The sequence below is a fragment of the Aquarana catesbeiana genome, linkage group LG05 (genome assembly GCF_042186555.1).
Source record: "Aquarana catesbeiana isolate 2022-GZ linkage group LG05, ASM4218655v1, whole genome shotgun sequence".
Taxonomy (NCBI): Eukaryota; Metazoa; Chordata; class Amphibia; order Anura; family Ranidae; genus Aquarana; species Aquarana catesbeiana.
The window spans coordinates 556,622,435-556,910,792 of NC_133328.1; the positions used below are offsets into that span (position 1 = coordinate 556,622,435).

The following is a 288,358-nucleotide window of genomic DNA, read 5'->3' on the forward strand; positions in this document are numbered from 1 at the left end:
CACTAACTTGTAGCTTATTTAGCTGCCTGCGGTAGTGATAGGATCAGGAAAACACCACCAACCTTCTACAGGTAGCTTTAGGTGAACACTGTGCAGAGCTTGCAAAAAACGAACTTGTAGCTTATTTAGCTGCCTGCGGTAGTGTTAGGATCAGGAAAACACCACCAACCTTCTAAAGGTAGCTTTAGGTGAACACTGTGCAGAGCTCGCAAAAAAATAACTTGTAGCTTATTTAGCTGCCTGCGGTAGTGATAGGATCAGGAAAACACCACCAACCTTCTACAGGTAGCTCTAGGTGAATACTGTGCAGAGCTCGCAAAAAACTAACTTGTAGCTTATTTAGCTGCCTGCGGTAGTGTAAGGATCAGGAAAACACCACCAACCTTCTACAGGTAGCTTTAGCCTAACACTGTGCAGAGCTCGCACTACACTAACTTGGAGTTTTAGCTGAACACTGTGAGGAGGACGCACTACACTAACTTGTAGCTTTAGCTGAACACTGTGAGGAGGACGAACTACCCTAACTTGTAGCTTTAGCTGAACACTGTGCACTACACTAATTTGTAGTTTTAGCTAAACACTGTGAGGAGGATGCACTACACTAACTTGTAGCTTATTTAGCTGCCTGCGGTAGTGATAGGATCAGGAAAACACCACCAACCTTCTACAGGTAGCTTTAGGTGAACACTGTGCAGAGCTCGCAAAAAACTAACTTGTAGCTTATTTAGCTGCCTGCAGTAGTGATAGGATCAGGAAAACACCACCAACCTTCTCCAGGTAGCTTTAGGTGAACACTGTGCAGAGCTCGCAAAAAAATAACTTGTAGCTTATTTAGCTGCCTGCGGTAGTGATAGGATCAGGAAAACACCACCAACCTTCTACAGGTAGCTTTAGGTGAACACTGTGCAGAGCTCACAAAAAACTAACTTGTAGCTTATTTAGCTGCCTGCGGTAGTGATAGGATCAGGAAAACACCACCAACCTTCTACAGGTAGCTTTAGCCGAACACTGTGCAGAGCTCGCACTACACTAACTTGTAGTTTTAGCTGAACACTGTGAGGAGGATGCACAATAACTTGTAGCTTTAGCTGAACACTGTGAGGAGGACGCACTACCCTAACTTGTAGCTTTAGCTGAACACTGTGCACTACACTAATTTGTAGTTTTAGCTAAACACTGTGAGGAGGACGCACTACACTAACTTGTAGCTTATTTAGCTGCCTGCGGTAGTGATAGGATCAGGAAAACACCACTAACCTTCTCCAGGTAGCTTTAGGTGAACACTGTGCAGAGCTCGCAAAAAACTAACTTGTAGCCTATTTAGCTGCCTGCGGTAGTGATAGGATCAGGAAAACACCACCAACCTTCTCCAGGTAGCTTTAGGTGAACACTGTGCAGAGCTCGCAAAAAAATAACTTGTGGCTTATTTAGCTGCCTGCGGTAGTGTAAGGATCAGGAAAACACCACCAACCTTCTACAGGTAGCTTTAGGTGAACACTGTGCAGAGCTCGCAAAAAACTAACTTGTAGCTTATTTAGCTGCCTGCAGTAGTGATAGGATCAGGAAAACACCACCAACCTTCTACAGGTAGCTTTAGCCGGACACTGTGCAGAGCTCGCACTACACTAACTTGTAGTTTTAGCTGAACACTGTGAGGAGGACGCACTACACTAACTTGTAGCTTTAGCTGAACACTGTGAGGAGGACGCACTACATTAACTTGTAGCTTTAGCTGAACACTGTGCACTACACTAATTTGTAGTTTTAGCTAAACACTGTGAGGAGGACGCACTACACTAACTTGTAGCTTATTTAGCTGCCTGCGGTAGTGATAGGATCAGGAAAACACCACCAACCTTCTGCAGGTAGCTTTAGGTGAACACTGTGCAGAGCTCGCAAAAAACTAACTTGTAGCTTATTTAGCTGCCTGCGGTAGTGATAGGATCAGGAAAACACCACCAACCTTCTCCAGGTAGCTTTAGGTGAACACTGTGCAGAGCTTGCAAAAAAATAACTTGTGGCTTATTTAGCTGCCTGCGGTAGTGATAGGATCAGGAAAACACCACCAACCTTCTACAGGTAGCTTTAGGTGAACACTGTGCAGAGCTCGCAAAAAACTAACTTGTAGCTTATTTAGCTGCCTGCAGTAGTGATAGGATCAGGAAAACACCACCAACCTTCTACAGGTAGCTTTAGCTGAACACTGTGCAGAGCTCGCACTACACTAACTTGTAGTTTTAGCTGAACACTGTGAGGAGGACGCACTACACTAACTTGTAGCTTTAGCTGAACACTGTGAGGAGGACGCACTACACTAACTTGTAGCTTTAGCTGAACACTGTGCAGAGCTCGCACTACACTAACTTGTAGTTTTAGCTGAACACTGGGAGGAGGACGCACTACACTAACTTGTAGCTTTAGCTGAACACTGTGAGGAGGACGCACTACCCTAACTTGTAGCTTTAGCTGAACAATGTGCAGAGGTCACACTAAACTAACTTGTAACTTTAACTGAACACTGTGAGGAGGACGCACTACACTAACTGTAAATAGTCTAGCTGCCTGACTGTGGTACTAATAGGATCAAAAGAACACCAGCAATTTTCTTCAGTTAGCTGTAAATACTGTAACAAGACAAGCCTGCCTGTCAGTTGGAAGATAACAGGAACGGATCTAGCTAAACTGAATACAGTGTATATATATATATATATATATATATATATATATACACAACACCTGGGATGCATATATATATATATACCCAATACACTGTAAGTGCAGCTAACTCACTGACTGTCCTGCCTAATCTATCTAACTTAAATCAAATGACACTGTCTCTCTGTCTATCTCTTTCAACGCCGGAACACACACTACACAGGGCCGCCGTGAAAGCGATCTTATATAATGTGGGAGGGGGAACTAAATCCCCTGAGCCATAATTGGCCAAAGCCTCCTTAGCTTTGGCCAATTACGGCTCTCTGTTCAGACAGCGCTGTGATTGGCCAAAGCATGCGGGTCATAGGGCATGCTTGGCCAATCATCAGCCAGCAATGCATTGCGATGCCGCAGTGAATTATGGACCGTGACGCGCCACACGCAATTTGGCGAACGGCGAACAGACGATGTTCGAGTCGAATATGGGTTCGACTTGAACAAGAAGCTCATCCATAATGAGGAGGATGAGGATGACTTGGTCATCCACTCGACCAAGTTTTACGCATGTTGCCACTCAACACGGCCAGCTGCCAAAAAAAGGGCAAGCTTTTCCACACCCGCGTGCTGATGAGGATGCACGACCAGCACTGTTGCCTCTAGACACAGAGCCCGCTTGCCCTCTTTTATTGGCTTGAGACTGTCTGCCTCTCCTTGTTGGCCTTCCAGACATACTATTGGCCAGCAGTGAGATGTAGCTGCACAAAACTGGGATGTATATATATACCGATTATACTGCAGCTGACAGAATCAACTGCATGCCTGTAGTATAATTAGTATGAGAACACCTGCACTTGTCTTCAGGTAGCTATACTGTAGGTGCAACTGTGCAGGGTACACAGTACAGTAACTGGAAATACGTCAAGAGCCTACACAAGCACCTGGCTTCAGGTAGCTATACTGTAGGTGCAACTGTGCAGGGTACACAGTACAGTAACTGGAAATACGTCAAGAGCCCACACAAGCACCTGGCTTCAGGTAGCTATACTGTAGGTGCAACTGTGCAGGGTACACAGTACAGTAACTGGAAATACGTCAAGAGATTGCCTGTGCTATTAATAGGATCAGAAGAAGCACACAAGCACCTGGCTTCAGGTAGCTATACTGTAGGTGTAACTGTGCAGGGTACACAGTACAGTAACTGGAAATACGTCAAGAGCCTACACAAGCACCTGGCATCAGGTAGCTATACTGTAGGTGCAACTATGCAGGGTACACAGTACAGTAAATGAAAATACGTCAAGAGCCTACACAAGCACCTGGCTTCAGGTAGCTGTACTGTAGATGCAACTGTGCAGGGTACACAGTACACTAACTGGAAATACGTCAAGAGCCTACACAAGCACCTGGCTTCAGGTAGCTATACTGTAGGTGCAACTGTGCAGGGTACACAGTACAGTAACTGGAAATACATCAAGACCCTACACAAGTACCTGGCTTCAGGTAGCTATACTGTAGGTGCAACTGTGCAGGGTACACAGTACAGTAACTGGAAATACGTCAAGAGCCTACACAAGCACCTGGCATCAGGTAGCTATACTGTAGGTGCAACTATGCAGGGTACACAGTACAGTAAATGAAAATACGTCAAGAGCCTACACAAGCACCTGGCTTCAGGTAGCTGTACTGTAGATGCAACTGTGCAGGGTACACAGTACACTAACTGGAAATACGTCAAGAGCCTACACAAGCACCTGGCTTCAGGTAGCTATACTGTAGGTGCAACTGTGCAGGGTACACAGTACAGTAACTGGAAATACATCAAGAGCCTACACAAGTACCTGGCTTCAGGTAGCTATACTGTAGGTGCAACTGTGCAGGGTACACAGTACACTAACTGGAAATACATCAAGAGCCTACACAAGGACCTGGCTTCGGGTAGCTATACTGTAGGTGCAACTGTGCAGGGTACATAGTACACTAACTGGAAATACGTCAAGAGCCTACACAAGCACCTGGCTTCAGGTAGCTATACTGTAGGTGCAACTGTGCAGGGTACACAGTACAGTAACTGGAAATACCTCAAGAGCCTACACAAGCACCTGGCTTCAGGTAGCTATACTGTAGGTGCAACTGTGCAGGGTACACAGTACAGTAACTGGAAATACGTCAAGAGATTGCCTGTGCTATTAATAGGATCAGAAGAAACACACAGGCACCTGGCTTCAGGTAGCTATACTGTAGGTGCAACTGTGCAGGGTACACAGTACAGTAACTGGAAATACGTCAAGAGCCTACACAAGCACCTGGCTTCAGGTAGCTATACTGTAGGTGCATCTGTGCAGGGTACACAGTACAATAACTGGAAATATGTCAAGAGCCTACACAAGCACCTGGCTTCAGGTAGCTATACTGTAGATGCAACTGTGCAGGGTACACAGTACACTAACTGGAAATACGTCAGGAGCCTACCCACGCACCTGGCTTCAGGTAGCTATACTGTAGGTGCAACTGTGAAGGGTACAAAGTACAGTAACTGGAAATACGTCAAGAGCCTACACAAGCACCTGGCTTCAGGTAGCTGTACTGTAGGTGCAACTGTGCAGGGTACACAGTACACTAACTGGAAATACATCAAGAGCCTACACAAGCACCTGGCTTCAGGTAGCTATACTATAGGTGCAACTGTGCAGGGTACACAGTACAGTAACTGGAAATACGTCAATAGCCCACACAAGCACCTGGCTTCAGGTAGCTGTACTGTAGGTGCAACTGTGCAGGGTACACAGTACAGTAACTGGAAATATGTCAAGAGCCTACACATGCACCTGGCTTCAGGTAGCTATACTGTAGGTGCAACTGTGCAGGGTACACAGTACAGTAACTGGAAATACATCAAGAGCCTACACAAGCACCTGACTTCAGGTAGCTAAACTGTAGGTGCAACTGTGCAGGGTACACAGTACAGTAACTTGAAATACGTCAAGAGCCCACACAAGCACCTGGCTTCAGGTAGCTGTACGGTAGGTGCAACTGTGCAAGGTACACAGTACAGTAACTGGAAATATGTCAAGAGCCTACACAAGCACCTGGCTTCAGGTAGCTATACTGTATATGCAACTGTGCTGGGTACACAGTACACTAACTGGAAATACGTCAAGAGCCTACACAAGCATCTGGCTTCAGGTAGCAATACTGTAGGTGCAACTGTGCAGGGTACACAGTACAGTAACTGGAAATATGTCAAGAGCCTACACAAGCACCTGGCTTCAGGTAGCTGTTCTGTAGGTGCAACTGTGCAGGGTACACAGTACACTAACTGGAAATACGTCAAGAGCCTACACAAGCACGTAGATTCAGGTAGCTATACTGTAGATGCAACTGTGCAGGGTACACAGTACACTAACTGGAAATACGTCAAGAGCCTACACACGCACCTGGCTTCAGGTCACTATACTGTAGGTGCAACTGTGCAGGGTACACCGTATAGTAACTGGAAATACGTCAAGAGCCTACACAAGCACCTGGCTTCAGGTAGCTATACTGTAGGTTCAACTGTGCAGGGTACACAGTACAGTATCTGGAAATACGTCAAGAGCCCACACAAGCACCTGGCTTCAGGTAGCTGTACTGTAGGTGCAACTGTGCAGGGTACACAGTACAGTAACTGGAAATATGTCAAGAGCCTACACAAACACCTGGCTTCAGGTAGCTATACTGTAGATGCAACTGTGCAGACTACACAGTAAACTAACTGGAAATACGTAAAGAGCCTACACAAGCACCTGGCTTCAGGTAGCTATACTGTATGTGCAACTGTGCAGGGTACACATTACACTAACTGGAAATCCATCAAGAGCCTACACAAGCACCTGGCTTCAGGTAGCTATACTGTAGGTGCAACTGTGCAGGGTACACAGTACACTAACTGGAAATATGTCAAGAGCCTACACAAGCATCTGGCTTCAGGTAGCTATACTGTAGGTGCAACTGTGCACGGTACACAGTACAGTAACTGGAAAAACGTCAAGAGCGTACACAAGCACCTAGCTTCAGGTAGCTATACTGTAGGTGCAACTGTGCAGGGTACACAGTACAGTAAATGGAAATACGTCAAGAGCCCACACAAGCACCTGGCTTCATGTAGCTGTACTGTAGGTGCAACTGTGCAGTGTACACAGTACAGTAACTGGAAATATGTCAAGAGCCTACACAAGCACCTGGCTTCAGGTAGCTATACTGTATATGCAACTGTGCAGGGTACACAGTACACTAACTGGAAATATGTCAAGAGCCAACAAAAGCACCTGGCTTCAGGTAGCTATACTGTAGGTGCAACTGTACAGGGTACACAGCACAGTAACTGGAAATACATCAAGAGCCTACACAAGTACCTGCCTTCAGGTAGCTATACTGTAGGTGCAACTGTGCAGGGTACACAGTACACTAACTGGAAATACATCAAGAGCCTACATAAGCACCTGACTTCAGGTCACTATACTGTAAGTGCAACTGTGCAGGGTACACAGTACAGTAACTGGAAATACATCAAGAGCGTACACAAGCACCTGGCTTCAGGTATCTATACTGTAGGTGCAACTCTGCAGGGTACACAGTACACTAACTGGAAATACGTCAAGAGCCTACACAAGCATCTGGCTTCAGGTAGCTATACTGTAGGTGCAACTGTGCAGGGTACACAGTACAGTAACTGGAAAAACATCAAGAGCCTACACAAGCACCTGGCTTCAGGTAGCTATACTGTAGGTGCAACTGTGCAGGGTATACAGTACAGTAACTGGAAATACGTCAAGAGCCCACACAAGCACCTGGCTTCAGGTAGCTGTACTGTAGATGCAACTGTGCAGGGTACACAGTTTAGCAACTGGAAATATGTCAAGAGCCTACACAAGCACCTGGCTTCAGGTAGCTATACTGTATATGCAACTGTGCAGGGTACACAGTACACTAACTGGAAATACGTCAAGAGCCTACACAAGCACCTGGCTTCAGGTAGCTATACTGTAGGTGCAACTGTGCAGGGTACACAGTACAGTAACTGGAAATATATCAAGAGCCTACACAAGTACCTGGCTTCAGGTAGCTATACTGTCGGTGCAACTGTGCAGGGTACACAGTACACTAACTGGAAATACATCAATAGCCTACATAAGCACCTGGCTTCAGGTAGCTATACTGTAGGTGCAACTGTGCAGGGTACACAGTACACTAACTGGAAATACGTCAAGAGTAGGGATGAGCCGAACACCCCCCGGTTCAGTTCCCACCAGAACCTGCGAACGGACCGAAAATTCGCACGAACGTTATAACCCCATTGACGTCTATGGGACTCGAACGTTCAAAATCAAAAGTGCTCATTTTAAAAGCTAATTTGCGTGGTATTGTCCTAAAAGGGGTTTGGGGACTCGGGTCCTACCCCAGGGGACATGTATCAATGCAAAAAAACTTTTAAAAATGGCCGTTTTTTCGGGAGCAGTGATTTTAATGATGCTTAAAGTACAAAAAAAAAGTGAAATATTCCTTTAAATATCGTACCTGGGGGGTGTCTATAGTATGCCTGTAACGTGGCACGTGTTTCCCATGTTTAGAACAGTCCCTGCACAAAATGTCATTTTTAAAGGAAAAAATCTCATTTAAAAATGCTTGCGGGTTTAATGTAATGTCGGGTCCTGGCAATATGGATGAAAATCAGTGAGACAAACGGCATGGGTACCCCCCAGTCCATTTAACAGGCCCTTTGGGTCTTGTATGGATATTAAGGGGAACCCCGCACCAAAATTAAAATAAGGAAAGGTGTGGGGCCACCAGGCCCTATATACTCTTAACAGCAGTATACAGGCGGTGCAAACAAGACAGGGACTGTAGGTTTGTTGTTAAGTAGAATCTGTTTGTCATTTTGAACGGGTACATTTTTAACGTGTTTAGCTCCAGCCAAAAAATCTTTTTTAAGCTTTTTGGAAAACATAGGGAAGGGTTATCACCCCTGTGACATTTGTTTTGCTGTCTGTCCTCCTCTTCAGAAGATTTCACCTCACTTTTTGTCCCAACAACAAATGTTTTTTGAAAATTTGGGTTTTTTTGTGGAACAAGGATTGGAAAGCATCAGTGGAAAGGAGAAATGTTTTTCCCATATTAACTCTTACAGGAGAGAATTTCCCTTCCTAGGGGTAGATTTCATCTCACTTCCTGTTGTCTCCTTCCGTTTGCAAGTAGGAGTCGTTTGTAAGTTAGATGTTTGAAAGTAGGGGCCTGCCCTATATACTCAGCAGAAATTTGGGCCTTAGGTGTTGTTGTGGCCACAACACTGTAAGCCCTCACAGGGCCCTGCTGTGAAATATTAGATCAAGAATTGTAATTACATGCCCCTGTTGACCAGGGGCAGAAAAATTGGGCCTTTGGTGCTGGTGGTGGTGCTGGTGCCACAACACTGTAAGTCCTCACTCGCTCTTGGAGGGCGCAGAAATGGGCCCTGCTGTGAAATATTAGATCAAGAATTGTAATTACATGCCCCTGTTGAACAAGGGCAGAAAAATTGGGCCTTTGGTGGTGGTGGTGGTGGTGCTGGTGCCACAACACTGTAAGTCCTCACAGACACTCTAGTTGGAACGCAGGAACAAGCCCTGCTGCAAAGTATTGCATCAAAAATTGTAATTACACGCCCCTGTTAAACAGGGGCTGAAAAATTGGGCCTTAGGCACTGGTGCTGGTGCCACAACACTGCAACCCCTCACAGATACTCTAGTTGTAACGCAGAAACGAGCCCTGCTGCAAAGCATTGCATTAAAAATTGTAATTACACGCCCCTGTTAAACAGGAGCTGAAAAATTGGGCCTTAGGCACTGGTGCTGGTGCCACAACACTGCAACCCCTCACAGATACTCTAGTTGTAATGCAGAAACGAGCCCTGCTGCAAAGTATTGCATCAAAAATTGTAATTACACGCCCTTCTTAAACAGGGGCTGAAAAATTGGGCCTTAGGCACTGGTGCTGGTGCCACAACACTGCAACCCCTCACAGATACTCTAGTTGGAAAGCAGAAACGAGCCCTGCTGCAAAGTATTGCATCAAAAATTGTAATTACACGCTCCTGTTAAACAGGGGCTGAAAAATTGGGCCTTAGGCACTGGTGGTGGTGCCCAGAACCAAAAATGTTCTTACAAGCTATCAGCGTGATCATTGAGGAGGAAGAGGATAATTACTCAGGGATAGTCACTCAGCATCAGCATAGGCAGTCTTTGAAGGGATCTGAGATTTCAAAAAAAAATATTCGGTTACATCAGCATCAGGTGCTTGGTAGCTGGTGGTGATCCAAGACTGATTCATTTTTATGAAGGTCAGTCGATCGACCGAGTCGGTGGACAGACGCACCCTGTGATCGGTTACAAAGCCTCCAGCAGCACTGAATGTGCATTCTGAAAGAACGCTGGATGCAGGACATGCCAGTAGCTCAATTGCATACTGTGCAAGCTCTGGCCAGTGATCCATCCTCAAGACCCAGTAACCCAGAGGATTTTCGGTGGGAAAGGTGTCCAAGTCAGATCTTGCCCCTAGGTATTCCTGCACCATGTAAAACAGACGCTGGCGATGGTTGCTGGAACCGATCATACCTTGGGGCTGTGGACCAAAAAATTGTCTGAACGGTCAGATGGCCACCTTCTCCACCGCTCCTTCTTTGACTGACCGAAGCCTCAGCAACACGTTGTCCAGAAACAGGAGTTTGTAACCTCCCAGTCTCTGGGAACGCATTGCACAGACCTTTCTGCAAGGCCTCCCGAAGATGTTTCATCCTCTGCTCCCTCTGCGATGGCAAGATAAAGTCCACAACCTTACCCTTGTAACGTGGATCAAGGAGGGTTGCCAGCCAGTATTGGTCCTTCTCCTTGATACCACGAATACAAGGATCCTTACGCAGGCTTTGCAGGATCAGGGAGGCCATGCAGTGTGGGTTTGCTGAGGCATTCGGTCCGGAGTCCTCTGGGTCACTAAGGACGACATGGTCCGCAGCCACCTCCTCCCAGCCACGTACAAGTCCATGTGTTTCTTGGGACTGTTCCCTTAAAGACTGCTGCTGATGCTGAGTGCCAGGCTCCACCTCCATACTGACACAATCTTCCTCCTCCTCCTCCTCTTCCTGTGTGATCGGCGGGCACGCAGGAACACTGTCTGGATAAAGGGGGCCTTGAGAGCTAAGGAAGTCCTCCTCTTCCTGCCTCTGTTCTGCCTCAAGTCCCCTGACCATTATTCCACGCAGCGTGTGCTCCAACAGGTGGACAAGGGGGACAGTGTCACTGATGCATGCACTGTCCCTGCTCACCATCCTCGTGGCCTCCTCAAATGGTGACAGGACAGTGCATGCATCCCTGATCATGGCCCACTGGCGTGAGAAAAAAAAACAAGCTCCCCTGACCCTGTCCTGGTGCCATAGTCACACAGGTACTCATTGATGGCCCTCAGCTGCATGTGCAGCGGCTGCAGCATGGCCAACATTGAGTTCCACCTGGTGGGCATGTCACAGATTAGGCAGTTCTTGGGCAGGTTAAACTCCTTTTGGAGGTCCGCCAGCCGAGCACTGGCATTATATGACCGGCGGAAATGCACACAGACTTTCCTGGCCTGCCTCAGGACATCCTGTAAGCCCGGGTACCTGCCCAAGAACCGCTGCACTACCAAGTTAAGGACGTGAGCCAAACAGGGCACATGGGTCATTTGTCCCTGTCGGAGGGCAGAGAGGAGGTTGGTACCATTGTCGCAAACCACCATTCCTGCCTTAAGTTGGCATGGCGTCAACCACCTCTGAACCTGCCCCTGCAGAGCTGACAGAACCTCTGCCCCAGTGTGGCTCCTGTCCCCCAAGCACACCAGCTCAAGCACCGCATGGCATCTTTTGGCCTGCGTACTTGCGTAGCCCCTTGAACGGCTATGGAGCACCGCTGGTTCTGAGGAAAAAGCACAGGAAGAGGCCATGGTGGAAGAAGAAGAGGAGGGGGTGGAGGAGAGAGGTGTGTCACAATCATTAGTAGTGGCATTTTGGAGGCGTGGTGGTGGAACAACCTCCAACACTACTGCATCCTTCCCAGCTGCCAGCAGAGTCGCCCAATGCGCCGTGAAACTTAGGTAACGTCCCCGTCCATGCCTGCTGGACCATGAGTCAGCGGTAATATGCACCTTACCGCTGACCGCCCTGTCCAGCGAAGCATGGACATTGCCTTCCACATGCCGGTAGAGAGCCGGAATTGCCTTCCGTGAGAAAAAGTGGCGTTTGGGTACCTGCCACTGAGGAACCGCACATTCCACAAACTCACGGAAGGGGGCAGAGTCTACCAACTGAAAAGGCAGCAGTTGAAGTGCTAGCAATTTTGCCAAGCTAGCATTCAACCGTTGGGCATGTGGATGGCTGGGAGCAAACTTCTTTCGGCGGTGCAGCAGCTGGGGCAGGGAAATTTGCCTGGTACAATCTCACGTCGGTGTACCAAAAGCAGATTGCCCACAAGTACTTGGCTGTGACACACCTAATTCTACACCTTCATTCCTCTCAGTGCAGGTCTCAGAGAGGACTGAAGGTATAGTGGGGTTGGAGATCTCAGCTGATGAGGAGCAAGGAGAGGTCCTCTTTGTTCTTTGGTGTGGGTCTTTTAGATACGCTTGCCAACGAACTGCATGGCAGGTCAACATATGTCTGGTCAAGCATGTGGTACCCAAGTGGGAGATGTTTTGGCCACGCGAGATACGCTTGAGACTTATGTTGCAAATAGCAGCGGTGCGATCTGATACACTCGTCTATAAAAAGGCCCACACCAAAGAACTTTTTGAATAACGCGCAGAGACTGCAGTGCCCTGCACATGTGGAGCTTTGGGGTGTGATGCAGTCAATGTGCTGCCCTTAGGCTGGCCCCTGGAGGGCATCCTGCCTCATTGGTGATGTGCCGCCTCCTCCTCCTTTCTCCTATCAGGCACCCACGTTGAGTCAGTGACCTCATCATCCCCTCCCTCCTCATCACTGGAGCAAACCTGGCAGTATGCTGCAGCAGGGGGAGCATGACTGCCAGATTGCTGTCCTTCTTGGGCACCCCCTCTGTCCGTACTCACGTTACTGCCTTCATCGAGCTCAGTATCATTAACAGAGCCTTCCAAACGCTGGGCATCCTCCTGGAGCATGTACCCAACACTGTGGTCAAACAGTTTGAGGGACTCCTCAGGAGGGCATGGTGGGGCTAGGGAAGGAGTCACTGATGATATTGAGCCGAGGGAAGAGGCCGCTGCTTTGCCAGACAAAGTACCCTGAGCATTGGTGAAAGAGGATGAGGAGGATGAGGACAGCTTGGTCATCCACTCGACCAAGTCTTCCGCATGTTGCGGCTCAACACGGCCAGCTGCTGAAAAAAAGGCCAAGCGTGTCCCACGGCCAAGTGCTGATGAGGATGCACCGTCTCCACGACCAGCACTAGACACAGAGCCTGCTTGCCCTCTCTTATTGGCTTGTGACTGTCTGCCTCTCCTTCTTGGCCTTCCAGATATACTAATGGCCTGTAGCTGCACTAAGCTGGGATATATATATATGTACTGATACTGCAGCTAGCAAAATCAACTGCCTGCCTCTAGTATGAGAACACCACCAACCTTCTACAGGTAGCTTTAGCTGAACACTGTGCAGAGCTCGCAAAAAACTAACTTGTAGCTTTTTTAGCTGCCTGCGGTAGTGATAGGATCAGGAAAACACCACCAACCTTCTACAGGTAGCTTTAGCTGAACACTGTGCAGAGCTCGCAAAAAAATAACTTGTAGGTTTAGCTGAACACTGTGAGTAGAATGCACCACACTAACTTGTAGTTTTAGCTGAACACTGTGAGCAGGACGCACTACACTAACTTGTAGTTTTAGCTGAACACTGTGCAGAGGTCTCACTACACTAACTTGTAGTTTTAGCTAAACACTGTGAGCAGGACACACTACACTAACTTGTAGTTTTCAGCTGAACACTGTGCAGAGGTCTCACTACACTAACTTGTAGTTTTAGCTGAACACTGTGAGCAGGACGCACTGCACTAACTTGTAGCTTTAGATGAACACTGTGCAGAGGTCTCACTACACTAACTTGTAGGTTTAGCTGAACACTGTGAGGAGGACGCACCACACTAACTTGTAGTTTTAGCTGAACACTGTGAGCAGGACGCACTGCACTAACTTGTAGCTTTAGATGAACACTGTGCAGAGGTCTCACTACACTAACTTGTAGTTTTAGCTGAACACTGTGAGCAGGACCCATTGCACTAACTTGTAGCTTTAGATGAACACTGTGCAGAGGTCTCACTGCACTAACTTGCAGTTTTAGCTGAACACTGTGAGCAGGACACACTGCACTAACTTGTAGCTTTAGATGAACACTGTGAAGAGGTCTCACTACACTAACTTGTAGTTTTAGCTGAACACTGTGAGCAGGACGCACTGCACTAACTTGTAGCTTTAGATGAACACTGTGCAGAGGTCTCAGTACACTAACTTGTAGTTTTAGCTGAACACTGTGAGCTGGACGCACTGCACTAACTTATAGCTTTAGATGAACACTGTGCAGAGGTCTCACTACACTAACTTGAAGGTTTAGCTGAGCACTGTGAGGAGGACACACCACACTAACTTGTAGTTTTAGCTGAACACTGTGAACAGGACGCACTGCACTAACTTGTAGCTTTAGATGAACACTGTGCAGAGGTCTCACTACACTAACTTGTAGTTTTAGCTGAACACTGTGAGCAGGACGCACTGCACTAACTTGTAGCTTTAGATGAACACTGTGCAGAGGTCTCACTGCACTAGGGATGAGCCGAACACCCCCCTGTTCGGTTCGCACCAGAACATGCGAACAGGAAAAAAGTTCGTTCGAACATGCGAACACCGTTAAAGTCTATGGGACACGAACATGAATAATCAAAAGTGCTAATTTTCAAGGCTTATATGCAAGTTATTGTCATAAAAAGTGTTTGGGGACCTGGGTCCTGCCCCAGGGGACATGGATCAATGCAAAAAAAAGTTTTAAAAACGGCCGTTTTTTCAGGAGCAGTGATTTTAATAATGCTTAAAGTCAAACAATAAAAGTGTAATATCCCTTTAAATTTCGTACCTGGGGGGTGTCTATAGTGTGCCTGTAAAGGGGCGCATGTTTCCTGTGTTTAGAACAGTCTGACAGCAAAATGACATTTTGAAGGAAAAAACTCATTTAAAACTACCCGCGGCTATTGCATTGCCGACAATACACATAGAAGTTCATTGATAAAAACGGCATGGGAATTCCCCAAAGGGGAACCCCGAACCAAAATTAAAAAAAAAAAATGACGTGGGGGTCCCCCTAAATTCCATACCAGGCCCTTCAGGTCTGGTATGGATATTAAGGGGAACCCCGCGCCAAAAAAAAAAAAAAAAAATGGCGTGGGGTCCCCCCAAAAATCCATACCAGACCCTTATCCGAGCACGCAACCTGGCAGGCCGCAGGAAAAGAGGGGGGGACAAGAGTGCGGCCCCCCTCCCTCCTGAACCGTACCAGGCCACATGCCCTCAACATTGGGAGGGTGCTTTGGGGTAGCCCCCCAAAACACCTTGTCCCCATGTTGATGAGGACAAGGGCCTCATCCCCACAACCCTGGCCGGTGGTTGTGGGGGTCTGCGGGCGGGGGGCTTATCGGAATCTGGAAGCCCCCTTTAACAAGGTGACCCCCAGATCCCGGCCCCCCCCCTGTGTGAAATGGTAAGGGGGTACATAAGTACCCCTACCATTTCACGAAAAAAGTGTCAAAAATGTTAAAAATGACAAGAGACAGTTTTTGACAATTCCTTTATTTAAATGCTTCTTCTTTCTTCTATCTTGCTTCATCTTCTGGTTCTTCTGGCTCTTCTGGTTCTTCTGGTTCTTCCTCCGGCGTTCTCGTCCAGCATCTCCTCCGCGGCGTCTTCTGTCTTCTTCTCCTCGGGCCGCTCCGCACCCATGGCATGGGGGGGAGGCTCCCGCTCTTCTCTTCTTCTCTTCTTCTTTTCTTCTTTTCTTCTTTTCTTCTCTTCTTCTCTTCTTCTTCATTTTCTTCTCCGGGCCGCTCCGCAATCCATGCTGGCATGGAGGGAGGCTCCCGCTGTGTGACGGCGCTCCTCGTCTGACAGTTCTTAAATAACGGGGGGGGGGCCACCCAGTGACCCCGCCCCCCTCTGACGCACGGTGACTTGACGGGACTTCCCTGTGGCATTCCCCGTGACGTCACAGGGAAGTCCCGTCAAGTCACCGTGCGTCAGAGGGGGGCGGGGTCACCGGGTGGCCCCGCCCCCCCCGTTAGTTAAGAACTGTCAGACGAGGAGCGCCGTCACACAGCGGGAGCCTCCCTCCATGTCAGCATGGATTGCGGAGCGGCCCGGAGAAGAAAATGAAGAAGAAGAGAAGAAGAGAAGAAGAGAAGAAGAGAAGAAAAGAAGAAAAGAAGAAGAGAAGAAGAGAAGAAGAGAAGAGCGGGAGCCTCCCCCCCATGCCATGGGTGCGGAGCGGCCCGAGGAGAAGAAGACAGAAGACGCCGCGGAGGAGATGCTGGACGAGAACGCCAGAGGAAGAACCAGAAGAACCAGAAGAGCCAGAAGAACCAGAAGATGAAGCAAGATAGAAGAAAGAAGAAGCATTTAAATAAAGGAATTGTCAAAAACTGTCTCTTGTCATTTTTAACATTTTTGACACTTTTTTCGTGAAATGGTAGGGGTACTTATGTACCCCCTTACCATTTCACACAGGGGGGGGGCCGGGATCTGGGGGTCACCTTGTTAAAGGGGGCTTCCAGATTCCGATAAGCCCCCCGCCCGCAGACCCCCACAACCACCGGCCAGGGTTGTGGGGATGAGGCCCTTGTCCTCATCAACATGGGGACAAGGTGTTTTGGGGGGCTACCCCAAAGCACCCTCCCAATGTTGAGGGCATGTGGCCTGGTACGGTTCAGGAGGGAGGGGGGGCCGCACTCTCGTCCCCCCCTCTTTTCCTGCGGCCTGCCAGGTTGCGTGCTCGGATAAGGGTCTGGTATGGATTTTTGGGGGGACCCCACGCCGTTTTTTTTTTTTTTTTTTGGCGCGGGGTTCCCCTTAAAATCCATACCAGACCTGAAGGGTCTGGTATGGAATTTAGGGGGAACCCCACGTCATTTTTTTTTTTTAAATTTTGGCCGGGGTTCCCCTTAATATCCATACCAGACCTGAAGGGCCTGGTATGGAATTTAGGGGGACCCCCACGTCATTTTTTTTTTTTAATTTTGGTTCGGGGTTCCCCTTTGGGGAATTCCCATGCCGTTTTTATCAATGAACTTCTATGTGTATTGTCGGCAATGCAATAGCCGCGGGTAGTTTTAAATGAGTTTTTTCCTTCAAAATGTCATTTTGCTGTCAGACTGTTCTAAACACAGGAAACATGCGCCCCTTTACAGGCACACTATAGACACCCCCCAGGTACGAAATTTAAAGGGATATTACACTTTTATTGATTGACTTTAAGTATTATTAAAATCACTGCTCCTGAAAAAACGGCCGTTTTTAAAACTTTTTTTTGCATTGATCCATGTCCCCTGGGGCAGGACCCAGGTCCCCAAACACTTTTTATGACAATAACTTGCATATTAGCCTTTAAAATTAGCACTTTTGATTTCTCCCATAGACTTTTAAAGGGTGTTCCGCGGCATTCGAATTTGCCGCGAACACCCCAAATTGTTCGCTGTTCGGTGAACTTGCGAACAGCCAATGTTCGAGTCGAACATGAGTTCGACTCGAACTCGAAGCTCATCCCTACACTGCACTAACTTGCAGTTTTAGCTGAACACTGTGAGCAGGACACACTGCACTAACTTGTAGCTTTAGATGAACACTGTGAAGAGGTCTCACTACACTAACTTGTAGTTTTAGCTGAACACTGTGAGCAGGACGCACTGCACTAACTTGTAGCTTTAGATGAACACTGTGCAGAGGTCTCAGTACACTAACTTGTAGTTTTAGCTGAACACTGTGAGCTGGACACACTGCACTAACTTATAGCTTTAGATGAACACTGTGCAGAGGTCTCACTACACTAACTTGAAGGTTTAGCTGAGCACTGTGAGGAGGACACACCACACTAACTTGTAGTTTTAGCTGAACACTGTGAACAGGACGCACTGCACTAACTTGTAGCTTTAGATGAACACTGTGCAGAGGTCTCACTACACTAACTTGTAGTTTTAGCTGAACACTGTGAGCAGGACGCACTGCACTAACTTGTAGCTTTAGATGAACACTGTGCAGAGGTCTCAGTACACTAACTTGTAGTTTTAGCTGAACACTGTGAGCTGGACGCACTGCACTAACTTATAGCTTTAGATGAACACTGTGCAGAGGTCTCACTACACTAACTTGAAGGTTTAGCTGAGCACTGTGAGGAGGACACACCACACTAACTTGTAGTTTTAGCTGAACACTGTGAACAGGACGCACTGCACTAACTTGTAGCTTTAGATGAACACTGTGCAGAGGTCTCACTACACTAACTTGTAGGTTTAGCTGAACACTGTGAGGAGGATGCACCACACTAACTTGTAGTTTTAGCTGAACACTGTGAGTAGGACGCACTGCACTAACTTGTAGCTTTAGATGAACACTGTGCAGAGGTCTCACTACACTAACTTGTAGTTTTAGCTGAACACTGTGAGCAGGACTCACTGCACTAACTTGTAGCTTTAGATGAACACTGTGCAGAGGTCTCACTACACTAACTTGTAGTTTTAGCTGAACACTGTGAGCAGGATGCACTGCACTAACTTGTAGCTTTAGATGAACACTGTGCAGAGGTCTCAGTACACTAACTTGTAGTTTTAGCTGAACACTGTGAGCTGGACGCACTGCACTAGCTTATAGCTTTAGATGAACACTGTGCAGAGGTCTCACTACACTAACTTGTAGGTTTAGCTGAACACTGTGAGGAGGACACACCACACTAACTTGTAGTTTTAGCTGAACACTGTGAACAGGACGCACTGCACTAACTTGTAGCTTTAGATGAACACTGTGCAGAGGTCTCACTACACTAACTTGTAGTTTTAGCTGAACACTGTGAGCAGGACGCACTGCACTAACTTGTAGCTTTAGATGAACACTGTGCAGAGGTCTCACTACACTAACTTGTAGGTTTAGCTGAACACTGTGAGCTGGACGCACCACACTAACTTGTAGTTTTAGCTGAACACTGTGAGTAGGACGCACTGCACTAACTTGTAGCTTTAGATGAACACTGTGCAGAGGTCTCACTACACTAACTTGTAGTTTTAGCTGAACACTGTGAGCAGGACGCACTACACTAACTTGTAGCTTTAGATGAACACTGTGCAGAGGTCTCACTACACTAACTTGTAGTTTTAGCTGAACACTGTGAGCAGGATGCACTGCACTAACTTGTAGCTTTAGATGAACACTGTGCAGAGCTCGCAAAAAATAACTTGTAGGTTTAGCTGAACACTGTGAGCAGGACGCACCACACTAACTTGTAGTTTTAGCTGAACACTGTGAGCAGGGCGCACTGCACTAACTGTAAATAGTCTAGCTGCCTGACTGTGGTACTAATAGGATCAAAAGAACACCAGCAATTTTCTTCAGGTAGCTGTAAATACTGTAACAAGACAAGCCTGCCTGTCAGTAAGAAGATAACAGGAACGGATCTAGCTAAACTGAATACAGTGTATATATATATATATGCAACACCTGGGATGCATATATATACACAATACACTGTAAGTGCAGCTAACTCACTGATTGTCCTGCCTAATCTATCTAACTCAAATGAAATGACACTGTCTCTCTGTCTATCTCTCTTTCAATGCCGGAACACACACTACACAGGGCCACCGTGCAGGCGGCCTTATATAGTGTGGGGCATGTTCTAAACCCCCTGAGCCATAATTGGCCAAAGCCACCCTGGCTTTGGCCAATTACAGCTCTCTCTACTGACGGCGCTGTGATTGGCCAAGCATGCGGGTCATAGTGCATGCTTGGCCAATCATCGGCCAGCAATGCACTGCGATGTCGCAGTGAATTATGGGCCGTGACACGACACACGAATTTGGCGCGAATGGCCCATAACGTTCGGAATTCGGCGAACGACCGAACAGCCAATGTTCGAGTCGAACATGGGTTCGACTCGAACACGAAGCTCATCCCTAGTCAAGAGCCTACACAAGCACCTGGCTTCAGGTAGCTATACTGTAGGTGCAACTGTGCAGGGCACACAGTACAGTAACTGGAAATACGTCAAGAGCCTGCCTGTGCTATAAATAGGATCAGAAGAAGCACACAAGCATCTGGCTTCAGGTAGCTATACTGTAGGTACAACTGTGCAGGGTACAAAGTACAGTAACTGGAAATATGTCAAGAGCCTACACAAGCATCTGGCTTCAGGTAGCTGTACTGTCGGTGCAACTGTGCAGGGTACATAGTACACTAACTGGAAATACGTCAAGAGCCTACACAAGCACCTGGCTTCAGGCAGCTATACTGTAGATGCAACTGTGCAGGTACAACTGTGCAGGGTACACAGTACAGTAACTGTAAATATGTCAAGAGCCTACACAAGCACCTGGCTTCAGGTAGCTGTACTGTCGGTGCAACTGTGCAGGGTACATAGTACACTAACTGGAAATACGTCAAGAGCCTACACAAGCACCTGGCTTCAGGCAGCTATACTGTAGATGCAACTGTGCAGGTACAACTGTGCAGGGTACACAGTACAGTAACTGTAAATATGTCAAGAGCCTACACAAGCACCTGGCTTCAGGTAGCCATACTTTAGATGCAACTGTGCAGGGTACACAGTACACTAACTGGAAATACGTCAAGAGCCTACACAAGCACCTGGCTTCAGGTAGCTATACTGTAGGTGTAACTGTGCAGGGTACACAGTACAGTAACTGGAAATACATCAAGAGCCTACACAAGCACCTGGCTTCAAGTAGCTATACTGTAGGTGCAACTGTGCAGGGTACACAGTACACTAACTATAAAATACGTCAAGAGCCTACACAAGCACCTGGCTTCAGGTAGCTATACTGTAGGTGCAACTGTGCAGGGTACACAGTACACTAACTGGAAATACGTCAAGAGCCTACACAAGCACCTGGCTTCAGGTAGCTATACTGTAGGTGCAACTGTGCAGGGTACACAGTACAGTAACTGGAAATACGTCAAGAGCCTACACAAGCACCTGGCTTCAGGCAGCTATACTGTAGATGCAACTGTGCAGGTACAACTGTGCAGGGTACACAGTACAGTAACTGTAAATATGTCAAGAGCCTACACAAGCACCTGGCTTCAGGTAGCCATACTTTAGATGCAACTGTGCAGGGTACACAGTACACTAACTGGAAATACGTCAAGAGCCTACACAAGCACCTGGCTTCAGGTAGCTATACTGTAGGTGTAACTGTGCAGGGTACACAGTACAGTAACTGGAAATACATCAAGAGCCTACACAAGCACCTGGCTTCAAGTAGCTATACTGTAGGTGTAACTGTGCAGGGTACACAGTACACTAACTATAAAATACGTCAAGAGCCTACACAAGCACCTGGCTTCAGGTAGCTATACTGTAGGTGCAACTGTGCAGGGTACACAGTACACTAACTGGAAATACGTCAAGAGCCTACACAAGCACCTGGCTTCAGGTAGCTATACTGTAGGTGCAACTGTGCAGGGTACACAGTACAGTAACTGGAAATACGTCAAGAGCCTGCCTGTGCTATTAATAGGATCAGAAGAAGCACACAAGCACCTGGCTTCAAGTAGCTATACTGTAGGTGCAACTGTGCAGGGTACACAGTACACTAACTATAAAATACGTCAAGAGCCTACACAAGCACCTGGCTTCAGGTAGCTATACTGTAGGTGCAACTGTGCAGGGTACACAGTACACTAACTGGAAATACGTCAAGAGCCTACACAAGCACCTGGCTTCAGGCAGCTATACTGTAGATGCAACTGTGCAGGTACAACTGTGCAGGGTACACAGTACAGTAACTGTAAATATGTCAAGAGCCTACACAAGCACCTGGCTTCAGGTAGCTGTACTGTCGGTGCAACTGTGCAGGGTACATAGTACACTAACTGGAAATACGTCAAGAGCCTACACAAGCACCTGGCTTCAGGCAGCTATACTGTAGATGCAACTGTGCAGGTACAACTGTGCAGGGTACACAGTACAGTAACTGTAAATATGTCAAGAGCCTACACAAGCACCTGGCTTCAGGTAGCCATACTTTAGATGCAACTGTGCAGGGTACACAGTACACTAACTGGAAATACGTCAAGAGCCTACACAAGCACCTGGCTTCAGGTAGCTATACTGTAGGTGTAACTGTGCAGGGTACACAGTACAGTAACTGGAAATACATCAAGAGCCTACACAAGCACCTGGCTTCAAGTAGCTATACTGTAGGTGTAACTGTGCAGGGTACACAGTACACTAACTATAAAATACGTCAAGAGCCTACACAAGCACCTGGCTTCAGGTAGCTATACTGTAGGTGCAACTGTGCAGGGTACACAGTACACTAACTGGAAATACGTCAAGAGCCTACACAAGCACCTGGCTTCAGGTAGCTATACTGTAGGTGCAACTGTGCAGGGTACACAGTACAGTAACTGGAAATACGTCAAGAGCCTGCCTGTGCTATTAATAGGATCAGAAGAAGCACACACGCACCTGGCTTCAGGTAGCTATACTGTAGGTGCAACGGTGCAGGGTACATAGTACACTAACTGGAAATACGTCAAGAGCCTACACAAGCACCCGGCTTGTGGTAGCTATACTGTAGATGCAACTGTGCAGGGTACACAGTACACTAACTGGAAATACGTCAAGAGCCTACACACGCACCTGGCTTCAGGTAGTTATACTGTATGTGCAACTGTGCAGGGTACACAGTACAGTAACTGGAAATACGTGAAGAGCCTACACAAGCACCTGGCTTCAGGTAGCTATACTGTATGTGCAACTGTGCAGGGTACACATTACACTTACTCGAAATACATCAAGAGCCTACACAAGCACCTGGCTTCAGGTAGCTATACTGTAGGTGCAACTGTGCAGGGTACACAGTACGCTAACTGGAAATACGTCAAGAGCCTACACAAGCAAATGGCTTCAAGTAGCTATACTGTAGGTGCAACTGTGCAGGGTACAAAGTACAGTAACTGGAAATACGTCAAGAGCCTGCCTGTGCTATTAATAGGATCAAAGAAGCACACAAGCACCTGGCTTCAGGTAGCTATACTGTGGGTGCAACTGTACAGGGTACACAGTACACTAACTGGAAATACGTCAAGAGCTTACACAAGCACCTGGCTTCAGGTAGCTATACTGTAGGTGCAACTGTGCAGGGTATACAGTACAGTAACTGGAAATATGTCAAGAGACTACACAAGCACCTGGCTTCAGGTAGCTATACTGTAGGTGCAACTGTGCAGGGTAGACAGTACAGTAACTGGAAATACGTCAAGAGCCTACACAAGCACCTGGCTTCGGGTAGCTATACTGTAGGTGCAACTGTGCAGGGTACAAAGTACAGTAACTGGAAATACGTCAAGAGCCTGACTGTGCTATTAATAGGATCAAAAGAAGCACACAAGCACCTGGCTTCAAGTAGCTATACTGTAGGTGCAACTGTGCAGGGTACACAGTACAGTAACTGGAAATATGTCAAGAGCCTACACAAGCACCTGGGTTCAGTTAGCTATACTGTAGGTGCAACTGTGCAGGGTACACAGTACAGTAACTGTAAATACGTCAAGAGCCTACACAAGCACCTGGCTTCAGGTAGCTATACTGTAGGTGCAACTGTGCAGGGTACACAGTACATAACTGTAAGCTACGTCAAGAGCCTACACAAGCACATGGCTTCAGGTAGCTATACTGTAGGTGCAACTGTGCAGGGTACACAGTACAGTAACTGGAAATACGTCAAGAGCCTACACAAGCACCTGGCTTCAGGTAGCTATACTGTGGGTGCAACTGTGCAGGGTACACAGTACACTAACTGGAAATACATCAGGAGCCTACACAAGCACCTGGCTTCAGGTAGCTGTACTGTAGATGCAACTGTGCAGGGTACACAGTGCAGCAACTGGAAATATGTCAAGAGCCTACACAAGCACCTGGCTTCAGGTAGCTATACTGTATTTGCAACTGTGCAGGGTACACAGTACACTAACTGGAAATACGTCAAGAGCCTACACAAGCACCTGGCTTCAGGTAGCTATACTGTAGGTGCAACTGTGCAGGGTACACAGTACAGTAACTGGAAATACATCAAGAGCCTACACAAGTACCTGGCTTCAGGTAGCTATACTGTCGGTGCAACTGTGCAGGGTACACAGTACACTAACTGGAAATACATCAATAGCCTACATAAGCACCTGGCTTCAGGTAGCTATACTGTAGGTGCAACTGTGCAGGGTACACAGTACACTAACTGAAAATACGTCAAGAGTAGGGATGAGCCGAACACCCCCCGGTTCAGTTCCCACCAGAACCTGCGAACGGACCGAAAATTCGCACGAACGTTATAACCCCATTGACGTCTATGGGACTCGAACGTTCAAAATCAAAAGTGCTCATTTTAAAAACTAATTTGCGTGGTATTGTCCTAAAAGGGGTTTGGGGACTCGGGTCCTACCCCAGGGGACATGTATCAATGCAAAAAAAACTTTTAAAAATGGCCGTTTTTTCGGGAGCAGTGATTTTAATGATGCTTAAAGTACAAAAAAAAAGTGAAATATTACTTTAAATATCGTACCTGGGGGGTGTCTATAGTATGCCTGTAAAGTGGCACGTGTTTTCCATGTTTAGAACAGTCCCTGCACAAAATGTCATTTTTAAAGGAAAAAATCTCATTTAAAAATGCTTGCGGGTTTAATGTAATGTCGGGTCCTGGCAATATGGATGAAAATCAGTGAGACAAACGGCATGGGTACCCCCCAGTCCATTACCAGGCCCTTTGGGTCTTGTATGGATATTAAGGGGAACCCCGCACCAAAATTAAAATAAGGAAAGGTGTGGGGCCACCAGGCCCTATATACTCTGAACAGCAGTATACAGGCGGTGCAAACAAGACAGGGACTGTAGGTTTGTTGTTAAGTAGAATCTGTTTGTCATTTTGAACGGGTACATTTTTAACGTGTTTAGCTCCAGCCAAAAAATCTTTTTTAAGCTTTTTGGAAAACATAGGGAAGGGTTATCACCCCTGTGACATTTGTTTTGCTGTCTGTCCTCCTCTTCAGAAGATTTCACCTCACTTTTTGTCCCAACAACAAATGTTTTTTGAAAATTTGGGTTTTTTTGTGGAACAAGGATTGGAAAGCATCAGTGGAAAGGAGAAATGTTTTTCCCATATTAACTCTTACAGGAGAGAATTTCCCTTCCTAGGGGTAGATTTCATCTCACTTCCTGTTGTCTCCTTCCGTTTGCAAGTAGGAGTCGTTTGTAAGTTAGATGTTTGAAAGTAGGGGCCTGCCCTATATACTCAGCAGAAATTTGGGCCTTAGGTGTTGTTGTGGCCACAACACTGTAAGCCCTCACAGGGCCCTGCTGTGAAATATTAGATCAAGAATTGTAATTACATGCCCCTGTTGACCAGGGGCAGAAAAATTGGGCCTTTGGTGCTGGTGGTGGTGCTGGTGCCACAACACTGTAAGTCCTCACTCGCTCTTGGAGGGCGCAGAAATGGGCCCTGCTGTGAAATATTAGATCAAGAATTGTAATTACATGCCCCTGTTGAACAAGGGCAGAAAAATTGGGCCTTTGGTGGTGGTGGTGGTGGTGCTGGTGCCACAACACTGTAAGTCCTCACAGACACTCTAGTTGGAACGCAGGAACAAGCCCTGCTGCAAAGTATTGCATCAAAAATTGTAATTACACGCCCCTGTTAAACAGGGGCTGAAAAATTGGGCCTTAGGCACTGGTGCTGGTGCCACAACACTGCAACCCCTCACAGATACTCTAGTTGTAACGCAGAAACGAGCCCTGCTGCAAAGTATTGCATCAAAAATTGTAATTACACGCCCCTGTTAAACAGGGGCTGAAAAATTGGGCCTTAGGCACTGGTGCTGGTGCCACAACACTGCAACCCCTCACAGATACTCTAGTTGTAACGCAGAAACGAGCCCTGCTGCAAAGTATTGCATCAAAAATTGTAATTACACGCCCCTGTTAAACAGGAGCTGAAAAATTGGGCCTTAGGCACTGGTGCTGGTGCCACAACACTGCAACCCCTCACAGATACTCTAGTTGTAATGCAGAAACAAGCCCTGCTGCAAAGTATTGCATCAAAAATTGTAATTACACGCCCCTCTTAAACAGGGGCTGAAAAATTGGGCCTTAGGCACTGGTGCTGGTGCCACAACACTGCAACCCCTCACAGATACTCTAGTTGGAAAGCAGAAACGAGCCCTGCTGCAAAGTATTGCATCAAAAATTGTAATTACACGCTCCTGTTAAACAGGGGCTGAAAAATTGGGCCTTAGGCACTGGTGGTGGCGCCCAGAACCAAAAATGTTCTTACAAGCTACAAGTCGGTTACAAAGACTTCAGCAGCACTGAATGTGCATTCTGAAGGAACGCTGGATGCAGGACATGCCAGTAGCTCAACTGCATACTGTGCAAGCTCTGGCCAGTGATCCATCCTCAAGACCCAGTAACCCAGAGGATTTTCGGTGGGAAAGGTGTCCAAGTCAGATCTTGCCCCTAGGCATTCCTGCACCATGTAAAACAGACGCTGGCGATGGTTGCTGGAACCGATCATACCTTGGGGCTGCGGACCAAAAAATTGTCTGAACGCATCGGTCAGATGGCCACCTTCTCCACCGCTCCTTCTTTGACTGACTGAAGCCTCAGCAACACGTTGTCCAGAAACAGGAGTTTGTAACCTCCCAGTCTCTGGGAACGCGTTGCACAGACCTTTCTGCAAGGCCTCCCGAAGATGTTTCATCCTCTGCTCCCTCTGCGATGGCAAGATAAGGTCCACAACCTTACCCTTGTAACGTGGATCAAGGAGGGTTGCCAGCCAGTATTGGTCCTTCTCCTTGATACCACGAATACAAGGATCCTTACGCAGGCTTTGCAGGATCAGGGAGGCCATGCAGTGTGGGTTTGCTGAGGCATTCGGTCCGGAGTCCTCTGGGTCACTAAGGACGACATGGTCTGCAGCCACCTCCTCCCAGCCACGTACAAGTCCATGTGTTTCTTGGGACTGTTCCCTTAAAGACTGCTGCTGATGCTGAGTGCCAGGCTCCACCTCCATACTGACACAATCTTCCTCCTCCTCCTCCTCTTCCTGTGTGATCGGCGGGCACGCAGGAACACTGTCTGGGTAAAGGGGGCCTTGAGAGCAAAGGAAGTCCTCCTCTTCCTGCCTCTGTTCTGCCTCAAGTCCCCTGACCATTATTCCACGCAGCGTGTGCTCCACCAGGTGGACAAGGGGGACAGTGTCACTGATGCATGCACTGTCCCTGCTCACCATCCTCGTGGCCTCCTCAAATGGTGACAGGACAGTGCATGCATCCCTGATCATGGCCCACTGGCGTGGGAAAAAAAAACAAGCTCCCCTGACCCAGTCCTGGTGCCATAGTCACACAGGTACTCATTGATGGCCCTCAGCTGCATGTGCAGCGGCTGCAGCATGGCCAACATTGAGTTCCACCTGGTGGGCATGTCACAGATTAGGCAGTTCTTGGGCAGGTTAAACTCCTTTTGGAGGTCCGCCAGCCGAGCACTGGCATTATATGACCGGCGGAAATGCACACAGACTTTCCTGGCCTGCCTCAGGACATCCTGTAAGCCCGGGTACCTGCCCAAGAACCGCTGCACTACCAAGTTAAGGACGTGAGCCAAACAGGGCACATGGGTCATTTGTCCCTGTCGGAGGGCAGAGAGGAGGTTGGTACCATTGTCGCAAACCACCATTCCTGCCTTAAGTTGGCATGGCGTCAACCACCTCTGAACCTGCCCCTGTAGAGCTGACAGAACCTCTGCCCCAGTGTGGCTCCTGTCCCCCAAGCACACCAGCTCAAGCACCGCATGGCATCTTTTGGCCTGCGTACTTGCGTAGCCCCTTGAACGGCTATGGAGCACCGCTGGTTCTGAGGAAAAAGCACAGGAAGAGGCCATGGTGGAAGAAGAAGAGGAGGGGGTGGAGGAGAGAGGTGTGTCACAATCATTAGTAGTGGCATTTTGGAGGCGTGGTGGCGGAACAACCTCCAACACTACTGCATCCTTCCCAGCTGCCAGCAGAGTCGCCCAATGCGCCGTGAAACTTAGGTAACGTCCCCGTCCATGCCTGCTGGACCATGAGTCAGCGGTAATATGCACCTTACCGCTGACCGCCCTGTCCAGCGAGGCATGGACATTGCCTTCCACATGCCGGTAGAGAGCCGGAATCGCCTTCCGTGAGAAAAAGTGGCGTTTGGGTACCTGCCACTGAGGAACCGCACATTCCACAAACTCACGGAAGGGGGCAGAGTCTACCAACTGAAAAGGCAGCAGTTGAAGTGCTAGCAATTTTGCCAAGCTAGCATTCAACCGTTGGGCATGTGGATGGCTGGGAACAAGCTTCTTTCGGCGGTACAGCAGCTGGGGCAGGGAAATTTGCCTGGTACAATCTCACGTCGGTGTACCAAAAGCAGATTGCCCACAAGTACTTGGCTGTGACACACTTAATTCTACACCTTCATTCCTCTCAGTGCAGGTCTCAGAGAGGACTGAAGGTATAGTGGGGTTGGAGATCTCAGCTGATGAGGAGCAAGGAGAGGTCCTCTTTGTTCTTTGGTGTGGGTCTTTTAGATACGCTTGCCAACGAACTGCATGGCAGGTCAACATATGTCTGGTCAAGCATGTGGTACCCAAGTGGGAGATGTTTTGGCCACGCGAGATACGCTTGAGACTTATGTTGCAAATAGCAGCGGTGCGATCTGATACACTCGTCTAAAAAAAGGCCCACACCAAAGAACTTTTTGAATAACGCGCAGTGACTGCAGCGCCCTGCACATGTGGAGCTTTGGGGTGTGATGCAGTCAATGTGCTGCCCTTAGGCTGGCCCCTGGAGGGCATCCTGCCTCATTGGTGATGTGCCGCCTCCTCCTCCTCCTCCTCTCTCCTATCAGGCACCCACGTTGAGTCAGTGACCTCATCATCCCCTCCCTCCTCATCACTGGAGCAAACCTGGCAGTATGCTGCAGCAGGGGGAGCATGACTGCCAGATTGCTGTCCTTCTTGGGCACCCCCTCTGTCCGTACTCACGTTACTGCCTTCATCGAGCTCAGTATCATCATCAGAGCCTTCCAAACGCTGGGCATCCTCCTGGAGCATGTACCCAACACTGTGGTCAAACAGTTTGAGGGACTCCTCAGGAGGGCATGGTGGGGCTAGGGAAGGAGTCACTGATGACATTGAGCCGAGGGAAGAGGCCGCTGCTTTGCCAGACAAAGTACCCTGAGCATGGGTGAGAGAGGATGAGGAGGATGAGGACAGCTTGGTCATCCACTCGACCAAGTCTTCCGCATGTTCCGCATCAACACGGCCAGCTGCTGAAAAAAAGGCCAAGCGTGTCCCACGGCCAAGTGCTGATGAGGATGCACCGTCTCCACGACCAGCACTAGACACAGAGCCTGCTTGCCCTCTCTTATTGGCTTGTGACTGTCTGCCTCTCCTTCTTGGCCTTCCAGATATACTAATGGCCTGTAGCTGCACTAAGCTGGGATATATATATATGTACTGATACTGCAGCTAGCAAAATCAACTGCCTGCCTCTAGTATGAGAACACCACCAACCTTCTACAGGTAGCTTTAGCTGAACACTGTGCAGAGCTCGCAAAAAACTAACTTGTAGCTTTTTTAGCTGCCTGCAGTAGTGATAGGATCAGGAAAACACCACCAACCTTCTACAGGTAGCTTTAGCTGAACACTGTGCAGAGCTCGCAAAAAAATAACTTGTAGGTTTAGCTGAACACTGTGAGTAGAACGCACCACACTAACTTGTAGTTTTAGCTGAACACTGTGAGCAGGACGCACTACACTAACTTGTAGTTTTAGCTGAACACTGTGCAGAGGTCTCACTACACTAACTTGTAGTTTTAGCTAAACACTGTGAGCAGGACACACTACACTAACTTGTAGTTTTCAGCTGAACACTGTGCAGAGGTCTCACTACACTAACTTGTAGTTTTAGCTGAACACTGTGAGCAGGACGCACTGCACTAACTTGTAGCTTTAGATGAACACTGTGCAGAGGTCTCATTACACTAACTTGTAGGTTTAGCTGAACACTGTGAGGAGGACGCACCACACTAACTTGTAGTTTTAGCTGAACACTGTGAGCAGGACGCACTGCACTAACTTGTAGCTTTAGATGAACACTGTGCAGAGGTCTCACTACACTAACTTGTAGTTTTAGCTGAACACTGTGAGCAGGACCCATTGCACTAACTTGTAGCTTTAGATGAACACTGTGCAGAGGTCTCACTGCACTAACTTGCAGTTTTAGCTGAACACTGTGAGCAGGACACACTGCACTAACTTGTAGCTTTAGATGAACACTGTGAAGAGGTCTCACTACACTAACTTGTAGTTTTAGCTGAACACTGTGAGCAGGACGCACTGCACTAACTTGTAGCTTTAGATGAACACTGTGCAGAGGTCTCAGTACACTAACTTGTAGTTTTAGCTGAACACTGTGAGCTGGACGCACTGCACTAACTTGTAGCTTTAGATGAACACTGTGCAGAGGTCTCACTACACTAACTTGTAGGTTTAGCTGAACACTGTGAGGAGGACACACCACACTAACTTGTAGTTTTAGCTGAACACTGTGAACAGGACGCACTGCACTAACTTGTAGCTTTAGATGAACACTGTGCAGAGGTCTCACTACACTAACTTGTAGTTTTAGCTGAACACTGTGAGCAGGACGCACTGCACTAACTTGTAGCTTTAGATCAACACTGTGCAGAGGTCTCACTACACTAACTTGTAGGTTTAGCTGAACACTGTGAGGAGGACGCACCACACTAACTTGTAGTTTTAGCTGAACACTGTGAGTAGGACGCACTGCACTAACTTGTAGCTTTAGATGAACACTGTGCAGAGGTCTCACTACACTAACTTGTAGTTTTAGCTGAACACTGTGAGCAGGACGCACTGCACTAACTTGTAGCTTTAGATGAACACTGTGCAGAGGTCTCACTACACTAACTTGTAGTTTTAGCTGAACACTGTGAGCAGGATGCACTGCACTAACTTGTAGCTTTAGATGAACACTGTGCAGAGCTCGCAAAAAAATAACTTGTAGGTTTAGCTGAACACTGTGAGCAGGAGGCACCACACTAACTTGTAGTTTTAGCTGAACACTGTAAGCAGGGCGCACTGCACTAACTGTAAATAGTCTAGCTGCCTGACTGTGGTACTAATAGGATCAAAAGAACACCAGCAATTTTCTTCAGGTAGCTGTAAATACTGTAACAAGACAAGCCTGCCTGTCAGTAAGAAGATAACAGGAACGGATCTAGCTAAACTGAATACAGTGTATATATATATATGCAACACCTGGGATGCATATATATACACAATACACTGTAAGTGCAGCTAACTCACTGATTGTCCTGCCTAATCTATCTAACTCAAATGAAATGACACTGTCTCTCTGTCTATCTCTCTTTCAATGCCGGAACACACACTACACAGGGCCACCGTGCAGGCGGCCTTATATAGTGTGGGGCGTGTTCTAAACCCCCTGAGCCATAATTGGCCAAAGCCACCCTGGCTTTGGCCAATTACAGCTCTCTCTACTGACGGCGCTGTGATTGGCCAAGCATGCGGGTCATAGTGCATGCTTGGCCAATCATCGGCCAGCAATGCACTGCGATGTCGCAGTGAATTATGGGCCGTGACACGCCACACGAATTTGGCGCGAATGGCCCATAACGTTCGGAATTCGGCGAACGACCGAACAGCCAATGTTCGAGTCGAACATGGGTTCGACTCGAACACGAAGCTCATCCCTAGTCAAGAGCCTACACAAGCACCTGGCTTCAGGTAGCTATACAGTAGGTGCAACTGTGCAGGGTACACAGTACAGTAACTGGAAATACGTCAAGAGCCTGCCTGTGCTATAAATAGGATCAGAAGAAGCACACAAGCATCTGGCTTCAGGTAGCTATACTGTAGGTACAACTGTGCAGGGTACAAAGTAGAGTAACTGGAAATATGTCAAGAGCCTACACAAGCACCTGGCTTCAGGTAGCTGTACTGTCGGTGCAACTGTGCAGGGTACATAGTACACTAACTGGAAATACGTCAAGAGCCTACACAAGCACCTGGCTTCAGGCAGCTATACTGTAGATGCAGCTGTGCAGGTACAACTGTGCAGGGTACACAGTACAGTAACTGTAAATATGTCAAGAGTCTACACAAGCACCTGGCTTCAGGTAGCCATACTTTAGATGCAACTGTGCAGGGTACACAGTACACTAACTGGAAATACGTCAAGAGCCTACACAAGCACCTGGCTTCAGGTAGCTATACTGTAGGTGTAACTGTGCAGGGTACACAGTACAGTAACTGGAAATACATCAAGAGCCTACACAAGCACCTGGCTTCAAGTAGCTATACTGTAGGTGCAACTGTGCAGGGTACACAGTACACTAACTAGAAATACGTCAAGAGCCTACAAAAGCACCTGGCTTCAGGTAGCTATACTGTAGGTGCAACTGTGCAGGGTACACAGTACACTAACTGGAAATACGTCAAGAGCCTACACAAGCACCTGGCTTCAGGTAGCTATACTGTAGGTGCAACTGTGCAGGGTACACAGTACAGTAACTGGAAATACGTCAAGAGCCTGCCTGTGCTATTAATAGGATCAGAAGAAGCACACACGCACCTGGCTTCAGGTAGCTATACTGTAGGTGCAACGGTGCAGGGTACACAGTACAGTAACTGGAAATATGTCAAGAGCCCACACAAGCACCTGGCTTCAGGTAGCTTTACTGTCGGTGCAACTGTGCAGGGTACATAGTACACTAACTGGAAATACGTCAAGAGCCTACACAAGCACCCGGCTTGTGGTAGCTATACTGTAGATGCAACTGTGCAGGGTACACAGTACACTAACTGGAAATACGTCAAGAGCCTACACTCGCACCTGGCTTCAAGTAGTTATACTGTAGGTGTAACTGTGCAGGGTACACAGTACAGTAACTGGAAATACGTCAAGAGCCTACACAAGCACCTGGCTTCAGGTAGCTATACTGTATGTGCAACTGTGCAGGGTACACATTACACTAACTGGAAATACATCAAGAGCCTACACAAGCACCTGGCTTAAGGTAGCTATACTGTAGGTGCAACTGTGCAGGGTACACAGTACGCTAACTGGAAATACGTCAAGAGCCTACACAAGCACCTGGCTTCAAGTAGCTATACTGTAGGTGCAACTGTTCAGGGTACAAAGTACAGTAACTGGAAATACGTCAAGAGCCTGCCTGTGCTATTAATAGGATCAAAAGAAGCACACAAGCACCTGGCTTCAGGTAGCTATACTGTGGGTGCAACTGTACAGGGTACACAGTACACTAACTGGAAATAGGTCAAGAGCCTACACAAGCACCTGGCTTCAGGTAGCTATACTGTAGGTGCAACTGTGCAGGGTACAAAGTACAGTACCTGGAAATACGTCAAGAGCCTGACTGTGCTATTAATAGGATCAAAAGAAGCACTCAAGCACCTGGCTTCAGGTAGCTATACTGTAGGTGCAACTGTGCAGGGTACACAGTACAGTAACTGGAAATATGTCAAGAGCCTACACAAGCACCTGGGTTCAGTTAGCTATACTGTAGGTGCAACTGTGCAGGGTACACAGTACAATAACTGTAAATACGTCAAGAGCCTACACAAGCACCTGGCTTCAGGTAGCTATACTGTAGGTGCAACTGTGCAGGGTACACAGTACATAACTGTAAGCTATGTCAAGAGCCTACACAAGCACCTGGCTTCAGGTAGCTATACTGTAGGTGCAACTGTGCAGGGTACACAGTACAGTAACTGGAAATACGTCAAGAGCCTACACAAGCAGCTGGCTTCAGGTAGCTATACTGTGGGTGCAACTGTGCAGGGTACACAGTACACTAACTGGAAATACATCAGGAGACTACACAAGCACCTGGCTTCAGGTAGCTATACTGTAGGTGCAACTGTGCAGGGTACACAGTACAGTAACTGGAAATGCCTGTCAGTATATTAGGAAGAGAAGAACAGGATCTAGCTAAACTGAATACAATATATATATATATATATATATATATATATATATATATATATATATATATATATATATATATATATATATATGAATAACCTCTATTAATTTGCAAAAAACAGAAAATTAATATAATTGCGCTAATACCAGTGATATAACACAATCCAGTGTCCAAATGTGTGACCAGTGCACTGTAGTAATATTGAAATAAGAATTGTGTATATCATGCAAAAATATAAAAAAATATAAATAATCAATAATACATCATATGTGAAGCAAAAAATAGATAATAAAGTCCATCCATAGAGAAATTAATCCATAGAAATATCCATAAAGAAGACAACGTGAAGTAGTGTGCAGAGTTCTAAATGTCCACCAAATCAAACGTGCCAGTGATTCCTCTCCTTTTGAATTCAACACTCACCGGATGAATATGCCTCACACTCTCCTGTTTTGGCAAATGAGCATGGTAAACTGTATATCAAGTTAAAAAAAAGTGAAAAATCCAAGTTCCATCTGTCCCAGTGTCATTTCATTCCATATGCAAATAAAAAATGCGCAAATAGTGTAGTACCGTAAAACACAAAATTTATTAAACTGTGTAAACTTCAATCATTGCACTCACATAAAACTCTTTAAGCCAAGCCAGAACAACACAGCACTCTAATCTCAGTGTGAGAGTGGAGGATCCTGGCTTGATTAGACGAGATTCAGCGAGTGGGGGTGAGAGCCTGTTTCTGCTTACCTTGGGTCCGCCGCGACCATCTTTATATCTGGTGCTGGGCATCTACATAGGAGTACTGGGAACTCAGAGTGCTGTGTTGTTCTGGCTTGGCTTAAAGAGTTTTATGTGAGTGCAATGATTGAAGTTTACACAGTTTAATAAATTTTGTGTTTTACGGTACTACACTATTTGCGCATTTTTTATATGCATATGGAATGAAATGACACTGGGACAAATGGAACTTGGATTTTTCACCTTAACTTGATATACAGTTTACCATGCTCATTTGCCAAAACACGAGAGTGTGAGGCATATTCATCCGGTGAGTGTCGAATTCAAAGGGAGAGGAATCACTGGCACGTTTGATTTGGTGGACATTTAGAAATCTGCACACTATTTCACGGTGTCTTCTTTATGGATATTTCTATGGATTAATTTCTCTATAGATGGACTTTATTATCTATTTTTTGCTTCACATATGATGTATTATTGATTATTTATATTTTTTATATTTTTGCATGATATACACAATTCTTATTTCAATATTACTACAGTGCACTGGTCACACATTTGGACACTGGATTGTGTTATATCACTGGTATTAGTGCCGCTTATATTAATTTTCTGTTTTTTGCAAATTAATAGAGGTTATTCAAGTTTCACATTTAAAGTGGCAGCTTTGGAAGTTTCACGGAGCTTCACATATTTCACAGTTTTATTGATTTATACACAGTGGTGAGATATACACTTCTCTTGAGCGCAGTGGTAGGAACTCAAGGAGGGCGTGCAGTTTTTTGAGTACTATTGTTCATATATATATATATATATATATATATATATATACAACACCTGGGATGCATATATATATTCACAATACACTGTAAGTGCAGCTAACTGACTCGACCTGCATACTCTATCTAACTTAAATCAAATGACACTGTCTATCTATCGCTCTCTCAACGTCGGAACACACTACACAGGGCGCTGTGAAGGCGACCTTATATAGTGTGGGGCATGTACTAAACCCCCTGAGCCATAATTGGCCAAAGCCTCCTTGGCTTTGACCAGTTACGGCTCTCTGTTCAGACAGCGCTGTTATTGGCCAAGCATGCGAGTCATAGTGCATGCTTGCCCAATCATCAGCCAGCAATGCACGGCGATGCCGCAGTGAATTATGGACTGTGACGCACCACACGAATTTTGCGCAAACGGCCCATATCGTTCGCAATTCGGCGAACAGACAATTTTCGAGTCGAATATGGGTTCAACTCGAACAAGAAGCTCATCCCTAATGAGGAGGATGAGGACGACTTGCGGTTCAACACGGCCAGCTGCCAAAAAAAGGCCAAGCGTGTCCCACGGCCACGTGCTGATGAAGATGCACTGTGTCCACGACCAGCACTGTTGCCTCTAGACACAGAGCCTGCTTGCCCTCTTTTATTGGCTTGAGACTGTCTGCCTCGCCTTGTTGGCCTTCCAGACATACTATTGGCCTGCAGTGAGATGTAGCTGCACAAAACTGGGATGTATATATATACCGATTATACTGCAGCTAGCAGAATCAACTGCCTGCCTGTAGTATTATTAGTATGAGAACACCTGCACTTGTCTTCAGGTAGCTATACTGTAGGTGTAACTGTGCAGGGTACACAGTACAGTAACTGGAAATATGTCAAGAGCCTACACAAGCACCTGGCTACAGACAGCGCTGTGATTGGCCAAGCATGTGGGTCATAGTGCATGCTTGGCCAATCATCAGCCAGCAATGCACTGCGATGCCACAGTGAATTATGGGCCGTGATGCGCCACTCGAATTTGGCGCGAACGGCCCATAACGTTCGCAATTCGGTGAACGACCGAACACACGATGTTCGAGCCGAACATGCGTTCAACTCGAACATGAAGCTCATCCCTACTCTGGAGGAGCTGCAGAGATCCACAGCTCAGGTGAGAGAATCTGTCCTCAGGACAACTATTAGCCGTGCACTCCACAAATCTGTCCTTTATGGAAGAGTGGCAAGAAGAAACCCATTGTTCAAAGAAAGCCCTAAGACGTCCCATTTGTAGTTTGCGAGAAGCCATGTGGGGGACACAGCAAACATGTGGAAGAAGGTGCTCTGGCCAGATGAGACCAAAATTGAACTTTTTGGCCTAAAAGCAAAACTTTATGGGTTGCACAAAACTAACGCTGCACATTTCCCTGAACACACCATCCCCACCGTGAAACATGGTAGTGGCAGCATCATGTTGTAGGGATGCTTTGCTTCAGCAGGGACAGGGAAGCTGGTCAGAGTTGATGGAAAGATGGATAGACCCAAATACAGGGCAATCTTAGAAGAAAACCTGTTAGAGTCTGCAAAAGACTTGAGACTGGGGCAGAGGTTCACCTTCCAGCAGGACAATGACCCTAAACATACAGCCAGAGCTATCAAATGGGATAGTTTAGATCAAAGCATATTCATGTGTTAGAATGGCCCAGTAAAGTCCAGACCTAAATCCAATTGAGAATCTGTGGCAAGACCTGAAAATTGCTGTTCACAGACGCTCTTCATCCAATCTGACAGAGCTTGAGTTATTTTGCAAAGAAGATCGGGCAAAAATGTCACTCTCTAGATGTGCAAAGCTGGTAGAGACATCCCCAAAAAGACTTGCAGCTGAGCTGTAATTTCAAAGAAAGGTGGTTTTACAAAGTATTGACTCAGGGGGGCTGAATACAAATGCACACCACACTTTTCACATATTTACAGTATTTGTAAAAAAGTTTGAAAACCATTTATTATGTTCCTTCCACTTCACAATTATGTGTCACTTTGTGTTGGTCTATCACTTAAAATCCCAATAAAATACATTTATATTTTTGGTTGTAACATGACAAAATGTGGAAAATTTCAAGGGGATATGAATACTTTTTCAAGGCACTGTATATACAGTATATATATATATATATATATATATATATATATATATATATATAGTGAGGGAAAAAAGTATTTGATCCCCTGCTGATTTTGAACATGTGCCCACTGACAGAGAAATGATTAGTCTATAATTTTAATGGTAGGTTTATTTTAATAGTGAGGGACAGAATAGCAACAAAAATATCCAGAAAAAGCATTTAAAAAAATGTATAAATTGATTTGCATTTTAATGAGTGAAATAAGTATTTGATCCCCTATCAATCAGCAAGGTTTCTGGCTCCCGGGTGTCTTCTATAGAGGTAACGAGCTGAGATTAGGAGGACCCTCCTTAAAAGGAGTGCTCCTAATATCAGCTTGTCACCTATCCACAGAAGCAATCAATCAGATTCCAATCTCTCCACCATGGCCAAGACCAAAGAGCTGTCCAAGAATATCAGGGACAAGACTGTAGAGCTACACAAGGCTGGAATGGGCTACAAGACCATCGCCAAGCAGCTTGGTGAGAGGGTCACAACAGTTGGTGTGATAATTCGCAAAAGGAAGAAACACAAAATAACTGTCAATCTCCCTCGGTCTGGGGCTCCATGCTAGTTCTCACCTTGAATTAGCCCAGAACTACACGGGAGAATATTGTCAATGATTTCAAGGCAGCTGGGACCACAAGAATTGCTGCACGTGTGTGGAGCTTCTTGAATAGTCTGGCCAATCATACCAGAGAAGAAAAATGATTCAATCTTTTTGATGTGAAGATTATTGGAAAATCCACATTGAACATATACAAATGATGCACTTCGAATCCCTATTCCCACACTTTGCTTACCTCTAAATTGTAACTTGTAACTCATTAATAATTCACTACTGAGTGCCACTGAGGAATTTCTGTTTAACTAAATGTTAAGACTATTAGGTAATGACTAATCTTTAAGGTTACTGTATAACAAATGCTTCTTAGAAGGTGTCAGGAGCTACTGGAACAGAAGTTTGTTATCTATGATGAGCTGATCCTTGTTACCTTCACTGCAAAACGAAAGAACTACAGAGACAGAAAAAGCTATTGTGCCCAATTTAATTCTGCCAGAGACAGAGATAGCCTTGAACTCTTGGAAAAAAAGATGCTGCCAACAAGTACAGAGATTCTTTGCAAGAATTTCACTTATTTTAGTTTAAAGTTCATCTCCATGGTAAACAAATATTATCTATATACAAGACGTATGTGTATCAGTAATTGAATTTTGGTGTGCTTTTTGTATTTCTTTCAGAACACTTGCAAGAATTAAACATTGCCTCTTTGCTAGGGTTTCCTGTAATAAAAACCACAGGACCGTAGATGTCAGGCTTAAAGAACACCAAACCTGCAAACATGCCTAATAAATAAACCACTCCACACATACATTTTTTATTTTTTTTTAATAGATAAAAAATAGGCCATGGACTGGTTTATTGGTTTTAGCAAATTATGTATAACTTCATAAACTTTATCATTTAAATTATTTCAAACCAATTCATCCAGAATTCACCAAAGCTCAACCCAGCCACTAAGACTCGGGCTGACCATCATGTCTTCTTAAAACATATTCTCACATATCCCCTTTGCTTCTTTGATCAATGGGACACTATCACATAAACCGGCCGCTGCAAGAAAAAAGGGGGGGTTTGGGAGGGAAGCTCTTTTGACAACTCCTCCCAGCTGACTGGCGGGCTCCCAGTCAGGGGGGTTCTATATATAGCCCCCCACACACCTTCCAGAAAGTTCCAAGGTCACCTGACCCTATAGGCCAATCACCTTTAACCTTCTCACCTCTGGAAGCTTCTCTAACATGTGACCCTGCTAGACCAATAGAATGAGCCCTTTTAATAAATCCTTCATTATTAAATTCATAGCCGACACACATAATTTTTTTTTTTTTTATTGGATAAAAAATAGGCCACAGCCTGGTTTATTGGTTTTAACAAATTATATATAACTTCATAAACTTTATCATTTAAATAATTTCAATCCAATTCATCCAGAATTCACCAAAACTCAACCCAGCCGCTAAGACTCGGGCTGACAATCATGTCTTCTTAAAACATATTCTCACATATCCTAACCAACAGGAGGGCTCGCTTTAAAATTAGCCCTCCTGTCACCATCACCCCAGACCGCGGCCTTTTCAATGCATGTTTGCAGGTTGAGATTAAGGATATCTAACCCAACATCAGATAAATGTATGCCATCAAAACTAAACATACCTTGAATGCCACCTTCCAGCTCAATATGACGGAATGAAAAACCCAAATCTGACACTAGAAATTTTTCCATCGCTCTGTTAACTCTCTTGTGAACTTTCTCTAATGGCTTAAATGTAACTAATTCTGACCATCTCAACCTGGGTATTATTTCCGAAAATACCAACTCTGTATTTGGTGAATCTATCTTCAAAAACTTAAATGTATCCTTCATATTGGACAATAAATTGAACGTCTTCATTTTCCCAATATCATTTCCCCCCAAGTGAATTATAAGAATTTCAGGGGGGAAAATAGTATAAAGTCTACCTAATTCATAAACTAAGTTACTCCAAACCATTCCTCTTCTCCCATACCAATTTACGCAAATTGTAGCTGGATCCAATCCTACATTTTCGGAATAAATTCTATCAGCTGCTCTTTTCTGAGCCCAGAAGACAAAAGGATGTCCTACTATCCACAACAAGCGACGATTACCTGAAACAAAGTAAGTAATTAATAAGGACGAATATACAGTTTATAAGAGTCAGAGCTCCACCTGCCTATCTTTTTAATGCTATTAGCCTTTAAACCAATTCTAACAGCCTCTGTGGCTGCTCCTATTCTGAAAGAATGTGTCGTTACCCTTAAATGATTCAGATTTAATTGACATAAACAACGTTGTAATATAGCTCTAAATTGATAACCTATTAACCACTTGCTGACCGCCTAACGCAGATATACTGCGGCAGAATGGCACGGGCAGGCAAAATCACGTACCTGGTACATGATTTGCCATCCGCGGGCGGGAGGAGCATCACACCCCCCCCCCCCCCCCCGGTGCCCGAGGCGGTCAGCATCACTAGGGGAGCGATCTGAGGTGAGGGGGAGGCCACTCATTCGAGGCCACCCCCTCGCGATCGCTCCCAACGAATGACAATCTTCCTCTGCCACTGTAATGTAAACAGCGGCAGAAAAAGTGATGTCATTTCTCCTTGAGTCGTTTTTTTTCGTTCCAGCGCTGAGGAGAGAAGACATCAAGTAAGTGCACCAAACACCACACGTACAGTAGAACACTCTAGGCACACTTTTCACCCCCCATCACCCCGATCACCCCCCTGTACCCTCTGTCACAGTGACACCAATAGCATTTTTTTTTTTTTTACTGATTATTGCATTGGTGTCAGTTTGTGACAGTTATAAGTGGTAGGGCAATTAGTGTTAGCCCCCTTTAGGTCTAGGATACCCCCCTAACCCCCGCTAATAAAGGTTTAACCCCGTGATCACCTCCCGTCTCCAGTGTCACTAAGCAATCGTTTTTCTGATCGCTGTATTAGTGCCACAGGTGACGCTAGTTAGGGACGTAAGTATTTAGATTCGCCGTCAGCGTTTTATAGCATCAGGGACCCCCATATACTACCTAATAAAGGTTTTAACCCCCAGATTGCCCCCTAGTTAACCCTTTCACCAGTGATCACCGTATAAATGTTACGGGTGACGCTGGTTAGTTAGTTTGTTTTTTATAGTTTCAGGGCACCCTCTGTTTATTACCTAATAAAGGTTTAACCCCCTGATCGCCCGGCGGTGATATAAGTTAGGTTTTAGGGTCAGATAGGGTCTGCGTCGCCCCAGGCAGCGTCAGGTTAGCGCCAGTACCGCTAACACCCACGCATGCAGCATACACCTTCCTTAGTGGTATAGTATCTGAACGGATCAATATCTGATCCGATCAGATCTATACTAGCGGCCCCAGCAGTTTAGGGTTCCCAAAAACGCAGTGCTAGCGGGATCAGCCCAGATACCTGCTAGCACCTGCGTTTTTCCCCTCGGTCCGGCCCTGCCCAGCCCACCCAAGTGCAGTATCGATCGATCAATGTCACTTACAAAACACTAAACACACATAACTGCAGCATTCGCAGAGTCAGGCCTGATCCCAGCGATCGCTAACAGTTTTTTTGGTAGCGTTTTGATACAGTCGATAACAGTCAGGAGCTTTTTTACCTGTGAGTCTCACTAGTGTACCAAAATGGCAAATCGAAGGTACACTAGTGAAGAGGCCTACACATTTCTGAGCATGACAGATAGTGAAGAGGAAGTCACTCATCTGTCAGATTCAGGCTCAGAATACAATCCTGTAGACGACAGCGGCTCCATGACAGATAGCTCTGACAACAGAGTTGTGGTCCCTGCCAAGGTCAGGCGTACCAGACACCGAACTTCTTCTTCTGTTGTTGTTGTGCAAGAACCACAGGTCCCTCGTATGGAGCAGAGCAGTACTAGCGCCGCTATTCCTTCTTGTGAACTGGCAAGCACCAGCGGCCTATTACACCCTGGTCGTACATCCAGCACTGCAGTATCATGTGGTGATGTGGTGAGTCCCATAAGTGCAGTTCAAGCTGCTGAGGTGGCAAGCACAAGTAGTGCCCCGCTGCCACCAAGAAGACGAACACAGGCCCAACGTGCCCATAGTGCCCTTCCTGCTGCATTCACCAATCCGAATTGGGAACCCACCACTTCTGCAGCACCCGTACTTCCCCCATTCACTGGCCAACCCGGCATTCAGGTGGAAACAGTTGATTTTACGTCACTTGATTTTTATTCGCTGTTTTTCACTGAAGATCTCTATAGATCTATTGTGGACCAAAGCAATTTGTATGCTGGTCAACACATCGCCACTATTCCCCAGTCCTCCCTTGCCAGAGATTGGAGACCAATTACGGTTTCCGAATTTAAGCTCTTTCTGGGCCTTTCCCTCAACATGGGCATAACTAAAAAGAGTGAGTTGCGGTCATATTGGTCCACTAACCCAATTCACCATATGCCCTTGTTCTCTGCCTCCATGACCAGGGCACGATATGAGCAGATCTTGTGGTTCATGCAATTCAATGACAATGAACTCTGTCGTCCTCGTGGAGACCCTGGATACGATCGGCTCTACAAAATTTGTCCCCTCGTAAACCACTTCAACCAACGTTTTGCAGACTTGTTTACTCCCTATCAAGTTGTCTGCGTTGATGAGTCCCTGATTAAGTTTTCTGGCCGCTTGTCATTCAAACAGTACCTTCCCACTAAGCGTGCCAGATACGGGGTCAAGATGTATAATCTCTGTGACAGGGCCACAGGCTATACATGTAGTTTTATGGTTTACGAGGGAAAAGATAGCCACGTACAGCCGACAAACTGCCCTGACTACATAGGAAGCACTGGCGAGATTGTGAGGGACTTGGTGTCACCCTTATTCGGAAAGGGGTACCACTTATATGTGGACAATTATTACACGAGTGTGCCACTTTTTAGTCACTTGTTTGATCAGCAGATTGGAGCATGTGGCACCGTGCGACCTAATCGCCGGGGCTTTCCCCAGCGGCTTGTAGATTCCCATCTTAGGCTGGGGGAGAGAGCCTGCTTGCAGTGTAATAATTTGCTCGCTATGAAGTGGAGGTATAATAAGAATGTTTTCGTTCTTACCTCCCTTCATGCAGACACGACCGTCCAAATTACTACGGCGACTGGTGTTGTGGAGAAACCCCTCTGTGTCCACGAATATAACCAAAATATGGGAGGGGTGGACCTCAAGGACCAGTTGTTGGCGCCGTTTTTTTGTTTTCAGGTACGCCATTCAGCTGCAGAGGGAATTTATTTATCTTGACAGGAACAGCGTTTGCTCCCACGATACATAAAGCTGTGACTCCAGCGCTGCCGGAGGAGATTTCACCACCACAGTTAAAAAAAAGAGCATATATGCCGAAGCATGGGGGCAGCAGAGGCGGTGGAGCAATTTGCTCCTACCTTTTGCGGGTGGATGCCCCCATGCTTCGGCATATATATATTTTAGGCACAGGTTGCGTTAAAATATGTTTTATTTTTTACTATGTTTTTTTTGTATTATCTTTGCAGATATGGTAAGTCTTACTGTTATACTGTAATGTTACTTTGTTTTATTGTTAACCATCATTTGCTTAGCAGGTACGCCATTCAGTTGCAGCGCTGATTTATTTATCTTGACAGCAACAGCGTTTGCTCCCATGATACATAAAGCTGTGACTCCAGCGCTGTAGGAGGTGATTTCACCACCACAGTTAAAAAAAAGAGCATATATGCCGAAGCATGGGGCAGAGGAGCGATTTGCTCCTACTTTTTGGGGCGGATGCCCCCATGCTTCGGCATATATAAACGATGCATGTATGCCCATCATTAGAAGTTGGTGGATGAAGGGAGGTATTCTAATGGTGGGCATACCCACCAATCAATCTCTTTTTTTCATTCAGCCCACAGACTGCATGAAAAAAAAGTTTACAATATATGCCCAAAAGGACCAGCAACGTACTGGTATGTTGCTGGACTTTGAGTGGTTATACCAGAATGATACCTGCAGGTTTAGGTATCATCTTGGTATCATTCTTTTTAGCCAGCGGTTGGCTTTCATGTAAAAGCAATCCTAGCAGGTAATTAGCCTCTAGACTGCTTTTACAAGCAGTGGGAGGGAATGTCCCCCCCTTTACAAGCAGTGGGAGGGAATGTCCCCCCCCCCACCTTCTTCCATGGTTTTCTCTGGCTCTTCTGTCCCAACAGGGAACCTGAGAATGCAGCCGGTGATTCAGCCAGCTGACCATAGAGCTGATCAGAGACCAGAATGGTTCCAAACATCTCTATGGTATAAGAAACCGGAAGCTACAAGCATTTCATGATTTAGATTTCGCCGGATGTAAACAGCGCCATTGGGAAATTGGGAGGGCATTTTATCACACCAATCTTGGTGTGGTCAGATGCTTTGAGGGCAGAGGAGAGATCTAGGGTCTAATAGACCCTAATTTTTTAACAAAAGAGTACCTGTCACTACCTATTGCTATCATAGGGGATATTTACATTCCCTGAGATAACAATAAAAATGATTAAAAAAATGAAAGGAACAGTTTAAAAATAAGATAAAAAAGCAAAAAAAAAAATAAAAAAAAAAAAAGCACCCCTGTCCCCGCCTGTTCTCGCGCAAAGGCGAATGCAAGCGTTGGTCTGGCGTCAAGTGTAAACAGCAATTGCACCATGCATGTGAGATATCACCACGAAGGTCAGATCGAGGGCAGTAATTTTAGCAGTAGACCTCCTCTGTAAATCTAAAGTGGTAACCTGTAAAGGCTTTTAAAGGCTTTTAAAAATGTATTTAGTTTGTCGCCACTGCACGTTTGTGCGCAATTTTAAAGCATGTTGTGTTTGGTATCCATGTACTTGGCCTAAGATCATCTTTTTTTTTTCATCAAACATTTGGCCAATATAGTATGTTTTAGTGCATTAACATTTTAAAAAGTGTGTTTTTTCCCCAAAAAATGCGTTTGAAAAATCGCTGCGCAAATACTGTGTGAAAAAAAAATGAAACACCCACCATTTTAATCTGTAGGGCATTTGCTTTAAAGAAAATATAATGTTTGGGGGTTCAAAGTAATTTTCTTGCAAAAAAAAAAATTTCCATGTAAACAAAAAGTGTCAGAAAGGGCTTTGTCTTCAAGTGGTTAGAAGAGTGGGTGATGTGTGACATAAGCTTCTAAATGTTGTGCATAAAATGCCAGGACAGTTTAACCCCCCCCAAATGACCCCATTTTGGAAATTAGACACCCCAAGCTATTTGCTGAGAGGCATGTCGAGTCCATGGAATATTTTATATTGTGACACAAGTTGCGGGAAAAAGACAAATTTTTTTTTGCACAAAGTTGTCACTAAATAATATATTGCTCAAACATGCCATGGGAATATGTGAAATTACACCCCAAAGTACATTTTGTTGCTTCTCCTGAGTATGGGGATACCACATGTGTGAGACTTTTTGGAAGCCTAGCTGCGTACAGGACCCCGAAAACCAAGCACCGCCTTCAGGCTTTTGAAGGGCGTACATTTTTTGATTTTACTCTTCACTGCCTATCACAGTTTCCATGGAATGCCCAGGTGGCACAAACCCCCCCCCCCAAATGACCCCATTTTGGAAAGTAGACACCCCAAGCTATTTGCTGCGAGGTATAGTGAGTATTTTGCAGACCTCACTTTTTGTCACAAAGTTTTGAAAATTGAAAAAAGAAAAAAAATACATTTTTCTTGTCTTTCTTCATTTTCAAAAACTGAGCTGCAAAATACTCACCATGCCTCTCAGCAAATAGCTTGGGGTGTCTACTTTCCAAAATGGGGTCATTTGGGGGGGGTTGTGCTATACTGGCATTTTATGGCCTTTGAAACTGTGATAGGTAGTGAGGAGTGAATCAAAAATTTACGCCTTTAGAAATCCTGAAGGCGGTGATTGGTTTTTGGGGCCCCGTATGCAGCTAGGATCCCAAAAAGTCACATGTGGTATCCCCATACTCAGGAGAAGCAGCAGAATGCATTTTGGGGTGTAATTCCACTTATGCCCATGGCATGTTTGAGCAATATATCATTTAGTGACAACTCTGTGCAAAAAAAAAAAGTTGTCACTTTCCCGCAACTTGTGTCAAAATATAAAATATTCCATGGACTCAACATGCCTCTCAGCAAATAGCTTGGGGTGTCTACTTTCCAAAATGGGGTAATTTGGGGGGGGGTTGTGCCATCTTGGCATTTTATGGCCTTCAAAACTGTGATAGGTAGTGAGGAGTGAAGTCAAAAATTTACGCCCTTAGAAATCCTGAAGGCGGTGCTTGGTTTTCGGGGCCCCATATGTGGCTAGGCTCCCAAAAAGTCCCACACATGTGGTATCCCCATACTCTGGAGAAGCAGCTAAATGTATTTTGGGGCACAATTTCACATATAACCATGGCATGTTTGAGCAATATATCATTTAGTGACAACTTGTAGTATTTTTTTTTTATCATTATTCAATCACTTGGGACAAAAAAAGTAATATTTAATGGGCTCAACATGCCTCTCAGCAATTTCCTTGGGGTGTCTACTTTCCAAAATGAGGTCATTTGGGGGGGGGGTTGTACTGCCCTGCCATTTTAGCACCTCAAGAAATGCCATAGGCAGTCATAAACTAAAAGCTGTGTAAATTCCAGAAAATGTACTCTAGTTTGTAGATGCTATAACTTTTGCGCAAACCAATAAATATACGCTTATTGACATTTTTTTTTACCAAAGACATGTGGCCGAATACATTTTTCAATAATTGAGTTTATTGGATTTTTTTTATAACAAAAAGTAGAAAATATAATTTTTTTTCAAAATTTTTGGTCTTTTTCCGTTTATAGCGCAAAAAATAAAAATGGCAGAGGTGATTAAATACCATCAAAAGAAAGCTCTATTTGTGGGAAAAAAAGAACGCAAATTTCATTTGGGTACAGCATTGCATGACCGCACAATTAGCCGTTAAAGCAAAGCAGTGCCAAATTGTAAAAAGTGCTCTGGTAAGGAAGGGGATAAATCCTTCCGGGGCTGAAGTGGTTAACCACTTCAGCCCCGGACCATTTGGCTGGCCAAAGACCAGAGCACTTTTTGCGATTCGGTACTGCATCACTTTAACTGACAATTGCGCGGTCATGCGACATGGCTCCCAAACAAAATTTTCGTCCTTTTTTTCCCACAAATAGAGCTTTCTTTTGGTGGTATTTGATCACCTCTGCGGTGTTTATTTTTTGCGCTATAAACAAAAAATAGCGACAATTTTGAAAAAAAATGCATTATTTTTTACTTTTTGCTATAATCCCCAAAGAATATATATAAAAAAAAAATTTTTCCTTAGTTTAGGCCAATACGTATTCTTCTACATATTTTTGGTAAAAAAAAATTGCAATAAGCGTTTATTGATTGGTTTGCGCAAAAGTTATAGCGTCTACAAAATAGGGGATAGTTTTATGGCGTTTTTATTGATAATTTTTTCACTAGTAATGGCGGCAATCAGTGATTTTTATCGTGACTGCGACATTATGGCAGACACATCGGACAATTCTGACACATTTTTGGGACCATTGCCATTAATACAGCGATCAATGCTAAAAAATTGCATTGATTACTGTAAAAATGTCACTGGCAGTGAAGGGGTTAACCACTAGGTGGCGCTGTAGGAGTTAAGTGTGTCCTAGGGAGTGATTCTAACTGTGGGGGGAGGGGCTGTGTGTGACACGTCACTGATCACCGCTCCCGATTACAGGGAGCGGTGATCAGTGACAGTGTCATTAGGCTAAACGGGAAGATGCTTGTTTACATTAGCATCACCCCGTTACACTACATAGCTCTGATAATATCTCAGGTGTATTAGGAGATCTATTATCATTAATCAAATGTGCTATCCTATAACCCTTCATGGCCTGTTTTACCGAAAAGAAACTTTGACAAGCTGGTAATTTGTAAAGATGTAGAAAAAATGATACTCCAGCTAGGGTTTTGTTAATGTGTGACCAAGAATAATTATTTTCCTTCAATGAATGCAGAAATGTTAACACTAAATTCTCTGAATATTCAAAAATAGTTAACTCTAATGAAGATAAGAATGACAACCACAGCAGCCATGAAGCGGAATAATTTTTCCAAGTAGATATTGCTACTGAATTCTTAATGTTTACAAAAATTAAATCAGATCCCATAAATGGGGCGAGCATGAGGCTCCGACTAGGTCTGCCTCCGGCATCAGGGAGAAAAACCGTTCCATCTGCAGGCGAGAGAGAGTGTCAGCTATTATGTTGACCTTACCTTGAATGTATTTAGCCTTTAACCATATGTTCCATTTTAGACACAGAAACACTAGATGTCTCGATAAAGAAACCACCTGCAGAGACTTGGAGGAAAGACAATTTACAGCAAAGCAAACACCCTTATTGTCTGTGCTCAGTAAGATTCTCCTATTTGCAAATTGAAAACCCCGTACCTCTAATGAAACCACTACCGGGAATAATTTCAAAATGACTATGTTTTTCAAAAAACACTAGTGACCCACCCACTTTGCCAAGCAGATGCTCCGAAACCAATAGCTCCTGCTGCATCTGTTGCCAATAGGAAATCACTGTCACAAATAAAACCCCTCTGCCACAGTGATTTCCAAAAAATTAAGCCAAACCAAAAGGTCCCCTTTTATCTCTGAAGTTAACCTGACATGGGAAGAGGAGCTTTTTAAACCAGATATAGCTGGGTATAACTTTATAGAAAAAAACTCTCCCCATTGGCAATACCCTTGATGCGAATGTCAATTGCCCGAAAAAAAGCGACTGCATTTCATTCAATGTAAATTTCTTTCTCCTTATGAACATCAACAACATCTGAGTAAGTTTGTATATCTTATCAGCAGGGAGCCTGCTCCTGCTACTGTATTCAATGCGGTACCCAAAAATTCCAAAGATGTTGACGGAAAAACTGTTTTTTCTTCTGCTAAAGGAATACCAAAATAGTTACATATTGAAAAGAATGTTTTGAGCAAATGAAGACAGTCTTCCGATTCTCCAACTCCCATATAAAGAAAGTCATCCAAATAGTGAATTGAAAAGCTACAGCCCGCCACTGCATCTACTACCCATTCAATGGAAGAAGAAAAACTTTCAAAATATATACATGACATTGAATATCCCATAGGCAGGCATTTGTCAAAATAAAATTTATCATCAAAACATATCCCTAAAGAATTGAAACAATTTGGATTCAGAGGGAGAAGCCTAAAAGCAGACTTTATGTCTGTTTTTGCCAACAAAACATTCCTTCCCAATAATCTCAGCTTTTGCAAAGCTGATTCAAAAGAAGCATACAACACTGTAGCTAAATTTGGGTCTATCTGATAGTTTAAAGAATTCCCAAAAGGGAATGACAGGTGGTGGATGAGTCAGAATTCGTTTGGTTCCTTTTTAGGAACTACCCCTAAAAGAGATACCCTAAAATTCAAAAATGGAGGGTATTCAAAAGGACCTTCCATCCTACCAGCTCTAACTTCCTTAATTTATTTTTTTCTAACCACATTAGGAAATTCCCTGGCTGATTTTAGATTATTCACTAACCTACAGCCCAAAACTTCAAAAGGGGGTAAATTAAAACCTATTGTAAAACCTTCAATTAACAACGTAGCCTTCTGCTGGTTTGGATAAATTTTGAGCCATGGTAGCATTCTTTGAAATTTCACTGGTGACACCGCTTTTTAGAAAATTGTCTCTTTGGCCAGACTGTAGTTTCCGAAAACATTTATGTACTGAGTGAGCACCAGAACAAAATGTACACTTGTGCTTGTATTTGCATGCATTCAGCCATTTACATTGGCTCTTATTGAATGCAAAACATAATCCTTTCCTGTTAGCTATACCTGAATTTACATTTGCATTATTCACATTCTGGCGAGGCTGAAAAGCTTGCTTTTGAGGCAAAAATACATTTAGCCACAGACTAACATCTTTTGAACCCCATTGGAGTAATGGTTGAACTGCCAGCTTCTGTCTAAAGCTTTCATCATAGAACAACCAGGAAAACCCACTGAAACTCCTATATGCCTCCAGAATGATGTCCACATGTAGCGATGAACTCTTTTCCGGATATTTCTCACATAATACACTTGCATAAATGCAGAAAGCTTGTAACAAACTATAAAACGATTTTAAAACTGGTTTACGTTTATCCTCCTCCAATCTGTCATCTTTCTTGTCATATCTCTGAGAAAAATCCTTTAAAGGAAGAATTGTTACTAAATCTATATAATCTCCTTGCCATATTTTTTCCCTTATTGCAGCTGAAAGATGAAAACCCAGAGGGGAAAGTACACATGTCATACATTCTTTACCTCTATTCTCCTTTACCTGCTTACCGTGAGGAGATTCTGCTGCCTGTGGAGTAAAATTTTTACACTGAACAACATTAACATTTTCACTGATAACTTCCGACCAAGCTCCTGCTGTCATATCCCCACTTCCCCCTGCCTTGTCAACTTGCACTTCATTTTCATTACGTAAACTATGGATTAACTGCTCTTAAGATATTGATAATGCAGACAGTTGGGTCATAGTATCCATCTTACAAATTAAATTCTGTGGAACTTGTTGATTGTGCATAGGCGACTCACACCGCACAGGAATTGCGCAGCCGGCTTTGTCTGCCCCTGCAATAGCTCCTCTGCTAGTCCCCTGAGCTGCTATCTCTTCCTCTGCCTGCAGCCTCAGTGTGCCTCCCTCTTTGTCTTGCCTCCGCGGCGATACTTCTCTTCCTTATGATGCGAGACCTAGTCTCCACCCACCTCTTCCTCTCCACGATACCTCAGCTGAGTCCGCCCTCCTTCTCCCCGCCTCAGAGGCCGAACTTCCTCTTCTGTTTCCAGGGGAAGCGAGGATGCCCGGGATGTAACTCTGCTGGCACCGTCTCTTACCGACCCTACGTCCGTCCTCTTCCTCTCCCAGAATGCCTCTGTTTCTTCTTCCACCTGGTCTTCTCCCTCCATGGACACAACATGGCTGTGAATGGGTTTTCCGCTGACCCGCTCTCTCCCTTCTGCTACACCGCCATTCACTCCAACTGCTTCAGACGACTGCTGACATGCAGGTAAGGCTAAGCAACTCCGCAGCCATTCCTCCCCTCCCTTCTGCTCTTTCTAACAGCTGGCAAACTAAAGTTTTCATTATGCCAAGGTTGATTTTTTACCTCAGAGTTTGCTGCTTTGAAAACCTGCTGAAGCTCTTTTGACAACTCCCCTCAGGCGACTGGCGGGCTCCCACTCAGGAGTATTCTATATATAGCCCCCCAAACACCTTCCAGAAAGTTCCAAGGTCAACTGACCCTATAGGCCAATCACCTTTAACCTTCTCACCTCTGGAAGCTTCTCTAACATGTGACCCTGCTAGACCAATAGAATGAGCCCTTTTAATAAATCCTTCATTATTAAATTCATAGCCGACACCACAGTCCCATGAGGCAAAGGGGGGCCAAAATAGGCTGCCCCTCTTTTACCCCACATTCTCTGCTACTCCAACTCTTTGTGCAGAATGACTGGTCTTATGTCTGCCCCCTCTTGTAGTTTTCTGCAAGCAGCTTTTAGTGGGTGGGCCTGCTAGGCCCCTCTCACTACTGTTTCTCTGCCCAGGCTATGAACAGCACAGTGATTATGGTACTGCTACTTTTATATGGTAATACCGATTTATAAATTTATAAGGAGGGCATTTGATGCACACAAAGTAGATTTACACTTGGCCACTTTATTAGGTACACCTGTTCAATAGCTTGGTAACTAATTGCTAATCAGCCAATCATAGGGCAGCAACTCAATGCATTTAGGCATCTAGACGTGGTGAAGACAGCTTGCTGAAGTTCAAACTGAGCATCAGAATGGGGAAGAAAGGAGATTTAAGTGACTTCGAACGTGGCATGGTTGCTGGTACCAGATGGACTGGTTTGAGTATTTAAAAAATTGGTCTACTAGGATTTTCACGCACAATCATCTCTAGGGTTTACAGAGAATAGTCCAAAAAAGAGAAAATATCCAGTGAGCGGAAGCTGTGTGGACGAAATTGACTTGTCAAGGTCAGAGGAGAATGAAAAGATTGGTTCAGGTAATAGAAAGGCAACAGTAACTCAAATAACTACTCATCACAACCAAGGTATGCAGAATACCATCTCTGAATGCACAACACATCGAACCTTGATGCAGATGGGCTACAGCAGCAGAAGACCACACTGGGTGCCACTCCTGTCAGCAAAGAACACGAAACTGAAGCTATAATTCACACAGGCTCACCAAAATTGAACAATACAAGATAGGAAAAACATTGCCTGGTCTGATGAGACTCAATTTCAGTTGCGACATTCAGATGGTAGGTTCAGAATTTGGCGTAAACAACATGAAAGCATGGATCCATCCTGCCTTGTATCAATGGTTCAGGCTGATGGTGGTGTAATGGTGTGATGGATATTTTCTTGGCACACTTTGAGCTCCTTAGTACCAACTGAGCATCATTTAAACGCCACGGCCTACCTGAGTATTGTTCCTGACCATGTCCATCCCTTTATAACTACAGTGTACCCATCTTCTGATGGCTCCTTCCAGCAGGTGTCTTGGCGTCTTGCTAAACCAATCTGCCCCTCCCCTACACATTACATCACAGGGTCTTGTGACTCATCAGGGGGATTCCTTTGATGTAACACATAGGGGAGAGGCAGATTGGTTTGGCAAGACGCTTTTGCTTCTCTCATGGAGAGGCACGAAGTAACTGCAGCATTTTGGTTTTATATGATATACGCTGTATACAGTTGGTGCCTTGGAGCACCTTTTAAATGTGGGTTCTATGCACATTTTTTAATAAATTGAATATTGTTTAAAAATGATATAAGCACTATTTGGAGCTCTTTTTCTCTCATATATATTGAGTTATAAAGGAGGCACATCAATGGAGCAACGAGGAGGAATGCATGATCTGTTAGTCCGGGGTGACTAAAAAGCTTTATTTGACCAAACTTAAAGTGGAGGTCCACCCATTTAAAAGTCAGCCTGGGAAGTCAGTCAGGGAACATGCCAGGAGCGCCAGCGGGGGACCCCAGAAGAGGAGGATTGGGGCTGCTCCGTGCAAACCCTTTGCACAGAGCAGGTAAGTATAACATATTTATTATTAAAAAAAATACCTTTACAATCACTTTAATCCTCAATGGTCTCCTGCATGCCTGCAAGAGACAGCACATTGCCAATTTCAGGTCAGTGGATATACTGGAGCCTACCACCTGCCTACAGAGTAATCTTCCTTCCATTGCTTTCACGGTAACCAACAATAGGACCTCTGTTGTGTATTGTTACAGTGTCCATCCAGTCCAGTCCATTTGCTTGGATCTGATTAAATTACGTTAGTTATTATTTTCATTTCTTGCTAACATATAGCAGTCATTCCTTTATACTCCATTCACAACAAATCATTTGCCAAATTTCCAAATTATAAATACTGTATATCCCAAAAAAAACAGAGTATTGCATACAAGTCATATACATTTTATGTCCACTTCAGTGATTGCCTTCTTTTTTTTAGGAGATCTATGGTGTGTAGCAACATGAGCTATCTAATTATAGCAAGCTATTAGTCATGATCAGTGATAAATGTCAATGAAAGCATTGTATGTTATTCTTAACTAGGCATTATATATAGATTTTTGGCTCAGAATAAATAAAAGAAAACAAAGAATTTGCAGGTTATTGATTCCTTTCCCCTCTAAAAATATATAAAATTGCTGTCAACTATAAATCACTGCTGTTACATTGTGTAGATGCGTCATCCATAGGTAGGTCTGCATAAGAAATACTCGAATTTGTATTTTTTATTAATGCAGGCTGCATTACTTATAGTATATAATAGCATTTTCTGTCACACTACATTTTTTCTTTTGTTTTCTGCTCTTAAAGCGATCTTGTATACTAAATAAATAAGTGATGGAAAGCTGGTACCCTAAGGTGCCAACATATGTGCCTATACCTTGTTCAGCAATCCACAAGCTGTATAAAGTCATGGTATTCTACTCACTACTGTTAATATATATATACTTGTTTTAAATATCCCTGGAAGTTAAAACTACCCCATGCCTACTTGTTGATGATTTATTTCCATATTTATACATTTTTTGGATGGAATAGGGAATGGTTCAAACCTGTGAGGTTTTGTTTGTCATCTGTAGCCCATTGGGAAGGTTTACCCTCTAGATAAAACCAGAAGTGAGAGAGAGGGAATCTTTCCAAAGTTGAAATAATCCCATCTTAGACAGATTTCCCGTCTATTCCAGTTTTGGTAACAATTGGTGGTCACCACCAGTACAAATAGAGAAGGTCAAAGGCAGACAAAAAGGATCAGGTGGCTGTACAGAAAAGGGCTAAAAATAGAAAAGCTGACAGATGATATCAGCATATGACCTATAAACACATAAAAGTTAAACATCATCGATAAGAAATCTAAAAGCATGTAAAATAACTAATAATCCCTAGAGATCAGAACTCATATGAGTTCAAAAAAACTACTGGAATAGTATGACACGCATAGCATGGCAGCTTATAGGGCTACAAGGGCTGGGACAGTGATAATAATGGAGGATTTTAACTACCTGGAAATTGACTGAAGTAGTGGGCCTGTTGGGGCAGTTAAAGGGCAAAAATGTAATTGCCTCCCCCCACTATGTGGTTGGCATCTCTGCATCAAACACCGTGGTTCTTCCACTCTCACATAGAGTACGGTTCATTCTTTCTGCAACCCCTTTTTGTTCTGGGTTGCATGGTACAGTAGTGTGAAATATTATGCCATGCTTTCTGAGAATTGCCTGTGTGTTATCACCTGTATATTTAGTTCAATTGTCTTTGCCAATTATGTTGCTTACTTTAGCTTAATACTGGGGTTGATTTACTAGGGGCAAATCCACTTTGCACTGCAAGTGCACTTGGAAGTGCAGTCGCTGTAGATCTGAGGGGAAGATGTAAAATGAGGAGAAGCTCTGCTGATTTTATCATCCAATCATGTACAAGCAAAAATGCTGTTTTTTATTTTCCTTGCATGTCCCCCTCAGATCTACTGTGACTGCACTTCCAAGTGCACTGGTAGTGCAAAGTGGATATGCCTTTAGTAAATAAACCCCACTATTCAATTTTCTCTGGTACTTCACTTTTGTTGTGTAACAGATATAGGGGTTTATTTACTAAAGGCAAATCCACTTTGCACTACCAGTGCACTTGGAAGTGCACTTGGAAGTGCAGTCACAGTAGATGACTGCATTTTTGCTTGTACATGATTGGATGAAAAAAAACGGCAGAGCTTCCCCTCATTTCAGATCTTCCTCTCAGAACTACAGTGACTGTACTTCCAAGTTCATTTCCAAGTAGATCAACTGCTAGTAAATCAACCCCATAGTGTAGTACACCTGGAGTAATCCTCTATAAAAGTAAGAAAATACCGCTTCTTTCCTGGAGTCAATTTTTCCATTGGACCTAAAAGATCTGAATGAATTGGGTCCAGAGGTCTGCTGTTACCCTGCTTTGGAAAGGCTTTTCTTCTCATTTTTTTTTCTCATTTTTTACTTTTATACATTGTGCCCAATGCGCCTGTGCCATGTGTGAAGGCAGTTTGTTTTTCCTCCTTGGCCGTATTAACCACCACATTGCTGTTCAGCTTAATGCAGTTCATCTGTAATTTTAGTCTTTGCAGATAAGGTATCGCCTTTTGTGATGGCACAATAGTCATCTTTTTCACAGGTATCTTTCTGGTGACACTCTGGGAAATAAGACAGCGAAGAAAACCGTCTCTTATTCTTCTGAGTCCATTATTTGCCCATTAGCTGTGTTTTTTTCTATTTTTCTCTGGTCAAGGTGAATAAATACATTTCTGTTGTTTATTATGTGACTCGTAGCTCCTGAATCAACACACCATGCCTGCAAAGATGAGGTGCAAGTTTTGGATTACAAAACATATTAATTATCTGAACTAAAATCAGTTTCTTCCTTTCTTGGTCTTTTGTAGTTTAGTTTGTTTTTGCATTCTAGCTTTCCAGATTCTGCAATCTGGTTTTAAATTACCTTGTTTCTTGCACACAAAACATTCACGTGTTTCTAGTTGCATGTTACTGTTTTTATTCCTATTTTTCATCTTTAAAGCAGACTCTGCTACACCATCACTATTAATGCTTTCTGTTTACGCTTATTTTCATCCACAAGCTTGCCCACAACATATTCCAATGTCAGTTCATCATCTGGGCATGCATCAAGTGCTGTGACAAGTTGGATCATGCGTGCGCACTAGCCTCCTTTTTGGCATCGGCTTTCCAGAAGTGATGTCAGACACTTCTGGAACACGGGGGTTATGAACGCGGCTCAGCCTGCCATTGTCAGTCAGAGGGCCTGCATGAGAGAGAGAGCTTATCTCTCCTTTCCCTCCGCATTTGTTGCTTTCCTTTTCTAATAGGTAAGTTAAACTTGCTGTTTCATTTCCGTTTATCTATTTCTTTGAACGATTCAATTAATGGTCCCTTTGTATATACTATGGATAAACCTTTTAAAATACCATTCACTATCTGGTTTGTTTTATAGGCAAGCCTTTCCACCTCTGATACATCATCCATCTAGGGGAACTAAATACTGGGGAATCTTTGGTGGAGTGACACCCAAATCGGCTTGGACCCTCAAGCCCACATTTGGCAATATTCCTTTTTTCAGGCTAAAACATTTTGTCTGAATGATATTTTCCTCTTTTGATCCTATCAACATTAATTCAGATAAGGAAATTAATTAAGGTAATTAATTAATTAATTAAAAAAACATTTTTGCATTGATACATGTCCCAAACACTTTTTATGACAACATGGGGACAAGGTCCTTTGGGGGGCTTCCCCAAAGCACCCTCCCCATGTTGAGGGCATGTGGCCTGATACGGTTCAGGGGGGGGCGCTCTTGCCGCCCCTCTTTTCCTGTGGCCTGCCAGGTTGCGTGCTTGGATAAGGGTCTGGTATGTATTTTCATGGGGGCCCCAAGCCATTTTTTTCTAAATTTTGCCGCAGGGTTCCCCTTAAGTACAGGTCTGGTATGGATTTTGGGGAGACCCCTACGCCATTTTAAAAAAAAATTTGGTGCAGGGTTCCCCTTAACTTTGGGTCTGATATGAGCACTTTTGAAATGAGCACTTTAGATTTTTCATGTTCTTGTCCCATAGACTTTAACGGTGTTCTGGCGGCTTTCGAATTTTCCCAGAACGCCGCATATTGTTCGGTGTTTGCCAGAACATCCCAACGACCAAAGTTCGGCCCCAACTTATGCTCGGGCCGAACCATTCACCCATCCCTAGTAATTAACTACTATCATACTTTTTTTTATCTCTATCTCCTTTCCATGGTTCAAAGTGGGTCCAATTTATAGAGTTATACAGATATACAATTTTTTATTGTATATACAATTTTTTTTAAAGTGATTGTAAACCCTTTAAAACCACTTTAAACTACAGGCAAGCCTATAATTAGGCTTGCCTGTAGCTGCACTGGATATCTCCTAAACCTGTATGGTTTAGGAGATATCCCTGCATTTGCATGTGCCGACGTCATGCGGCACATGCGCACTTAAGCCAACTGAAGCAATGGCACGTACGTGCGCTGGAATGACGTCATCGCGGCTCCGGCCATTCACAGCGCCAGAGCCGTGATAACCGGAAGCAAGCCCCAGGCGACATGTCAGCAGCCTTAGGGGGAGAAGAGGATGGCTGCGGGGGCTTCGTTCTCGGTTAAGTAATTCATTATGAGCTAGTATGCTATGCATACTAGCTCATTATGCCTTTATCTTGCAGGGTGTGTTTTTAGTTTTTTTTTGCAGGAGGGTTTACTTCCTCTTTAATGAATTTTTTTCCTGATTAACCAGCCAAAATTCGGTCAGTGGAAGGCTCTGTCAGCTGCAGTAATGTTAGAGACATACAGTTAAACTTTCTATCAATGCAATAAAGGGAACTTCTCAAAAAGTGTGTTTTCAAATTTTAGATGCTCTCACTTTGAACTCTTAGATTACCCCTAGAGTGATTCCTTGTCCTCACAGATTACCACAAAGCATGGGTGTTTGTGACGATCCAAACTAGTGATCAATTCAAACACAAAACAGAGAATAGGCAACAACTGTCCTTCATATTATTCGCCTGGCAGAAAACTCCCTTCAGCTTTGGCAATTCTTGTTGAATATCCTTTATTATACCAAAGTCATTATAATCCTCAGCCTGATATGATGATTTTTTTCAGCTGCAGAAAACAACTGCAGAGGTAAACTCTCTGGAGAAAATACGTTAAAAAAAAAAAAAAAAAGTTTAAATTGTAATTAAAATTTCAAAAGTTATATAGATTTCTTTTCTGTAATGATATGTAACTGTTACCTGACAACTCACCGTTAACTTACTGCACAACGATGTGAAGATCTGAATTGTAAGAATCTTGGTGGTGATATTATGGTATTTTGCAGTGTGCAACCATACACAAAGCACGCCATGCAGTTCTCATGGTGATCCATCAGTTCTGCAGAATATAAAAGCCTTTTATTGTTTGTTTGTCTAATGATTCATTTATACAGCAATAAAAAGATAACAAGAAAAATGTATTTATTACAGGTACTTATATAGCAAGGTCAATCTATGCAGTACTTTACATACTGTATAATTATGCATTCACATCAGTCTCTGTCAGTCAAGGAGCTTACAATCTAAAGTCCCTAACCCACATATATACACATACTAGGGCCAATTTAGACAGGAGCCAATCAACCTACTGGCATGTCTTTGGAGTGTGGGAGGAAACCGGAGTGCTGATAGACAGAAGTGCTAATGGCTTAGCCACTGTGTTGCCAACAGTAATAAATAAAAACAATGAAGGTGTACTTACAAAGCAATATTCTCATGGGCCTGGCCTAGGGCAGCAGGGTAACATACAGTAGTACCAGGGTATAACATTTAACCCTTTCGCTGCCAGGTCTGTACGTCGTATGGACCTGAGAGTGGGGGGTTTCAACCACTGGGATTGTGTGTGAAAAGTGACAGGCACACTCCTGTCTGTCAGGTGAAAGCATTTGGGCGGCAGCGTTGCTGTCCAATTGCTCACACACACCCCCAGTACCGGTGCCCCCCTCGCCGCTGCGCCCCACCATGCTTTCCGGGCTCCACTTGCCCAATCTGTGGTTATGTGCCGGCGACTGGAGGGGAAGGAGAATAGCGGACACACGTTCACTCTCCTCCCCTTTTGTTATGACCCGGAAAGAAACGTCTATGACATCACTTCCGGTTCAGTCTCTCCATGTTCCCGGCTAGCTTAGCCAGGAAGTAATGTTTTGCAATGCAATCTGCATTGCAAAACATTTAATGGAGCCCAGGGGAGACATGCAGGGTCTTTTTGACTCTGTATGTCTCTTTAAAGAGAACCTATCACCCAAAAATCATTACATAGGGGACTTTTTGTCCCCTTTGTGATGAATAAAAAAAAGTTAAGTAAAAATCCATTTTTTTTTGCAAAAAAATAAAGTTACACCTAAGCATATAAAATCCCCCCCAGAAAAAACTGTTGAGGCCCCTTAATCTCACATATACGCACGTACGAACGTAAGCACATGCGTCGGGGACACCTACACGTGAAAACATCAATGTATTCTCTAGGGCAGTGATGGCGAACCTTGGCACCCCAGATGTTTTGGAACTACATTTCCCATTATGCTCTGGCACTCTGCAGTGTAGTGGAGCATCATGAGAAATGTAGTTCCAAAACATCTGGGGTGCCAAGGTTTCGCCATCACTGCTCTAGGGTGTCTGCTTTCAGAAAATATATAATGTTTGGGGGTTTTGTGTAATCTTCAGGCCTAAAATGATTTTTTAAACATGTGTGCAAAAAATGCAAAAATGACTCGGGCGGCGAAAGGGTTAAACTATGCATGTTTTTACTTTATGTTTGCTTTTTTATAGTCTCACTGGGACACTGTGTACATCTAGCAGCAGAGTGCGGAGAGGAGTCGCAAGAGGCTGTGAGCATCACAAAACACATAAGAACTTGTACTCCTGTGCCATATTAATGAGCATTCCGTTATCTCGGTGGCATGGTTATCCTTCTTTTGCAGACTCATAAATGTGTTTATATATAGCACCAACACATTTTACTTTTAAATAGTGCATAGAATTAAGCACTCCACTAAAATCTACAATTAAGATGTTCTAATATAGTCACACAGATGCACATTTTAGGGAAATTTACAAGGAAATCATTTAACCTACAAATAAAGTGTTGTGTTTTGGGAGTAAACTAGAAAAAATTAAGGTAATCCACAAACTTTACACAGGCAGGTTCCTTCTTGATGAAACAGTCTTACAGTGCTGCAGAATAACCTTGAGCATCATACTACTGGGGCTGTCTGGCACAGAGGTATCCACTTTCTTAGCAAAAACAGTGAAACCCTCTTCAAATTGCCTCTTAGCCAAGTAATAATGCCCACCATCCATTCTTGCCCACAAAAACGGTTGTCAAAGACCCTGCTGTCGGAAGACTATTCTACCTCTTTTCCTGGTGACACTGGTGGTGTCATGCAATTGGTAGTTAGAGTGCCGAATGGCATGCAGCTGTCAAAGAAGCACAGAAAACACAAATGCAGTTGGGCTTGTAAGCCGGTGATATGTGGCAAAAAGGTCCTTGATGATTAACTTGATTTTCCAGGCCACAAAAGAAAGGGATGCAGGGGATCCCATCTGTTGGGGAGAGGGTTGCTATTTCTGTTAAGGCAATGAGTGCCTCTTTTCAATAAGTAATTAAAGCAAGGCTTTTATAAAATGTACAGTTTCTTAGGACACATTACTATTATTAGATAGTATTATCAGTTCCTGCTCTATCTGAAGGTTTCAAAGGTGATACATTAATGCCGTGTACACACGAGCGGACTTCTCGTCCGCCTGAACTCCGAAGAACTTTTCCACGGAGTTCCGAAGGAGTTCTGACGGAGTTCAGACGAAACAGACTTGCCTACACATGATCCCACCAAAGTCTGATTGTTTCAAATGTGATGACGTATGACCGGACTAGAATAGGGAAGTTCATAGCCAGCAGCCAATAGCTGCCCTTGCGTCGTTTTTGGTCCATCGGACTAGCATACAGACGAACGTTTTTTTTCGATAGGACTCGAGTCCATCGGAAAGATTTGAAACATGTTCTATTTCTAAAGTCCGTCAGATTTTTCAACAGAAAAGGTCAGATGAAGGTCAGATGAAGCCCACACATGATCAAATTGTCCGACAGATTCGTTCCGTCGGACCTTTGATGCCAAAAAGTCCGGTCGTGTGTACTCGGCATTAGAGCGACAAGCCTTTAGGGGTAACCTATTGCCCTTGGTTAATTTTTTTTACATTTTTGTTTTTTGAGTTTCTTCCAAGAAACATATTAGGAAATTAATTTTTTTATGGCTTGTAGAATATGCTTATATATATATTACTTAACCGGTTCCCGACCGGCGCACGCCGATGTACGTCGGCAGAATGGCACGGCTGGGCAAATGGGCGTACCTGTATGTCCATTTGAATTCCCTGCCGTGCCATTGCGTGTGCGCCGGCCAGGAGCTCTGTGAGTCGGGTCGCGGGTCCCGCAGACATGGGGATACCCGCGATCGCCTCATAGAGAGGACGAACGGGGAGATGCTGATGTAAACAGCATCTCCCCGTTCTGCCTAGTGACAAGTGTCACTGATCACAGCTCCCTGTCATCGGGAGCAGAGATCAGAGTAATGACACTGCTAGCCCATCCCCCCTACAGTTATTAATCACTCCCCTAGGACACACTTAACCCCTCCCCGCCCCCTAGTGGTTAACCCCTTCACTGCCAGTGTCATTTACACAGTAATCAGTGCATTTTTAATCGCAGTGATCGCTGTATAAATTACAATGGTCCCAATAAAGTGTCGAAAATGTCCGGCATGTCCGCCATAACATCGCAGTCACAATAAAAATCGCTGATCGCTGCCATTACTAGTAAAAAAAAATAAATAAATAAAAATGCCATAAAACTATCCCCTATTTAGTAAACACTATAACTATAACTTTTGCGCAAACCAATCAATAAACGCTTATAGCGATTTTTTTTACCAAAAATATGTAGAAGAATACGATCAGCCTTAACTGAGGAAAAAAAATGTTTTTTTATATATTTTTGGGGGATAGTTATTATAGCAAAATGTAAAAAATAATGCGTTTTTTTCAAAATTGACGCTCTTATTTTGTTTATAGCGCAAAAAAAAACATCGCAGAGGCGATCAAATACCACCAAAAGAAAGCTCTATTTGTGGGAAAAAAGGACGTCAATTTTGTTTGGGAGCCAAGTCGCACGACCGCACAATTGTCAGTTAAAGCGTCGCAGTGCCGAATCGCAAAAAATGCTCTGGTCAGGAAGGGGGTAAAATCTTCCGGGGCTGAAGCGGTTAAAGGGGTATTAAACCCAAATGTAAACATTTAATATATTGCAGCTTATTAATTCTTAGATGTGATGGCTGCATTAGTTTCCTTTTTTTAGGCTTTCTTTCTTCTATTTTCATCTGGTGATCCAGCCAGAAGTCTGATGTATGAGCTGTATTGGATTTCCGTCAGACATATCGTTTGGTGTTGAGGCCAAATAATTCAATTTTAGTCTCATCTGACCATAACACCTTTTTCCATGTGGCCTCAGAATCTTCAAGGTGCATTTAAGGTGGTCAGATGAGACTAAAATGAAAGGATTTAGCCTCAACAACATTGTGTCTGGTGGAAATCCAATACAGCTCACCATCCAAATAACACCATTCCTACAGTAAAGCATGGAGGTGGTAATATCCTGTTATGGGGATGTTTCTCTGCAGCAGGGACTGGAGCACTTGTCAGGATAGAAGAAAAATGAATGGGACAAGATACTGTCATATTCTTGAGGAAAATCTACTGCTCTCCAGCATAAAGTTGTCAATGGGAAGAAGGTTTACTTTCCAACATGACAATGACCCAAAGCACTCAGCAACAAACACAGTGGTTGAAGGAGAAAAAGGTGAATGTCATTGCATGGCTTAGTCAGAGCCCAGACTTAAAGCCCATTGAAAATCTGTGGAATAACTTGAAGACTGCAGTCCACAAACAGTCAACATCAAATTTAACTGAACTTTCTGCAAAGAAGATAGGGCAAATATTGCAAAGTCTATATGTACAAAGTTAGTAGAGACATATCCCAACAGACTAAAGGCTGTAATTAAAGCAAAATGTGGTCCAACAAAATACTGACATAAGGCGGGTTATCCTTTTCACAACTCAGTGATTCTGTTTTTTTTTTATTTTTTCTGACATGTTAGTGTTATATCTTTAACTTGGATGTTATAAGTCGCACTAACAAATACAGTTGGATAAAACAAAAATGTGATTATTTTAAAGGGGGGTTATTCTTTACCCACTGTATATCATATAAAATGCTCCATTGCCACATTTTATTTAACTGGACTAGCAATCTTTGCATGGTGTTTACAGAAATTTAAGATTAAAGTAAAAAGTACAAAAAGTGCCCTAACTGGTCAGGATAGCAGTGCCATTTGGGCACCCTTGTGTCTCTCAAGTAATAACAGCATTACCTTTTCACATCATTTAGAATAGTGTTCATTCAATAAATTGTCTATATTTTGTGTAACAAAAGTATACACTTTGTCAGAGTAAGTTAAATACCATCAAGGAAGATAAATATGTTCTAGAAGATGTAATTTGTGTGGAGGAGGATGTTTCATTGCCTACTATTTCAATGTCTGACAGTTGATTAAAAGTTCTGAAGTATCTAAATGTACATATGCCAGTGAGTAATGAAGATAAATTTAAAGTTAAAGTAGAACTATAGGCAAAACATTTTGGATAGAGTAAGGGAGGGTTATAATCGCTGTCAGTTTTTTAGCAATTTGTGTCCTATTGGGGAGATTTCCCTTCGCTTCCTGTCCCATAGCCAAAAAAGGGAGTGAGAGGAAATCCCTGCAATTTAAGGGACTCTCTTGGGGCCCCCCAGGTCACCAGAAATAGGGTCCCCATTGGAAGATTTCCCCTCTATTACTTTTCTAGGGACAACTAAAAAATTTAGGATTTTCTTTTACTTTCACTTTTAATGAAAATGGTGAGCAGGATAAATAGAGAGGGCGAATCTACCTAATGGGGACACCGATAGCAATAAAATCTAAAAGGTGTCCTGATCCATCTCTACTTTGGCCAAAACTAAGAAGAAAAAAAAAAGTTTTGCCTTTAGCTATATTTTAGGAATACAAAAGTGTCATACTTTATAGACTGATGAGGCAGACAATATCAAATTATTACAGTACGTGTATTTGTGTAAGGGGGGATGAGGTATGTATGTGCAAGGAATATGCATTGCTTTAATATTACTTGTGTGAAGTTAGGGCTTTTCCAGTGTTTAAAGCGGGGGTATTTTGTAGCCAGCAGCTACAAATACTGCAGCTGCTGACTTTTAATACATGGCCACTTACCTGTCCCAGGGTCCAGCGATGTCGGTAGGCGACGCCGAGAACCCGCTCGGTTCTCGGCAGCTGCCGCCGCCATCCTAAGTGAGGGAATCAGGAAGTGAAGTGTTGCGGCTTCACTTCCCGGTTCCCTACTGCGCATGCGCGAGTCGCGCTGTGCGTCCCAAGTGGTCCCCGCTCTCTCCTGGAAGCTGTGTGTTTCCCAGGAGACAGGGGACGGGAAGAGGCGTAGACTCCCATGGGAGTCTATGCCAGAAGTGGGTGCAAATACCTGTCTTAGACAGGTATCTGCACCCCCCTCCCCCCTGAAAGGTGCCAAATGTGACACCGGAGGGGGGGGGGTTCCGAAAAGCGGAAGTCCCATTTTTGTGTGGAACTCCGCTTTAACCTACTTACAGTATAGCCTTTAGATATACATGTGAAAACCATCAACTTAAGGTAAGTAATATTATCAATGTGTATACTAAAAATCTTCTTTCTATCCATATGTAGCACACCCCAGTAGGGACTGCTGTTGAACTTGATCCCCTACTCCTGCACAGCAAGGCACACAAATTTTAACAAGCACCTAGAGTCACAGAACAGTCTGCAAATTTGCTTGTTTTGTTATTTATTTGAGGGTTAATAACTTGCATAGGGATGGGAGGTTATGGGATGCCCCTTTGACTTCAGCAAAACTTCATGGACAACTTCCTACATACAGTCTACATATAGTCTCCTTTACATTCCTCCTGCATATTCACTTGCTTGCTCCAGCTGAATCACTTTGAGTGATCTGACAGGCTCCCAGTCAGATTAGCTATGGCACATTATAGGCAGGAACTCGTAGCCCCTTTTTGTGTAGCACAGTTGTAGTGAAACAGCTTGTAACTTCTCCTTTGTGGCCACTGATCACAGCACCACCTCTTCAGGCACTGCCAACCCACCTGGCTGCAGCTGCCCCATTCACCAGCCCTCCAGGCTATCTCTCTCTACACCAGTCCACCCAACTGATTCTTCACCAGCCCACCCAGCTGACTCTCAGGAAATCCCTAGGGAAAGGCTGAAGAATTAAGCACACCGCTGTCTTCAAAGGAGACTGGCTACATGTAGCAGTCACTCACCCCCCCCCCCCCCCCCCCCGGGAGGTGAGAGTCCATTATGGCATTATGACCAGATAGCAGAAATAGAACCAACCAGCACAGCTTGAACCTAGAACCCTGGACCTCAGCCTCCCCTCTTTTTATAGCACAGGTGGGCTGGCTAGGCCAAAAAAGCCCAGGAATTAGGCCTGCAACAGTTAACCCTTACCCCAGCCTGGGCCAGCCGCTAACTTACTAGTACCAATACATTTCAACCTTCCTAAATTCATTTATTAAAATACGGTGCTTATGTGTTTCCACCCTCTACAGACCTTTAAAGAGTTCATCAAGGGAAAGTAGGAGATTTGGAGAAAATAACTGTTTTGATGTGGGAACCAACCACTAGTGTTTATAAATTTTTGCATACACACGGTCACACAAAGTTGTCGGAAAATCTGATCGTTCTAAACGTGGTGACGTAAAACACGTACGTCAGGACTATAAACGGGGCAGTAGCCAATAGCTTTCGTCTCTTAATTTATTCTGAGCATGCGTGACACTTTGTGCGTCGGATTTGTGTACACATGATCGGAATTTCCGACAACGGATTTTGTTGTCGGAAAATTTTATACCAAGCTCTCAAACTTTGTGTGTCGGAATTTCCAATGGAAAATGTGTGATGGAGCCTACACACGGTCGGAATTTCCGACAACAAGGTCCTATCACACATTTTCCGTTGGAAAATCCGACCGTGTATATGGGGCATTACAGTGAAAAATGTCAAACGAAATTCTACTAATGTATAATTCTGAAGACTCTCTCCAGGGCAAAATGCACCAGTGCCATATTTTTACAAATGACACAATAAAGTCAACTTTACAGCCTATGGACTAGGTTTGGGGGCCATGCACCCCACCTGCATGAAGAGAATCTGTATTTAAAAGAAGAAAAAGGTTCTAAGACCCAGAATCAGGTACCTAAATCCACTATCATGTGGCCCTCCACAGTGTCTCTTTCAGCAGTGGAAACCAATGATTGCTAGTTGCTCTCTGTGCAGCTGACCAGTCTTTTTTGCTGCCCCTCACATCATGATACCATGATGCTGCCTCTTTAGGACTACAGGACACTGTAAACACCCTAAGGTGTTTATAGATATCCTCTGTGTATCATCAGTGCTGACAGGCAGTGCAATCTGCAGGTCTGGACTGTCAGCTTGACAGCCAAGTCCTCCTATCTGTGCTCCTAGATCCTGATACATGGCATAGAACCAGTTGTCAAACTGACAGCTTGCCCTTGCAGACCTTTGTCAGTTTGACAGCCAGGTCACTTTTTGGATATCATGAGTGTTTAGAAAGGAGTGCATATGTGCAAATCAAGGTAATGTCCTTTAAACTGCACAAAATTCCAATTCCATCAAATCTGCCATTGTGAAAATGAATAAATTAAATATAAAATTAAATGTATTTCATACATAACCTTTTATTAATTCTTATGCCCTGTACACACGGTCGGACATTGATCGGACATTCCGACAACAAAATCCATGGATTTTTTCCGATGGATGTTGGCTCAAACTTGTCTTGCATACACACGGTTACACAAAGTTGTCGGAAAATCCGATCGTTCTGAACACGGTGACGTAAAACACGTACGTCGGGACTATAAAGGGGGCAGTAGCCAATAGCTTGCGTCTCTTAATTTATTCTTAGCATGCGTGGCACTTTGTGCGTCGGATTTGTATACACACGATCGGAATTTCCAACAACGGATTTTGTTTTATGGCAAGCTCTCAAACTTTGTGTGTCGGAAATTCCGATGGAAAATGTGTGATGGAGCCCACAAATGGTCGGAATTTCAGACAACAAAGTCCTATCTCACATTTTCCGTCGGAAAATCCGACCGTGTGTACAGGGCATTATTGATAGGAAATCATAGGAAAAGGAGACACAAGGGTAAGTCAAGAACTTTACCAAACTTCGCTCCTTACAGATACTCAATGAGCAGTGTTCATTGTCTCCAAGAAGCAATGTCCATACTGCAGGAAGGACCCTCCCACACTACAGACCAGTATATAGAACAATTGGGATGTCATTGTCATGTGATTATGGTTTCAAGTAAGAAATCATGGCTTTTAGCTCATTTTGTATAAATAGAAATCTGTAAATTAGCTAGAGATGGGTGGAGTGGGAAAGGGAAATGTGTATTTTTTAATGACCAGAGTTGTAATTTAACTTTTCAGTTTGGTAGTTCATGGAACACCTTGTAACTTCCAAAATCCTGAGATAATAAATTAAATATATTTTTATAATATTAGAAGATAAAAAACAAAGGTGCACTGGCTGTATGAGGTTGCCAATCATTTAATTTTATTTTACAGGTTTGATTAAAAATACCTTAACCATTTATTTGGTTAACCTTTTTTTCCAGAAAAACCTCATCATCATCAAATGTCAGACAGTTCCATTATGTTTCCAAGTATTGCTGTTTATAAAGGTCACTGCAACTTGAAGCTATTTTATAAATTATTGGAAACTGGTAAAGCCGCAGAGAACTCCAACAGAAATCTGATGTAACATAAGTGCTTGATAAGCACATTGCTGGGTCCTGGTGAAGGCCAAAAAATACAAGACATGTTATCAAAAAGTGTAACCTATTTAGTTTAAATGCAAGGCTGAAAATTGCTAGTCTTAGTCTAATAATTACCATTTTAATGTCGGGGAACATTTTGTTATGTTGAGAGTAGCATTTTTCATCATTAAGGTGCAAGTTGACTCTGCTCAACTAAACTACTGGTATAATATATTATATTAGGAGATGGTCATCACAAAAATGACCGGTACATTGTCAGGTTGTCTTTATTAACATTTCTCTCCTTACCTGTCTTTGCATAAAATGAAAATAGGGGTCATTCACTGGTAATCGAGAACAGATTAGGAATACTATGAGCACTAATTACTATCAACCCTACATAATATGTACAACATTGTGCAAAGTAACAACTCAATGACAAATAAAAAGTACAGTATCTCTGGCTCTGGTTGGTACTCAAATCACACTATAGACTAAACACAAACTCTCTCTTTCAGTCTGTCTCTATAAATGCTAATCAGTCACACAGTACCTGACTTTGCCTACTAGTCACTTTGCCTATATTTGTCTACCTTGTTAGATGTGTTAGTGCTGTTGGAAGAGCACCAGCATGTAATGTAAAGTAATGTGAACTATATATACTTTATGCATTATAGCTATCTATCCAGCAGGTGGCACGGCAGTGTTATAATATGTATTCTATGGTAATGTAATGAGAGGAAGTGTTATCTTTCACAGTGTATGTGTTCTCTTATCTTCCCTTTTCCTGTCTACATGATGTCAAGCCATGTTCTGAGATATCCTCCATGAACATAAAGGTGTTCTGCTGCATACAACAAGATTCCAGTGCATGATTCAATAACCTGCTAACAAGTGCCAATTACAATCAATTCCTATTTGTGCTTATCAAATGTGTCTGCCTGTCAGCCATTCTATATCTATTTATGTCTGTTTAAATGAAAGCAAGCTTTTAGTCAGTTCTAAATAAAAAAGCCAGTCAGCCTTTTTATCCTTGGTTTAACTTTGTATGCAATCTTTAAAGTACTTGTTCATCTGTCTTATTTGTCAGAAGTTGTCTGTCTGACAGTGATTTGGGTGTTGTGGTCGGGTAAAGGGACTGATGGGGAAGGAGCCTTTCCTGCTCTCAATGCTCCTAAGGTCAGTCACCCAGTTCCAGGGACACAGTCACACAGCTTATACAACGGTTCTCATGGTGTATTATGTGGATCTCCATTTTCGGTTACTCTGATATCCTCTGCGTATCATCAATGCTGCCAGGCAGTGCAATCTGCAGGTCTGGACTGTCAGCTTAACAGCCAAGTCCTCCTATCCTAGCCTAGATCCTGATACATGGCATGGAACCAGTTGTCAAACTGACAGCTTACCCTTGCAGACTTTTGTCAGTTTAACAGCCAGGTCACTTTTTGGATATCATGAGTGCTAATTTAGAAAAGGAGTGCATATGTGCAAATCAAGGTAACTGGACAAAATTCCAGTTCCATCAAACCTGTCATTGTAAAAATGAATAAATGAAATATAAAAATTAAATGTATTTAATACATAACCTTTTATTAACTCTTAATGATAGGAAATCATAGGAAAAGGAGACACGAGGGTAAGTCAAGAACTTTACCAAACTTCGCTCCATACTTCAGGACAATAAATGGGAGGGTATTCTAGACATAAATACCATGGAAGAAAAGTGGGAGTGCTTTAAGAACATGTTAATTAAGGGCATTGGCCAGTGTATTCCATTGGACAACAAACATGAAAGAAATAAAGTCAAACCAGGGTGACTAAATTTGAGTGTAAAAAGGCTTATTAAAGTGAAAAAATTAACCTTTAAAAATAGGAGGTTGAGGGGTCATTGTCAGCATTCCAACACTAGAAGGAATGCAATAAGCAATGTAAGAACACCATCAGGGCAGCAAAAATAAACAATGAGAGACACATAGTGGAAAAAAGTAAAAACATTTTAAAAAATGTTTGATATATATTAATAGTAAAAAGGCTAGATCAGAGCATATTGGCCAGATAAAAGATAGTCAGGAAAATTTGGTTACAAGTGAGAGGGGGAAGGTAAGAGTGTTAAATGCATTCTCTCCTTGGTTTTCACTGAGGGAAAAGAAAGGGTACAACAGAAAGACAGTATTGGTATGAAAACAGCACGGAATGGCTGACAGAGGTCAGTGTTCAAAGGAGACTGGAAAAACTTAATGTGAACAAATCCCCAGGACCAGATGGTTTACACCCGAGAGTCTTTAAAGAACGTTATTCTTAATCTATAATAATAACTTAATGACCAGAATGTTACCTGCTGACTGGTGAAAAGATAACATAGTACCAATCTTCAAAAAAAGGGTTGAGATACATACCTGGAAACTACAGACCAGTCAGCCAAACATCAATAGCATGTAAATTATTTGAGAGGATGATAAGGGACTATATCCAAGAATTTGCTGATGAAAATGGAAGCATTAGTAGTAACCAGCATGGATTTATGAAGGATGGTTCTTGCCAGACCAACCTTTTAACATTCTACGAGGAGATAAGCTATAATCTGGATAGAGCATTGCCAGTGGGCATGGTGTATCTGGACTTTGCCAAGGCATTTGATACAGAGCCCCAAAAATGCAAAATTGAGGTCTGTTGGCATTTACAATAGTCTATGGACCTGGATAGAAAACTGGTTATGTGAGTGCATTCAAAGGGTGGTGATAAATAGTGCATCTTCAGGTTGGTCTGGAGTTGTGAGCAGTGTGCCCCAGGGCTCGGTCCTGGGACCACTTCTGTTAGCTTGTACATAGATGGTATACAAAGCCTATAAATTTTCCACATTTTGTCATCTTACAACCAAAAACATAAATGTATTTTATATGTATTTCATTGGGATTTTATGTGATAGACCAAAACCAGGGATGAGCTGAACACCCCCCTGTTCGGTTCCCCCCTGAACATGCGAACAGGCAAAAAATGTATTCGAACACGCGAATGCCGTTAAAGTCTATGGGACTCGAACATGAATAATCAAAAGTGCTAAAGCCCCGCCCTCTGTTATTTAAGAGGTGTCAGAAGACGAGAAGCGTCACACAGCGGGAGCCTCCCATCATGGATGCGGAGCGGCCCGAGAACGAAGAAGGGAAGAAGACGATGCGGATAAAGATGCTGGACGAGAACACTGGAGCAAGAAGCAGAGGATTGGAGGTAGAAACAGAGGAAGAAGAAGACGCTGCACAGGAAGATGCCGGACGAGAACACCGGAGGAAGAACCAGAAAAAGAAGAAGATGGAGGAAGAAACCGAAGGAAGATAGAAGAAAGAAGATAGAGGAAAGAAGATGGAAAAGAAGAAGATTTTAAATAAAGGAATTGTCAAAAACTGTCTCTTGTCATTTTTAACATTTTTGACGCTTTTTTCGTGAAATGGTAGGGGTACTTTTGTACCCCCTAACCATTTTACACGGGGGGGCCAGGATCTGGGGGTCACCTTGTTAAAGGGGGCTTCCAGATTTCAATAAGCCCCCCGCCCGCAGACCCCCACAACCACCGGGCAAGGGTTGTGGGGATGAGGCCCTTGTCCCCTTCAGCAATGGGACAAAGTGCTTTGGGGGGGACCCCAAAGCACCCTCCCAATGTTGAGGGCATGTGGCCTGGTATGGTTCAGGAGGGGGGGCACTCTCTTATCCCCCCTCTTTTCCTGCGGCCTGCCAGGTTGTGTGCTCGGATAAGGGTCTGGTATGGATTTTTGGGGGACCCCATGCCATTTTTTTTTTCAATTTTGGCACAGGGTTCCCCTTAAAATCCATTCCAGACCTTAAGGGTCTGGTATGGATTTTGAGGGGGACCCCCACGCCATTTTTTTTTAAATTTTGGCACGGGGTTCCCCTTAATATCCATACCAGACCTGAAGGGCCTGGTATGGAATTTAGGGGGACACCCACGCCATTTTTTTTTTAAATTTTGGTTCGGGGTTCCCCTGTGGGGAAATCCGGAAATCCCATGCCATTTTTATCAATTAACTTTTATGTGTATTCATTAACCACTTCAGCCCCAGAAGGATTTAACCCCTTCCTGACCAGAGCACTTTTTACAATTTGGCTAATTGCGCGAACATGCAATGCTGTACCCAAACCAAATTTGCGTCCTTTTCTTCCCACAAATAGAGCTTTCTTTTGATGGTATTTGATCACCTCTGCGGTTTTTATTTTTTGCGCTATAAACGGAAAAAGACCGAAAAATTTTTTTAAAAATGATATTTTCTACTTTTTGTTATAAAAAAATCCAATAAACTCAATTTTAGTCATACATTTAGGCCAAAATGTATCCAGCCACATGTCTTTGGTAAAAAAAATGTCAATAAGCGTATATTTATTGGTTTGCGCAAAAGTTATAGCGTCTACAAACTAGGGTACATTTTCTGGAATTTACACAGCTTTTAGTTTATGACGGCCTATGTCATTTCTTGAGGTGCTAAAATGGCAGGGCAGTACAAACCCCCCCCCCCCCCCCAAATGACCCCATTTTGGAAAGTAGACACCCAAAGGAAATTGCTGAGAGGCATGTTGAGCCCATTGAATATTATTTTTTTTTGTCCCAAGTGATTGAATAATGACAAAAAAAATAAAATGCCAAGATAGCACACCCCCCCCCCCCCAAATGACCCCATTTTGGAAAGTAGACACCCCAAGCTATTTGCTGAGAGGCATGGTGAGTATTTTGCAGCATTTGTTTTTGAAAATGAAGAAAAACAAGAAAAACATTTTTTTTTCTTTTTTCAATTTTCAAAACTTTGTGACAAAAAGTGAGGTCTGCAAAATACTCACTATACCTCTCAGCAAATAGCTTGGGGTGTCTACTTTCCAAAATAGGGTCATTTGGGGGGGGGTTGTGCCACCTGGGCATTCCATGGCCTCCGAAACTGTGATAGGCAGTGAAGAGTGAATTCAAAAATTTACACCCTTAGAAAGCCTGAAGGCGGTGCTTGATTTTCGGGGTCCCATATGCGGCTAGGCTCCCAAAAAGTCTCACACATGTGGTATCCCTGTACTCAGGAGAAGCAACAGAATGTATTTGGGGTGTAATTTCACATATTCCCATGGCATGTTTGAGCAATATATCATTTAGTAACAACTTTGTGCAAAAAAATTAAAAAATGTGTCTTTTTCCTGCAACTTGTGCCATAATATAAAATATTCCATGGACTCGACATGCCTCTCAGCAAATAGCTTGGGGTGTCTACTTTCCAAAATGGGGTCATTTGGGGGGGATTTGAACTGTCCTGTCATTTTATGCACAACATTTAGAAGCTTATGTCACAAATCACCCACTCTTCTAACCACTCGAAGACAAAGCCCTTTCTGACACTTTTTGTTTACATGAAATAATTATTTTTATTTGCAAGAAAATTACTTTGAACCCCCAAACATTATATATTTTTTTAAAGCAAATGCCCTACAGATTAAAATGGTGGGTGTTTCATTTTTTTTTTCACACAGTATTTGTGCAGAGATTTTTCAAATGCATTTTTTGGGGAAAAACACACTTTTTTAAATTTGAATGCACTAAAACACACTATATTGCCCAAATGTTTGATGAAATAAAAAAGATGATCTTAGGCCGAGTACATGGATACCAAACACGACATGCTTTAAAATTGCGACAAGCTAAATACATTTTTAAAAGCCTTTAAAAGCCTTTACAGGTTACCACTTTAGATTTACAGAGGAGGTCTACTGCCCTTGATCTGACCTTCGCGGTGATAGCTCACATGCATGGTGCAATTGCTGTTTACATTTGATGCCAGATCGACGCTTGCGTTCACCTTTGTGCGAGAGCAGGGGGGGCAGGGGTGCTTTTTTTTTTTCTTTATTATTTTTTTGCTTTTTTATCTTATTTTTAAACTGTTCCTTTCATTTTTTTTTTAAATCATTTTTATTGTTATCTCAGAGAATGTAATTATCCCCTATGATGGCAATAGGTAGTGACAGGTACTCTTTTTTGAAAAAAATGGGGTCTATTAGACCCTAGATCTCTCCTCTGCCCTCAAAGCATCTGGCCACACCAAGATCAGTGTGATAAAATGCTTTCCCAATTTCCCAATGGTGCTGTTTACATCCGGCGAAATCTAAGTCATGAAATGCTCGTAGATTCCGGTTTCTTAGGCCATTAGAGATGTTTGGAGCCACTCTGGTCTCTGATCAGCTCTATGGTCAGCTGGCTGAATCACCAGCTGCATTCTCAGGTTTTCTGTTGGGACAGGAGAGCCAGAGAAAAACATGGAAGATGGTGGGGGGGGCATTCCCTCCCACTGCTTGTAAAAGCAGTCTAGAGGTGAATTAACCGCTAGGATTGCTTTTACATGAAAGCCGACCGCTGGCTGAAAAGAATGATACCAAGATGATACCTAAACCTGCAGGCATCATTCTGGTATAACCACTCAAAGTCCAGCAACATACCAGTATGTTGCTGGTCCTTGTTGGGCATATATTGTAATCTTTTTTTTTTTTTTTTTTTATGCAGCCTGTGGGCTGAACGAAAAAAAGAGATTGATTGGTGGGTATGCCCACCATTAGAATACCTCCCTTCATCCACCCACTTCTAATTAGGAGCATACATGCACCATTTATATATGCCGAAGCATGGGGGCATCCGCCCCAAAAGTTAGGAGCAAATCGCTCCTCCACCCCTGCTGCACCCACGCTTCGGCATATATCACCTCCGCTGGAGTCACGGCTTTATATATCGTGGGAGCCAACGCTGTTGCTGTCAAGATAAATAAATCCGCGCTGCAGCTGAATGGCGTACCTGAAGACAAAAAAATGGTTAACAATAAAACACAGTAAACAGTAAAGTATAAAAAATTGCATACCTGAAAAGCAAACGTGATAAAACATAATAACAATAAAACATTGCAGAATAGAATACAGTAAAAAAGAGCAGAACAAGAGAGAGAGAATAGAGAGAGAGAGAGAACAATAAAACGACAACTATTTTTGTTTTTTTAATTTTATATTTTTTTTGTGGTTTTTTTTTTTCACATTTTTTTGTAACTGTAACTTTTATAACTGTAACCGGTTCCAGGTTCGGGTCTCTCAAAATGCGATGGCATCTTGGGAGACCCTGTGAAAGTGTACCTAGTCTGTGCAATGCTGTACCCTACGCTAATACTCAACCAGTGAATGGTAGCATTCAAAACATTCACCAATGCAAAGACCAGGATTGTCAGGACAGGAGGGACAATAATAGCGGGTGTCACGCCTATATCCGCGCTTGCTGCAGACATGACATCTTTTTAGGGGGGGTTCGTTGGGTAGGGGTACTCGGGAGGACATAAAGAAAATGCCTCTCATGCAGCCGACTGCATTTGGTTGGGGATGTGAATGGGGGAAGTACGGGTGCTGTAGAAGTGGTGGGTTCCCAATTAGGATTGGCGAATGCAGCAGGAAGGGCATTATGGGCACAAAGGGCCTGTGTTTGTCTTCTTCTTGGTGGCAGCGGGTCACTACTTGTGCTTGCCACCTCACCAGCTTGAACTGCACTTATGGGACTCACCACGTCACCAAGTGTTACTGCAGTGCTGGTTTGACTATGACCGGGGTTTACTAGGCCGCTGGTGCTTGCCAGTTCACCAAAACGTTACCAAAAAAACTGTTAGCGATCGCAGGGTTTAGGCCTGACTCTGCGAACGCTGCAGTTATGCGTTTAGTGTTTTGTAAGTGACAGTGATCGATCGATACTGCACTTGGGTGGGCTGGGCTGGGCAGAGGGGCAAAACGCAGGTGCTAGCAGTTATCTGGCTGATCCCGCTAACACTGCGTTTTTGGGAACCCTAAACTGCTGGGGACGCTAGTATAAATCTGATCAGATCAGATATTGATCCGTTCAGATACTATACCACTAAGGGAGGTGTATGCTGCGTGCGTGGGTGTTAGCAGTACTGGCGCTAACCTGACGCTGCCTGGGGCGACGCAGACCCTATCTGACCTTAAAACGTAACTTATATCACCGCCGGGCGATTAGGGGGCTAAACCTTTATTAGGTAATAAACGGCGGGTGCCCTGACACTATAAAAAATAAACCAACTAACCAGCGTCACCAGTAACAGTTAAATGGTGATCACTGGTGAAAGGGTTAACTAGGGGGCAATCAGGGGGTTAAAACCTTTATTAGGTAGTATATGGGGGTCCCTGTCGCTATAAAACGCTGATGGCGAACCTATGTATTTACCATCCTAACTAGCTTCACCAGTGACACTAATACAGCGATCAGAAAAACGATCGCTTAGTGACACTAGCGACGGGGGGTGATCAAGGGGTTAAAACTTTATTGGGGGGGTTAGGGGGGTATCCTAGATCTAAAGGGGGCTAACACTAACTGCCCTACCACACTAATAAAATTAGATAAAATTAGAAAAATACCGCGCTATAATAAGTAAATGGTATCGTGCAAATCGTGACACAAAAAATGAATACTGGAGAAATCCATACAAAACCTCCAAACAATATATGGAAAAATATTGGAAAGCAGCCGCTACATGTGAGATACACACAGAAACATATAATATAAAAAGGTAGCAGCGCTAGTAACACCAAGAATTATAAATATGTGATTGAAACATATAAATAATGTATAACCGTGAAATTGCAAATAAAACTTAAACAAATGGAAAACAGTGTTAAATAAATAAAGAATAGTCCATATGCATATATGTGAAGAAGCCTTAGGCCCAGATCTCAATCTTCATAGTGGTGTAGATGCACTAATTAAGTGAATGGTTCCTCCACCGCACCACTGTGATAACACCAATAAAAATGCGCGCTTACCGCAAGGCAAGCAAAAAGAAGCTTGCGACCTTAACCCGGTCGGGGCCTTTATCCAGGGGAAATAGTTGAAAAGCAATGGTCCACCAAGCTACACAAAGGGATCAGTCACACCATGGAAAAATGTATAAGTAACTCCAGGGTACCGGGATAATTCCCATTCAGGGGTTCCCCAAGAAAAGAAAGGGAAACAACATAGCGTAATCCTGGTAAGGATCGTTTATTAAGAAAGTAAAAAAACACTTACAGTGTAGTAGAAACAAAGCAGCATAAAAAATCAGCCGGCCGGCTTAAGCGATCACCCGTCCAGCAGACGGTACATGCGGAACGTCAGCACGTCAGGAGGAGCTGACGTGCTGACGTTCCGCATGTACCGTCATGTACCGTGGATTTTTAAGGTCGCAAGCTTCTCTTTGCTTGCCTTGCGGTAAGCGCGCATTTTTATTGGTGTTATCACAGTGGTGCGATGGAGGAACCATTCACTTAATTAGTGCATCTACGCCACTATGAAGATTGAGATCTGGGCCTAAGGCTTCTTCATATATATGCATATGGATTATTCTTTTTTTATTTAACACTATATTATATGCCCTACCACACTAACTGTCACAAACTGACACCAATGCAGTAATCAGAAAAAAAAACTGCTTGGTGTCACTGTGACGGGGGGGGGGGGGGGTGATCAGGGGGTGATCAGGGGGTGATGGGGGGTGTAAAGTGTGCCTGGTGTATTTTACTGTGTGTGTTGTGCACTCACATCGATGTTTTCTCTCCTCTGCGCCGGAACGGAAAATACCGAGCCGAGGAGCGATGACATCACTTCCTCTGCCGCTGTTTACTATACAGCAGCAGAGGAAGATTGCCATTGGCTGGGAGCGATCGTGAGGGGGTGGCCACGAATGGATGGCCTCCCCCTCAGCACGGATCGCTCGGGGACAGAAGCCGACTGCCTCGGGCACCGGGAGGGGTCCGATCGGACCCCCCGCCCGCGGAAGGCAAGTAACAAGCTTTGAGTTCGACTCGAACTCGAATCTCATCCCTAACTAACACAAAGTGGCACATAATTGTGAAGTGGAAGGAAAATGATAAATGGTTTTTCAAATTTGTTTACAAATGAATATCTGAAAAGTGTGGCGTGCATTTGTATTTAGCCCCCTTTACTCTGATACCCCTATCTAAAATCTAGTGGAACCAATTGTCTTCGGAAGTCACCCAATTAGTAAATAGAGTCCACCTGTGTATAATTTAATTTAAGTATAAATACAGCTTTTCTGTGAAGCCCTCAGAGGTTTGTTAGAGACCTTTAATAAACAAACAGCATCATGAAGGCCAAGCAGTGTTAGGTTATAAAAAAATATCCCAAACTTTGAAGATCTCACAGAGCACTGGTCAATCCATCATCCGAAAATTGAAAGAATATGGCACAACTGCAAACCTACCAAGACATGACCGTCCACCTAAACTGACAGGCCGGGCAAGGACAGCATTAATCAAAGAAGCAGCCAAGAGGCCCATGGTAACTTTGGAGGCACTGCAGAGAGCCGCAGCTCAGGTGGGAGAATCTGTCCACAGGACAACTATTAGTCATGCACGCCACAAATCTGAGCTTTATGGAAGAGTGGCAAGAAGAAAGCCATTGTTGGAAGAAAGCCATTAGAAGTCCTGTTTGCAGTTTGTGAGAAGCCATGTGGGGGACACAGCAAACATGTGGAAGAAGGTACTTTGGTCAGATGAGACCAAAATTGTACTTTTTTGGCCTAAAAGCAATACGCTGTGTGGGGAAAACTAACACTGCACATCACCCTGAACACACCATCCCCACTGTGAAACATGGTGGTAGCAGCATCATGTTGTGGGTAGATGGATGAAGCCAAATACAGGGCAATCTTAGAAGAAAACCTGTTAGAGTGTGAAAAAGACTTGAGACTGGGGCAGAGGTTCACCTTCCAGCAGGATAATGACCCGAAACATACAGCCAGAACTACACGGAATGGTTTAGGTCAAAGCATATTCATGTATAAAATAATGTTAGAATGGCCCAGTCAAGCTCCAGACTGTCAGGCCTGTCAGGAGATTCCAACCGTCACTCCGGTTTCTGGACCAGTAGTCTTCCTATCCCAGTATCAGGTGGAGGGACAGTTGGTATACTGCAGCCAGAAATAGGGACCACAATGGGAAGTGCAAACAGACTATTAAGGAACAACCAGCAAATGACTCACGGTTAGAAGTGGCTAAAGTCAGGAATCAAGTAAGAGAGTAAAACTCTGCACCAAAAGAATTGGTTTAGTAAAAATAAAGTGTAAAAAGAAAAATTATAATAATAATAAGCTGCTCCCCTCATTGAGCAAGTGTAGATCAATAGAGTTGGTAGTGGGTATTGGGCGCTAGTGGCTAACTGAAAAAACTAGTGTAACAGTATGTCTCAATGGGAAAACAAGTTTCTCATGGGAATTGAGATCTGTGTAAACAATGATAGTACACATAAATAAATAAACAATAGTGATAATAAAGTCCCAAATATACTAAATATAAAATGGTGGATGGACAGTGGTAGATCTAGGTAGATTCTTCTTTATAAACAAATGAAAAATCCTTCACCAAGAATTACATACACCCCACAGTGGTAGATGGATATCTGCTTACCAGATACCAATGACTCCTTTAGTTAAAAAGAGAGTCATTAGCGCTTGTGCAAGGTTGTGCCTGCTCACATGGGAAAAGCTGGATGATGGATGTTGGATGGCAATAGACAGAGAACACTTCCTCCCCTGGTAGTTAGACATGGGATATATAAGAAACAATGGAATCCTCCATAGCGTAATACAGTTGATTAAAATTGGTTAAAAACAGAAAGTGAAGCCAAATGGCCGCTTACATGAGTGGGTGCCAACCCGGCACTGGGGCTGTTCGCTCGTCTCCTACGTCGGAGCGGTACCTGGTCACGTGATCTTCTCCTACGTCCAGTCTCCTGGTTGTTGCTTCTGGTCAGGTGGAACGCATGCCGACTATTGTGGTGGTGTGACGCCATCCGTGCGGAGATTTACATCTAGACGAGCGAACAGCCCCAGTGCCAGGTAGGCACCCACTCATGTAAGTGGCCATTTGGCTTCACTTTCTATTTTTAACCAATTTTATTAAACTGTATTACGCTATGGAGGATTCCATTGTTTCTTATATATCCCATGTCTACCAGGGGAGGAAGTATTCTCTGTCTATTGCCATCCAACATCCATTATCCAGCTTTTCCCATGTGAGCAGGCACAACCCTGCACAAGCGCTAATGACTCTCTTTTTAACTAAACGAGTCACTGGTGTCTGGTCAGCAGATATCCATCTACCACTGTGGGGTGTATCTAATTCTTGGTGAAGGATTCTTCATTTGTTTATAAAGAAGAATCTACCTAGATCTACCACTGTCTATCCACCATTTTATAATTAGTATATTTGGGACTTTATTATCACTATTGTTTATTTATTTATGTGTACTATCATTGTTTACACAGTTTGTCTATTCCCTATTGTGAGGGATGTTTTCCCATCGAGACATACTGTTACACTAGTTTTTTTTGTTAGTCACTAACGCCCCTACCCACTACCAAAGTCAGGAATCAGGGAGTAGAAAGGGCAATCCAAAACGATCCAAGTCTGCGAACCAAGGAAAAAAGTCCACAGGGGTAAATCAGAAGGCGTCAGCAGGAACAGGCAGGGTCGTCAACAACGATCAGCGCAATCCAAGGGAGTAATCCAAGAAGCGACGTCGGGAACAAGCAGAAGTCAGCAACCAGAAATACAATATATCAAACACCAACAAGCAGGAAATGGAACCTATACTAGGGCAAGGACAGGAAGGGGAAGTGACTATTTATAGGTCACAAGATTAGGTGACTGCCTACAGCTGGCCACAGGGTGGAGCCAGAAACCATAAGCAAGCAGCTCTACTCCAAAAGATGTTCCACAGTAGGGAATCGTCCCAAGAACAAGGTCACAGGATCACAGGATCGATTTCCAGCCATGGCGTGACAGTACCCCCCACACAAAGATGCCCCCTGGCCTATTTGGGTTTAGATGGATGCCTATCATGGAACAACTTGACCAGCTGTGGGGCATGAACATTACAAGCGGGCACCCAAGTCCTCTCTGCAATAGAGTAGCCTTTCCAGTCCACCAAATACTGTAGTTGTCTACCCTTACATCGGGAATCCAGAATTTTACTAACTTTGTATTCCTGATGGTCATCCGCCGAGACAGGAGAAGGGCGTCTAGAGGGTAGAGAGAACCTATTCATGGAAAGGGTTTCAGTAAGGATACGTGAAATGTATTGGCAATTCGAAGGTGAGGGGGCAAGCATAGTTTATAAGCCACCGGGTTATACAAAGAATACAAAAAGAGTCCAAAAAATCTAGGGCCTAATTTGGGAGAGGGTTGTCGCAGTTTGATGTTCTTGGTGGACAACCATACCAGCTGATTGAGACGATAGGGTGGTACCGGTCTTCTGCGACGGTCCGCATAGACTTGAAAGTTGCTGTTTACAGACACACTCCATCTACAGAGCTTGATATATTTTGCAAAGAAGAATGCGCAAAAAGACTTGCAGCTGTAATTGCAGCGAAAGGTGGTTCTGCAAAGTACTGACTCAGGGGGGCAGAATACAAATGCATGCCACACTTTTCAGATATTTATTTGTAAAGAATTTTGAAAAACATTTATAATTTTTCTTTCACTTCACAATTACGTGCCACTTTGTGTTGGTCTATCACTTAAAATCCCAATTATGTTTTTGGTTGTAACATGACAAAATATGGAAAATTTGAAGGGATATGAATACTTTTTCAAGGCACTGTAGAAGTTAAGCTAAGCAGGGCAAAAACTTCACAACAGAATATAGTGATCTTACAGGAAGACCTTGGTAAAATAAAGAGGTGGGCAACTACATGGCAAATATGTAAATATTTGCCATGTATGGCATATATGTAAAGTAATGCATTTTGGGACTAAAAATAGGAAAGCAAGATACTAGGGGACAGCCTCTGGGAGAATCTAGGATGGAAAAGAATCTGGGGGTCCTAGTAGACCCTAGCCCTAACAATAGCATTAATGCAAAGCTGTAGCAAGCAAAGCCAGCAAACTACTGGCATGCATTAAAAATGGTATTTACTCAAGAGATGAAACTATACTTTTACCACTGAACAAAACTCTGGTTCTGGCCACATCTGGAGTATGCCATCCAGTTCTGGTCTCCAGTCCTTAGAAAGGATGTGCTGGAACAGGAAAGAGTCAAGAGAAGGGCAACTAAGCTGATAAGGGGACAAGTGGACCTTAGTTATGAGGAACAAGTGCAAACATTAAAAGGGTTGTATGTTTTTTTTTTTTTTTTAAATAAAAAACATGTTTTACTGTACTTACCTCCACTGCGTAGTTCGTTTTGCACAGAGTGGCCCCGATTCTCCTGTTCTGGGGTCCCTCGGTGGCTGTCTCAGCTCCTCCCCGCAATAGCTAACCTCCCTCTGGGAAGCTGTCATACACACTGTGTCCATATGACTCGGCCCTGCCCCCTGGCGGGCCGCATCATTGGATGTGATTGACAGCAGCGTGAGCCAATGGCTGCGCTGCTATCAGTCTCTCCTATCCAATCAACGCACAGCAGGTGAACAGGCTCAGGTAAGTAAACGGGGGGGGGCAGGGAGGACCACCATTGCCAGGTGTTTTTACACCTTAATGCATAGGATGCATTAAGGTGAAAAAACACAAACCTTTACGGCCCCTTTAAACATATTCTCCTTGGAGAAGAGACACTTAAGAGGGGATATGCAATTTACAAATATGTAAATGGTAATTCTAGCATAGGGAGAAAAACTATTCAGTAACAGTTAATTTTAGAAAACACACAACCACTCAATTAAGTTGGATGAGAGGCTATTTAACCTTAAATGCTTTAAAGTCTCATTTTTCTTCTGGTAAAATAACAAACATGTTATACATACCTGCTATGTGCAATGTTTTTGCATAGAGCAGCACCGATCCTCATCTTCTTGGGTCCACCCCCGAATGACTCCATTGCAAACTGCCTGCTATGGGGGCATTCTTTCTGTGTGCTCGCACCCCAACCCCGCTCTGTGTGTCCATAAGACACACAGAGCGGTCCTTGATTACACCCCCTGCTCTCTTATCACTGGCTATGATTGACAGCAGCAGGAATCAGTGGCTCCCGCTGCTGTATCTGAGCTGATGAAGAGGGAGAGAGCTGGGAAAGCACATTGCTGGATTGAGACTGGGCTTAAGTATGTATTTAGGGGGGCTGCAACCACTTAAAACTGTGAGGGAGGTTCTTTCCTGTTAGAGCGGTAAGGGTGCGGAGAGTGTCGATGATTTAAAAGAAAACTCTTAGATGGGCATGTCAGCAAGCCCAATATACAGGGATATAGGAAATGGCATTGACAAAAACACACACACTGAACTTGATGGATTTTATTCAATCTTACCAACTATGTAACTATGATTTACCCTATTTAATTAAACATCTTTTTTTAGTGTGGAAATGAAGAGAAAATCTGCAACTTTTTTCGAAGCAATCGCCAATCTGAGAAAGAAAAAAACAAATAAACAAGGAAAAGTAGATGAAGCCAAGAGTGCCCTTGTGAAATTTTCTTCTGTATATTACTTTATGTGAAGGTGCAGGAATCCTGCTGCTTGATACTAGCACATTATGAAATACTTACCTTAGAATGAAGCCCTCCTGCGGCACTCTGTCACCGCTGAGAGGGCTTCCATCTTCATCCGATCTTCTTTTCCGGGTTTGCAGGCAGCTGCCGTTTGATTGGTTTCACCACGACGATTTCACGGACCGCGGCATGACACATTCTGAAGGGACAGCACGTGTATTCTGTCCCTTGAGAGCGCTTGAGCAGGTGACATCCCCAGCTGCATGCAGTGTGAACATCTTCTAAAAAGTGCAGCTTTAGGAGATATTCACAGTAATTACTCACAGGACTTACAGGTAAGCCTTATTATAGACTTACCTGTAGGTACAAGTGCAAAAATACACTTTACTTACACTTTAAGGGTTAGAGTAAATATTAGCTTTCAGGTGAAGGTTAAGCTGGCCATAACATTTATAATGTAAATGTGCAATTTCTATAAAGTCTCCTTTATATCCAACAAAATTATTTTGTAAAGCCGTAACTAAGCGATCCTCATAATGTGTATCTAGTCAGATAAGTACTACATGACTGTTGGCAGATCTAAAGCAGATTGTGTAAGCAGATCAAGAGATGTATGGCCATCTTAAAGCATAACTAAACCCAGTTAATATGTCTTTATAGTCGAAAAGCACTGGCATTCTGTAAACTGTCCATGTTGTAGCCTAACAGTCCTTAGATGTGGTGTCTTCATTCATTTTTTCTTTTTTTTCAGATAAATGCTGCTTATGGATCATGAGCATTGTTATTGGAGTACTCTGTTTCTGTCCACTGGAGATCTGGCCCACTATATTCTGTGTGAGAGCAGTGGCCCAGATCTCCAGCATGCCACTGCCACGGGTCAGCTTAATGCAGTAGCAAATCAATTTTTAACACATTTAATGTTAGCATGCTGTTTATACAGACATACTGTAGATGCAACAACCATTATCATATATTATACTGCAATTAGTAGTTCTGCCACTAGGTGGTATTGTTTAACTCTTGGTATGTATTGTTCTTTCTAGTGGAACTGCCTGATTATGATGTCATTTCTTGTTTCTGCGTTCCTGTTATTTTACAATTAAACAACAAAGGCTCACCAAAGTGAGTAAAAAGGTTTTTGGTTAGTTTTTATTTTACTTTTTTTTAGTTTTAAGTTTACAAGTTTTCAGATTGGTCATATATATAATTTGTTTTCCATTATTAGCTTAACATCTTTATTTCACAAACATTGTATACATGTTGTTTCCTAGTGCATAGAATGCTGGACTTTCCAATAATAAAGTCCAGCATTACTCATTTGTTACTGCTTTTAGTAGTTCTAGCACGAGGTGGTAGTGTTACAGTAGTATTATGCTTCATTCTTCTTTATTGCCTTGTTCTTTCTGGTGGAATTTCAGGGTTATGATGTATTTCCCTGTCTCTATGTTTCTGTTGTTTTCCTATGAAACAGGAAGGGCTCAGCCTTGGGTGCAGGAACATCTTGACTAATATGAATCATATCTGCAGCAGCTTTTCAATATTTAAAAAACACACAATCTTTACTTTTTGTGCACCGTGTCTGCATAACTACAATGAAATATTTTTGTTTTAATTGTGCTTAAAATAAAATAAATATTAACTCTTTTATCAGTGTATGTTTTGCAGTCTTTAGATCGATTACAATTTTGTTCTCTTTTCTTAACACTACAATTAGTTAAGAGATGTTACGGACAACACTACAATCATTGTTCCTTTACTACAATGCATCTTTTGATATAGTCTTTTTATTCCTTCTTTCTTTTTTTTTTTTTTACGTTGAACTTTTCAGTAAAGCAAACCAATCTGTGTTTCTTTCATATCTATTTTTGGTCTATTCATTTTAAAGCCAATTATGTTGGAGAGCAAAATGATTTTTGTTCCTCTTATATCAGCTGCCGACACCTGTGAACTGCTTTCCTCTGCACATATCTCAAGGACAATATGAGAAAAAGAAAACTGGAAATCCGTGTCTTATTTCTAGAATGTATGGAAACTGCGTTCAAGAACCTTTTAAACCAAAATAGAATAGAAGGAGAAACTGCACTTAAAATGGATTTGATATTTTAGAGACCGCTGTGTACGGTGTCACCTTTTTGTACGTCATCACAGCAGTGTTGTTTACAAAGTATCACTCAAAGTTTTCTTGTTATAGGATGCTGTTGTTGCAAAATCCACATTATCTGTGCCAATTCAGAACTTAGTCCAGGCACTATACAATGAGGTACTGAGGGCAAGCTTCACACATGAAGATCTGCTGTCTTAGAAAGCATGGCCTTAAAGTGGTACTCAATAACCCCCATCCCCACCCATGTTTTTTTCCTCTTACCTGTAATGCTGCGTTCTCTTTAGAACACATACACACTTGCACAGCAAATCCAGCATAGTCCCACCATGATCCGCTGCTCCAGTGCCATACAGTGGGTCCCATACCACCAGTGTCGGGACAAGGTCATCTAAAGCCCAGGGCAAACATGCCAAATTGCGCCCACCCCTCTCCCCCAAGATGTAAGAGCATTATGTGTCAGCAAAAATCCCCTCTCCCCCCAAAAAAATTGTGCACTAATCTGCATGCTCACCCCCCCAAACATAAATTCCCCCTCCTCCCAGTACAAATCTGCCCCTCTGCTGAAATCCCCCCTCTCAGCACAAATCTTTGCCCACACCCCAGCTCAAATCTTCTCTCTTCGCATATGCCCTCAGCACAAATTCCTCCTCAAAAAAATATTTCTCCCTCCTAGCACAAATCCTCTATCCCTCAAATTTCCCCTCCAAGCACAAATTCACTCCCTCCACTTCAAATCCCGCCCTTCCAACATAAATCACCCTCCTCCAATCCCCCATCCTAGCACATATCCCCCCACAAATTTCCCAGCTTAGCACAAATACCCCCCAATCATCCCTACGAGCACAAATCTCCCCCCCAAAAAAAATATTTCCCCTCTACAATATTACGTTTTAGCACAAACTCTCCCATCTCCCCTCCCAACACAGATCCCCCAAATGACGAATCCTAGCACACCTCCCCAAATTTGCCCTCCTAGAACAATTCTTAACTCCTGCCGTCACCCAAATTCTTCTTCTCAACACAAATCTCCTCCCTCCCAATCTCTTTGTGGTGCCCCCTACCTCACATGATACCACAATGCACAGGGCAGCCTCTCCTGCCCACCCCTTGTCCCGGCCCTGCATACTGCCCTCTTGGTCCTCTTCAGCTGGCTGCCGATTCCATGTGCAGGTAGCAAGCTCCAGTGACACACTGGACCCACCCCTGGATGCTCTGTTCCGATCCTGCAACCTCCTAGGAGAAATTATGTAAGTATCCCAGGAGTCTGCAGGACGAGGAACACAGCCTAGGCCAGAATGGTGATGGGGGTGGAGCCAAAATTTAAATTTGCTCCTGCTCTTATGTTTTAGTCAGAGAAGAATATGATTTTAATTGCTGCTTGTAACTGTCTTGTCTTTGTTGTCAATCACTGCTCAGAGTTATGGACAGCTTTAAAAACAAGAGGAAACTAAATAAAATGTTCACCCAATTTTCCAAAACCACCCCTCCTTTACAGTTTTAAATTCACTTAAAAGAGAAGTATGAACAAAGTTTTTTTGGCCATACTTCTCTTGTGGGTCACAGGAATGCACTTACTTTACTACACTCCTGGCTCTGGAAGGATCCTGACTATATTGTCCAGATCTACCCAGCTGCCTGATGGACAGCTGGCTCTGCTTTTTAGCATGCACCTGTGAGCAAAAGCCAACTGTGCCCTCCTCTTCTCCCGCTTGGCTCTCCAGTGAGCACCGCTCTCCGCTCTGAACAGACCAAGAACTGAGTGATCAGCTGTCACATAATTGCTCAGTTCTCAATCTTAGATTGAACGTGGGACAGTTGCAGCATCACACAAATGCTGCAGCATAATCAGCATGCCTTCTGGTAGGTGGTGTGTCTGTATTTGGTTGTTTGGCAGAGAACTGGGACATCAGAGACAATTTCTAACTAAATATAATTTTCTTTACTGAAACTTTACAGTTCATAAAAAATCCCAAGAACAAAAGATTTGGCTTAGTATTAGCCTCTTGCATTCCCTGTTCAGCAGAACCCAGAGAGGGGGAGGGAAAAAGTAAAAGGAGCGAATTAGGTGTGCTACAGCTCAAGGAGCATGCTGATAGGAGGAGAGCAGACTGAAAGAGAAATTAGCTCATCAGTGTGCTGCTTCTCCTTTCACACTTACATGGTGGAGGTGGGGGGGGGGGGGGGGCTGTAATTGAAAGTGGAATTGCATCAGAAATACATTTGCCACCCCCCCCCCCGGCCAGACAGGGCTGTGCTATGTGACAGAGCTGTGCATATGCAACTATCATGTAAGTTGATTTAGGGGACAGATCATGTCTGAAGGTTGGTGTACTTTGTTCACTCATCTATTTGTTCTGGAATATTTGTTCATTTCACTGTCTGTTGTACTTGGTGTGTTTACTACACTGCAGGGGGAGATCCTGGGCTGATTATTTATACAGGAAAGCAAAAGGAGGAGAGAGAAGCACCAAGCCAATTCTTTAAACAGCTTAGGAATTTATTGAGTATATAAGTATAAAACAACACTAAAATCTTGCGTGAAAAATGTTGTAGCACTTGCAGAGTGCTAGAGCGGGTGTGAGCTTCCACGTGCAGTGTCACAGGAGCACAGGACTGCTGGAAAGTCTCTATTGAGGGATCCACGAGCGCCGTGTGTTAACCGCAGCTGGAGCCTCGATAAGCCTCATGGAGATGTCGGCTGCGTATCTCTGGGTGGGAGTGGTCCAGGGCTGTCAAACTGGGGAGCCGCCCACACGCTGTCTGGCCAATCAGAACGCGTTTCGAAGGCACAGCCTCGCCTTCTTCATCAGCTCCCCAGTTTGACAGCCCTGGACCACTCCCACCCAGAGACACATAGCCAACGTCTCCATGAGGCATATCGAGGATGGATTGGGGCCTAGAACAGCAGGGTCCTTTGCCTGTTGAAGAGTGACCCAGCCTGGAGGTTCTGCCCTTCAAGGTGATCCAGTAGAGTCTGCAGGAGGTTCTGTGTGGTTTTAGCTCAGGGAGAGCTGGGGGACCGACTACTAAAGCTGCAGGAACAGTTGGAGCAAAGTCTGTGGAGAATTTGGCTGGGAACCTCACCTTACAGAGTCTGGCTGATACTAGAAGGTGGATCCATGTATACAGGGATACAGTGCGTAGAGGTCTGAGATAAATCCTGAAGAGAGACTGTTGTTTTGTTGTGCTCCTTTGTAAAGAGACTGTTCCAGATTTGCTGGCCAGGGCTGTTTCCAGTTTGAGATCCCCCTGAGCTGTATTTCCACATCCTCCTACCCTGGAGGCCAGAGTTAAAGAAGTTAACTGTTGCTAGATAGTGTCCTCAACCGTTTGCACTACTTTTGGGTATCCTAAGACCCACCCTAATCCCCATTGTAGTTCTTCAAACAATAAAAAAAAACACACACACAAAAAGACACTATCTACTTGTGTGGAGAGACTGAGAAAAAATTGTGCTCTTGGCTGCTATGCACGTAAGAGGGAATAGAATCTGGTAAAAACGGTGGGACCACTTTGGGGTCTATGCTACATTAGGTTTCACTGTTTCATTACAGCTTTAGTTTGTTTCTTGAGAGTGGGCACTACAACAGGAGCATTTGTGAATTATGACACGTATGACTTTTCATTGTACTTCTGTAAAGAAGGCAAGTGCTTTCTTTCCCCACCTATCTTTGAAATGTATTTATGAGTACCTTGTCACCTCATCCCATGCCCACCTCCAGGACTTTTTCCGAGCCTCTCCCATCCCCTGGAATGCTCTACCCCAATCTGTCCAACTATCTCCTACTTTGTCCACTTTCAGACGATCCCTGAAAAACTCATCTCTTCAGAGAAGCCTATCTGTCCCCCACCTAACTGTGTATTTATTTTCTCCATCAGCACATCCCCCCCACAGTTATTACCTTTTGTATCTCTTGACCATTCCTCTTAGACTGCAAGCTCTAACAAGCAGGGCCCTCTGATTCCTACTGTGTTAAAGTGTATTGTATTTGTACAGTGTACCCTCAAGTTGTAAAGCGCTGCGTAAACTGTCGGTGCTATATAAATCCTGTATAATAATAATGAGTGTAGTCAATATGTCTAAGAAACAGCTAAATCTGTGTCATTAGTAGGGATGAGCTTCGAGTTCGAGTCAAACTCAACACTGGCTGTTCGCAAGTTCGCCGAACAGCGAACAATTTGGGGTGTTCGCGGCAAATTCGAAAGCCGCGGAACACCCTTTAAAAGTGTATGGGAGAAATCAAAAGTGCTAATTTTAAAGGCTTATATGCATGGTATTGTCATAAAAAGTGTTTGGGGACCTGGGTCCTGCCCCAGGGGACATGGATCAATGCCAAAAAAAGTTTTAAAAATGGCTGTTTTTTCGGGAGCAGTGATTTTAATAATGCCTAAAGTGAAACAATAAAAGTGTAATATTCCTTTAAATTTTGTACCTGGGGGGTGTCTACAGTATGCCTGTAAAGGGGCGCATGTTTCCCGTGTTTAGAACAGTCTGACAGCAAAATGACATTTCAAAGGAAAAAAAGTTATTTAAAAGTACTCGCGGCTATATGAATTGTCGGTCCAACAATACACATATAAGTTCATTGATAAAAATGGCATGGGATTTCCCCACAGGGGAACCCCAAACCAAAATTTTTTAAAAAATGGCGTGGGGTCCCCCTAAATTCCATACCAGGCCCTTCAGGTCTGGTATGGATATTAAGGGGAACCCCACACCAAAATTTAAAAAAAAAAAGCGTGGGGGTCCCCCTCAAAATCCATACCAGACCCTTATCCGAGCACGTGACCTGGCAGGCCGCAGGAAAAGAGGAGGGGACGAGAGAGCGGCCCCCCTCCTGAACCATACCAGGCCACATGCCCTCAACATTGGGAGGGTGCTATGGGGTCCCCCCAAAGCACCTTGTCCCCATGTTGATGAGGACAAGGGCCTCATCCCCACAACCCTTGCCCGATGGTTGTGGGGGTCTGCGGGCGGGGGACTTATCGGAATCTGGAAGCCCCCTTTAACAAGGGACCCCCCGATCCCGGCCCCCCCCGTGTGAAATGGTAAGGGGGTACAAAAGTACCTCTACCATTTCACAAAAAAAGTGTCAAAAATGTTAAAAATGACAAGAGGCGGTTTTTGACAATTCCTTAATTTAAATGCTTTTTCTTTCCATCTTCTTTCTTCTATCTTCCTTCGGTTTCTTCCTCCATCTTCTTCTTCTTCTGGTTCTTCCTCCGGTGTTCTCGTCCGGCATCTTCCTCAGCTGCATCTTCTTCCCTTCTTTGTTCTCGAGCCTCTCCGCATCCATGATGGGAGGCTCCCGCTGTGTGACACTTCTCGTCTTCTGACGGTTCTTAAATAAGGGAGGGCGGGGCCACCCCGTGACCCAGCCCCCCTCTGACGCACGGGGACTTGATAGGGACTTCCCTGAGGCTTTCCCCGTGATGTCAGAGGGGGTGGGATCACCCGTTGCATAACGGTCACTGGGTGGCCCCGCCCTCCGTTATTTAAGAACCGTCAGAAGACGACAAGCATCACACAGCAGGAGCCTCCCATCATGAATGCGGAGCGGCCGAGAATGAAGAAGGGAAGAAGACGCTGCAGAGGAAGATGCCGGATGAGAACACCGGAGGAAGAACCAGAAGAAGAAGAAGATGGTGGAAGAATCCGAAGGAAGATAGAAGATAGAGGAAAGAAGATGGAAAGAAGAAGCATTTAAATAAAGGAATTGTCAAAAACTGTCTCTTGTCATTTTTAACATTTTTGACACTTTTTTTGTGAAATGGTAGGGGTACTTTTGTACCCCCTTACTATTTCACACAGGGGGGCGGGATCTGGGGGCCCCGTTGTTAAAGGGGGCTTCCAGATTCCGATAAGCCCCCTGCCCGCAGGTTGATGAGGCCCTTGTTCTCATCAACATGGGGACAAGGTGCTTTGGGGGGGACACCAAAGCACCCTCCCAATGTTGAGGGCATGTGGCCTGGTACGGTTCAGGAGGGGGGCGCTCTCTCATCCCCCCCTCTTTTCCTGCGGCCTGCCAGGTTGCGTGCTCAGATAAAGGTCTGGTATGGATTTTTGGGGGGACCCCACGCCATTTTTTTTTCATTTTGGCGCGGGATTCCCCTTAAAATCCATACCAAAACTTTTTTTTGCATTGATCCATGTCCCCTGGGGCAGGACCCAGGTCCCCAAACACTTTTTATGACAATAACTTGCATATAAGACTTTAAAATTAGCACTTTTGATTATTCATGTTCGAGTCCCATAGACTTTAACGGTGTTCGCATGTTCGAACAAATTTTTTGCCTGTTCGCATGTTCGAACAAATTTTTTGCCTGTTCACATGTTCTGGTGAGAACCAAACAGGGGGGGTGTTCGGCTCATCCCTAGTTATTAGACGATTATGGTGGCACTTCCCCATGCAAGTTCCTTCAAGTGCCATGATTGTCCTCTTGAAATTGAATAGGTAGGATGAGTGGTGTCAAGAAGTTGTTTTACCTGGAGATAGGCCCACCAGTGTATCTCTCTCTCTTTTGGATGCTTGTCCACTTATTTCTGAACAAGGGAGAAGGTTTCCATCTTTTAAAAAATGCCTGTATTTAGAGGGAATTCAGGTATCCAATGTCTAGTAAATTCAGCAATTTTACTTGGGGGAAGTAAGTGTTTCCTAAGAAGAGTGTAAGGGGGCTGTGGCAAGTTGAAAAGGAACAGGTGGTTTGAAGGGATCTTTATGAACAGTTTTAAATTAACATTTAAAGGGAGATTGGTCTGTAACTTGCACAAAATGTGAGCTTCAAGCAGTTGTAAGAAGGAACTGTATTCTCTCTAATGCCGCGTACACACGACCGGACTTTACGGCATACTTTGCCTGGCGGACTTTTCAACGGACTTTACGACGGACTTTCCAAATGAACGGACTTGCCTACATACGATCAACCAAAGTCCGATGGATTCGTACGTGATGACGTACGACCGGACTAAAACAAGGAAGTTCTTAGCCAGTAGCCGATAGCTGCCCTAGCGTCAGTTTTTGTCCATCGGACTAGCATACAGACGAGCGGACTTTTCGACCGGACTCGAGTCCGTCGGATAGATTTGAAACATGTTTCAAATCTAAGTCCGTCAAACTTTTGAGAAAACAAAGTCCGCTGGAGCCCACACACGATCGAATTGTCCGACGAAATCCGGTACGCCGGACCACGTATGCCGTAAAGTCCAATTGTGTGTACGCGGCATAAGACTGTTGTATGCTTTAATGAAGTGTGGTGCCATTTGTGGCTCAAACATTTTTATAATATTGAGATGTAAGACCACCAAGCCCTGGACTTTTGTCTGATATTTTAGCAGTTCATGTAACTGTTGTAATTAGAGCCTTAAGAATACTAGCTTCCGCATCCTCAATGTTAGCAATTGGTGCTTGGCGAAGACAGGTTTTAGTTCTTCCTTTCTTTTTTAAAAAGTTCCTGGACTTCTGTCTCTCTCATTTAGGTTATACTGTGGATGATAGTATTCCTGGAGTTTTTTTCTATTGCGAAAGGGCAGTGAACTATTGGCCCATGGGAATGTTTTATGACTGAAATGTGTATTCTAGGTTTCTTGGCTCTGAAGGACCTTGCTGGGAGTTTTTTACTTATGTTTGCAATCTCATAGTATAGTACACATTTGAAATTAAAAGAGCTTCTTCATTTTCAATAATTCCTGTCTAGTGTTAGTTAGTTCTGTAAGTGTAGCTTACACAAAGCTTTGTTTCACAGATATTTCAAATTTTTATATTTTTTGTGAAAGGGAGTTTCTAAGTGCCTGTCTGTCTTTTTGTAATTTTGTGAATTTTTGTGATATGAGTTCTTCTCATAAAGCATTAATGAGCTTCCCATATGCTCAGTTGAGACACATCCGTTATGTTAATTTGTAAGAAAGCTAAAATGGATTCTCTAATTTTTTTGTATCACAGTAAATTTTGTCAAAGGAGATGGATTTAGGATCCATTTCTATTGTTGACAGTCTGTATTCAGTAAGTTCCAGTGTTGCTGATACCTGAACATGGTCTGATGTGGTGATGTTGGCAATTTTAGCTTTGGTAGGCCTCTTTGGGTTAGAAAGGTATAACCCAGTCTTCCTCAACCTTTTCAACACAGAGAAACCCTTGAAATACCTTTTCAGTCTCAGGGAACCCCTGCAAAAAATTACTATATCTACAACATATGATACATTAATGTGATGGTCAGTGAGAAGACTGCTCCTTACAGTTGTGTTTATTGGGAAGAATTACTCCCTTAAAGATAGCTAAAAAGATCAATGGTGTCAGTTGGAACTTATCTGAGAGCCAAAAATTGCTCATCGCTCAAAGAACCTCCGGAGGAACCTCTGGAGGAACCCTGGTATAACCTATTATTGAGCATTGTTCCTGGAAGTTAGAATAATAGGTACAGTATAATCTTGGCCTTCTGGGTTTTTGATCACCATGTGTCTACTAGGGATAGTTACTGCAATTTATTTCCCACTGTTTTATGTGTGTGAGTTATGAGATGAAAAAAGCTTTTGTTAGATGTGTCAATAAGGAGGTTAAGCGCCAAATTAAAATCCCCTCCTGAGATTAACATGCCTCCATGAAAGCTTAGGAGTTCCTTTATGATTTACCTCAAAAAGTTTGCTTGTTCTTCGCTTGAAAAGTACACATTCCCTATCATTATTGCGGTAAAGATTACAGTTTATTTTTTTATTATATATCTTCCCTCTTTATTAGCTCTGATATCTTTCGATTGGAAGTGAATTGACTTATGTAGCATAATAGAGTCCACTATGGATCTATTGGATTGGGACATGGAATGAAACAGAAGGCTTCAGAATAATGTGCATTTTAAAATTTGGCATCTGTCACTCATTCTTGGAAATTGACCAGTGCACTGGCATATTATTACTGGAACCTAAAACTCCCTGCTCTGCACACAGATATGAAACAACCAAAAACAATACACACACACTCATTTCCAAGCTGGCACCATTTAACCACTTCAGCCCCGGAAGGATTTACCCCCTTCCTGACCAGAGCACTTTTAACAATTTGGCACTGCGTCGCTTTAACTGCTAATTGCGCAGTCATGCAATGCTGTACCCAAACGAAATTTGCGTCCTTTTCTTCCCACAAATAGAGCTTTCTTTTGATGGTATTTGATCACTTCTGCCTTTTGTATTTTTTGCGCTATAAACGGAAAAAGACTGAAAATTTTGAAAAAAAATGATATTTTCTACTTTTTGTTATAAAAAAAATCCAATAAACTCAATTTTAGTCATACATTTAGGCCAAAATGTATTCGGCCACATGTCTTTGATTAAAAAAAAATGTCAATAAGCGTATATTTATTGGTTTGCGCAAAAGTTATAGTGTCTACAAACTAGGGTACATTTTCTGGAATTTACACAGCTTTTAGTTTATGACTGCCTATGTCATTTCTTGAGGTGCTAAAATGGCAGGGCAGTACAAACCCCCCCAAATGACCCCATTTTGGAAAGTACACACCCCAAGGAAATTGCTGAGAGGCATGTTGAGCACATTGAATAGTAATTTTTTTTTGTCCCAAGTGATTGAATAATGACAAAAAAAAAAAAATTTACAAAAAGTTGTCACCAAATGATATATTGCTCACACAGGCCATGGGCATATGTGGAATTGCACCCCAAAATACATTTAGCTGCTTCTCCTGAGTATGGGGATACCACATGTGTGGGACTTTTTGGGAGCCTAGCCGCATACGGGGCCCCGAAAACCAAGCACCGCCTTCAGGATTTCTAAGGGCGTAAATTTTTGATTTCACTCCTCACTACCTATCACTGTTTTGAAGGCCATAAAATGCCAAGATGGCACAAACCCCCCCGCCAAATTACCCCATTTTGGAAAGTACACACCCCAAGCTATTTGTCGAGAGGCATGTTGAGTCCATGGAATATTTTATATTTTGACACAAGTTGCGGGAAAGTGACCAATTTTTTTTTTTTTTTTTGCACAAAGTTGTCACTAAATGATATATTGCTCACACAGGCCATGGGCATATGTGGAATTGCACCCCAAAATACATTTAGCTGCTTCTCCTGAGTATGGGGATACCACATGTGTGGGACTTTTTGGGAGCCTAGCCGCATACGGGGCCCCGAAAACCAAGCACCGCCTTCAGGATTTCTAAGGGCATACATTTTTGATTTCACTCCTCCCTACCTATCACAGTTTTGAAGGCCATAAAATGCCAAGATGGCACAAACCCCCCCCAAATGACCCCATTTTGGAAAGTAGACACCCCAAGCTATTTGCTGAGAGGCATGTTGAGTCCATGGAATATTTTATATTTTGACACAAGTTGCGGGAAAGTGACCAATTTTTTTTTTTTGCACAAAGTTGTCACTAAATGGTATATTGCTCACACAGGCCATGGGCATATGTGGAATTGCACCCCAAAATACATTCTGCTGATTCTCCTGAGTACGGGGATACCACATGTGTGGGACTTTTTGGGAGCCTAGCCGCGCACAGGGCCCCGAAAACAAAGCACCGCCTTCAGGATTTCTAAGGGTGTAAAGTTTTGATTTCTCTCCTCACTACCTATCACAGTTTTGAAGGCCATAAAATGCCCAGATGGCACAAAACCCCCCAAATGACCCCATTGTGGAAAGTAGACATCCCAAGATATTTGCTGAGAGGCATGTTGAGTCCATGGAATATTTTATATTTTGATACAAGTTGCGGGAAAGTGACAATTTTTTTTTTTTTTTTTGCACAAAGTTGTCACTAAATGATATATTGCTCAAACATGCCATGGGTATATGTGGAATTACACCCCAAAATACATTCTGCTGATTCTCCTGAGTACGGGGATACCACATGTATGGGACTTTTTGGGAGCTTAGCTGCATACGGGGCCCCGAAAACCAATCACCGCCTTCAGGATTTCTAAGGGCGTAAATTTTTGATTCACTCCTCACTACCTATCACAGTTTCGAAGCCCATAAAATGCCAAGATAGCACAACCCCCCCCCCCAATGACCCCATTTTGGAAAGTAGACACCCCAAGCTATTTGCTGAGAGGCATGGTGAGTATTTTGCAGCTCTCATTTGTTTTTGAAAATGAAGAAACACAAGAAAAAAATTTTTTTTTTCTTTTTTCAATCTTCAAAACTTTGTGACAAAAAGCGAGGTCTGCAAAATACTCACTATACCTCTCAGCAAATAGCTTGGGGTGTCTACTTTCCAAAATAGGGTCATTTGGGGGGGGTTTGTGCCACCTGGGCATTCCATGGCCTCCTAAACTGTGATAGGCAGTGAAAAGTAAAATCAAAAATTTACGCCCTTAGAAAGCCTGAAGGCGGTGCTTGGTTTTTGGGGTCCCGTACGCGGCTAGGCTCCCAAAAAGTCTCACACATGTGGTATCCCCGTACTCAGGAGAAGCAACAGAATGTATTTTGGGGTGTAATTTCACATATTCCCATGGCATGTTTGAGCAATATATCATTTAGTGACAACTTTGTGCAAAAAAAAAAAAAAAATTGTCTTTTTCCCACAACTTGTGTCACAATATAAAATATTCCATGGACTCTACTTGCCTCTCAGCAAATAGCTTGGGGTGTCTACTTTCCAAAATGGGGTCATTTGGGGGGGTTTTGAACTGTCCTGGCATTTTATGTACAACATTTAGAAGCTTATGTCACACATCACCCACTCTTCTAACCACTTGAAGACAAAGCCCTTTCTGACACTTTTTGTTTACATAAAAAAATAATTTTTTTTTGCAAGGAAATTACTTTGAACCCCCAAACATTATATATTTTTTTAAAGAGAATGCCCTACAGATTAAAATGGTGCGTGTTTCATTTTTTTTTTTCACACAGTATTTGCGCAGCGATTTTTCAAACGCATGTTTTTGGGAAAAAACACACTTTTTTAAATTTGAATGCACTAAAACACACTATATTGCCCAAATGTTTGATGAAATAAAAAAGATGATCTTAGGCCGAGTACATGGATACCTGACTCGGTTAAATTGATGATAGGCAACTGCTATCCTCATATTCATTAGTGGTTCCAAATTAATAATAACTACTGCAGCAGGGAACAGACACAAAAGATACGCTCAGCATCTTTCCAAATTACTGTTCTACTTTATTATGACGCAATTGAAGGTTTTTATGCACATGATTACGTAGGTATCACATTAATATTACAATTGTACATTTATCGTAACAAGGGGCGTTACATAGGCAGGCTTATTCTAATCAGGACTGGAAAGAATGTAAACATTTACTTAAAACATTATTAGTGCTGTGTGCACAGTGAGGGCAATGTGCAATACATACAAAATACAATACAATTATATACAGAACTTACAAATTTCCATTACAAACATGACATGCTTTAAAATTGCGCACAAACGTGCAGTGGCGACAAACTAAATACATTTTTAAAAGCCTTTAAAAGCCTTTACAGGTTACCACTTTAGATTTACAGAGGAGGTCTACTGCTAAAATTACTGCCCTCGATCTGACCTTCGCGGTGATACCTCACATGCATGGTGGAATTGCTGTTTACATTTGACGCCAGACCGACGCTTGCGTTTGCCTTTGCGCGAGAGCAGGGGGGGACAGGGGTGCTTTTTTTTTTTTTTCTTTATTATTTTTTTGCTTTTTTATCTTATTTTTAAACTGTTCCTTTCATTTTTATTTTTTTTTAATCATTTTTATTGTTATCTCAGGGAATGTAAATATCCCCTATGATAGCAATAGGTAGTGACAGGTACTCTTTTTTGAAAAAACTGGGGTCTATTAGACCCTAGATCTCTCCTCTGCCCTCAAAGCATCTGACCACACCAAGATCGGTGTGATAAAATGCTTTCCCAATTTCCCAATGGCGCTGTTTACATCCGGTGAAATCTAAGTCATGAAATGCTCGTAGCTTCCGGTTTCTTAGGCCATAGAGATGTTTGGAGCCACTCTGGTCTCTGATCACCTCTATGGTCAGCTGGCTGAATCACTGGCTGCATTCTCAGGTTCCCTGTTGGGACAGGAGAGCCAGAGAAAAACATGGAAGACGGTGGGGGGGATTCCCTCCCGCTGCTTGTAAAAGCAGTCTAGAGGCCAATTAGCCGCTAGGATTGCTTTTACATGAAAGCCGACCGCTGGCTGAAAAGAATGATACCAAGATGATACCTAAACCTGCAGGCATCATTCTGGTATAACCACTCAAAGTCCAGCAACTTACCAGTACGTTGCTGGTCCTTGTTGGGCATATATTGTAAACTTTTTTTTCATGCAGCCTGTGGGCTGAACGAAAAAAAGAGATTGATCGGTGGGTATGCCCACCATTAGAATACCTCCCTTCATCCACCCACTTCTAATGATGGGCATACATGCACCGTATATATATGCCGAAGCATGGGGGCATCCTCCCGCAAAAGTTAGGGGCAAATCGCTCCTCCGCCCTCTGCTGCCCCCACGCTTCGGCATATAGGCTGAAGTATGTAACTGTGGTGGTGAAATCACCTCCGACAGCACTGGAGTCACGGCTTTATGTATCGTGGGAGCAAACGCTGTTGCTGTCAAGATAAATAAATCCGCGCTGCAACTGAATGGCTTACCTGCTAAGCAAATGATGGTTAACAATAAAACAAAGTAACATTACAGTATAACAGTAAGACTTACCATACCTGCAAAGCAAATACAAAAAAACATAGTAAAAAATAAAACATTTAACGCAACCTGTGCCTAAAATATATATATGCCGAAGCATGGGGGCATCCTCCCTCAAAAGGCAGGAGCAAATCGCTCCTCCACCAACTGCTGCCCCCACGCTTCGACATATATGCTGAAGTATGTAACTGTGGTGGTGAAATCACCTCCAACAGCGCTGGAGTCACGGCTTTATGTATCGTGGGAGCAAACGCTGTTGCTGTCAAGATAGATAAATCCGCTCTGCAGCTGAATGGCGTACCTGAAAACAAAATAATGGTTACCAACAAAACACAGTAAACAGTAAAGTATAAAAAAATTGCATATCTGAAAAGCAAATATGGTAAAATTTAATAACAGTAAAACATTGCAGAATAGGATACAGTAAAAAAGAGCAGAACAATAGAGAGAGACTAGAGAGAGAGAGAACAATAAAACGACAACTATTTTTGGTTTTTTTATTTTATATTTTTTTTGTGTTTTTATTTTTTTTATTTTTTTTATTTTTTTTACACTTTTTTAGTAACTTTAACTTTTGTAACTGGTACCAGGTTTGGGTCTCTCAAAATGCGATGGCATCTTGGGAGACCCTGTGAAAGTGTGTCCTAGTCTGTGCAATGCTGTACCCTACGCTAAAACTCAACTAGTGTATGGTAGCGTTCAAAACATTCACCAATGCATAGACCAGGATTGTCAGGACAGGAGGGACAATAATACCGGGTGTCACGCCTAAATCCGACATCTTCTTTGGGGGGCTCGTTGGGTAGGGGTACTCGAGAGGACATAAGGAAAATGCCTCTCATGCAGCCGGCTTACTGCATTTGGTTGGGGAAGGTGAGGTGGAGCACCGTCTGGAAACAGAAGGGCTCTGACGATCCCTTCCTGGAATTTAAGGAAGGATCCAGTCCGTCCTGAAGCTCTGTATAGCACATGAGCGTTCAGCAAAGCCAATTGAAATAAATAAACAGACACTTTTTGTACCAGCATCTGGCCTTACGGGCAACTAGGTACGGCGCCAACAACTGGTCGTTGAGGTCCACCCCTCCCATATTTTGGTTATATTCGTGGACACAGAGGGGTTGCTCCACAACACCAGTCGCCGTAGTAATTTGGACCGTCGTGTCTGCTTGAAGGGAGGTAAGAACGAAAACATTCTTATTATCCCTCCACTTCATAGCGAGCAAGTTATTACACTGCAAGCAGGCTCTCTCCCCCAGCCTAAGACGGGAATCTACAAGCCGCTGGGGAAAGGCCCGGCGATTAGGTCGCACGGTGCCACATGCTCCAATCTGTTGATCAAAAAGGTGACTAAAAAGTGGCACGCTCGTGTAATAATTGTCCACGTACAAGTGGTACCCCTTTCCGAATAAGGGTGACAGCAAGTCCCACACTATCTTGCCAGCGCTTCCTATGTAGTCAGGGCAGTTTGTCGGCTCTACGTGACTATCTTTGCCCTCGTAAACCATAAATCTACATGTATAGCCTGTGGCCCTGTCACAGAGCTTATAGATCTTGACCCCGTATCTGGCACGCTTGCCGGGAAGGTACTGTTTGAATGACAAGCGGCCAGAAAATTTAATCAGGGACTCATCAACGCAGACAACTTGATGGGGAGTAAACAAGTCTGCAAAACGCTGGTTGAAGTGGTTTACGAGGGGCCAAATTTTGTAGAGCCGATCATATCCAGGGTCTCCACGAGGACGACAGAGTTCATTGTCATTGAAGTGCATGAACCGCAAAATCTGCTCGTATCGTGCCCTGGTCATGGAGGCAGAGAACAAGGGCATATGGTGCATTGGGTCAGTGGACCAATATGACCGCAACTCACTCTTTCTAGTTATGCCCATGTTGAGGGAAAGGCCCAGAAAGATCTTAAATTCGGAGACCGTAATTGGTCTCCAATCTCTGGCAAGGGAGGACTGGGGAATAGTGGCGATGTGTTGACCAGCGTATAAATTGCTTTGGTCCACAATAGATCTATAGAGATCTTCGGTGAAAAACAGCAAATAAAAATCCAGTGGCGGAAAATCAACTGTTTCCACCTGAATTCCAGGTTGGCCAGTGAATGGGGGAAGTACGGGTGCTGCAGAAGTGGTGGGTTCCCAATTCAGATTGGCGAATGCAGCAGGAAGGGCACTATGGGCACGACGGGCCTGTGTTCGTCTTCTTGGTGGCAGCGGGACACTAATAGTGCTTGCCACCTCGCCAGCTTGAACTGCACTTATGGGACTCGCCACGTCACCACGTGATACTGCAGTGCTGGATGTACGACCAGGGTGTACTAGGCCGCTGGTGCTTGCCAGTTCACCAGAAGGAATAGCGGCGCTAGTACTGCTCTGCTCCAAACGAGGGACCTGCAGTTCTTGCACTTCAAGGACAGAAGAAGAAGATTGGGGTCTGGTACGCCTGACCTTAGCAGGGACCAAAACTCCGTCGTCAGAGCTATCTGTCATGGAGCCGCTGTCCTCTACAGGATCGTATTCTGAGCCTGAATCTGACAGATGAGTGACTTCCTCTTCACTATCTGTCATGCTCAGAAACCTGTAGGCCTCTTCACTAGTGTACCGTCGATTTGCCATTTTGGGCTCTAAATTTAGGGGTACACTAGTGAGACTCACAGGCAAAAAAGCTCCTGACTGTTAGCGACTGTATAAAAACGCTACCAAAAAACTGTTAGCGATCACAGGGATCAGGCCTGACTCTGCGAACGCTGCAGTTATGTGTGCTTAGTGTTTTGTAAGTGTCAGTGATCGATCGATACTGCACTTGGGTGGGCTGGGCAGGGCTGGGCCGAGGGGCAAAACGCAGGTGCTAGTAGGTATCTGGGCTGATCCCGCTAACACTGTGTTTATGGGAACCCTAAACTGCTGGGGATGCTAGTATAGATCTGATCAGATCAGATCAGATATTGATCCGTTCAGATACTACAGCACTAAGGGAGGTGTATGGTGCGTGCGTGGGTGTTAGCGGTACTGGCGCTAACCTGACGCTGCCTGGGGCGACGCAGACCTTATCTGACCCTAAAAACGTAACTTATATCACCGCCGGGCAATTAGGGGGTTAAACCTTTATAAGGTGATAAACGGTGGGTGCCCTAAAACTATAATAAACTATAAAAAACAAACTAACTAACCAGCGTCACCCGTAACACTTATACGGTGATCGCTGGTGAAAGGGTTAACTAGGGGGCAATCAGGGGGTTAAAACCTTTAGTAGGTAGTATATGGGGGTCCCTGTCGCTATAAAACGCTGACGGCGAACCTATATACTTACCTCCCTAACTAGCGTCATCAGTGACACTAATACAGCGATCAGAAAAACGATCGCTTAGTGACACTGGCGACGGGGGGTGATCAAGGGGTTAACCTTTATTAGGGGGGGTTAGGGGGGTACCCTAGACCTAAAGGGGGGTACCTCAGACCTAAAGGGGGCTAACCCTAACTGCCCTAGCACTTGTAACTGTCACAAACTGACACCAATGCAAAAAAAAAACTGCTATTGGTGTCAGTGTGACAGGGGGTACAGGGGGGTGATCGGGGGGTGACTGGGGAGGGTAAAAAGTGTTCCTGGTGTGTTCTACTGGAAGTGTAGTGTTGGTGCACTTACTTGATGTCTTCTCTCCTCTGCGCCGGAACGAAAAAGACCAGCTCGAGGAGAGATGACATCACTTCCTCTGGTTACATTACAGAGGCAGAGGAAGATTCTCATTGGCTGGGAGCCATCGCGAGGGGGGGGGCACAAATGGATGGCCTCCCCCTCATGTCTGATCGCTGCCAGACAGAAGCTGACCGCCTCGGGCACCCCTGCCCGTGGGAGGCAGATCCCGTACAGGTACGTGATTCTGCCTGCCCGTGCCATTCTGCCGACGTACATCGTCGTGAAGCGGTCGGCAAGTGGTTAAAACTTACAGGCATGTGAGATACCTTACTTCTTGTATATCAAGTCAGTTCACTCTGCACTCATACTTTAGCAGACCACACACCCTGCTCTCAATAGTAATTACAGGTTAACTAAACCAGGTAATATCATATGTAAAGTTAGTGTATACATCCACATCCCCAGCTTGTCCAATTGGATGAAAGAGGTTGACTGCTACAGTTTACCTAATTAGGACAAGTAGGGTTTCGGTAAACAAGATCAATAAACACTCACAACCTTGTTGGGTTATGAAGTATAAATCAGAAAGTCAGAGTAATGGTCTGGGCTGTTGTTCTGCTATCTGTAAAGACCGAACACAAATTATATAAACTTAGCAGAACCACTACCAATGTAAAAACATTACCTTGGAGAGCACTGGAGACTCCTTGTCCAGCTTCCCCGACCCCTCCTATGTGTAAGTTACCCTGTGTCTATTAAGGGCACAGGGTGACCGAGAACTCCAGTTGGGTCTGCCTAACCCAACTCACTGTAAAACCACACCGGACTCAGCATTTTCTTTTGACACTTGTCCTGGATTTCCATTGTGTGGTTTGTGCTGAAGAAGGGAAGGGGCTCTTTTCACTTGGGACATTAATATTTTTGAGCAATATCCTTCACCTTTAAGACTGCTAGATTCTTGTAAGAGTATTTCACAGACCATTGCTAGATAGTTTGAGGTGGTGTGGGGGTTGTTATGTGTTCCTTAAGTGCCTGTCTGTATCCCATTGTTCTGCCTTAGGAGCAACCTAATATGGGATGTATGGCTATGTGGATTAGCTGTGAGGGGGAGGGGGGATTTCTCCAGCAGCCCCTCCCAAAGACAGTCTACTGATGAGAAGTTTGAATCCACCTGTGTAATGCTACTGGTGGAGAGGGGAGGGGGAAATCCTCCAACAGTCTCCATGCTGATAAGGTGGTCTATTATTGAAATGTTGAAGGTGTGTACCTTATTGCTGATTGGATGGTTTACCCCGCCCTGAATCAAAGGGAGGGGTGATTGTCCCCCGAGTGTATATCTGTTGTTACATGTGTTTGAATAAACAGTCTGAGGTTTTTCCATCCTACACTGCTGTCTTGACAAGTGACTGGGTGGGCTAAGGGACCTTGGATCCTGCTAGTTCCGGACAAAGGAAGCATTTACAGCAGGCGTAGTCCTGTTGAGGATGGGGGCCCATCACAAATAATAATAATACTAAATCTCCATATTCTACAATAAAGCTGGTACATGTTGGAGTCTTCCTTCTCTCTGTGCAATCAGGCTTTTGTAGAAAGTTTAATAATTGTGTCCCTCACGGGATGGTAGTTATTAGTTATTCAATTTTTCTGAATTTTCAAGGCTTGGAATACACATATTTTATCTCTGAAACTAGAGAGGGACATTACACTTAGACTGAGAAATTTAGATAAAGACATTTAGACTGATATCCAGTAAGAACAGAATCTCAGAGTCTAATCACCCCCTACTGGGAAGATACCCAATAAAACAATTGGATTCCATTCAATACAGTAGTGTTAAAATGAAAGTGCAGACTAAATATGAGGTTTGTTAAAAAACACTTTGCGTTTCCCCTCCTACCTATGCTGCATACCGTTTATAAAAGAGATCTGTGTAAATACCCTTTCTTTAATCATGGTGCAGCCTTGTGGTCCAGAAGAAGAGGCTCCTCCAGGACATGAACCTTTCGACAGCAGGATAAATTCCCAGAGATGTGACATCACCCACTGGCTTCCATTGCCCCTTTGTTGTCATCTTTCCCTCCTTTCTTCTGTAGCAGCCATTCACTGACATAAGAGAGCCTCTGTTTCTGGACCACGTGACTATACCAAATGATATTTACACTGCTCTCTTTTATAAACAGTATCCAGTATAGGTAGTAGGGGTTGGCAACATTTTTAACAACACTTATTCTTATGAAAGAACACAAGGAGGGCGCACAGCCTCGTAGCTCTGAAGAAAAGGGAATGCCCCTTGAAATGAGTTAGAGTCTGGTTCTGCTTTGTGATGTCTCTGATGCCCATCTAGAGTTGTGGTTCGAGTCTATAATTGGAGTTTGTTTGACTTTATGTATCTAAGCCAGATACCCAATTGGGTTTGTGAGTATATTCCATTGTTTTTATATAGTCAAACAAATGATACCTTAGGTAATGCATGACGCTGGTCCACCCTTCATTTAGTTTTCAGAATCGCCCATATCCGAAGAGGGCAGCAAAGCCTGAGATGCACCTGGATTACCATATATTGCTGAGGCTAGCAAGGAAGACTGTTACATAGTTACATAGTTACATAGTAGGCGAGGTTGAAAAAAGACACAAGTCCATCAAGTCCAACCTATGTGTGTTTATGTGTCAGTATTACATTGTATATCCCTGTATGTTGCGTTCATTTAGGTGCTTAGCTAATAGTTTCTTGAAACTATCGATGCTCCCTGCTGAGACCACCGCCTGTGGAAGGGAATTCCACATCCTTGCCGCTCTTACAGTAAAGAACCCTCTACGTAGTTTAAGGTTAAACCTTTTTTCTTCTAATTTTAATGAGTGGCCATGAGTCTTGTTAAACTCTCTTCTGCGAAAAAGCTTTATTTCTATTGTAGGGTCACCAGTACGGTATTTGTATATTGAAATCATATCCCCTCTCAAGCGTCTCTTCTCCAGAGAGAATAAGTTCAGTGCTCGCAACCTTTTCTCATAACTAAGATCCTCCAGACCCTTTATTAGCTTTGTTACCTACTTTGTACTCTCTCCATTTCCAGTACATCCTTCCTGAGGACTGGTGCCCAGAACTGGACAGCATACTCTAGGTGCGGCCAGACTAGAGTCTTGTAGAGTGGGAGAATTATCGTTTTATCTCTGGAGTTGATCCCCTTTTTAATGCATGCCAATATTCTGTTTGCTTTGTTAGCAGCAGATTGGCATTGCATGCCATTGCTGAGCCTATCATCTACTAGGACCCCCAGGTCCTTTTCCATCCTAGATTCCCCCAGAGGTTCTCCCCCCAGTGTATAGATTGCATTCATATTTTTGCCACCCAAATGCATTATTTTGCATTTTTCTACATTGAACCTCATCTGCCATGTAGTTGCCCACCCCATTAATTTGTTCAGATCTTTTTGCAAGGTTTCCACATCCTGCGGAGAAGTTATTGCCCTGCTTAGCTTAGTATCATCTGCAAATACAGAGATTGAACTGTTTATCCCATCCTCCAGGTTGTTTATGAACAAATTAAATAGGATTGGTCCCAGCACAGAGCCCTGGGGAACCCCATTACCCACCCCTGACCATTCCGAGTACTCCCCATTTATTACCACCCTCTGAACTCGCCCTTGTAGCCAGTTTTCAATCCATGTATGCACCTTATGGTCCATGCCAACGGACCTTATTTTGTACAGTAAACGTTTATGGGGAACTGTGTCAAATGAAAGTTTCTCAAGTCTAATTTTAATTCTGTCTTCTGTTAACCATGGAGGTGCTTCCTGTGTTGTGTCATGAGGATAAACACTGCAGTTTTGGTTACTGAAGCCCCCGGATTCACTCGTGAAGGCTGAGGAGAACAATAAATTCAATACCTTCGCCATCTCCCCATCCTTTGTAACCAGATGTCCTTCCTCATTCTTTATGGGGCCAATATGGTCAGTCCTCCCTTTTTTACTGTTTACATACTTAAAGAATTTCTTGGGATTTTTTTTGCTCTCCTCCGCTATGTGTCTTTCATGTTCTATCTTAGCCCTCCTAATTGCACCCTCAACCTTGTATTTTTTGAAGGCCTTCTCCTTTGCTTTTATATGCATTTTTACATTGGAGTTAAGCCATCCAGGACTTTTGTTCGCCCTTTTAAATTTATTACCCAATGGGATACATTGGCTAATGCCCTTATTTAATATATTCTTAAAGCAAATCCATCTCTCCTCCGTATTCTTTGTTCCTAATATTTTATTCCAATTTATGCCTTTTAGCAAGGTTTGTAGTTTAGGGAAGTTGGCTCTTTTGCAATTCAGTGTCTTTGTATTCCCTTTATGTTTCCTATTTGTGTGATTTATACTGAAACTAATTGACCTGTGATCGCTGTTACCTAAATTGCCCCGTATTTCCACATCCGTGATCAGGTCTGTATTGTTGGTAATCAGTAGATCCAGTAATGTTTTATTTCTAGTTGGTGCATCTACCATCTGACCCATAAAATTGTCCTGCAAGACATTAAGGAACTGGCGAGCCTTAAATGAATGTGCGGTTCCCTCCGCCCAGTCTATGTCTGGATAATTAAAATCCCCCATTATGATAACACTTCCCATCCTTGCTGCTAATCCAAATTGTGATAGGAGATCTGTCTCCACTTCCTCCCTCAGGTTAGGGGGCCTATAGCATACTCCCAGTATTATTTTCCCCTTAGCTTCATCCCTTTGGAGCTCTACCCATAAGGATTCCACCTCCTCCTAGCTCCCTCAGTGATGTCATCTCTCACATTCACTTGTACATTATTCTTGATATATAGGCATACCCCTCCCCCTTTTTTACCCTCTCTATCCTTGCAGTAAAGGGTATACCCTTGAATGTTTGCCAGCCAATCATGAGAGCTGTTGAACCAGGTCTCTGAAATTCCCACAAAATCCAAATCCTCCTCGTACAACAGTATCTCTAGTTCACCCATCTTGTCCGCCATGCTACTGGCATTGGTGAACATGCCACATAGTTTAGCCCGGTCGCATATTGTCCTCGCATTGGGGGTTTCGAGATTGCAACTAGGACTTGCTACTATACTTACCTTGTGTTTTTGTGCTTTGGTCTACCTACCACTAATGCCCCAATACTACCCTCTGGAATATCTTCTGCACTGACTATCTCTACCTCTGGACCCTCCCCCCATTGCCTAGTTTAAAAACCCCTCTAACTTTTTGGCCATCTTCATTCCCAGCAGATCTGCACCCTCCTTATTTAGGTGCAGTCCGTCCCTTCTATAGTACCGGTTATCGACGGAGAAGTCGGCCCAGTCCTCCAGGAACCCAAACCCCTCCTTACTACACCAGCTCTTCAGTCACTTGTTTACTTCCCTAATCTCCCTCTGCCTTTCTGGTGTGGCTCGATGTACCGGTAGTATACTACCTTGGAGGTCCTTTTCCTCAATTTAGCTCTTAAGTCCCTGAAATTGTTCTTTAGGACATTCCATCTGCCTCTGCCTTTGTCATTAGTGCCAACATGCACCATGACAGCTGGGACTTCCCCAGCCCCTCCCAGTAATCTGTCCACAAGATCCATGATGTGCCAAACCCGAGCGTCCGGTAGACAACATACTGTTCGGCGCTTCAGGTCTTGGTTGCAGATTGCCCTCTCTGTCCTTCTAAGAATTGAGTTCCCTACCACCAGAATCTGTCTTTCCTTTCCCTTCGCTGCCCCCCCACTCTCACTAGAGGAGTTCTTCCCCCGGCAGCTAGGAGAGTCCCTCAGCTCCAGCAGTGCTGGTCCCTGACTGGTTTCACCAATGTCACTCAATGAAGCGTACTTATTGGGATGCTCCAGTCCTGGATCGGCCTCCTTGGCACTTCCCCCTCTACCCTTCCTGACTGTCACCCATCTACTCTTTGCTAGTGCCTGCACCTCTTTGTCTCCACCCGCCTCTGTGCTGGCCCCTGCCGGCCCCTGCCATGTACGTTCCTGGCTCTCCTTTTGTATGGAGGGACTTTTCAGTGCTGACAGTTGCTTCCCCAGATACAGAACCTGGGCTTCCAGGGAAACAATGTGCTTACATTTTGCACAGCAGTATTCCCCCTCGATCGGATGATCAAGGAACGCATACATGCAGCAAGATGTACAAAGAGTCGCCTCTCCACACCCGCCGGGCATCGTACCTATTAAATTTAGTGAGGATTGGGGATTATACCCTGTCCAAATTACCTAACAGCTAGCTTCCTGGCACTAATACTTAAGACAATACACAGGTACACAACAAGACAATACACAGGTACTCGCAGACCTACGTGCACTCGCAGACCTACTTGCACTCGCAGGCCACTCGCAGACCTACGTGCACTCGCAGGCCACTCGCTGACCTACGTGCACTCGCAGACCTACGTGCACTCGCAGGCCACTCGCAGACCTACGTGCACTCGCAGACCTACGTGCACTCGCAGGCCACTCGCAGACCTACGTGCACTAGCAGACCTACGTGCAATCACAGGCCACTCGCAGACCTACGTGCACTCACAGACCTACGTGCAATCACAGGCTACTCGCAGACCTACATGCACTCGCAGACCTACGTGCACTCGCAGGCCACTCGCAGACCTACGTGCACTCGCAGACCTACATGCACTCGCAGGCCACTCGCAGACCTACGTGCACTCGCTCAATTGTTACCGTTTGTTTTTTTTGTTTCAACGAAATTGACACGTAACACACTTGAACATTTTGTGTAAAGACTTATTTTTAGCCTAAATTTCCACTTTAAAATTAATATACAGCATTGTGCAAAAGTTTTAGGCCAGTGTGAAGAAATGCTGTAAAGTAAGAATGAACTCAAAAATATATTTTTTTATTTTATATTATTATCAATTTACGAAATGCACAGTGAGGAAACAGAAGGAAAATCTAAATGAAATCAATATTTGGTGTAGCTACCCTTTGGCTTTAAACCAGCATCAGTTCTTATACTTGCACACTTTGTAAACTTGCACAAAGTCAAGGATTTTGTAGGATTAGAGTCAGGTGTATGATCAACCAATTATGTCAAGCAGGTGCTAATGACCATCAGTCTCATAGGTAGTTTAAAACAGAAACAGTTGTGTAGGAGGCTTAAAACTGAGTGAGGAATAGCCAGACTCTGCTATTAAGGTGAGGTTGTGGAGGACATACACCACGGCAAGACTGAGCACAGCAACAAGACACAAGGTAGGTATACTGCATCAGCAAGGTCCCTCCTAGGCAAATATTTCAAAGCAGATTGGGGTTTTATGATGTGCTGTTCAAGCTCTTTTGAAGAGCAAAAAGAAATAGACAACATTGACGACTATAGAGATAGATGAGAGACAAATCATGCTTACTTCCCTTTGACATTGAAAGATGGCCATCAGCACAGAACTGGTGGAAACCCAGGTACAACTATGTACTGTCCAGGGAAGTCTGGAGTCTTCATGTAAGAATTGCTGCCAAAAGGCTAAGTGACTCAACTATGCATGAAAACATAGGAGGTGCTCTGGACTGATGAGTCAAATTCTGAAATATTTGGCTGTAGCAGGAGGCAGTATGTTTGCCGAAGGGCTGGAGAGTGGTACAATAATGAGTGTCTGCAGGCAACAGTGAAGCATGGTGGAGGTCCCTTGCAAGTTTGGAGCTTCATTTCTGCAAATGGAGTTGGAAACTTGGTCAGGATCAATAGTGTCCTCAAAACGGAGAAACACAGGCATATACTTACCCATCATGTCATACCATCGGGAAGGCATGTGATTGGCCCCAAATTTATTCTGCAGCAGAACAATGATGCCAAACATACAGACAATGTCATTAAGAACTTTCTTCAGCATAAAGAAGAACAAGGAGTCCTGGAAGTGATTGTTTGCCCCCCATCTTAACATCATGGAGTCTGTCTGGGATTACATGAAGAGACAGAGGGATTTAAGGCAGCCTACCTCCACATAAGGTCTGTGATTAGTTCTGCAAGATGTTTGGAACAACCTTCCTGCTGAGTTTCTTCAAAAACTGTGTGAAAGTGTACCTAGAAGAATTGATGCTGTTTTAAAGGCAAAGGGTGGTCACATCAAAATATTAATTTGATTTGGATCTCTCTGTTCATTAACTTTCCATTTTGTTAATTGGTGAAAAATAAATAAACTATTAGCGCTTCTATTTCTGAAAGCATTCTTAATATACAAAATTTTTACACACCTGCCCAAAATGTTTGCACAGTAGTGTATATCTCAACCCCCACCCCCATGTGTGGTTCCTCATCTCCTGCCCTCTCTATTCCTTTCTGGCCATGCAAGGGGTGAGCAGAATGAATTTTTTTTTACATGAAGCCTAAGAGAGAAGGCACAAAAAGCTTAAATCTAGGGTTTTATTTGTGGTAGGTGTTCCAGATTTCTGTTTCCCGTTTGGGGGTGTTATGCCTTCTGACCTGCATCAAGCAGTATAGAACATATTTATTCATCCACTGAATATCGATTTGACACGATGCCCCAGCTCTTTAGTACTCTAGGAGCTTGAAAAGTCTTTATTTATTCACAGCAGTTCTCAACAGATACAATTTTGCTCGTAAATCAAAACAGCACCATTATTATTCTGTTTTGGAATCTTCAAACATATCAGTCGGGGAAACCTCAAGCAGTAACTGTAGATAACAAGTGACTTTATCGAAGTATGGGATTTTCAGTTTGAAATGGACAAAGGGAATGTAGATAATGATGCTGCTGAACATAAACAGCAAAGCATAAAAATACTGCACTTTTGGAGTCTGTATAATAGGAGCCAGGACCAGAAATGCCGACACTCCAACAACAATAAAGGCAAGAGGAAGGAAGACCTGAAAACAACACAAAAATATTGATTATTATATAAGTATGCCCTCTATTTGGAGTCATCAAAGTCTTTATATAATAGAAGTCACATCATAAAAAGTTGCTGTAACCACTTATGCTCCAGATAGTTTTTTGTGCCTGCTAGTTTTATGTACTGTAGCTGTTTGTTCCTGGCCTTATGTTGTAGGCAAAGCAGAACATGATTTTAATTGCCATTTGTAAGTGTCTGGTCCTTGTTGTCAATCACCACTCATCATAACCAGAGTTGTGGACAGCTTTAAAAGCAGCAGGAAACAAAATAAAATCTCCACCCTATTTTACAAAACCACCCCCTTCCTCACACTTTCCAAATTCGCTTAAGGATCCTGATCATCTGCTTATTGATTGTGCCTTCTGGACGGTGGTATGTCTGTATTTAGGTGTTTGGTAGAGAACTCAGACATCAGAGACGATTTGGAACTAAATGAAGCACTACCCCTGTGGGACTTGCTGGATAGGATAGGTTCTCTGTTCTTTTCCTCGACCTTCTCAAGAACCTCAGCCCCTGTGACACACCAGGTTGAGTGTACAAGCATACAATGTCACAGGAAATCATTGAAAATACTCAGTACCCAATAGTAGTGCTAAGTCAAAGAAAACAGGCACCAAACCAGGCAGTAGAGGCAAACTACTAGGAACAAAGGGGGCTTCCAGAATAATTATTACAGAAGGTGCAGTCCTTTGAGATGTTCTTCTGCCGGCTATTTTTGAGGTCCCATAAGAGCATGAGTGCACTTAACAACAGTCCCAGATAACCTGCATGAAGTATAAGTACAATATAGGGTATAGCCCCAGCATAGGTGCAAGGTAGATTCAGATGCAATACATTTTCCATATAATGCAAGCAAAGGGTTGGTATAGGTGCAGTCTAGGTTTGGAATTTGGAATAAATTCAGTATAGAGTGCAGTTTTGGTTTGGTATAGATTGGGTACACTTGGTGTCCTGCTATCAGTGGTTCAGTCCCTGTTAGCAGTATCAGCAATCTGCGAATAGCCCTGTCACCAGTCCCCACAATCCTGCAGTGACCTCTAGCTGTAGAAGGGGGAGCCCCCTTGCCCTCTACCCGAAAGCCTCCAGTGATCAGTGGTGGGAAGCTGAGGGTTATTGGATATTCCAGTCTTCCTGCGGCAGCAGTGCAGGCACTGTGATGTTGGTGGTGCTGCGCTATTCCCATGTGTCCTCACTCCCAGTCTCAGGCTCTGATCTTTGCTGGTATGGTCTCCCTCTGGCAGGAAAATATCTAGATAGAGGTGCTCTCTCTGTAACTCCCTCAATGCCAAGAGGAAGAACTTTCCAGGCAGTTTAATAAAAATCATCTCTCTGTTCCTTCTACTGCACAGTGCATATTGGGATCTGTCATGTACAAAGTCTATTCATTCCATTATATGGCTGTCATCTCAAACTACAACTCCCAGGATTCTCAGAAGTCTGCATAGAAGTCTATGGGCTTGCTTGGCTTTAGCTCTCCCCTGCTGGCCGGAGGAGAATGGTGCAGCATTACATCAGTATCTCAGTAGAGGGAGAGAAGAATAAAAGGTAATGTCTCCTTCTCCATATTGCTGTAGCCCAGCACCTGGCTACATAAATATATATATATATTTTTTTTAACTTTACAGCTAATGATAAATTCCAAGTACCAAAGATTTTACTTCTTATTAGGCTCTTGCAATCCCTGTTCAGGGAGGGAGAGAGAGAAGAAGCCAAAGGAGTCACTGTACTTAGGTATGCTGCAGTGCAAGGAGAATGCTGATAGAAGGAGAGAGTGATGGAGAGATGAGCTCATTAGTCTGCTGCTTCTCCTTTCATAGTCACAGGGTGGTGGGGAGGAACCTGTAAGTAAAAGTAAAATTGCAGCAGGAAAGCATTTGGGCCCCTCCCCTGGCGCAACTAAGCTGTGCACATTCATTATTCACTTGGTATCCAAAGCTGAAGATCATCTATGAAGGTTTTACAAAAATATATAAAGGTGTAGCCGCACCCCCTCTTTAAATGCTGTCAATACAATACAATAAATCTCAGGCTATAGCAATAATATAAAGTGCTAACAGTCCACATTCACAATTTCTAATCAGTGCAATCCATTGTGTGCTCCTTAATGTCTATATAACATTGCCTACTTATCTTCAATCCGTGCTTAACCACTTGCTGACCGCCTACCGCATATTTACTGTGGCAGGACAGCTCTATGGTGCGAAATCACATACCTGTATGTCATTTCATGCAATAGCCACTGTGTGGCGAGCGCACGCCGCCGGAGGCGCAGTCACTCGCTGATCAGACACAGGGGATGCCAATCAGCGGGTCCGGTGGAAAAAAAAAAAATTTGTTGCGCCTACCCCTACTTTTCAAAGCATACAATATACAAATGAATGCAAACCTAGTGCACTACCAATATATCTGTGCTATTTACAATAAACACATGTAATCTCCAAACCTCTGTGTTAATAAATCATTACAGTATCTATGTGCATACGTATCAACATAAAGCATGAATCAAACTACATAAACCTTCTTTCAATACAATTAATAAAACTTCTTCAACACTGATGATTAATAGTTCATATATAATAGTTCACCCTTATGTGCCAATCCTTCATACTGCAGGGTCGCCTTTAAGGTGGGGCAAAAGGGGAAGCTGCCCTGGGCCCAGTTATTGTAGTGGTGCTCAACATCTCCTCACAAAGTGCAGCTGTAGCTGAGCTGGCCCAGTGGAGAGACACACTGACAAGCAGCTGCAGGGCCTGAAGGAGTAAGGGCGGATGGCAGAGAGTCGGCAATGACATTCCTAAGGTGGCATGAATGAGTGGAAAGCCGATGGGCAGTGAGAGTTACATTCTGAATAAGCACGTGTACTTGGTTGAGCTGAAGTTTTCCACTGTTTCAGCCGCTAATCTATTATCGCCCTTCTCTGCCACTCTGCTTACTATTAACATTACCATCGCTGCCTGTGCATAACACTGGTCGGCATGGATGAGGGGACAGCTGGAATGTTCTGTGATCAACAACCTGAATTAGCTCATTTGCCCTGCTGAGTTAAACTCTTTCACTGCTTTAGCCACTAAACTATAACTCATCTATGTCTCTCTGCTTGCTATGATCATTGACAGTACTGTTTTGAAGGTAATCTTGGTTGGCTTCATTAACCCCATCTTTTCTGCCATATGTTAAATTCTGCTGCAATGCAAGACAACACTTGAGGTAGTGGGAAAGGGTTTAGGTTTAAAGAAAAATGTACTTTTTCCAAAGTTATGCTATCATTATTACCATTATTCATAATTGGGTTTTTGTCTCACCTTGTATGGGCGCTCCAGATTGGGCTCCCTGAAGCGAAGAACAATTAGACTAATACAAGTTAGTCCAACTAGGAGCCATGAACAAAAGCTGAAGTAATTAGTCAAAGAGAGGAGGTCAGAAGGTATGACAAATATGCATCCTATCAATGTGGAGATAATCATCGCTGGCGCTGGAGTCAAGTAACGGACATGGAGCATGGAGATGAGTGACGGTAAATGTCCTTCTTTGCTGCCAGCGTAATTCAATCTCCCCAACATAAACATGCCACCATTGAGAGAACCAAATATGGAGAGGGCCACTGAGACAGGTATAATCCAAGCCCATGATGGGATCATTCTATCAGCCCAGGTAACCGAGACAGCAGCTGCAATGAAAGAATGGTATAGAATTATCAGTTAAACCCAACTTGTTCAGAATGTCAGTGTCAACTGGCCCCAGAAATAAAAAATCAAGTAATCCCAAGTATTTTCTACACAGTACTGAATACCCTAATACATGTCTAACTTTTAACTAAGGGGAAAGTATAGTGTATTTTTAGTATATATTTTGAGTTATTCTTACGTTTAAAGCTGAAATTTATTCTGGTTATATTTTGCCTATTTTTTAAAGCTGAACTCCAAGTATGTACATATATATATATATATATATATATATATATATATATATATATATATATATATATATATACACACACATATATATATATATTTTTTTTTTAATTATTTTTTAGCGTAATTACATTGGTCCAGCTTGGACCCCAATGTAAGTATACATATTCCACACTGTGGAAGCAGAGAATCATTGTATTAGTTGACAGTGATCATCTCGGTCTTCCAGGTCCTGTGCCCAAAAATACAAAGCATTCTATGAATGGCAGCCATGTACAGGACCCGGAAGACCTCTGCGATCACTGTGGTAGTGGCAACCAGGGATCCTTCACTTCCACAGTGATCACACACGTATGAAATATGTATACTTATATTGTCCCAAGCTGGACCAATGTAATATGCAATGCAAAAAAAAAACACTGCAAAAAAAAAAAAAAAAACACACCTGGAGTTCAGCGTATTCTACACTCCAGTTTTGACAGCCAGTTCCAAATATATCCAAAAATAAACAACACTTCAACTGAAACAACTAAAAAAAGAGGCAGCGGATAGTAGCAACCCAGACCCAGATGTAAACATACAGCATCTTAGAATGTGAACCAGCTGACGTCCTTATTCTGCTTTCCTCTCAATGTTTGCAACCTTCTCTCTCCATATCCTGGACACTGCAAATTCATAGCATCTTCAGTCCTGCTGCCGGCCTCAAACCAGAGCTGTTACGTAAACTCGAATTGTGTCGCGGCTTCTTCACTTGTTACATTTCGTCTAAAGTCCCGTTTGTTCAATTTTATTTTATTGGAAGCATGAATAAATTATGTGCACTAGGCCGCATGTGGCTGATTTTATTTCTCAGTGTTCAACTTTTCCTGGTATCAAATCAGGCTGCTAGGCTTTTGTATGTTGCTCAGAACCCTCCAGTGGATGGTGGATTGATAAGATAGTTTGAAGCTAATTTCTGGATTTGGTGCTGCAGGTGAGGATTTTGAGACTGTTCAAGCTCACCAATTTTTTACAAGCATTTATTTGTTTTACAATCCAGAATCATTTTGCATTCACATGAATCTGTTTCTAAGGCATCAAGTGTCCCCTTTCTCTTTAAATTCTACACCCGAATTGTTTTACCTGACAAAAGTTTGTCTGTCACAGCTGTGCAATATTTCTGAACAGCAAGGAATGTAAAGACACTTTACATTCTGCAAAGGGCACACAGTTCTGCAAAATCTATGTCCTGCATTCTGCTTTCTCTTTCAACTACCGTTGAAAATCACTCAGTGGCAGCCCGTGGAGTTTGACAAGGTGCATCTGTGCATGATGGCGAAAATAATAATTGTGGTCATGATTCCATACATGTAGGCTAAGCAAGGAGCCACTCTTCCACTTAAATTACCTACAAATTTAGTGCAATATACTGTTTTGGAAGGGTCGTATCCAGCTGGTGTTTTTTTTGGGGGAGGGTGGCAAACAACCACCCCTCCGGTTGGTCGGTGGCAACCCCCCCCCATGTGGGAGGACGGTCAGACATCAAAGCCCCGCACTTACCCCATCTAGGTAGTGGGTGGGCAGTTTTCATCCTTCCTCCTCCTGTAGATCATGTCTCCACCCTCCTCCTCCTAGGCATCCAATAGAATCGCCTGTACTTTCAGCCAATAGGGTGATGGGTCTCAGGACCTGCTTCATGATTGGCCGGGAGGAGGATAAATGTGAAAATAGTGAATATTCATTCGCTATTGTCACACAACTGGGTTAGCTCATATGGCAGTGCTCTGCGTCACAAGCCCACCCTATTTTGAAGCCTATTAAAGCCTCTGGTCACGTGCTTAAAAAAAAAAAAACATCCCCCATTGGAATCCATGCATCCATGCCCTGTATGTAGATCAGGGGGCTGGAGGCATGGATGGGGGGGCGGCGCCCGTGCACCGCTAGTAGATGGGTCGCCACTGGTCGTCTCATAACCCCCCCCCCCCAAGAGGGCTACACAAGTTTGCTACATGGGACATCAACCTTTTTTATGTTGAAGACACTTCAAGAAGTAAAAGGAAGCCATCAATAACCTGATAATCCAGCATCATTGTAGCTGTACCAAAGTCAGAAACAGCACTGAATTGCTCCTTTTCCAAGATTCATGTAACTCATTAATAAAGAAATAGTGTTGCACTAAATGAAAAACAAAAACCAAATACAAAGTGAAGGTAATGAACTTACATAAAATTGGATAAAAAACAGCAGCATGTGCCCGGACACCATGACATCTGTGATGTTACAGGAGGAGTTACACAGATGCCATGGTGCATTACCTTCAATAAATCCTGGTGGAGAAAGGTTTTACACTATTTTGGTGTTTCTATCTCTACCTTGGGGTACGCTACCTGATCCTACCAGTGGAGAAGGAGGATCTTGCTGTTCTCTCTCGTTGGCTGTTTGGAGCTATATCACCTGCTTAACTCATGTGGATCTCACAACGGTATTGGAGTACCCCAATTACAAGAGCCTTTGTTGACCTCCCGTAATAGGGGGTCAACGCTCTCTGGTAAGAGCACATCTATATTATTGGTGGTGGATTATTCACAAGGTGGAAAGCAGTTGATGATTCAACAATCAAGATTCACATTTGCGTCTCATGTCACGTTGATGATTTTTTGGACTCACTTTGTTTTTGGTTTTTGGTTTTTATTTAACGCAACACTATTTCTTTATTATTTTGTTTTGTGAAAATATCTCACTAGAGTGGTGCAGCTGTATATTTGATCACGTTTGTCATAAGCGCAGTTTTTTTTTTTTCATGTAACTCATTAAACAGGAGTCCACAGGCTCTCATATTTGTTTCTTGCAGAACTGTTGTCTTTAAAAAAAAATATATATATTTTACCCCAACATGTCATATTCCTTATATGTGCCTGTTGTACCAGGTACTGTACTTGCATTAAAAAGTATCCTGCTCTCTTTGTATTGCTTTCTTTGTGTAAAACACCTGGTGTTCCTGCCAGTCCACCTGCTTTCCTATTTCAAATGGGCCATGTTAGGAATGAGATCACATCCATCCCAGCGTGGTCAGTTTTCTGGCTGTGCTGGGAGCACAGCCTGTCTGTCCTCCAATAATCAGACGTGTGCTGACACATCCCCCTGCACAGCCATTCACTGGCAAGATCAGTGTCCTGCTGTTTCTCCACCTCTAGCTCTCTAAGCCCCTTATACAAATGAGAGCAGAGATTATGTGATCACTTATTAAAAAGAAAAAAGTTATTTATGATATATATATACACAGGTGCATCTCATAAAATTAGAATATCATCAAAAAATTAATTATTATTTCAGTAATTCAATTCAAAAAGTGAAACTCTTATATTTCATATAGATGTGTTACAGACAGAGTGATATATTTCAAGCATTTTTTTACTTTTAATTTTGATGATTATGGCTTACAGCTAGTGAAAGCCCAAAATTCAGTATCTCAGAAAATTTAAAATTACATAAGACCAATAAAAAAAAATGATTTTTAATACAGAAATGTTGGCTTACTGAAAAGTATGTCCATGTACAGTATAGCATGCACTCAATACTTGGTTAGAGTCCCTTTTGCTTCAATTACTGCATCAATGTGGTGTGGCATGGAGACCATCAGCCTGTGACACTGCTGAGGTGTTATGGAAGCCCAGGTTGCTTGGATAGTGGCCTTCAACTCGTCTGCATTGTTAGGTCTGCTGTCTCTGATCTTCCTCTTGACAATACCCCACAGATTTTTTATGGGGTTTAGGTCAAGCGATTTTGCTGGCCAATCAAGCACAGTGACACCATGATCATTAAACCAGGTATTGGTACTTTTGGAAGTGTGGGCAGGTGCCAAGTCCTTCTGGAAAATGAAATCAGCATCTCCATAAAGCTGGTCAGCAGAAGGAAACATGAGTGCTCTAGAATTTCCTGGTAGAGGGCTGCGCTGATTTTGGACTTGATAAAACACAGTGGACCAACACCAGCAGATGAAATGGCTCCCCGAATCATCACTGACTGTGGAAACTTCACACTGGACCTCATGCAACTTGGATTCTGTGCCTCTCCACTCTTCCTCCAGACTCTGGGACCTTGATTTCCAAATTAAATGCAAAATTTTCCACAGTCCGTGATGATTTGGGGAGCCATGTCATCTGCTGGTGTTGGTCCACTGTGTTTTATTAAGTCCAAAGTCAGTGCAGCCCTCTACCAGGAAATTCAAGAGTGCTTCATGCGTGTCTGGTAGGCTCTGAAGAGGAGGAATTTCTCGAAACGCGTTTGCCAGTTCACGTCTCCATGGAGGCAGTCTCATGTCATGTGGACAGTTTTTTATGGACCTATGTGGAAGAACTTTTATCATATGCTTTTACCTAGTCTATGTTTGTGAGTATGATACTTACCATTGTATCTAATAAATTCCAGCTTATTGAGGATAATGCGCTAGGTCTACGCACCTTCTGTTTCTTTTCATGTTCCAGAGTTTTGGATTCCCCAGTCTATGGAGGGCAGCGAGAAGTGCATTATCCACTAATTGGCGTTAAAGTAGAGAGTGTATGGTCATGTAGAGGCACATTACACAGTGCAGTAGATTGATTTGTGAGGTTTTTGACCCAATAGGGTTTAGGTCTGGAGGTGTGTCTGGGGTCATTATCATGTTGCAATACTGCACTGCAGCCCATTCTCTGAAGGGAGGGGATCATGCTCTGCTTCAGTATGTCACAGTACATGTTGGCATTCATGGTTCCCTCAATGAACTGTAGCTCCCCAGTGCCGGAAGCACACTCATGCAGCCCCAGACCATGACACTCTCACCACAATGCTTGACTGTAGGCAACACACACTTGTCTTTGTACTCCTCACCTGGTTGCAGCCACACACGCTTGACATCATCTGAACCAAATACGTTTATCTTGGTCTCATCAGACCACAGGACATGGTTCCAGTAATCCATGTCCTTCCTTAGTCTGCTTGTCTTCAGCAAACTGTTTGCGGGCTTTTGTGTGCATCATCTTTAGAAGAGGCTTCCTTCTGGGATGACACCCATGCAGACCAATTTGATGCAGTGTGCGGCATATGGTCTGAGCACTGACAGGCTGACCCCCCACCCCTTCAACCTCTGCAGCAATACTGGCAGCACTCATATGTCTACTTCCCAAAGGCAACCTCTGGATATGATGTTGAGCATGTGCACTCAACTCCTTTGGTCGACCATGGCGAGGCCTGTTCTGAGTGGAACCTGTCCTGTTAAACTGCTGTATGGTCTTGGCCACAGTGCTGCAGCTCAGTTTCAGGGTCTTGGCAATCTTCTTATAGCCTAGGCCATCTTTATGTAAAGCAGCAATTCTTTTTTTTCAGATCCTCAGAGGGTTCTTTGCCATGAGGTGCCATATTGAACTTCCAGTGACAAGTATGAGCGAGTGAGAATAATAACACCAAATTTAACACACCTGCTCCCCATTCACACCTGAGACCTTGTAACACTAAGGAGTCACATGGCAGCGGGGAGGGAAAATGGCTAATTGGGCCCAATTTGGACATTTTCACTTAGGGGTGTACTCACTTTTGTTGCCAGCAGTTTGTTGTTACTTTTATTCTCATTAGGGAGATCTCTCCTCCCTACCTGTCCCAGTGACACCAAGACAACCAATAAGGGGGGACAGATGCCTCCGGGACAGGCAGACACAGAGGACAATAAAGAGAGGATAAACCTCTCCAATTTTTACAGCAGAAACATTAAAACATCTCATATGTAATATGGATATCAGGGAAATAGTGCCTATATAGTCCTGTCTTGTATGTTATTTTAGGCCCTAGACTAACACCACTGAATGCCCACTGAAAAGTAATACAAAAAAGACCTCTGCTTAGAAAGCATATGTGACATACAGGTGAAGGCTAACTAAAGGACCTTTTATGCAAGAGGTAATTCAATAATAATTAAAATAATAATTAATAATTAAAGTAATAATTAAATCCAGGGCCTGGCTGTAAAGATCTCCCACTGAACTTTCCCTGACAAGTTTTCTTTTCATATTGATTCAAGTCTATGTATGTGTATTGTGTCAGACCCACAAACTTCAGTAGGAAGTCTCCTGATACTTTTAGATATATGGTACCAGAATTCAAATCAAGCAGCAGAGCACAGGCATGGTGGATATTTACAATAGGTTGTGAAAAAATAAGTATACCATTATCTACCACCCTAAAGCTGAACTCCAGTTTGGAGCAGCAATTTTCTGTTACTGGCAACATCCTGAGTGAGCGAATCCCTCTAATTACTATGCAGCTGGGCATCCACTTGGCACGCAACCTAAAAAAACAGTGCTGATCACTGTAGTAGAGGCGGTTTTTGTAGTAATTCTCCACTCCACACTGGTCCTATGCCACAGGTATGGCATGTGCATACGTACACTGCTGGGCCAATATAACTATGCAATAAAATCCATAGCTGAAGTTTAGCTTTAAAATACAGTATCTCACAAAAGTGAGTACACCCCACACATTTTTGTAAATATTTTATTATATCTTTTCATGTGACAACACTGAAGAAATGACACTTTACTACATTGTAAAGTAGTGAGTATACAGCTTGTAGAACAGTGTAAATTTGCTATCCCCTCAAAATAACTTAACACACAGCCGATAATGGCTTAACCGCTGGCAACAAAAGTGAGTACACCCCTAAGCAAAAATGTCCAAATTGGGCCCAATTAGCCATTTTCCCTCCCCAGTGTCATGTGACTTGTTAGTGTTACAAGGTCTTGGGTGTTAATGGGGAGCAGGGGTGTTAAATTTGGTGTTATCGCTCTCACTCTCTCATACTGGTCACTGGAAGTTCAACATGGCACCTCATGGCAAAGAACTCTCTGAGGTTCTGAAAAAAAAAATTGTTGCTCTAGATAAAGATGGCCTAGGCTATAGGAAGATTGCCAAGAACCTAAAACTGAGCTGCAGCATGGTGGCCGAGACCATACAGCTGTTTAACAGGACAGGTTCCACTCAGAACAGGCCTCGCCATGGTTGACCAAAGGAGTTGAGTGCATGTGCTCAACGTCATATCCAGAGGTTGTCTTTAGGAAATAGACGTATGAGTGCTGCCAGCTTTGCTGCAGAGTTTGAAGGGGTGGGGTGTCAGCCTGTCAGTGCTCAGACCATACGCCACACACTGCATCAAATCTGCATGGCTGTCATCCCAGAAGAAAGCCTCTTCTAAAGATAATGCACAAGAAAGCTCGCAAACAGTTTGCTGAAGACAAGCAGACTAAGGACATGGATTACTGGAACCACGTGCTGTGGCCTGATGAGACCAAGATAAACCTATTTGGTTTAGATGGTGTCAAGCATGTGTGGCGGCAACCAGGTAAGAAGTACAAAGACAAGTGTGTCTTGCTTACAGTCAAACATGGTGGTGGGAGTGTCATGGTCTGGGGCTGAATGAGTGCTGCTGACACTGGGGAGCTACAGTTCATTGAGGGAACCATGAATGCCAACATGTACTGTGACCTACTGAAGCAGAGCATGATCCCCTCCCTTCAAAAACTGGGCTACAGGGCAGTATTGCAACATGATAATGACCCCAGACACACCTCCAGACCTAAACCCTATTAAGCATCCATGGGGCATCCTCAAACGGAAGGTGAAGGAGCGCAAAGTCTCTAACATCCACCAGCTCCGTGATGGAGTGGAAGAGGACTCCAGTGGCAACCTGTGAAGCTCTGGTGAACTCCATGCCCAAGAGGGTTAAGGCAGTGCTGGAAAATAATGGTGGCCACTCAAAATATTGACACTTTGGACCCAATTAGGACATTTTTACTTAGGGGTGTACTCACTTTTGTTGCCAGCGGTTTAGACATTAATGGCTGTGTGTTGAATTATTTTGAGGAGACAGCAAATTTACACTGTTATACAAGCTGTACAGTCACTACTTTACATTGTAGCAAGGTGTCATTTCTTCAGTGTTGTCACATGAAAAGATATAATAAAATATTTACAAAAAAGTGAGGGGTGTACTCACTTTTGTGAGATACTGTATATGTTTTAGAAGGAGCAAACGGAAGATCCTAGTATTAAAGTACCTAGTATACAGGGTGACTCTGTAGGTACTTGAAAGTCAATTGTGCCAACGTCCCCGATAATTTGTTATTTCCTTGATGCCCATAACATGTTTTAGAAGGAGTTTTACTTTAAAGTCACAAATATCTAAGAAACATATGAGTCTAAATTCTCTGCTTATTCTTGAAAAAGTGACTAACCCTGTAACAGTATTTTTTCTTTATTATTAAACAGAAATTGATGTACCTGAGGATATAAGCTCTTTGGGTGTCAGAACGGTGAGGTATGAGATGTTCACCAGCAAGTAGAAGGCAATCACGGCACACATGGCTGCTACTACACTGCGAGGGATGTTCTTGCTTGGGTTTTTTATTTCCTCTGGAAAATAGAAACCAAAAATAATCAATAAAACGTAGTGCAACCTTTGTCATTGGAAAATGCTGAAAAAGTGATCCATCGTTAAGCTGGAAGAAACCGTTTGAACGCTCAGACTTTTTATCATATATTCTTACTGCCGTGAAAGAAAATCTTTAAAGGAATATGGAGTAACAGGCACAAGATAACAAAACAACTTTTGAATCCTTATATATCTTTGGTATTGCTTAGGAGTCCAATTAACCCCACTTTCGCGCTCAGGTGTTTCCAGCTCAAAGAGGACTCCAAATAACTAACAGTGTTATATTCCAAAAGTGCCAGGGTCTGTGCAGCTATCCCCTTATTGTCAAGACAAGGACTATAGACAATATGTACAGAAAAACAACACCTGTCCCTGTGTGTGGCTTTGGCACCGGTCAGACACAAGCCACAAGTGTAGCTGGCTTCTTAATGGCTGGGTGCTCGCTCTCTTCTCTCAATGCACACACATGAAGACAGGTTGAGGATCCAAAGCTGCATGCAGGATTCTAGCTGACGTTTGGACTCAGGTGATTTTGTAGACAACTTGGGATCATGTAAGTATAATATTTACACTTTGTTTTTATATAACTAATAAAGGGGTTTATTGAGCTGGGGTTGGGCTTCTCTTGTTTTTGTTTTTCTTAGAAGGGGCTTAACTGCACATCATGGTGCTCTGCAGCAAAATGTTGATGGGGCCCCCCTCTACTTAACCCTCCAACAATGTACTTTAACTCACCTATCTGCTGCACCTGGACCTGCTTGCTTGCCTCCTTCTCCTGTCTACTTCACATGCATAGAATGATAGATTGGATGTACAGCTTTAGAGTAATCTCAGATGATTTTTGCTACATCCCTCACCTTTAGGAGACATGCTTTATTAGTAAAGGGGCAGTGGGCAGATGGCTTCTGCTCTTCTTTGGCTCTGTGTAGAGTCTTATCGCTGACAACAAAATCAGCCAACCAGAGAGCAAGGTCCCTCAGACTTTGGGGGGCTGGACTGTGGCCAGTGGGAGTAGAAAATCCTCCAGAGTCAATGGAAGTAAAGAATGTCCCATAATTGGTGGGAAGAATATTACCCCATTGTTGGTATTAAAGAAAGAAATAGTGCCCCATAGTTGGTGTCAGTGGGAGGAATAGTGCTCCATCATTAGTTTCAGTGGGAGGAACAGTGCCTCATTGTCGCTGTCAGTGGGAGAAATAGTGGGTCATTGTCAGTGTCAGTGGAAGGAATAGTGCTTTGTATGAGTGGGTGGAATAATGTTGCAAGGGCCTGATAAAGGCAAAAAAAGGCCACATCTGGTCCCCAGGATGCAGTTTGGAGACCGCTAAAGTAGAAGAAAGAAAATAAGACACTGCCCGATTAACAAATGGTTTCTTGATGATAGTGTAGTTAATAACATGGCAAACCTTGTAGGTAGTGGTCGGCTGAAGCATTTTTTTTTACTAGTATTGGATACGATGGGGAAGGGTTTGAATCACTGTCAAGTTTTTATTTCTGTCTGTGTCTCTATTTAGGGGATTCATGCTCTTTTTTTTTGTCAATAGGTCACAACCACTGTTCCCAGGAAAGGAAAGCTTTGAATGGGGACAACATTTCCAGTGAGCACTGTCAGAGGTAAAATTTACTCCTACATTGTGGAAAGGAAATTCTATTACTATCTAGAAACCGCTCAAACCCTGGTCCCAATCTGGATAAATGAGATATGCTGGTGCTCAGACTGCGGGCTAACTTGTAACAATGGTTTCCAAAAGAGTTGGCACTGAGGCTGGATCAAATGAATGTAAGAACTCCTTTATTTGGACATACTGTAGGGTTAGGAACCCATAAAACCAGACACGGTTAAACCTTTCAGCCTTTCAGCCTACGTTTCAGTAGTCATAGCCCTATTACTATCTAATGTGTCAAAAGGACAAGAAAGTAGGAGAAGTCAACCCAACAATGACACAGACAATATAATCTATGCAGAGATCTGAAACCCTTTGCCATTCTATCTAAAACAAGAAACATGATTTGGCTGGAATTCCAATTTACTTTTTCATAAAGTATATATTTAACATATTTATACATAGAGCCAAGTTTATTCAGTTGGTAAACTTTCTATTTCAGGGTTATTTATAGAATGAATGTTCACGTTATTGTTCTTTGGGTCCCAATATCTCTGTATACTCTCTTTTCACATATTCCTGCACATGCCAAGGCAGTGGAGATGGCCCCCAACACTTCTAAATATAGAAAAATAAATTAAAGCCACTTGTTTAACATAGAACTACACTTTGCAGAAAAAAGTGAAAAGAGATACAGTTTCTTCCAGACACGGCCAGAGCACATCATTGAAGTTAAAATAAATACATCGGAAATCAACTGTGACTAATTCTGAACACTGAACAATGTGGTTTTAGCATGGCATAGCCTTTGTTTGTCTGAAAGCTAAAGTTAAACAGACAAGTACACAAAGTACAAAACACCACAAAAATCCAAGAACATTTTAGTGGGCCTGATTACATCTAATTATAACTTTACAATACGCAGTGTTGTTACACCATGCAATTATTGGCATGTATACAATGTTATAGTTGAACATATGTACACTTAGTAAGAAAGCACTCAGCTGGAAAGCTAATTTCTTTTCCACCTAGGGGGTAAACAGCCTGTGTTGTCGATTGTGCAATTAAAGTGCAACATGTTTTACTTTGCCATAAAACGCACTTAAAAGCAATGAGTCTCATTTACAATATCATTAGAGAATTTCCCATCTGTGAATATATGCTGGAAATAGCTTCCTGCTTAAATACATCAAACCACGTAGTGGAGCATTGTCTTAATAAATTTAATTTGGCAGGAATAAGTAATTGGAAAAGTTTAGGATAGCACTTTGTGCTATGAGAAGGGAAACTTCCATGTGTGTAAAATTCAGTGGAGACCATAACTCTACAGATGACATTATATATATATATATATATATATATATATATATATATATATATATATATATATATATATATATATAGTATATATTAGGGATGCACTGATACCATTTGTTTAACACAGAGTACTAGTACCGATACTTTTTTAAACCAATACCAATTACCGACTCCTATCGCCTAGGAAGAGTAGGCAGAGGGGTGGTTTGGGAGGTGGAGAGGGGGTGGTTAGGGAGTTGGGTGAGGATGGGGTGAGGGCAGGGTGGGGGGGAGTGGGGGGGTGAGGACAGAGTGGGGGGAGTAGGGAGGTAAATGAGGGTGGGGGAGTAGGGGGGTAAGTGAGGGCAAGGTGGGGGGCATAGGGGGGTAAATGAGGGTAGAGTAAGGGGATAAGTGAGGGCAGGGTGGGGGGCTAAGAGAGGGCAGGCCGGGGGGGTTAGGGGATAGGTGAGGGCAGGGTGGGGGGTAGAGGGGGTAAGTGAGGGCAGGGTGGAAGGGGAATAGCTGCAAAGTGGGGGATTAGATCGTTGGTACACAGAATTTTGAACATAGAACTTCTTAGAGAAAGCAGCACACTTTTCATGGTGTGCTCTGAGATAGAGTTGTCAGCAGCAGGGAATGATTCAATAGGAGGTAGGCTGTGCTGTCTTCTCTGCGGGTCTTCTCCAGTGTCAGCCTGAAGCTGCAATGCTGATTGTGTCTTCTCCTCCCTCCTCTGCCTAGATATAGCTGGACTTCGTGTGGTGGGGGTAGAGGGGGAGAGAACTCAACAGTGTCCTGAGAAGGCGAGCCGCATCTCCAGGCATGCAGCCAACGCCATCTTGCCTGTCTCGCCAGTCAACAGAGGAATAGAAGGGAGGCTTGGAGGATATTCGGACATGCCACCCAGGTGAAAGAGGATCCTCGGTGGCAGCATAGATTCCAGAATCTGCTCTTCTAAGGTCGCTGTGTTTGCCGCTGAACACCTCAGAAGGGAGGAGCGCTGGGCTAAGTGGCCTCTTCCTCGCTGGCCAGACATGCCCCCTGTTGACAGCTGAAATATCATTGGTTGTTAAGGGCGTGGTGGCTTGGATTCTTAACAACCAATAATTGCCGGCATTCTTTTCTTTACATTTCGGCTGTTAGCAGGGAAATCCCACTGATAGCTGAAAGAACAGAGCCAGAAAGTACCGATTTCGGGTATCGGTATATTTGCACGAGTATCAATACCCGTTTAAATGCCTAGTATCGGCACTAATACCAGTATCGGTATCGGTGCAACCCTAGTTTATATATATTCCTTGATCCTCCCAAGACCTCTGGCTCTCTAGCTCCTCCACCACCTCCTTCCATGCTAACCTAAAGGACTTCTCCAGACTACATCCCATCCTTTGGAGCTACCTACCCCAGATATCACCATCTGAAAGTAGAATCTTTACTTTCTCGATTAGCTCATCCCTAAGGCCCCTTTCACACTGGGGCAGGGGCGACGTCGGTGGTAAATCGGCGCTATATTTAGCGCCACTTTACCGTCATTTTAATGGTGCTATTCGGCCACTAGTGGGGTGGTTCTAACCCTCGGGGCTTTCACATTGCGGAGACTGCAGCGGCTGTTTCAGGGCGCTTTGCAGGCGCTATTTTTAGCGCTGTAGCACCTGCAAAGTGCCCCACTGTGAAAGGTGTCTAATAGCAGTGGCGGCTAGTGTTTTTTTTGGGGGGGCGGTAAATACCACCCCCTCCCCCCTGAGAAGCCAGCAGCACCTCAGCACCCACAGCCCCCTGTCTGCCGGTCGATCCGGCATTTACACCATATAGGCGGGTAGCGGGTGGTGGGCAGCGGCATTGTGTCCTCTTCTTCATGACTGCAGCTTTCAGTGTGTGATTTCTCCCCTCCTCCTAGGCGTACAATAGGACAATAGGATTGCCTGTCCTTAATCCGCTTCCTGATTGGCCAGGAGGAGGATCAGTGTTACAATACCGAATATTCGTTCGCTGTTGTAACACACCTGGGTGGGCTCAGTTCGCATTTTCTGCACCCTGAGCCCACCCTATTATAAAACCTATTAGAGCCTCTGGCTCTAATCAGGTGCTTCAAAAAAACACCCCCACCATTGTAATTCATGCATCCGGCGTCCGGCAAGGGGCCGGACACATGAATGGGGGGGGGGGGGCGGCGATGGATAGGGCAGTGGTGCCCATGGTCCCTTATTCGACAGGCTGCCCCTGCCTAATAGGTATCACTTTTTGAATGTATAATAAATCTACACCATGGATATGGGATCTAATTAGTTTGGATCAGCAGCAGGTACTACATCACAATGAATGTGAAAATGAATGCCAATTAAATAAAGGTCGTGCTGAAATAAGCTCAGTATGTGCAAAAAGTGTATATAATGCTGAATGTACCTTCAATCATAAATAAAGTGTAAAATACAAAGTTCAATAAGTGCAATCACCTCAAGGTACAAATGTACAAGTACATCAAAAAGTTTTTAAGAAAAAAAATTCCTTTTCTCACCTCCCAAAAAAACAGATACTGTGAAGTGACTCAATACATGTTCAGGTAAAGATCACTGGAATCGCCTCTCTCCGAAATCCCCTCCAAGAGATTCCAGCGATCTTTATCTGCACATGTGTTGAACCACTTCCTAGTATCTGTTTTTTGGGAGACTATGGTATATTTCTATCAGTGTTAATTATAGAGGGAAAGTGTGCACTTTTCAGCTGAAAGATTCCAGGGAGGGGAGATTCCAGGGATCTTTATCTTTCACAGTATCTGTTTTTTGGGAGGTGAGAAAAGGATTTTTTTTTTAATTTTTGCAGTAGATATATATATCTTGGGGTATTTTTTTGCACACATTTTAAAGTAACCACTCATTTTATTTTATCGATTCTGGGCTGCATAGTCACTTTTTTTAAATTTGAAGGTTTTATAATAATTTTTTACACTTTTTACACATATTGATCTTTTTATAGCACGGTCTTTATTAAATTGACAGGTATCACCTTTTGCTTCAGAAAACAAAAAATTTAAACCCTGCGCTTGCTCTGTGATTTAGCAGCTAACACAACAAACAGAATATTTTGCTCAAAGTAACAAGTGTATCAAAGTTTAGCGCTATTGTGCCAAATAACCATATAAGAAAAATATTTTTAGATATAACAAATGTGGTAGAGATTTGTTTTGAAGCGAAATAATAACGTCTCTGGTGATCTCCAAGTGTCACTTATGTATAGTGATTATTCATAGTTCATACTCGAATGGGGCGGTCCTGTTCACCATGTGAATAGCCAATATGAAAAACCAATGTGATGATACCACCACCCAAATGAAATGCAGGCTTACCAAAAAGATAGGATTCAAAAGAACATATGTTCTATGAGTCAGAAGAGCTTATATTGCCAACCAGCAATGGAGGAGGGTCCTTTAAAGTCGATGGTGATTTTCCTGTCTCGAGAAAATGGCCCATGGAAAATAAAAAGGAACCACATAGCGTAATTCCGTAAGTAGAAAACATTTATTGATAAAAAGTAAAACACTTACATTTTGTGCAGTAAAAAAGCACTTTGTATAAAATCGTGGCGGCAGTGGAGTCCTTCCGACGCGTTTCGTCTCACTAGACTTCGTCTGGGGTGCTCATCTACTGCAGCCATGCTCCCTAATAAAGGCACTGTGACCCCCATGATGAGATTCTAGCTTGTACAGAATCCAATCATGCACTTCCGGGTTCCTCCAAAATGGCGGACCTGCGTGCGTTCCAAGCCTCACTGTTATATCCGGCTTTGCGTTCCAGCACCTTAAATATATTTCTCATATCTCCCTATATATGATACTTTGTTAGATCGGGCATAATGTTATGCAAAATCTTAAGTTTAGAAAACACCTAATAGACAAAAATTGAGAAACAATAAGAAAAAACTGTCCGTCTCTTATCGTAGCAAGTTCCGGGCTCGCTGTCCTGCAATGTGCAAGACCGCATGCGTTCCATGTCAAGACCTCGTGACTGGACTTACGTCAAGATGTCAGGGTCAGACTTGCGCTTCAAATGAAGTGGAACGCACATCTAAGATCCCGATAGTGTCGTGCGCAGGCGCGGGTCTCCCAAGATGGCCGCGTAAGCCGGGAGCTCTGCTCTACCCAGCCCAGCAAGCCACCTAAGAGCCGGTGTAAGGCCGCCTAGACACCCACCACTAGCGGATTCGGACCCGGGAGCACCCGCAGCTTCGACCCATGCCAAACAGCTCGGTCCGCAGGGATCTGGGACCGCAGTTCACAGCAGAGGACTCCCGGGCCTTGTCCAAGATGGCGGCCGCTGCACAGCACAAGGAGCCGTATACAGGGGGACACGTGGAAACAAGGCAAGTGATAGCTCCTGCCACTTTAGCCTACACACCCCTACCCACTCTCCACAATCAACCTATGGGGACCCCATCCCCGGCTTCTACAGTATCCCTCTCAGAGCGCACCTTTGAGAACTACTCTCTGTCCCCACCAAACACTACACCACCACATCAGGGTGCTGGGACTTCCAAAGGAGACCCGGTGGGTGCTATACCCCTTAATACAGGAGATTTATTCCTCAAACTGTCGGATCTACTAGACAGAGGATTAGCAAACACAGCCACAAGAATCACAAATGAGATAAGATCTGACTTTGAAAACTTGGGAGCAAGGATGGAAGCTATAGAACACAAATTAGATATCACAGTGTCCAGAGCTAATCAGAACACTGAGCACATTCATGTTGTTCAAGAGCAACTCGAGGTGGCCCTAAATAGAATCGACGACTTGGAGAACAGGTCGAGAAGGGACAATTTTAGAGTCAGAGGTATCCCTGAATCAATTACCAACACTCAAACGGGCTCTTCTAAACGTCAAACTCCCAACAGCCCTATCTCTCCCGCCTGGAAATCCAACAAAAGCAGGCATCTGAAGGAACAAATGCCAACCTGAGGATGTCTATTGCAAGTATCCTGCGACACCCCTTTTCCTCTTAGTGATCCACTGACTCCTGTATCATTCATCCCGGGTGATCTCCACCTCACTCGGATCTTTCACAAAGAGGCCTCGTCCCCTCTAGGGGATATTTACCTAATTGTCCCATATCTCAAGTCTCCACTTCAACACCCCAGCGGCCTTACGCATCCAGTTCCCTAAGATCTACTGCCGTTCTTTTCACTTACCCACATCTCAAGGGTGATTAAAGGTTCAGCGCACCGACCCCCTCAAGAACAACCTCCTCAGATCTTAACATCACATCCCCATCGTCATATCTGGAACCCCCAAAGCTAGCAGGACGTTTCGGCCCTTCCCCACTTTTCTATTCCCTCACAGCGGACTGGCTAAGCTCACAGCAGGATTTGGATATCTCATATCCCCTTTTATCTTCACCTCCACAGAGGATCCCATGACGTTCACCAGGAAGACTCTTTCTGCATCATAGGCCAGCACGGCTCCTAGTTAAAAACATATCAGTTTTTTCAGAATTTGAAACTATTTTGTGTTCCTTTTGCATCTTTTTATTTTTTTTCACAGCCTATTAATGTTTGCAAAGTTTCAAGGGTGGCTTGGGCTGCGGTAGCTGCCCTGCGACTTCTTCCATCCCACGAAAATGGAATTCCCATTCTCGTTCGATGGACTGGTGGTCCGCCTTCAGGACCACCTAATTCTGTTATTGGAGTTCGGAAAAGGGGAATACCTTCCCCCTTTCCGTCTCCGGCCTTTTATAGGTCATTATGTTCATTTTCTCTTTCTTCTTCTGCATCTATGTTTTAACCCATCTGTGCTTTTCTTTCCCTCCCCCCCTCCCACCAGGGTTGACGGATCGTCTGCAGCACCTTCTCATCCAGCATCTCCAGGTCCCGAGCTTCACTCTTCACTCGCCTCCTGCCCATCCCTCATCAATAAGGTCAGGGTAAGTGTTCCACCATCAGAAGCACATTCATTACTCAAAAATCATGCCTAACACCACTTTATCCTCCTCCCAGATAAAAATTATTTCTCATAATGTCCAAGGCCTCAACTCCCCAATCAAAAGGAGGAAAATCTTCCAATCATGCCATAAACAAAGGGCATCAATAGTAATGCTCCAGGAAACGCATTTCCCCTCTCGCTTCTCCACCTCATTCCTACATGCGCGCTTCCCCTCGTTTTATTTAGCAAACGCTGAGGATAAGACCAGGGGGGTCGCGATTCTATTTGCTAAAGACTGTCAATTTAAAGTAAGTCGGACCCATAGTGACCCTGAAGGCAGGTACTTACTAGTGAAAGGTCAGATTTCAGACCAAACTTTTTCTCTTATATCCTATTATGCCCCGAATAAGGGACAGAATGCATTCTTCACCTCGCTTTTCCAAACACTAGGACCCCTCTTGGAAGGAACGGTAATATTTGGAGGAGACTCGAATGTCGCCTTCGATCAGAGCCTTGATAAATCTAAACCCCCAGCTAAACAGCTCTCTAGACCAACTAAAATCAGCTCCAAAATTGCTAAACTAATCCACCAACAGGGTCTCACAGATATCTGGAGAGAACTCAATCCCACATCAAGGGACTACTCCCACTTCAGGTTTACTCCAGAATCGACCATATTCTAATCTCCTCCATACACATTCCCGCTGCCATCTCAGCTAAAATTAAGGATACTCCCCTCTCTGACCACTCTATGGTCTCTCTATCCATCCAAGGCCTGCTCCTCAGACCTTCGTCTCCCATTTGGCGCATTAAAGAACAAATCATTAAAGATCCCATTCAGATCTCGGTACTTACCAAGACACTAAAAGAGTATTTCACCCTGAACAACGTAGACGACATCTCGGCCGAGACCCTTTGGGCAGCCCACAAAGCCGTGATACGAGGCAAACTTATCCAAATCTCCTCCCAACTTAAAAAGGAGAGAACCATGGACATCTCAAAACTGGAGAGAGATTTTCTCCTCCTGCGCAAAAATCACAAAGCTAACCCGTCCTTGGTTCAAGTCGATCAGCTTGACGCTGCTCGGATTAAACTAAACCTGGCGCTCACGGTTAAAGCTGAGAATTCTCTGAGTTGGAATGGTGTGAAATTCTACCTGAATCAGGACAAAATGAGCACGATGCTGTCTTCCAAGTTATCCCCTAGGACCCGTCTCTTCGCTCTCCCCAAATTAAAACTACAGGATGGGTCGTCTTCCCAAAATCCCCATCGAATCCTGGAATCTTTCCAATCCTTTTACTCACAACTGTATAGAGCAAATGACTCACACGATACACGAGCTATAGAAGCATTCTTAGAGCATCTACTTATCCCCACTATAAATATGTCCCATAAAGATATTATGGAAGCACATATCACAGTGGAGGAAACTTTAGAGGTCATTAAAAATCTGAAAGGGGGTTCAACCCCAGGCCCAGATGGTCTTTCCAACCTTTATTACAAGACCTTTGGCGAGACTTTAGCGCCACACTTAACTAAAATGTTCAACTCCAAACGAAAGGGAGACCCCATGGACTCCCAGCTGAATGCAGCCTTCATTACTGTCATCCCCAAACCCGACAAAAATCTGGATCAGGTAGAAAATTACAGACCAATATCACTAATAAATAACGATTTAAAAATCCTGACAAAAATTTACGCCAATAGACTAAACACATTTATCAACACTTATATCCACAAGGATCAGGTGGGTTTTATCCCCGGCAGACAGGGTCCAGACCAGGTCATAAGGGCTATAGACATAGCTTCAATTTTGCATTCGGGTTGGGATGGAGGCCCAAATCAGGAGGGTCTCCTCCTTTCCCTAGATCTACAAAAGACCTTCGATTCTGTGACTTGGCCCTTCATATTCACTTCCCTTAAATTTTGGGGGCTCGGTGAACACTTCATTGGAATCCTCAAATCACTTTACTCAGAACCGGAAGCGAAAGTTAAATTACAGGGCTTTCTCTCATCCCCAATCAAAATTGCCAGGGGCACAAGACAGGGCTGTCCCCTTTCCCCCCTTGTGTTCGCGCTAACAATAGAAACACTAGCCATAGCAATCAGGTCAGACCCAAACATTAAAGGTGTCAACTGTGGGTTGAATACCCATAAATGCGCCCTCTTTGCAGACGACCTTTTTCTATTCATCACCTCTCCAATTACCGTATTTATCGGCGTATAACACGCACCGGCGTATAGCACGCACCCCAATTTAGGAGGGAATTTTAAGGGAAAAAAACTTACATTTAAATGCCCATCATTGCAGCCTTCTCAGTGCAGCCTTCTCAGTGCAGCCTTCTCAGCGCAGCCTTCCCCAGTGCAGCCTTGTCAGTGCAGCCATGTCAGTGCAGCCATGTCAGTGCAGCCATGTCAGTGCAGCCTTCCCCAGTGCAGCCTTCCCCAGTGCAGCCTCCCCCAGTGCAGCCTCCCCCAGTGCAGCCTCCCCCAGTGCAGCCTTCGATCCCCTGTCTTCAAAATCGCCGACCGCGATTTGAAAATGGCGCCGCTGGCGCCGAAATACACAGAGCCGGTCCTCGGCTCTTTCCGGCGGCTCTCGTTCACTTTCGGCTCCACTCGTAGTCCCGAGCGGAGCTATCCGAACCTAGCCGAGTAGGTTCGGATAGCTCCGCTCGGGACTACGAGTGGAGCCGAAAATGAACGAGAGCCGCCGGAAAGAGCCGAGGACCGGCTCTGTGTATTTCGGCGCCAGCGGCGCCATTTTCAAATCGCGGTCGGCGATTTTTGAGTTGTGCAGCTCAGGGGATCGGCGTATAACATGCACCTGCGACTTTCCCCTGATTTTAAGGGGAAAAAAGTGCGTGTTATACGCCGATAAATACGGTACCTCCCTACCCAACATTAACAAACTGCTTCAGACATTTGGCGATGTCTCAGGCCTACGAGTTAACATGGCCAAATCACAGGCATTAAACATCTCCCTCAATTCAGCCTTAGCTGAGAGATTAAAACTGGCCTTTAATTTTAATTGGAGTGATACCTCAATTCAATACCTTGGTATAAACCTTACTCCCAGAACAGACTCCCTCTATCAAGCCAATTTCCCTCCCATGTATCGTAGATTGGAAGAAGACATAAGAATTTGGTCATCCCACAGATTATCTTGGTTGGGGAGAATCCATGCCATCAAAATGACACTGTTTCCTAGAATTCTGTACCTATTCAGAGCCTTACCGATCGCGATTAACAGAAATCACCTCAAGAATTTTCAGGGGAAGATTATAAAATTCATCTGGGGGGGGGGAGGATATAGATTCACGAGAAACACCCTTTATGCCCCGAAATCTAAGGGAGGGTTGGGCCTACCTGAACTATTCAAGTACTACCAAGCAACTAGACTTGCCCAACTCTCCACCATATATTTCAGGGGTGAAAAACCCGACTGGATACAAATAGAACGCCAAGCGGTTCCTACCCACACACTAGACTTTCTACTCTGGACTCCCAGTAAATCTAGACCTTCCATCATGGCACCCACACTTTCACACTCCTTCAAACTTTGGGACAACCTGATCCAGCTTCCCGCTTTGACCTCACAGCTTCGCCCTCTATCACACATATTCCACAATTCCCTCTTCAAGCCGGGGCTAGACATCAAATCCTTTCAATGGTGGCTTGATAAGGGGATGTACCGTATTGGACATTACCTCGTCGCCTCCGGACCAATCTCCATGAAACATTGTATTGAAAAACTAGAGCTCCCCGATTCCAAAAAATTTAGATTTCTTCAAATCTCCCATTTTCTCCACACTATTTGGAAGGACAAATCAATTCCCCCAGAGTGCACACCTTATGAACCATGGTGTGGACAAGCATCAGAGCAAAAAGGAGGCATATCCCTGATTTACGAAGCTCTTTCAACTCCCCCATCCAAACTTACATACATGACAGAATGGGAGAGAGACGTGGGCGAGGCTTGGGACCTGGAGATCTGGAATAGAATGAGCACAAGAGCCTACGAAGGTATAGTTAATATTGCATTAATTGAAGCGAATATGAAAGTTCTTACGAGATGGTATCTGGTTCCTTCCAAACTTGCACAGATGTTTCCTTCCTCGTCTCCCTTATGTTTCAGAAACTGCCAAGCCCAGGGCTCCATGATACACATTTGGTGGGAATGCCCGAAAATCAGGGGGTTCTGGAACAGGATCTTTTACCTGATCAGAAAAATTACGGACACTCCCATCCCTAAATCCCCTCAGATAGCTCTCTTAAATGGCCATATTCCCAAAATTCCCAAAACAACTGCTAAACTTATTTATTTCATTCTGACAGGCGCCAAGCTCTCCATAGAAAAGGCTTGGAAACAACCAGGAGTCTCTCTGGCGGCTGCCAAGAGAAAGATCTTGTGGATCATGTCCCAGGAAAAATTAGTTAGTGTCTTAGCGGACTCAAATAAAGCATTTTTGGCTGTCTGGGAACCCTGGGTGAGGCATGTAGGCATCTCTCTCATACCGGGATTTGAAGCATGATTTGTTACTACTGTTACATTGAAGTTTGTCAACCCACCCCACCCCCCATCCTTTCTCCCCTTCCGCCTTCCTTTCCGGCTATTTATCTCTCTTTTGTCTTATTTTCAGGAAGTGGTTAGTTCATAATTTCAGATAGTATCTGGCTCCAAACGCTTTGCTCCAGTTTACTATGCACCTGACTGCGATTAGTTGGTATCTCAACTCATTTTCCGTGGGTTAACCCCCTAGCCGGAACCCTCAGGATACACTTTCGGCACCCCTGGTTCCATTGGCTTTTGGCCACAGAGGACTTGGGAAGGCTTCCTCACGCAGTCTGGGATCTTAATTCTCCCGGAAGGCGCGATGGGCCTTAACAGGTTATTTACACACCTTATGGTTATCTACAGCTGCTCTACGGTGCTCGACACAGTCTGTTCCCAATAGGGGTGTCGAGCCTACCCGCAGTACTAGGTGTCTCCTTACTATGTATGAGGGTTCTTCTATCTGTTTTCACGAATAAGCAAAGGTATATTGTTAACCTCTCTGTTACTGTTCATTATTTGAGTATTGTCACAGAGGTGGGCTGCGCCCCACCAGCAATTCCGTTCTATGATGTGTAATGTACTGCTCTTCAATAAAACTTCTTTAAAATCAAAAAAAAAAAAAAAGATCCCGATAGTGGCGTGTGTTCCACGTCTCAATGTGATGGTCGAACGCACGTCATGGCCTGGTGGTATCATCACATTGGTTTTTCATAATGGTTATTCACGTGGTGAACAGGACCGCCCGATTCGAGTATGAACTATGAATAATTTCTATACATAAGTGGCACTTGGAGATCACCAGATACTTTATTATTTCACTTCAAAACAAATCTCTTTACCACATTTGTTATATGTAAAAATATTTTTCATTTATATGGTTATTTGGCACAATAGCACTACACTTTGCTTCACTTGACTTTTAGATTTGAAGCTCTCCTGAAAGGGTTTTGATTTTAGCACTGGAAAGCTGGCTACTAACCAAAGGAACGGTGGTATGAGCATTTTCAGGTGTTTTTCAGATACTCAGCTGCTGATGACTCCGTTTTCAGTCAGCTCTGAGCAGAGATTGTTGACTGTTCAGCCTTGTACACACGATCGGATTTTCCGATGGGAATTGTGTGATGACAGGCTGTTGGAAAATCCGACCGTTTGTACGATCCATCAGACAATTGTTGTCAGATTTTCTGCGGACAAATGTTGGATGGCAGGTTTTAAAATTTTCCGCAGACAAATGTGTTTTGTCAGATTTTCCAAGCGTGTGTACACAAGTCCATCGGACAAAAGTCCAAAGTACAAACACGCATGCTCGGAAGCAAGGACAAGCCAGAAGAGGTCGGTCTTGTAAACCAGTGTTCATAATAGAGAATTAACATTTGTGACGTGGCAAATTATGAAATCTTGAAATGCAGCGCACATTCTCTTCTTCTTTAATGGGATAATATGAAGCTGCTTTGCTGGTGATACTGATAGAATTATTGCAAACAAATTTTCAAAGGCTTTTTTTTTTCAGTGATATCAAGAATAATATTATTGTGCTTTTATTTCGTTTTTTGGGCAAGTTACCACAACACCATTATCCCGTAGTTTTTAAGATCAAAGATACAACAATGTTGGTGTCCCTTGTCAATTTTACATTGTATTTTTTTAAATGTAACTGCCTACTCCCAAACTGTCATTTCAAGTAAAAGACATAGCCAAGTATTATTCTCCACAATTTTTTTATTGTGCATTAAAAAACGAAAACAAATAAAATTAGACATGCTATCTGCCAATAAAACTTAACCAAAAAAGTGTATTCTATGCATCCAAAAATATAGAAAATATAACAAATCAAATCATTATTATTCAACTAAAAAATAAAATAAAAGCCTCATGCATGTGTCCTGCTTCCTAATATAGGGGCTCAACAATGCTAAGAGTTGGTGAAAGCAGGGGTCTGTCATCCGGAGATAATTCCTAAAATCATCTGAATTATTCTCCTGGAGCTCCCGCAGCAAAGGCATATAACATAATTGGTCACGATTAATAAAGCAACAAATTTTTGGTCCAAGAACTCCTCCTCCTGTTCCTGTTCCTGGACTGGACTTGGGTCAAAGTAATAACTCCAAGTCCAATAATAAATAACACGTTATCTCCTCCGATTCAGCAACATGGCTGGTTGACGAACGGCCGTTCAAAAAGGAACTGAAAAGCACGAAATGAAAAGCGCTAAATGAAAAGCATGAATCAACACTCACCAAACTTCTACTAACACAAAATTAGCAGAAAGAGCCCAAAGGGTGGCGCTAAAGAGCTGAAAAACCACATAGTACGTCACTACGTTGGTGTTTGTTGGCCAACAATTCCTTGCCGTTTGTATGCAAGACAAAATCCAGGCACACGCCTTCGGACAAAAGTCCACGTTTTTTTTGGCCAACAATCCGATCGTGTGTACGAGGCTTTAGTCCCCACTCTCTGCTCTGCCCTTCCAGCACTCCCTGGAGCACCAGGTTGAGGAGGGGGCAGAGGCAGCTCAGGCTCTCAGTAGCACACTGGGGAGGCTGAACTAGCTGCCAATCAGGCATTGGAGTGGATCCCAACATTGTTGAGATCCTTCCAGAGCCTGGAGTGGCTCTGCAACGTCTACCAATATCGGGCTTTAGCGCAATTAAAGTGTTTGTAAAGGTGTTTTTTTTTTTTTTTAAAAATAACAAACATGTTATACTTACCTTCACTGTGCAGCTCGTTCTGCACAGAGTGGCCCCGAACCTCGTCTTCTGGGGTCCCTCGGCGGCTGTTTCAGCTCCTCCCCGCAAGCATTCACCACCTTAATGCGAGCTCCCTCGCACGGTGGTGAGTGCTTGCGGGCGCGCTCCCGTGATACAGCCGGCGGCTATAGCCGCTCGCTGTATCACTCGGTCCCGCCCCCCGGCGCGCCGCGTCATCGGATGTGATTGACAGCAGCGCGAGCCAATGGCTGCGCTGCTTTCAATCCATCCACTGCAGCCAATCAGCGGCCAGGGTGAGCGGAGGAACAGATGTCGGGAACGCGAAGCTGACTTTCGAGGCGTCAGGTAAGTAAAACGGGGGGCCTGGGGGCGGCGGTTCTGTCAGAAGTTTTTTCACCTTAATGCATAGAATGCATTAAGGTGAAAAAATTTTTACCTTTACAACCCCTTTAAGCATTGCAAGGAAATGCAAAGATCTACTGATGTAATGCTGAAGAGATAAAGGAATTGTGCAGGACATTTGACCATGACACTCACCAAATGGGTACACCAATAAGCAGCTAAAATGGCTGATACAGGTATGTGAACAATTTTTGGACAACCCTTTAAAGTGTTACTAAACCCACAACAGTAAAATCAGTCTGTATATGCAGTAAAACATGCTTGCTATACTTACTGGGCAACCTAAGGGATTAATCCTCTGCATTGTGTAAAAAGGCTGTTTATATCCTGTCTTCTCTCATCCTCCCTTTCTTCCACTGTCCCCAATCCCTCTCCTGATAGAACAGAGGCTAGGGGACAAGCTGCACATGCTCAATTTGGTGTGTATTGCTAGAGAGTCTTTTTTCTTGGGAGAGTGCAATTGATCAGCACAGGGCCATTCAGCCCTGTCCAGACAGAGGGTCAGGGGTCCTGCAGCCTCTTAGGACAATCAGAGTAGAATGAAAACTCCTCCTACAAGCTTTAACCAGACACTGATAGAAGTCACAAGACTGCTCTAACTGTTGATGAGAAAAGGTATTTAGCAGTTTGTATTTACGAAAACTATTGCATTTCCATGTTCTATGTACTGTGGGAGGCCAGATATAGTGAATGCAGGCTCCTGGGTTAAGTAACGCTTTACTGTTTTCACCATGCACATGCTAGGTTTAATGTTCAATAATTTTCATCAAAACACGCCAGAGTTATTAAAGTAGTATCATAAGAAGGGAAAACTCATTTTTAAATCACCAAAGGGATTCACTATATATTACATAATTATAAAAGGAAGGAAATTTGGCTAGCTTACAACAAATATTTGAAAATCGTGTATAATTATAATTATAACTGTGGTGTCATATACAAATGATTTTTTTTATATAAAATATGCTTTGAATATCCCAAATATCCTTTATCATAACTAAAAGTAAACGCAAACTGAAAAAATGATGAACTTGTGTCTGTTGTATCCAGTATGTGATACCTGAAAAAATTCCTTAATAAATCAAGTGACATAAAAAATACACAAACCAAAACCAATGTAAAAAAACAAAACCAATATATACCGTATTCATCGGCGTATAACACGCGCCAGCATATAACACGCACCCCAAGTTTAGGAGGGAATTTTAAGGAAAAAACTTTTTAACGAAAAAACTTACATTTAAATGCCCATCAATGCAGCCTTATCAGTGTCCATCTGCAGCCTTGCACAGCGTCCATCTGCATGCTTGTCCAGTATCATTTGCAGCCTTGCAGCCTTGTCAGTGTCCATCTGCAGCCTTGCAGCCTTGTCAGTGTCCATCTGCAGCCTTGTCAGTGTCCATCTGCAGCCTTGCAGCCTTGTCAGTGTCCATCTGCAGCCTTGTCAGTGACATTTGCAGCCTTGCCCAGGCTGCAGTTACTTGTCAGTGTCCCTGCAGTTTGAAAATGGCGCCACGGAGATACACAGAGCCGGTCCTCGGCTCCTCTCGTAGTCCCGCCCAATGATGGACATAACACAGGTCCAATGGCGGGACTGGGCATGATTGTGAGCGGAGCCGAGCGCCGCCCATATACATACATAGCCGAGTGTACTCGGCTAGGTTCGGCAAGCTCCACTCACAGTCACACCCAGTCCCTGTGTTATGTCCATCATAGGGCGAGACTGGGCGGGACTGTGAGCGGAACTAGCCGAGCCTAGCCGAGTACACTCGGCTATGTATGTATTTCGGCAGCCGGCGCTCGCTCCGCTCACAATCAGCGAGGGGGGGGGATCATGGGGAACGGCGTATAACACGCACCCACGATTTTCCCCTGATCTTAAGGGGAAAAAAGTGAGTGTTCTACGCCGATAAATATGGTATGTCCAAATCTGTGATAAAGAACTATCCACAATAAATGTCCATAATTCAAAAAATCACAACATGACTTGTGCAGAATCCAGGTGATGACACTTTATCACAATTTCTGTGCAGAGAAATAAGGTGACTTTTCCGTGCTCCCCCTTTGTTTTATGCACTCACCAGAAAACCCTACCCCTGCAGGGGTAAAGAGCGTGTAGTCAGATATGCCTCTGGTCCTGGTATCCCAATGATCAATATAACCTCCTTCTCCGTGGCGTTGCTTGTTTAATAGGGTGTCCACATACAATTAATAGTAGAAACCGGCACTCATAGCGTAAATCCGGTATAAACAAAATTTATTTTCCAAAAGTAAAATCTTTTAAAAAAAAGGAGCCCCAATTGCCCCAATACGTATAGGCATACAAACAGTTTCCTGGGTCTGGGCGGCATGCGTTCCACAGACCACTGCGCAAAAACCGGATAGTTCTTTATCACAGATTTGAAATTATATATTGGTTTCCTTTTTTTACATTGGTTTTGGTTTGTGTATTTTTTGTCACTTGATTTATTAAGGATTTTTTTCAGGTATCATATACTGGATACAACAGACACAAGTTCATCATTTTTTCAGCTTGCTTTTACTTTTAGTTATGATACAAGGAGATATGGCACATTCATGCATAGTTTATAAAAAAAAAAAATCATTTGTATATGACATAATAATAATAATAATAATAATAATAATAATAATAATAATAATAATAATAATAATATAATTGACTAATTGGACTTCACTTGTGAAGTTTTTTCAGGGAGGCTGCAGCTTAGCACACATCTAAGCGTGGAATTTTAGTTAAATATATATTACATGTGGTCCTTTTCAGATCTGTGCAGTGATTTTGAAAATAAAATGACATTGTTCTGTTTGTGATTGCTGTAGCTCCACCCCTGACTGAAAGTGGTATTAAACCCAAAACCGGGGATTGTACAGGCTCTGTGTGTACCCTCCCATGCTGTCAGTCAGAACAGATCTAATTATATATTCGTCTACTTTGTTGAGCGTGGTCACATAATGATGGGGACGGGAGGGGGTAAGCTGTCTGACCATGCTGCTAATCAACCACTGCACCAATTTGGGTGGAACCAAATGTGATATGGCACTGGTTCTCCTGAGGGGTTTATCAAGGGTTTTAAAGTTCTGGTGATACATGTCCTTAAATTTTTGTAAGCGATAATGCGTTAGGTACATATAGAGTAAATTAAATAAGTGACACAGATGATCTGTGACAGACACCAGCTTTCACAAAAATGTACACCTCATAACAAAAAATCAAACATGTAGCACTGTCAAAATATAACCTTAATGAATAATGTGCAAAAGTCCATCTATTATATTAGAATAAAGATGAAAAAAAAAAAAAAGGGAGGAAAAAACATAATAGTCTAACTGTCCCAATTCAACATCCATAAAGTGAACTTGAAAAGTGTGTTGATCCAATATTCAATCTGTGAAGACACCAGTGCTCCCCACAGGATAGATAGTGCAAATATATCTGCTTACCAGATTTTAAGACCCTCCAGGGTCTATATGCGCATTAGTGAGCTTTCACCCCTCACTACAGGCTCAACTGCATCAGCTATCAGCTACCCTCCACAAGTGCTCAGACGTCACTGTTGCTCCGTGCCTAGCCTGACGTACGTTTCGTCCAGTAGGACTTCTGTGAGACAGCTTACTGCCTCACAGAAGAAGTCCTATTAGGTACAGGGTGCTAGACAAACGAATGTTGACATTTTGAGCCTATTTTTATGGTTTTTGCTGTAAGTACAACTTTTAATGAACTCCTGTGTGCTTTTTAAGAATCTTGTGTAATGAGTTTATCTTACTTTTCCATATGATCATTGTGTGACCGGACTCTGAAGTTTCCTTAAGTTGGTGATAGTTGTGGGGGATACACTTGTGGAATCCAATTAAGCAGGCTGGATAGCTGATGCGGTTGAGCCCGTAGTGAAGGGTGAAAGCTCACTAATGCGCATATAGACCCTGGAGGGTATTAAAATCTGGTAAGCAGATATATTTGCCCTATCTATCCTTTTGGGAGCACCAGGTGTCTTCACAGATTGAATATTGGATCAGCACACTTTTCAAGTTCACTTTATGGGTGTTGAATTGCGACATTTGGACTATTAAAGTGATTGTAAAGGTTTGTTTGTTTTATTTAAAATAACAAACATATCCTACTTACCTCTACTGTGCAGCTCGCTTTGCACAGAGTGGCCCCGAACTGAGGTCTCCCGACGGCTCTCGTGGTTCCTTCCCACATCAGATAACCCCCTGGGAGAAGCGCTTTCCTGGGGGATTACCTTGCGTGCGTGCTACTGAGTCCAGCATTTGGCATCCATAGCCGCTGAATGCTGGACTCGGCCTCGCCCCCGACACCCACATCATTGGATTTGATTGACAGCAGTGGGAGCCAATGGTTGCGCTGCTATCAATCTATCCAATCAAGAACTAAGAACCCCGGCCAGAGAGACAGCGCGTCCCCGTCGGGTCAAGTTCTAGTGCTCAGGTAAGTAAAACAGATGGGCTGGGGGGCCAGTCATTGCCAGGTGTTTTTTCACCTTAATGCATAGGATGCATTAAGGTGAAAAAACACGAAGGTTTACAACCCCTTGTTTTTTCCCAGCTTTTTTTTAATTTTCATTTTTCATCTTTATTTTAATATAATAGATGGACTTTTGCACATTATTCATTAAGGTTATGTTTTGACGGCACTACATGTTTGATTTTGATACATGTCCTTTAACCAAGATGTGAAACACAAACAGCATAAACAGTAAGTAAGCTCTACTTAGAAGCATAGTACTTTGGGAATTTGCATCCAAGCTGTAAACAGCAGTCCTTCTTGAATACATTTCTGTCTGACCTATTTGTTGGGTCATAGGTCAGGCAGGTAAAAAAAGATTAGTCATAGAGCACAGTGAGACAATTAGCGATTGCGATCTTCTGAACAGAGAAAACCAAATTACCTTGAGTGGTTGCTTTTCATTAAATTAAAAGCACAAGCCCATGCAAAGATTGATCATTTTAATTGGGCTGCCTGCTTTTTTTTTGTAGATATTAATGGATACATGAACCTTTACATGATTTCCTGCATGATAGATTCTTTATGAATTATGGAAAACACTGATATTAAATACAAAAGTTTATTTTTTCTTTCTATCTTTGCATGGTGCTAGTTACAGAACTAACATCTTATTTTAGATTATGACTTACCTGCTGTTTATCTTCTAACAGGGTTAGCAAAACTATCATATTTTCAGTAAGTGTTACCTGGCAGCAACATTTATTGGATTTTCATATTATTAATCGTCTGCTCTTCTATGTTTGCACAACTTTTAACAGATTTGTAGGTTCCCCTCCTAGTGGCTACCTCTATATTAACATTGTAGACAGAGGCGTAACTAGAACCTTCAGGGCCTTGGTGCAAGAAACCATGAAGGGCCCCCTGACAGGAGGGGGGCCATGTGACAGGAGGGGCGGCAGTGTGACAGGAGGGGGGGGCAGTATAAAAGGAGGGGGCTGTGTGATGGGAGGGGGGGCAGTATGACGGGGGGGCGCCATGCGACATAACTTACCTGACAAGAGCAGCCTGGAGGAGCAGGAGCTGGAGTTGGGGGGGTTGGAGCGGAGAGGAGGACTGATGACCCCTTGTCAACAGCTTCTCCTCCTCTCCCTCCCGCAGGCATTCAGCAGCTGCAGGAGCCAGAAGGTAAATGAAGGGGATAGTTTTTTCTATAAGCCGCTCCGCCGCGCTGCGCCGCCCCTCCTATCTAGGAGTAGAAAAATCTTACAGGGGAGCCGCAGAGACCCTCTGAAGCATGGGGCCTGGCCGCAATTGTGACCCCTATAGTTACACCCCTGATTGTAGAGCAACCATGTAGAGCAACTGTTGCAACAAAATCAAATAGAGGATTGCACACTACAATCCTAAACTTATGAAAAGTTTTGGCAGAAAAAACACTTGACGCTACAGTAAACATGTGTAAACGCGTGTTAGCACTAGGCGCGTTCAGCGCTTGAGCATTAATTCATTTCAATAGCCAGTCTGGCCAATGAAATGAATTAACGCCCAGGCACTTGATACTGCTAAACAAGGCTAAATGTGGTGCACATGTTTACCAGCATCCAGTGTTTTTCTGCTGCCAGGAGAAAAGCATCTAGGGAGTGTCCAGTGTGCATGAACCCTTAACCTAAAGAGTGTGTTGTTTTCACAAAAGATCTATTGTCAGGTCTGTCTATAGATCTGCAATAAGATAAAAAGAGCAGTTAGTGGCAGGCATTGGCACTCCCAAGAGTCCTTTGACTGAGAAGGTTTCACTAGGGACACCCACATGCAAGGCTGGGCCAGGTGATCATGGCCCTGGCATCAGGTAATGAACTGACAGATAACTGAGCAAAGTACTAAACCTGTGGATAGATAAAAGTTGCAGCAGCCAGAATTCAGGCAACACAAGTCATAAGAAAAAAGATCAAGGCAGGAGTCATCCAGGCAGAGCCATAAAAGGCTGGAAATGGAGACCAATAACAGAGAGTAAAAAAGGAATTAAGGGCCAGACAGGGATCAGAGTTCAGTTCACAGGAGGTTTAAAGGTCAAAGTTCAGTTCAAAAGGGGAAGGTGGTAAAGCCCCCATCTTTGCAGGGTACCTTGTCCCCATTTTGAGGGAACAAGGGCCTCTTCTCCACGTCCAGTTGCCAAGAGGATATAAGGGCGTTGGTGGGGGGGATTTGTAAGACCCCTTTATAATAAAAGGGACTCCAGATATTCACCACCCCCCAGAGCAATACAGTGGTAGATTAGTACCCCTTACCCATTCCCATAAAAAGTAAAAAAAAAAAAAAACATTGAGTGACAAAGACTTAATAAAAAAAAAAGAAAAATGTAAACAATGCTCCCTATTGTAAATCCATTGTTAGTCATATCATCCAGCGAGAATCCAGTGTCAATAAGGAAGATGCACCACCAGACAATGTTTCCCCATTGCTATGGCAACCCACCACTCAACAATGTCACTATCGCTTCTAAATGAGAGTCAGATCCCCAGCTGCTGTTTGTAAACAAATCAGCTGATAATATTGACCAAATATGATCATGATGAACATGACACTCAGCCATGCATGGCTCAATATTAGCCAAATTTTGAGTAGCTGGTGGGGCAGTCAGCTGCAGTCACTGTTTGGGTATTCAGGCAGTTGTGTGTGCAGCCGCTGTATGAATACAGTCCTCCACCCACAATGGAGAAATTGTTCAGTGAATAAATTGCACTCTAATGTTGATTCTTAGATTTTGCAATAGATGGTGGGAGCCCTGCAATAAATAGAGCCTAGCGATTAAATACTGGCCATGTGGGTGCAAACATATTTTTGGAAGATTTTTCTGGAAATATATTACACTGTAATGTGGATTTCTTTTGAGTAAAAATGGCTGGTGGGGAATAGTACAATGACAGTGAACACGTAGACAGCACAACAGTTTGTGTCCTTTTTGCCTAGGAAAATAAATAGTTTCTAATGTTGAAGTTTTGATTAAAAGCTGGTTTGTGCGTGTGTGTGTGTGTGTCTGTTCAAAATGTGTAATAATTAGTTTGGCTGGTGGCACCAATTCCTTTAAATCCTGAACACAAGTTACAGCTAAACAGGGATTGGGTAAAGACCCAAAAGATTTATAGCAGGAGAAAAGGAATCAGGTGAATGCAGTCTTTTCCTATATTCTTTATTAATGAAATCAAATCAAAAATTGGATAACAGTTACAAAAGGCAGACTACACAGAATTAAAATATTAGGCAACATTGCCAATAAAATCACACACACCCCGGGTTCACTGGCACACTGTATACATATATTGTAGCATGAACAATCAAGTGTTAATGCTTGGCGTCAGGTTGGGTGGAATAACAAGAAACCGCAGTGGTCCCTTATATATGGCTGTACAACAACACAGTGGACATCTGTTCCTCCCATTTATCTGTAGCCTCCCGAATGTGAACACTAGAACAAAATGAGTGTCATGCAGCTCACTCCACTGGAAGTAGGGTAGCTAGAAGGGCCAAGTCCTTGGATGGACAGGTGTTGCAATTAAACAGGTGAATGAGAGTTCCAGTGTGCTCTACGTGAAAGAAGGTAGAGCTCTTCACCCCTTCTTGAGTACATTGCCCTGTGGTGGTAGATGACAATAGTCCCAAGTCTGGAAAGGTTGAAAGGTGCTACTCACGGTTATGGTGGTGGCATGGAGTTAACTTTGACTGCAGGGCTACTGGCAGACCAAGCAGGCAGAGTATATGCAGGAGGCGTAGAGGGATCACTACGGCTCTCTCTGCTGAAGGCAAATTCCAAAGTGGAGTATAGTGATGTGGCGATAGCCTTGGTCCTTCAGGGAGTAGCCTCTTCTCCTGTTGCCGCGGCCGCCGGTGTAGTCACTTGTTGTTTCCGGACTCCATAGCATGTAATGGAGAGCGGGGGCTGAGGTGATTCCAGATGGATGGATGGATGTTGACCGGCGGGGAGCAGAGCAGCCCCGCAGCAGGTTCCTTTCAGCCCCCTCTGGGTATGGCACTGTAAGCGGCTGGGAGTGCTGGGATCCAGCAGGTGGAGGGAGGATAGCTGGTGCTGCTGAAGGCCAGGGTGTGGGCCGGGGATTACAGCGATGTGTTTCGTCCCCTAGGTGTCGTGGACTTCCTCAGGGTAGCGTGCCTGCCAAAATTCATGACTTTTAAGCTCTTGAAATGTATCTGAGCGGGGATCTCCAATGAGGCACGCCCTATCCTCTGGCATAGATTTATTTATTTTTTGTAACTGTTTTTGATATTTCATTAATAAATAATATAGGAAGAGACTGTAGTCACCTGATTCCTTTTCTCCTGCTAGAACTCCTTTGGGTCTTTACCCAATCTCTGTTCAAAATGTGACCTTGTGAAGGTTCATAAATAGTGTACCTAGAGTCACAGCAATAGTTTGTTGGCTTTATTCCTCTAAATAAATACTCTCTACAGTTGATTTTTGGATTAAAATCTGGCTGGTGTCTCTCCTGATACAAAATGTGGTCTTATAAAAGTGCTAAAAGACTGAGCATGGAATCGCTTCAATATGTATGCCTTTTTATGTGAAATATTACACTCTGAAATTATTTATTGCTTAAAACCTCCCTGGTCCATCTCCACAGCCTAATAAAGCTGCTTACAGTATATTGTCAGAATCAAGTCTGTACAATATTTCTTTTTTTGTTTGGTGAAATATTTGCCTGGACCTATCTCACTTAAACCACAGCCCACTTAACCTGCATGTTTTCACTCCGCTGGTGTTGACAAATAAGACTGCTACCTTTCCCAAATAAGAGGTGAAGGCCTGCTCAGGTTGTCAAAAAAGATCCACAAAAACACCAACAAAAAGATCCCCTCTGAAATCTAACGCTAAAAGCTTTAGAGAGTTAAAACGTAGACCTGCTACTAACAGATGCTCTGAAGGAAGCATGAGTAGTCAATGTGGAATCAGTTGCAGTTTAGAGACAGGATGGTCTACTGGAGGAGCCCCTCGGACAACTATGATGACAGATTGCAGCTGTTCCTACCAGAAAAACACAGAGAGACCGTATTAACAGCTTTACATGATGAGCATGCCACCTAAGCCCAGAGAGGACTTTCATGCTAATCAGACACTGCTTCTATTGGCTTTTGCATACTAGCTGAACTTGAGGGCTGCTGTCACTCTTGCCTAAGGTGTATTTAGCGAAGGACTTTACCAATCAAAGTCACACCAATGGGCCATCTCCAAAGTCAAGGACTAATGAAACTGGGGTGCATTGATTTCATGTGTCTGGAGACTGATTTGAGTGGGCAAGGAAATGTCCTGGTAGTAACCGATCACTTTACCTGGTAGGCAGAGGCATTCCTAACCAAAGACCAGCAAACCTTAACTTAGATCAGACATCAATAACATCTAACCAAGGATATGTAGATCGCTTGAGAAAGAATTCAAAAACAGCATATGAAAAAGCTCTGGGGACCTCCAATGCCCCAGGTCAGTGGAACAAAAGAACGTTAACCTTAAAGTAAGACTACAAGACTTGCAGCCTGGGGACAAGTATTGCTGAGAAATCTGGTTGTTCCAGGGAAACACAAACTAACTGACCACTGGAATCCTCAACCTGCCAACTGCCCGGGCTGCTGGCCTGTCAGATGAACCCAGAAGGGAAAACGGGCCCATTAAAGATATGGCACCGACATCATCTGCCCAATCCATACTGCACCCATACTGCACTCTATACCGCATTTATTCCAAACCTAGACTGCACATGTACCACATTGTATTGAACCTTTACAGCATCTGAACCACATATACCTTGCACCTGTGCAGAAACTATACTGTACCTATAATGTTTGCAGGTTAACTAGTTAATAAGTGCACTGATGCCCTTAACCACTTCAGCCCCGGAATGATTTGCCTCCTTAATGACCAGGCCATTTTTTGCAATACGGTACTGCGTCGATTTAACTGACAATTGTGCAGTAGTGCGACGCTGTACCTAAAATGAAATTGACGTCCTTTTTTTCCCAAAAGCTTTCTTTTGGTGGTATTTGATCACCTCTGCAGGCGTATATTGATTGGTTTGCACAAAACTTATCGCATCTTCAAACTATGGGATAGATTTAGGGACTTTTATTTATTTTCTTATTGTTTTTACCTGTAATGGCGGCGATCTGCAATTTTTAGCGGAACTGTGACATTGCGGTGGACAAATCTGACCCTATTTATTTAAGGTACCCATATAGCGCTGCCAATTCACGCAGCACTCCAAACATACATCGTAAACCCACATTGGTCCCTACCCTCAAGGAGCCCACAATCCAAGGTCCCCAACTCACATTCATATACTAGGGCCAATTTTTGAACAGAAGCCAATTAATCTACCAACATGTCTTTGGAGTGTGGGAGGAAACCGGAGTACCCGGAGGAAACCCACGCAGGCACAGGGAGAACATGCAAACTCCAGGCAGGTAGTGTCGTGGTTGGGATTTGAACCAGCGCTAGTTCAGGCGAGAGTGCTACCCACTAAATCACTGTGCTGCCCTAGTCTCTATTGCTTATCACATTGTATGCTAAATTCTGTTATTATCATTGTTAATCCTTTTTTGTTTGCCTAGTTACCAACATATTTGGGTGTCAATATTAGGGATGAGCCCGATGTTCGAGTCGAACGTAAGTTTGACTCGAACATCGGGTGTTTGCCTGTTCGCCGAGTAGCGAACAATTTAGGGTGTTTGCGGCAAATTTGAAAGCCGTGGAACACCCTTTAAAAGTCTATGGGATAAATCAAAATTGCTAATTTTAAAGGCTTATATGCTTGGTATTGTCATAAAAAGTGTTTGGGGACCTGGGTCCTGCCGCAGGGGACATGTATCAATGCAAAAAAAGTTTTAAAAACTGACATTTTTTCGAGAGCAGTGATTTTAATAATGCTTAAAGTTAAACAATAAAAGTGAAATATTCCTTTAAATTTTGTACCCGGGGGGTGTCTATGGTATACCTGTAAAGTGGCACCTTTTTCCCGTGTTTAGAACAGTCCCTGCACAAAATGACATTTCTAAAGGAAAAAAGTCCTTTAAAACTACTCGCGGCTATAATGAATTGTCTATGGGAGAAATCAAAAGTGCTAATTTTAAAAGCAAGCCCGCAGACCCCACAACCACCAGGCAAGGGTTGTGGGGATGAGGCCCCTGTCCCCATCAACATGGGGACAAGGTGCTTTGGGGGGCTACCCCAAAGCACCCTCCCCATGTTGAGGGCATGTGGCCTGGTACGGTTCAGGAGGGGGGGCACTCTCTTATCCCCTCCTCTTTTCCTGCAGCCTGCCAGGTTGAGTGCTCAGATAAGGGTCTGGTATGGATTTTGAGGGGGACCCCTACACCATTTTTTTAACATAAACTTGGCGCAGGGTTCCCCTTAATATCCATACCAGACCTGCAGGGCCTGGTATGGAATTTGGGGGAACCCCCACGCAATTTTTTTTTTACATTTTGGTTCGGGGTTCCCCTTAATATTCATACAAGACCCAAAGGGCCTGGTATGGATTTTTGGGGGGAACCCCATGCCGTTTTTTTCAATGACTTTTATCTGTATTGCCGAGACCCGACAAATCATTATAGCCGCGAGTAGTTTTAAATAACTTTTTTCCTTTAGAAATGTCATTTTGTGCAGGGACTATTCTAAACACGGGAAAAATGCGTGACTTTACAGGCATACTATAGACACCCCCCGGGTATGAAATTTAAAGGAATATTTCACTTTTATTGTTTCACTTTAAGCATTATTAAAATCACTGCTCCCGAAAAAATGGCCGTTTTTAAAACTTTTTTTGCATTGATACATGTCCCCTGGGGCAGGACCCGGGTCCCTAAACACTTTTTATGAAAATAACTTGCATATTAACCCTTAAAATTAGCACTTTTGATTTTTCACATAGGTCCCATAGACTTTAACGGTGTTTGCGTGTTCGAACAAATTTTTTGCCTGTTCGCATGTTCTGCTGCGAACCGAACTGGAGGGGTGTTCGGCTCATCTCTAGTCATATTAACCACTTCAGCCCCGGAAGAATTTACCCCCTCTCCTGACCAGTGCATTTTTTGCGATTCGGCACTTCGTCGCTTTAACTGACAATTGCGCGGTTGTGTGACGTGGCTCCCAAACAAAATTGACGTCCTTTTTTCACAGAAATAGAGCTTTCTTTTGGTGGTATTTGATCACCTCTGCGGTTTTTATTTTTTGCGTTATAAACAAAAATATAGTGACAATTTTGAAAAAACGCATCATTTTTTACTTTTTGCTATAATAAATATCCCCCAAAAATATATAAAAAAACTATTTTTTTCCTCAGTTTAGGCCGATACGTATTCTTCTACATATTTTTGGTAAAAAAATATCGCAATAAGCGATTATTGATCAGTTTGCGCAAAAGTTATAGCGTTTACAAAATAGGGGATAGTTTTATGGCATTTTTATTAATATTTTTTTTTTTTTAAATGGCGGCGATCAGCGATTTTTATCGTGACTACGACATTACGGCGGACACATCGGACATTTTTGACCCATTTTTGGGTCCATTGTCATTTATACAACAATTAGTGCTATACAAATGCACTGATTCCTGTGTAAATTACACTGGCAGTAAAGGGGTTAACCACTAGGTGGCAGTGTAGGGGTTAAGTGTGTCCTAGGGGCGTGTTTCTAACTGTGAGGGGCATGGCTGTGTGTGACATGTCACTGATCTCTGCTCTGATGACAGGGAGCAGAGATAAGTGACACTGTCACTAGGCAGAACGGGGAGATGCTTATTCACATTAGCATCTCCCCGTTCTTCCTCCCCGCGTATCCCCGCGGCGATCGAGTCCGTGGGACCCGCGACCCGACTCATGGAGCTTGCCGCGGGCGCACGCACCCGCTGGCCGTCTCTTAAAGGGGAACGTACAGGTACGTGATTCTGCCTGTACGAGCCCTTCTGCCGACATATAGCATCGTGAGGCGGTCGGCAGGCAGTTAAGTTTGCCTTTACTACCTGGTTTGGTGCATGTTTTCTTTGATCTAGCACTACTATTGGGTACTAAGTATTACTTTCAGTGAATTCATTTGATATTGTATGATTGAATAATGACAAAAAAAAAAAAATATTTACAAAAAGTTGTCACTAAATGATATATTGCCCACACAGGCCATGGGCCTATGTGGAATTGCACCCCAAAATACATTCAGCTGCTTCTCCTGAGTATGGGGATACCACATGTGTGGGACTTTTTGGGAGCTTAGCCGCGTATGGGGCCCCGAAAACCAAGCACCGCCTTCAGGATTTCTAAGGGTGTAAATTTTTTATTTCACTCTTCACTGCCTATCACAGTTTCGGAGGCCATGGAATGCCCAGGTGGCACAAAACCCCCCCAAATGACCCCATTTTGGAAAGTAGACACCCCAAGCTATTTGCTGAGAGGCATATTGAGTCCATGGAATATTTTATATTTTGACACAAGTTGCGGGAAAGTGACACTTTTTTTTTTTTTTTTGCACAAAGTTGTCACTAAATGATATATTGCTCACACAGGCCATGGGCATATGTGGAATTGCACCCCAAAATACATTTAGCTGCTTCTCCTGAGTATGGGGATACCACATGTGTGGGACTTTTTGGGAGCCTAGCCGCGTACGGGGCCCCGAAAACCAAGCACCGCCTTCAGGATTTCTAAGGGTGAAAATTTTTGATTTCACTCTTCACTGCCTATCACAGTTTCGGAGGCCATGGAATGCCCAGGTGGCACAAAACCCCCCCAAATGACCCCATTTTGGAAAGTAGACACCCCAAGCTATTTGCTGAGAGGCATGGTGAGTATTTTGCAGCTCTCATTTGTTTTTGAAAATGAAGAAAGACAAGAAAAAACATTTTTTTTTTTTCTTTTTTCAATTTTCAAAACTTTGTGACAAAAAGTGAGGTCTGCAAAATACTCACTATACCTCTCAGCAAATAGCTTTGGGTGTCTACTTTCCAAAATGGGGTCATTTGGGGGGGTTTTGTGCCACCTGGGCTTTCCACGGCCTCCGAAACTGTGATAGGCAGTGAAGAGTGAAATCAAAAATTCACGCCCTTAGAAAGCCTGAAGGCGGTGCTTGGTTTTCAGGGTCCCGTACGCGGCTAGGCTCCCAAAAAGTCTCACACATGTGGTATCCCCGTACTCAGGAGAAGCAGCAGAATGTATTTTGGGGTGTAATTTCACATATTCCCATGGCATGTTTGAGCAATATATCATTTAGTGACAACTTTGTGCAAAAAAAAAAAAAAAAAAATTTGTCTCTTTCCCGCAACTTGTGTCGCAATATAAAATATTCCATGGACTCGACAAGCCTCTCAGCAAATAGCTTGGGGTGTCTACTTTCCAAAATGGGGTCATTTGGGGGGGTTTTGAACTGTCCTGGCATTTTATGCACAACATTTAGAAGCTTATGTCACACATCACTCACTCTTCTGACCACTTGAAGACAAAGCCCTTTCTGACACTCATTGTTTACATGAAAAAGTTATTTTTTTTTGCAAAAAAATTACTTTGAACCCCCAAACATTATATATTTTTTTAAAGCAAATGCCCTACAGATTAAAATGGTGGGTGTTTTATATTTTTTTTTCACACAGTATTTGCGCAGCGATTTTTCAAACGCATTTTTTGGGGAAAAAACACACTTTTTTAAATTTTAATGCACTAAAACACACTATATTGCCCAAATGTTTGATGAAATAAAAAAGATGATCTTAGGCCGAGTACATGGATACCAAACATGACATGCTTTAAAATTGCGCACAAACGTGCAGTGGCAACAAAATAAATACATTTTTAAAAGCCTTTACAGGTTACCACTTTAGATTTACAGAGGAGGTCTACTGCAAAAATTACTGCCCTCGATCTGACCTTCGCGGCGATACCTCACATGCATGGTGCAATTGCTGTTTACGTTTGACGACAGACCGCCGCTTGCGTTCGCCTTAGCGCGAGAGCAGGGGGCGACAGGGGTGCTTTTTTTTTTTTTTTTTTTTTTCTTTATTTTTTTTTTGCTTTTTTATCTTATTTTTAAACTGTTCCTTTAATTTTTTTTTTTTTAATCATTTTTATTGTTATCTCGGGGAATGTAAATATCCCCTGTGATAGCAATAGGTAGTGACAGGTACTCTTTTTTGAAAAAATTGGGGTCTATTAGACCCTAGATCTCTCCTCTGCCCTCAAAGCATCTGACGACACCAAGATCGGTGTGATAAAATGCTTCCCCAATTTCCCAATGGCGCTATTTACATCCAGCAAAATCTAAGTCATAAAATGCTCGTAGCTTCCGGTTTCTTAGGCCATAGAGATGTTTGGAGCCACTCTGGTCTCTGATCAGCTCTATGGTCAGCTGGCTGAATCACCGGCTGCATTCTCAGGTTCCCTGTTGAGACAGGAGAGCCAGAGAAAAACACGGAAGACGGTGGGGGGGGGCATTCCCTCCCACGGCTTGTAAAAGCAGTCTAGAGGCTAATTAGCCGCTAGGATTGCTTTTACATGAAAGCCGACCGCTGGCTGAAAAGAATGATACCAAGATGATACCTAAACCTGCAGGCATCATTTTGGTATAACCATTCAAAGTCGTGAATGGCGTACCTGAAGACAAAAAAATGGTTAACAATAAAGCACAGTAAACGGTAAAGTATAAAAAATTGCATACCTGAAAAGCAAACATGATAAAACATAACAACAATAAAACATTGCAGAATAGAATACAGTAAAAAAGAGCAGAACAATAGAGAGAGAGAATAGAGAGAGAAAGAACAATGAAACGACAACAATTTTTTTTTATTTTATATATATTTTTTTTTTTTAACACTTTTTTTGTAACTAACTTTTATAACGGTAACCGGTTCCAGGTTCGGGTCTCTCAAAATGCGATGGCATCTTGGGAGACCCTGTGAAAGTGTGCCTAGTCTGTGCAATGCTGTACCCTACGCTAATACTCAACTAATGAATGGTAGCGTTCAAAACATTCACCAATGCAAAGACCAGGATTGTCAGGACAGGAGGGACAATAATAGCGGGTGTCACGCCTATATCCGCGCTTGCTGCAGACACAACATCTTTTTTGGGGGGGTTCGTTGGGTAGGGGTACTCGGGAGGACATAAAGAAAATGCCTCTCATGCAGCCGACTGCATTTGGTTGGGGATGTGAATGGGGGAAGTATGGGCGCTGCAGAAGCGGTGGGTTCCCAATTAGGATTGGCGAATGCAGCAGGAAGGTCATTATGGGCACGACGGGCCTGTGTTTGTCTTTTTGGTGGCAGCGGGACACTACTTGTGCTTGCCACCTCACCAGCTTGAACTGCACTTATGGGACTCGCCACGTCACCAAGTGTTACTGCAGTGCTGGTTTGACTACGACCGGGGTGTACTAGGCCACTGGCGCTTGCCAGTTCAATAAAAAGCTACCAAAAAAACTGTTAGCGATCGCAGGGATCAGGCCTGACTCTGCGAATGCTGCAGTTATGCGTTAAGTGTTTTGTAAGTGACAGTGATCGATCGATACTGCACTTGGGTGGGCTGGGCTGGGCCGGGCGGAGGGGCAAAATGAAGGTGCTAGCAGGTATCTGGGCTGATCCCGCTAACACTGCGTTTTTGGGAACCCTAAACTGCTGGGGACGCCAGTATAGATCTGATCGGATCAGATATTGATCCGTTCAGATACTATACCACTAAGGGAGGCGTATGCTGCGTGCGTGGGTGTTAGCGGTACTGGCGCTAATCTGACGCTGCTTGGGGCTGGTGCTTGCCAGTTCACCAAAATACTACCAAAAAAACTGTTAGCGATCGCAGGTATCAGGCCTGACTCTGCGAACGCTGCAGTTATGCATTTAGTGTTTTGTAAGTGACAGTGATCGATCGATACTGCACTTGGGTGGGCTGGGCTGGGCCGGGCGGAGGGGCAAAATGCAGGTGCTAGCAGGTATCTGGGCTGATCCCTCTAACACTGCGTTTTTGGGAACCCTAAACTGCTGGGGACGCCAGTATAGATCTGATCGGATCAGATATTGATCCGTTCAGATACTATACCACTAAGGGAGCTGTACGGTGCGTGCGTGGGTGTTAGCGCTACTGGCGCTAACCTGACGCTGCCTGGGGCTGGTGCTTGCCAGTTCACCAAAATGCTACCAAAAAAACTGTTAGCGATCGCAGGGATCAGGCCTGACTCTGCGAACGCTGCAGTTATGCGTTTAGTGTTTTGTAAGTGACAGTGATCGATCGATACTGCACTTGGGTGGGCTGGGCGGAGGGGCAAAACACAGGTGCTAGCAGGTATCTGGGCTGATCCCGCTAACACTGCGTTTTTGGGAACCCTAAACTGCTGGGGACGCTAGTATAGATCTGATCAGATATTGATCCGATCAGATACTATACCACTAAGGGAGGCGTATGCTGCGTGCGTGGGTGTTAGCGGTACTGGCGCTAATCTGACGCTGCCTGGGGCGACGCATATCACCGCCGAGCGATCAGGGGGCTAAACCTTTATTCGGTAATAAACGGCAGGTGCCCTGACACTATAAAAAATAAACAAACTAACCAGCGTCACCCGTAACAGTTATACGGTGATCAGTGGTGAAAGGGTTAACTAGGGGGCAATCAAGGGGTTAAAACATTTATTAGATAGTATATGGGGGTCCCTGTCGCTATAAAATGCTGACGGCGAACCAAAATATTTAGGTCCCTAACTAGCGTCACCAGCGACACTAATACAGCGATCAGAAAAATGATCGCTTAGCGACACTGGTGACAGGGGGTGATCAAGGGGTTAAAACTTTATTAGGGGGGGTTAGGGGGTATCCTAGACCTACAGGGGGGTAATACTAACTGTCCCAACACTGTAACTGTCACAAACTGACACCAATGCAGTAATCAGGAAAAAAAAAAAAAACTGCTGGTGTCAGTTTGTGACGGGGGGGGGGGTGATTGGGGGGGGTCGGGGGGGCGATCGGGGGGGGGGGGGGGTCGGGGTGTTTTGTGTGCCTGGCATGTTCTACTGTGTGGGTGTAGTGTTGTGCACTCACATACCTGTCTTCTCTCCTCCGGCCGGAACGGAAATTACCGAACCGAGGAGAGATGACATCATTTCCTTTGCTGCTGTTTAGCATACAGCAGCAAAGGAATGATTCGATTGGCCGGCGGCGATCGCGAGGGGGGGGCCACGAACGGATGGCCTCCCCCTCACCTCCGATCGCCGTGGGACAAAAGACGACCGCCTCGGGCACCGGGGGGGGGGTCCGATCGGACCCCCCACCCGCGGAAGGCAAATCACGTATATGTACGTGATTTTGCCTGTCCGTGCCACCTTGCCGACGTACATCGGCGTGAGGCGGTCGTCAAGTGGTTAAAGAATGTTCATATCTATGTGTGTATGACCCTGGAGTTTGGTACAAATGATGAAAAAGCGTTAACTTGGATGATTTCTGCACAAAGATTCCAGCACTGGGACATAAACAACAATTCTAAAGTTAAACACTTGCAAACCCCTAGCCCTTACCCTAACACTAAATCAATCTTAAAATTAACTTTCTCCTAGCTGTGTACATTCACATCCTGTGTTTGGGCTGAGAGCACCAAGATCCCTGAAACACTTTTCCAGCAGAAATGAAAGCAATAAAAGTTGTGTTTAACAATCCAAAAAACGCAAAATTACTTGTTGGATCCAGCAGGCCTGTCAGGGCTGGGCTCAGCCCTTCCTTCATAAAGCTGGCTGCTCAGCTGTTGGCTAATTGCCAGCTCCTTTCTCTGCAGAGTGACTCACTTGTTGATGATATCCTGTTCATCAGTCCTGCCTACTTAAGCCGCCCAGATGATCTCTGCCTTCACCTTGGTCACATCTCTAGAGACGCTCTCCTGTGTTCTTGTTAAAGATTTGCTTGGCTGACATTGCTTCTGGCTCCAGATCCTCCTTGCTGATCTACCACGCTCATCTCTGGCTCCCTGATGTTTTGGCTTCTCTGACTATCCATTCCGGTTCCTGAACTCTGGCTATATTTTGACTACGTTTACTGTGTTTACCTTTTTATTATTATTATTAAACAAGTGTGATTTAACTGTACTTCTGTCTCAGTCTGATTCATGGTTTATGACAAGGCCCCAATCCCATCTTTACCATCTTTCTAAACTAATTACAGGTGGTCTCCCAGGGTTACAAACTTCCGAATTAACCACTTGCCGACCGCCGCACGACTATATACGTCGACAGAGCGGCACGGGCAGGCAAAAGGACGTGTATGTACGTCCTTGCCTGCCCGCGGGTGGGGGGTCCGATCGGACCCCCCCCCGGTGCCTGCGGCGGTCGGCAAATCTTCCCCGGCGATCGGAGGTGAGGGGGAGGCCATCCATTCGTGGCCCCCCCCTCGCCATCGCTCTCAGCCAATGGGATCATTTCCCTGCCTCTGTAGTGTACACAGAGGCAGAGGAAATGATGTCATCTCTCCTCGGCTCGGTATTTTCCGTTCCGGGCCGAGGAGAGAAGACTGCAATGTAAGTGCACAACACACACACACACAGTAGAACATGCCAGGCACACAAAACACCCCGATCCCCCCCCCGATCGCCCCCCGATCCCCCCCCAATCACCCCCCCCCCTGTCACAAACTGACACCAAGCAGGTTTTTTTTTTTTTTTTTTTTTTTTTTCTGATTACTGTATTGGTGTCAGTTTGTGACAGTTACAGTGTTAGGGCAATGAGTGGTAGCCCCCTGTAGGTCTAGGGTACCCCCCTAACCCCCCCTAATAAAGTTTTAACCCCTTGATCACCCCCTGTCACCAGTGTCGCTAAGCGATCATTTTTCTGATCGCTGTATTAGTGTCGCTGGTGATGCTAGTTAGTGAGGTAAATATTTAGGTTCGCCGTCAGCGTTTTATAGCGACAGGGACCCCCATATACTATCTAATAAATGTTTTAACCCCTTGATTGCCCCCTAGTTAACCCTTTCACCACTGATCACTGTATAACCGTTACGGGTGACGCTGGTTAGTTTGTTTATTTTTTATAATGTCAGGGCACCCGCCGTTTATTACCGAATAAAGATTTAGCCCCCTGATCGCCCGGCGGTGATATGCGTCGCCCCAGGCAGCGTCAGATAAGCGCCAGTACCGCTAACACCCACGCACGCAGCATACGCCTCCCTTAGTGGTATAGTATCTGTACGGATCAATATCTGATCCAATCAGATCTATACTAGCGTCCCCAGCAGTTTAGGGTTCCCAAAAACGCAGTGTTAGCGGGATCAGCCCAGATACCTGCTAGCACCTGCGTTTTGCCCCTCCGCCCAGCTCGGCCCAGCCCACCCAAGTGCAGTATCGATCGATCACTGTCACTTACAAAACACTAAACGCATAACTGCAGCGTTCGCAGAGTCAGGCCTGATCCCTGCGATCGCTAACAGTTTTTTTGGTAGCATTTTGGTGAAATGGCAAGCACCAGCCCCAGGCAGCGTCAGGTTAGTGCCAGTACCGCTAACACCCACGCACGCACCGTACACCTCCCTTAGTGGTATAGTATCTGAACGCATCAATATCTGATCCGATCAGATCTATACTAGCGTCCCCAGCAGTTTAGGGTTCCCAAAAACGCAGTGTTAGCGGGATCAACCCAGATACCTGCTAGCAACTGCGTTTTACCCCTCCGCCCGGCCCAGCCCAGCCCACCCAAGTGCAGTATCGATCGATCACTGTCACTTACAAAACACTAAACGCATAACTGCAGCGTTCGCAGAGTCAGGCCTGATCCCTGCGATCGCTAACAGTTTTTTTTGTAGCGTTTTGGTGAACTGGCAAGCACCAGCCCCAGGCAGCGTCAGGTTAGTGCCAGTAGCGCTAACACCCACGCACGCACTGTACACCTCCCTTAGTGGTATAGTATCTGAACGGATCAATATCTGATCCGATCAGATCTATACTGGCGTCCCCAGCAGTTTAGGGTTCCCAAAAACGCAGTGTTAGCGGGATCAGCCCAGATACCTGCTAGCACCTGCGTTTTGCCCCTCCGCCCGGCCCAGCCCAGCCCACCCAAGTGCAGTATCGATCGATCACTGTCACTTACAAAACACTAAATGCATAACTGCAGCGTTCGCAGAGTCAGGCCTGATCCCTGCGATCGTTAACAGTTTTTTTGGTAGCGTTTTGGTGAACTGGCAAGCGCCAGCGGCCTAGTACACCCCGGTCGTAGTCAAACCAGCACTGCAGTAACACTTGGTGACGTGGCGAGTCCCATAAGTGCAGTTCAAGCTGGTGAGGTGGCAAGCACAAGTAGTGTCCCGCTGCCACCAAGAAGACAAACACAGGCCCGTCATGCCCATAGTGCCCTTCCTGGTGCATTCGCCAATCCTAATTGGGAACCCACCACTTCTGCAGCGCCCGTACTTCCCCCATTCACATCCCCAACCAAATGCAGTCGGCTGCATGAGAGGCATTTTTATGTCCTCCCGAGTACCCCTACCCAACGAACCCCCCCAAAAAAGATGTTGTGTCTGCAGCAAGCGCGGATATAGGCGTGACACCCGCTATTATTGTCCCTCCTGTCCTGACAATCCTGGTCTTTGCATTGGTGAATGTTTTGAACGCTACCATACACTAGTTGAGTATTAGCGTAGGGTACAGCATTCCACAGACTAGGCACACTTTCACAGGGTCTCCCAAGATGCCATCGCATTTTGAGAGACCCGAACCTGGAACCGGTTACAGTTATAAAAGTTAGTTACAAAAAAAGTGTAAAAAAAAAAAAAAAAAAACACAAACAAAAATATAAAATAAAAAATAATAGTTGTCGTTTTATTGTTCTCTCTCTCTTTATTCTCTCTCTATTGTTCTGCTCTTTTTTACTGTATTCTATTCTGCAATGTTTTATTGTTATTATGTTTTATCATGTTTGTTTTTCAGGTATGTAATTATTTATACTTTACCGTTTACTGTGCTTTATTGTTAACCATTTTTTTGTCTTCAGGTACAGCATTCACGACTTTGAGTGGTTATACCAGAATGATGCTTGCAGGTTTAGGTATCATCTTGGTATCATTCTTTTCAGCCAGCGGTCGGCTTTCATGTAGAAGCAATCCTAGCGGCTAATTAGCCTCTAGACTGCTTTTACAAGCAGTGGGAGAGAATGCCCCCCCCCCCCCACCGTCTTCCGTGTTTTTCTCTGGCTCTCCTGTCTCAACAGGGAACCTGAGAATGCAGCCGGTGATTCAGCCAGCTGACCATAGAGCTGATCAGAGACCAGAGTGGCTCCAAACATCTCTATGGCCTAAGAAACCGGAAGCTACGAGCATTTTATGACTTAGATTTCGCCGGATGTAAATAGCGCCATTGGGAAATTGGGAAAGCATTTTATCATACCTATCTTGGTGTGGTCAGATGCTTTGAGGGCAGAGGAGAAATCTAGGGTCTAATAGACCCCAATTTTTTCAAAAAAGAGTACCTGTCACTACCTATTGCTATCATAGGGGATATTTACATTCCCTGAGATAACAATAAAAATGATTAAAAAAAAAAAAAAATGAAAGGAACAGTTTTAAAATAAGATAAAAAAGCAAAAAAATAATAAAGAAAAAAAAAAAAAAAAAAAAAAAGCACCCCTGTCCCCCCTGCTCTCGCGCTAAGGCGAACGCAAGCGTCGGTCTGGCATCAAATGTAAACAGCAATTGCACCATGCATGTGAGGTATCACCGCGACGGTCAGATCGAGGGCAGTAATTTTAGCAGTAGACCTCCTCTGTAAATCTAAAGTGGTAACCTGTAAAGGCTTTTAAAGGCTTTTAAAAATGTATTTATTTTGTTGTCACTGCACGTTTGTGCGCAATTGTAAAGCATGTCATGTTTGGTATCCATGTACTCGGCCTAAGATCATCTTTTTTATTTCATCAAACATTTGGGCAATATAGTGTGTTTTAGTGCATTAAAATGTAAAAAAGTGTGTTTTTTCCCCAAAAAATGCGTTTGAAAAATCGCTGCGCAAATACTGTGTGAAAAAAAAAAATTAAACACCCACCATTTTAATCTGTAGGGCATTTGCTTTAAAAAAATATATAATGTGTGGGGGTTCAAAGTAATTTTCTTGCAAAAAAAAATAATTTTTTCATGTAATCAAAAAGTGTCAGAAAGGGCTTTGTCTTCAAGTGGTTAGAAGAGTGGATGATGTGTGACATAAGCTTCTAAATGTTGTGCATAAAATGCCAGGACAGTTCAAACCCCCCCCAAATGACCCCATTTTGGAAAGTAGACACCCCAAGCTATTTGCTGAGAGGCATGTCGAGTCCATGGAATATTTTATATTGTGACACAAGTTGCGGGAAAGAGACAAATTATTATTTTTTTTTTTTTTTTTTTGCACAAAGTTGTCACTAAATGATATATTGCTCAAACATGCAATGGGAATATGTGAAATTACACCCCAAAATACATTCTGTTGCTTCTCCTGAGTACGGGGATACCACATGTGTGAGACTTTTTGGGAGCCTAGCCACGTATGGGACCCCGAAAACCAAGCACCGCCTTCAGGCTTTCTAAGGGCGTAAATTTTTGATTTCACTCTTCACTGCCTATCACAGTCTCGGAGGCCATGGAATGCCCAGGTGGCACAAACCCCCCCCAAATGACCCCATTTTGGAAAGTAGACACCCCAAGCTATTTGCTGAGAGGTATAGTGAGTATTTTGCAGACCTCACTTTTTGTCACAAAGTTTTGAAAATTAAAAAAAGAAAAAAAAAATTTTTTTTTTTGTCTTTCTTCATTTTCAAAAACAAATGAGAGCTGCAAAATACTCACCATGCCTCTCAGCAAATAGCTTGGGGTGTCTACTTTCCAAAATGGGGTCATTTGGGGGGGGTTTGTGCCACCTGGGCATTCCATGGCCTCCGAAACTGTGATAGGCAGTGAAGAGTGAAATCAAAAATGTACACCCTTAGAAATCCTGAAGGCGGTGATTGGTTTTCGGGGTCCCGTACGCGGCTAGGCTCCTAAAAAGTCCCACACATGTGGTATCCCCGTACTCAAGAGAAGCAGCAGAATGTATTTTGGGGTGCAATTCCACATATGCCCATGACCTGTGTGAGCAATATATCATTTAGTGACAACTTTGTGCAAAAAAAAAAAAAAAAAAAAAATAAATTGTCACTTTCCCGCAACTTGTGTCAAAATATAAAATATTCCATGGACTCAACATGCCTCTCAGCAAATAGCTTGGGGTGTCTACTTTCCAAAATGGGGTCATTTGGGGGGGGGTTTGTGCCATCTGGGCATTTTATGGCCTTCAAAACTGTGATAGGTAGTGAGGAGTAAAATCAAAAATGTACGCCCTTAGAAATCCTGAAGGCAGTGATTGGTTTTCGGGGCCCCGTATGCGGCTAGGCTCCCAAAAAGTCCCACACATGTGGTATCCCCATACTCAGGAGAAGCAGCTAAATGTATTTTGGGGTGCAATTCCACATATGCCCATGGCCTGTGTGAGCAATATATCATTTAGTGACAACTTTTTGTAATTTTTTTTTTTTTTTTTTTTTTTTTCATTATTCAATCACTTGGGACAAAAAAAATGAATATTCAATGGGCTCAACATGCCTCTCAGCAAATTCCTTGGGGTGTCTACTTTCCAAAATGGGGTCATTTGTGGGGGTTTTGTACTGCCCTGTCATTTTAGCACCTCAAGAAATGACATAGGCAGTCATAAATTAAAGACTGTGTAAATTCCAGAAAATGTACCCTAGTTTGTAGGCGCTATAACTTTTGCGCAAACCAATAAATATACACTTATTGACATTTTTTTTACCAAAGACATGTGGCCAAATACATTTTGGCCTAAATGTATGACTAAAATTGAGTTTATTGGATTTTTTTTAGAACAAAAAGTAGAAAATATCATTTTTTTTCAAAATTTTCGGTCTTTTTCCGTGTATAGCGCAAAAAATAAAAACGGCAGAGGTGATCAAATACCATCAAAAGAAAGCTCTATTTGTGGGAAGAAAAGGACGCAAATTTCGTTTGGTTACAGCATTGCATGACCGCGCAATTAGCAGTTAAAGCGACGCAGTGCCAAATTGTAAAAAGTGCTCTGGTCAGGAAGGGGGTAAATCCTTCCGGGGCTGAAGTGGTTAAAAAACGACTCCTACTTACAAACGGAGGGAGACAACAGGACATAAGAGGAAATCTACCCATAGGAAGGGAAATTCACTCCTGTAAGAGATATAATGGGAAAAAGGTGTCTCCACTGAAGCTTTATCACAAATCCTTGTTTCCACAACAATCCAAAATTTTCAAAATCCAATTGTCATAGGGACAGAAAGTGAGGTGAAATCTTCTGAACAGGGGCACAGACAACAAAACGAATGTTAGAGGGGTGTTAACCCTTCCCTATGCTATCCACAAAACATAAAATATTTTTTTTGGCTGGAGCTACACTTACTGTAAAAAATGTACTTGTTCCGACTTACATATAAATTCAAACTAAGAACAAACCTACAGACTCTATCTTGTTTGTAACCCAGGGAATTCCTGTACTTAGAAATATTCATAAAATACATTATAGTTACAGTACATACCTGCCATGTAGTTTAGGTAGTTCCATCCCCCATAGGCATAAAGTCCTTGATAAAAGGCCTCAGCAGTTTGTGCTGCATTTGGAAATTGTCCATTAAAAGCATCTTGAAAGGGCTGTACAGCTTCTGGATTAGTTGCAAACTCAACGAAGCCATAGGCTATAATAAGTGCCAAGGCCATCATTTTGAGGATTGTGAATATATTCTGAACCCAAGTAGCCAACTTGATACTCTTAGAATTTATGACTCCCAAGACCAAGAGAATTCCAATAGCTAAAGATTTCTTGAGAAGATCAGGAGGGGGACATCCTCCATAAAATGGACGACTTACGTACTCTGCAAAGGTCAGGGCTCTGGCAGCATTGGATGATGGCCTTATAAACAATGTTAATGTCCAGATGGTTACAAAAGCTGGTAAAGGTCCTAATCCTCGCCTCACATGGTAATATTCTCCACCAGAGAATGGCAAAGATGAACCCAGCTCTGCATAACAAAGTGTGCACAATATACACACTACACCACAAGCTGCCCAAATGCATAGTGCCACACCAATATTGAGCTGTGAATATTCCAGAACAGCTTTAGGAGAAACGAATATTCCAGCACCTATAATGCTGCCCACCAGAAAGCTCACACTGTCAAAAAAGCCCAAGCGCCTTTTCAAACAAACTTTTCCATCAGTTTCATTGGTGTCTTGATCTTGTGATAGTTGCTCTGACTTCAGCATCTTGCTATTAGCCTTGCTATTAATGACAGAGGTGGCAGCTCAGTGACTGTTTAGCTACACACAGGTTTAAAAGAGCAAGTCTGCTTGTTCATTAAACAGGCTTCATAAAATGTATCACTCATTAAACACTATTACTTTTGTTTATGAACCCAGGCATATATTTCTTCCAGAAGACATAGGCACACAGGTAATTGCTTTTAAGAGCATAGGAGCAAAGGTTTTCCAAACCAATTACATATGAATGTATAGATGAATGGCTGTTTATGAGTAAACTTATACTGGAGCAATAAAATGAATTGCCTGCACTTCTCTTTAGCATTTCTCACAATAAAATTAATTAACTGCAGTTCTGCATATAACTTTATGAACTTTATACTTTTTAGGGCAACAATTCTAGATCAAGAAGCTTTGTTTAATTAAGGTAGAATATCAAGGCTACCATTGCTGACTAGCTTTTGAAAATACTGAAGATCTAACCATCCTTGGCTTCAGCACTTGGGGACACAAATCTGATCCAAACGTGCAGATCAGGAATATCAGAATGCCTAATACTGTATTTGTTCTAAATCAGGGACATGGAAATTACCAATGCCAAAGATCAGCACAACAGCTAGTAAATGTATGTATTCAAAAGAGGATCTTCCATATTTCCTCACTAAAGATTTTCATTAGAAAAGAAAACTCATCACCTTTGTTCAAGCTTCCTCGGTACTGTTCCCTCTTGACATGCTGCAAATTTGAACTCGGCAGGATGGAACATTTACAAAGTTGCCAACTGTTCCTCATATTGAGAAATAGACATAGTCAGTCCCTGGAAATTTTCTCCATCACATTGATTTTGCTCATTCCCCAAGTTGAGATGGAGAATACGTGTTTAAAAGAATTGTACAGAAAAACACACAGAATGAAACGGTATGAAATGTACATGTACAACAAAGAGGCAGGGCATAGGAAATGAAGCAGTGCAGAACGAAAAATGTACTGGAATGAGCGGATGTGGAATAGGGATGGCATACAGAATGAGGCAGTGTGGAAAAGGACATATAGCATAGCATACGCATTACTCTCAACTGTCCCTGATTTCAAGGGACTGTCCCTGATTTGGATCAATGTCCCTCTGTCCCTCTTTCCTCCTCATTTGTCCCTCATTTTGGTCTGATCTGTATAGTTGTATATAAAATTCACTTTTTATCTTTCAAAAAGTGTTTCCCAGTGCTAAACCTTTGATCCAAATTCTAAATTGCTGCATTTGTAAATTTCAAAAAAGGAATAGTAGTGGTAAAAAAAAGCCCTTGTAGGCTTTATTAATCTTTTTTTGGGGGGGGTTAATTCTCCTTTAAGGGGGCGTGGCAGGGGTGTGTGTCCTATGCCTACATACTTTTGATAGTAGGTGTCCCTCATTCCCATCTCAAAAAGTTGGGAGGTATGCATACAGAGTAAGGTGGGAAGGAATAGGACATGTACAGCATGGCATATGGAGAAAGTGATGCAGATTAGAGAATGTATAGCATGGCATATAGAGTAAGGTGGCAAGGAATAGGAAATGTACAGCATGTTGGAAGAACAACAACATGTAATGTAAAGTACTGTAAACTATATATAGTGTATGCATTATACCTATCTATTCAGTAGGTGATACTGTAGTGTTTATCTATGGTAATGTATTTAGAGGAAGTGTTATCTCTCTAAGTGTGTGTACTTGTATGCTCCTTGTTCCTGTTCATGTTTCTAATGCTGTAAGACATGCATTGCAATCCTCCATAAAAGCAAAGCGTACTACTGTATACCAATAGCTTCCAGCCTATGATTTAAATACTCTGCATAATACAGCATAGCATATGGAATGAGAAAAGGAAATGTACAGTATGACATATGGAGTATGGTGGTGCGGAATAAGGATCATATATCAGAGTGAGACAGTGCAGATTTAAGTACAAAATATTAGTGTAGTCACAGGTATGTGGTGCTCCTCAGCCACAGCCACAGCCACTCAGACTGGACTTTGACAGTTTACACAGCTGCCTACACACAACCATGCCCCTGCAGTAGCTGTCATCTCTCCCTCCCTGGTCATGGATGTACAAAGTGGCATCACAGGGAGGGGAGAGCGTGATGGCCAGGGGCTGTGACAGGCTGCTGTTGCAGTCACAGCTGTAGGAAGAACCCACACACTGCCTTGGATACAGAAACAATGTAGTGCAGTGCAGCCTGGGAAAAAAAGCCCACCCAGGGAATTGTAAAAGACTACTGAGACATGTATTAAAACTATGGGGATGTAGTCCCCAGGAGATGGCCTCCATTAAGCAGTACTGTATGTGACTACAAGTCCCAGAAGGACAGATTGTGGCAGAGAGGAGAAAAAGAAAGGTGAAGCCTGGACTGGGGCAGTCTCATGTCGGCAGTGAGAGGAGAATGTTAGAGAGCTACTGAGTCTGAGACCCTGATTGTAGCCAAAGTTTGCAGTGGTGTCAAAGTCGGGGTTGCTGCATTCTCTTGGAGGCCACTGCCATCATAGAGATTCAGCAACTAGGGGAGAGGTGCATCGACTTTGTATAAGATTGCTGTGTTCCCCCAGAAGCACCCTTTGAACCTCCGGGGTTCCTTACACCAGAGCATGGGAAAAGGCTTCACAACAGATTGTAGTGACAGTTTACAAGGGAAAGACCTCATTATCCTTCTTTTAAAGTGACATCGCCACCCTAACTTGGGAATCACCCCCTTTACCATGGAATTACAACTTTACCCCAACGTTTAGTACCACACTAGCCACAGGGAGAGACTTTTCTCTAGGAGAATATTGCCTTTAGTTCACACCCCCATAGATTTAAAATTCAGGTATTTAGAGGAGAATGGGTCCAGTAATACCTTGTCCTCCTATTGTCTTTGTTGTATTGTACAAATGTGCTTTATTTTTTGATTGATTATTGCTGTTGCCCTTGTTTTGTTTTTGTTGCCTCATTGGGTATATAGCCCGGATAAATCCTCCAGCTTTGGTGTGTCAAAGAGTTTAGCATTGCTGGACGGATTATTATCATCTAGACTCAGGGGATGCATAATTTAGCGGCTTCTTCAGAGGTTAACACTACATAAGTGTACTGGCACTGTTTTTTGATTATCATAATAGAAATTACTTGCTGCTGCTGCTCAGTGACCTGCTCCATCCACATCTCTGATGCTGATATCTCTGACTTTAAATAATGATCCTAGAACCTTTCAGAGCTCCAGCGTGGGACCTGCACTTGCTGTTTGAACCTCTGAAGTTAAAAAACTGCTAAAGGTCCTATTGCAGGGATCTTCAAACTACAGCCCTCCAGCTGTTGCGGAAACTACACATCCCATGAGGCATTGTAAAACTCTGACATTCACAGGCATGTTTGGAAATGTAGTTCCAGAACAACTGGAGGGTCATAGTTTGAAGACCCCTGCCCTATTGCATCTGCATGGACAGTTATGCCAGGAGTTCTGCCACTGCTGCTTAGAGTTTATCTTTAAGTAATTAACTAACCCTTCCCTGCTCTACCTAGAACAGAAAATAAGACATTTTTCCCTAAGTCCTGCGTATTCACATGCACATTTGAAAGTAACTTCATGCAAACACATTGAGGTTTACCACAATGCATTGAAAAAGCTCTAACAATGCAACCAGCATGTACAAGAAAACACATATGCTTTCTAAAGCAAAGATGTGAACAGGCCCTAATACCCTGCAGGAGAAAAACCTAAAATAGCTCTCAGTTTAGAATTTTCTTGGAATGTGTTTTTCCTGTCCCGAATTAAGTGTTATTTGTAATTGAATCATTGAGCATGTCTCCTGTCCTATGATTCCTGTGGTGCAGCCCTGCCAATAGACTTGTTCCCCACTTTCAACAACTTTTAATGTCATCTGTAATTTCATACCCACCCTGACACCTTACATGATAAGTGTGTTCCTTATTATAAATTATTGGTAACTAATAGGACACTAACTACAAATTGATCTTATTGGAGATATTTATAAGCAATAGATAGAAACTAGATTAGTTTAATGAGGATATGTGAGAAAATCGAAAATTATAATCCAAAGCAATCAAACTAACAAACTGTGTGTTTCTGTCATGAAAAAGTAACTGCACAATGACTATTTTATAAGTACAATTTTATTTTATTGCTGATAATTCAAAGGCCGAAGCTTACTTACTTATCATTGTCGTCATTAAAAACATAAATAAGCAAATTTGTAGATTATAAAATGTACATAAACCTAAAAATAAATATGTAACATATTCTATTTTATGAGTTTGTAAATGTGGTGGCTTCATTGGTTTTCTTTATTCAGGCCTTGTTTTCATTCACCTGATACCTCCTGTCCTAGTGTACAACACTTACTCACTATACTGTATGTGTGGATGGGCAGCAAATGAAGGGAAATATTCCCAATGGCATCACAGACTACTGTAATAAAATGGCAAGTGTTCTATCCAGGGTCGCCAACAGTCAAAAAAATTTACGGACGGTTTATAAAAACCAATGATTTTTACAACTGTCTATAAATATTAGGGATTAGTAATTTTGTCATGCTTGTGTTGACTTTTGTAAGTGTAAACCAGTCAAATTACTTGTTATGGGTATTGTCAATGTTTCCATATTGTGTTTATACTGTTTAAATATTGATTGTCTTAGTTTTTAATGTCATTTTTCAGGTTGTCAGTACAAAATGTGTACCGTCAGTAAATTGTCCATGTTTTGTCAGTAAAAAATGCTGCAGGAGTTTGGTAACACTGGTTCTATCCCTCCATCCTTTTTGGACCTTTGATTTATCCACAAGTCCTCCATTCATAGATCGCTTTTCACTGATGGAAACTTTAGTACAGCTCTTATGAATGGAGGAGGAGATGGAAAGGGTAGGCAAAGTTGTTACTCTTGAGTGCATATGACAGGTCCCTTGGTTCGTATTATTCCCCGAAGTACTGGTAGATTACAGCTATGGGGTGAGTGGCAGAAGAAAGAGGATATCAACAAAAGCAGATAGTCCCTTGTGCTGATTTGTTTTTTCTTTAATTATGACTAAACTTAGGATCTAAAGCCCAACTCCAGGCACAGCATTAAAAAAAAAAAAAAAACGCTTGCAGTGGCCCCCCTCCCATACTGTAAAGGCTGAATGCTTGTTAAGTCTAGGGAGGTGCAAAAGAGGCCCTAACTTTTTGTGGGCTGTTTGGCTGGCCCTTTCCCTTTCATTCTTCAGGGTTTTCCTACATGACCTGTTTGCGGGAAGAATTTAAATACAGCGAAGTTGAACAGTCGAAGTTTCTGAGCCACGTGATTTCAACTTTTTATCAGATTGGTGATAGGAGTTTGGGCAGGAGTCCAATCATCCAATTTTCTGGTATCTGCCCTTTTCTTTACCGTTCACACCATGTGTGGTGAGTTGCATTTTTCTGCATTAAAATACACAGGCCTCTGCAAGGGCACACAGAAAACAGATGTTTTCTATGTGCTCTGCTCATGTGGGGCAGAGCTGTGTAGAAAAGGGCAGCAAGTCTGCATTTTTCCACAACACACATGCACTGCACAGGATACCAGGGATGGGTCCTTAATGGCGGATTTTTTTCCCAACTATTTGGGTTGTGTGGTCCATTAAGGGAGAGTTTGGGAGACTTTGATTACTCGGGGTTCTCACCTATGCAGGGTGAGGGGTTCCTGGGTTGTCTGGTTGCAGAGGAGAGGTCGATTGACTGTTCTCTCAGGTTTTGTAAATCCTCATCTGAGACCCAGAATTAGAACTGGGTCCCAGACTGGGACTCTGAAAGACTTTGGGTGGGAAAAGGCCTCCAAACTCTAGGGATGGTCCCGAAAGGGTTAACCCACCTGCAAGGGAGGCTTGAAGAGGAGCAGGAAGGAGTTGGCAACTGTGTGTGAAATTCATTTTCTGTGTAGCGCGACCCCTGCAGAAGCCGCTTGATAGACTGGGTTCTCTGTTTTTTTCTGCCTTGATTCTGAGAAAGTCTCACTGAAAAATCAATACTGCACTGCTACCAAGATAATAAATATAGATACCCTGCACACAATTAAAGTTCAGTATAACAGTTCAAAATATGCCATTAATAGACTTAATCGCAAAGATACAATTGAAAAAGGGCATCATCTCTAAAATATATGGCTATTTAATTGACCGGCTCCAGGGTGGGGCTACCTGTGAAGCTAGACGGGGATGGGAAAAGGACCTAGGAAATCTAACAGATGAACAATGGCAAAATATTTTGGAACAAGTACAATCAGTATCAGTTTCACCCCAGCAAACTCTAACACAATTATACATAATCCATAGGGTGTATAGGACCCCAGTTAAAATCTATTACTGCGTTAGATGAGATACATCTGACTGTCCCCAGTGTAGGAGAACCTCAGCTGACCTAATACATATGCTATGGAAATGTCCCAAATTATTTAGGTACTGGCAAAAAATAACTGATACTATTAATTGGGTATATCAAATACAGGTACAAAGGGATCCTGAAATAAGTTTACTAGGATGCCTAGAAAGATAAACATACCAACAATTAGGATAGCACTTAACAAGATGCTTATTGCACGCAAGCTAATCGCACAAAAATGGATTTCCTCGAATGTGCCAAGATACGATGAATGGCGCTTACAAGTTAATGACACTGTATTAAAAGAATGGCAGGTTTGTCAAAATAGGGGGTCAATAAAAAATGGTTGGGCATGCCCGGGATATTAGCAACAGATGGAACTCCAGGGGTGGATGGTTCTTTTTCAAGTTATAGAAAATGCGGGGAAGGATAAGTGAAAGAGGGTGGAATAAGGGAAAGTAAATATAAGGTAGTAGGAGAGAAAGGGAGAAGGAAGAGAAAGGTGGAAAAAGAGGGAAAAGAAAGGGAGAGGGCGAAGAAAGGGAAAAAAGGAGAAAGGGAAGAAAGGTGGAAAAAGAGAAAAGTAGAGGGATAAGTTTAGGATATAAATGGATTGTATAGATAGGCGTACCTATAGATATATATATGACTTATTGCAGGGAGGATTTCTTCCCGAGGATGGATATAGGATGAGGTAGATAAAATGGGTCGAGAGAAGAAGGGGGGAAAAGGACGAGTTATTTACATGAATAATAGTGTTGATGTAATTAAGAGAAAGATAGTTTTTTTGTTTTTTTTATATATATTTAGTTGTTTTTGTTCCAAGTGTTGTAAACTAAAATTGGTGGTAATAAAAAATTATGAATTGAAAAAAAAAAAAAAAGTTCAGATTGGTTAGTGGTAAATTAACCCAATATATTGTCATGGGTTGCAGTTAATAGCAGTATGCACATACAGTACATGAATAAGTAATGGATTAGCTCAATCGCAGTTCACACACAATATGTTCACTAGGCTATAGCAGCATAGAATGGACTTCTATGCATGGACTTCTATGCAGATAAATTAGAGTAAACCTGGTAATCCACAAAATCAACTATTTTGTAAACAGTAGGTAATATACTTTAGAGTACACTCTATATGAATGGCAGTGATGAAACTTAAGACTCCCTAAAAAGGTACCTCTTACTGTGCACAATAGGCAAGGTTCTTGTGAAGCAGCTATTTGAGTGAGCAGTCCTTAGCCCTAGTTCTTATGCCAGCTAGCATTGGGGCCCAGTCTTACAGTGGTGCACATGAGTACAATCCCAGTAAAGTCTGCATGCAGTAAATGATGCTGCTAGTTAGATGGTCAGTCACCATGTGCTCACTCTCTGCTAGTAGCAACAGACTGATGGAAGCAGTGCCCTCTTACCATCTCCAGCGATACAGCCACAGGGGTCCCACAGGGGTCCCACTGTTCACATGTAAGATCATTCTGGATCTGCCTGGAGCGACTCCACAAAGAGCAGCAAAGTGCACACCTCGGTCTCCTTGCAGAAAAGAGAAAAACTTTGGTCCCTTGACCAATAGCATGATCCTTCCCCTGCACTATATCTCCCATGATTCAATGCTGCACACCAACAAGTCTCTTGAGCTCATTCTGCTTGTCAGCTCCCTCTGGTGGATGGAGGAGAGACAGTGTTAACCCATTCAACTAAAGTCCATTGGAAGCACAGGGCGCACTGTAGAACAGTGTCCTAAATTACTCTCTGTCTATGGCCAACCACCTGGTGACATCCATTTGCCTGTTTTCGAAAATAAAAAGGCTGTTTGCTTTTACCAATACATATACTCGCTCATAAACAGAAAGGAAGTGAAAGTCAATTAACCGCTTGCCGGCCTACTGCCAACTGATTGACGGCAGCAGAATGGCACTCCTGCACAAAACACTGTAGCTGTATGGCGGGCGCTTTAAGGAGTATAGGGTGCGTGCACCTGGCGTTACGTAAGAGCTCATGTGCATGGCTGGCAGCCGTGATGGCAGCCGGCTATTTGCGATTGCTCCTGAGAGGGAGAGAACGGAGATCTGTCAATGTAAACAGACAGTTGTCCATTCTGTCAGGGGTGAGGAGAGTGATCCGTTGTTCCCAATTAACCCCTTGATCGCCCCCTAGTGTTAACCCCTTCCCTGTCAATGACATTTATAAAGTAATCAGTGGCTATTTATTGCACTGATCGCTGTATAAATATCAATGGTCCCAAAATAGTGTCAAAAGTGTCCGATCTGTCCGCCGTAATGTCGCAGTCCTGATTAAAATCGCAGATCGCCGCCATTGCTAGTAAAAGAAAAATAATAATAAAAAATATATCCCCTATAACTTTTGCGCAAACCAATCAATATACGCTTATTGCGATTTTTTATACCAAAAATATGTAGAAGAATACATATCGGCCTAAACTGAGAAAGAAATTTGTTTTATTATATATTTTTGGGGGATATTTATTATAGCAAAAAGTAAAAAAATATTGCTTTTTTTTTTTTTTAAATAGTTTGTATTTTTTTGTTGATAGCGCAAAAAATAAAAACCGCAGAGGTGATCAAATACCACCAAAAGAAGAAGCTCTATTTGTGGGGAAAAAAAAAAAACTGTTTTATTTGGGTACAGCATTGCACGACTGCGCAATTGTCAGTCAAAGCGAGACAGTGCTGTATCGCAAAAAATGGTCAGGAAGGGGGTAAATTCTTCCGGGGCTGAAGTGATTAATCTGATGACACTGGAGAGAATAAAACCCACATTGATGCATGTAAACGTGCATAAAAACACACTAAAACATGCAAAAATGCATGTAAATGAGTATCATTGCAAACATTTTTTTCAGAGGCCTCCGGTTGATTTATTCTACCCTGTATCTTCAGAATATGACACACAATTTATTTTCCAAAGTTAAATCACTTTGCACTATCACTTGCTTATATTGGGCCCCTGAATGTGATGTCTAAAAGAAGACATGTGTTTTTTGCCCATTGCAACTGATAACATTCTCACTTTAACATGGATTGGAAAGATAAAAGATGACATTCGAATTGATTGCTATATGCAGCAGCTTAATGCAGATTTTCCCTTCCCTAAGGCTTGTCGGCACATTTTCTAATGTCATTAATGGCTTTATTAAATCATTTTCTTGAAAGCTATTAGTTTGTAACTGTAGTTGTTTGTAAGGGTTTTTTCAACATTTGGCCCGGTCTCTTTCAATGCAGCTGTTAACAAAGGTCCCAATCTGTGATAGGAGTGGGTTGTTTCTTAGGGCTTGTTCACACTTGACTACATTTCTAAAGCTTAACAAATGGTCCTATAGCTTTAGTATGGGGGTTAAACTGGCGTTTTACGAGCATTAATGACAAGTTAAAAACGCTCCCAAAATGCAATGTGCGCAGTTTTAAAGCAACTGATGAGCGTTAAGGCGCGTTAAAACTGCTCCCCAAGCGATTATTCCATTACAGAAAATAAAGTAATCTTAACGTCCCGCAACCACACCGCAAACGACTGCCAGAGCGTTTGCGAAGTGGTACCATAGACTTGAATGGGAGGTGTTGAAAGGCTTCAAATGCTTCCTGACTCGACTTTCCCTACCACTAGTACTGTCCCTGACAGGCAGGGTACCTCTCCCCATGCTACCCACTCACATAAAGTATGCCAAACCCGGCCAAACCCACGCCAAAGAAACAGCATTTTTGCTTGCATGTGATTGGACAATAAAAGGTGACAGAGCTTCACATTGTTCACCAAGCATGCTCTCTCTGTTCTATACCTTTCTTAAGACCCCCATATCCTCCCCCTTATCTACATCCGAGTGAGAGTAATTCCTCTCTTAGACATGCCTTCTTCCTGCTCTATCTACCTGTGTCATCTGTATCAAAAAAGATGCCACTTGCTCCCATTTATAGCTGGCTATCGCAGTAAGAAGCATTGGAAGGCTAACAACAGGTACAAACAAGGTCAAGGATAAATCCATAGGAAAAACCAAGCTTAACTTACCGCCAGCCCGCAGACAACCAAATAACCTGTTTAACAGTATGCGTTAAAAACAGGGGTTTTGTCTGCACACATTCGCAAATGCATGTGTAAGCCACAGAGCCTCGTCAAGGCACCCTGGTATCTGTGGTACCTATCACTAATTTATAAGTATCCCCACACTGGAGGCACATGCATTCTGATGGATAGGTGAATGCATGGGGACTGAAGGGGAGCCACCCCTTCTTAAAGGTACAGGGGCACACTGAACACCCAGCAAATAGCACAATGGCTGCAAAGGTGTCAGTGCATTGCCTGACCAAAAAACACGACAGTGATACAAAAAAGATGCCACTTGCTCCGATCTATAGCTTGCTATCGCAGTAAGAAGCATTGGAAGGCTAACAACAGGTTCAAACAAGGCCAAGGATAAATCCAAGGGAAAAACCAAGCTTAACCTACCACAAGCCTGCAGACCACCAAATAACCTGTCTAACAGTATGCGTTAAAAGCAGGGGTTTTGTCTGCACACATTTGTCATCTGTATCACCCTGTCTCTGGTTTAACTGATCTTGGCTTCTCTACCTGTATCTTTTTCTCCTCCTTCTATTGTGTGTCAATCACTGCTTTTGGAGCCAAAAAAATACACACTTACCAATGACCAACATCCCCCTGCAGCCCCTGGTACTTGGTTTATTTAAAATGAAGCTGAATTCACATGCAAGAACAATGTAAACAGTGCAAGGATATACCATAAAACATTATATCTTGTGGGGGGGTCTAGGCCTCCCTGACATACACCGCTATTACAGGGCCATTGTCCTCCACCGTATTTTAAACTGGCCCTTTCACACCCATCCCAAATTGTGGGTCTCTCTGGAGAAAAATCTGACAGGCCGCAACTTACCATATGCCCTTTGGCTGCCTTGGGAATACAGAGGGTTCTCAGCGTCAACTTCTCCACTGACAACCAATATCTTGCATGTCTGGGACCGTTTTAACGCATTGTATTCCTTGGTTCCCTCGGGGTCCCCGTTGACTCCAATAGGAGGCTTCCTATGGTTCCCTCCTGAGGAACGTATGGCCTTTTTTGGGTCTTGGGCTGACGATGGTAACCCTAGTTGTGGCAAGTTCCTGGAGAACAGCAGGCTGATTCCCCTGGAGACCCTCAGGGATAGATTTGGATGCTTCCCTATGAACTGGAGGCGCCATAAACAATTGCACCATTTTTTTGCAGCCCACGGGGGTTCTATCAGGGAGCTTTCTACTCTTACCCCCTACGAGTGGCTGTTCATTGAAAAGGAGCTCACACATCACATGATCTCTGAACTCTATAAACTTCTGGTATCTGCCCTCACGATGACAAAGTCGGCCTTTATTCAAGCGTGGGAGCGTGATCTTGAGTTGGAGTTCTCAGCTGAACAAGTAACACACATGTACAAGCTCACACACTCTAGCTCCTTAGAATCCAAGACACAGCAGACTAACTATAGGCTCATGACTCATTGGTTTTGGGCTCTGTCACTTATCTACCCCTCGGTCACAGATCATTGCTGGCATGGAAGCGGTCAGAGGAGCACACTCCTTCACCTTTGGGGGGAATGCCCTGTGATTCGCCCTTTCTGGTTAGATATTAAAACTCAGATAAAGGATGCTCTTGGGGTCGATGTCCCTGGCTCACTTCCTCCTCCACGCCCCTACCCTCCCGCTTAGCCATTATAAGAAAAGCGCGTTACCACACCTCCCGAATGCAGCTAAACGACTTATTGCTATATACTGGAAACCTCCACAGGTGCCCACTAGGGAGGAGTGGCTCAGGAAAGTGTCTAAGATCAAGGAGGCAGAGGAGTGGGTGGCGACGTGTCAGGATAGACGTGAGCGCTTTACTAGTAGTTGGGCACCTTGAGAGGAGTACACTTCTGCTCCTGATCCAGTGCCATCCAGCTTGGAGGTTGCTTTGTTGGAGTTGGCAGAACCCTTGTTGAGAGTACCTACTTGAATTGTGCTGCTATTACCTGAATCCAGTCTCCGCACACCTGTTCAATGTTTTTTGTTTTTCTTTCTTTTCCAGCGGTTTGCATCAATGTGGGTGATTATATGTTATGTGTTTTTGTTCATGTTCGTGTTCCCTCTGTGCTATGCCTACTGCACTGGATTACATACCTGACCCATGGTTCCGCTACATTAGCGGGGTCTTCGCCCTGTGTGAGCCTGGGATGAGTCCTGGTGGTGTTGCCCCTGGATGGAGGTTTGATGAAGGCTTCACAGCCCCCCTCCTCTGGTGGTAAGGCCAGTGGGTTCCCCTGTGGCCGCTTAATGGTGAGACACCCTGGAGTGCTAGAGTTGGCCTTCAGCATGGGTCTAATGTTTTATATGCCTATGTAAAGCCCCTGGGTCAAACAGGGGGAGACCCCATCAGTTATGATGCTCTACTTTCCCTTTTAGCTAGTTATCCTTTCCTTCCCTCTTATGTCCCATGTTTTTGTAGCTCTACTGTATATGCTGATAGATTTGCCTCTGTTACCTTATTCGCAAACCCTCATAAGTAGGGCATTGTTGGCTACAATGTGTTCTCTGTTTTACAAATAAAGATTACATTAAAACATTAAAACATTAAAGGCAAATCCACTTTGCACTTCAAGTGCACTGCAAGTGCACTTGGAAGTGCAGTCGCTGTAAATCTGAGGGATAGATCTGAAATGAGGGGAAGCTCTGCTGATTTTATCATCAAATCATGTGCAAGCTAAAGTACTGTTTTTTATTTTCCTTGAAAGTCTCCCTCGGATTTACAGCGACTGCACTTCCAAGTGCACTTGTAGTGAAAAGTGGAGTTGCCTTTCCTAAATTGCCACTATATCTTGTAGGATGTAGAACTTTTATTTTATTTGAGTCAAAAGGTTAAGGTTAGGTAGAATATCCTCCAATAATATATGATTTACTTTTCCTAACCCCTAATACCTAACTTTATTACTTAACTGCATCCTCATTATGATATCATGATAAAAGGTCATGGAGTTCTCTACTATTTTGCGTTTCCATGTGTAAACTTGTTACTATGTTGGCAATCATATACTCTGACTGCTGTTCAAGTGCAGACACTGAAACGTGCTAGGCATTCCTTTTTTCTGCAAAAGTCCTGCAGAACTTCATTGGAGCCCCTTCCTGGCATATGCTGCATTCTAAAGCCAACACCAAGGGAAGTCAGACCTTGAGAGCAAGCACCACTGCTACTGTAACATCTCAATATGTTTCCGAAATCTGTCTTCATGTCATGCTAAATATGACTGTTTTGCAGGTTTATATTCAACCTCAAGTGTGGCATTACTGTTCCCCATCTCACTATTTGGCTATTCAATAAAATGAAGAAATTTTAAGACAACAACCTGAGTGCGGATCTTTTTTTTTACATGAACCCTAATCACCTCTAAATAATGCTTTGTATGAATTCATATGCTGTTCGTTTATATCAGTGCAAACATTAAACAAACATTGCATAGATTAAACATTGCATCTAAGAAGTGCTTCATGCATGTTTTTCAGGTTACACAGAGTTTCCCTCTAGGCCTAGAATTTGCATCTGCTGTCTATACTTGCTTGTTTGTTTATTTTTGAAAGTGTCACTTATTTTGTATTATGCTGCCTTGGACAAGATCAAACATTTAACCATATCCTGTTGCCCCCTTTTGCATTGCACTCTGTCCAGGCCAGTTCTAAACCCCACCCACCTACAAGCCTGGTTTTATCAGCTCCTAATTGAAAAATTGTGAATCTTCCTCCCACACCATCCCTGTATAAATGTAGTTAATTTCTTGGGACGGCTGGCGAGGGTTTGGGCTGGCCACGCCTTGCGCAAAGTGTCACTCCGGCTGTGAAGGAATGTGATGTTAAGTAATAATAATAGTAATCTGAAAATGTCTATTTTCTTATGTGCATACATATTTTTCTCCTTACTCATTATATAAGTATACAGGTTTGCTCTGTTCCTATATTTTCTCAAGATGGCGGGTACCCCCTGCATCCCACACATCAGAAGAACGCGGAACTGAAGATAAAACCAAGGACAGCCAGACCTCGTTATGAAGATTCTCCATTTTCTTTTTCTATCTTAACCAATGAGATGTACCTATTAGACTAACATAGCAATGACGTATTTGTGTGTATAAAACATTAGCACCGCCTTGAATAAATTAGAAGTGTAAGAAGTAACGGAGCTGAGCGTGTCTCAGAGTGTTTACTTTTATATGCATGCATATCAACACTTTCAAATTAGAGACAGCAGCAGATAACCTTGGGCTCGATTGGAGCTCTTAATCATTTCCATAACAGCTGGTGCCGAAACCCGGGACCTCAGGCTACAGTCGAAGCTATACCGCGACAAGCATTCGGGCGTTAACTGATTGATGAGACAGGGGTTTGCGCAGCCCTAACAGTACCGGTAAGTTTGATTTATATTCTTACCACTGTACGACTTTCTTATCTTTCGGTTGACGGCTGGATTCTGTCGGTATGCTGAGACTGTCTTAGAGGCAGGTATTTCCTCGCCTGAGGTTGTTTTAACGAACCTGCCAATGGGTTTCTGCTGACTGTATTTTTTGTTCACTGTCTGCCATTCTTTGGGCTATGAAACTCAGCAGTCTAAAAGTGCTACATGTGTGAATGGGTGTTCTCATCTCCAGATGAGCTTTCGGCCTCTGGGATGAGATTGTTTCCCTTGTAGCAAACGTTTATAGACGGGTTACTCTGGGTTCGACGAACCTTTGAGGGTTATCTCAGCTGCTGGCTTTGCAGTCTGAAAGTGTTACAGAAGTCTCACCCCAAGACGAGTTGTCGGCCTCTTGGTGTAGAGCTGGAAAAAAAACGTCTATAAACGGGTTTATTTTTGCAGGGTGGTCTGCCCTTGTGGTTATCTTAGCCTGCTGAGGCTTTACGGTTCAGAGAGTGGCAGGTGTAATGTCCTGTCCTGAGTGTATTTGTGGTTTACTGTTTGCTATACACGAGAGGGGTTGGGGACTGGTTAAGGTCGGAGGGGGGGCTGCCCGGGGGATCTGTTGGGTCGCGGGCCGTTGCTCCTCACTACCCCTGACGTGTTTGTTCTTGTTCTGAGATTAACCGTACATTACAGGGTTATAGCAAACAGTAGAAGCTAGGAGCGCAGTTTTATGTGCCCCCACCGAAGGAATTTGTTGATAAGAACACTGAGAAAAAATATTAACCCCTTGGTTGTATGTATTCTCCTCTCAAGCCGTTAGCTGAGAAAGAGAGAGAGAAAAGAATGTGATAGTGAAGAGGAGATAAGATGTTGAAATAGTTAACAAAGTTGAACGAAGTGGCGAAAGTTATGTTGCTGAAGAAACAGGGAGAAAAATCCTGTGTGATAAAGAAAATTGGATAAAGGAAGTTAAGAAAGATGGCGATTGTATTATGTATGTGTATCACAGAGCTGATGATATGTTGGAACTTGAAACAAAGGAGGGGAGGGACAGCACTGCCCTCCGTCTAACAACCACTCCTTTCTCACCACCCAAGCACAACCCACTGTGACAACTCAGCCCGGCGGCCATCTTAGTGCACCCATGCCTTCACTTTCTACCCAGTCCAGTGCACTTCCTGCCGGCGGCCATCTTGGTACACCCAGTAAGCTTAAACAGCCTGTACCCAGCCCTCCCTGTTTTAAACCAAGATGGTTCATACCACACACCTGTCTTCCCCAATACGGGAGCATCACATTCCCAGGCCGGATATGTTAATGATGAAGAAGCATCTGAGTGGGAAGCCCAACAGCAGGCAGCAAGGCCACCCACTGATTTAACCCCCAATCCGGCTCCAGACTCTCAGTTCCGAGAGGATCTCAAACACATGCTGGCAACCGTAAGGAACAGTGCTTCTTGCCAGACCCCGCCCCAACAACAGTCTCGGTTACCAGAAGGGGCACCATTGATGAATGTCGCTTTTACTCTATCACAAGCAGCGGCCTTAGTGACAAGTCTGCCTGACCCAGAGAAGAAGCCAATTCCCTTCTACCACAGGATAGTGCAGATACAAGAAACTTACTCAGCTGCCTGGAGAGACTTGATCAGCCTATGCCAAATCAAAGCAGGATATGTCTTTTGGCCAGTCATGCAGATGGCCTTCAATGATGCCTGCCTGACAAGTGCCACTTCCTACACCTCAGGCGTGGAGTTCTGTGCACAACTCCACGAATGGGCAAAGGAGAAGTTGACGGATCAGACCACCACAATCCAAGATATTACCCAAGATAAAGGGGAGTCTGTGAAGAAGTATCATGCTAGACTCATAAAGGCACACACACACATGTTATCAACTGCTTTTGTTTCAGGGCTCAGAGAGGATATCAGAAAAGGCCTGATGGTGGCCCGCCCTGAATACCATTCAATGAAAATGTCTGATTTATTGTTGGTGACCAGAGGTATAGAAAATCAAAAAGGTAAAAAACCAACGCCCCTCATGGTAACCCATGACGAAGATCCTGCCTACACTAGTCCACCACCACTGCCCAATACCAGGGAAAGGATCACCTGTTACAACTGTGGGAAACGGGGTCACTTCAGAAAAGAATGCAGAGCCCCAAGATGTCCCAGACGAAAAAACCTACCACTTTCCTCATTGACAGGGGTGCAGCCAAAAGTGTGTTGAGGGCGGTGAACCTGCCTAATAATTCTTTCCTTTCCACTATTGATATTTCCTGCCTAGGAATGGATGGGGTGCCCCGCTCCAGTCCACTTCCTGATTTGCTTGCCAGATTTGTGGTGTCCTCTACATGTCCCTTGAATCTACTAGGAGCTGATGTGTTGTCCAGACTACAGGCCTCAATCAGGACACGCCTGAAGGGGGGATGAAGTTACATACTCCCCTATCTTTAGAAGACTAATCTGCTTTGTGTTCTCTGCCTCTCCTGATGACACTTAATGAAGCAAAAACTTCAAGTTCAATACTCCCTGCGTGCCTATGGTCCACAGGACCGGAAGACAACGGTCACTTAAAGGTGCCACCAGTTTCAGTCAAGCTAAAAGAGGGCGCATCATTGCCCCGGAAACCACAATAACCCCAAGAAGAGAACCCCTAAAGAAGAACCAGGTACCTGCTGTGGATGCCTTTGACTGCAAAGTACCTCACAGAGGTGGATCTTACAAACGTTTTCTTCAGTGTCCACCCTCACCCCTCCTGCTGGTACCTTTTTGCATTCATCCACGGAAAGAAACGGCAACATACCTAAATAGTTGTGCCGCAAGGGGCACAGAACTTTCCAAGCCAGTCTGCAAAAGCTATGGCTATCATCCTTGACACATGACAAGAGGAACAGCCGGAAGTGATTCTCTTCCAACATGTTGATGACCTTCTCCTTTGTGCAGCTGACTTACCCCCTGTTGAAGTCACCTCAGAAAGCCTGTTGTGCTATCTTGCCAACCAGGGCTGCAGAGCCTCAAAGCCCAAATTGCAGTGGTGCTCAACACCTGTCATTTTCCTTGGACTAATTTCCTAGTGCAGAGCATGGATTACAGAAGCCTTCCTACTGATGCTCTGCAATCAGACCCCTTCCAGATGTCTCCTGAATAAATATCTAAAGTTTGAAGCCTTTAAGTGCGCCACCCCCGGCGCTAGGGCTCCCAGCCTACGACAAAACGCTCAAGTTCTTTGTATCCGAACGTCTGGGACATGCTGCAGGTGTACTCACCCAATCACACGGCATCAGCCTACGCCCCATAGGATATTATTCCTGTCGGCTGGATGCGGTAGCAAGAGGAGGCCTATTGTGTCTGCGAGCTGGATTTGCTACACAAGCCTTGCTTGACAAAACTTTGAACTTGGTCCTCGGACACTGCCTCGTTCTGCTTGCTCCCCATGATGTTGTTGCCATATTCAACCAAGATCCAGCCGAAACACTTGTCCACTACCAGACACTTGAGACTCCTGTGTTCCCTCCTACTGGACAGCATTACTCTATTAAGTTGTCAAACACTGAACCCTACCACCCTTCTTCCACTTCTCGAGGGGGGAAAGGAGGAGGAGGAGTAGAGTCTTGACTTGTCACCCCATGACCACACAGGACACGCGGTCACCACTGAAAACACTGTTCTACAAGCTGAAGCCTTACCACCGGTGATGTCTACACAAGAGGCAGAGCTGTAAGCACTTACTACAGCATGTAAATGGGCAGAGGGAAAAAGAGCCAACATTCATATGGACTCAAGATATGCTTTCAGCATTGCCCATGATTATGGTGTTATCTAGGACAGAGGATTCCTGATGGCTGCAGGAACACCTGTGAAAACTTGATTGATGCCTTGCTTCTCACAACCCAAGTGACTATTATGAGTAAAAGCACACGACAAACTGAACTCAAAGGAAGCTCGAGGCAATCATCTAGCCAATTCAGCTGCCAAACAGACAGCTGGTGGTCCACGGGAAGTGGACAGCAGGGTAGTAGAAGAAGACCACCCTGTGCTTACCTTACAGACTTTCCCAGTGGACAGAGTTTATCTAAAAGAACTACAGGAAACAACAAGTCCGGATAAGAAGGAAAGCTGGAAACGGAGAGGAGCAACTCTCAGAAATGGACTATTCGAGTGCAACAAGAAGCCTTGTCTACCCAGGAGTATGTACCCAGCCGTGGTGCAATGGGCACATGGAGCTGCCCACTTGACAAAGACTTTTATGAACTCTCTTATCAACAAGTGTTGCACCAAGAGTTACTCCACTGACCGACAACTTCTGCAGATAATGCATTATCTGCACCAAATGTAACCCAGGATGCACAGAAGAAACACAGAAGAAGCACCTGGCAAAAGCCCTATACCCCATTCCAGAGGATGCAAATTGATCATTCTCAAGTGCCAAGAAGTGGCAGATTCGAAAACGCCCTAGTGGAAGTGGTCACGACTGCCAGGACCACAGCTAAGAAACTACTAAGTGAGATAGTATGTAGATTTGGGGTCCCAGAGGTGATATTGAGAGATCAGGGACCAGCCCTAACAGCAACCCTTACAAAAGAGATTTGGGCAGCACTGGGGGTTCAGTTGGCACTACACATCCCATACCACCCTCAAAGTAGCGGGAAGGTAGAAAGGATGAATGGGACACTAAAAACAGGATGTTAAAGATGGCCCAAGAGACTAACATGAGTTGGCCAGACAGTTAGCCCATTGCCCTGTTCAGTGTCAGACACACCCCCAGGGGAAACATGCCCTATCCCCTTATGAAATTTTGTTTGGTTCAGCTCCCAGACTTGGTTGTTACTTTCCACAACAGTTACAGTTGCAGTCTGATGTGTTGACTAATTATGTAACCACTTTATCACGAGAATTAACCTGAATGCATGTCCAGGTGTTTTCTTCCATTCCAGATCCTGAATTAGATACAGGAACACACCAACTACTGTCTGGAGATCCTTGAGCCAAGTTATGATGGTCCATTCCAAGTTTTGCTGACCACAGCCACCTCAGTCAAGTTGGCCAGGAAGAACACCTGAATGCACGCTTATCACTGCAGGAGAGCGTGTTTTCGGGTGCTGCATATCCTTTTTCTGTTTGATCTGGGGGGGGGGGCCCAGGGGGTGGCCATCACAAAAATGATAACATAATTACGTTTTGGTGTAACTCTTCAGGTACACATGTGACCACCTTTACCTTAGATTACTGTGACATAGTACCTTGTCCGTTTGACCCTTCATGGTGATGCCATTGGTACAGTGATATCCCTGACGGTAAGGACATATATGTATGCCACACAGACAGTTACTGGGGACAGAGTTGTGGTTTCTGTGGGGGCCAGTGGGTTGGAACACGGGGCCAGACTGGGCGACCACAGAGTGCATTAGACAAAAAAAAAAATGAAAATAGAAAGCCCCATATCCTAACCAAAGATACCCCTGATACATATACTGACCCAGCACACAGTCAGAGGAGGAAGCGAGCAGCTCTCTCCGGAAGCTTTGATCCTCATGTATACATACATGTCATAGGGGTTACAAGGGGGGTCCCTGATGAGTTTAAAGCCAGGGATCAGGTAAAAGCTGGTTTTGAGTCTTTGATCCCCATAACAACTGTCAGCAAGAATGTAGATTGGATTAACTACATGTCATGGTTATGCAATAGAGTTTGTCGATCAGCATACCTGTCTCCATGTGTTCATCTCTAGAGACCAGCTGACCCTCACCAGACTGCTTTTGTAACCTCTCCTATAAGCATGGCCCCACCCCAGGCCCTATCAGGGAACCCTATATTAACCTGTGCACTGCAGGCCAGCAGTGCTGATCAACCACTGTGTGTTAGCCTCTGTGTGTACTTGCTGTGTTTCCTACATCTGATTCCTGTTACCGACTTTGGCCTGTTCCCGACCATCCCTGTTTGCCTGTGACCCTGATGTTCCAGCCAGCTGCCTCCTTCCTCTTCTCCTGTAGTCTACCGTGAGCGTGAGCTGTGAGACCCTGGGGGCCGCGACCTGGAGCCAGACTGCAGCGCAGTCCATCCTCACCACTAGAGGCTCTGGCGAACACCTGCTGGCTCTTAGACTCCGCGCCCTGGGGAATCTATGCTCTAGCTCCCAGTGGGATCTGTGTCAGTGATCCAGTAGACCTGCTTCCTGAACCTCCCAGGGTACAATCCGCAGCAGTCAGCCGTAGGGTCCACTACCTTGCGGTGCACTCCTGATCCCAACGGTGTGCATCTGTCACCCAGCCTCTAGGTGACCTGACACTACACATATTATAACCAACAGAGATTTGTAAATTACTCTAAAGATGCCCTCCAGGGAATTACTGACCAGTTATCCCCCACTTCCTACATGACATTCCAGGACCTGATGGCCTTAGACATGGTGCTAGCTGGAAAAGGAGGTGTTTTGTAAAATCATAGGAAAAAACGGGAACCTGTTGTACATACATTCCTGATAATATTGGCCCAAATGGTAAGGTTACTCTAGCTATAAAGAAATTAGAAGATCTGTCACTGGAGTTGAAGAAGAACTCAGGTATCACAGACCCATGGGACCAATATTTTAGCTGGATGAGTGGGTGGCAGAAGGTGCTCGCCCAGATACGGGTAAGGGTATTAATAATCCTGGTCTTTTTAGCCCTGATTGTATGCTGTATTCTACCTTTTGTAAAAAGTTAATGAGCAAGGCTGTAGACAATAGCACACCTACATTTCTCCACCAAGAAGAAGAGGACCTCCTTATGATGGAAGATGACAAACTCTTCACTCCCCTACAGTCACTCCCTGTCCATAATCTCACAATCCTATAGGGTTATAGGGATAGATAGCACCTGACTGCACCTCTCCAGCTGTATCGAGGAGGGAAGTGAACAGTTGCTGCCCAATTCTATATACAGCCAAAAAGAGTTGCTGAGGAGAAGGGCCAGGCCAAAGTGGGACCTTTAGTATTAGGGACAGAAAAGAGAAAATAGTCATTTTAGGGGGGATTGTGAAGGAATGTGATGTAAATAATAATAATAGTAATCTGAAAATGTCTATTTTCTTATGTGCATACATATTTTTCTCCTTACTCATTATATAAGTATACAGGTTTGCTCTGTTCCTATATTTTCTCAAGATGGCGGGTACCCCCTGCATCCCACACATCAGAAGAACGCGGAACTGAAGATAAAACCAAGGACAGCCAGACCTCGTTATGAAGATTCTCCATTTTCTTTTTCTTTCTTAACCAATGAGATGTACCTATTAGACTAACATAGCAATGACGTATTTGTGTGTATAAAACATTAGCACCGCCTTGAATAAATTAGAAGTGTAAGAAGTAACGGAGCTGAGCGTGTCTCAGAGTGTTTACTTTTATATGCATGTATATCAACACTTTCAAATTAGAGACAGCAGCAGATAACCTTGGGCTCGATTGGAGCTCTTAATCATTTCCATAACACGGCGACAAGTGTTTGGCACTTGTACATGGGCACTTTGACTAAGGCACTGCTACAAAAAAGTAAGTACAGACATTTGTGTTTCACACCTATTTTACACAAAGTTCCCCTTCATCCTCTAACTTTCCTCAGCCTTCCATCTATTCCCATCTCCCTACCCTCCAACATGCTCACACTAATCTTTGCTATAACGTCCTCTCTCCTCAAACTCTCATGTCTTTATCCCCCCTCTCCAGCCCCCAACCTGTACATATCTCCCTCTCTTCTGCCCACTCAATATTACTGCACTTATCACCTCCTGCTCATTCTAAGCCCACACAGTATCACCACTTCCACTCTACTGCCCTCCTATAAATCCCACTCCTGCCTTACCACCCTCACTCTCCTACTACTCCTAATGTCTGGGGACATTGCACCAAACCCCGGCCCTCCCACACCCAATTCCCACTCCCAAAATTGGCTGTCTACCTCCTCCAAAAGTAGTCGTAACTCCCACCTTCTCATCCCAATTCCCCAAGTCAGCCCCCCTCTTTCATGTGCCCTCTTTCATGTGCCCTCTGGAATGCCCGCTCGGTCTTCAACAAACTAGCAAAATCCCTTAATCTATTTGCTATTACAGAAACCTGGCTCCACAGTGCCCTGTCCCACAGTGGCCTCCTCTGGACTCACTCCACCAGACCCAGTGGACGAAAAGGAGGTGGCGTCGGACTTCTCCTCCCCCCACAATGCACCTTCCAGGTTCTTCCCACACCTCCCTCTCTTTCCTCCTGCTCTATCGAAGTGCACTGCATTAGTCTTTTCTCTCCAGCTTGTCTGAGGGTCAGTCATTTATTGGCCTCCTGGACCAGTGTCACGGTTTCTGGATGACTTCTCTGAATAGCTACCCTACTTTCTCTCCTTTGAAGTACCTGCCATCATTCTAGGTGACTTTAACATTCCAATCAATGTTAATACTGCAACCACTTCTCAACTGCTCAACCTAACCTCCTCTTTTAACCTAACACAATGGACACAAACCACCACTAACTCCAACGGCAATACACTCAACCTCATATTCTCCCATAGATGCACTCCCTGCAACCTCTCTAACACCCTTTTTCCTCTCTCTGATCACAACCTTATCCATGTCACACTCTCCTTGACTACTACCTCCCATGCTGCCAACTTACAAACCACTACCCGCAGAAACCTTCGCAACCTCAACCCTTCCCTTCTTCATTCTGATACTGATGGCCTTTACGACAAAATTGCACAACTGTCCTGCCTAGACCTAACCACTTCCATCTACAACAACACGCTGTCATCCTCCCTAGATGTACTTGCTACTCTTTCTACACGCAGAACCAGGCCCCATCTGCCACAACCCTGGCAAACAGACGACAACAGCAGTCTCAAGAGACGCAGCCGTGCTCTTGAGTGAGCATGGCGTAATTCTAAGTCCCTGCAAGACTTTACCCTCTACAAATCTGCCCTTCTCAAATACAACTTCTGCCTCCACACTGCTAAACAAACCTACTACAACACTCTCATTAACACCCTCTTATCCAAACCTCGTCAACTCTTTTCTGCCCTTAACCACTTCCGGATCGCCGCACGCCGATGTACGTCCCTACTTTGAGGATGGATATCATTGTTAGCTAGCTGCCATAACCCCAGTATATAAAGACAGGGAGCAATCAGCGCAAACAAAACCAAAAAGCACAAATGAGATGCAAGCTGAACACTATAGGTAATCACATATGCCTAAAAAATATATTAGTAAACGATGGTAAGAGCAGCGCAATAAATGTAACAAAAGGAGAGAAATAAGTTCAATTCGTATAAGTGGAAAAATGCTATATCCAAGGGAGATGAAAGGCAAGATTCCTCGTGACAGGAAGTGGGGTAATTTCTCCAAGTGAAAATGGGTGACGTTATCCTCCACCATATAAACAAAATTGCGCTTACCAGAAGAGATGGACTTCTGTGATACCCCACCAGGGATGATGGTAACTGCTGGCATTGCTGTAAAGGTCCTCACTCCGCCAGGATGGAAGGAAAAACGCCCAGCAGAGAGTTCCAATGGTAAAAAGCCTCCAGGACGTCAATGGTGAGTATAAGGATAATAAAGCCTCCCCAATGGATATAAAAGGATATAAGGATACACTCTAAGTGTACTCCGTAGGTTTATTTGAACAAAAAGTCATATAATATACATGGAAATGTAGCGCACACAATAAAAAGCCAAAAAATTGTGAATAAAACGATCCGTGGATCGAGTGTGTGAAAACACACATAGGGACGGCAGCGGGTGACGTCCGTGCATAAGCTACCCGCCCGTTACGTCCTGATAGGACTTCGTCAGTAAGGGCCAGGGAACCCATTTTAACTTGGAGAAATTACCCCACTTCCTGTCACAAGGAATCTTGCCTTTCATCACCCTTGGATACAGCATTTTTCCACCTATACGGATTGGACTTATTTCTCTCTTTTTGTTACATTTATTGCGCTGCACTTACCATCGTTTACTAACATAACCCCAGTATCCCCGTGTTCAGCCGGCGGTCCGGTACAAGATAAAAGTGGCCTCTGCGGCGGATTTGCCGCAAGATCACTGTTATCGGCGGCGGGAAAGGGCACCCCTCCCGCCGCGATCTGGTGCCCTCCGCCGCTTACCGGAGCCGTCGGTAGCAGCGGAGGCGATCGGATCCGTCCTGTGGCTGTGCATGGAGACGAGTGAGGGGAAGATGGCCCCACTTGTCTTCATGACACTGAAAGGCGGAAGCGACGTCCACCCATAGCTCTTAAAGGGCCATTTTATTTTTTTCATTTTTTTAAATGACAACATTTTTTTTTTTTTTTTTGTATTTTATTGTAAATATGAGATCTGGGGTCTTTTTGACCCCAGATCTCATATTTAAGAGGTCCTGTCATGCTTTTTTTCTATTACAAGGGATGTTTACATTCCTTGTAATAGGAATAAAAGTGACACTTTTTTTAAAACAGTGTAAAAATAAAAAATAAAAGGTAAAATAAATATGAAAAATTTTTTTTTAATTGCGCCCTGTCCCGCCGAGCTCGCGTGCAGAAGCAAACGCATACGTGAGTAGTGCCCGCATATGAAAATAGTGTTAAAACTACACATGTGAGGTATCGCCGCGATTGGTAGAGCGAGAGCAATAGTTCTAGCCCTAGACCTCATCTGTAACGCAAAACATGCAAACGGTATAATTTTTAATGTCGCCTATGGAGATTTTTAAGGGTAATAGTTTGTCGAAATTTCACCAGCGGGTGAAATTTTGAAGCATGACATGTTGGGTATCAATTTACTCGGCGAAACATTATCTTTCACAATATAAAAAAAAATTTGGCTAACTTTACTGCTGTCTTATTTTTTAATTCAAAAAAGTGTATTTTAAAAAAAAGTGCGCTTGTAAGACCGCTGCGCAACTACGTTGTGACAGAAAGTATTGCAACAACTGCCATTTTATTCTCTAGGGTGTTAGAAAAAGAAAATGTATAATGTTTGGGGGTTCTAAGTAATTTTCTAGCAAAAAAAAACTGTTTTTAACTTGTAAACACCAAGTCTCAAAAAGAGGCCCGGTCTTAAAGTGGTTAATTCCTTACTTCACCCCCCCCCCTCCCCCGCCAACCATTTCAAAAGCAAAATTGACACAATTTGCAAGGAGATTTCCAGCATTCAACTTCCTCCCCTACCCAACACATCAGGTCCAACACCACACTCAATACTCTCCTCCTTCTGCCCAGTTACCACCAATGAAGTTGATAAACTCCTCTCCATGTCCCACCTCACCACTAGAGATAAGCTGAACACCCTCCTGTTCAGTTTGCAGCAGAACATACCGAACAGGCAGAACACACGAACACCGTTAAAGTCTATGCGACACGAACATGAATAATCAAAAGTGCTAATTTTAAAGGCTTATATGCAAGTTATTGTCATAAAAAGTGTTTGGGGACCTGGGTCCTGCCCCAGGGGACATGTATCAATGCAATTTTTTTTTAAAAATGGCTGTTTTTTCGGGAGCAGTGATTTTTTTAATGCTTAAAGTGAAACAATAAAAATGAAATTTTCCTTTAAATATCGTGCCTGGGGGGTGTCTATAGTATGCCTGTAAAGTGGCGCATTTTTCTCGTGTTTAAAGCAGTACCACAGCAAAATGACATTTCTAAATGAAAAATTGGCATTTAAAACTGATCGTGGCTGTAATGAATTGTCGGGTCTCGGCAATGTAGATAAAACTCATTGAAAAAATGAGCATGGGATCCCTCTCAGTCCATTACCAGGCCCTTTGGGTCTGGTATGAACATTAAGGGGAACCCCAAACCAAAATTTAAAAAAAAATATTGCGTGGCGGTCCCCCTAAAATCCATACCAGGCCCTTTGGGTCTCATAAGGAAATTAAGGGGAACCCTACACCAATTTTTTTTTTAAAATGGCATGAGGTCCCCCCAAAATCCATACCAGACCCAGGTCTGGTATGGATTTTGGGGGGACCCCCACGCCGTTTTTTTAAACATTTTGGTTCGGGGGTTCCCCTTAATATTCATACCAGACCCAAAGGGCCTGGTAATGGACTGGGGGGGATCCCATGCTCTTTTTTTCCTTGTCAAAAGAAGTTTATTGAGTATACAATGTTATAAAGATACATAAAGATACATAAAGTAAGTTTACAAGGATCTATAAAGTAAGCTCATTGTTTTACAGTAGGGTTTATATAGGTAAATATCATTCAAATATTAAACATTGGGTTCACGTAAACCTAAATTAAAGATATATATCATTTCCTTAGTTACTTTTGTAGGTATTTAAATGATTTATATCTACTATACATATTGTTTACAAGTAGAGTGTATATAGGTCAAATAAATTCTGATAATGAGCTTTAATCGTAAGGTGGAGAAAAGGAAAGAGAAAGAAGAAAAAGGGTTGAAAGGTAGAGGTATGGTCCACAAGGTTGTCCCGCTCGTCAGTTTATTATTCTTTTTAGTTCTCTTTGAAGCCTTAGAATGGGTGTCTCTGTAAGTCATTTAATCCGTTACCATGGCAACAGGACAGAGTCATTGAAATTTGACAGGAACTGTTGTTTTATCCAAGGATGCCAAAGTTTTTCAAATTTTGGAATTTGATTTTGATCGATGGCTACCATCTTAGCATGGGACATTGTATTATTCATTCTGTGAATTGTTTCTGCTAGTACCAATGTAGGAGATTTCCATGCCTTGGCCACTGTTTGTTTTGCAGCCGTTATTAATTGGATCATAAGTTTGAATTGAGAGAGTGTTAACCATTCCGGTTTTAGATTAAGTAAAGTTAAATATGGATCTGGTTGTATTATTTTTTTAAATATTTTAGATGCAATCACGAAGACTTCCTTCCAGAAGGTTTGGATTACTGGGCACGTCCACCATATGTGTAAATATGTGCCTATTTCTGGGCATCCTCGAAAACAAAGAGTTGAGGTATTAGGTGAATATTTTGCCACTCTAGCGGGTACAAGGTATCAGCGAGTTAGGACTTTATAATTTGTCTCCAGTGCTAAGATGTTGGGTGAAGATGACTTAGATGTGAGCCATATATTAGACCAGTCCGTGTCTTCTAAAGTTCGTCCCAGGTCCTCCTCCCACCTCTGAACGTAAGAGGGTCTATTAAGATTTGTTACTCCAGATAATTGATTATAAAGTAATGAAATTGTACCTTTAGCAAATGGATCTTTTGTACAGATTGATTCAAAAATGGATAATTGGGATAATGGTGTATCCCCCTTTAGGAATGGTGTATAGAAATTCTTGATTTGGAGATATCTAAAAATCTCAGAGTTTGGTAGATCATATTTTTCTCTAAGCGATGGGAATGAAAGGAATGATTTAGATGCTATGAAGTCATTTAGTGTCTGAATGCCTGATGTTGTCCAAGCTTTAAAAGAATTTGGGTAGATCCATGCCGGATAAAAGGCCGGATTTCTGATAAAAGAAAGGAGAGGATTGTGTGGAGATTGTAACTGATATTTGGTTTTTAGTTTATCCCAGAGAGATAAGAAGTGTTTAGTTATGGGATTATGAATTTTAAAGCGGTCTTTAGGATCAAGCCATAATAAATTTGATATTAATAGAGGGTCATTTTCTGAAGCCTCTATAAATACCCATAATGGGATTTCCTGTTTTGCATGGTATTTGGACAGACTGGCCAAATGTGCCGCTCTGTAGTAGTTAGTAAAATTAGGGTATCCCAGGCCTCCTTTATTTTTGGGAAGATGTAGTGTGTGTATAGGTATACGTGGTTTAGAAGAGCCCCATATAAACGAAGTTGCTCTTTTTTGTACTATTCTCAAAAAATAGGAAGGAATTGGAATAGGGAGGACTCTGAATAGATAAAGCAATTTGGGTAGAATAGTCATTTTGATTGCATTAATCTTCCCTATCCAGGATAAAGGAAGTTGTGACCATTGTTTTATTAGATTTGTGATCTGTCTTAATACAGGAGGGTAATTGGTTGAGAATAAGTCAGAATGAGATGCTGTTAAATGAATTCCAAGATATGGGATTGATTTTTCTGCCCATGTGAATGGGAGTGCAGCCCTAGCCGGGATCAATTCCATGTTTGTGAGTGAAATATTAAGCACTAGGCATTTCTTAGGATTAATCATAAGGCCGGATAGGGCTGCAAATCCATCAAGAGCTGGTATTAAGTTAGGACCAGAGACCTGTGGTGATGATAGAAAAAGTAATATATCGTCTGCAAATATACATAATTTGTGTGTAATACCTCCTACTTCAATGCCAGTTATAGTTTGGTTTGTTCTGATGTATTGGGCCATGGGTTCGAGTATAAGGGCAAATAATAAGGGAGATAATGGGCAACCCTGTCGGGTACCTCTTTCGATATTAAAGGCTTCAGATTTGTATCCAGCATATTTTATATAGGCTTTGGGTTTATTATATAATGCTTTGATCCATGTTAAAAAGTGGGGTCCAAAACCCCATTTTTGTAATGAATATTGCATATATTGCCAGGATACTGTGTCAAATGCCCTCTTAATATCGAGAGATAGAAAACATAAAGGGATTTTCCGTTTTTTAGCAATATGTGCCAATAACACTGCCCTGCGTACATTATCGCCTGCCTGTCTATTTGGCATGAAGCCTACTTGGTCTCTATGTATTAATTTTCCTATAATGCTATTGAGGCGTTTTGCTATTATTTTTGCTAATAATTTAATATCGAGGTTTAACAGAGAGATAGGCCGATAATTCACACAGGAAGTATCATCGGAAAGGGGTTTTGGGATCATACAAACAATTGCCATTTGTGTTTCTTGCCGAAAAGAATGTCCATCTAGAAGTTTGTTAAAAGTTTCAGTGAGAATGGGAGAGAGTATTTCTGAGAATGTTTTATAGTATAAAGCCGAGTAGCCGTCTGGGCCTGGTCTTTTGTTAAGTTTTAGGTCTTTTATGGCGTTAGCAACTTCATCTATAGTTATAGGCTCATCCAAACTGCTTTTTTGATTCTGAGATAACTCAGGTAAGGTTATTTTTGAGAAGAAGGATTCAGCTTCTGTAGGATTAAATTCATTGTTTGTCTTGTATAAAGTTGCGAGATGTGAGTGAAATTTATGGACTATTTTAACTGGATTACAAGTGTAAACATTTTTTGATAATTTCAAACGTATTGGTTTGAAAGATTTGTTAGTTGAATTTAATGCCCGAGCCAAATATGTACCTGGTTTGTTTGTATTCATGTAGAAATTGTGTTTGGAGCGTTTGAGGGATTTATCAACTGACTTAGTGAGAAATAGATCGTATTCCAATCTAGATTTTTCCAGATGAGATTTTGTACTCTGAGATGGATTATCTTGAAATGATATGTAGGCTGCATTAAAATTGAGTTCTAGTTTTTTTGCTAGATTTTTGCGTTCCTGTTTAAATAGTGCCATTTGTCTTTGTATTGTACCACGCAAGACAGGCTTATGAGCCTCCCACAGTGTTATTGGGGAGATGTCTGTTGTATTATTAATTGATATGTATTCCTTTAAAGCTTGTTCAATGGCCATCTGATGTAGTGGGTGTATGAGCATTATGTCCGGTAAGTACCACGTTGGGTCATGCGCTTTTGGTATGGCTGAGGTTATAGTAGTGTATACTGCATTATGGTCAGACCACGGAATCGGAATTATATCTGATGCAATAATTTCTGGTATCATTCCTATTGTTAGAAAAATATGATCTATTCTGGTGAAGGTTTGATGAGGGTGCGAGAAATAAGTGAATTTCTTTTTCATTGGGTTACTTTCTCTCCATGAATCTACCAGATTGTATTTGGAAAGAAGTTGAGAAAAAGGTAATCTAGAGGTTATTTTGGATGGTGTAAAAGGTGATTTATCTAGAAATGGGAGGAGGACCTGGTTCGAATCCCCACACATTATCACTGTTCCTATTTTGTGTGTATTAATCACTTGTAATATGTGAGAGGAATGGTGTAGGTTGTTTGTTAGGAGCGTAGTAGGAAATCACCGTGATTGCTGTATCCATTATATAACCCATGAGTATCAGGTATCTACCTTCTGGGTCTTTAATTTCTGATGATAAGGTGAATGGTGTGGATCGGTGAAATGCAATTAGAGTTCCCCTTTGCTTGGTACAGGCAGAAGCCGTGTAAATTTGTTGATAAAAAGGAGAAATATATTTTGGAGTAGAATCTTTGGTGAAGTGTGTTTCTTGGAGGCATACTATGTGAGCCTTCTTGTTATGGAAAGTACGGAAGGCTTTGGTCCTTTTTTGAGGGACATTTATTCCCTGAACATTCAGGGAAAGTATATTCAGTGGTGCCATGGCAATAGATCAAATAGTTTTGACTTACTTTTTGTTATGCAGAGCTGACTGCGCAGATCAACCTGTGTGGACTGAAGAGATGAATAGATAGAAAAGAAACCAGTGAATTCTGGAGTAAAGAGTAAACAAAAAACATATGAGATTAGATGATACATTGTATAAATTATTTTTTGCAAGTAATCACAATTTACCCGTGAAAGAGAATAAATATCTCTCTCAGGGGAATAAGTGCCTTCGTCACACTCCCACATAATATGGTTGGGAGAATGAGGAGGGCTAATGGGGGTACACGGATCTTCCGCTTACAGGAGAGAAATGCTATGTCAAAAGACATCAAAATGATGTTTCATTAATTGGAGTGCAGAATATAGTTTTTGTTGAAATTATTTATTCCAGGGTGGTTTTATATGGTTAGTCTTGCCCTAGGCTAAATAATTCAGTTAGAAAGGTACTGTTAATAACTTTGGTATTGATGAAGATAGTTTGAATTATTTTGGGATTTTAACCCTTTTAGAGTAAACAATTACATATTTTATTCATATGCAACTGTTTAGATATGTTAACTCATAAAATTGAGGTTGTATTGCTTCAGATTAGAATAAACAAAAACATAATTCTAGGAACTAGTTAGGTAATAATATATTTGTTTTAAGAAAAGAAAGAAAAAGCTTCCATTACTTCTGGATTATTGAACATATTTGTCCTAAAAAGTAATAAATCTATTGTTATTACCTGATAATATATAACTGAACAAGAATTTCCTTATTTCACTTATATATTCTAAGGCTATATGAATCAGAAGCAATAAGAAATATAACTGGAATGTAACATGATCCCACACTGTGTGTGACTATCAGAATGCAGTTACATTCAGTTATAAATACAGGTTTTTTATAGAGAACCATCTCTTAGTATAATAAATGAAGAGATATCAGGAATTAGGATGTCAGTCCATTGAATCTTCTTGGTCCATGGATGATGTGGCATAACGGCCTCTTTTGTGAGAATGATGATTCCCATTTTGTTCTGAAATTTTCTGGGTGCTGCCTGAAGGTGAAGATGACGTCATTCTTCTGCGTGTGGGAGTGTTGCTGCTTGTGGGTTCTGTCAGATTTAATTTTAAAAGGGTTTGTTGTAGTTCATCTGCTGATCTGCTTCTGTAAATTGTACCTTGGTAGTTAAATCTGACTGAAAAGGGGAAGCCCCATTGATACATAATGTTGTGGCGTTGCAGTTCCATTAGTTGGGGTTTCATGGATCGTCTTTTAGTAATAGTAAGTTGGGATAGGTCAGCAAAAATTTGATAATTGTGTCCTTGAAAATTAAGTTCCTTTTTTTCTCTTGCAGCAATTAGTATTTGTTCTTTCGTTCTGTAATAATGAAATTTTGTGATTATATCACGTGGGGGTCCATCTTTCTTTTTGGCTGTGAGGGCTCTGTGTACTCTGTCCAGTTCTAAACGTTCAATAGGGATATCTGGCTTTAGTTCTTGTAATAGAGCAGTAATAGTAGATTGCAGGTCTGTCACAGTTTCAGGTATTCCCCTTATGCGCAAGTTTGAACGTCTGGCTCTATTTTCGTAATCTTCGAGCTTAGTTTGAAGTATTAAATTCTCTTTTTTTAATTGTTCCAATTCTGTTATATTTTCTTGGGTTGTAATTTCAATTTCATCCATTTTTATTTCTAAGGCTGCGGTGCGGTTTCCCAGCTCTCTTATTTCTTTGGTTAGGCTTTTTGTTATTTGGTCTGAGGTTTGTTTTAAAGCCTTATGAAGCATCTTTTCAAATTGTAATAATATTACTGGGGATACTGAGGAGGCTTGTGGAGAAGTTTGTGAGAGGATTTGTTCTGTATCTGACTCAAATGGAGAGTCTTGCTGTGACATTTTCTGTCTGTGAGAGCGCCCTGATGCTGTATCTTGTGAGGTGACTGGAGCTGCTTCAGCTGCAGTGAGTGCCTGTGAGCTCTTTGTGAGGTGATTTTTATTTCTGCCACGGTTTCCTCCCAGTACCATATTTCCTGCCCAAACTTTCACAGTTTGTTCCCTGGGGCAAAAAGGTTCAAATGGATACCTTTTGAGCCTGCAGGCTCCGCTTTGTCCTTCTCTTCTCTCCTCAGCGGTGTGGAGCTCTAACAATGCATGTCTGCTCTGCTAGGCTCCGCCTCCTGCCCCCCCCATGCTCTTTTTTTCAATAGGTTTTATCTACATTGCCAAAACCCAACAATTCATTACAGCCGTGATCAGTTTTAAATGACAATTTTTCCTTTAGAAATGTCATTTTGCTGTGGTACTGTTCTAAACATGGGAAAAATTCGGCACTTTACAGGCATACTATAGACACGATATTTAAAGGAAAATTTAATTTTTATTGTTTCACTTTAAGCATTAAAAAAATCACTGCTCCCAAAAAAAGGCAGTTTTAAAAAAAAATTATTTTTTTTTATTGATACATGTCCCCTGGGGCAGGACCCAGGTCCCCAAACACTTTTTATGACAATAACTTACATATAAGCCTTTAAAATGAGCACTTTTGATTTTTCATGTTAGTGTCCCATAGACTTTAATGATGTTCTGGCGGTTTTCGAATTTGCCCCGAACAACACATATTGTTCTGTGTTCGCAGAACATCTGAACAACCAAAGTTCGGCAAGAACTTATGCTCGGGCTGAACCGTTCGCCCATCCCTACTCACCACCTGTCCCCTGGACCCTGTCCCCTCACAATTACTGCGACCACCTTCCCACTCTATCCTAAACTCCCTAACCCACATCTTCAACCTCTCCCTCTCCTCTGGCACCTTTCCTTCCATGCTCAAACATGCACTGGTTACCTCCATACTTAAAAAACCCTCACTAGACCCCACCTGTTTGAATAACTTAAGACCTATCTCCCTGCTCCCATTTGCCTCCAAGCTCATCGAACGCTTTGTCCATGACCGAATGAGTCACTACCTCACGGACAACAACCTTCTCGACCCCCTATAGTCTGGCTTCCGTCCACAACATTCCTCTGAAACTACCCTAAAACTCACCAATGAAACCTACTAACTGCTAAAACCAATGGCCATTACTTCATACTCATATTCTTAGACCTCTCTGCTGCCTTCAACACAGTTGACCACCTGCTCCTCCTCAGCAAACTACACTCCCTTGGCCTCTGTGATTCTGCTTTATCCTGGTTCTCCTCCTACCTATCTCAGCACACTTTCAGTGTCACTTACAACTCCATCTCCTCTGCTCCTCTTCCTCTCTCTGTTGAGGTACACCAAGGCTCTTCCCTTGGGCCCCTCCTATTCTCACTCTATACCTCTTCCCTGGGCCAGTTGATAACCTCCCATGGCTTCCAATACCACCTCTATGCCGATGACACCCAGATCTATCTCTCCACTCCTCAACTCACCCCCTCGATCTCCCCACGGATCTAACTTACTGAATGACATCTCGGTATGGATGTCACACCACTTTCTCAAACTCAATCTTTCTACAACTGAGCTTGTAATGATTCCTCCTTCCCGGTCCCCCCCCATGACTTTACCATTAAGATCAACAGCACAACCATTGGTCCCTCCACACATGCCAGGGTGCTGGGTGTAATCCTTGACTGTGACCTCTCCTTCAGCCTCCACATCCAATCACTGGCTAAATCCTGCTGCCTTAACCTCCGCAACATCTCCAGAATTTGACCCTTCCTGACTAATGACACCACAAAACAACGTATTCACTCCTTGATTATTTCCCGCCTTGACTACTGCAACTCTCTCCTTAATGGCCTACCCTTATGCAGGCTATCCCCCCTTTAGTCTATTATGAATGCTGCTGCTAGAACAATACACCTCGCTAATCGATCTGTGACTGCTGCCCCTCTCTGCCAATTCCTTCACTGGCTTCCCCTACCCCACAGTATAAAATTCAAAATGCTAACCACAGCATACAAGGCCATCCACCACATTGCCCCCCGCTACATCACTAACCTCATCTGCAGATATTGAATTGTCTCCTCCGCTCCTCCCGGGACCTCCTGCTCTCTAGTTCCCTTGTTCCCTCCTCTCATGCTCACTTTCAGGACTGCTATAGCAGGGAAAAAAGTACTTCCTGATCCCCCGAGAGGGTATCGGATTTTTCCTGAGTCAACTTTACCTATAAATGTCCCAGTTATATTATGTACATTTAGGAAAGAATCCAGGTCTTTTTTAAAGCAATCTACTGAGCTTGCCAGAAGCACCTCTGGAGGGAGTCTATACTTCATTTTCACAGCTCTTACTGTAAAGAAACCTTTCCGTATTTGGAGATTAAATCTTTTTTCCTCTAAACGTAAACAGTGCCCTGTTGTCCTCTGTGATGACCTTAAAGTGAATAACTCAACACCAAGTTCACTATATGGACCACATATGTATTTGCACGTGTTTATCATATCCCCCCTTAATCTCCTCTTCTCAAGAGGGAATAAATTCAGTTCCTCTTATCTTTCCTCATAGCTGAGCTCCTCCATGCCTCTTATCAGTTTGGTTGCCCTTCTCTGCACTTTCTCCAGTTCCCCGATATCCTTTTTGAGAACTGGTGCCCAAAACTGAACTGCATATTCCAGATGAGGTCTTACTAATGATTTGTACAGGGGCAAAATGATATCGCTCTCTCTGGAGTCCATACCTCTCTTAATAAAAGAAAGGACTTTGCTCTCTTTGGAAACTGCAGTGTGGCATTGCTTGCTATTATTGAGCTTATGATCTACCAAAACCCCCAGATTCTTCTCCACCATTGATTCCCCCAATTGTACTCCCCCTAGTATGTATGATGCATGCATATTCTTAGCCCCCAAGTGCAAAACTTTACATTTATCAACATTAAACCTCATTTGCCACTTAGTTGCCCAATTAGACAGTGTATTGAAGTTGGCTTGTATATTGGAGGCATCCTGTGGATATTATTCCACTGCATAGCTCAGTGTCATCTGCAAAGACCAAAATGGTACTTTTAATCCCAGACCCTATATCATTTATAAAGGTATTAAAAAGTAAGGGTCCCAACACTGAACCTTGGGGTATACCACTGGTTACCTTAGACCATTCAGAGTAAGAGTCATTAACCACTACTCTCTGAACCCTGTCTTTTAGCCAGTTTTCTATCCATTTACAAATTATCTTTCCAAGCCTGTAGACTTTACCTTACACATGAGCCGTGTGTGGGGAATTGTGTCAAATCCAAGTATACCACATCCACATCCACCTCTCTGTCCAAGGTTTTACTTATCTCCTCATAAAATTAAATCAGGTTTGTTTGACAACTTTTGTCTTTCATGAATCCATGCTGTCTGTTGCTTAAAATATTTTTTTCCAGCAAGAACTCGTCTATGTAGTCTTTTAATAAACTCTCCAGTATCTTCCCGGCTATAGAAGTTAAACTAACAGGTCTATAGTTACTTGTCAAAGATTTTGATCCCTTTTTAAATATGTGCACCACATTGGCCCTGCGCCAATCCAGTGGTACCATTCCAGTCATTAGCGAGTCCCTAAATATTAGAAACAATGGCCTTAAAATGACAGAGCTCAATTCTTTTAAGATCCGTGGGTGGATGCTATCTGGTCCTATCCACCTTTATTCTGTCTAAATATTTCTGGACCATTTCACATTTGAGCCATTGTGGATCATTTGGGGCTGTGTCACTACCACCCTCATTATGGACATGAGCTCCCCCATGCTCCTTTGTATACACAGAGCTGTAGAAAGTATTTATTAAATGTGCCTTCTCTTTGTCCCCAGTTACCCACCCTAGAGTATTTTGTCAAGGGCCTTTATGGTCAGACCTGACCTTTTTACTAATAATATATTTAAATAATTTTTTGGGGTTTGTCCTACTATCTTTTGTAATCTATTGTTTGTTTTGAATTTTTGTGTCCATGATTTCCTTTTTACATATTCTGTTATATTCTTTGTATCATTTAAACGATGATAGTGTTCCGTCATTTTTATATTTTTTAAATGCTATTTTTTTATTATTTATAGCCATTTTAAATTTGGCCGTGAGCCACATAGGTTTTAGTTTTAGCCTTTTAAATGTATTGCCCATGGGAATATACTTTGCAGTGAGTTTACATACAGCCACTTTGAAGAATTCCCATTTCTGTTCTGTGTCCATAGATGCCATTATTCCCTCCCAGTCTAAATCCTAGAGAGCAGCCCTCATCCTTGAAAAATTTGCTCTCTTAAAGTTAAGTGTTTTTATCTTACCCGTATGTGTTTGTTGCTTACAGCTAACATTAAATTAAATCGTGTTATGGTCACTGCTACCCAGATGCTCTTTTATATGAATATTGGTAATAGGCTCTGCATGGTTTGAGATGACCAGGTCCAGCAGAGGACCTAGTTGGGGCCTCAATAAACTGGCCCATAAAATTGTCTTGTAATAGGTTTATACATTTTTGCCCTTTAACTGTCCCAGCAGTGCCATTACTCCAGTCAATTTCTGGGTAGTTAAAATCCCCCATTATTATCACTGTCCCAGCCCTTGCAGCCCTTTCCATCTGTGCAAGGAGCTGAGTCTCCACCTCCTCACTAACACTGGGACGTCTATACCAAAATCCAATGACAACCTTTGTAGTACACACACCCATGTACAGCTCCACCCATAATGCTTCAGACTCATCACACTTTTCATCAACTAGGTCCTCTTTTACACTCGCTTTGAGATCACTTCTCACATAGAGACAGACATTACCACCCCTCCGTTTTACCCTGTCTTTCTGAAAAAGAGCATAGCCAGAAATATTAATAGCCCAGTCATGAGAAGAATGAAGCCAAGATTCAGCAATACCAGTTAGATCATATTTCTCCTCGTGCACCAGAGCTTCCAATTCACCTATTTTGCTTGGCAGCTTCTGACATTGGTGAACAAACATTTTAATTCATTGCCACATTTTGCAAACGTATGTTGCATATTTTTTATTTTAGTACAAATAGTACCATTTCTAATGGTTGTTTGTGACATAGGAACCTTCATATCATCTGCCATAGCCCTCGCACTTCATCTTTCCCCATTCCACCCACCAATAGGGGACGACCCTTGTCTGACCTGTCTGTCTCATTATAATCAAATTCACTCCCCCCCCCCCACAATCCTAGTTAAAAAGTGTCCCAGAGTGTACTCCGCGCATGCATACCTAATAGTGGGTGGGTGTATGTGTTCCTCAGAGGGGTACCCCTGGGGATAGCTGTAAAGTACTTGGTTGCTGATTAACAAAATTTAGGCCAGCTAGCATTGGGGCCCATTTGTACTGTAGTGCACGTGTTACCATCTATTAAACTGTATGCAATAGAGGAGTGGCTCAGTCCTCATGATCAGGTACCCACAAGGCTCTGTTCTTGTTATTGTATGCACTCACAGGTCTCTCCAGCTTTGGTCCCAGCACAGCGAAAGACCTTTCTGCGGCTCAATCCTCAGGCTCTATGGACACAATGAGGGCAATCTCTGCAAAGGCTCAGCAAAGGCAATAGGTCTGCACTGTCTGGTGCCCACACTGCTCAGATATAGCACCTGGTCTCTGCACAGGCTCAGCCAAGGCAACAGGTCTGTGCACCTCAACTTCCCGTGCAAAAGACCCTAATTTCGGGATCAAAATTTAAAGGGAATCTTGGTCCTTGTAGTTTTTTTGCATCTTTTACATCCATTCACACGCCTCCACTAGAAATTGTATTTTCAGTTACACTTTTGCTAGATGAGTTGTCTGTATCATGCTTTCTCTAGTTTTACTGATCCTTGCTTCTGTACCTGTTTCTTTACCCCCCCAATTATGTGTCATTGCACTGCCTTAGGAGTCAAAAAAACAAAAACACTCACACTTATTAGCAGCAACCACCTGCTGCCAATGACACTTGGTTTAAGACCTCATTATATCTAGGATGCACAAATTACGAGATTTTTTCACAAAAAATAATTAAAAGGATGGTGCATTTACTTGCAAGAAAGATGTAAACAGCAAAGATACACCAATAAACATTATGGGGTTGATTTACTAAAACTGGAGAGTACAAAATTTGGTGCAGCTGTGCATGGTAGCCAATTAGCATCTAACTTCAGCTTGGTCAATTAAGCTTTGACAAAAAACCTGGAATCTGATTAACATCTATGCAGAGCTGCACAAGATTTTGCGCTCTCTAGTTTTAGTAAATTAACCCCTATATCTTATTTTAGTTATCAAAAGGTTCAAAAGGTTAAGTAGAAAAATCCTATAATAAAACATGATTTGCTTTCTTAACCTCTGTTATCTTCTTAACTATATTACTTAACTGCATCCTCATCATGATATCATGATGAGAAGTCACTGGGTTCTGCATAGCACTGCATATCCAGGTATAAACCTTTAAACCTTTTGATACATTGGCTATCATAAATTTGAACTACTACCCAAGTGCAGGCACCGAAACGTGCTATGACATTCGTTTTAACTGTGAAAAACCTCCTCTTGCATTTCCTTAAAGCCCCCAAGTACTTGGCATATGTTGCCTACTAAGAGAACCAAAAGTATATAAATGCCCCACAAGGGATATTATGGGCAGTAAATCTGCACGGATAAGAAAATTGTAGATGCAAATAGAGTACAAAGAAATTATTAAAATTGTCAAAATTGTATTATTACACAGTATACAAAATATACAAGACACATATTGAAGTATAAAATTTGAATGCAAAGAGAGCAATTGGTGTCAAAATACAGCTGCTATGGTGCTGTAGTAAACCACCCTAAAAAGGCCAGTAAATGGTCAAGTAGATAGAGTGGAACTACAACACAAATACCCTACATGCTTCAGAATAACACAAAAAGACTCATTTCTTTTATGATGTGTACTTCCTTCCTCAGGGTTTTCAAAGCAGATTAGTGTATTTAGAACATTTGTTTCTTCCTTGCAACAATAGTGTACACAGGGATGTTAAGAGATGAGCTCCCACGTCCTTAGGTCCAATGGGTGGACTTAATTCTCACAAGTAACTCCAACAAAATTGGTTGTTACATAAGAAGAGAGGGAAATCTTAGTTCTGAATGGGATTAGCCTTAGTGTCCCCAACAAGACGGCAGGTCAGGGCTCACGAGAACCGCCACAGATAGGCATGAGTGGCGCACATCTTTACCGTTCAGTTAGGCTGGTCACTCTGCAGAAAAGCAAGCTCCTCTCAGCTGTGTAGCTACACATTCATAGGTAAAGTTGATCCAGGGAATATCCGATGTTGGAGGATCAGGAAGGATTTTTTCCCCCCTCTGGAGCAAATTAGATCATTCTTTATTGGGGTTTTTTTCCCTCTGGATCAACTGTGGGTATAGGATAGTGTATATGGAGGTTTTTTATTTATGTGTGTGTGCGCATTTTTTCTGTGTTGGCGTTGGGGAGTGTGGGTGTTATCGTTTGCGCTGGCCCCACAGAAGAATGCTGCAGGAAACTCTGTGGCCTCCACAGCATGCAGGACCCACCCACTACTAAGGACAGAAGGAGAGGAAGGGGACCCATGACATCATGCAAGTGGACCATATATATTAGGTAACAATAAGATTATAAATTGTATGCATATGTGGTTTCTCTAGGTTTAGATTAATATGCAATGATTTATTTTTATATGATAAATGAGGATAATGTATTTCAGCACTGCCGATGTTTCATTGCACTTATGTCATATAGTTTTAAAATTAGTATTTTAGGACTGTTTTAGGGTGATATTAAAGTCTATTTTTCTTAATAAAAAATAGGTATTACATACCTGTGTTGTGCAATGATATTGAACAGAAAGTGCTCTTCTAGCAGTTCCCCACTAGTGCTGTTGGCTTTTCCCTGCTTTGTGTGCCTCATTAGCAAGTCAGGTGCAAAGGAGGCACCTGTGCATGCATGCTCCTGAGTGGGGCTGTGTGTATCCATAGACACTAAACCATGCCCCTGCCCCTCTCCTCACAAGAGTTTGACTGACAGCAGCAGGAACTTATGGCTCCACTGCCCTCAGTTTCTCCTGTGAAAGCAGGAAATTAAGGGGTGACAGGAAATAGGTAAGTGTTTATGAACAGGATGGGCTATGGCAGATAGTGGGGTGTTTTTACCTTAATGCAGAGAAAGCATTAAGGTAAAAACATGTATAAGACCTAGATATGATCCAAAGATTATAAAAAAAAAAAAAAAAAACATTAAGCATTCCCAAATATCAGATTAAATCTATAAGGCTTCAAGCCGGCCATACATGGATCAAAATTCGTCCAGTTGAGCAGGTACCGGTTGAGATTCGAAATATCTATTGGCAGGCTGATTGTACCCAAGTAAAAAGAGCCTGTTAGATCTTTTACATCTGTTTACTGCCGGCTACTATAACCGCTAGCAGTAATTATTGTGTTCTGCCAGCAAGGAAAGGCTCCCCGCGTCCCCCCACCGGCACAACACAATAGCGATTCGGGAGTCATTTGAGCGATTTTTCTTTCCTTATACCACAAATCGAGTCATCTATGGGCTGCTTTACTGTGTTCTGTTGAGTATAATTCCCTTTACTTTCTGTGCCAGAGATAAAACAGGTAGTGAGAAGAAATCCCCTCGTAGACAGTTGTCACTGGAACAGATGTTCGCAGTGAAAAATGTCCCCTCTAATCCTGTTTCAGTGACAATTGTAATTTTAGTTATCCATCACTTTCTGTCACAGAGACCATGGTTAACATGAAAAGCAGAAAAGTGAATCTTCTTGATATGGACAAATACAGCCATAAAAATCTAACTGGGGTTCTAGCCCTTGTTTTCTGCCTACAACCCGGGAGCATTTCCTCTTCTTAAAAAAAAAAAGCATATGCATACTTTTTTTTAGTGAGGTCTTTGGTCCACTTGCGTGACGTCAGGGGTCTCCTTCCTCTCCTTCTGTCCTTAGTAGTGGGTGGGTCCTGAATGCTGTAGAGTCCACAGAGTTTCCTGCAGTATTCTTCTGTGGGGCCAGGGCAAACGATAACACCCATACTTCCCACCAGGCACTATTCAAATCAGAGGAGGACTGGCACTGGATTGCAGAGGAGTGACTCTTAAGGGGGCAGCATCAGAAAAAAGGTGAGTTATTGGTACCACTGCATGCATTATGAAGCAGGAATTAAGGGTATACAATATAAGGTAGTTGAGGCCCTGCTTCTTTGGTTTGGGTCCACTGTCTGCAAACTGACAGTATACTAGTCAGGATACTAGTGTCTTCATTCTGATGGAGGACACCTTAATGGGGAAGGAGTCCAAAGAGAAGGAATACTGCAATGAGTAAGAAAAAGGGGTAGAGCAGAGCTAACCTGAGGGCAGTGGCGTAGTGTGGGGGGGAGCCGAGGAGCAACATTTAGAGGGGCACAAAAATCAGTCCCACGCTATCCCAAATGTGCTGGGTCTGATGCCCCAGCCGACTGCTACCAGCTCTCCTGGTTAAATACAGTCATTTTTAAGGCATGGCGGCCAGCATTCTTAACAACCAGTTAAGTTAACAATGGATGAGCCATCAGCTATCTGCGGTGTTCCCCCTGTTGACAGCTAAATGTAAAAAAAAAATTGCTGGCAATGAAAACATCGGTCTGGTATGGATTTTAAGGGGAACCCCATGCCAAAATTTTGTTTAAAAATGGTGTGCCCCCCTCCCGAAATCCATAGCAGAACCTTAGGTCAGATACAGATTTTGAGGGAACCCTCATGCCAAAATGTAAAAAAAAAATTGCGTGGTGGCCCCCCATAATCCATACAATACCCTTTTCGGAGCATGAAGACTGGCAGGCCAGGAAAGGGGGGGACAAGTGAGCGTCCCCCCTCCTGAACCATACCAGGCCACATGCCCTCAACATGGGGGGTGCTTTGGGGTAGGGTGAGCTTCCTCCCAAAGCACCTTGTTCCCAAGTTTATGGTTACATGATGATGTCACAAGGGGGTGGGGTGATAACACTGGGTGACCTCGTCCCTTAGTTTATTGAGCAGCGGGAGGTGGTGAAGCTGTCAGACGCCAGGAGCCAGCGTCGGGTGCGGACAAAGTGGTTTGGATGGGAACTCCCCTTACCCCAAAGCACCTCCCCATGTGGAGGGCATGTGACCTGGTATGGTTCAAGAGGGGGTGCGCTCGCTCCCCCCACCCTCCTGGCCTGCCAGGATGCATGTTCGGATATGGGTCTGGTATGGATTTTGGGGGGACTCCCACGACATTTTTTTTCCTACTTTGGTATGGGGTTGCCCTTGAAATCCATACCAGACCTTAAGGCCTGGTATGTTTTTTTTGGGGGGGGTGCCCACACTTTTTTTTTTAAATTTTGGCATGGGGTTCCCCTTAAAATCCCTACCAAACCCGAAGGGTCTGGTGTAGATTGGGGGGGGACTCCCACGCTGTTTATTTTTTGACTTTTTCATTGCAGACAATTGTTTTGTTTACATTCAACTGTCAGTAGGGAGCCTCAATGATGGCAGATGACTCATCCATTGTTAAGGACGTGGCGGCCAGCTTGTCAGCCTGCTCCTTGACAACCAGCTGGTTGTTAAGAATGCTGGTGGCCATTGCTTCTTAGCTAGCGCTCCTAAAATATTTTTTTGGAAACACTTCTAACACTGCAAAATATGCTGGCAAAAAAATGCTAATATTAGCCTTTTTTATACAGCAATTTTTATAGTAGTTTTGGAGCTGCTAGTGTGCATGGAGCCTAAAAGTCCACAGGTTAGGGGGCGCAAATTACTTGTCTTGACCCGGGCGCTGACAACCCATGCTACACCACTGCCTGAGGGCCCAGAAACATTCTCTCTCATTAAGTTATTATGCCTGCTTTACATTTTAATGTTGGTGCCCATGGTTCCAAGGGTCTTTTGGAACCCTAGCAACATTCCTTCTATCCAGAATCCAAATTCCCCAGAGTTCCTGTAAAGCCTGTAATAAACAGCTACAAACAGTCAGTAAGGCAAAACATAGTGTAGATGTGGTTCAGTGTGTACTATCTACTGCATAACATCATCCACAAGACCAAACACACACACACCAAACAATCAGCACATATTCAGAACTTAGAATTAAGAGCATGACATGCCCTGCACATCGTTGGAATATAAAGGAGTTTCAGCAGTTCGCTAGATAAATATAAACTTGATATAAATATTGTTATTAATGTGTGTTAATATTTCTGTGTATACTTTGCAATAAGATAGCAACAACCATATTTGCTCATTAAATGCACATGCTCTATTGCCAGCTGCGCAGTGCTGCACAATGGTTTACCACTCCCTGTCTGACAGTTATCTTAACAGTTATTAAGAGAAAGAGTGTAATTGTACTGAGCCACAGAGAACTCCCTCAAGTGGGGAATCTACAAATTCCAATCTTCAATGCAATTTCAAAATTAAGGAACAGAAAGGTGTTAAAGTCATATAACAATAATTTAAGTTAAATGCTACAATATTAGCTTAAAGCATTAACTCACTAAAAATATACTTACTTTCTCTTTAACCACAAATACCAAGATCAACCCTTTTGTTATCAGTGCACTGCAGCAGCGGCACATCTATGAAAAGCCTTTGTGACCTTGCTTTCATGTAATAGAAACATAGAACATTAAAATTCCTCACTGAGCTTATGACCTCTGCATAATCCTGGATGAATTTCTAAATAGAGCAAAGTAAATTTGTCAGTTTACTTTCAACCACTTACGTTAAGCCTAATGCTTGGTAAATGCCAGCCCCTTTTCTCTACCAAGTTCAAATACAGGCATTACATACTGCTGCTACTAGACCTTCTCCATCTATCCTCAGTTCTACACAAACTCACCATGACATCATTCATATTGGTTACTGTGCTGTTTTGTGTGGGTAAAACTGTTGATCCTTGGGTTGCAGTCAGTCACAGTAGAGTGGAAGTTGGAACATGGAAGCACTGTGCAATGCAGGATCTGGTCTCGCTTTTCTGTAAGTCATGTATATATATGTATAAGATTATATCAATGTGATAGGTTGTGTAACCATAAAATGTCCATCCACATTTGGCAGCCTCCACAAGGGGGTTAGAAGCAAAATCCAGCAGGAACTACAGAGTATAAAAGAGAAGAGAGGCGCCGCTCTATAGCAATATGATTACATTTAATGAAGGTACAACATTTAGCAATGCACATGGTTGATGATTAAAACAGGCACATCTAAGTATGCAGGCATCCGGGGTAAAGCTGTCCACATAGACCATCCTCCACACCACCACTGCCATCAACGTCATCCCTTCCACGCTGCGATCCATGAACACTTCAATCCTCGCTTTCAGCATTCTGCTGCAGGGTAGTTGTCCCGGTCAGGATTGCAGACTGCGGAGGACTGTCTAATCAACCATGTGAGTTGTTAAATAATGTACCTTTATGTACCTTTATTAAATATAACAATATTGCTACACTTAAAGGCACCTCTCTTCTCGTTTATACCCAGTTGTGACATGACGCTACTCGTATATCAAGACATCGTTTGTTTATCAAGTCAAAATGTGCTCGTCTTGTAAAACCCAGACCAAGTTACTCTCAATCCAAGGTTTTACTGTACATTAGAGAACAGATGTACATCTCAATTGGGTTCTTACACAGCCTATAACACAAGACATCAAACCAAGGGGTAACATACAGAAATCCAGAGGTGTCAAGTAGCACATACACCAGCTCCGGTATACCTCACCAAGTACATATAGCAGCACAGTCGAGTCGGGTGGGGAAGGAGGGACCACTGGGGGGAGGTTATAAATGAAAGGATACAATTTCTTTGCTTTGACCCATTCTGCCCAGATTTTTGCAAATGTATTTAGGCAGTTACGCCTCAAATATATATAATTTATACAATGGTAGAGTCAAACTAACCATAGTCTTCCATATCTGTAGAGTTGGAGGATTAGACTTTTTATATAGTAATATTGTATACCTAGCATAGTAAGCAGTAAAAAACACAAAACGCTTCTTATCATGGGTAGTATCTATAGTATCACAAGTTCCTAACAATAGGAGGAGTGGGTCCTTAATAATCTTCATTTTACCTGCTAAGTTGATAGAGTTTTCCACACAGCACATCTCTGAGTCAGCTGGGCTATCACTAGGTGGAGATTGGGGGGTATATAACAGATCTTGGTGTATTTCAACTCCCCTTAAGGGGAGTAGCTGTAACTGGGGTAGAATCTGAGGGATGCAAAGGAAATAAAACAGATTTAACCCAATTAATTCTGATACCAGAATAGTCCCCAAATGTATAATAACAGCCGCCAGTAGTGAGTCCTCAGCATCTTGGAGATATAACAAGTTACCATCGGCATAAAAGAAGATCTTCTCTTCCAGTGGACCCACAGTTATTCCACAGACAAATAAGGAGCAGCAGAGAATGAAAGCTAAAGGCTCAATAGCTAAAGAAAACAGCCCTTAAGAGAGTGGACAACCCTGCCTCAGTCCCTTCTGGATAATAAAAGAGAGAGAGAGATATTGCTAGTACGAACTTTAGCCATAGGGGCAGGATATAATAACCATATCCAAGAGATGAACTTAGGCCCAAAGCCAAATTGATGCAAAACTGCCCACAAGCACTGCTCCGCTATATCTCCAGGAGAAAATAAAACACTACACACCTAATCGCAGCCTTCGATCACCTAACCAAAACCTCCTCATCATTCCCAAATACCGCTACAAAGCAAAGGGAGAACGAAGATTCGCAGTCCAAGGACCTCGACTATGGAACGCTCTTCCGACCAACATCCGCAGGGAAGAAAACCATCAGGCCTTCAGGAAAAAACTAAAGACCTTCTTGTTCTAAGAAGCTGGCAAGAGAGAACGCTTTCTAGCGCCTTGAGGCGATTCAGTTCGCAATTGCAGCGCTCTACAAATCCTTCATTCATTCATTCATTCATTCACTGCTATTCAACTGCATCAAAAGCCTTTTCGGCATCTAAAGAGGCTACGACGTTGGACTGACCCAGAAGATTTTTAGAAGCTAAGATTGTATACAGTCTGTGAATCTTAATATCCATGCCTTTACCAGGCATAAAGCCTGATTGATCTCTGTGGATCAGAGTGAGAATAACATTGTTAAGCCGTGTAGCCAGGATTTTTGTCAGTATTTTAGTATCAATGTTGAGCAGGGAATTATGTCTATAGGATGAATATAACTTAGGGTTCTTCCCTGGCTTGGGCACAACCTTATTAATTGCCTGGTCCATAGTATCAGGTAGTGTATCCAAGGCGTGTACAAACATCTCATGGAATTTGAGCACTAGGGTTTCAGCATGCATCCTATGAAATTCAGAGGGGAGGCCATCCCAGGGTTTTTCCCTGATTGCAATGCATAAATAGCCTGTAGTACTTTCTCTAGGGTAATCAGGGGATCTAGCTGGAGGGAGCAAAGGATGGGGCAAGGGATGGGAAGTTAATTGTCTCCAGGTAAGAGGCTAAGGGGTTAATTTACTAAAGGCAATTAGACTGTGCACTTTGCAAAGTGCATTCGCTCCAGAGCTTAGTAAATGAGGTTAAGCTTCACTTTGCAAAGAATACCCAATCACATGCAAGTAAAATAAAGAAAACAGCATTTTTGCTCGCACATAATTGAATGAGTCAGCAGAGCTTATGCTCATTTCCTAAGCTCTGGAGCAACTGCACAGTCTATTTGCCTTTAGTAAACCAACCCCTAAGTCCTCTGCACAAAAACTTGCTCTAGAGGAGTAGAGAGGGTCAAGCTATCCCCATCCCATATAATAGCAATATTAGCAATAGGTGCCTGCTCTTTAGAGAGCCAGTCTAAAAGTCTCCCTGTTTTTCCCCCTGCTCAAAGATGCGCTGCGTTTAGTACAATTGTTGTGTCTTAGAAGCATCCACGTCACTTCACAAAAAGCTACCTTCACGAAAAGCTACCATATCTTGATTTGTAATTGGGTTACGGGTAAGAACTAATTGTGACTCAAGAATTGGTGCCTTAGTCTCTGCCCCTTCCAAGGTAGCAATAGAATTCTGATGGGCCGCAGTCTGATAACAGCCTCTGATATAGGCCTTAAATACATCCCACACGATTGCAGGGGATGCAGAGCCCATGTTTATTGTCCAGAACTCCTGCACCAGCGGTGTCATCAATGGTTCTACCCTATCATTATGAATCCAGAAGAGGGAGAACCTCCAGATCTTAGCAGAGATGGAGCAGTAGTTTGGAAATTAAGCAGCATGGGAGTGTGATGAGATATACCTTGTGGAAGCCTGTATACTTCTCTCACTTTGGAAAGCAAACTACCACTGGAGTATAGTAAATCTATAATTAACATAGAGTTATGGGTGGAAGAGTGACAAGTATTTTCTCTAACATTCTGGAGACTTATGAAGCACCACCGTGGTTCTGGGGATATTCCCAGTATCCCAAACCAAATGGCTATGCAGTAACTGGGGCACAAAGAAAACAGAGTACAGGATCATGAGCTTGGCATTCTCGTACTGGAGAGCCTCCAGCTTTCTGGTTTCCCAGAGTATCAAGTCTCTGTTGCGAAAGTTCAGATCAATGCATAAACTTGAATAAGGAAATACTTAGGGGATGATTCTCTATGATGGCACAGTTTTCCTGTGACTATCCATTAATGGGCAGGTGTTTTCCCGTGGTGGAAGTAAAGTGTTAGGGTATGTTTCTCTTTGGGGATATTTGGTTAGTAATGCTGGGCAGCTACAGGATGCACACTACTTCTCAGAGGTGGGACCTTCTGTTCAAAAACAAATACCATTGGACTCCAACAGCTTAAAACAAATGCATTGTAAAAGAACTCTTTTGGGACCCTAGTCTAGGACTAATGTCAGGCAGGGCCCTAATTAATCTCAAATTTAATAAAGAATAAATAGTGATTTTTTGTGAAATTGAACTTCTGTGAGGGTGACTTTTTCCACAATATGCCACTCTGTACTGCAACTATATGTACAGCTGTTCAGAGCACTGCACATACAGCCAGTGCAAGAGGGACACAGAGGAAAAACCAATCCTCTTCTACCCCTCCTTCACAGCAGTCATTGAAAACAGCTCTGTGATCCTCTCACGCTGTCTGCACTCTGAATGGCTACACATAAGGTTGTAGTACAGAGCAGGGAGTGCAGATATTACAAAGATTCACACAGGACTCTATAGACCTCGATGGCACAGAGGGTGCAGAGAGAATAGGAATATAGCAGTGCATTATGTTATTTTTAGCAGATTTTAGAAAAACAAAATCACCTTAATACCACTTTAAATCCTGTTTATGATGTATTCAATTTAATGTCTCTGCTTCAGTCAAATGTGGCTTAAACTGGCTGAAGCATGGCTGGTTAAACTGAGAGATATAAACCTGACTTTTTTCAGGAAAATGAGACTGGTACTGTGTTCCCCATTCTCTACACACAGTCTGTGGTTCAGCAGACCACCAGCCATCATTATTTTGTACTGAAGGCTATTTCCTGTCTTCTGCCAACAGGTGGAAATAGCAGGTAGAGGAAAAATATGGGGGGTAGGGTTAGGGCACTGGCAGCGAGGAAGTAGTTGAGGTGCTGGCAGTAAGGAAGTGGTTGGGGTGCTGGCAATTTGGGTACAACCAGCCCGCCGGATTTACTTCCTATTATCGCCAAGCGGCTGCTATAGCCACTAGCGATAATCACTGTCTTCTCCCCGCTGGGACAGGTTCCTCCACCCTTCACTGATGGGAGAAGACAATTGGTCAGCAGGAGGGATTTCCCTGTCAACACTGTTTGTGTTGATGGGGGGATCATGCACATTTCTTTCCTGCAACCCATGGTTGCAGGAAAGAAATTCACACTGTCTATGAGCTGCCTAAGTAAGCGGTTGGGTCCAGTTAAGGGCAGGTCGCTTAGGGACTCAATGCTAGAGAAGCAAGCCTATTCAAAATCCTGCAGTTAAGACAATAACTTTGGTGCTGTCAGAAACAACCATCCCAGTGTTATATTTATCTGGTTTATGCTTGTAACTATCATGCACATGGGCCCCAGTTATAAAGCAAAGGGACTGCCTACCATCGTCCCCAGTGGCTTTTGTGTTCGGATCCCCCACACCCCAAAAACCATAAACATGGCACAATTTTCACTTAAGAAAACTGTAACTTGTGGATCACATTAATCTTATTACTCATTTATGGAAATTCTACTTTTGAAGTTCAGGTTGGAAAGTGAACATGAAGCTCTGGTTACAATGTATATCTCTTCTAGTTTTATTTCTATAAATGCTTCTTGCATGTCTGATTACAAAGCTACTGATTCATTTGGCCTTCTTGTTCCACCACACCTTGCATTGTAAGCCATTCTATTTATGCGCGTTAGTATTTAATGGTCTGCAGAATGATGTAAATGCATTTGGCTCAAATAAAAAGCATTATGCTGGCATGCCACATTATTAGCCCATGTTAACATTACTGGAGCGGTGTGAAGGAAATGATTATTGCACTTTTCATTTGCATCCCATTAACAATAACACAGGCAAGTATTATGTGTAACAAAATGTAGTACTAACTGGTGAAAGATAAGAAAGGCAAAAAAGCACTCCAAAAATTATTAACACTGGTTTAAATGTCCATAAGGACCAAAGTACTAAGTAATCAGCCTCTTCTCGTGCCAAGATTTCCCATTTACAATCCTTTATATAAAATAAGATTCAAAGGAAATAAAAATCTGTGGTGCCTGAGGTTACAGAGGATCATGACATAAATTCTTATGGCATTTCCTTAGTCATAGTGTTCCCCATAAAACTATATATAAAATTCTCTCTGACATTACCTTCACCTTTGTTTCTTCCCAGAAGAACAGCACTCCCTGTTTAGCCACTGGGCACATTTTTTTTTTGTTACTGTTTCATACCTACCAACACAACAAAGTAGTTATGGGTCCAAAGAACTGCTGAAAGATAAGGGGCAGCCAACTATACACTTTTATAGGTAGGACAATTGTAACTGGAGATTTTGACAAATATGCCCCAAGGTTCGCTTTGAAAAGTCTACTCACACAGTTCAGTTTCTTCAGTGTCTCCTCTGTTCTTTCAGAGAGCCCCAAACGATGGGAACACACTGGGATGGGAACAAGCTTTAGTTCCAGCCTGGAGCTCTGTCTCCAGCATGTGTTAGGCCAACGCATACTTTTTAGGAGTCAGCAGAAATGTAGTGCACTGGATTAACACATTGGCTAAAGTCAGATGTTCTAGGAACTCGGCCTGTGGGTTCCCCAGGAGCACAGGGCAGATACTTTGTAGACTGATAGATACACACAGACACCTTGCAGTGTTTGTTTTTTAGAGCAAATGGCACATATGCCTATAGAAGTGGTTCTTGTAGCGCACTTTGTGACCAATCAGAACCAGCATGAGTAATACCTGGGCATCTAAAGACATTCAGTTACTGTAGACATGCAGATTATCTTGGTAAACATATTAGTAGATATCGTAGGTACTGTTAGGTCTATTCATCACATAATACATCATGCACTTATAAATTATGTTAATTTACTCAAATACAATATTTAATGTAATACAAAGTGTTATACAAAAGGTTTTTTTCAATTGTAGGTATGTAGTCGTTATCTAACAACAGTAAATATAGAATAGATTTTCAACAGGTTATTTGTGATTTATATTTAGTTTTGATTTAGTCTGAGTAATATTTTGGCAAGTGTATAATATATATATTTGTATACATTGCCCTACATGTACAAAGTGGTCAATGTCTTAGCAATTCTGTCACAAAACATTGCTCCACATGTACAAAGTGCCAACTGTCTTTGCATTTTTGATTGTTGAAAAGACTTCAACTATTTTAGTAGAGTTCTCCTTTAAGGTATGTTTGACAACGCAATCTATATAACAAACATTCTATGCTCAAGTACTACCTTCTAATCACCGACCTCCTAATGAAAAGCTGCTAGCACAATGGGTCAAACTCGTCATATTTTTCTATTAAAAAAAGTGCGCCACTCTATTCTATGAATATATGTATACAATAAATTATAACAACATCATTTGTGATATTGTATTTCTAAAAACCTTTTGAATAATCCATATATGTATCAATAAAGATTAATATATCAGCTGTGCAATAAATTCATAAAAAAAGTTAATATAAAAATAGTGTAAAAAAATAATATAGCCACTGTGCAATAGGTTCATGAATAAAGTTCAATTAAGCCACAAACAAATAAATAACAGCGTAAAAAATACATCCAATCTCTTCTGTAATCTTTTTTATTAAAGTGCTCACAATAGTGCTGCTAAGATCACCCCCAAATGGGCACACGTTCACTTTAAAGGGTGGACCTTCATACCATAAAAGGTCTTATATAGGCGTTTCCCATGGAGCTGAAGAATAATTTTTTGGAATGCTGCAATACTAGAGACTACAGCCTTTAACATAATAATCCCCTTATTTGTCAGATGATATACCAATATTAATGATTTGTGGAAATCTTTAACTCATATAGCTATTGTCCATGTAAAATTGACTGACACATATAAATTAATTTTGTCCTTTTACTATATATATATATATATATATGTCACTAAAAATGGATTTATGTTCTTTTATTTTGTTATGTAAAAAAATCAAAAGGTTGTATATATATTTGTTGTGTAGGTGTACCTCTATAAAGTCTCATAGGCATTCTTTTTTTTTTTTTGTATTTCTGCATGCAGGCGGTCCCCGCGTTACAAACAGGAACAGGTAAATTTTTAAGTGTAGCTCCAGCCAAAAAAGCTATTTTAAAGTTTTTTGGATAGCATAGGGAAGGGTTAACACCCCTGTATCATTTGTTTTGCAGTCTGTGCCCCTGTTCAGAAGATTTCACCTCACTTTCTGTCCCAATGACAATTGAATTTAGAAAAATTTGGGATGTTGTGGAAACAAGCCTTGGTGATAAAGCATCAGTTGGGGTACCTTTTTCCCATAATAACTCTTACAGGAGTAAATTTCCCTTCCTAGGGGTAGATTTCCTCTCACTTCCTGTTGTCTCCCTCCGTTTGTAAGTAGGAGTCGTTTGTAAGTCGGATGTTTGTAACTAGGGGACCGCCCGTATACCAATATACCAATATTAAACCTCAGAATGGTGTTTACAGAAGTTCTCAATAGAATAGAAAATACACACACTCCATCATGCTTTCGGTATACAAAAAACAAGTCAATTTATTTAAAGCAAGATTCCCCTGATGAAGTCATTATAACGTAATGCGTAGGGTGAAGAACGATAATGCTAGGACTCAGAGGTGAAGTGAAGTGCTGCAAGTAGTGGGTGAGATTTAGTATATGCCTAGGATCTATACCCAATGGCACTTTTGTGTGATCTACAATCTTTGCTTCAAACTGTCAATATTTGGTGCACAATATGAGTGCACTTTATACTGGCAAGTTTAAATTTGGATTTTTATTCTATCTATATTGATATCCACATAAATATGGATATACACTATATTACCAAAGTATTTACATGCACAGGACCTTTAATGGCATCCCAGTCTTCGCTCGTAGGGTTCAATATTGAATTGGCCCACCTTTTGCAGCTATAATAGCTTCAACTTTTCAGGATAGGCTGTCCACAAGGCTTGGGAGTACGTCTATGGGAATGTTTGACCATTCTTCCAGAAGCGTATTTGTGGGTTTAGGCACTGATGTGGACGAGAAGGCCTGGCCAGGTCAAGACTCTGTGCAGGCCAGTCAAGTTCCTCCACCCCAGACTCGCTCATCCAAGTCTTTATGGACCTTACTTTGTGCACTGGTGCGCAGTCATGTTGGAACAGGAAGGGGCCATGATATTGCCTAAAATGTGTTGGTATGCTGACGCCTTAAAAATTCCCTTCACTGGAACTAAGGGACCGAGCCCAACCCCTGAAAAAAAAAAAAACACACCATAATCCCCCCTCCACCAAATGAACTGGACCAGTGCACAAAGCAAGGTCCATAAAGACATGGATGAGCGAGTTTGGGGTGGAGGAACTTGACTGGCCTGCACAGAGTCCTGAACTCAACCCAATAAAACACCTTTGGGATGAATTGGAGCGGATACTTCAACCAGGCCTTCTTGTCCACATCTGTGCCTGACCTCACAAATGCGCTTCTGGAAGAATGGTCAAATATTTCCATAGACACACACCTAAACCTTGTGGACAGCCTTCCCAGAAGAGTTGAAGCTGTTATAGCTGCAAAGGGTGGGCCAACTTAATATTGAACCCTATGGACTAAGACTGGGATGCCATTAAAGTTCAGGTGCGTGTAGGTGTCCCAATACTTTTGGTAATATACTGTATATCCGCTTCTGGAACTGCCCACTGCACATATACTGCGGCAGGGCAGCCCAGCTGCGCGAAACAATGTACCTGTATGTGGTTTCCTTTTCTGGGTATTGGGAGCCAGTCAGCTTGTCCAGCGGCCACGATGGCCGCCGGGACCCGCCGTTCATTCGCTGGAGAGACAGAACAGTAGACTGTCTATGTAAACAAGGCAGACCGTTGTTCTGTCAGACAGGAAGAGAGAGATCTTGTGTTCCTGCTAATCAGAAACACAGATGTCTCTCTTCCTCGAGTCAGTCCACCCCCCACACACACACACACATAAAGAATTCCCTAGGAGCACACTTAACCCTTTGATTACCCCTGATGTTAACCCCTTCCCTGCCAGTGTCATGTATACAGTGACAGCGCATTTGTTTAGCACTGATCACTGTATTAGTGTCACTGGTCAACAAAAAGTGTCACTTAATGTCCAATTTGGCCACCGTAATGTCGCAGTCCCGCTAAAAATCTCTGATCGCCGCCATTGCTAGTAAAAATAAAAATAAAAATAAAAATGCCATAAAAATATCCCATAGTTTGTAGACACAATAACTTTTGTGCAAACCAAGATACGACAAATTGTTTTTTTTTTTTTTTTACAGAATACATATTGGCCTAAATTGATGAAGAAATTAGATTTTTTACATATTTTTATTGGGTATGTTTTATAGCAGAAAGTAAAAAAGAATTTTTTTTTTTTCAAAATTGTCACTCTTTTTTGTTTATAGCGCAAAAAATAGAAACCACAGAGGTGATTAAATACCACCAAAAGAAAGCTCTATTTGTTGGAAAAAAAGGACATCAATTTTGCTTGGGTACAATGTCACATTACTGCTCAATTTTCAGTTAAATAAACACAGTGCCGTATTGCAAAAAAGGGCCTGGTCATTAAGGGGGTAAAACCTTCCGGGGCTGAAGTGGAGATTGACTTTTTTGCACTATTGTTTTCTCTGTTTTTTTCTCTCATATTTTATTTTTGAATTTATTGTACACTTAGCATATTGAGTTTAATGATGCATATATAAAATGTTTAAAGGGCTTTAAGAACTTACAATGTCACAAATTATGTTATTTATTAACTTATTGTATACAAATTCACATAGAACATGGAACTTTTTTTATAGGTTTGATAAAATATTCAAGAAATGCCTATGTTCTGTATTTATTCTGTATTTATTAAAGCATTTGGAAGTCAAGGGTTGAATTTTTTAAATGGATCTTTTTCTTTCAGATGTCTGTATGACTTAAAGTGACTCTTTTTTTTGTCCATTCATGGAAAAAGAACGTCTTTCCTGAAAGCGCTGACAGAGAGGAGGAAGAAAAGCTGGGATTTCAAATCCCTGGACCACTGGAGTGGCTGTGGGGGTGCTAACAGCTGGGGGGGGGGAGGTATCCGGAGTTATTTCAACTTTACATTTTTTTTGTAAAGGTGAACTCACACTTTAAGTAAATAATTTTACTGTGCCATGCTTGAGCAAAGGAAAAAGGAACGCATCCCAGGAGAAAAGGGCAATGTTTCAGGGCAGCACAGGACCCTTTCATCAGGCATGGCCCCTGGCATGAAAGGGGGGTATATAGAAAGTTAGCCTGGGGCAGTGCTAAAAGGGGGTCAATTTGAGGAGCGAGATTTTTCCCCTACAGCCCTGCCTATTAAATAGGTGATGATGTTTGATGAGGAGCGAGCTGTAGCCTTAGCCTGGATCCTGGTAAAAACAGGACTTGCATTTCTTGGACTCTCTCCTGGTTGGTGAACCCTTTGTGTGCTACTTTGAATTGTGCTGAATCAAAGCCCTCAACAAAGGGCAAATAATAAGGTGAATAAGGCGAATACAGCACTGTGATGCCATCGTGCCAAAACCGGAAGCAACGCTGTTTACCTTGTATTGAGGTGATGCCAATTTTCAATGGATTGAATTCTTCTCTATGTACAGTATTGATGTTCACCGTATTAAGTGCACTTTTAAATGTGAGTGCATTTTTTTTTAATTTTTAAATACAATTGAATGGTTCTTAAGAATTAAATACCAGCAGACTATTAGCTTGTATAAAAAAAAGGAATTTATTCCAGAGAGAAAACGATTATCCTGATACAAAAATGATTAAACTCAGGGCTGCTCCTAAATATACAAGTAAATTAGTAAACAATAATATATAACATGTCTGTAGTAAAAAAGTCCAGTAATCAAACACTGGATCATAAAATACTAAAAACAGTGCTAAAATAAAAGCCACAAAAAATGTCACAGTAAGTTGCCAGAACACAAATAAGAGTCTCTATGTAGTAGGTAATGATGAAGACAGTTCAAGGTTTTTATAGGTGTAAAATCACTGATGTCCAAGCGTGCACCTTTCACCAGAAAGAAAGCATGTTCCACCACGTGATGCACACTCCCCCAGGGGGTCAAACTCACCAGAAGCCACTATTAAAAGAGCATGAATGGGTATTCAGCATCCACTTCAATAGTCAGTCCTCATCATCAGTAGGATTCACTGGTAAAGGGGCTCCATATATATCATAAAAACAAGAGCAACACCGACATAGCGTAATCCTGTTTATTCATGTAAAAATCCCCTATACAGCAGTGTTCCCCTTGATCCTAACTACGTACATTGTAACATATTGCAAACACACATCCCATCCTGGACGGCTAGACATGGTGACAGCGCCCTCTGGGCTTACTTGTTTACTTGTTTCAATATGTTACAATGTACATAGTTAGGATTAAGGGGAACACTGCTGTATAGGGGATTTTTACATGAATAAACAGGATTACGCTATGTCGGTGTTGCTCTTGTTTTTATGATATATATGGAGCCCCTTTACCAGTGAATCCTGCTGATGATGAGGACTGACTATTAAAGTGGTTGCTGAATACCCATTCAATGCTCTTTTAATAGTGGCTTCTGGTGAGTTTGACCCTCTGGGGGAGTGTGCATCACGTGGTGGAACATGCTTTCTTTCTGGTGAAAGGTGCACGCTTGGACATCAGTGATTTTACACCTATAAAAACCTTGAACTGTCTTCATCATTACCTACTACATAGAGACTCTTATTTGTGTTCTGGCAACTTACTGTGACATTTTTTGTGGCTTTTATTTTAGCGCTGTTTTTAGTATTTTATGATGCAATGTTTGATTGCTGGACTTTTTTACTACTTATATATGCCATTTCTTCCTTTTTAAACAGCTGCTTGATACTTTTGAATATTTATTTATTTATTGCTGCATATAGAAATGCGGGATTTAATATTCGTAAGTGTTTATTTATCTATTTTATACTGTATATAGAACTGTAGGATTGATCTGGCACTGAGCGAGTGTGTTATAGGCCTTATTTTACACGCATATAACATGTCTGTGCAAACATATAAAGTGCAATCAAGAATGGGATAAGTTCTATGGTGCAAGACAGATAAAGTCCTTTGGTGCAAGGTGATGTGTCCACTTCTGTCTGTGAGCATAAGTGCCACTCCGTGCTCCCCTCCTGGGTCCCCAATCACCAGAAATAATCTTTAAATATGCAAGGTCTTTATCCTACAGCTCTTGTTGAGATGTCTCCCATCAGACATAAACTTTAAGGGCACTTTCACAGCTAGCAGTGCTGGGCATTGGCGGTAAAGCGCCACTATTTTTAGCGGCGCTTTACTGTAGTTTTTGCGGCGATTTTTGACCACTAGCAGGGTGCTTTTAACCCCCGCTAACGCCCGAAAAAGGGTTAAAAGCACCTGCTGCAGCTCCGCTGCCCATTTATTTCAATGGGCAGGGGCGCTTTAGGAGCGGTGTATACATCGCTCCTACATCTTTAAGATGCTGCTTGCAGGACTTTTTGAGCATCCTGCCAGTGCACCGCTCCAGTGTGAAAGCCCTCGGGCTTTCACATTGGAGTGAGAGGAGAGGCGCTTTACAGGCGCTATTTTTAGCGCTATAGCGCCTGTAAAGCGCCTCAATGTGAAAGGGGTCTAAGGGTTTCCAAAATCTTTCAACCACATCACTAGCGATAACTCCAATGTGATGGTACAAGTATATCTCTCTCATATATATATATATATATATATATATATATATATATATATATATATATATACATTTATATAAGAGAGAGAGATACTCATAGCGTAATATTGCTAAAATTCAATGTTTAAAAACATATAGAAATGCACTTACATTAAAGGAAAGGCATACAGGTATCAAATCGCCGCCTTGGCATGCTGCCAACGGTCACAAGTTGTGTGTATGGTCCCTTCTTGATGCGTTTCGCCCCTCCCACTGGGCATCTTCACAAGCTAGGGATGGCCTTGGCTGGCTGCCTTATATGTGTAAAGTCCCGCCCACTACACCCAAACCTCCCACTCCTCTCACTAACTACGTCTTATGTTATTACACTTCTGGTTTACACAGAAAGTGTATCGGCTGCCATATTACTACTCCTTATTAATTGATTAATTGACTCCTTGTTGATTGAAAATATTTAATCTCTTGTTGTATATACCATAAAGTGGGCATTTATTTTGTTTTTTTTTAAAACGATTATCCTGCCACTTTATAAATCTCTGGTCTGGCCACATATTTAGTATTCCATCTAGGTCTGGTCCCCAATCCTCAGGAGGGACAGGGTGGAGCAGGAGAGAGTCAAGAGAAGGGCAACTATATTGGTAGGCGGATTGGAGGACCTCAATTACGAGGAATGACTACAAGCATTGAATTTGTTCTCCCTGTAGAAGACACGCTTGAGGGGAGATATGATAGCAGTATACAAATACCTAATTGGTGATCCCAGCATAGGAAGGAAACTTTTCAGTCTCAGGGAGTGTAAGAAGACACGGGGACACACATTGAGTTTGGAGGAGAAGCGATTTAACCTTAAGCTGTGTAGGGGATGCTTCACTGTCAGGACGATAAGGATGTGGCACTCTCACCACAATTGGTGGTGTCAGTGGGGAGTATTGATATTTTTAAAAGACTCTTGGATGTGCATCTGAATGAACACAGTATACAGGGATATGGGAAATGACAACAGTGACACATACACCTACACAGGTTGAACTGGATGGGCTATTGTGTTTATTCAACCTTACCTACTATGAAACTATTAAATATGATAATGGCCTGTATGGTTTATTTTGAGCTGCTTTGGTAAGCGAAGACAGATATTCTATCTGTGGATAATGGTGATTGGAACAAAGGCTGTTGGTAAATCTGGAGAATCCGAGCTGACTGATTAGACCCCAAATTCAGGAGGAGGCATGTTGGGACTCATTTAACACATAGGTCAATACTGTGAGGTAAGCATTTAGCATGACAGGTGGCAGAGTTTACGTGGTGTCACTGGATTGAAGTGGAGCATGGACTGCACTTATATTAAACTGTTATCACATTGTACTAAATATTATTTTTTTGGTTTACATATTGATAAAATATTATCCATTTTTGGTTGGAGGTTTCCACCACTATTCACTTAAAGTGGTTAAAGTATGCATTAAGATAAAAAGCCTTCTGTGTGCAGCAGCCCCCCTTATACGTACCTGAGCCCATCTCGATCCAGTGATGTTGCACAAGAGACTCGGCTGTCTGGGACACTCCCTCCTCATTGGCTGAGACAGCATTGAAGCACCATTGGCTCCCTCTGCTGTCAATCAAAGTCAGTGAGCAAATTAGGAGAGATAGGGGGCAGGGTCGGGCCACGGCTCCTTATCTGAATTGACACAGGGAGCTGCGTCTCGGCTCGGGTGCCCCTATAGCAAGCTGCTTGCTGTGGGGGTACGCAACAAGAGGGAGGGGCCAAGAGCACCGGCAAGGGATCCGAGAAGAGGAGGATCTGGGCTGCTCTGTGCAAAACCACTGCACAGAGCAGGTAAGTATAACATGTTTGTTATTTTTAACCAAAAAAATGAGACTTTAGTATCACTTTAAGCTTTTTAGATGAGGTTTTTACCTTTGTTATTCAACATATTGTTTATTCTTTGCAGATGTTTATTTCTCACCAAGGTATAGAGGTTGTAGCTGGAGGATGCCACCATCACTCATAAACTTTAGGATGGTTTAACCCCTTCACGACTGCGCTATAGCCAAATGACGGCTACAGCACGACCACACATTGCCGGGAGGGGGTCATATGACGTCCTTTCATGCTTGCGCTAGCCGCGCGCCCTCTGTAGCGCACATTGGCATTGATCTGTGATCAGGGTAAGGATATAAATGTAAAGATGGTCAGACATCACCTTAAACAAACTTCAAATATGCATATAATCATATATCCAAAAAAGAAGGGCATGTGCAAAAAATATACTAGCAACAAAGGATGCAATATGTTGTGCAACAATATTTTAGAAGGTTGTGAGTAATAGTCCATATAAGAACACCCGAGTATGATGTAAAAATCCAGTGAAGGTCCAGTTATATGGAAACATAAGTGCTTGGGTCCACCACCATAAATAGAGTGCCTGGCCGCTTACCAGAAACCAATGACCCCCTGTTACAGAGGGTCTGAGTAGACTGTTAAATCCTGCTGCTCCGGACCACCATAAAGCCAAGATGGGAGCTGGAATGGGACATCAGGGACTGTGGTACAGATGGATGGATCCACAGGAAAAAAACTTTGCCCTCAGCGGAGTGGTATAACCTGGTCTGTGTATCAGCCTTGAGCCCCTTTAACAGCCTACTCAGAACCTCTGTAACGGGGGGTCATGGGTTTCTGGTAAGCGGCCAGGCACTCTATTTATGGTGGTGGACCCAAGCACTTATGTTTCCATATAACTGGACCTTCACTGGATTTTTACATCATACTCGGGTGTTCTTATATGGACTATTACTCATAACCTTCTAAAATATTGTTGCACAACATATTGCAGCCTTTGTTGCTAGTATATTTTTTGCACATGCCCTTCTTTTTTGGATATATGATTATATGCATATTTGAATTTTGTTTAAGGTGATGTCTGACCATCTTTACATTTATATTCACTGTGTTTTGTCAAAAGCGCTAGTCACCAGTTTATTATTGTTCTCGTTGTGTGTTTGTGTCACATATAGGATTTCGCAGCTTGTTTTTTTTATAATTTACTTATAATTACCTTTTTGATGCGCAGTTATTTTCACGTTTCTTTTTGATCAGGGTAAGGAGCCAATCACAGCAGTTCTTTACTGTGTGACCAGCTGTGTCCAATCACAGTTGATCACAGTGTAAACAGAATTTACCAGTTATCTGCAATCCTCGCCTCGTGCTGACAGCGGAGAGCCAATAACCGGCAAATACACACAGGGGACATCTACACTTATAATCAGGGCACTGATCATCAGTGTCCTGATGATCAGTGCAGCCCCAACAGTGCCCACCAGTGCTGGCAATCAGTGGCCACCAGTGTTGCCAATCAGTGCCCACTAGCGCTGCCAATCAGTGCCCATTATTGCTGCCTGTCAGTGCCTATCAGTTATGCTTATCAGTTATGCCTATCGGTGCTGCCCATCAGTGTTGCCCATCATTGCCGCCCATCATTGCTGCCTATCAGTGTCCATCATTGCCACCTATCAGTGCCCATCAATGCTGCATATCAGTGCAACTTCATCAGTGATTCCTGATACACACTCACCGATCACTCATTGGGAGGGGGGTGTCTCCATTTTGCACATGAGCCTGCCGATCCCTCACACTTCTCACTCTTTTATTGGATTTATCGTACATTTTATGGCAGATGCAAACCGTTCTATTGATCATTTTACAAGGATGAATTGGGTTACTGCCCTATGGAAGCATTTTATATCTTTTGAGTGTTATCAGCCAAGCTGTGGTTCCAGACACCATTAAGGGTCCTGGGGAGATCGATTTCCCTGTGCTGGGTGAGACTACTGTTTTAGTGGTCACGGATAGCTGGTAAGCAGGCTACTTACTCACTTGGGTGTGGAGCTGGATGCACATACTTTGAAGGATCTTTCACGGTTTCCTCCTCTGCAATCTGCCACTGATATCTTACATGGATGGGTGTTGTTTAACCCCTTATTTATGGACTTAAATTTTCACTGGGACTTTGCTTTAGTTTTTCTTTTTATTTCTTTTTTTCGTTTGAAAATTTGAAAATTTTGCAAAGTTGTTATTCTACTAGCGCTGCACTTATTTTGTATAGCTTCATCAGTGCCCATCAGTGCAGCCTAAATTTTGTTTGGGTACAGTGTTACGTGACCGCCTAATTGTCATTCAAAGTGCGACAGCGCTGAAAGCTGAAAATTGGCCTGGCAGGAGGGGGTGAAAGTGCCCAGTAAGCAAGTGATTTATAATATTTTATTTGTTAGTTATTCATTATATCCACTTAGGGTATATGTAATGTTCACTTATTATATTTTGTTGTTCTGCACTTTATCTGTTTATATTACTACTGGTGGTGTGGGAACACATAGCAGTGTTCAGCAGCAACTGTAATTAGTATTGGAATTGTTATTTATTTTGTTATTTATCACGATCGCAGGATAGAAGCATAGTGGTTCTCCTTGATATTACTCAACTGTTTTTGTGTTTGCTGAAAAATAAAGCAGATTTTAAGTTTATAGAACTGTGTTGCAGGGGTTTGTTTTTCTCTTGATCCCAACACAATATACTTAGCACTTAGGATATAAATATAACTTGGCGATAGCAATGTAATATAAATATCTGTGAAAAACACTGTCATAAAGGAAATGATAAACTTACAAAAGCGCACCAACACTATCAGTATGTGGTGTAGATAAAACCATACCGTTAAAAATTACATTTACTTAAAGGCACTCTGTATTGAGGAAAAAAATAGAATGCCATTGCTAAACTCTGCTTTTAGAAATGCTAGTTGCCTGGTAATTACATTGATGCAGAAGCCTCACTATTTTGAGTCACTGACTTGGAACAAGTATGTAGATGAAAAGTTCTGGTTTTCCTTTGGCTTCATTGGTTGCATGCTTATTCTAGGTCAGTGATTCAGCAATTGAGACCAGAGCCAGTCAGCCAACAATGAACTTCTGTATTTTTCTCATAACAGATTGAATTTAAATGATCCAGACAAATGATGGTGAGAGTAAATAATTTTATACAGCAAATACGTACCCACAACATAATTAAGAACATTCCAGCCTCCAAATGCAAACATGCCCTGGTAAAAGGCTTCTCCGATCTGTGATATGTTAGGGACATTTCCCTCAAATGCCCTGTGAAAGTTCTGTGTCTTGCCCATTCCCAACTGGACAAGTCCACATAAGGCAATGGCACTGAGAGCAGCCATCTTCAGCACTGTGAAAACATTCTGTGCAACAATAATCCTTTTTGTGCTCATACAGTTAATGATCCCTACAATTAAAATCACGGAGATAGCTGTGACTTTTTTGACGGCTTCTGGTGAAGAGCATCCTGGGAAAAATGGCTGCGTAGTGTATTCTGCGAACATCAATGCTTGGACAGTTATGATTGCTGGCCTGAGGAAAATAACGGCGGTCCATAAGAAAATGTATGCAGGAATGGGCCCCAGGCCTCTTTTAATATAATAATATTCCCCACCAGATGATGGAAAGGTAGTTCCCAATTCAGCATAACACAGAGCTCCAATCATTGATATTATCCCACACAGTGTCCATATCACCAGTGAAACCCCAACATTTAGCTGTGAGAGGAGCAAGACGGCCCCTGGTGAGACAAAAATTCCAGTGCCCAAGATGACCGCAAAGATGAAATTAACGGCACTGAAGAATCCAATAGTTCTTTTCAGGATAACCTTCTGCTCCACGGTGTTCAGCTGCTCATCCATTGTCCCTTACATTCTTCTGTCACTCTCAATATAATTTCATCCGTTGTGTTTATATTGGCACGGCACATCTAATTTTGCAATGCTAGTGTTTAAACAATAACATTTACCCTGTACTTTGCTCATTGCATACTGTGAGCAGGTATGAATATTTTATCAATGTACCACATGACATGGACATTCACTGTATTGTTCGTTTAAGCACAAGAGACTCCATTTTGTTCGCACTGTTGAAATGTGTTCTGTAACCTCGACCTAACACACAGACACATCTTCTGCTAGAAGCTCTCTCTGTCTCTACCCCCTCCCCTCTCAAGGTTTTACTTTTGCAATTGTTCTATTTGTTAGCTTTTAATAACATATTTCTATTTGTTAGTTTTTAATATCTCACACCACCCCTTTCTTATCTATGTATAAAATAACATGTAATAATACATTTTGGCACTGAACGGACATTTTAAACACAGTGATTGCGTCCTGTGAATCTGTTCCTGCAGCTGCAGTTTTAACTTCAGTTTTTAGAGTCCCAATCAGAAATAATTCCATAACACACACTAGTCATATATCCTTTATTGTATTAGGCCAGTTGCACAGGGATGTAAGAATTTACTGATGTTTATACTAGTTGACAAAAAGATCCTGAGCAAAATGTTTCATAAAGACCCTGCGTAAACTTGTAACATAGTAGCATAAAGGTGCGTAAGCGTACACAAGCATAAAATTCTTCTTCATTGCCAGTATTACAGTACACACTATATTGTCAAAAGTATTGTGACTCCTGCCTTTACACGCACATGAACTTTAATGGCATCCCAGTCTTATACCGTAGGGTTCAATATTGAGTTGGCCCACCCTTTGCAGCTATAACAGCTTCAACTCTTCTGGGAAGGCTGTCCACAAGGTTTAGGAGTGTTTCTATGGGAATGTTTGACCACTGATTTTGAACAAGAAGGCCTGGCTCGCAGTCTCTGCTATAATACATCCTAAAGGTGTTCTATCGGGTTGAGGTCTGGACTCTGTGCAGGCCAGTCAAGTTCCTCCACCCCAAACTCGCTGATCCATGTCTTTATGGACCTTGCCTTGTGCATAGTCAACTGTTTCCACAAATTTGGGAGCACATGCAATATTTCAGTGTAGTATATTTCAGTGCATTAGTGCACGTTTAACGCAGTATATTTCAGTGTGTTGGTGCATGTTTACTGCAGTATATTGCATTGCGTTAGTGCACGTTTAATGCAGTACATTTCATAGCGTTGGTGCACGTTTAACACAGTATATTTCAGTACTTTAGTGCATGTTTAATGCAGTATCTTTCAGTGTAGTATACTTCAGTGCATTAGTGCCCGTTTACTGCAGTTGATTAAGAAGCAGACTGTCCCCTAATTGTTAAATACCAGCCATTTTGGAGTATCCAATGCCCTAAGCCCTCTCCTGTTACAAGTTTTACCAGAAATACATCACAAAAAAACCCTAAACTGTTGAATGAAGCTGTAGTGAATGCATACCTCTCAACTTTTTGAGATGAAAATGTGGGACACCTATTAGCAAAAGTATGTAGGCATAGGACATACCCCCTGCCATGCCCCCAAAAGGAGAATTACACAAAAAAAAGATTAGTTAAACCCACAAGTGCTTTTTTTTAACCACTGCTATTCCTTTATATTGGCTTTTGAAATTTACAAATGCAGTAATTTAGAAATTGGATAAAAGGTTTAGCACTGTGAAAAACTTTTTGAAAGATAAAAAGTGCATTTTATATACAACTATATAGATCAGACCAAAATGAGGGACAAATGGGGAGGAAAGAGGGACAGAGGGACTGTGTTCCAAATCAGGGACAGTCCCTCAAAATCAGGTACAGTTGGGAGCTATGGTGAATGGACTGTTGCGTGGATGGCTGGTAACCCCTGTACTGTTTCGGGGGAACTAGTTAAAACCAGCAGGCCCTGCAGGAGTATTGCACTGCATGTACTTAAAGTGTGATTTGCTGTGTGGGACTGCAATGATACAATGTTTACAACTGAGAGCAGTAAGGGTCGGTTCACACATGGGCAACACGACTTTAGCGCGACTTTGCACGGCGGCTTCGACGCGACCTCGACGCGACTTCGACGCAACTCCGACGCGACTTCGGCAAATTACGAGGCGACTTGAAGTCGCCTCCATGACAGGCGACTTCGCCTGTGGCCAATCAGCTCTCTGGGAGGGAGGGGGGGAGGGAGGGGTTTTCCCTGCAAAGTCGCTTGACTTTACAGAGAGATCCGACTTGGAGGCGACTTCCATTGATTTCTATGGTACAGGTCGCCTACCAAGTCGGATCAAAGTAATACAGGGAGTACGCTCTGAAGTCGGAGCGACTTCAGTAGTGTCTATTAAGACACTAGCGTTAACTCCCATCAAAACTATTTCTGGGGCGACTTGGGGCGACTTGAGGGCGTACAAGTCGGATCCCAAGTCGCCCCAGTGTGAACCGAGCCCAAGGGCCACTGCATGAAATAGAATGTTCTTAAAAGAGAAGTATGGCTTCTCTTCTCTATGGCCAACATTATATTAATCTAGGTGGATTCAGCATTGATTTGATAGTTCAGTTCTCCCCCTCCACTCTGAGCAGGGACCCATGACTGGCATTCACCCACTCTCTGCTCTCCCATCCAGCACTCACTGGAGCACTGGACTGTGGTGGGGCAGGAGCAGCTGGATCAGGTTCTCGGTGGATTGCTGAGAGGCTGAGCCAGGTGCCGGTACAGGCTTCTGGGTGGATCCCAATTATACTGTCTTGATCTCTTCAGGGCCTGGACCAGCTCTGATTTCACCCGACAGTGGGCTTCAGCTGAAAACGGGTCACAGGAGTACAGAACAAACTGCACTCCTGTGATCCAGAGGAGAAGCATAGCCAAAAAAGCTTTGGCTATATTTCTCCTTTTAAGCACTGCATATAATATAGAGGCATGTCATAGAGGCACAATGGTTGGGTTTAATGCCAAATCTGGCAAGCCTGTGTTACATTTGTGTGAAAGAGGTAAAAGAGCATACTGCAATTCATGCTGTCCAAGTGCTTGGAGTTTCTTCAAGCTGCCAATCCCATTTTTTGATGATCATCATCGGCTATAGGTAGATCTAGACAAAGCCATCACTCTTCACCATACAAGAACTCACACCAAGCAGTTTCTATTTTTTCTTCTGCTAGCGATTTTTCATTAAGCTTTATATTGTTTTTCACCTCTGTGTGTGCAGATCAATGTAACTCCAAAGCATCCAACGTCAATCTACCTAAACAGCAAACCAAACCACTCAATCCAGACTAATAATATACAAGTCATTCTGTGACTTCAATGATTTTGGCCTGGAGTTTCGTATATAGATGAAGCAATTTTGTGGATCAAAAAGCAGCAAGCTTTTCATGTTGGATGTAAATGCAGTGCACGCTGCTGGATTTTACTCTTGGATAAACAAAGAGCATAGCTACAAATCCCACAAAAATGCAGAATACAGTGCGAGTTACAGAACCCATTTACTGAAGATAAATCAACACATCACTCAACAGCCATTTCATTATTCACATAGAAAACTTGCTCATGTTAAGTTTTAGATAAGTGCAAATTAATGAGGATCAAACTGGTTTGTAAAAAAAAAAAAAGTTTATAAACAGCATTTAGTGTAAAAGCAGCAACAATTTACTTGTCTCTCTCTCTGTGTGTTGGTGGGCGCTTTGAAAATACTTGGATGATTTACAAATATAGGGATAGAGTAAGCAGGGCCACAAATAGGCCCCATCTAGTCCCAGACCCCATCTACTCGGGGGGCTGGTGAGTTATGCTGTACAGGGCCTCATGATTTCAGCCAACGGAGGCATGCAGAGAAGCCGTGATCTGGTGCTGAGCTGCATGTTCATTTTGGCATCCAGACAGGGCTGAAGACTGATTTACTGGGCTGGGGACATGGTAGACTGTCAACCTCCAACAACCTGCAAATGCTGGGCTGCACTGTTTTCCCAGGGTCCAATCCTAATACACCATCAATATGAATGTTGTGATGGATGGGGACTTCACTGTAATCTGTGAAATAGCAGGTTGCCTCCCAACTCCAGAGTAATCTTTAAAGGAAGCTTGGTACCCCACAGCGATCTGCAAATGTGATATGTATGACTGGGGTCTCTACAGTTATCAGCAAATAAGGTGCAAGGTTAGAGACTCTTTAGTGATCTGCATAGGAAAGGGGGGAAACTTGGGTTCTATAGTGATCTGCCAATGGGAAAATAGTTTTCTACAGCAAACACCAAAGGTGGTGTGTTTGGCTCTAGTAGGGGTGGGTTTCTACAATGATCTGCAAACTGTCAAATGATGATGCTTGTTCTGGTAGTAATTAGTAAGTTAAAGACATTAAAGTGATACTAAACACATACAGTTTAACTTACATTATCCCTTCTCTTTCTGTATATGAATGATGGCACTGTAATTATTTTAATTTTAAAAAAATGCATCTATGTACATTCTTTCTTAAACCTTATACAGCTGTCACATGACCAATTTTTTTCCCAGCCTGTCTACAGGGAAACAGTGGCAGATGGAGATTCTAGTCCTTGGCTACTGGTCAAAATAAAAAACAGTATTAATTAATATCAGAATTATATCAATAAACTGTTTTAAATTGTCATACAAATATACAGTATCTCACAAAAGTGCTCTGGTCAGAAAGGGGGTAAATTCTTCCGGTTAATTTGTCATACATTTTTAAATGTATCCTCTTACCTCAACTACTGTATCCCAACAATCACCCAACTGCAGGAGGTACAAGATGGAGACTACAAACAAACTGAAGCCTTTTCCCCTGCAGTGCCCTGTAGTGGCAGAAAATCATATTTCTCTTGTTTGAGAACTGCATTGAGAAGTACAGTGTTACTTGAATTGTATTCCAGGATTTGCTTGTCTTTAGCTGAGAGAACTTGCAATAATTTAAGACTTTTACATAAAGACTCAGAAATATTTTATTAAGTTCTTCATGTTATATACTTTGAATACCATGTCATAGATATATTACAGTATTTCACAAAAGTGAGTACACCCCTCACATTTTTGTAAATATTTTATTATTTCTTTTCATGTGACAACACTGAAGAAATGACACTTTGCTACAATGTAAAGTAGTGAGTGTACAGCTTGTATAACAGTATAAATTTGTTGTTTCCTCAAAATAACTCAACACACAGCCATTAATGTCTAAACTGCTGGCAACAAAAGTGTGTACACCCCAAGTGAAATGTCCAAATTAGCCATTTTCCCTCCTCGGTGTCATGTGACTCGTTAGTGTTACAAGGTCTCAGGTGTGAATGGGGAGCAGGTGTGTTAAATTTGGTGTTATTGCTCTTACTCTCTCATACTGGTCACTGGAAGTTCAACATGGCACCTCATGGCAAAGAACTCTCTGAGGATCTGAAAAAAAGAACTGTTGCTCTACATAAAGATGGCCTAGGCTATAAGAAGATTGCCAAGACCCTGAAACTAAGTTGCTGCACGGTGGCCAAGACCATACAGTGGTTTAACAGGACAGGTTCCACTCAGAACAGGCCTCGCCATGGTCGACCAAAGAAGTTGAGCGCACATGCTCAGCATCATATCCAGAGGTTGTCTTTGGGAAATAGACGTACGAGTGGTGCCAGCATTGCTGCAGAGGTTGAAGGGGTGGGTGGGTCAGCCTGTCAGTGCTCAGACCATATGCCACCCATTGCATCAAATTGGTCTGCATGGCTGTCATCCCAGAAGGAAGCCTCTTCTAAAGATGATGCACAAGAAAGCCTGCAAACAGTTTGCTGAAGACAAGCAGACTAAGGACTGGACTGGATTACTGGAACCATGTGCTGTGGTCTGATGAGACCAAGATAAACTTATTAGGTTCAGATGGTGTCAAGCCTGTGTAGTGGCAACCAGGTGAGGAGTAGGGATGGTCCGATGTTCAAATCGAACGTAAGTTCGACTTGAACATCGGGTGTTCATTTGTCTGCAACTGAAGCGAACATATGGGGCGTTCGTGGCAAATTTTAGTGCCACTGAATGCCCCATAATGTACTACAAGATCGCAGTGCTTTGATGGATGCTGATTGGCCAAAGCATGCACCTGACTTGGCTAATCACAGCACGATCTGCTGGGAGAGTAATGATTGCCTTTGGCCAATCATGGCTCAGGGGGCTAAGTCATCACCCCACACTATATAAGGCTGCTTATGCGGCGGCAGTATGTAGTGTGATACGTGGAGTAGATTGAGAGAACCTGAGCTATATTAGGCAGGTTAGTTAGTGACATGCAGGCAGTTTAGTGTATATATATATATATATATATATATATATATATATATATATATATATATATATATAGATACACACACACAGTGCAGAGTATATAATACAGTGCATTGAAGTGGTTAAGAAGTTGTGACAGAATTAAGAAAAAATGAAGAAAAAAAACGGTATGGGGTCCCTCCCCTCAATCCATACCAGGCCCTTTGGGTCTGGTATAGATTTTAAGGGGAACTCCATGCCAAAATTTTAAAAGATACAGCGCGGGGTCCCCCCCCAAAATCCATACCAGGCCTTTTGGGTCTGGCATAGATTTTAAGGGGAACTCCAAGCCAATTTTTTTTTTCAAATGGCATGGAATCCCTCCCAAAATCCATATCAGACCTGGCAGGTCAGGAAAGGGGGGGGGGGCAAGCACCCCCCTTATGAACCATACCAGGCCGCTTGCCATCAACATGGGAAGGGTGCTTTGGGGTCCCCCCAAATAACTTTGTCCCCATGTTGATGGGCCTCTTCCCGACAACCCTGGCCATTGGTTGTCAGGGTCTGCAGGTGGGGGACTTATCGGAATCTGGAAGCCCCCTTTAACAAAAGGGCCCCCAGATCTCACCCCCCCCACATGTGAATGGGTATCGGGTACATTGTACCTCTACTCATTCACCAGAACATGTGTCAAAAATTAAAAACCACAATAGACAGTTTTTGACAATTCCTTTATTTAAAAAAAAAAAATCACGCAGCCCAAGGAACCAAAAAAATTGAAAAAATTACCTAAACAGCTCCACCTCGATGGGAGGCCTCCCGGTGACTGTTGCCTTTTGGCTTTGACAGCTGTTATATAGGTCTCTAGCATCCACCAGCTCCATGATGTCACCAAGGATGAGTGGAAGAAGACTCCAGTGGCAACCTGTGAAGCTCTGGTGAACTCCATGCCCAAAATGGTTAAGGCAGTGCTGGAAAATAATGATGGCCACACAAAATATTGACACTTTGGGCCCAATTTGGGGTGTACTCACTTTTGATGCCAGCGGTTTAGACATTAATGGCTGTGTTTAGTTATTTTGATGGGACAGCAAATTTACACATGTGACAGTGCTGTCACATGAAAAGATATAATTAGATATTTCCAAAAATGAGAGGGGTGTACTCACTTTTGTGAGATACTGCAGTGCTGTGTCTTGGCCTAGGCCGATAAGGCCCAGGCCTAGGGCGACAATTTGTGGGGGGCGGCAAAAAAGTCTCTCCCTGCATGGAAAAAAGCCCCCCCAACCCATCCTCCCGAGTTCCGGCTCCCACGGCCGCCTCCTGCACTAATATTGTCCCCGACGGCTGGCACTTGTTGTTGGTATGGGCGTACTTGGCCAAGGGGGGGAGCGCCTGGCGCTCCCACAATGTAGCCGTGACTGGCTAAATGTACTTCCACCGGCAGAAGCTCCGCCTACCCTCCTCCGCACGGCCATTGCATCTTCTCCCTGGCCCAGGGCGGGGCCTGTTAGTGACGATAGGGGAGAGAGAGAGAGGGGAGGACGAGGGGAACCCCCAGGCGGTGGCCAGGACAGCAAGTACAATTAATACTATTGTCATGTCAGTCTGTTAAATTTGTAGCATGGATCACTATATTGCAATATGATCTGTGATCACACTAGTGTGAACCTGGGCTCAGTGAAAATTAATTTACTGCAAAGTGCTCCGTGCTATAATATTATATAAAAAATATATATACACTAATAAGCTGTGATATTTGAAACTGATGAGGCAGCACTTTTAAGCTGCACTGATAGGGCTGCACTGATATGCTACACTGCTGTGCAATGATAGGCTGCACTGGTGGGCACTAATAGGCTGCACTGATAAGCACTGATGCCCACTAATGAGGTGGTACTCTTAAACTGCACTGATAAGGCAGCACTGATATTCTGCACTGATGGGCACTGATAGGCTGCAATGGTGGCCCCTGATAGGCTGCACTTATGGGACTGTACTGATGGCCACTGATGCCTGCTAATGAGGTGGCACTCTTAAGCTGCACTGATAAGGCAGCAATGAAGGGCACTGATAGGCTGCAATGGTGGCCCCTGACAGGCTGCACTGATGCCCACTAATGAGGCAGCACTCTTAAGCTGCTCAGATAAGGCAGCACTGATCTGCCACACTGGTGGCCCCTGATGAGGCCGCACTCATAGGCACTGATAAATCTGCACTGATATGGGCACTGATGATGCTGCACTAATGTAAAGAGAGGTGGAGCTCTAAGAGGAAGAGTTGCAGCCTAAAAAGTAAGGGTTGTGGTTTACAGATGACAGGGTGGGTCTTATACAGAAAGGGTGTGTCCTTGACAGGAAGGGGTGGGTTGTATTTAAATTAGGGGTGCATGAGTTAGTCAGGCTTAGGGCAGCACAAAACCTAAATACACCACTGAGATACTGTACATTAAAAAATCTAAACTGTATTGCCAATAACATGGTGTGGGTGGATTTCTGCCAGTCACAGCCTATGTCATTCCCCTCCAGCCTATGTCTTAGAATAACAGGGAGGCAAAGCTTCCATCAATAAAGATGTAATATTGCACCCCTATTGAGCTAGAGTGGCCATGGAGCAGGAGGAAGGGAGTAGGCTGTCATTTACCATTGTGTATACGTACACATTCGCGACTCTATAGGCACATGGGCTGCTCAAATGTAATAGGGAGGCAATGCTCAGGGTAGAAATACAAAAAAGAAAACTTTTTTTGACCATTACAGAAAAATGTCACATATCAATGTAAAGCATTATATGTACGTGAACAATGTGAGATGGGGCGAGTGACCGTTAAAGTAACATTGAAAACTCCAAAGATACTAATAAAAACCTGATTTTAGAATCAACCCCCTCTCTAGTGTAGATAAATTTTAAAAAAGTTAAAAAAAACTCCTTCAACCACTCGCTGGACTATATGCAAAAATGTACAATATACTTTATTCTATTTTGTTAAGGTTAAAATAACATCAAAAAGCTCCATATGTACACAAACACACATTAGAAACATATACCCACCTCTCCCCAATATGGATCACCCATACTCATAATGTATATTTATAAATGTCCTGTAATGTTACTCTATGAACAAGATAGCAATGGTAATAGTAGTTCTGGGTGAATCCAAGGTTATTATCCAAATGGAAATGTAGAAATACTTTCATAAACTGAGCCAATGAAAGAGCTGGTAAATCCAATATGTGTGTCCACTGAAAGTATAGTCCTCAAAAGTGACCAAAGTCCCAGAATCTGCTGATAGTATTTACTGCAGAGCCCCAAATAATATACTGGCTGTGCCATTCATGTTCTCACAGGGGACCATGGTCCATAGGAGGATATTTTACAGAACATACAGTATATGCTTCCTTTAGATGTAGGGATCCAGACCCATTATAAATAGCCAAAATGTAGGCTCCAAGGCTGTAAAAACCTCACTTGCATGCCAGTTGGGGCTTAATCCATAAGACCATGCACACGGAGACTTACGTTTTTTAAAAGAGTTCAAAACATGAATAATCATGTGTCCATAGCTCCGGTACATAATGTCCACAAGGTCACACTGGGACTATTGTTAGTGCTTCATAAAGCAAAGGTTTTCTCAGATCAAGATAAAGCAAGTGATATGTGCATATAAATGATACTTATCCATCCATATTGGAACACCAGGGAGAGGCTAGGGTGCTGAAAGGACTATCCCTGACCGGTTGCGTCATATGGACCAGCTGCTTCAGAGGCAAACCATGGCTTTCATGGATTTACCAGCTCATTCATTGGCTCAGGTTATGAAAGTATTTATACAGCTGCTTTCCATTTGGATAATCACCTTGGATTCACTTAACATTACTACTACCATTGCTATCTTGTTCATAGAGTAACATTACAGGACGTTTATAAATATACATTATGAGTATGGGTGATCCATATTGGGGAGAAGTGGACATATGCAGGCCCGGACTGGGACAAAAATTAGGCCCGGGCATTTTAGACTGAGCAGCCAACTTCTCCAGGAACTGGGACTGGGGGGGGGGGAGGACGGTTGGTAGAAATTCACGGGGGTGGCTGGTGTGGGTCCTCCACACTGTAATGTGCAGGGACACGGTGATATAAAGGGAACTGTGCTGTAAAGGGCCATTGCAATGATTACAGTGCCCCTTTACAGTGCAGTCCTCTTTATATTACAGTGTCCCAGTCCTATTGTGGCCATACGATGCTAGTACTGTCTGTCTGCTATCGTGCCCACACTGCCCAGTGACACTGACCTGCTCTCTTTTTGGTAGTGCGGTACAGCATGGCTCTCTCTCTCTGGTGGTGCAGGTACAGCTTGGCTCTTTCTGGTGGTTCGGGTACAGCATGGCTCTCTGGTGGTGCGGGTACAGCGTGGCTCTCTGGTGGTGTGGTACAGCGTGGCTCTCTCTCTGGTGGTGTGGGTACAGCGTGGCTCTCTCTCTGGTGGTGCGGTACAGCATGGTTCTCTCTCTGGTGGTGCGGGTACAGCATGGCTCTCTCTGGTGGTGCGGGTACAGCGCGGCTCTCTCTGGTGGTGCTGGGGCTATTAGTTCCCCCAGTACAGTCCTCTCTTTCGTTTTTTTATGTCTCCTGTAGTAGCTGCTACAGGCACTTCTCAGCTTGTTTACAGGTTTTCTCTCCCCCCCCAGCAGAGTGCATGCTGGGGAGTGTAGTCTGCTCCCTGCTGAAAACAATTGGGCCACCTATCTCTGGGACTACATTTCCCATGATGCCCCTCTAGTTCTCTGATTGGCCCTCTGTTGTGGCCAATGGTGAGGGAGGAACAATAGGCAGGAAGCTTTCCCCTTACATGTGTTGCTGACAAGAGAAGGGGAGGGGGAAAACGTCCTGACAGCAGCCCTCCCCCTTACCCACCGTGCGGACACCTTGGCTGGAGGAGGAGGAGGAGCAGTCCCTGGGAGCAGAGAATGGAACTATCAGCACAGCTCTGAGGCTAAGCTGTGTGTGAGAGAGACACACAGCTGAGCCCATGCAGCCAAAAGTTCCGCCCGAGAAGACACAGGTACGGCTGCATAGCGGTAGCGGCGAGCAGCAGCCACGGCCTGTGTTAACCATGTTCAGGCCGCGGTCTCTGCTTACCTCCCGCTGTGTGGCCTGAACAGCAACATGCTGCGGAGTGGACGGCCCCGGCCCACCGGGCAAATGCCCGGTCTGCCCTATGGCCAGTCCGGGCCTGGACATATGTTTCCAATGTGTATCTGTGTACGTATGGAGCTTTTTGGTGTTATTTTAACCTTAACAAAATAGAATAAAGTATATTGTACATTCTTGCATATAGTCCAGTGAGTGGTTGAAGGAGTCTTTTCTCTTTTCTCTTTTTACTTTTATTTTTCATGTGTCTACACTAGAGAGGCGTTGAGTCTAAAATCAGGATTTTATTAATTTTGTTTTTTAATTTCCAGGGTAGGAATACACTGAAAACTGAGAATGTGCACTAGCTGTCAACAATGCTCTGCAAAATCCCCAACTGCAGTGGGGACATGGACAGGAGAGGGAGACAGAGAAAGCAGGATCAACCAGATTTTTGCAGTATACAGAAAACAAATTACATAGGGGTTTATTTACTAAGACTGGAGAATGCAAAATCTGGTGCAGCGCTCCATATAAACCAATCAGCTTCCAGGGTTTTTTTGTCAAAGCTTAATTAAACAAGTTGAAGTTAGAAGCTGTTTGGCTGCCATACACAGCTGCACCCAATTTTGCACTCTCTAGTTTTAGTAAATCAACCCCATAGTTACTGAGTGAGTATGAACAGCATGTAATACAGCATTTATTGATTGTTTTTAATGATGTGGGTTTGAAGACACTTCAATAATTTGTTGGCGCATAAATATTTTCTGATGACCCTGGCTGTATGAAGCACAACTACTTGTCATAATATGATGTGGAGAGGATGAGTATGCTTTTGTGGCTGTCAGCCTGGAAGGGACAAATTTGAAGGTTGATGCTGGGAATGTAATGAAGTGAGAATTGTTATCTCATAGTCTTGATTTTGCCAGTTGGTTGTGAGAAAGGGGTTAACAGGTTTGAGATTATATTCATAAAGTTTTGTAATACTCTAATCCTGAATGCATTTTTTAAAGTGGATCAATTGCACAATGGTTTGTTTTTCATTAGGCTTTATTTGCTACAACTCTTGCATGTGTGATGTCATGCTGTTTATCAATTGTGACCCTCCTTGTACTGTATATACCTTGGTCACACTGGCGCTCTCTGTAATCCTAACCCTGACATGAACGATTGAAATTGTAAATATGACCCCATGTTTGGTATTCACCTCTCCTGCACCAGGTGATGAAAGACACCTTTGTCAATATCCCACAGGAGACAGAATCTACTTTGCTGCTTGTAAAGAGCAGACGCAAGGGAGTCTTGAAATTTACAGTTTCTAAATTGAAACTAGCACAACCTTAAAATTCTATATGCTGTTTATGGACAGGACCGCAGCCTCTTGCCATAGGCTTATGCTGCATACACACGATCGGACATTCCGACAACAAAATCCTGGATTTATTTCCGACAGATGTTGGCTCAAACTTGTCTTGCATACACACGGTCATGCAAATGTTGTTGGAAATTCCAAACATCAAGAACGCGGTGACGTACAACACGTACGGTGAGCCGAGAAAAATGAAGTTCAATAGCCAGTGCGGCTCTTGTGCTTGATTACAAGCATGCGTGGAATTTTGTGTGTCGGAATTGTGTACACACGATCGGAATTTCCGACAATGGATTTTGTTGTCGGAAAATTTGAGAACCAGCTCCCAAATTTTTGTTGTCGGAAATTCCAACAAAAAATGTCCGATGGAGCCTACACACGGTCAGAATTTCCGACAACATGCTCCCATCGAACATTTGTTGTTGGAAAATCCGATCGTGTGTACACGGCATTAGATTCAGGACCATTTAGAATATAGCAGCAGCCACAGCAGTGGGTTAAAAAAGAATCACTCAGCCAGAACTGTATTTTACCATAAGATACACTTGGGCCAGAGCTCTGGGCATTGTATTAGAAGGGGCAGCACTAAGCCTCAGAATTTTTCAAATTGCAATCACATTTTTCTTATACTGCTTCTATCATCCAGTCAAACGTAAAGCAGTATTAAACCCAAAAGCAAACATTTATTATATTGCGGCATACTTAAAGTAGAAGTTCAGACAAAAACTAACTACTGTAACTCTAAATCTACTGGCAGCCACATTCTAAGGCTAATCTATCTAACAAAAATATCTATACATACCTTCTCTTTAGCTGGTCCAGTCCCACAGTGAGCTGTCAGCCAAGGCTTCTCTGTGCAGAGGCAGCCAACAATGAAAGCCCCATAGTAGCTCTATGGGTGAAGTCATTTAGCTTGCATATTGATGGCATTTTAGCTTGCACATGATTGGATGATAAAATCAGCAGAGCTTCCCCTAATTTCAGATCTACTCCTCAGATTTACAGAGACTGCATTTCCAAGTACACTTGCAGTGCACTTGTAGTGCAAAAGTGGATTTGATTTCGTAAATAAACCTCACAGTTTTTGTTTTATGCAGCTGTATTTACTCAGTGCAACTTATAACATCCAAGTGAAAGATGTAACACCAACATGTCAGAAAAAAAATATAAAAACAGAATCACTGAGTTGGAAAAAGGATCACCCCGCTTGAGTCAGTATTTTGTTGGACCACCTTTTGCTTAAATTACAGCCTTTAGTCTGTTGGGATATGTCTCTACTAAGTTTGCACATCTAGACTTTGCAATATTTGCCCACTCTTCTTTACAGAACTGCTCAAGTTCAATTAACTTTGCCTGTGACCATTCGTGGACTGCAGTCTTCAAGTCATTCCACAGATTTTCTATGGGACGTAAGTCAGGGCTCTGACTAATCCATGCAAGGACATTCAACTTTTTCTCCTTCAACCACTGTGTGGTCATTTTTGGTGTGTGCTTTGGGTCATTGTCATGTTGGAAGGTAAACCTTCTCTCCGTTGACAACTTTTGGGCAGAGGGCAGCAGGTTTTCCTCAAGAATTTGGGTATTTTGTCCAATTCACTTTTCTTCTATCCTGACAAGTGCTCCAGTTCCTGCTGCAGAGAAACATCCCCATAGCAGGATATTAACACCTCCATGCTGTACTGTAGGAATGGTGTTATTTGGTTTGGGGGGCTGTATTGGATTTCCGCCCATCATATTGTTTGGTGTTGAGGTCAAATAATTAAATTTTATTTTTAATATTTTTATTGGGTTTTCAAAAGTTTAACAACACTTTACAGTTGTCAATGATGCATGTGGGGTTATCATTTGACAAAGGATAAGATTTCGACACTGAAGATATGAATGACAGACATTGCTTTGTAGTACATCAAAAATAAAAACTAAACAGTAATTTCAACATGTTATTTAGTTAGATTGATTCAAACAAGGTTACCCATATGGGCACATACGGCGAAGTGTTCTAACTGAGGGTGTGTTGGATTTTGAGCCATGACTCCCAAGAGTTCTTAAATTTCCCAGTGGAGCCTGATTTTAAGACTTAGTATTGTTCATACTCTTTGATCAATTTGAGGTGGGTCTTGACATCCGAGATGTTAGGGACAATGGATTGTCCCCATTTTCTCATTATCATTAATCTGGCAGTGAATAGAATGTGCATTACTATGGTTCTGAATTTAGTTGGTAGGTTAGTAATCCCTAAGCTGAGGATTGCTAGCGGAAGGGAGGGCTTTATTATGATACCTGTGAGGTCTGAGACGAAGGAAAAGACTCTCTTCCAAAAGGGGGAGATATGAGGGCATTCCCAGAGTATATGAAGCAAGGATCCCTTGTGGGAGCAGCCTCGCCAACATGTATTATCATCTATGTTTGCAAATGTATGCATTTGTACTGGGGTTAGGTACCATCGTAGGTGTAATTTTTGCGAAAGTTCCCAGTAATTGGTACTTTTAGAAGCTGTTTGGTTATAGTAGATGGCTTGACGCCATTGTTGGTCAGAAAAGGATGTGTTTAAATCCCTTTCCCAGTGTTTGAGGGCTGAACCTTTAGTGAATGTACCCTTGTCGCGGATGAGTGTAAAATAGAGATATGCCTTTTCATGCTAGCGATGTGGAGGAAAGAAATTCCCAAACATTTTTAGGTCTTATGTCAGGAGCGGAATGTCGTGTCATGTAGGAAGCCACTTGTCTGTATGTGTAATGGCTTTTCTGTGTTAGATTATACATTTCTTGTAATGTCTGGTAAGGAAGGAGTATGTTGTCCAGAATTATAGTGGATAATGTGTATAAAAATAGAAAATATTCCTGCGCTATCGTAAACCGGGGGGGGGGGAGAAGCCAAAAAATATATGTGAAGTCAGGAAAAGCAGCCTACACCGGGAGGGTACAGCCTGCCCCTAGCTATAACAAAATTAGATAAAAAAGTGGTGTTGCGCTAATCCTTTAAATAAACAAAAACTCTGTATGTGCTACCACAGTGATGGTGGGTATCTCAAAAATAAATGACAATAAATCATTGCTGCTAAGAAAGTGCCTCTATAGTAAAAAATGGTGTGTAGTGATAGTAGGACTTCTAGCGAAAACAATATATAAATATATACCTAACATACAGGTAATCTGCTAAATGCAACAGTCAGAAAATCACAAATACATGAAAAAGTGAATAGTGCTTGAGAATCGTTGTGCACACAATAATTAAGAAAAAAACTAAGAAAAAAAAAAAAAAATGCTAGCTAAAGCATTCCTGGTCTTGAGTTGAACTGGTGTGCACCTGGTGTGACTGAGCACACACCCAGGTTTATATATGCAACGTAAATAACACTTATAGTGTATAATAAAAAGAGACAATCTTAGTGCAACTGGGTGATATGAAGTTCATTAATGTACATGCAACACACATGCAAAAAAACGCAGTGCTCCACTTAAAAATAATCTGTTCAAAGTCCATAAAATATAAAAAATGTGTAAAAAAATGTGATCCACCTGGTGCCAAGTATATGTGACAGTAGTGATTGATCTTCATGCAACACGGCACACACTGGTGGGCCTGAAGGTAATGGGGTACTCGCATTTAGCCACTTTTAGGCATGGCAGCCTTTTGTTGTAAAACCACGGAATCAACCAGCTGTGGGAAATGGTGATGATGCATTCCTATCTTGGTTTATCTCCTTGAGGGGCGTACATTCCTTCAAGTAGTGTCCTGGGGTCACCCAGATAAATCAAAAGAGGAAGATCCCACAATAGTATAATATTGTTTGATAAGCGTATAAATCTTTATTAAAATACACATGTACTCACATAGAATCAACAGTACTGGGCGGAGATCCGACGAGCAGCGAGCTTGTAATACAAAGCAAAAACATAGAGTGCCTGTCCCGTCCCTACGCGTGACGTCACGGTCACGTGACTTCTTCAGGGGATACAGGGAGGCACTATGAATGTCCTTAAATAGCTCCCCATAGACTCTAATGGGCGGCCATTTTCCCGAGGCCGCCAGGAAGTGCTGGAGCGGCCATTTTGCCTAGGGCGGATGGGCGCAGCCTTATTCCTAATCAGCCAATACTGACACCCGGGGCGGGTGCCACACACTGACAGCCACGCCCAGCTTACCCAATCAGCAGTCCCACTATCCTGTACTGTCAGCAGAGGGAGAACAAAAAACTTATGACAGCCGAGCCGCATCTACGATCGCCCGTGTGCAGCGATAGCTGGCCCAGCTACACACGGGCCGATGTTGGGCCGAAGCAGATTAAAAAATAAAATTAGAAATTAAAATTAAAAACGGGGGGATGTTGGAATATATTGGTATATAGGATAAATTCCGGTGATCATAAGTATATGATATACCAATACCTAATAAAATTTCATGTCCATATTATTAAGGCATAGACAATAAAAATGCAAACAATCTATATATAAAATATATGTAAAAATTGTATATATATAAAATATATATATAAAAAACTGATCGGTCGGGGAAAGGCATCCTCATATACAGCAAATATATCATGGTACATATATAGTCTGATGACAGTGCACAATATAAGGGGATCTTTAGTCATGATAGATACTGTACGCATTTAAATATACATCTAGATGCAAGAAGGGAGAGAACGATTATATATATATATATATATATATATATATATATATATATATATGTATATATAAAAAGATTAACTAGTGTATCTATCACATGCTTACATAACGATGTGATATCTTTTCAAGAAACTGTGGAGCAGCTTTGTCTTCACCTACACAGGAGCTTTTTTACAATTGATATTGTGCCATTCAGTCCTCATGAGCTCACAATACAAATACTCTTCGGGGGGTTGATACCGTAATCATCCTTTTTGCTTTTGATGATTTTCATCCATGTGAATATACATCCCTCCCTACGGGTGATCAGGCATCCATCTGGACTACACAGGGGGGAGTCACTTCTGGGGGCACCCCTCCTCCCCTCTTCTCTCAGTTGACGCCTCGTATCCTGCGACTTCCCCAGAACTCTATTACAGAGGTTGTTTTTATCGTGAATATTGTTGAATAATTGAAAAGCCTCGTCCATTTTCCTGATGAAGCCTTCTGGGCGAAACATGTTGAAATTATGTGGACGTGGTTATGCTTTGAACTCTTGGTGACCACAGTTTTTTCATTGTCAATATTAGGTTGAGGATGTATACCTTTGACTGTGAATGTAAAACTGTTCTCACATTTTATCGTATTTTTTTTGTAAAACTGCTTTAATAAATATTTGATATTTTTTTAGTAGATAATGTCTTTTCCTATATCAGGGGTACCTTTAAAATCCCATTTTCTACATATTTTTTGGTTTACTACTTCAGGGATGATGGTACATATATAAAAAACGTTTATAAACACTGATCTCTACCCATATAGCCTATTCTTTAATACGAACTTTAAGCGGTCTTTTAGTCCGACCTATATATTGCAAGCCGCAACTACATTGTAGGGCATATACAGCCCCCTCTGTGTTGCAACAGATGAAATTTCGGACTTCATAGGTGTCCCCCGTAGATGTAGATGAGAAGTGGAACACTTTCTCATTGGGGCGTCTCGTTCTTACACACGCGAAGCATCTTTTACATGGGAAGAATCCTTTCCCTGAGAAGAACGTAAAAGGCTTTTTCGGTGGCTCTACCACACTTTTCACCAGTTTGTGACAAATTAATGGTGCTCTTCTATAAATAAATCTCGAGGTTTTTGGTAAACTTTCCTGTAGTTGTGGGTCTGTCAACAAGATATGCCAATGACGTCTGATTATTTTTTCTATCTTCTTATGTTGTGCGTTATAATCGAGAATGAACGCTGGTCCCTCCTTTGGGCGTTTCTGTACGATTTTATCCTTAATCAATGTTTTATGATCCATCACTGCAACTTCTGCAGTTTTCTCCTCTATATATCTTGGATCATATCCTTTCGCAGTAAACCTAGCTCCGATTTTCTCTGCTTGTTCAAGAAAGACTTGAAGTTTCGTAAAATTTCTCTGTCGCATCAGTTTGCCTTTCGGGACATTGTAGAGCCAGTTTTTGTGATGGCAACTTTCTAATGGGAGATAACTATTCCAGTCGACATTCTTAAAGTGCATTTGTGTGCTAAATGTTGAATCTTCTTGTAGAATGTCCAAGTCTAGGAACGTTACCTTCTCCTCACTTATGTCCCATGAAAGTCGAATGTTTACTTCATTTGTATTAAGTTTATCTAAAAAATGTTTTAACTGGTTTACATCGCCTTCCCATAATATAAAAATATTGTCAATATACCTTCTATAGATTAAAAGTTCTTATGGTTGATTATTAAAAACAGATTCCTCTTCCCATTTCGCCATAAAAAGCCCAGCTATGCTGGGAGCAAATTTAGCTCCCATAGCTATTCCGTTTGCTGGTGGTAGTACGTATTGTTATACCAGAAATAGTTATTTTTTAAACTAAAATCCAAACATTTCACCAGGAACCTTCTTTGTAAACATGACAACTCAGAGTATCTCCTCAGACCCCATTTGGCAGCTTCACATGCCAAATGGTGGGGTATAATTGTATAGAGGGATGCGACGTCTGCAGTGGCCGTAATGCATGCTTTGTCTTTTTGGGGGATCCCGTCTAGGATCCGTAAAATAGGCTTAGTGTCTCGCAAGTATGCCTTCGTGCTCTGGACCACTGGTTGCAAAAAGAAGTCAATATATTCGCCTATCCTGGATGTCAGTGATTCGATCCCGTTCACTATTGGCCTCGGAAGTGGGTCTATCCCATTTTTATGGACTTTAGGTAGTGAATATATGATGGGGGTGCGACATGAGTCAGGTACAAGAAACCTTGCTTCTTTTGTGCTAAGGATATTCTTCTTTGCCCCTAGGTGTACTAATTGCTCAAGTGCTTTCCTGCACCTGAATATAGGGTTGCTTAGTAGTTTTGTGTAGGTGTTTGCGTCATTTAGCATATCCATCATTGATTTATGATATTGTTCCTTAGACAGAATGACGATCCCTCCTCCCTTGTCCGCTGGTCAGATCACGATTTCTTTCCTTTTCATCAATTTGCGTATCCCGCTCTTGATATGTTTCGGGTCTTCTCTCTTCCTAATCTTCAGATCCTTAATTTCATCCAGCACCACTCTTTTAAAGACCTCTATATATTTGTTATCTTTAATCGGCGGATTAAAAACTGAACTGTTCCTTAATGTACTATGTAAAATATTGCCATTCTCCATTGCTGTGTATCTCATAGGGTTTCCTGCAGTGTATTTCTGAATATTTACTTTCCTCACGAATTTTTGTATCCCAATATATGTTTCGAATTTATCCAGGTTCTTTGTCGGCGCATATTTCAAGCCTTTATCTAAAACCCCAATCTCTTCGGGGGTGAGTGCCTGGCCACTCAAATTAAAAATGCCTTCTCCCTTCACTCTCTTTTTCGCTTGTTCTCTCTTTCCGGCTCTCCGTCCCCTCTTCTTTCTGGACTTCTTCTGGGATATCTTGTCCCGTCCGGATTTCGCGGTGGATGGTTTGGCCTGTCCCTGTCTAAAAAAGGCTTATTAGGGTCAGAATAACCATAGTTTGTCGGGTATTGTCTGCCTTGTCTCTCATCATCTTCTCTATTCATTAGAGGGGCGTAGTAGTTATATGTCGCTATTGGGCTTCGCTCATACTGCCGATGATAATTTTGCTGTGGACCTGTCCTTTGACCTTGACCATAATCTTGGAAGGGGCTCCTATCCCTTGGTCTATTATAATCATAGGGTGGTACCCTATTATCCCTCTGATCGTGAGCCATTCTTCTCTGATCTCTATGATCATAGGGTGGTCCACGCTGATCCCTCTGCTCATATGGAGGTCTCTGCCGGTTGTTCCTATATGGGGGTTTCCTATTATTTTTCCAATTGTAAGATCTCTTTCCTCCATTCTGCGGGGTCCGGTTATAGTATTGAGGTCTCCTTTCACCTCTATAAGGGGTATATTGGTAATATTCTGTGTTTCTCTCGCCGTAGTCTGTATTTCGTGGTGTCAGGCCTCCCCTCCCGTCCCTTTGAGCCTGATAGTCGGGATATGGAGTGACGGGTCCGAGTGTATCATTTGCCTGTTGTGAGTATACCCTCACTGTTCTTTCCGGTGTAGAGTATGTTGAGCGTGTGTCGCTTTTCCCTATCTGGCTTTGCCATTTGAACACTTGGTTGTTCTGAAAGTCATTAGTATCCCTAATATGTTTTTTGCTCTTCCTTTGTTGGACTTCTTTGTCCTTCTTCATAAGATCTTTATTAAGTTGTGAAGTTAAGTTTTTAAATTCAGCCGTATCCTTATAGGGTTCTAGTTCTTCTCTTATTTCTAGAATATTTTGATCTATCTTCTTATTCTTTCTGTGCTTTCTTTCTAAAAGGAAAGATAATAGCTCTAGACCTTTGTCATTGAAAAATTTGTACCATTCCTCATTAGATTCTGAATCCATCAGGCCATCATTCGGGGGAACGTCCCATCTTAATCTCCTTGGGACTATGTTTTCCTTCAGATAGGTCTCAAAGGTACATATGTCCCACCACAGGCTCACTTTTTTTTCCATGTTATGCCCTAGTTTCCTCATTAGGCTTTCTAGATCTAAATTTCTACTGGTATTTACGTTTGTGGTGCTAAAAACTTCCTCTAAGTTGACCTTCCTTTTTTCCATATATGAAAAAACCTCCATGATGGCAGCGGGAATGAATGGAGAGTAAGTATGTCAAATAAAAATAGAAAATATTCCTGCGCTATCGTAAACCAGGGGGGGGGGGAAGAAAGGAGAAGCCAAAAAATATATGTGAAGTCAGGAAAAGCAGACTACACCGGGAGGGTACAGCCTGCCCTTAGCTATAACAAAATTAGATAAAAAAGTGGTGTTGCGCTAATCCTTTAAATAAACAAAAACTCTGTATGTGCTACCACAGTGATGGTGGGTATCTCAAAAATATATGACAATAAATCATTGCTGCTAAGAAAGTGCCTCTATAGTAAAAAATGGTGTGTAGTGATAGTAGGACTTCTAGCGAAAACAATATATAAATATATACCTAACATACAGGTAATCTGCTAAATGCAACAGTCAGAAAACCACAAATACATGAAAAAGTGAATAGTGCTTGAGCCCGGGTTCACACCTATGCGAATTAGATGTGCGTTTCCGCACATCTAATTCGCATAGCAGGAGAATGTGACTGGCTCCCTATGGAGCCGGTTCACATATCTCCGGGGCGGCTGCGGAGCGCACTGCACAAAAACGCTGTGCGTCTTTGGCTGCGTTTCAGGGCCGAATTCAGGCATTGAATCGGCCCTGATTCGTCCCTGAAACGTGGAACAGGGACGCACAGCGCTCCTGTGCGATCCGCAGCCCGTTGTGGTGTGAACCCAGGCTGAGAATCGTTGTGCACACAATAATTAAGAAAAAAACTAAGAAAAAAAAAAAAAAAATGCTAGCTAAAGCATTCCTGGTCTTGAGTTAAACTGGTGTGCACCTGGTGTGACTGAGCACACACCCAGGTTTATATATGCAACGTAAATAACACTTATAGTGTATAATAAAAAGTGACAATCTTAGTGCAACTGGGTGATATGAAGTTCATTAATGTACATGCAACACACATGCAAAAAAACGCAGTGCTCCACTTAAAAATAATATCCATAGTCCATAAAATATAAAAAATGTGTAAAAAAATGTGATCCACTTGGTGCCTTTGGTGACTTTGAACAGATTATTTTTAAGTGGAGCACTGCGTTTTTTTGCATGTGTGTTGCATGTACATTAATGAACTTCATATCACCCAGTTGCACTAAGATTGTCACTTTTTATTATACACTATGAGCCCTGTTTCACACTTGTGCGGTGCGAATTGAAGCTCAGGTTTCACTGGTGAGATAAAAATCTCCTGTTCAAAGGATTCATTGCGTTTTTGCTCAGGATTAGAGAGCAGGGAGAGGGGGAGGGAGGAGGGGGGGAGAGGGGGAGGTGTAGTGAGGAGAAGTAGAAATTCCTTGTTCAGAACGCAATGCATCTGCGAATCAGATGCGTTCCCATAGGAGATAATAGGCTTGTAGTTCGCACCGCAATGCCCAAAAAACGCACACGTGCGAATGCAACGCACATATGTGAACCAGATGCATTCATATGAATGTATTTTAAAATGTCCTGCGAATTAGATGCGGTGTAAGCCGCATCTAATTCGCATAGGTGTGAACCCGGGCTAAGTGTTATTTACGTTGCATATATAAACCTGGGTGTGTGCTCAGTCACACCAGGTGCACACCAGTTCAACTCAAGAGCAGGAATGCTTTAGCTAGCGTTTTTTTTTTCTTAGTTTTTTTCTTAATTATTGTGTGCACAACGATTCTCAAGCACTATTCACTTTTTCCATGTATTTGTGGTTTTCTGACTGTTGCATTTAGCAGATTACCTGTATGTTAGGTATATATTTATATATTGTTTTCGCTAGAAGTCCTACTATCACTACACACCATTTTTTACTATAGAGGCACTTTCTTAGCAGCAATGATTTATTGTCATTTATTTTTGAGATACCCACCATCACTGTGGTAGCACATACAGAGTTTTTGCTTTTCCTGACTTAACATACATTTTTTGGCTTCTCCTCCCCCCCCCCCCCCCCCCCCCCGGTTTACGATAGCGCAGGAATATTTTCTATTTTTATTTGACATACTTACTCTCCATTCATTCCCGCTGCCATCATGGAGGTTTTTTCATATATGGAAAAAAGGAAGGTCAACTTAGAGGAAGTTTTTAGCACCACAAACGTAAATACCAGTAGAAATTTAGATCTAGAAAGCCTAATGAGGAAACTAGGGCATAACATGGAAAAAAAGTGAGCCTGTGGTGGGACATATGTACCTTTGAGACCTATCTGAAGGAAAACATAGTCCCAAGGAGATTAAGATGGGACGTTCCCCCGAATGATGGCCTGATGGATTCAGAATCTAATGAGGAATGGTACAAATTTTTCAATGACAAAGGTCTAGAGCTATTATCTTTCCTTTTAGAAAGAAAGCACAGAAAGAATAAGAAGATAGATCAAAATATTCTAGAAATAAGAGAAGAACTAGAACCCTATAAGGATACGGCTGAATTTAAAAACTTAACTTCACAACTTAATAAAGATCTTATGAAGAAGGACAAAGAAGTCCAACAAAGGAAGAGCAAAAAACATATTAGGGATACTAATGACTTTCAGAACAACCAAGTGTTCAAATGGCAAAGCCAGATAGGGAAAAGCGACACACGCTCAACATACTCTACACCGGAAAGAACAGTGAGGGTATACTCACAACAGGCAAATGATACACTCGGACCCGTCACTCCATATCCCGACTATCAGGCTCAAAGGGACGGGAGGGGAGGCCTGACACCACGAAATACAGACTACGGCGAGAGAAACACAGAATATTACCAATATACCCCTTATAGAGGTGAAAGGAGACCTCAATACTATAACCGGACCCCGCAGAATGGAGGAAAGAGATCTTACAATTGGAAAAATAATAGGAAACCCCCATATAGGAACAACCGGCAGAGACCTCCATATGAGCAGAGGGATCAGCGTGGACCACCCTATGATCATAGAGATCAGAGAAGAATGGCTCACGATCAGAGGGATAATAAGGTGACACCCTATGATTATAATAGACCAAGGGATAGGAGCCCCCTCCAAGATTATGGTCAAGGCCAAAGGACAGGTCCACAGCAAAATTATCATCGGCAGTATGAGCGAAGCCCAATAGCGACATATAACTACTACGCCCCTCTAATGAATAGAGAAGATGATGAGAGACAAGGCAGACAATACCCGACAAACTATGGTTATTCTGACCCTAATAAGCCTTTTTTAGACAGGGACAGGCCAAACCATCCACTGCGAAATCCGGACGAGACAAGATATCCCAGAAGAAGTCCAGAAAGAAGAGGGGACGGAGAGCCGGAAAGAGAGAACAAGCGAAAAAGAGAGTGAAGGGAGAAGGCATTTTTAATTTGAGTGGCCAGGCACTCACCCCCGAAGAGATTGGGGTTTTAGATAAAGGCTTGAAATATGCGCCGACAAAGAACCTGGATAAATTCGAAACGTATATTGGGATACAAAAATTCGTGAGGAAAGTAAATATTCAGAAATGCACTGCAGGAAACCTTATGAGATACACAACAATGGAGAATGGCAATATTTTACATAGTACATTAAGGAACAGTTCAGTTTTTAATCCACCGATTAAAGATAACAAATATATAGAGGTCTTTAAAAGAGTGGTGCTGGATGAGATTAAGGATCTGAAGAACAGGAAGAGAGAAGACCCGAAACATATCAAGAGCGGGATACGCAAATTGATGAAAAGGAAAGAAATCGTGATCCGACCAGCGGACAAGGGAGGAGGGATCGTCATTCTGTCTAAGGAACAATATCATAAATCAATGATGGATATGCTAAATGACGCAAACACCTACACGAAACTACTAAGCAATCCTATGTTCAGGTGCAGGAAAGCACTTGAGCAAATAGTACACCTAGGGGCAAAGAAGAATATCCTTAGCACAAAAGAAGCAAGGTTTCTTGTACCTGACTCATGTCGCACCACCATCATATATTCACTACCTAAAGTCCATAAAAATGGGATAGACCCACCTCCGAGGCCAATAGTGAATGGGATCGATTCACTGACATCCAGGATAGGCGAATATATTGACTTCTTTTTGCAACCAGTGGTCCAGAGCACGAAGGCATACTTGCGAGACACTAAGCATATTTTACAGATCCTAGATGGGATCCCCCAAAAAGACAAAGTGTGCATTATGGCCACTGCAGACGTCGCATCCCTCTATACAATTATACCCCACCATTTGGCATGTGAAGCTGCCAAATGGGGCCTGAGGAGATACTCTGAGTTGTCATGTTTACAAAGAAGGTTCCTGGTGAAATGTTTGGATTTTAGTTTAAAAAATAACTATTTCTGGTATAACAATACGTACTACCATCAGCAAACCGGAATAGCTATGGGAGCTAAATTTGCTCCCAGCATAGCTGGGCTTTTTATGGCGAAATGGGAAGAGGAATCTGTTTTTAATAATCAACCAGAAGAACTTTTAATCTATAGAAGGTATATTGACGATATTTTTATATTATGGGAAGGCGATGTAAACCAGTTAAAACATTTTTTAGATAAACTTAATACAAATGAAGTAAACATTCGACTTTCATGGGACATAAGTGAGGAGAAGGTAACGTTCCTAGCCTTGGACATTCTACAAGAAGATTCAACATTTAGCACACGAACGCACTTTAAGAATGTCGACCGGAATAGTTATCTCCCATTAGAAAGTTGCCATTACAAAAACTGGCTCTACAATGTCCCGAAAGGCCAACTGATGCGACTGAGGAGAAATTGTACAAAACTTCAAGTCTTTCTTGAACAAGCAGAGAAAATCGGAGCTAGGTTTACTGCGAAAGGATATGATCCAAGATATATAGAGGAGAAAACTGCAGAAGTTGCAGTGATGGATCGTAAAACATTGATTAAGGATAAAATCGTACAGAAACGCCCAATGGAGGGACCAGCGTTCATTCTCGATTATAACGCACAACTTAAGAAGATAGAAAAAATAATCAGACGTCATTGGCATATCTTGTTGACAGACCCACAACTACAGGAAAGTTTACCAAAAAACTCGAGATTTATTTATAGACGAGCACCATCAATTTGTGACAAACTGGTGAAAAGTGTGGTAGATCCACCGAAAAAGCCTTTTACGTTCTTCTCAGGGAAAGGATTCTTCCCATGTAAAAGATGCTTTGCGTGTGTAAGAACGAGACGCCCCAATGAGAAAGTGTTCCACTTCTCATCTACATCTACGGGGGACACCTATGAAGTCTGAAATTTCATCTGTTGCAACACAGAGGGGGCTGTATATGCCCTACAATGTAGTTGCGGCTTGCAATATATAGGTCGGACTAAAAGACCGCTTAAAGTTCGTATTAAAGAACATGTGAAAAATATTTTAAACGGATACAATAAACATAGTGTATCCAAACATTTTTTGTTATGCCATAATAAAGATCCTTCTCATCTAAAATTTTGGGGCATCGAACCCTATGTGAGGCACTGGCGGGGGGGACATAAGGTCAGGACCCTCAGTCAACTAGAGTCCAGATGGATTTTCACTATGAACACTTTCTCGCCAAGAGGCCTTAATATAGAATTTGACTTGAACTGTTTCCTGAGTAATTTTTAATATCGATTTTATACTATGGATGATTTTATAGTTGAGTTTTTATACTGAGATTTTTAAAATTATCCCGCCACTATGTTTACTCCTGCATCAGCCATTTGGGGCTGACACGTAGGCCTGTTAGCTATTATAGCACATCTCTAACCTCACCATTGCACTATGTGATAGATACACTAGTTAATCTTTTTATATATATATATAATCGTTCTCTCCCTTCCTGCATCTAGATGTATATTTAAATGCGTACAGTATCTATCATGACTAAAGATCCCCTTATATTGTGCACTGTCATCAGACTATATATGTACCATGATATATTTGCTGTATATGAGGATGCCTTTCCCCGACCAATCGTTTTTTTATATATATATTTTATATATATACAATTTTTACATATATTTTATATATAGATTGTTTGCATTTTTATTGTCTATGCCTTAATAATATGGACATGAAATTTTATTAGGTATTGATATATCATATACTTAAGATCACCAGAATTTATCCTATATACCAATATATTCCAACATCCCCCCGTTTTTAATTTTAATTTCTAATTTTATTTTTTAATCTGCTTCGGCCCAACATCGGCCCGTGTGTAGCTGGGCCAGCTATCGCTGCACACGGGCGATAGTAGATGCGGCTCGGTTGTCATAAGTTTTTTGTTCTCCCTCTGCTGACAGTACAGGATAGTGGGACTGCTGATTGGGTAAGCTGGGCGTGGCTGTCAGTGTGTGGCGCCCGCCCCGGGTGTCAGTATTGGCTGATTAGGAATAAGGCTGCGCCCATCCGCCCTAGGCAAAATGGCCGCTCCAGCACTTCCTGGCGGCCTCGGGAAAATGGCCGCCCATTAGAGTCTATGGGGAGCTATTTAAGGACATTCATAGTGCCTCCCTGTACCCCCTGAAGAAGTCACGTGACCATGACGTCACACGTAGGGATGGGACAGACACTCTATGTTTTTGCTTTGTATTATGAGCTCTCTGATCGTCGGATCTCCGCCCAGTACTGTTGATTCTATGTGAGTACATGTGTATTTTAATAAAGATTTATACGCTTATCAAACAATATTATACTATTGTGGGATCTTCCTCTTTTGATTTATCTGGGTGACCCCGGGACACTACTTGAAGGAATGTACGCCCCTCAAGGAGATAAACCAAGGTAGGACTGCATCATCACCATTTCCCACAGCTGGTTGATTCCGTGGTTTTACAACAAAAGGCTGCCATGCCTAAAAGTGGCTAAATGCGAGTACCCCATTACCTTCAGGTAAGGGGCCACTGCCCACCAGTGTTTGCCGTGTTGCATGAAGATCAATCACTACTGTCACATATACTTGGCACCAAGTGGATCACATTTTTTTACACATTTTTTATATTTTATGGACTTTGAACAGATTATTTTTAAGTGGAGCACTGCGTTTTTTTGCATGTGTGTTGCATGTACATTAATGAACTTCATATTACCCAGTTGTCACTTTTTATTATACACTATAAGTGTTATTTACGTTGCATATATAAACCTGGGTGTGTGCTCAGTCACACCAGGTGCACACCAGTTCAACTCAAGACCAGGAATGCTTTAGCTAGCGTTTTTTTTTTTTTTTCTTAGTTTTTTTCTTAATTATTGTGTGCACAACGATTCTCAAGCACTGTTCACTTTTTCATGTATTTGTGGTTTTCTGACTGTTGCATTTAGCAGATTACCTGTATGTTAGGTATATATTTATATATTGTTTTCGCTAGAAGTCCTACTATCACTACACACCATTTTTTACTATAGAGGCACTTTCTTAGCAGCAATGATTTATTGTCATATAATTTTGAGATACCCACCATCACTGTGGTAGCACATACAGAGTTTTTGTTTATTTAAAGGATTAGCGCAACACCACTTTTTTATCTAATTTTGTTATAGTGGATAATGGTTCCTTTTTAAGGTCGGACCAGTTACTAAAAGAGAGATCTGGGATGATAAATTGGAATATTTCCAATATAATTGGAACTTTCGTGTCACATGTTCTTTGTTGAATATTAGAGACAAAAAATTTCCACGCCTTTAGGGCTGCTGTATTTGTAGGATGGTTAATGCGGTATTCAGTGTGGTTTACCGAATCAGTTAATAATAATGTTCCCAAATCTCCTTTGGATATAAAGGTTTGTTCTATGTGTCTCCATTGCTTGCCCATAGCGGGCGTGAACCAGTGGCGAATTTGGTCTAGTAGTACTGCAACGTAGTAGTCTTTCACCTCGGGGAGTCCCATGCCACCTGCTTTTTTAAGCTTAATAGTAACAGAGTGAGGACATCTTTGTTTTTTATTTGACCATATATAAGAGCTCAACATGCTTTGTAAGGATTTGAAGAACGTATCAGGGATAACTATAGGTATTAGACATGTGCATTCGTTTTTCGTCCGAATGCATTTTCGTCCGAATTTCAGGTATTTTCGTTATCGTTTTAACAAACGATAACGAAAGTGCAGAGTCCGAAAAACGAAAGATCCGACATAAACAAATGCTTTATTTTCGTTTTCGTTGCTACAACAGTTCGATATAGATAGGAGATTCGACATGATGATGACAATAACAATCTGTCCATCATACTGTGGTCGAATGTGCCTAACCTTAACTCTATTAGTCCAAGATTATTCTACATAGAGAGAAAAGATTCGACATAGAGAGAAAAGATTCGACGTAGAGAGAAATGATTCGACGTAGGGGAGGAAAGATTTGACGTAGGGGAGGAAAGATTCGACGTAGGGGAGGAAAGATTCAACGTAGGGGAGGAAAGATTCGACGTAGGGGAGGAAAGATGAATAAAAATAATGATGATGATGAATGTTATTGGCTGATTGTAACCAAAGAGGTGGAGCAGTAAAATAGCTAGAACTAAGTACACACGTACTTTGGCTTATGGTGTCTGTTGAAAGTTCTAAGAAGATTCGACGGAGCAGGTAAACTATACGGCATTGTACAGTTTAGCTGCTCCGTCGAATCTTCTTTGAACATTCGACAGACACCATAAGCCTTCAATGACAGATTCGACCTTAATTTGGATTTTCGGACGAATGCAATTTTTAACGAAAAACAAAATAAATAAAAACAAATTTCGGGAGTAACTAAATAAATTAATTTTTCAGACGAAAACGAAATTCCGAAACGAAATATTTCAGTGTGCACATGTCTAATAGGTATAGCTCTATATAGGTATAGTAGCTTTGGGAGTGTGAACATTTTGAATGCTGCTACTCTGCCTGCCCATGATAGGTGTTGTTTGCTGATTTGTTGGAGATCTTGTTAACAAGTATTTAGAAACGAAATGAAGTTGTGTGCGAACAAGTTATTCGTTGATATGGTAAGGGAGATGCCTAAATACGGCATGGAAGAGGATACCCACTGGAATGGAATTTTGTCTTGCAGTTCTTTCTTTATGGGATTGTCTACTCCTGCCTGTAGGATATTGGATTTTGACTTATTAACTTTGTAAAAGGAGCATGTGTTAAATTGGTCAAGAATATCACACACCGCTGGGAGGGAAGAAGCCGGTTCCCTGAGAGTAAGGATGATATCATCCGCAAATAGGGTGATTTTATGGTTTTGGTCAGCTACCTGTATTCCTTGGATTGATATGTTGCTACGGATTGTGTGAGCTAGAGGTTCCATCATGAGTGTAAATATTATAGGGGAAAGAGGACACCCTTGCCTAGTGCCTTTAGTGATTTTAAAGGGTTCAGAGAGGGTGCCATCAGTAAATACTCGAGCTGAGGGAGTGGTGTAAAGTGCTAATATGGCTTTTAATATGTTACCCTGGAATCCAAATTTAATAAGCGTTTGTTTTAAATAGCCCCAATGAATCCGGTCAAACGCCTTTTCGGCGTCTAGCACTACAAAGATTGCGGGTATTTTTTTAGATTTAGAAAAATGTATAAGATTTATAATTTTTCTAGTGGCATCTGGTACCTGTCTGCCCACAGTGAAGCCAACCTGATCAGGATGGATAATGTTTGGCATGAACGGTGCTAGTCTCTGGGCCACCAATTTTGCATATACTTTGAGATCGGTGTTTAGTAGCGAAATTGGGCGAAAGTTTTGCGGTGATACCGGCTCCTTTCCTGGTTTGGGTAAAGTGATTATGTAGGCTGATAACATTTCAGAGGGGAATTCGCCCAAGGACACAGCAGCATTGAATGTATGACACAGGTAAGAAGTAAGAATTGTGGAAAATGATTTGTAATACTCGGCCAAGAACCCATCTGGACCTGGGGCTTTGCCGTGTGGGAGAGATGATATTACATGTGAGAGTTCTTTGATAGTGAATGGAGCATTGAGAGCTGACAATTGTTCGTCAGATAGTGTAGGTAGGTGAATGGAGGTTAGAAATGTTGCAATGTTTAAATCAGTTGGTTGTTTCACTGAGGGGTCGTTCTTTAAATTGTATAATTTGCCATAGTACTCTTTAAAGGCATTGGCAATGTCCTGAGGGTGAAACATTTTGTTGCTCTGGGTGGGATATATAATGTATGGAATTTTCTGCTTGATTTTTCGTTTTTTGATCAGTGCTGCCATTAGTTTACCAACCAATTGATTTAAACATTGCAACATTTCTAACCTCCATTTACCTACCTACACTATCTGACGAACAATTGTCAGCTCTCAATGCTCCATTCACTATCAATTGCCGTGGGCGTAAAAATTGGCTCGTATTTTGAGTATCAGTTTAGCATGGTTAGCATTGTGGAGGGATCTAAGTTCGCTCCTAGCTTGCCATAGTTTGTTGCTAGTGAATGGATTTTGGGCTTTTTTGTTATTGGATTCCAATATTTTTATATCATCTAAAAGTTTGGTAAGCTGCTGCGTCCTTTGGCGTTTCGCCCGTGAGCTAATCTTGATTAAGACACCTCTTATAAAAGCATTGTGTGAAGCCCATAATGTAAATGCATTGCTGACTGAGCTAGCGTTTAGGCGAAAGAAGTCTTTTAGTTGGTTTTGAATCTGAACGTTGTTATCAGGAAGTGATATTAGGTGTGGGTCATTGCGCCAATTATTAAAGATTATACTCTCTTGCTTTCCCCCCAGTGTTATGGAAATGGGCGCGTGGTCTGACCATGTTGTGGTGTGGATTACTGAGTCAGTAGCATCTTGTAGTAGTTGTTTATCTCCTAGAAATAAATCTATTCTGGAGTAGGTACAGTGCGGCTTTGAAAAGAAAGTAAAGTCTCTCTCTGAGGCGTGTTGACATCTCCAAATGCCGTATAGCTCATTTGAGTGTAGAAAATTTAGAAGCGTCGATGTTCTGGGTTTTTTCGGTGTAGGTCCTTTCACATCTGTAGTAGCATCCGGAACTAGGTTAAAGTCTCCACATAGAATAACTCTGCCTTGTTTTAATTTGGTCACTTTTTTCCATATTTTGTTAAGGAATGAAATTTGGCCCGTGTTTGGGAAATAAATGTTTACCAATGTGTAAACAATGTTGTTTAAGTTGCAAACTAGAATAATATATCTTCCTTGCATGTCTGTATAAAGGTTTATTAGCTTGAATGATACTGTTTCTTTGATAGCTATCAGTACTCCTTTGGTTTTGGTAGGAGCATTCGCCATGAATATATGAGGAAATTGTTTGTGTGAGATGGGAGGCGCTTGTGTTAGGCTGAAGTGGGTCTCTTGGACACATAGCACATCGCTTTTAAGCGTATGGGCGTCTGTCCAAAGAGAGTGCCTTTTCACTGGATGATTCAGTCCTTTAGCATTTAGGAATGTGATTTTAAAAGGCATGCCTTTTCTGGGTGGGGAATCTCGGATTAGGAGATCTAGGTTGGTAGTATTGGTGGGTGTAGGGTGTATGTGGATAAGAGTAACTTACTACTTGGTTGCTCTACGTTCTCTAGAGTCAGTCGCGTTTCAGCAGTCTGATTCTTGTCGATGGTGTCTTTGCACGATGGTGGTTCATATGGAACAAAGAGAGAGCAATTGTAAAGTCTACAACTAGTAGCACATACAGTAGGTATAAAAACAGAAAACAGAGAAAAAAAAAATTGAAAAAAGGCAAAAAAAAAAGAGATCTTTGGTTCGGAACAGAACTATTAAGAAGAAAGTGCAGATCTCTGCATGCGCGGTGGAAACCACGTCAAATAGTAGGGGGTGATTAACAAATGAACTGAGCTCGTTCGAGCAATCCAGGGCAAGTTAAGTTGTGGAGCGATGCACATAAGATTCAGGTGGTCATGTCGTCCGGAGGTTCCAGGTCTTCCCAGTTGGCAGTGCGCTATGAACTATTCCCTCGATGTTGTCGCTGTTCTATTGGTTCCAGAATGTTCCATTGCCTGAGGAGAGTAAGGCCTTCATCTAGAGATCTGACTGTGTAGGAGTTGTTATCTTTCGTGATAATGAGTTTCACCAGATGTCCCCATTTGTATGGGATCTGATAGTTCCTCAGAGGTTTGGTGATCGTTGCGAGGTTTTTGCGTTGTTGCATTGTGTACTTTGAGAGACCATCGTAAAAGGAGAAGCTGGTGTATTGCTGTGGGAATTCTGCAGCGTTTCTGGCAGCTCTCATAAGTTTTTCCTTTATGTGGAAGAAGTGGATGCGTACGATAGTGTCCCTCGGGATGGTCTCAGGCAGGTGAGGCGGTTTTGGTAGGCGGTGAATGTGATCTATTATTAGCTCATTTTGTGGTGAGTCAGGTAGAAAGGTCGCCAACAGTTGTAAGAAATAATCTTTTAAAGCGGATGGCTGAACCGACTCTGGTATACCTCTGATCTTAATGTTGTTCCTTCAGGAACGATCTTCAAGGTTGGCCATTTTAGCTTTAAGCCACGCAGTTTCTTCTGCTTCTTCTCCTTGGGCATCTATTAAATCATTGATAGAGGCTGTGACTTCCCCCATTTTTGTTTCCACATTTGACACTCTTTCACTCATATGAGATATGTCAGAGGAGAAACATTTCATCATATGCAGGATCTCAGAGTGAATGGAGCTTTGTACTGTAATTAACATATCTTTTAGTGTGGTGTCAAGCACAGGCTGGTTTGTTGTGGGGAATGCAGCTGTGGAGCTATGAGGTGCTGTGCTCACCAGAGGGTGCTGTGAAAAAAGGCCTCCCTCATGAGCTGAGTCCGTGTCCTGTGAGAGCCGCAACTTCGACTTGGCTGGGCTAGAAGATGGAGTGGAGGAGGCTGAATTTCCCTCAGGGCGATGAGGTAATACGTCCGATTGTTTAGCTGAGTATGTCCGCACTGTCATCTCTGCTTGGCCGCTTTGTGAGAGAATCGCGGTCCCGCCGGCGCCATCTTTGAAAGACGGCTTGTCCGGCAGATAGAATTCTGTCAGCTTGCGGGGAGCTGAGCGTTCCTGTCTCCTTTTTGACATGGTACCTGGTGTCTCCGGGTGTTGTTGGTGATGTGTGCTGCCGTTAGATTACGATCACCTGGCTGGGGATGCCCTGGAAAACTGTCACAGAGCAGAGCTGTGTTAACAAGCAGCCATCACTCTCGGGATCAGGCCATGCCCCAAATAATTCAATTTTAGTGTCATCTGACCATAACACCTTTTTCTATGTGGCCTCAGAATCTTCAAGGTACGTTTTGGCAAAGCTCAGTTGTGATTGCATGATGCCCTATCTTGAGGAGTGGCTTTTTTCTTGCAACACTCCCATACAAGGCACAATTGTGGAGAACTTGTGATATTGTTTCACATGCACACACGACCACTCTTTGTCATAAACTCCTGCAAATGCTTCAGAGTTGCTGTAGGCCTCTTGGTAGTCTCTCTGACCAGTTTCCTCCTGGCTCCTTCATTCAGTTTGAAAAGAATGTCCTGATCCAAGGAGGGTCTGTGTTGTACCAAATACCTTACACTTCTAACTAATAGACTTCACTGTGCTTCTAGGCATTGATAAAGCCTTTGAATTTTTTTGTATCCATCTCCTTACTTGTGCCTGTCCACCCCATTATCCGGAGATCTTTTGACAGTGCCTTGCCACCCATAGTTGATTGTTTGCTTCAGTTCCACTGCCAGGGACTGAAAAGCTGCAGGAAAGCTCTTTTCATGCTGAGCTAATCAAAATGACCACAGTTGATCTCAGTTGAGAAATCAAATGGCTTTGTGTGTCATTGAGAAGGTGATTTGCTACTCTTGATTGAGTTTACAAGTCATTTATGGGAGTGGACTGATCCTTTTTCCTCAGGGATTCTGTTTGTAGCACTAACTCACGGTAGAGCTGCTAGTTTAAGCGGGTCTGTTACCTTCACTTTGCTTCCCTCTGTTTCACCGGCACCGGGTCTAGGGGTTCCGTTAAGTTTACTGCTGGACGACACACGCACCAACACTGGAGTACGTTTTCAATGCTTTATTGAACAGTCAAACTTTAGGAAGTAGCAAGAAAGAGACGGAAAAGGAAACCTTCAGGAGAAACTCAAATATCTTCTTACAAGATCTTAGTGACAAATGTCCCGGTAGAATTCAGATAATTATGTGGAATGCGTTCCCCTCATGGGATGCACTCTTTGCTCGTCTGGATAGGCCTCTCTCACCGGTCTAGCAGCCAGTACACAGCACGAATCTAAAGTCTCTGCCACAGACTTGTTTGGGGGGTAAATCTGCACGATCCTCTGCCACAGGATGTATCAGATCTTCTGCAGTGAACAGTCAGTCACAGTGCCTGAACCTTTAAGCTGAACCGGCAACACTATGCTGTATGGTTACTTCTTTTGGATACGTCCTCCAGCCGAGTCAACAGGCCCCTCTATAGACCAGCACGCTGCGTGATCTCTCCAAGATGGGTCCTCCCCTGGGATCTCCTCGGCTGTCCAGCTTCGTCACACAGGACCGACAGCTCAGGACCATTCCTCGGCCGCGGTGGTAGGCCCCAGACAAGCCTCTGGACCCATCCCTGCGCCGTAGCATCGTGGGCCTCCTGATCGGAGGACCACGAGGTAGCTCCTTAACGCATACCTATTGGCCAGGAGGGCCAGCAAGTGGCTGCAAAACGACCTTAGAACATGGCGTCTGTCCCATAAATACCCCCTTCCCAGAATGCAACTCGGAGGACCACCTGCACTGAGCTTGTCTCCAAGACAGAGGAGCATCTATGCACTTCAACACGTTGCCCTTCCAACACTGACTAATGGTAACAGCGACCCCCAGCGGTCAGCACGGAAGCACACACAACGTCAGCCAAGCTGGAACAGAGGCGAACTTTTAACCTTCTTAACACACAATTTTCTAAATCTACCTAATCTGCGGTAGATTGTAAATCTACCAGCGCTACATACTCCCCCCACTACAATAGACGTTGTCCCCAACGTCTGTCCTGAACGCAGTAACAGTAACTCTCAAGCCTGAGAGTAGCATTTGAGTTTCTCATAACTTTAGATAGGCAAAGAAAGAGAAAAAGGACAGTTTAAAGACATTATGAGACTTATATCTATAAAACATTATGTTCACAGCCCCGAACAAAACCACAATATAATTTTTTTTTTTTTTTTTTTACAACCTCACTAACTAACTAGCTGAAAAGCCTCCATATCATATACATATGATCCAATTATCCCTGAAAAAGAAACATATTTAAACACACATATATACACACTACGCAACACCAGGAGCAAAGCCTCATTTAAAATGAGACTCTCTTCCTATGATTGGTATTAGAAAGAATATGTACTTTTGGAGTCCATCCCTATCTCTGAGTGGATTACATCCTTTCTATAAAGAATGTCCAGCTAGCGAAAATTCTTTGAATTTGAAGACATCAAGGTGAACATTATATTTTGACCACGAAGATCTCTTTACACTGACACTAACTAACTAACTTCAAAGTAATAGTGTCCATAATTACCAGTAAAACCGAGGATCTGGTAGAGTCACATATTTTCCTTCTTTATCTACAGTGGTGATAAAATACACAGCACCGTCCTTTCCCGGTCTGCAGATCACCACTCTATCAGCATAGATATGCCGACCATAGTTCCAATGAACAAAGCATCCGTTAAAACGTTCATCCATCCGGACAGAACATCCAGTCCTTCTAAAGGGTTTAGGCACAGACAAGTAGTCCCAAATAGCTTCATTGTACCAAAGTTCCCGATTAGCTTCAATCTCCCGCATGACATCCTGGGGCACATAAGGGAATTCTAATCCAAACTCTGCGGCCACACGCTTGTTTAACATCCTTTGCAAGCAAGCAAGTTTTGGCAAAGACCTGTCTTTTCCCATACCAGGCGGTACACAGGAGTCTAATGACTTTTTCAACATAGACCCAGCCGGTGTCTGTAGCGAATCAATAACTTTTGACAAAGTCCCAGCAACAGCACTGTGCGTCTCCACACAGGGCGACGTCTTCCCAGAACTCATGGCAGTCCATTTAGGAAGGGTCATTGTGGAGGCAACATCCTCACCTTGTGACCACAATAGTTCTTGCGACATGGTTTCGAACAAGTCATCATCCCCAGAAAGATCCGACATGGATTCTATTTTCGAGTCTCTCAATTCTTCTGCTGGCAAATACTTATTTACAGTCCCCAACAGTGGCTTACCCGTTCCAGACGTAGACTCTGGTAGCTCTGGCTCAGGTAACCTCTGGGGTAGGCCTCGACCACGGCCGCGAGAAGCCTTCACATAGCCCACCTTCCTCTGAGTAGGCACCACAGGAACAGGTGTAGTGGACTCAGGAATCAAAGTAATGTCTCCTGATGAGACGGCAGCAGCAGCGTCTCTTTCTGAAACATTGTCGGTAGCAACAGGCAAAGTGGCGGCCCGTTGCTCTCTCTCTGTAGCGGTAGCAGCTTCCACTGTAGCGATACCTGTCACCCAATCCATCCGATAGGCACGGGGTGGCATAGTAAGTGGCTCCACTACAAACAAATACTCTCCACACTGCGGACATCGGCCGAATGGACGAAGATGCACGGTCAATCCTCCACATCGATGGCAGGTCATGCCCAGTCCCTCAACATCTCCCGAGGTATACAGGACAAACTTCCCCTGTGGTTTCATTCGAACTCCAGTATCCGTGAGCAGAGTTCCAGATTGCACAGTATTCATCACGGTGCTTGCAGGGAACACTCTGGGTCCCACAACCGATTGCAATGCCGTAAAAGACATGGCCACACTCTGATCTTTTCAGGACGATCACGAGGCTTTTCTCCTCTGGTGCCAAGCACACTACACGCGTCCCATGCGGTAGCAAGTAGGGTAACTCCTCCCACTTGTTCTTTCAGTCACATAGCTCCCGGGCCTCTTCTGGCGCCCAGCGTCTACACACCCAAAAGCAAAGTCCTGCAGTTTAATCTTTCCTCTTCCTGAAAAAGAAAACACTCCACTGGGTTGCAATAATTGTCGGTCAACAAATCCCGGACAACGCCCCCACATGTAGCACTAACTCACGGTGGAGCTGCTAGTTTAAGCGGGTCTGTTACCTTCACTTTGCTTCCCTCTGTTTCACCGGCACCGGGTCTAGGGGTTCCGTTGAGTTTACTGCTGGACGACACACGCACCAACACTGGAGTACGTTTTCAATGCTTTATTGAACAGTCAAACTTTAGGAAGTAGCAGGAAAGAGACGGAAAAGGAAACCTTCAGGAGAAACTTAAATATCTTCTTACAAGATCTTAGCGACAAATGTCCCGGTAGAATTCAGATAATTATGTGGAATGCGTTCCCCTCATGGGATGCACTCTTTGCTCGTCTGGATAGGCCTCTCTCACCGGTCTAGCAGCCAGTACGCAGCACAAATCTAAAGTCTCTGCCACAGACTTATTTGGGGGGTAAATCTGCACAATCCTCTGCCACAGAATGTATCAGATCTTCTGCAGTGAACAGTCAGTCACAGTGCCTGAACCTTTAAGCCGAACCGGCAACACTATGCTGTATGGTTACTTCTTTTGGATACATCCTCCAGCCGAGTCACCAGGCCCCTCTATAGACCAGCACGCTGCATGATCTCTCCAAGACGGGTCCTCCCCTGGGATCTCCTCAGCTGTCCAGCTTCGTCACACAGGACCGACAGCTCAGGACCATTCCTTGGCCGCTGTGGTAGGCCCCAGACAAGGCTCTGGATCCACCCCTGCGCCGTAGCATTGTGGGCCTCCCGATCGGAGGACCACGAGGTAGCTCCTTAACGCATACCTGTCGGCCAGGAGGGCCAGCAGGTGGCTGCAAAACGACCTTAGAACATGGCGTCTGTCCCAAAAATACCCCCTTCCCAGAATGCAACTCGGAGGACCACCTCCACCGAGCTTGTCTCCGAGACAGAGGAGCATCTATACACTTCGACACGTTGCCCTTCCAACACTGACTAATGGTAACAGCGACACCCACCAGTCAGCACGGAAGCACACACAACGTCAGCCAAGCTGGAACAGAGGCGAACTTTTAACCTTCTTAACACACAATTTTCTAAATTTACCTAAACTGCGGTAGATTGTAAATCTACCAGCGCTACATGTTTTTGAATTTTTTTTATTTTTTCTGACATGTTGATATTATATCTTTCACTTCGATGTTATAAGTTGCACTGAGTAAATACAGCTGGATAAACCAAAAACTGTTTTCATTTCAGACTGCAAAGAACAAAATGTGATTATTTTAAAGGGGTTGATCCTTTCCTATACAATTGTATGTTTATCAGGTGATCCAGCCAGTAAGTCTAATGTTTTTCACTAGCTCAAGCTCTCTAGCAGAAGGTGTCAGTTTACATGACTATGACAAACCACTTACCACTCGCAGGGGTGATTAAAATGATCAGCTTTTATTTATTCCTGCAAAACCTTTATCCCAAAAGGTAAAAAAAAGCTGATTTTAAAGTGCTAGCTGGAGTTTGGCTTCTATTTGTTAAGCCTGGCACACACTATTAGTTTTTTGGGTTGAATGGAAAAAAACTGTCAGCTCCAGTCGGAGCCGCTATACTAACTATGCAAAAGTTAGTATAGCGGTCTCCCCCACTGAGCTAGTGTGTTCTGACATTCTGACAATTGGACTGCCCCTACTCTGAACAGCGCTCACTGCCATTGGCTGAGAGCGCTGATCGGGAGTGGGTCAGCTGCTGGTTTTCCAGCATGCATGTCCGACAGTAGCTGGTCAAGCAGCTGGCTTCTGTCGGACAGATCGACATACACACGGGCCGAACGGCGAGCGTTTTTTTTTTTTAATGGGCAAATGTCTCCTGACATTTGGCCCGTGTGCACCCAGCTTAAGTGTAATTAAATATGCTAATACATTTAACCCTACCCTCCCCCCCCCAGACTGACAATGCTGCTGTCTACTGTTCCTCCTGTGCTCATACCTCCAGAGTTATGTCTCACTAATACAGGAGGTGTGTTACTGGCCAGGTCACCAGGTGAAAACAGAGGGGAAAAAGCCAAAGAAAAGAAAACTGATTTAGCCACCACATCTAATGATTGGTAAACTATAATATATTACATTTTTGGTTTGGGGTTTAATACCACTTTAAATGGCTAAATTAACCACTTAAGGACCAGAAGGATTTGCCCCCTTAATGACCAGGCCATTTTTTGCGATACGGCACTGCGTCGCTTTAACTGACAATTGCAAAGTCGTGCGACGTTGTACCCAAACAAAATTTGTGGGGTTTTTTTTCCCCACAAATAAAGCTTTGGTGGTATTTGATCACCTCTGCAATTTTTTTTTTTTGCGCAATAAACAAAAAAAGAGCCACAATTAAAAAAAATAATAAAATTAATTTTTACTATAATAAATATACCAAAAAAAGTAAAAAAAACAAATTTCTTCATCAGTTTAGGCCAATATGTATTCTTCTACATATTTTTGGTTAAAAAAAAATGCAATGAGCGTATATTGATTGGTTTGCGCAAAAGTTATAGCGTCTACAAAATAGGGGATAGATTTATGGCATTTTTATTATTTACTAGTAATGGCGGCGATCTGCAATTTTTAACGAGACTGCGACATTGTGGCAGACAGATCAAACACTTTTAACACTTTTTTTGGGACCAGTGACATACAGCGACCAGAGCTAAAAATAGCCACTGATTATTGTATTAATGTCACTGGCAGGGAAGGGGTTAACACTAGGGGGCGACCAAGGGGTTAAGTGTTTCCTAGGGAGGTGTTTCCACCCGGGCATGGGGAGTGTGCTGAGTGGAGGAGGAGACAGATCGCTGTTCCTGATCACTAGAAACAGCATATCTCTTTCTACTCCCCTGTCAGAACAGGGATCTGTTTGTTTACATACACAGATCCCCATTCTGGCTCTCTGTGGAGCGATCGCGGGTGGCCGGGAGACATCGTGGCCATAGGCCACGCACATCGGCTCCGGTGGCGCACACCCCCTATCGATCTTAAAGCGACAGACGTACACCTACGGCGATTCGCGCAGCCGTGCCAACCTGCCGCAGTATAATGATGGCGGCTAGTCGGCAAGCGGTTAAGCAGGAGAACTTCTGAGAAGATGTTGTTGAAATTAAACATGAAATCATCTCTACTCTCTCTTGCCGGCGGTCTATATGGTTTAAAGCAGCACTGCATATAAAGCAGACTCTATAATGCCTCCAGTCTTGCATTGAAGCATTTGTTTTTGATACATCAATTACATTACACAAGATGCACATGAAGTGCTTGTACATAAGATCATCACCACTCTGGTGTGTGCCAAGGGCAGCACATAGACCGCTGTGCATGGTATCAGTTAAAATGAAATGTTTCCATGTTTGACGGTAGAGTGCTTTTAAATAATATGAAACCTATAGACTCTGTGCTACCTGGGAAACAAAAGCAAAGGTAACAAAAAGGGCTGTAAGCGTAGAGTAATGCCGCATACACACGATCGGACTTCTCGTCGGAAAAAGATATGATGGCTTTTCCGACGGGATTCCGCTCAAGCTTGCCTTGCATACACACGGTCATGCAAAAGTTTGCTGAACTTTCAACCGCCAAGAACGCAGTGACGTACAACACTACGACGAGCCGAGTAAATGAAGTTCAGTGCTTCCGAGCATGCGTCGAATTGTTTCCGAGCATGCGTAGGAATTTTGTGCATCGGAATTGCCACAGACAATTGCATTTTCGGATAGGAACTTTTTCCGACCGAAAAATTGAGAACATGCTCGCAATCTTTTACTGGCTGGAATTCGGCCAGCAAAAGTCCGATGGAGCATACACACAGTCGCATTTTCTGGTCTTTTGTTGGGCGAAATTCCGATCGTGTGTACGCGGCATTAATCGAATAGTCATTCTGAATGTGCACGTATTCATTTTGATGTATGCTAAATCTTTATCTTCATTTGGTACTTCTGTGTTTTGTCATTTGCATTCCTAGTTTTTATGGTGTATGAGCCAGCTGCATGGTATCAACTGACGCTGCATCTAGATTTACATTCACCTAGGGAAATTAAAAGCCACTGCCATCAGCAACTGAAAGTAACTATTAATATCCCAGAAAAATGAAAGCAGACAGTTTAATTAAAATGACAGAGCAATGCAATCAAGTTGCGCTTTTAATTTAATATAAAAAGCTTCTACTCAGGGTAATGAGGTTTCAATGGTCTAGCAGACACCAACTGTTGATGGCGTTCAGTCTATAAAAAAAAATGTAATTCAAGCTATGTATGAAACAAACTGGCCAGCAGTGGCTGTGTGCCCTGATAAATCGGATTTAGTATCTGAGGTGTTATGAGTTTATTGCTGAACACATAAACTGAAAACTGTGCCGAAGTCAGCATTCAGCAAAGTGTGTGTAATGATCAAATAATTACACAATACAATTAGTAGATAGTGGGCATAGAGCTTTTCAGTTCAAATTTGTAAAGTCCGATTTTGTAAGTTTATGGAACTTTTCTGAAAAAGATTTCAACTCAAAACTAAAAATGTAGTTTTGGCAGAGCATGCAGGAATATTTTGTATTACAATATATTTTTATATTTATTCAGTGCTTTCTTTCAGAATCAGAATGATAGACTCTTAAAATTTGATATAATTGGTTAATTTATGTTAGTGTCATACAATATTGGCTATCTTTATAGTAGAACTCTAATAAAGCTAAGCCAAAAAGTGACAATTTGCAAAATTATAGGGAAAATTTAGACTTGGTAATTGTGCCTAAGCAGTGATTTCCCCACTCCTGTGCCTACAGACAATTTTTTTAGGCTCAATGTACTCTATATTTTTTTTTTTAAGCTAAAAAAGCGCTGGATAAAAAAACGCTGGTGATAGTTTTTGTAGAAGCGTTGTAGCAGCGTTTTAAGGGCATTTAGGAGCGTTAGCGTTTTTGCAGTAAAAGGAAAAGGAAAAGCTCAAAAAGCGCAATTAGTAGCGTTTAGGGGCATTTAGCAGTGTTTGGGAGCGTTTCTGCTGGAAAAAACACTCCAAGAAACTGTACAAAAACATTTTTTTGGCTCCTATATGCTGAAGCTAAAAAAAAAACACTAAGCCCGGGTTCACACCTATGCGAATTAGATGCGGCTTACACCGCATCTAATTCGCAGGACATTTTAAAATACATTCATATGAATGCATCTGGTTCACATATGAACTGCGCATTGCACAAAAAAAGTGTGCGTTTTTTGGGCATTGCGGTGCGAACTACAAGCCTATTATCTCCTATGGGAACGCATCTGATTCGCAGATGCATTGCGTTCTGAACAAGGAATTTCTACTTCTCCTCACTACACCTCCCCCTCTCCCCCCTCCTCCCTCCCCCTCTCCCAGCTCTCTAATCCTGAGCAAAAAACGCAATGAATCCTTTGAACAGGAGATTTTTATCTCACCAGTGAAACCTGAGCTTCAATTCGCACCGCACAAGTGTGAAACAGGGCTAATAGTTTAATGTTGTGTGCATGGACAATATAGGATAACACTATTAATCTTCTAGGAGCTTAAAAAACGCTAGTGTGCATGGAGCCTTATATCTGCAGTGTGAGATGCTGCCTCTGACTGCCAATATCATGATATTTGGTGATGTCATTATTGTTCTGCTCACTGCTATCCTTGCTGATGATTCTAACATAAGTTAGCAAAAGCCCTGCTTGTATTAAAGCGGAGTTCCACACAAAAATGGAACTTCCGCTTTTCGGAACCCTCCCCCCCTCTCGTGTCACATTTGGCACCTTTCAGGGGGGAGGGGGATGCAGATACCTGTCTAAGACAGGTATCTGCACCCACTTCCAGGCATAGACTCCTGTGGAAGTCTACGCCTCTTCCCGTCCCCCCGCACTATCTGCTGGGACACACACGGGTCCCAGAGACAGCAGGGACTATTCGGATTGCACAGTGTGACTCGCGCATGCACAGTAGGGAACCAAGAAGTGAAGCCGCAAGGCTTCACTTCCTGATTCCCCCACAGAAGATGGCGGCGGCAGCACCCGAGAGCCGAGGGAGAGAATGGCTTTGGGTGCCGACATCACGGGCGCCCTGGACAGGTAAGTGTCCTTATTTTAAAAGTCAGCAGCTGCAGTATTTGTAGCTGCTGACTTTTTAAAAAAAAAGAATTTGGCGGACCTCCGCTTTAACCACATAACGCCCGTCCTATAGCAGATAGGGTGGCCTTTCTGTGCAGAATCATGTATATATTCGTGATTCTGCACTTCCGGGCAGGGGATGTGCACGCTCACCACCGGTGCACTGTTTCTGCTGTGATTAGTCACAGCATAAGGCGATCAGCGAGTGCCAGCCAATAGATGTCCACTGGCACCCACTGATCATTGAGAGAGGCTGGACGGAGCTCTGCCTATGTAAACAAGGCTGAGCTTCATTCTAACAGGGGGAAAAGTGATGGATTTTGTGTCCCTATGCACTTTTGACACCTAAAAAAGAAGCTCCTGCTCTTTTTTGGGTGACAAGTTTCATGCGATTTTGACAGGAGTGGTTTGCCATGACCGCTGCATGATCCTGTTGTGTGAATATCGCAGCAGAATCACATCATGTTTGGGTTGCCATCAAACATTGCTCATTGTGCAGCGATCGCCACATGATTTGGAATCATGGGCAGAATCGCAGCAATTCAGCCAGCAATTCCAAATTGCGAAGTATGAGTGAAGCCTTAAAGTAATACTAAACACACACTGTTTAATTTACATTGTCCCTTCTATTTCTGTATATGAATGATTGCACTGTAATTATTTTAATTTAAAAAAAAGTACCTTTTTCCTAATCGATATACAGCTGTCACATGACCCAGATTTTTTCCCAGCCTGTCTGCAGGGAAACGTAAGCAGGAGGAGCTTCTTGTCCTCTGCTTCTAGTCACATGTTCAAGATAAACAAATAGCCTTTGGTATACAGAGTAAAAATAATTAACATCAATAAACTGTTTTAAATTGTCATACATATATATTTTGAATCAAATCTTTATTATTTTTCAGCAATAACATGGTATGGGCAGATTTCTGCCAGTCACAGGCTGTGTCACGCTCCTCCAGCCTGTGTCTTAGAATAAGAGGGAGGGGATTCCTCTAGCAATCTACATGTAATATTCCACCCCATTGTTTTTAGCTGGTTTAGCTGGTTAATGGCATTGAGGAGGAGGGGGGGGGGAGTGGGCGCTCATTTACTGAAAATTGAGCATGTGCAGAGTTGCCAAGCTCTGCAAAATCCCTATCTGATTTGGGGACTTGGACAGAAGGTGGAGATAGAGAGCAGCAGGATCAACCAAGTTTTTTGCAGAATACAGCAGAGGCGTTGCTAAGGAGGTGCGGAGGGTGCGGTCCGCACCCGGGTGACACCCGCTAGAGGGGTGACACCCTCCTGATGGTGAGGAAAGCCCTGGTATTTTTTTTTTCAGCTGACCCGTTCACCCCGCAGCCCACTGGGCTGGAACAACACACCTCCAGCGCCGCGGCCGTGCCTGGTGTGTCACTGTGTGAGTGTGTCCTCCTTCTTCTTCCTCCTCCCTACCCTACTGAGCCAGCGAGCCTCAGCCTGTCACATCTCACACTGCACTGCAGACATGATGATGACGTCACTACACACACTACTAGTATTTCCGCCTGGGCGGCGCAGCGGCTGCACGCTGTGAAGCTGCCCTCCTCTCCAGACTCCAGCTGCCGCCCGGCACCCAGATTCGGAACAGGTGCGGGGGGGGGGGTGTCCTGGTGTCCACCGCCGGCCCGAGCCCAGGGTGAGGTGTGTGTGTTTGTGGGGGGGGGTTGACATGGTGCCAACACGCCACCAAAGGGGGAAAAAAATTATTGGGGCGGTGACACCATGTTATACCGCACCAGGTGACACCAACCCTAGTGACGCCACTGGAATACAGGAAACGAATCTAATAGTGACTGAGTGTGTATGAACACCATTTATTGATAGTTTTTATGATGTAGGTTTAGTGACATTTTAACAAAAAAAAAAACCTTTCTGCTTCCTCAATCTAAGTACAAAAATAGTGACCTATATAACTGATCCAGTTGTGGTGAGATAGCTTAATTTACAGTCTCAGTAGCTTGGCAGAGCTTCTTTAATTAAAAATTTCTGTGGATCATAGATGAACATCAGAGAGGTAGAAAAATCATGGGTGTGGCTAGCTCCAGCAGAATACAGTACATGTGGTGAATGGAGGCTAAAGCATGAAGAAGAAGGGTGGGACGAACTACATTACTCCATCCATGTTATTGTCATGAACATGTAACATGCTGGTCTCATTCCAGCATCCTGGTTTTGGATGAGCTACATTCTCCCTGTCTGTCTGTCCACCTGCAGGCTGATTGGTGTAGACACTGCCTCTGGGTGGAGACCAAACCTTTTTTAAGCCTGCCAAGCCCTTTGTCATGCTTGTGATAGTGTTTGCAATATGTGCTTCAAACTCCCTGTTTACCTGCCTTGTTCCTGTACCTTGATATTTGCTTTTGCCTGATCCCAGCTCAGCCTGCGAATTGAACTTTGAATTACTCTTTGAACTCTTCCTGCATTTTGACCACAGATTGACCCTGACTACTCTCTAGACGTTGTCTGCATTGAACCCAGACTGGCATTGGACCACTCTGCCCATGTGCCAACTGCAAGTACCTGTTTGATGTGCTAAGCTCGACGCCTGCTCTGGCATGGTAGCCAGGCACTAAAGCATTGTGTACAAGACCTGGGGAAAACCAAGTACCAGTAGGCCTGCTTGCTTATGGGAAAGGGGGCTGCTATAGGTGAAGAACACAAAGCCAGCTATAGTGCCTTATCAATGCTAGGGGTGGGCATGACAGCTACACAGCACAGATGAACGAAGCTCTCACTGCAGCAATTGTATTTTGACAGCTGGTCCTGACGTCTATCAAAATAGCTGAACGGGGCAGCGTCTGAGTGGATGCAACCACTATTCGCCCAATTTCTAGCCTAACTTTGTTTTTTTCTCAGGGAACTGACGGGGCCACCCACTGCATGAATTTAGGACAGTTTATCAGGAGCCAGCTGAAGCTCGCACAGTGTATGGTCAGGTTTACTGTGCTCATTGGTCTTTTTTCTAAACCATAATGAACTGCACATCCTTTGAACTATGGCCAGCAGGCTTAAAAGGACCAATAAGTAGGATTTTGGATAAACCAGCCCCATTACTATAAAGGAGTATTGAAAGCTGATATAGGGAAAGAATTGGGAATTATATTACAATGGTCATTGGTTGGGTTATGTTGGAAAGCAGGGAAAATGTTCCATGACTATGCAACATTTAACAGTATGTCTTTTCTAATAATGTCCAATGATGTCGGTTTTCTCTGGGTACTCCAGTTTCATCTCACACTCCAAAGACATGTTAGTAGGTTAGATGACTCCTGTCTAAATTGGCCCTACTATGTGTATGTATGAATGTGAGTTAGGGAGCTTAGATTGTAAGCCCCTAGAGGGCAGGGACTGATGTGAATGTACAATGTATATGTAAAGCGCGTAAGTAAACGAGTAAACTGACAGCTCTATATAAGATCCTGTAATAAATAAAATAAATTATTAGGTTAATTGGGGAGGTCATTGTGTATACGACTGTATACAGTGGTTAGGTTAATTGAGGAAATGTATAGAGATGTAACATTTCTGAAAATTTTGAAGCCATGAGAAAAAAAAAAATGTCCTGTTTTTTCCAGAAAAAAAATGTAAAAAATCAGTGTGGAGTAGTTTACAAATGTAAAGTGGTTTTGTTACACTGGGAAGGTGAAATGTATATAAAGGTATTATACTTGAAATAAAAGTACAGTTTATTCAGCAAATAAACTAAACAGGCTTTTTAAAAATTAGTACAGGTAACCCTCGTAATATGCAAAATCTTCCTACCAATATGCATTTTCAGTTATTGACAATGCCGATCCAGAAGAATATATTCCTCTATGAAGAGCTTGATCAATGCTTTCCTGATCGACCATGGCGAGGCCTGTTCTGAGTGGAATCTGTTCTGTTAAACCACTGTATGGTCTTGGCCACCATGCTGCAGCTCAGTTTTAAGGTCTTGGCAATCTTCTTATAGCCTAGGCTATCTTTATGTAGAGCAACAATTCTTTTTTTCAGATCCCCAGAGAGTTCTTTGACATGAGGTGATATGTTGAACTTCCAGTGACGAGTATGAGAGATTGAGAGTGACAACACCAAACTTAACATACCTGCTCCCCATTCACACCTAAGACCTTGTAAAACTAACAAGTCACATGACACTGGGGAAGGAAAATGGCTAATTGGGCCCAATTTGGACATTTTCATTTAGGGGTGTACTCACTTTTGCTGCCAGTGGTTTAGACATTAATGGCTGTGTGTTGCGTTATTTTGAGGGGACAGCTAATCTACACTGTTATACCAGCTGTACGCTCACTACTTTACATTGTAGCAAAGTGTAATTTCTTCAGTGTTGCCACATAATAATATATAATAAAATATTTACAAAAATTTGAGGGGTGTACTCACTTTTGTGAGATACTGTATTTACCATTGTAATCATATTTCACACTTTTTTTCCAATTAAAAAAAAAAAAAAAGAAAATGTTTTTTTCCCAATGTTTCCATTTGTTTTCCAGGCTTTCCCATCTCTAGAAGTGTAGTTGTCATTACATATTGCACAAAAGTTGTGTTCTATGTACCTATTAACAGTTTGAAAGAGAATCACATTCGTATCATTGTTCAAGTCACACCTGAAATTATTTTATCTGTATCTTGTCTGCTGGTCAGTTTAGATTTTTGATGCACAATGGGATTGATTTACCAGTGGAATGCTATTAAAAAGTATTTTCACTTCTTTTAGTGAATGGGGTAAAAAACAGACATAAAAATGTTTTTTTCAAAGAATTTCCAATCATGTGCAAAAAATTTTTGCTTGCACATGTTTGATTGAATGGAGTCAGCATAACTTTTCTGTAATTATTAAGCTAAGTGAATTTTTTTTTTTTTCCATAAAGATTTTATTAAAGTTTTCAAACAGTAATACAGAAGGTATCATCAAAGAGATATCTATATAGTAAAACAGGGTATAAACAACATTGCAACACATTTCTATGTATCGGAAACCCTGCCTTATTCCGAAATCCTACATCAAGTGCAGATTGAATGCCTGACATATGTAATCCTGTGTTACCCCTAAGGGAATCCGAACCTATCCATTGCTTGCATTAATATCTCTCTAATTTTAACCACGCTGGAGCAACCGGGGTCACAGACTCCCCCCAGTCAGTCCAACCTGATTTCTGTTTCTTGCATAGGATATGCTATGGGGGGGAATGGGGGGCCGGACAGACCACTGAGACTGCCCAGCTCCCCATATCCCCCCTCTGTTACCTTAGGAAGGGAGGAGAAAAGAAAAAAGAGAGTAGAGAAAAACAGAAAAGAAAAGAAAAAGGGAATAAAAAGAGAAAAGGAGAGGAGAGAAGGGGGGTGATTATAAGGCCTTATTAGGAGAGGGGGTGGGATAACACCAACTGCCCTTTCCAATCGCCATCGAACGCGCCACCTGAGACCCCCAGTTCAGAATGCTTGTGTGCTGTAATAACACAGCGTGGCAAAATTAGTTAGGCATAAATTAGGTAGAATTTTGTAGAAGCTCCTGATATTGCTGAGAAGATCAAAATTCAAACCACTTAGTCCATGTTGCTGTAAATCTAGAAACCCTGTCTTGAGTAATGTGTATCAGCTCCTCCATCAAAGCTATACGATTAATGTGTGATACCCATTCTTTCATTGAAGGGGGGGATTTAGATTGCCAATGAACTGGCAGGCAAAGCCTGGCCGCATTAATCAAGTGCATAGCTAATGACTTGTGGTATCTTTTTGAAGGTAGTTTGGAAAAGTGGAGGAGGTATTGTGCTGGTGAGAATTCTAATGGGAGAGAGGAGATCGCAGTTGCAATGTCGTGTACCTTTCGCCAGTAAGGCTGGATCATTGGGCACTTCCACCATATATGGAGGAAGGTGCCCAATTCCTGTTCACATCTCCAGCAACGATCAGAGACCATCGGTATAAATTTGTGGAGTACTTCTGGGGTCTTGTACCATCTTGTTTTAATTTTGTACCCATTTTCCTGAGTATGGACATTCAAAGAGCCTTTATGGATGTGTAAGTGTACCCTATCCCAACTGGTGTCCTTAATCTCCATGCTCAGCTCAGTCTCCCAGAACCCGTGCTCCGAGTGCAAAAATGCATATGGTTCCTTAAACATGGAAGTGTAGAGCATCGATATCACATGGCTCTGGGGGGACGAGCTAGAGCACAGCGACTCGAAAATAGTAGGGGGCTTTGTGAAGCTACCTCTACTAGCATGTGTTGTCCAGATAGTGTTTGAGTTGTATATAGGCCCAAAAGGGAAAGGATTTAGTGTTGGACAACGTGGCCAGCTCTCCTTGCCTGAGGAACCTTCCCCTTGAGAAAAAATGTTTAGCTTGCATTTCTGCATATGGCCACTCCAGTGATCAGAAAGCCTTGGCCATCCCTGGGGGAAAGTCTGGGTTACCTTTTTACAGGGGTGATCGAGCAGTCTTTGTCCAAAACTGCGTGATTCTTACAGGCCCTATCAAATGCTTGAAGTGTCGCCCTGATAAGCGGATGCGTGTGCAGAGGAGGTGTTCTATATTTTTTGGAAAACCAGGGGGTTAAGCGAAGCTCCGCTGACGAGATCAACTGCTTGAGCATTACCCAGTCCTTGCACCGTGCATGTAATCTCCAGTCCACTACCCTGGCTAAGTGGACTGCCCAGTAGTATCTCTGGAGATCCGGCAAACCTATACCACCCCCAGATTTTGGTAAGACCAGCTTTGCCCACCCAATTCAAGCTGCCTTGGTTCCCCACAGAAAAACCCTGCACATCCTCCTATAGGACATAAAAAAGGAAGGTGGTAAATGGATTGGGATAGTTTGCATTTTATATAGTATCCGAGGAAGCACCGTCATCTTAAGGATCGAGGCCCTACCGAACCAGGAAACAGTGGGGGCCATCCATTTGTGAAGATCTTGTTGAATGTTTTTAAGTTCTGATAGAAAATTTTTTTTGTACAGGTCCTTCAATCTACCTGGGAGTTGAACACCCAGATAGGTGATTGCATCTGTTTTCCAGCAGAAAGGGAAATTCCACTGGCATTGTTGTACTAGTTTAGAGGGCAAAGAGATATTTAGTGCAAAAGATTTTGAGTAATTAATTTTTAGGTTCGAAATGACTTTAAACTGTTCTAGGACTGGCAACAAATTAGGCAGGGATGTCGTTGGGGATGAAAGGAATAGCAAAATGTCATCCGCAAAGGCGACTAACTTGTATTCGCGTTGATGAACTTCAATTCCTTTTATATTCGGATTTGTTCGAATACAACGTAATAGGGGTTCCAGAGTAAGAATATAGAGCAGGGGGGAAAGGGGGCACCCCTGTCTGGTTTCATTGTGGATGGGGAAGGCGTCTGACAAGTGGGCATTGACTCGCACCCTGGCAGTGGGATTGGTGTATAGAGCGCTAATGAAGGCACGTATACGTCCTCCCAGACCCAGAGTTTCCAGGACCGTGTCCATGTAATCCCAGGCCACCCGGTCGAACGCCTTCTCCGCATCCATTGCCAGAAAGAAACCTTCTCTGCGGGTCGAGGTAAGCCAGTGGTGTAGGTTTAAAGCCTTAATGGTATTGTCCCTGGCTTCTCTTCCAGGAACAAATCCGACCTGGTCCAAACCCACCCATGCTGGCACATGATAGGATAATCTGGTTGCCAAGATCTTGGAGAACAGCTTAACGTCTACATTTAAGAGGGATATAGGCCGGTAATTGGCTACATTAGTAGGATCCTTACTCCCCTTAGGTATTACCGAAATATATGCCTCTAGTAGGTTTCCTGAAGTGCACGGGGTGCTAGATAATCTATTAAAGGCCTTAAGAAAGCCTGGTGCTAGGATGTCTGAAAAACATTTGTAGTATAGGGCCGAAAAACCATCTGGTCCCGGGCGTTTACCGGGCTTCGTGGTCTTAAGGGCCGCAAACCATTCTTCTGAAGATAACGGTGCTTCCAAGGCTTGCTTGTCCGCCTCTGAGAGCGCACGGGGACTATATTTGCTAAGGAAATCACGCATTAGATCTAATCGTGCGTCATCCCTTACAGATCTATTCTCATGCGAGTTCAAGTCGTATAGTTTACTATAAAAGATGCGGAACTGTTTAGCAATGTCTTCATTTCTGGAATGAGTGACCCCCTGAATATCAACTACACGGTTAACTGTGGAGGCTAGGGTTCTGTTCTGCGTGAACCTTGCTAAAAGTCTGCCAGGTTTATTGCTTTGTTTGTAAAATAGTTTTTGTGATAATGTCTGTTGTTTCCTAGCTCTTTTGAATAGTTAATCTAATAAAAGTGCTCGTGTTTCAGTTAGTTCTGTCGCTACATTAATTGCTAGTGAACATTTGTGCTGCGCTTCCAGCAGGGTTATTTTGTCAGTTAAATCTCGAATTAGGGTTTGGTGTTCCTTCTTTTTCCTTGCCGCAATGGCCAAAAGATGACCTCGTACAACACACTTATGTGCCTCCCATTGAACCATGGGTGACACGTCTGGAGTGTCGTTTTGGCGGAAATAGTCACTGATGGTCTGTTTAATGATCCCCAAGTCTCCAGGGTCTGTAACAAGGGAGGCATCCAGTCTCCAAATTTTGGTCGATGATTCCCTCTGATGGAAAAGCAAAGTCAGAGTTATCGGGTGATGGTCCGAGAGTATCATGTTTTCTATTGTCGCGTCATATAGGAGAGATAAGTCTGCTTGGTGTATGAAAAGGTAATCCAACCTTGAGTACCGGTTGTGCGGGGATGAAAAGAATGTATAGTCTCTTCCCCTGGGATTTAAGGTGCGCCAGGTATCATGGAGTGTGAGGGAGGCTAAAGCAAGTTTCACTTGTCTCAAGGCAGAGAACGAAAGTGAGGAAGTGCCTGTGGAGGTGTCGAGAAGTGGGTCTAGGGCCATATTAAAGTCCCCTCCTAGAATGAGCAAGCCTGATTGAAACGTTGTAAGACGCAAAAGTGTTTCTTTTAGAAAGGTCACCTGTTTGGAGTTAGGGCAGTAGATATTAGCTAGTGTCCCCGGTCTGTCTTTCCAGATTCCTTTAAGAAAAAGGAATCTGCCCTCTGGGTCTATCAACTGGTTTGTAAGGCGAAAGGCGAACGACCTCGCGAGTACTATGGAAACTCCCTTTGTTTTGGAATCAGCACAGGTTGCATGGTAAACCTCTGGAAAGCGCCTATTGGATAGACGGGGGATGGATCCTGATTTAAAGTGGGTTTCCTGTAGGAAAACCACTTGAGCTCTTTGGCGATGAGCCTCAGTAAGGACATTACTTCATTTCTCTGGGATATTGAGGCCTTTAGCATTCAAAGAGTAGACCTTAAGGGTTATAGGGGCTGTAGATTGCATCACCCGGGGCATATTCACTGGAAGTGAGTGTAGCTCGGTCTTATTCCCTGATAACGAACGGAAAGGGCCTTTACAAAGGAGAGGGTAAAAGAGGGAAAAGAAAAAGGGGGAAAAGGGTAAGAGGAAGAGGAAGCTGAAAAAGCTGAAGAATGAGAATGAGAGGCGCAAAAAAGAAGAAAAGAAAAGAAAGCAGGAGCCGAATCTGCTCCTGGTCTATTTGGCTACTTGCAAGAGCTTGAGATTCCTGAGAGGGGTATAACCCCCCTTAGATCAACTACCCAACTAGGGTTCCAAGGAAAATACTCCGGAGGTATTTTCAGACCTGCTGAACTACCTAAATGGGATCGTATGAAGTGCTGGATTGGTGAAAAACAAAGCCGGCAAGTTTCAAAGGGGAGACCTGCCTCTTTGAGGTGGGGAAGAAACCTGACACCAAGACCAAAGTTACATTTCACCATCCAGAGCTCCAGACTATAAGCACTATCATTACTGGAAAACCTCAGCTCGTGAGGGACAAATTAAGCCTGGGGAGGTCCACCCACCGAAACTGAGGGAGGCCCTCCCCAGAGGCCCACCAACCATCATATTCGACAGACTCACATAATGTATACTCAACCTGAAGCAGCATATATTATTGACAGTCATCATACATGTATATTACGGTAAGACCATTGTAAGAAGGTCGGTATCCCTTGACGTGTATGTTCCATCGGTCAACAAGGATCTCCGCTCTCAAGGACCACAAACATGACCTGTTGGCCCAGGAGCGGAAGACCCCAGCGCTTGACTCCTGTCCCTAGAATGCCCCTTAAGGGAGCACCTAAAGAAGGCAAGGACTAGGACAACATTACTATTGTACAGTAAATAAACCAGATCAAGTCAGGTCAACCCCTTGTGTATAAACATAGGAATCTTGTGGTGAGCACGGAAATCAAGGCAGATTGGACAAGAAATCCCATATTAAGCCCTAAGAATCCCCAGCACAAGAGAGTTAAGATATACAAGATCAGCATAAAATATAGTCAGATAAAATGAAATAAAGAAAAACAGATACAACAACAACTACCAGGAAAAATGTGAAAAAGCATAACTGCATAACTTCGGTAAGCTGACCCCGATACATTTTTGCCATGACGCGCACAGAACTCTTATGAGCCTAAGTGCATATGCTTTAAAAGCATGTTAGAAATGCTTAAGGCCCCTGCATACCATTCCTAGCCTCTGAGAGGCAGCAGTGCAAAGGAGGGGTGAGGATAGGTGGGGAGGGGAGGAAGAAAAAATAAATAAATAAATAAAAAGGGGGGGGGTGTGGGAGAGGGGTAGATGGGAGAGGGGTAGATGGGAGAGGGGTAGAGGGTAAGGGGTCAAGGTTGCAGGCACTGATTTTCTCTTGCTATTTGTTAAGTGACCAATACTTTCTTGATTCCTGCAGGGAGCGCATCAGCTTAAACACAGTACAGGGTTATTGAGAAACAAAGAAAAAAAAAAAAAAAGGGGAATCAGACATCTGTTGCATAGCTATAATGCCTCTAACTTCTAGTTGTCCAAAAAAAAGAGATAAAAAGGGGGAAAATAAGCCGTTCTCCTAAACCAGCAATGGCTTTGTAGATTGCTATTCCCTGTAGAATACAAGTTGTGGCCAGGCTTTGTGCACTGTACATATTTTATTTGTTCCCTGCTATCCCAGTGTTCCAAAACGAGAGTTGCTGCCAGAAATCTGGGTAGTAACCAAGTCTGACTGAGCAGACGTATTCCCCCAGAGCACGGGAAAACTATCTCAAATCCCAGCTTATGTGTCCATGGGGAACGGGTTGCAGGGGGGTATGTAATGTGAGGTAGAGAGTTTACCTGTAGTCCCTTGCCCGCTACATGCCATGTGTCAGGCCACCACAATGTCGGTCTATGCTTCAAACAGCGTAGATCGGAAGGTGACGATTAATAGGGGTCAGCTCACAGAGTTCAAGCCTGGGGTTTCAATGGTCGGTTTTTCGGCAAACCGAAGACGGGGAGACTCGTGGACTCTCATCAGTTTCCATGTCTCCTCGATGTCTTGGTGAGGAATTCGCCAAAAGTCTACGACATCTGTGCCTGCTTCTTTGTGCCCTTAGAGTGTCATCTGGGTCGGTGGGGATCCATGGTTCTGGTTGTAGAAATGTGTCATACCACTCCGGAACACACACCACAGGAATGCCAAGGGTATCGCAGAAGGGTTGGAGATCCACAGGTGTTCTGAGTTGTACAGTACGGTTACCCATAGTCGCTTGAAAGCAGAAAGGAAATTTCCAATGGTAGGGTATATGTCTTTCCCGCAATACCTGAAGGAGAGGACGCGAGTCCCTTCTGTGTTGGAGGGTGATTGAGGATAAGTCCTGGAAGAGTTGGATGCGTGCTCCCTCATGTTCCAGATGGTTGTGATTATGACCTATGCGCAGTATTTCCTCTTTTTGGATGAAATTGACCAAGCAACATACGACGTCTCTTGGCGGATCAGTGTCCCTGCCCCTAGGCCTAAACGGAGCATCCTATGGTCTGCCTAAAAGGGTATTGAAAATGGCCCACACAGCTGCTTGAAGTTGGGGTCCCTCCACTGACTAAGGTAGCCCCCTTATCCACAGGTTGCGTCTACGCCCCCTGTTATCCAAGTCCTCCATATGCCTATGCATCTCTATCAGGTGGTGTGCATGTGCTGTGGAGGTCTGCTGTACTTGCTTGATTGCAGCT

At 43.1% G+C, this 288,358-nt stretch overlaps 1 protein-coding gene and 1 pseudogene across 1 annotated transcript; both read right to left on the reverse strand.

Annotated features, from left to right (window-relative positions):
- Window positions 1-111,723: 111,723 nt before the first annotated feature.
- LOC141145317 (solute carrier family 7 member 13-like) lies at window positions 111,724-231,829 on the reverse strand. The gene is made up of 4 exons (XM_073631893.1): window positions 231,097-231,829; window positions 124,281-124,412; window positions 115,389-115,753; window positions 111,724-112,060 (listed from the first exon to the last, which is right to left on the reverse strand). Exons 1-4 carry the CDS (start codon window positions 231,788-231,790, stop codon window positions 111,815-111,817), a joined length of 1,437 nt encoding a protein of 478 aa, XP_073487994.1. The 5' UTR covers window positions 231,791-231,829; the 3' UTR covers window positions 111,724-111,814.
- Window positions 166,586-172,310, reverse strand: LOC141145318 (solute carrier family 7 member 13 pseudogene; annotated as a pseudogene).
- Window positions 231,830-288,358: the final 56,529 nt, after the last annotated feature.

What these genes read in the sequence shown, in the direction of transcription:
- LOC141145317 (XM_073631893.1), bottom strand. Translation starts at nt 231,790, where the DNA reads ATGGATGAGCAGCTGAACACCGTGGAGCAGAAGGTTATCCTGAAAAGA. An exon ending in CAAAGAGCTTATATCCTCAG is followed by an intron (nt 115,754 to 124,280) that starts GTACATCAATTT and finishes CTTTCATTGCAG; the next exon opens with CTGCTGTCTCGGTTACCTGG. An exon ending in ATCTGGAGCGCCCATACAAG is followed by an intron (nt 112,061 to 115,388) that starts GTGAGACAAAAA and finishes TGTTGTTTTCAG; the next exon opens with GTCTTCCTTCCTCTTGCCTT.